Source organism: Lepidochelys kempii, chromosome 1, assembly GCF_965140265.1.
Source record: "Lepidochelys kempii isolate rLepKem1 chromosome 1, rLepKem1.hap2, whole genome shotgun sequence".
NCBI lineage: Eukaryota > Metazoa > Chordata > Testudines > Cheloniidae > Lepidochelys > Lepidochelys kempii.
In genome coordinates this window covers 286070816-286315030 of record NC_133256.1, presented here as the reverse complement: position 1 = coordinate 286315030, position 244215 = coordinate 286070816, and the positions used below count along the sequence as shown (strand labels likewise).

The 244215-nt window shown below is 43.6% G+C and overlaps 4 protein-coding genes and 1 long non-coding RNA gene across 8 annotated transcripts; 4 read left to right on the top strand and 1 right to left on the bottom strand.

The window, feature by feature from the left end:
* The first annotated feature begins 4169 nt into the window (after positions 1-4169).
* SLC35E3 (solute carrier family 35 member E3) lies at positions 4170-12994 on the top strand. 2 transcript variants are annotated; one of them, XM_073327830.1, is made up of 5 exons: positions 4178-4817; positions 5655-5765; positions 7890-8048; positions 9790-9872; positions 10381-12994. In XM_073327830.1, the coding sequence occupies exons 1-5, from the start codon at positions 4428-4430 to the stop codon at positions 10565-10567; spliced, it is 930 nt and encodes a 309-aa protein (XP_073183931.1). In that variant the 5' UTR covers positions 4178-4427; the 3' UTR covers positions 10568-12994. The 2 variants fall into 2 exon arrangements, with proteins under 2 accessions (XP_073183929.1, XP_073183931.1); XM_073327828.1 differs by lacking the exon at positions 7890-8048 and having other exon boundaries at positions 4170-4817.
* A 53784-nt stretch (positions 12995-66778) lies between these two features.
* MDM2 (MDM2 proto-oncogene) lies at positions 66779-94403 on the top strand. Of its 2 annotated transcripts, none has more exons than XM_073327824.1 (11): positions 66779-66907; positions 67468-67552; positions 72933-73007; positions 73454-73587; positions 74760-74809; positions 76209-76276; positions 76434-76527; positions 79161-79318; positions 80082-80237; positions 81653-81730; positions 84804-94403. In XM_073327824.1, exons 2-11 carry the CDS (start codon positions 67472-67474, stop codon positions 85374-85376), a joined length of 1467 nt encoding a protein of 488 aa, XP_073183925.1. In that variant the 5' UTR covers positions 66779-66907; positions 67468-67471; the 3' UTR covers positions 85377-94403. The 2 variants fall into 2 exon arrangements, with proteins under 2 accessions (XP_073183925.1, XP_073183926.1); XM_073327825.1 differs by lacking the exon at positions 66779-66907 and adding an exon at positions 67143-67344.
* A 4084-nt stretch (positions 94404-98487) lies between these two features.
* LOC140905131 (uncharacterized) lies at positions 98488-107515 on the top strand. The gene is made up of 3 exons (XR_012156763.1): positions 98488-99930; positions 101001-101128; positions 107164-107515. It is a non-coding gene; the product is annotated as an uncharacterized lncRNA (long non-coding RNA).
* A 4574-nt stretch (positions 107516-112089) lies between these two features.
* CPM (carboxypeptidase M) lies at positions 112090-179243 on the bottom strand. 2 transcript variants are annotated; one of them, XM_073327826.1, is made up of 9 exons: positions 179142-179243; positions 178775-178934; positions 141246-141343; positions 129421-129593; positions 126967-127151; positions 126535-126705; positions 123264-123416; positions 115445-115593; positions 112090-112467 (listed from the first exon to the last, which is right to left on the bottom strand). In XM_073327826.1, exons 1-9 carry the CDS (start codon positions 179145-179147, stop codon positions 112216-112218), a joined length of 1347 nt encoding a protein of 448 aa, XP_073183927.1. In that variant the 5' UTR covers positions 179148-179243; the 3' UTR covers positions 112090-112215. The 2 variants fall into 2 exon arrangements, with proteins under 2 accessions (XP_073183927.1, XP_073183928.1); XM_073327827.1 differs by lacking the exon at positions 115445-115593 and having other exon boundaries at positions 112320-112467.
* Positions 151857-153259, top strand: LOC140909818 (uncharacterized). The gene is made up of 2 exons (XM_073339990.1): positions 151857-152457; positions 153045-153259. The coding sequence occupies exons 1-2, from the start codon at positions 151875-151877 to the stop codon at positions 153257-153259; spliced, it is 798 nt and encodes a 265-aa protein (XP_073196091.1). The 5' UTR covers positions 151857-151874.
* Positions 179244-244215: the final 64972 nt, after the last annotated feature.

Sequence of the window (244215 nt, the reverse complement as noted above, 5' to 3'; positions counted from 1 at the left end):
ACTAACTTGATATCTTTGAAGAGATTACAAGTTTGGATGATAAAGGTAATACCACTGATGTAATATACTTTGGCCTGGTCTACACTGGGGTGGGGGGATCGATCTAACTTACGCAATGACGTGAATAACGTAGCTGAAGTTGATGGACTTAGACCTACTCACTGTGATGTCTTCACTATGGTGAGTCGACTGCTGCCACTTCCCTGTCAACTCTGCCTGCGCCTCTCGTGGTGCTGGAGTATAAGAGTCGAGGGGAGAGTGCTTGGGAGTTGATTTATTGCATCTAGATTAGACATAATAAATCGACCCCCGCTGGATCGATTGCTGCCCATCGCTCCGGCGGGTAGTATAGACATACCCTTAGACTTCTGTAAGGCATTTGACTTGGTACCACATGAGATTTTCATTTAAAAAAACAGCAACCTAGAACAATATAAAATTTAAATGGATTAAAAACTGATTGTAATGTAATTGTAAATGGGGAATAGTCATCAAGCAGATGTATTTCCAGTTGGATCCCTCCAGGATTTGTCCTCGGCCCTATGCTATTTAATGTTTTCAATGAATGACCTAGAAGAAAACAAAATCATCAATGAAAATTTGCAAGTGACACACGCAGTGGGGGAGTGGTAAATAATGATCACTTAATAAACTGGGCGCAAGCAAACAATATGCAGTTTAATATGGCTAAATGAATACATCTAGGAACAAAGAACTCAGGTCATACTTACAGGATGGGGGACTCTATGCTGGGAAGCAGTGACTGAAAAAATATTTGGGGGTCGAGGTGGATAATCAGCAGAATGTGAGCTATGTGTGATACTGTGACTAAAACAGCTAATGCAATCCTTGGATGCATAAATGGGAATCTTGTGTGAGTAGAGAGATTATTTTACCTCTCTTTGTCAATGGTGCAATCACAGCTGGACTACTGCATCAATTCTGGTGCCCACAGTTCAAGAGGAATGTTGATAAATTGGAGAGGGTTCAGAGAAGAGCTGTGACAATGATTAAAGGATTAGATCATATACCTTATAGGAACAGGCTCAAATTGCTCAATCTATTGAGCATAACAAAGAGAAGGGTAAGGAGTAACTTGATCATAGTCTATAAGTATCTCCATGGGGAGCAAATATTTAATAACGGGCTCTTCAATCTAATAGAACGGTATAACATAACCCAATGGCTGAAAGTTGAAGCTAGACATTCAGATTCGAAATAAGGCACACATTTTTAACACTGAGGGTAATTAACCAATGGAACAATTTAGCAAGGGTGGTGATGGATTCTCCACTGCCAATTTTTACATCAAGACTGGATGTCTTTCTAAAAGATATGCTATGCATATGGAATTATTTTGGGAAAGTCCTATGGCCTGTATTATACAGGATGTCAGATTACATGATCACAGTGGTCTATTCTGGCCTTGGAATCTGAAGGGAATGAGGCTGCAGGGAAATGTGTGTAGGGAAGTGGGGAAAGAAGACAACAGTTGGGAGGAAGGGACGTTAAATTAAGTACACACAAAGATGGAGTTACTAAGCCTTTTAAAAAAAGACTACCTATTGCTTTAAAGGCAGTTAAAATATCTGCATATGTTCTTGATATTACTATTTCATTTCATGTAAGCAATCAGTGTAGTTGCTTCAGGGATGGTGTGATCTCAAATGGGGAAAAGTGGTCCATGTTTTGAAAAAGTTTGAAAATTCTTGTGCCAGAACCATCATTTCCTTTAGAAACCCCATTTTCATGATGTTTATAGCCATCATTTTAATTACACATTTAACTAAAACCTGGAGCTGTATTTTTTTTTTTTTTTCATAGCTGGAGAAGAGTGGCTAGAGCTAGCTATTGCACACGTGTTTTGATTTAGTAACCCAAGCGTTGTCTATCCTGATCTAGCAGCAGCTCAGAGTTTGAAAGGGGAGCCTCTTGTCAGTGTCCATGCCACAGATCCTTTCTGGTTGTACCAAGAAGCTGTTCTAATGGGCTGGGCAAGATAGAACTCTCTTTGAAATTCTTTGCTACTCCTAACAGTGAATCCAGAGCAACAAGATACTCTCTCTTTCCAAGGGCTGGGAATGCTGTAGACAGAGATGGCTGAAACAGAAAGATGGGTGAGAAACTGAACCTAAGCATTGCAGCTCTGAGTACTAATCACGGTACCATCAGGCCAATCCTATACTTCTGCTTTTTTATTAAGATCAACTGATTTCCCTACTTAACCAGGAGTTTCACTGCAACCACAAAAACAGAATTTCTAAAAGATGTACTGCTTCTGGGTGCTTGTGTACGAGTCCATTTCTGCATTGGCTATATTCAGTTCACAAGCAAAAAGATGTCAGACCAGCATAGTCATATGTTGCCATTAGTAATAAAAATTCTGGAGGCTAAATTAGGCCCTTAGTGACACACCTGTACCTTGAATGAGTTTGTACAGGTGTAACTGACGGGAACTTATTAAACATTTTCTTAATGCACTGGTTTTTGAAACACAAATGCCTACCAAAAGATTTAATGGGGAGGGACGGACCTGAAACTACTTAATGTCTCAAGGGAGGAACTGTGTTAAGTATCACCCCTCACAATGTTTGAAGGTTTCAGAGTAGCAGCCGTGTTAGTCTGTATTCGCAAAAAGAAAAGGAGTACTTGTGACACCTTAGAGACTAACAAATTTATTTGAGCATAAGCTTTCGTGAGCTACAGCTCACTTCATCGGATGCACTGATGAAGTGAGCTGTAGCTCACAAAAGCTTATGCTCAAATAAATTTGTTAGTCTCTAAGGTGCCACAAGTACTCTCTTTCTTTTTGCGAATGTTTGAAGCTGTTTCCTATTTTGATTGGCTAGGTATTGGATGGTTCCATTCAAAATGCTGCTCTTTGGCACCTTAAGACACTGTACTTGAATGGCCAAAATAATAATTTAACTGTCTTCTATGGACAAGGAAACCAGTCTTTGTCAGTGAGCTTGTACAATGTTTAGGGCAGGGGCTCTCAAACTTCATAGCACCGCAACCCCCTTCTGACAACAAAAATTACTACACGATCCCACAAGGGGGGACCGAAGCCTGAGCCCATCCAAGCCTCATTGCCCGGTTGGGGGGGGAGAAGGGCCCAAGCCCCACCTCCCCAGAAGGACAGGGGGACAAAGCACAAGGACTTCAGCCCCGGGCAGGCAGCCTGTTACCTGATCCCTACCAGCCAGGGTTGAGGCAATCAGGCTTCAACTTTGCCCCCGGGCAACAAGGCTTGGGCTTCAGCCCCCAGCCCCAGCAAGTCTAATGCCAGGCCTGGCGACCCTATTAAAATGGGGTTGCCACCCACTTTGGGGTCCGGACCCATAGTTTGAGAACTGATGGTTTAGGGCAGTGGTTCTCAAACTTTTGTACTGATGACCCCTTTCAAATAGCAAGCCTATGAGTGTGACGCCCCCTATAAATTAAAAACACTTTTTAATATATTTAACACCATTATAAATGCTGGATGCAAAGCGGGGTTTGGGGTGGAGGCTGACAGCTTGTGACCCCCTACGTAATAACCTCCCAACCCCCTGAGGGGTCCCAACCCCCAGTTTGAGAACACCTGGTTTAGGGTAATGAAACCCAGCCTCAGCTCTCCAACACTGGGCTATTTACAGATCTGCTTCTGCTCAGTCTCCCTCAGGAAGATTTTATTTTCCAGCTGTTTCCCCACCAGGAAAGGATTTTGCTGTAGGGGTTAGTGGCTACTACCTCTTCTCTGCAGGTCAGGTAGTCTGGGGGCATTTTTGCTGTGTTACAATCTCACCCTGGGGACACAGATTCGTGATGTGTGTGTGTGGGGGGGGGGGGGATTTTTGCTGTGGGTTCATTTCTTTGAATGTGGTGACAGGATTAGAAGGGACCTTTCGGGTCATGAAGTCCAGGCCCCGCTCGCAACACTGTGGTGTGGTCCTGTTCATTAACCGAGCAAACTACCGGTAATTATTATGACTAATGGGAGGCAAACGCACGACTGGGAGGCAGCTTGGGGCCCTCGCTCCTCTGACGGCCAGAAACCTCGTTCCCAGCGGGGTCCATTCACCCGCGGCCAGTTCCTAGCGATCCCTGCCTAGGCCGGCCCAGCACCCCCGCTCCTAGGGCTCGTCTCCCGCCAGGGGGCGACGGATTGCGCGCGAGCGAGCGAGCGACCTCCCCGGGCTGGGCGGGTTTGGGCCGGGGCTGTCTCCGCCGGCCCTGCCCGCCCCCTGGCTCCGCAAGCGGAAGCTCCCGCGGCCCGCCCCCGCTGTGGCGTGGTGGTGGGCGGGGGAAGGCGGGGGAAGGCGGCGACCCCTGCCCGCCCGGGTGCGCTGGCTGCGGGCGGGCTGCCTGCTCCGTACTCGTTGGCCGGGCAGCCGGCCCGGCTGCGCGCGGAGGAACCGGGGGCGCCGGCTGGGCTGCCGGGCGCCATGGGCTCGGGGCCGGGGCCGGGCTGGCTGGCGGCCGGGCTGCTGGTGAACCTGGTCGCCTCCATCTGCATCGTGTTCCTGAACAAGTGGCTCTACGTGCGGCTCGGCTTCCCCAACCTGAGCCTCACGCTGGTGCACTTCGCCGCCACCTGGCTCGGCCTCGGCCTGTGCCAGGCGCTGCGCGTCTTCGCCCCCAAGAGCCTGCGGCCCCGCCAGGTGCTGCCCCTGGCGCTCAGCTTCTGCGGCTTCGTGGTGTTCACCAACCTGTCCCTGCAGAGCAACACCATCGGCACCTACCAGCTGGCCAAGGCCATGACCACGCCGGCCATCGTGGCCATCCAGAGCCTCTTCTACGGCAAGAGCTTCCCCCTGCGCATCAAGCTGACCCTGGTGAGCGCCGGGCCCGTCCCCGCTTCCAGCCTCTCTGCCTTGGCCGGATCGGGGAGCCCCCAGGGGGAGACCGGGTGGGGAGCGGATCGGGGAGCCCCCGGCGCGGGGGGAGGCAGCTTCCTCTGTCTTTCCCCTCTTGCCCCTTGCCAAAGGGTTGTTTCCCCCTTTCCAGCCACGTTACCGCCTGTCCCTTTGGCGCTCGCTGACTGAGTAAATCTGTTAGTTGAGTCACCAGGATGTCGCTGGTTCTGTGGCTCCTTGGGCAGAAGCGCTGGGTTAATGGGCATGTACCTTCTCTCTTGTGCTGGTGAGTGGGGTCGAGGTGTTGTTGCTTGTGTGGACTGCGGGGAAACCTCTGAAATAGGTAGTCATGAGCAAAACCGCAGCCCCATCATCAAATGCCGCCAGCCCATCTCTGGCTACTAGGGGCCTCCATGGAATCTCACCTCTTGTGGGTCAGTGTGATGGCCTTCACGCTACTTCGATACTTTTTCATACCATCAAGGGATTGTAGCAGTGTTATATGGGGCTTCTGTCCTGTTTGCCAGCGCCTGAGAGGCAGCATGGGAGACAGTGCAAGTCAATCTTTGTAAAATTCTCTAAAGATGAAATACGCGAAGTGTTATTACTTTAAAATACAATTTGTGTATAGCTCATGCCATGTCTTAATCACGGAATATAGCTTTACAATCTCTAGTTATAAAGCTTGAGTAACTCCAGATAAAAGGGTGACGTGTGTGCAGACCTTTCCAAAATATTGGGGGAGAACAAGTTTTAATCCATTGAGTTCCATCTGCAGCAAATGTAAATAATAGCCAACATTTTCTTTCCTTACAGATTCCCATAACTTTAGGTGTATTCCTAAATTCCTATTATGATGTGAAGTTTAACTTCCTTGGAATGGTGTTTGCTACACTTGGTGTTCTAGTTACATCCCTTTATCAAGTGGTTAGTAACTTGTTCTTTTCTATATGCATGTTTCATAACAAAAATAACGTTTTGACACCTTGTTTCAAATTTCAGAAAGTAATAGAGGCAGGCTAAGTGGTCTGGAAATAGTATGTCTTAAGTTAGTCATGGTCTGTAGTAGTAGGAAAGAGATTTCTGGTACTACACAGCTCTTTAGCAGAAAAGGGCATAACAAGATACGGTGGTTGGAAGCCGAAGCTCAGCTAATTCAGACTAGAATTTTAAGGCACACATTTGTAACAGTGAGTGTAATAACCATTGGCACAACTTACTTAGTAACATGGTAGAGTGTCACTTGAAGTCTTTAAATCAAAACTGGATAGCTTTCTAAAAGATATGCTATCGCTCAAACAGAACTTATGGGCTTGAGACAAGAATCACTAGGTGAGGTTCTATTGACTGTCATGCTAGGTGATGGTGATGCGCTTTTTTGGCATTAAAAATCTATGAAAAGAGGAGAAACAAGCAAAGTTACTGTCATGGTGCAACATTACATGTGAGGCAGAACTGCTAGTTGGCCTATGGGTGAAATTCTGTCCTGTGCTTTCTTAGAAAGCCCTTAAATAGAATTTAGCATAATTATAGTTATATTTTAATTTAGAACAGAGATTATTTCAGTATAGTAAATTCTCTTATATAATGAATGCTGCATTACTGACAGTAAATGCTCTTTATTAAATGTTAGCTTTATTATAGTTAAGCGCAATAAAATATAAAATCAATGCCTTGAAAATAATTTGTCTAAGTGTTTTCATTTATAACATTAATTTTACTAATCATAGATGCAAAGATAACAGAGTTGTATTAAATTATACATGCTGAAAATCTCAGTTGTAATCAGTATCAAAATGAAGTTTAGTATATGTATAATTAAAGGAAGGAAAACCCTGGAATTATAAAAATGTTAGTCATGCTTGTTAGCATATATATCGAAATGTCAACTAAGGTGGGGGCATAGGGAAAGTAACAGCAGTTAGAAGTAGATTTTATTTAAACATACTTTAAAGTATTACTAGAATTTATTTCTTGTGAATGTCTGTCATAAGAATATATTACAGGGCTGTTGCATATTAAGGTACATTATGAACTTTTCAGTGGTTCTCAACCAGGGGTACGCAGAAGTCTTCCGGGGGGTCATCAACTCATTTAGATATCTGTCTAGTTTTACAACAGACTATATAAAAAACACTGACAAAGTCAGTACAAACTAAAATTTCACACAGACAATGACTTTATACTGCTCTATATACTGTACACTGAAATGTAAGTATAATATTTATATTCCAATTGATTTATAATTTTATGGTAAAAATGAGCAAGTAAACATTTTTTCAGTAATAATGTGCTGTGACACTTCGGTATTTTATGCTTGATTTTGTAAGCAAGCACTTTTTAAGTGAGGTGAAACGTGGGGTACTGAAGACAAATCAGACTCCTGGACAGGTTGAGAGCCACTGGTCTAAAGAGTTGCCTAAAATACGCTGTTCAAATGTTGCATGCTTTCACACACATTTGTGGTAACTGCATGCAAGTAGCTTGATGCAGTCAGCTATGACTTTAATAATTGTGCTCAGGCATCCCATAATAGTAGAAAGTTGAAAAGATAGGTAGTTTCTGTAATACTGCTTGCTCTTACTGGAAGAAGATACTGAGCCCTAGCGAGGCTACGTCTAGAATTGGTGTGAGAATGAAAGGAGCCAGCTTTTTCCAAACCCCCCTATTTATCTCTCCTTCCTCAAGTGGCAGATCCTCTCATAGAGTATGTGAGGAGACAAAGAATAGAGAGAAGATGAAGGGAGGAAGATTCAAGCATTAGCCATCAGACATTGTGATGAAAAAGCTCTTTCAGCCAATTCTCTTCCTTCCTCATATGCCTGCATCCAGTGGCTTACCACTGTCTACTCAAAAGGTGGGGGAAGACTAACACACATGCATCTGGTTAAAATATTTGGTGTTCAGTAAATGGAAGTGGAAAACGTAACAATCATGCTATTTATTATGTAGTGCCGGCCATGTGAGAGTCCCCCCTTGTTAGTAATCAAGTTGCTTTTATATGAGGACTTGATTTTCCTCATGTTTAACAACTTTATCTCTTGGTTTTAGTGGGTAGGAGCCAAGCAGCATGAGTTGCAGGTTAACTCTATGCAGTTGCTGTACTATCAGGCACCAATGTCCTCTGCCATGTTGTTGTGTATCGTACCCTTCTTTGAGCCAGTATTTGGAGAAGGGGGGATATTTGGACCCTGGACACTTTCTGCTGTGGTAAGATTTTATATTTTATTTTTTTAATTTAACACCAGTGATCTTATCACTTAATATAACACCTTCACATACAGTCATTGACAGCGAATGTGATGGGGGCTGTGAGGAAAGAGAATCACTCCCTGCTCCCCTTAATTGTTTAATCCCCACTATGTGAGAGAGGAGTATCTCTGTCAACATGTTTGTCTGTGGCCTGGTCTACGCTTAGGTCAAAATAGCTACAGCACTTAGGGGTGTGAAAATCCACACCCCAAGAGCTGTAGCTACACCATCCTAAACCCAGCATAAATGTAGCTAGATTGATGGGTGGCTGTTTCTCTCAACCTAGCTCTCAGGGAGGTGGAGTGACAGAAAAACCCCATTTTTAGGATGTGTCTATGCTACCGGGTTATGTCACTATAGTCCCTGTGGTGTAGAAGTGGCCTAAGAGTGTTCTTGCCTTATTCTTGTTTCTGGTTAGAGGTCATTTTAGTAACGGGGAAAAAAGTAGATATTGGCTCCCTCTAAAGTTCAGGAATAAGTAACTTTTTAAACAGTTTATTTAGGAAGCTTTAGTTGCCATGTGAATATTAGAAACACAACAATCATTACAACAGTGAGCTTTTGTATAGAGACATGATACAGTAATATAGTCATCAGATTTCTCTCTTCTACAGGGTGTTACTTTCATAGTGAGCATCATTACAACATGTCATTTCTAATGATTTTATTAAATTAAGTAAAATCTCTGATTACACATATTTAACAAACCAGACCTCTATCAAATGTTAATATTTAAAAAAATTGACAGTTGCGCCCGTTATTTGCAGGTGAATGTGCTTTTTCTGAGTATTCAGTAAATGGTAACCAAATATCTAAGTGTCTATTTGTCCTCTGTGTGTTTTGCTGGGTACAAAACTGGTGCGTTAATATTTCCATGACAGCCTTCCATATTTTGTGAACCATTCCTCTAGAGTTGGACCATTTTTCTTTTCCCAACGAGAAGCTTGTCCTAGTTTTTTAAAGTACAATTATGTAAATGACACTTGAGCCAGCAGTCACTCTCCACTGTGGGAAAGATGCAAATGCTTTCACTGCTCTTGGACTTCATTTCTGGGGGAGGAGTGCTGGTAGTGGTTACCTTCTGCAGTCAGTAGCTGCTTCGTCCTGGGAGGGCTCTAATCTCCTTCTTCATCCTCATCTTCTTGATGTCCCTCAAGAGGATCAGGGCTCAAATATATATTCATTACATACTATTGTCTAAGGCGGGAGGTATCTTTAATTTAGAAAGTGCCAGTTACCCAGTTAGTGATATGTCACGTAATGGTTGGTGCAAGATCTCCCTCTTAATGGTACTGATTAGTCACAACAAATGGGACAGAGATCTCATAATTATTTCTGTAACCTTAACTAAGTTTTGCATCTAAAAGCTGTGATCTCTTAAATATGGTTATGGAACATCATTTTTGTGAGAGAGCAGTTGAGTATCTGGGGCTATTTCTCAGACATAGCAAGTAAAGAGAAAGAAGATACGCATTTTGACGCACAATTCACCATTTGAGACCATGTTCTGAACTTCTTAAATCATCAGTGTCTACGTTAAATTAGAACTCATGTTTGCCTTTTGTTTGCTCTCTTCTCTTGTGTGATACCTTACTGATTTGCATTTGACAGTAAAGAAACCTCATTAAACAATTTGGGGTATAACTAGAGATGGTCAGAAATATATGTTAGATTACTGACTGTGTCCATTAATCCACAGTTAATGGTGCTGCTGTCTGGTATAATAGCCTTTATGGTAAACTTGTCCATTTACTGGATCATTGGAAACACATCACCTGTCACGTATCCTTTTATTATTGGCCACTCCTATTGTTTTCAGATGAATGGCAGTATCCAGCCAAGTATATTTCACAATGAAAAAAGCCCATTGGACAAATAGGCTGGTAAATTTACCTGCTTTATTGTGAATGTTAAAACTGGAAAAGCACAATTGAGTTTCTCAGTGTTCTTTCTCTCAATATGTACAGACAGTTCTGGTTAATTTGGTAGTAAGAACTTTATGTCCATAAGAACAGTATTAAAACATTTACACATGTTCTGGTGACTATATAGTAAATGCGTAAAGTGATTCCTGTTTGTATATCAAATATCAGTTAATTTGTAAAGCACTTTGTGTGAAAGGTGTTACATAAATGCAAGTTGTTAATTATAATTGCACAGATAAAATTGAAAAGTTGTGTGAATACAAATTGATGTCCATTTTGGGGATAGATAGTGAATCCATTAAGCATTCATATGTTTATTTTTAATATTTTGACTATTTGTTATGATCCTTAACAGAGATGTGTAGATATAATATGTTTGGACACTTCAAGTTCTGCATCACTTTGTTGGGAGGGTACCTGTTGTTTAAAGATCCACTGTCACTTAATCAAGTCCTTGGGATTTTGTGTACTTTGTTAGGCATTTTAGCTTATACCCATTTCAAACTTAGTGAGCAGGAAGGGAGTAAGAGTAAACTGGTTCAGCGTCCATGAATCAAGATATTCTGGAGATAATAAATAAACCTTCAAAGGGAAGGAAAACCGGAATTAGATATGCACTGATTGTAAAACGGGCAAAATAGCTGAAATAAAATTTGTATTAGTATTACCACCAGGATCATCATGCTGGAAAAAAAAATAAAATGAATCATTACATAAAACATATTTGCCATCTTAGTCCAGCCTATATTTAAATAGCAAAAAGAAAAGGAGTACTTGTGGCACCTTAGAGAAGTACTCCTTTTCTTTTTGCGGATACAGATTAACACGGCTGCTACTCTGAAACCTATTTAAATAGTAACATTTTAAAAAATGATCAAGTGGTCCAAATCAAATTAGAATGGAAATTCTATAGAAGTAATTACGACTTTCACACTGAAATAAAATGAGCTCATCTTGGTTAATGTTACAGTAAATGCTGAAGGAATTAATTTTGCCCTTTGTGATATCATGCCAGTGTTACTATTATAAAAAATCTTGTTCGAAACACTTATATGCAAATATTCTGGTACATGACAGCACATGCTTCCTGTTTGTCTGGTAGATTAAAAGGCAACTTGCTTTTTTTGTTTTTTTGTTTTTTTTGGTGTTTTGTTTTTTTAAACTGTCAAACATAATTCTGATTCTGACATCTTGCTTACGTGTTTGGCATAACTACCTGAATAACTTTCAGTGGAAGGGCTCAGATAAAATTATTAGTGGAGTGGAGACTCAGGCAACTGATCTAACTAGTTATCAATTTGAACCAAAACCAAACACCCCAAACTTTGGGAAAGTTGGAAACTGGCTCTGAACTTTGCAGCTCAAGTTCATCTGTAGATCTACCAGGATATTTAGTAAGTCACTAGTGTTTTGGAAAACATTCTGTTTCTGCTTCATGATTTTCTAGTGTCAAAAATGGACTTTCACAAGACTTTTTGAACCTTTGTGGGCTTAGTAAAGCTACATAGCTTGCTTTAATTGCCAAATGAAAATGGTTTTGTAAATAAGAACACAAACACCCACCTGTTTTGGGCAGCAGATAAACTATGCCAAGACTCGGTCCAAAGAAATCTTTAAGTTAAAAAATCTAAGTAGGTAGGATGTGGGAGTTGAACCTCCTGTTGTTCTAATCCTTTCTCTAATGTGCGCCTGTAGTTACCTCAAAAGGGCAAGGTGCATCCTATATTTGCATCCTATATCCTACCATTGTTACTGTTTGTATAGGGAAAAGCCAATGGGTTGCTGAAAAATTTAATTTCTGTCATGCCGCCCATAATATACTGGAAAGAATCTCTTCAGGGGAATCTGCAGCAGGTGATGACCTTGGGATGGGCATAGGTTCCACTGTAAATTGCGGGTGCTTTGAAGATTACCTTGGGCCAGAGCTGTGCATAGTTTTTGGGCTATTTGGAAAGGCAGGTTTATGGGCCATATTGTAGAAAATTGAAAGTTACATCAATTTTCCTGCTTTCAGTAAACATGGTAGAAACATACGTTTGCCAGATTGGCAAGTGATTAGAATTTATTTGCATTACTGCACTGGCATTTTGTTGTTTTATCTTCATTTATTTATAGTTGCTTTAAAGAGGAAAATCATATGAACAGAAACGTGTTTAGGTTTTACAGCCACCAACATAAATGGTTGGGTGGGTAGTTCTTCTAAACTTTTTTTACAGATTAAATTATCAGAAACCTTAATGGTATCATAATGTGCAAGAAGCAATCTCAATCAAGTTATTTTTACAATGAGGCCTGTTTTCAGGCTTGTACATTGTTCAGTTTTTGGAGTTTGGTTTTTAAAAACAATTTCTCTTGTGTAGCTTAAATTTACATCAGATTACTCTGTTGTTTCAGTATTCTAAACAGTTGACATCTTTACCAATGGTATCTGAGGCATTGTACAGGTTCAAGGAAAATTTCTTTTGTATACATTTTTATAAATCTATAATTTGTTAGAATTTAAAGACAAATATGGACTGCTGAGAAATATGTGCAGAACAGTGCAGTCTTTAGGTGCATATTCTTCAGTACATGCACTGAGAAAAGAGTTTGCAATGATTTGTGCTGTGCACAAGCTCTTCTAAAATGTAAATACACCACAAGGACATTCTTAGGGTTAGAAATAAGATGCCTGAAAAGCCTATGTGATGACAAAATCTGAGATGGGATTGATGTATATAACGAGAAAAGAACTGAATGAAAATGTTTGGTGGTGCAAATGATTTTCACCACAGCATCTGATCTTCAAAATGGCAAAAGAAAATTAAGTAAGTAATTCAAAAGCATTGGTGACTGAAAAGGCTACATCATAAATACTGTTGCTGGAAAATGTACAAGTTCTGTAGGTCACTGAAGTGACTGGATTTTTTTCATATAGTTAACAGTTCTACTTTGGGTTTTACCTAGTATGACTGATGAATAAAACAATTCTTGAATTTCTCTCTTGTCTGTCTTTGTCAAATGTTTCAAAATATTAAACAGGGAAGACTTGCGTAATCATGGGCTAAATAGATTCCTTGATACATAGTTAATTTAATTACATGATGTCAAGGTTCCTCCCCCACTCTGAACTCTAGGGTACAGATGTGGGGACCTGCATGAAAAAAACCTCCTAAGCTTATCTTTACCAGCTTAGGTCAAAACTTCCCCAAGGTACAAAATATTCCCCCCCGTTGTCCTTGGACTGGCCGCTACCACCACCAAACTAATACTGGTTACTGGGGAAGAGCTGTTTGGACGCGTCTTTCCCCCCAAAATACTTCCCAAAACCCTGCACCCCACTTCCTGGACAAGGTTAGGTAAAAAGCCTCACCAATTTGCCTAGGTGACTACAGACCCAGACCCTTGGATCTTAAGAACAATGAACAATCCTCCCAACACTTGCACCCCCCCTTTCCTGGGAAATGTTGGATAAAAAGCCTCACCAATTTGCATAGGTGACCACAGACCCAAACCCTTGGATCTGAGAACAATGAAAAAGCATTCAGTTTTTTACAAGAAGACTTTTAATAAAAAATAGAAGTAAATAGAAATAAAGAAATCCCCCCTGTAAAATCAGGATGGTAGATATCTTACAGGGTAATTAGATTCCAAAACATAGAGAACCCCTCTAGGCAAAACCTTAAGTTACAAAAAAGATACACAGACAGAAATAGTTATTCTATTCAGCACAATTCTTTTCTCAGCCATTTAAAGAAATCATAATCTAACACATACCTAGCTAGATTACTTACTAAAAGTTCTAAGACTCCATTCCTGGTCTATCCCCGGCCAAGATGACTACAGACAGACACAGACCCTTTGTTTCTCTCCCTCCTCCCAGCTTTTGAAAGTATCTTGTCTCCTCATTGGTCATTTTGATCAGGTGCTAGCGAGGTTACCTTTAGCTTCTTAACCCTTTACAGGTGAGAGGAACTTTCCCCTGGCCAGGAGGGATTTCAAAGGGGTTTACCCTTCCCTTTATATTTATGACACGCCCCCCAAATCTCAGCTAGGGTGAAACACTGGCTGGGATTTCTTCCTGGAGCTCTAGGAAAAACAGAGTTAATAAGACATATGCATCTCTAAATATACTACCAAGTACATAAAGACTAACAATATTTTCCACATCTCAAGGACGATTTTAAACAGTTGATTCTGGGAAACTTTCACGGGAGAGTGCATCAGCCACTTTGTTAGAAGCTCCTGAGATGTGTTGGATGTCGAAATCAAAATCTTGGAGAGCTAAACTCCACCGAAGAAGTTTTTTGTTAGTTTCCTTGACGGTGTGAAGCCACTTCAGTGCAGCATGGTCGGTTTGCAGGTGGAAACGCCATCCCCAAACATATGGGCGTAGCTTTTCCAGAGCATAGACAATGGCGTAACATTCTTTTTCAGTGACTGACCAGTTGCTTTCCCTCTCAGACAGTTTTTTGCTGAGAAACACTACAGGGTGGAATTCTTGATCAGGGCCTTTCTGCATTAAAACTGCTCCCACACCACGCTCGGACGCATCTGTGGTTACTAGGAACGGTTTGTCAAAGTCTGGGGCCCTTAGTACAGGGTCAGACATGAGTGTCGCTTTAAGCTTGTTAAAGGCCTTCTGACACTTTTCGGTCCACTGAACAGCATTTGGCTGTTTCTTTTTGGTTAGGTCTGTCAGTGGGGCAGCGATTTGGCTGTAGTGCGGTACAAATCGTCTGTAATAACCGGCCAAGCCTAAGAAGGATTGAACCTGTTTCTTTGACTTTGGGACAGGCCACTTTTGGATAGCATCCACTTTGGCCTGTAGGGGGCTGATAGTTCCTTGACCCACCTGGTGTCCAAGGTAAGTCACTCTGTTTAGGCCTATTTGACACTTCTTAGCCTTAACAGTTAGTCCTGCCTCCCTTATGCACTCAAGGACTTTTTGTAGATGTTCCAGGTGGTCTGCCCAGGAATCCGAAAATATGGCCACGTCGTCAAGGTAGGCGACTGCATATTCTCCTAATCCCGCTAGGAGACCATCTACAAGTCTTTGGAAAGTGGCGGGTGCATTTCGCAGCCCGAAAGGGAGTACATTAAATTCATACAGCCCGAGATGTGTGATGAAGGCTGACCTTTCCTTGGCAGATTCATCTAGCGGTACCTGCCAGTACCCCTTGGTTAAGTCCGAGGTAGAGATGAACTGGGCCCGTCCCAGTTTCTCTAATAGTTCATCTGTGCGTGGCATTGGATAGTTGTCTGGGCGAGTTACAGCATTTAGCTTACGGTAGTCCACGCAAAAACGTATTTCCCCATCTGGTTTGGGAACTAGAACCACTGGAGATGCCCATGCACTTTCAGAGGGGCGGATTACACCCATCTGTAACATATCCTGGATCTCCCGTTCTATAGCAGTTTTAGCTTGAGGAGATACCTGGTAAGGTTGAACCCTAATTGGGTGAGCATTACCTGTGTCAATGGAGTGGTATGCCCGTTCAGTCAGTCCTGGGGTGGCTGAGAACGTTGGCGCGTAGCTAGTGCACAGCTCCTGGATCTGCTGTCGCTGCATACGCCCAAGGGTCATGGAGAGGTTCACCTCTTCCACACCACCACCACATTTCCCTTCGTAGTAGACACCTTTGGGCCACTCAGCGTCGTCTCCTCCCTGGGCTGTAAACTGACAAACCTTTAATTCTCTGGAATAAAAGGGCTTTAGAGAATTAATATGGTACACCTTAGGCTTCCGGTTGGAGGTGGGGAATGCTATGAGATAATTAACAGCTCCCAGGCGCTCCTGGACCGTGAATGGCCCTTCCCACGATGCTTCCATTTTATGGGCCTGGAGCGCCCTTAAGACCATGACCTGGTCTCCTACTTTGAAGGAACGCTCTTTGGCATGTTTATCATACCAGGCTTTTTGCTCTTTTTGAGCATCCTGTAAGTTTTCTCTAGCAAGGGCTAAAGAGGTTCGGAGGGTGTTTTGTAGGTTGGTTACAAAGTCCAGAATGTTAGTTCCTGGAGAAGGTGTAAATCCCTCCCATTGCTGCTTCACCAACTGCAATGGCCCCTTAACCTCACGGCCATATACAAGTTCAAATGGGGAAAACCCTAAACTGGGATGTGGTACAGCTCTGTAGGCAAAGAGCAACTGCTGCAACACTAGGTCCCAATCATTGGAGTGCTCATTTACGAATTTACGTATCATGACCCCCAAAGTTCCATTAAACTTCTCCACCATGCCATTTGTTTGATGATGGTAAGGAGTGGCAACCAAGTGATTTACCCCATGAGCTTCCCAAAGGTTTTTCATAGTTCCTGCCAGGAAATTAGTCCCTGCATCTGTGAGGATGTCAGAGGGCCAACCTACCCTGGCAAAAATGTCTGCTAGTGCCTGGCACACACTTTTAGCCCTGGTGTTGCTTAGAGCTACTGCTTCCGGCCATCGGGTGGCAAAATCCATGAAAGTCAGTATGTACTGCTTTCCTCTGGCTGTCTTTTTCGGAAAAGGACCCAGAATATCCACAGCTACTCGCTGAAATGGAACTTCAATGATGGGGAGTGGCTGGAGAGGGGCTTTGACCTGGTCTTGGGGTTTTCCCACTCTTTGGCACACCTCACAAGACTGGACATAGGTAGAAACATCCTTGCCCATTCCCTCCCAGTGGAATGACCCCCCCAAATGGTCTTTGGTCCTGTTCATCCGAGCATGGCCACTAGGGTGATCATGGGCTAAGCTCAAGAGCTTGGCCCGGTATTTAGTTGGAACTACCAACTGTCTCTGAGGATGCCAGTCTTCCCGGTGTCCCCCAGAAAGAGTTTCCTTGTATAAAAGTCCTCTTTCTACAACAAACCTGGATCGATTAGAAGAGCTGAGAGGCGGTGGGTTGCTCCGTGCCGCCGTCCAAGCTCTCTGGAGGCTTTCATCTGCTTCCTGTTCGGTCTGGAACTGTTCCCTTGATGCTGGGGACATCAGTTCCTCATTGGATTGTGGACCTAGGCTTGGTCCCTCTGGAAGCGATATAGGGGATGGAGCTGTTTCTGTTGACTGTGAACCGCTCTCCGCTGGTGCACTATGTTGGGATTCAGGCTCCGGCTGAGCCTCTTGTGTAGGGTTATCGGCTGCTGCCAGTTCAGGTTCAGTGGGGCCCTCTGGTGTTGAGGTTGCAAGTACTGGATTCAGTGCTGGCACGGGGTCTGGTGTTGGTTGTTTGGCTGGTTCCGGTTCTGGGACTGGTTCCGTCTGGGTCTCTGGGACTGGATCCACTACTGCTGTTGCAGACATTGGCCTGGGGTCCAGGTCCATCACCTCTGACTGGGTCCTGATAGAAGTTTCCGGAACAGAGCTAGGCCTCACGGCTTGTTTAGCCTGGCTGCGGGTGACCATTCCCACCCTCTTGGCCTGCTTCACATGATTGGCCAAGTCTTCCCCCAACAGCATGGGGATGGGATAATCATCATAGACTGCAAAGGTCCACATTCCTGACCAGCCCTTGTACTGGACAGGCAACTTGGCTGTAGGCAAATTGAAAGAGTTGGACTTGAAGGGTTGAATCGTCACTTGGATCTCTGGGTTGATTAAATTGGGGTCCACTAAGGAAGCATGGATAGCTGACACCTGTGCTCCGGTGTCCCTCCACGCGGTGACCTTCTTCCCGCCCACACTCACAGTTTCCCTCCGCTCCAAGGGTATCTGGGAGGTATCTGGGCCTGTGGACCTCTGGTGTGATTCCGGTGCAATGAACTGTAATCTGTTGGGGTTCTTGGGCAGTTGGCCTTTACATGCCCCAGCTCGTTACACTTAAAACATGGTCCAGCTGACGGGTCACTGGGGTGAGGAGGGTTGCTGGAGAACGGGGTGGTGGGACGATAAGGGGTCTGGAGGGTTCTTTGGGAGGTAGGTGGGGCTTTGGGCAGCCCCCGGTAATAGGGTGTGGTCTGGGGTGGTCCCTTCTGGTCTCCGCTCCAACTGCGACCAGTTTTCTTCTTCTCTGCCACCTCCACCCATCTGGCTCCAATCTCTCCTGCCTCAATTACAGTTTTGGGTTTCCCATCTAGGATGTATCTTTCTATTTCCTCAGGAACACCCTCTAAGAATTGTTCCATTTGCATTAGGAAGGGCAAATTTACTGGAGATTCAACACTTGCTCCTGATATCCAGGCATCACAATGTTTCACAATGTGGTAGGCATGTCGGGTAAATGACATGTCTGGTTTCCACCTTAGGGCTCTGAACCTCCGACGAGACTGCTCGGGTGTTATCCCCATTCTGACTCTCGCCTTGGATTTAAACAGTTCATACTTGTTCATGTGTTCTTTAGGCATTTCAGCTGCCACCTCAGCTAAGGGTCCACTGAGCTGCGGCCTCAGCTCTACCATGTATGGGTCAGTAGAGATGTTGTACCCAAGGCAGGCCCTTTCGAAGTTTTCTAGGAAGGCCTCAGTATCACCGCCTGCCTTGTAGGTGGGGAACTTTCTGGGATGGGAAGTGGTACTTGGAGAAGGATTACTAGGGTTTGTTGGGATATTCTGCTGAGCCTTTATCTTCTCCATCTCCTCCACATACTTCCTCTCTTTTTCCTTCTCCTCCAGTTCTTTGTCCCTCACTTCCATAGCTCTCCTGTGAGCAGCCGCTTGGTGGTGTTCTGCCTCCCTTTCTTGTTCCTTCTTCAGCCGCATGAGTTCTATCTGTCTTTCATGTTCCCTTTGTCTTTCCTCAGCCTGAAATTTGGCTAATTCGAGCTGTAGTCGAGCCGCGGATTTTGCCATTCTAACCTCTCTGTTTTTAACTAACTTTACACCCGAGGTTTAGAAATAAACAAACAAAACTTGGCTGTAAAATTTTGCTGTGCTGGAATAGAATACCTATTCTCTGATAGTGATTGTCAGCCTACAGAAAAAGACAATTCCCTTGTCTCTGCTCTGGGCCCAAATTAAAGCAAAAACCCTCCAACTACTTGGAAACCTGCTTACCCAGCCCAAAGAAGAAAAAAAAATTCCTTTTCAAACCTGTGCTCCTTGTAAAACAAAAAAATCAAAATCCTAAAAAAAAAAACCCTGCCACTTTTGTCTCCAGGCAAATGGGTAGAGCACACCCACCCTATTTACTTTTAGGAAGAAAAGAAAAAAAAAAAAAAACTCTGGGTTGGAAGACTGTGAATTTCCCTGCAGGAGTTAAGTACCCTGCCTCCAGGCAAAGAAAACCTGCAATTCACAAAGATAATCCCCTTTTGTCTCTGCTTGGCCACAAAGCAGAGAAAAAACAATCTGCTTTCAGTTTCAACTGCTTTCTGGACTTCCTTTCCAAAGGGAAAAAAAAATTTCTTTTTAAAATTTGTATTTCTAGTTCAAAAAATCTCAACTGGATCTCAAAATGATTTCAGGTTAATCCCACCACTGTGCCACCATGTCAAGGTTCCTCCCCCACTCTGAACTCTAGGGTACAGATGTGGGGACCTGCATGAAAAAAACCTCCTAAGCTTATCTTTACCAGCTTAGGTCAAAACTTCCCCAAGGTACAAAATATTCCCCCCCGTTGTCCTTGGACTGGCCGCTACCACCACCAAACTAATACTGGTTACTGGGGAAGAGCTGTTAAAACCCTGCACCCCACTTCCTGGACAAGGTTTGGTAAAAAGCCTCACCAATTTGCCTAGGTGACTACAGACCCAGACCCTTGGATCTTAAGAACAATGAACAATCCTCCCAACACTTGCACCCCCCCTTTCCTGGGAAATGTTGGATAAAAAGCCTCACCAATTTGCATAGGTGACCACAGACCCAAACCCTTGGATCTGAGAACAATGAAAAAGCATTCAGTTTTTTACAAGAAGACTTTTAATAAAAAATAGAAGTAAATAGAAATAAAGAAATCCCCCCTGTAAAATCAGGATGGTAGATATCTTACAGGGTAATTAGATTCCAAAACATAGAGAACCCCTCTAGGCAAAACCTTAAGTTACAAAAAAGATACACAGACAGAAATAGTTATTCTATTCAGCACAATTCTTTTCTCAGCCATTTAAAGAAATCATAATCTAACACATACCTAGCTAGATTACTTACTAAAAGTTCTAAGACTCCATTCCTGGTCTATCCCCGGCCAAGATGACTACAGACAGACACAGACCCTTTGTTTCTCTCCCTCCTCCCAGCTTTTGAAAGTATCTTGTCTCCTCATTGGTCATTTTGATCAGGTGCTAGCGAGGTTACCTTTAGCTTCTTAACCCTTTACAGGTGAGAGGAACTTTCCCCTGGCCAGGAGGGATTTCAAAGGGGTTTACCCTTCCCTTTATATTTATGACACATGACCTGTACTGTACGTACCTCTAGTTATTATTCTGTTTTTGAGAAGAGGTGTAGCTGGATTTTTTCTCATTGAATTGACTGCATTTTTAATGAAATGTCTGGGGCATCTATAATATAAGACAAGTACCACTTGTGGTTTTATAAACATATTATACATGCTCGAGGTCACACACTTCACTGCTTCTGTGGAGCAATCTCACTGCATTCAGAGGCTCCTTGAATCCATTCCCCTACCAAGACTTTGTGTGCCATTTTACCATCCCTCTGTATTTCAGGGACTCACTGCAACCCCACTCTTACATTAAGGGCTATCTGTACTTTCTCCCCCTGTCCCCCTCACCATTAGCCTCTTCTCCCTCCATTCCCCTTTCTCCACATAAATGTCCCTTATTCTCCACTGCATGTCAGGGCTCTGGGCTCCCATGTCCCTCTCCTATCATTTCATTGTCCCACGTTCGTCCCACCCGTGCCGGGTGTGTGTGCCCCTCATCCTCCCTGCCACCCTTCTATTATTTCTTTTCTCTCTTTCTCTCTGGGAGATAAATAATTCTGGGTGTCCACCTTTTGAACTGGAGTGGGAAGGTAGGCAGAGTTGAGATGGTGGACTTAATATACTGGAAGATGTTAATAGCAGCCATCAACAGATTCTTTGCTCTCTTGACAGTTGAAGGCCAACAAGCTGTAAGGAGCTCCATGTGTCCCCCACTTTTCCACCTTCTGGTTTTCACCAAAACCAGAAGAGTTCTGCCCACTGATGCCTAGATACAGCATTCCCTGAAATTTTGGAATTGACCGGCCACAGTGTTTAAAAGTTCTTGTGTTAGATCCAAACAAAGAACAATTGTTATGTCAAATGTGGGGCCTCATTTCATTCAGCCAATTATGGTTCTGACTTTGGATGAGTTACAGGAGGGAAGTGCCTCATTTTCCCCATCTGTAAAATGGAGATAATAAAGACCTGCTTTGTAAAACACTTTAAGATCTACTAATGAAAATTGTTGTGTAAGAGCTGGATATTAAGCACTTCTGTATCCAAATCAGATCAGGAAATATTACACTATTTTAGGATCCAGTCCTATTACCCTCACTCTCACAATCTCCTCTGAAGTCACTGGGCTACTCATAACTAAAACAAACAGGATTAGCTTTTAAATTGTAATTACAGGAGAGGGAAAGGCAGATACCAAAAAAAAAAAAATCCCCAGAAAACACAGGTCTTTGTTCCTTTTTCTAAACTATTTGGATTTGGTGGATCTGGCATGTTTCCTCATTTGTGTGTGTGTGTGTGTGTATATATATATATTTATGAATGTTCTCTGTGCTCACAGAGAGCACACTTACAAATTAATGATCTTTCTGCCAAATACTTGTTCATTAGGAAAGTAACTGGTTCTAATGCATTAAAATGTTGTTTTAATACTTTATTCCGGCTAATTGCCTGTATTTAAGATTCAAAGTCATCTTGCTTTTCATTAACAGTAAACCAGAGAATTAGAATTTTTTTTAAATACACATGGTTCCTGTTGTGTGTGTTAATTTGTCAGCTTCAGTCTTTGGTGTTCCCTTGTGACAAAATTAAGCACCACAGCAAGCCTTGCTGTTGAGCTTGCTTATTGGCCCTCTGCCCATGACCTCAGCCCTCCATCTAGGTTGGTGGTAGTCCTTTTCCCTTTCAGAGTGCTGCAAAGACCAATGTCTCAATTGCTCTATCTTGAGGGCATGAAGACCCTGGCCTCCTTGAGTGTGGCCCATTTGCTCAGTCCCTTAAGAATGCCTGTTGGTAGAGGAACCCAAGCCCACCCACTCTGTGTGTTCCAGGCTAGGGCCTTATATAAAATGGCTGTCATCAATCTCTCTCACCCTTTACTGTTGCCCTGGCTTGCTTCTTACTGTGCTTCACCTTTATACACAGATTATACAGACATTTTTTGTAGCAAATGGGAAACACTGAAATGACGTTGATAAAACCTCTGCGTGTTTGGCAGCATTTGTACTTGCTGATCTTGTAGGATTTGACAAACTATGGCAAGGGTTGGGAGCACTGTGTCGGAGGAGCTTTTCCTGCTGATGATAAACAGTTCCTTGTCAGCCTGCAGGCTTTGCAGATGTACTTTGCTGCTGTTCAGTGTATGAAAAGGGGGTTTGTTTTTGGAAGTCTACCTTCAAGACAGAGCTTCCATTCAGCAGGAATTTATCCTGCCTCTGTCTGCTCACGCTAAATGAATGCACAATGGTAGCACAAGGCCAAAGGAACACTGAGGTCTTATTCAGTCTGCCTGTAGTTTTATTAAATTTCTCTGAAATAGTTGTGGACAGGTAGATCACCCTTGATAAAGGGTTTACTCTATAGGAAGGACAGGAAAAAAACATTTCTGTTTAACTAGGAAATATTTGTAAAACTCTAACGATAAAAATCACTGAGTGCATAGTAACTTACGGACAGCAGGAGCTGCAGAAATATTTAAAGCATACTGAAGTACAACTTAGTTCTAACCAAGAACTTGTTTAGCACATTTGTTCTCATAAAACCTACTGGCAATAAACCCTCTCCACCCAACATCTGTCTTTTAACTGTGCTGTGTCTGTTTATGCGCTTGGGTTGTAAATGATCAGGGATTTTGTTCGTGATGAATATGTTCTAAAGTACTGTGTACAGCTATGGTACTGTCCAATTAGTAGTAGTAATTTTTGACAATGGTATAGACAGGTGCTAGTGAAGTTTGTCAGCATGTTTGGGAGGACAGAAAGGAGGCAAGCTAAGGCTCTCATTTTAAGCACTGAAAGGAGGGGGCCTTTTAATTCTGTGTTGTTCAAGTCAAATTTAGGATTGCATTACTGACGTTAAAACAGAACCTAACTAGGCAGGAGGCTGAAATTCATTTCTGGTTTTGAGGGTCAACTTAATTGTTCTTCAGCAGATTGACTGCCTATGTTGGCAAAAACTAGGGTAATGCAGAGTTAAGGAAGATGAATACGGCTGAATCAATACCTCTGAGACCTGTGAATGTTTGTCTCTGTGTGTTCCTATCCCCCCTTCGCAGTGTGGGAGAGTTTCTAGTATGTCAAAAAGAAAAGGACGACTTATGGCACCTTAGAGACTAACCAAATTATTTGAGCATAAGCTTTCGTGAGGTACAACTCACTTCATCGGATGCATTCAGTGGAAAATACAGTGGGGAGATTTATATACACAGAGAACATGAAACAATGGGTGTTACCATACACACTGTAACGAGAGTGATCAGGTAAGGGTGAGCTATTACCAGCAGGAGGGGGGGGGGACCTTTTGTAGTGATAATCAAGGTGGGCCATTTCCAGCAGTTGACAAGAACATCTGAGGAGCAGTGGGGGGTGGAGGGGGGGGAATAAATATGGGAAAATAGTTCTACCCTGTGCAATGACCCATCCACTCCCAGTCTCCATCCAAGCCTGCTACTCTGAAATCTCATATGTCAGACATGCCTGTTCTCCACTTCTCACCCCAGTATCAGCAGTGTGTGCTCTGCTCCAAGCATGCCTGTTCTAAGATCCCTACTCAGAGGGGCAGGGCTCAGATGCGATAGGCTTAGACCCCCACCCCCCGCCCGCCATAGAGGGACAAGGCACCCCAGATCCATAAGGAGGTAGAGGCTGAGGCTCAGAGCTCATGGTTTGGCAAGCCCCGCCCCCCAAACCTGACTCTCATATGGATGCGGGGAGTGAGGCTAAGACATTCCTGGGGGGCAAGACAAGATCCCAACTTACATACTGGGTAAGAAGAGGGCACCCAGACCCCCCCCCCAAGGCAAGCGCCCCCAAAACCTGGCTCACATGAAGGGCCCATGGAAGTGGGTCAGGCCCCACTGATGGGCAGGGGCCCCCAGATCCTAGAAAAGAGACACAGAGGAATAGGGAGTGGGGTTCAGAGACCCTCCAGAGAGGCAGCTCACATGAGGGTTAGGAAAGGAGCCCAGACTTTCCCAGATCCTGGCACACATGCAGAAAGGGAGAATATGGGGCTGATAGGTGCCCCTGCCCTTGTGCTTCCCTAGTCCCCCAGCCCTTCACCCACATGTCCCATTCCCAGTCCCCATTTAGCCCCCTATCTTGATGCAGCCCCAAATCTCTTTGTCCCCTGCCAGGAAACATTTGCATATCTATCTTTTTAATAAAAATACTTTGATTGCACCCTCCTCCTGCCCCCGTCAAAAAAGCACCACCCTTGACAGAGAGATTTTAGCCATATGCCTTCCAACCTTTTCCAAATTTCTGTGCAACAAGGGCCTTGGACTGAAATTGGATGGATGGGTCAGGTTCAAAGGACCACTGCTTATCCCCTCTGCTTCCTGGGGCTAGGGTCAGGGTCGGGCTCTGTCTGGCAAGGGAAATGGATGGGGCTCTGTGTGGGTTCTTGGTTGCCAAGACCCCGCTCTCTGCCCATCTTGCTCTCCAAGGAATAGAGTCCTGTCTTCTTCCCCTGCCAGACAATGCCCCTCTTGATCCTAGTCTTTCCCCTCTGTCTGACAGGGAGCCAGTACTCATGGGGTGCAGCCTACAGCTCCCCACTTCTTGCGGCATGCCCACTGGCCTCAGTGAGCCTGCATAGAGGAGGATAACTGCCAGGTGGTGGCTGCTGCAGCTGCACAGTCAAAGAGCGAGACAGGCAAAGAACCTAGTCCCAGCAGCCGCACAGAGCCCTGTTGTACCAATAAAATAAAATCAACAGCATCTTATTAAAGGGGAAAAGGCAAAATGCTACATTTATTGTGAATACAGAAAGAATCATAGTAAGCAGTTAGTTATAGCTATAACATTCCATTCAATCTCATATTTATTCACACATTCATTCACACACACACACACACACACACAGAGGTTCTGCAAGGTTATTATCATAGTTACCAGCCTTAGAGTTGCTCGTGCCAAGCCACTGGCCAGGTGGCTTGGACATGAGGAGGGAGCAGGGCCTCGTCAGATGCACATCTGATGCTCCTGGAAGTTGGTTTGCAGAATCAGACCCCAAAGTTCTCACTTTCTGGAGTCCATTTTTATAGGAATTTATTCCTATGCCAGTCTATGGGAATTGCTTCATCATGCTGTTGCTGAATCAATCAGCAGATGGCACATTCCTGACAGCTCCATGCTGCCAGATGTTATCTTGTTCTTTGATTCTCCCATCCTTGAGGCTGTTGGGTGGATTCCGGTCTGCCCTCCGGGGTTCCTCTGGTTATTTCCACTTGATGCCTTCTTCAGCCAATGGACACTGGATTCTTAGGCTAGCACCTCCCTGATCATTCAGTTATTATCCACACCAAGCATCCATCCACATACATCCTCTATCTCTATTTTAATCACAGTTGTTAACAAAGCGAGATGAATACAACAAAAGGGCAGGGAGTCTCTGGATGCTGTTTCTTTTGTTACAGAGTATTGCTTTCAGAGTAGCAGCTGTGTTAGTCTGTATTCGCAAAAAGAAAAGGAGTATTTGTGGCACCTTAGAGACTAACAAATTTATTTGAGCATAAGCTTTCGTGAGCTACAGCTCACTTCATCGGATGCATTCAGTGGAAAATATAGGGGGGAGATTTATATACATAGAGAATATGAAACAATGGGTGTTACCACACACACTGTAATGAGAGTGATCACTTAAGGTGAGCTATTACCAGCTGGAGAGCCGGGGGCAGGGAGGGACGACCTTTTGTAGTGTTAACCAGTTGGAGAACACTTCAATCTCTCTGGTCACTCGATTACAAACCTAAAAGTGGCAATACTTCAACAAAAAAACTTCAAAAACAGACTCCAAGGAGAGACTACTGAATTGGAATTAATTTGCAAATTGGATACAATTAACTTAGGCTTCAATAGGGACTGGGAGTGGATGGGTCATTACACAAAGTAAAACTATTTCTCCATGTTTATCCACCCCTCACTGTTCATCAGAAGTTCTTGTCAACTGCTGGAAATGGCCCACCTTGATTATCACTACAAAAGGTTCCCCCAACCCACTCTCCTGCTGGTAATAGCTCACCTTAAGTGATCACTCTGGTTACAGTGTGTATGGTAACACCCATTGTTTCATGTTCTCTATGCATATAAATCTCCCCACTGTATTTTCCACTGAATGCATCCGATGAAGTGAGCTGTAACTCACGAAAGCTTATGCTCAAATAAATTTGTTAGTCTTTAAGGTGCCACAAATACTCCTTTTCTTTTAGAATATTGCTTTGAGTCTCTCTGTGTGAGTAGTTGTTGTTACAAAGTATTGCTCTTAGAATGTACTAACACAATTAGCAACTTGCAAGTTTCACACAGAGAGGGAGAGAAAGAGTACCAAAAACCAAGAGACCTCTTAATTAGTAATAGCCTGGAATTTAAACTATGGGGAGTCAAACTCATTTGTGATTTTAATACAGAACTTCTTTAATATGATCCAACAGCCCCGTCCGCTTTCCCTGCCAGACAGAACCCCCTCCTGATCCTGTCCCTTCAACCTGGCCCTGGGTCTACTTCCTCTACAAAAATTGCTGGGTCCCAAAAAAGCCAAAATTCAGGTGATAATCAGTGAAACTCAACTACTGGCTTTTTCAAAACCCGGCAATATTTTTGGAGAAAAACAATAAATATGGAAAATGAAGGGCCTTAGTCAGTGATGAGCTGCCAAAATCTTAACAACCGGTTCCCTATAAAAAGTTCTGATTGAAGGGATGTGCCCTAGTATGTATTTTTTGTACCAACAGGGTTACCATACATCCATATTTTCCTCCCGGACGGTGATTTAAGAACCAAAAAGCCTGACCTGTCCGGGAAAATACGGATGTATGTTAACTCTGCCTAAAGTTCTTTTTAAAAAAGATGGGCCTGAACTAGAAATGAGCTCCGTTTCACATGTGTGGGTCCCTGCCACTCCCTGGGGGTGCGCTAGGGTGACCAGATGTCCCGATTTTATAGGGACAGTCCTGATTTTGGGGTCTTTTTCTTATATAGGCTCTTATTACCCCCCCACCCCCTGTCCTGATTTTTCACACTTGCTGTCTGGTCACCCTAGGGTGTGCACATGTGTGGGTCCCAGCTGCTCCATGCCCCCCTCATTGAAGCAGGTGTGCAGGGTTACTGCCCTGGGAACTGCAGGGCACCAGTGGATGTGGGGCCAGTTGCAGACAAGGGCGTGGGGCAGGGCTAGCTGGAGGCAGGGGGTGCAGGGCAGCGGGTGGGGAGCCAGCTGCGGGCAGGGCAGGGGGTGCGGAGCTGGCTGGAGACAGGAGGGTTGGCTGGAGGCAAGGGGGTGTGGGACTGGCTGGAGACTGGGCAGGGGCTGACTGGAGGTAGGGGCTGGCTGGAGACAGGGGCCGGCTGCGGGCAGGGCTGGCTGGAGACGGGCTGGCTGCAGGCAGGGCAGGGGGTGCGGCAGGGGCTGGTGCAGGCAGGGCAGAGGGTGCGGGGGGTGACTGGAGACGGGCTGGCTGTGGGCAGGGTAGGGGGGGTGTGCAGCAGGGGCTGGCTGGGGGCAGGGCAGGGGGTGCGGGGGTGGCTGGAGACAGGGGCTGGCTGCAGGCAGGGGGTGCGGCAGGGGCTTGTGCAGGTAGGGCAGGGGGTGCGGCAGGGGCTGGCTGCAGGCAGGGGGTGCGGCAGGGGCTGGCTGCAGGCAGGGGGTGCGGCAGGGGCTGGCTGCAGGCAGGGGAGGGCGTGGCTGGAGACGGGCTGGCTGCGGGCAGGGCAGGGGGTGCGGCAGGAGCTGGCTGCGGGCAGTGGGTGCGGGGGTGGCTAGAGACGGGCTGGCTGCAGGCAGTGGGTGCGGGGGTGGCTAGAGACGGGCTGGCTGCAGGCAGTGGGTGCGGGGGTGCGGCAGGGGCTGGATATGGGCTGGCTGGGGACAGGGCAGGGGGTGCTGGGGTGGCTGGAGACAGGGGCTGGCTGCAGGCAGGCGGTGCGGCAGGGGTTCGTGTGGGCAGAGCAGGGGGTGTACCAGAGGCTGGCTGCAGGTAGGGGGTGCGGGGGTGGCTGGAGACAGGGGCTGGCTGCAGGCAGGGGGTGTGGCAGGGGCTGGCTGCAGGCAGGGCAGGGGGTGCGGGGGTGGCTGGAGACAGGGGCTGGCTGCAGGCAGGGGCTGGCTGCAGGCAGGGCAGGGGGTGCGGTAGGGCTGGCTGCGGGCAGGAGGTTCAGGGGGTGTGGCAGGGGCTGGCTGCGGGCAGGGCAGGGGGTGCGGGGGGTGGCTGGAGATGGGCTGGCTGCGGGCAGGGGGTTCAGGGGCTGGAGGCAGGGGCTGGCTGCGGGCAGGGCAGGGGGTGCGGGGGTGGCTAGAGACGGGCTGGCTGCAGGCAGGGCAGGGGGTGCAGCAGGGGCTGGCTGTGGGCAAGGCATGGGGTGCGGGGGTGGCTGGAGACAGGGACTGGCTGTGGGCAGGGGGTTCAGGGGGTGCGGCAGGGGCTGGCTGCTGGCAGGGCAGGGGGGGCGGGGGTGGCTAGAGACGGGCTGGCTGCAGGCAAGGCAGGGCAGGGGGTGCAGCAGGGGCTGGCTGCGAGCAGGGGGGTGCGGGGCTGGCTGGAGGCAGGGCAGGGAGTGGCTGGAGATGGGGGCTGGCTGGAGGCAGGGGATGCGTCGGGGGGGGGGGGGCTGGAGGCAGGGGCTGGCTGCGGGCAGAGTGGTGAGTGCTCACGGGGAGAGCAGCAGGACGCAGCCCAGACCCAGCAGAGCAGCCAGGGACCCACCAGGCAGCAGCGGGAGCCCCAGGGGCAGGGGCCAGGGGACCAGCAGCAGCAACAGGGCTCGTGCCCAGGGCCAGGCGGCAGCCCACATGGCTCCCACAGCGCAGCGCCTCCGTTGGCCGGAGGAGGAATTACATCACTTCCCCGCCGGAGCCCAGCAAAGCCTCAGCGCCCCCTGCAGGGAAGCAGGTTAACAACCGGTTCTAAAACTGCTTCAAAATTAAACAACCGGTTCGCGTGAACTGGTGCCAACCGGCTCCAGCTCACCACTGCCTTAGTTATGCATTTGGTCAGACTAAACTATCACAATAGTCCCTTCTCGCATTGGAAATGAGGTTTTGGAAAATAAACTGGTACCTGAATGGATTAATATGGAAATCTGATAGTACTTTAGGAATAAAAGATGGATGCAGTCTCAGTTACTCAATCCATGTGGAAAAACTGTGTGGAGGATTTATCATTAGGGCTTGTAATTAGCTTATTCTACTAGCTGATGTAATTGCCACCAGGAATGCTACCTCCACTGACAGTAGATCAATTGGACAATTTGCTAGAGATTCAACAGGCGGGGTGGGGAGGGAAGTCCATAAGCAAAGAAAGCACTACATTTAAGTCCCATGTTGGAGTGATCTTTCTCACAGGAGGAAAAACATGGACAAGCCCTTTTCATAATTCACTGATTGATGAGAGAAAATTGTACCTCCCTTTACTGGAGGATGGAATGCAGATATCACTACCAAATGGACTTTGAAAAGATACAGTCCTCAGTGCTTTAAAGATCAAAGGTAATCTATTAGTATTAGAATAAAACACTGACATGAAGTGTAGCTTTTAGACTTTGCCCATACAGAAAAACGTTTTCATTAGGCAATATACGTAGCTTAATGGATAACTTTCTACTCTGAAGAAGAATGCTCTGTACCTCTGAAGAACACACTCTGTTGAGGATATCCAGGTATAATCCAGGCTGTAAAATGCAGAGAGGTTGGGAGTGGGTGAAGAATCAGACCATGATTCTGTGATAACATGTCTCCCTGAACTGGGAGTGGGATAAATTGATGAGTTGACAGGAGCATCAGATCTGAGACCCAAAACTGGTGCGGCCAAGCAGCAGCCATCATATAAATCAAATCTTTTCTTATTTTCTGTAACACTTTTGGAATCAGTGGAAATGGAGGGAAAGCATACATCGAATGGTGGGACCATGCATGCATCTGCTAGAAATACTGGATTCCTTCCTGCTTGAGAGCGAAATATCAGACGTTTCCTGTTCTGAACTGATGCAAATAAGTCTATTTGGAAATTCCCCGCTCTTGAAAAAATCGGTTCAGTATTGAATTTTTAAAATTCCTTTTCGTGGGATGAGTACTTCTTCCTGCTTATTGAGTCTGTGAAACCATCTTTCTCACTTGGAAGATGAAGAGTTTTCAGATTGATGTGATTCTGAATGCACCATTTCCAAAGTTTTATGGCTTCTTGGCGAAAAGGCCTGATTGTGCGCCTCGCTGTCCATGTAAGTAATAGCTGTTGTGGAACTGTCCTTGAGAACATTGATTGAAAAATTCTTTCTAGGTAGAAATGCTTTCCAAGCCATAGGCACCAACTCCGTGGGTACTCCAGGGCCGGAGCACCCATGGGGAAAAATTAGTGGGTGCTCTGCACCCACTGGCAGCCAAGCTCCCCTCAGCTCTACCTCCTTCTTCTCCCTTGAGTGTGCTGCATCCCTGCTCCTCTGCCTGTGTCCCAGCACTTCATGCCCGGCCACTGCCAAACAGCTGTTTGGCAGTGTTAGCATGCTCCAGGGTGCGGGGAGGAGTGGGAACACTCAGGGGAGGAGGCGGGGCCACGGTGGGGATTTGGGGAAGGAGTTGGAATAGGGGCACAGAGGGAGCGGAGTTGGGGCGGGGACTTTGGGGAAGGGGTTGGAATGGGGGCGGGGCAGGGGTGGGAAGAGGCAGGGTTGGGCGGGGCCTCATGGAAGGGGTGGAGTGGGGTTGCGGCCAGGGGCAGAGAGGGGAGTCAGGCACCCATGGGGAAGAAGGGAAGTTGGCACCTATGTTCCAAGCTAATCTCACTTCCATTAGTTCTAATACATTTATGTGAATCATGGATTCTGGATGGGATCAGAGGCCATGAGTGTGAATATGATCTCCCTAGCCCATATTAGATGCATCTGTTATCAAAGTTTTGGATGCAGTCGGAATTCCCACACATACGTTTTCCTCCCTCATCCACCATTCCACTGATAATAGAATTTGATCTGGAATCAGCACTTTCATTGATATATTGTGGATTGTTGGTCTCTAAAGAGACTTGATCCATGCTTTAAACAGTCTGAGAGGTAACCTGGCGAATGGCCTATAAATAACCTGAGGTAACCTGAAGCCATATGGCCTATAAATTTGAAGCATATCCATGATGTCATTTGATGGTAAGTACTGATGTGGAGAATCAGATTTTTGTATTTGAAATCTGTCTGGTGGGATGAATGCTCTCACTCCTCGTGAGTCTAGGAGAGCTCTGCTGAATTCTGTGGATTGTGGTGGAACAGATTCAAACTTTATGTTGATCCTCAAAACCAGAGATGAAAACGAATTAATCATTTTCTTTGCTGCCCTATGACCTGCATTAGTGACCTCCCCTGCACAAGTCCTTTCTCTACATAAGGGTAAATATGCAACCCTTGTCTGCATGGATGGGCTGCAATTACTCATAAGCAGTCTGTAAAGACCCTTAGTACTGATGAAATTCTGGAGGTAGTACTGTGAATGAGTAATGACTCCCCAGGGCCATAAAACTTTATGTGCCAGTTGTACTGACATGTGAAAATAAGCATCCTGTAATTGAGGGTAATGAACCAATCTATGGGATCCACTGCAGGGAGAGTTACCACGTGGATGAAGCTTGGCATATCAAATGCATTTGTTGAGGTTCCTGAGATCAGACGCAAACCACCTTTCTTTTTCAGGTTTCAGAGTAGCAGCCGTGTTAGTCTGTATTCACAAAAAGAAAAGGAGTACTTGTGGCACCTTAGAGACTAACAAGATGCACTGAATGCATCCGATGAAGTGAGCTGTAGCTCACGAAAGCTTATCCTCAAATAAATTTGTTAGTCTCTAAGGTGCCACAAGTCCTCCTTTTCTTTCTTTTTCAGTGTTAGTAAATAGGGAGAATAGAAACCTTTTCTGATATACTCCTAAGGTACTAACTATTACTCCAAGCCTGATCTCCTGACGCCAGCAGTATAGTGAGAATAGTCCCTGAAATGGGACCAGGAAGAGGGGCAGGAAGGAGGCAGAGATTGAAATTGAATGGCATAACCATTCCTGATTGCTTGAAGGATCCATTGATATGTGGTGATTGCCATCCCAGACTCCAGGAAATATTATAGGAACAAAAGAATGGAGTTAAAGGATATATACGTCCTTGTGGATTAGTCAAAGATCCTCAATGGTCACATCAAATTTGATGTCTGTGTCTGACCTGACTGAGTAGTTACAGAAGAGGGAAGTGGGGCTGACTACTACTTCTGATAGCTAGATACCTTTCTTGTTTGTTCAGAAGGTGTCTGGTGTTGGGGATATAAAAAATAAGGATACTGAGTATTCCTATGGCTGGAGAATGAAGATTGAGGACAAATGCTCCTTTCTGAAAGGAGTGTATAAACCCAGTGATCTGAATGTGGAACTTGAGTCTTTTAATGAATGCAGAGATTCATCAGTCTTGGCATTGAATAGTTTCTGACTATTGAATGGCAAATCTTCAATAGTCGCTTGCACGTCTTTTGGTAAACCTGATATAGATTACCATAGAATCATAGAACTGGAAGGGATCTCGAGAGGTGATCTAGTCCAGTCCCCTGCACTCATGGCAGGACAAGTATTATGTAGACAACTCCTGAGAGGTGTTTGTCTAACCTGCTCTTAAAAATCTCCAGTGATGGAGATTCCACAACCTCCCTAGGCAATTTATTCCAGTGCTTAACCACCCTGATAGTTAGGAATTTTTTTCTAATGTCCAACCTAAACCTCCCTTGTTGCAATTTAAGTCCATTGCTTCTTGTTCTATTCTCAGAGGCTAAGAACAACAATAATTCTCCTTCCTCCTTGTAACAACCTTTTATGTATATGAAAACTGTTATCATGTCCCCTCAGTCTTCTCTTTTCCAGACTAAACAAACCCAATTTTTTCAATTTTCCCTCATAGGACATGTTTTATAGACCTCTAATCACTTTTGTTACTCTTCTCTGGACTTTCTCCAATTTATCCACATCTTTCCTGAAATGTGGTGCCCAGAACTGGACACAGTACTCCAGTTGAGGCCTAATCAGTGCGGAGTAGAGCGGAAGAATTACTTCTTGTGTCTTGCTTACAACGCTCCTGCTAATACATCCCAGAATGATGTTCACTTTTTTTTGCAACAGTGTTACTGTTGACTCATATTTAGCTTGTGGTCCACTATGACCCCCCTAATCCCTTTCTGCAGTACTCCTTCCTAAGCAGTCATTTCCTATTTTGTGTGTGTGCAACTGATTGTTCCTTCTTTAGTGGAGAACTTTGCATTTGTCCTTATTGAATTTCATCCTGTTTACTTCAGACCATTTCTCCGGTTTGTCCAGATCATTTTTAATTTTAATCCTATCCTCCAAAGCACTTCCAACCCCTCAATGCTGACTGTTACTTATCACCTTATTATCTTCTAGATGTTTGCAAATTGATTGCTTAATTATTTGCTCCATTATCTTTCCAGATACAGAAATTAAGATGACTGGTCTGTAATTCCCCAGTTTGTCCTTATTTCCCTTTTTATAGATAGGCACTATATTTGCCCTTTCCCGGGCTTCTGGAATGTCTCCCATCTTCCATGACTCTTCAAAAATAATTGCTAATGGCTCAGATATCGCCTCAGTCAGCTCCTTGAGTATTCTAGGATGCATTTCATCAGACCCTGGTGACTTGAAGACATCTAATTTGTCTAAGTAATTTTTAATTAGTGTTATTCCTATTTTAGCCTCTGATCCTACCTCATTTTCAATGGCATTCACTATGTTAGATGTCCAATCACCACCAACCTTCTTGGTGAAAACCGAAACAAAGAAGTCATTAAGCACCTCTGCCATTGTCACATTTTCTGTTGTTATTTCCCCCCTCCCCATTGAGTAACGGGGCTACCCTGTCCTTGGTCTTCCTCTTTCTTCTAATGTATTAGTGGAATGTTTTCTTGTTACCCTTTATGTCTCTGACTAGTTTGATCTTGTTTTGTGTGTTGACCTTCCTAATTTTGTCACTAAATACTTATTTTTTTATTTTAATCTTTTGTAATTTGACCTAGTTTCCACTTTTTGTAGGACTCTTTTTTTGATTTGTAGATCATTGAAGATCTCCTGGTTAAGCCAGGATGGTCTCTTGCCATACTTCCTAACTTTCCTATGCAGTGTGATAGTTTGCTTTTGTGCCCTTAATAAAGTCTCTTTCAAAAACTGCCAACTGTCTTCAATTATTTTTCCCCTTGACTTGCTTCCCAGGGGATCTTACATTGAAATCCAGTCTCATTATTTTGCTGTTCTCCCTCCTACCATTCGTTAGAATCATGAACTCTTATCATTTCATGATCACTTTCACCCAAGTTGCCTTCCATTTTCAAATTTTTAACCAGTTCCTCCCTATCTGTCAAAATCAAATCTAGAACAGCCTCTCCCCTAGTAGCTTTCTCCACCTTCTGAAATAAAAAATTGTCTCCAATACATTCCAAGAACTTGTTGGATAATCTGTACCCTGCTGTGTTGTTTTCCCAACAGATGTCTGAGCAGTTGAAGTCCCCCATCACCACCAAGTCCTGTGCGTTGGGTGATTTTGCTGGTTGTTTAAAAAAAGCCTCATCCACCTCTTCTTCCTGGTTAGGTGGTCTGTGGTAGACCCTATACCATGACATCACCCTTGTTTTTTACCCCTTTTGTCCTTACCTAGAGACTTTCAACAAGTCTGTCTCCTATTTCCATCTCAACCTCAGTCCAAGTGTATACACTTTTAATATATAAGACAACACCTCCTCCCTTTTTTCCCTGCCTGCCCTTCCTGAGCAAGCTGTACCCTTCTATACCAATATTCCAGCCATGCGTATTATCCCACCAGGTCTCTATGATGCCAGCTATGTCAGAGTTGTGTTTATTTACTGGCATTTCGAGTTCTTCCTGTTTATTCCCCATACTTCTTGTATTAGTATACAGACATCTAAGAGACTGATTTGATTCCCTCCCCACAGTTCTGTCTTGTCTCTTCTTTATCCCTGTTATAACAGCCCATGCTCCCCCCAGGTCTCCATATTTTTGCCTTACCTACGGGTTTTGGTCACCTGCCTCCTTCGAACCTAGTTTAAAGCCCTCCTCACTAGGTTAGCCAGTCTGTATCCAAATATGCTCTTCCCCTTCCTCGATAGGTGGACCCCATGTCTGTTTAGCAGTCCTTTTTCCTGGAACAGCATCCCGTGGTCCAGGAAGCTGAAGCTCTCCTAGCGACACAATCTTTGCAGCCAGGCATTCACCTCCAGGATGCATCTCTCTCTGCCTGGGTCCCTACCATTGACTGGAAGGATCGAAGAGAACACCACCTGCACTCCCAATTCCTTCACTCTTACTCCCAGAGCCCTGTAGTTACTTCTGATCTGCTGCGGGTCAGACCTCACAGTATCATTAGTGCCCAGATGGATGAGTGGCGTGGGGTAGTAGTCAGAGGGCCGGATGATCCTCGACAGTCACTCCATAACGTCTTGGATATGGGCCCCTGGCAGGCAGCATGCCTCCTGGAATGCCATGTCAGGGCGACAGATGGGTGCCTCCGTCCCCATCAGAAGAGAGTCACCAACTACTACTACCCTACATTTCCTCCTGGGAGTGGTTGCTGCGATCCTCCCAGCCTTAGGGGGGTACATGGCTTCTCCTCCTCCACCTTTTGGGGGTGATTCCTCATCGCTCGTTGCCAGGGCAGCATATTAGTTTTCTATCACTCTGGTGGGTGGGGTGGGAGCAGGGGTAGAGCACTGCCTGCTGCCAGAAGTAACCTGCTGCCAGTGTCCTCCCTGTGACAGGGCCATATCCTCCTCTCCCGGTGGTCTGACAGCAGTCCTCTCTAGCTGGATAGATTCCTCAGCCTTGGATGTCTCCATATGAATACTCTAGAGGAATTCCTCATGGGCATGGATGCTCCTCAGCCTAGCCACCTCTTCCTGTAGCTCTCCCACCTGTTTCCTGAGAGATTCCACCAGCAGGCACCTTTCACACTGGATGGTTCCCTCAGCCGGGCTTTCTGTAAGTGGGAAATGCAGGCCACCATCTCTGCAAATCCACACCAGGATCTGGGTGGAGGCATCCATGGTTAGGTGGTCTGTCTGGGTGCAAATGCAGGTGGAGGAGACAGGAGCAGCATTGGCACTGGCGATGCAGCTCTTCCTAACCATAGCGATTATATTACGACTCCCTCCTACAAAATCCCCTGGGTCTCTCAGCCGCTGGCTTTTAAGGCCTTTTTTCCTAGGTCAACCTACCCCTTGTTAGTCACACAGGGGAGGCTGATCAAAGATGATCAAGGATGATCCAGGGAACAAAGGCTCAAACAGTCCCCAGACGCACAATCCCAACTGACCCAGTAACTGAAATAACTGAAACAACCTGAAAGAGAGAAACACAAACAGCCAAGCAAACTCGTTCACCCCAAGGTTAGTACTCGCACCTTGTTCATTCAGCAAGGGGATCTCCTTCTTCCAACCTCAAACTCCCCTGTTTGTGGTCCCCTGTTCACTAGCTCCCCTAGGTCACTTAGCCTCTGGACATCACATGACGATACCTGTAGTCTTGAACAAGCACTTAGGTAAGTAGAATCTAAGGCAGCTTGAAGAGAAATTTTAGCAATAAGCTGCCCTGCTTCACAAGTGGCTTTAAACTCATTTCTACACTCTGAGGTTAACTTGTCCTTAAACTCTGACAGTCTGTCATATTCCAGATAATCATATTTAGACAGCATGGCCTGATAATTTGCTATCCTGACCTGTAAGAATGCAGAAGAGTAAGTTTTCTTTCTCCTCGCGGGTAGATTTTCCAGACTGTTTTGATCATTCGTTGGCTGTAGCAACAACCAGTAACAATAGAACCAGATGAATACCAAAATACTCAAATCCTTTAGATTGCACCTGGTATCTGTGACCACTATGTTTTGCAGTAGCTCAAATGGATCAGGGGTAGTAGCCCTGAGAGCTTTTGCTAGATCCAGTATTCATTCATTAATAGATAATGCCAACCCGCTTTGGGACACTGGCTGTAGAATATCAAAAGTTCATAGTGTTGTAGCCATGTTGGTCCCAGGATATTAGAGAGACAAGGTGGGTGAGCTAATACTTTCCTGCAGGTCTGGGATATCTAATAAAAGATATTCTCTCACCACAGCTTGTCTCTCTCAGAAGTTTAAATGTTTTTTCCGGAATTGCCTCCAAAGGAATTTCAAGTATTTTGTCATACACTTAAATAATTCCTGAAAGGTTTTTAAATCATCAGCTGAAAGAGGCATAGCCTGTGAAACAGTTTTATCAGGTAAGGAAGATGGTCCAGGTATAGGATTGGAAGGATCGTCCTGAAGAGTTGGCATTTAACCATCATTTAACATTTGTTGTTCTTCTGCATCTTGAACTTGATGAGGAGTGATCAGAATTATCAGAGCTTGCAGCAGCAGGTGACTCATGAGTGGATGCTGTAGAATGTGGGATAATTTGTCCCTGAAATTGCAGATATTGAGGCCATGAGGGCCAATATGGCCATGGTTTTGGGGCCACATGGCAGAGAGAGATTTAGCCAGTTCAGAGGGAAACAAGGAGCACATAAGAATTAGCAATCTCAGGTCTATTAGGTGGCTCTTTTCCATATGCTTCCATGGACTTATTTTCTTTCCATCCATATGATTTCCTCTGTGGTGGAAGACGCCCATCAGAATCTGCAGAGGAGTCAGAGTTTTGGGATGTTAGAAACCTAATGAAGAAACTGGGACAGGAAATTGAAGGATTTTTTGTGGGATTCAAATCCTTAAATATGTTGACATGTGGGTTCAAGTAAACTTTCATTCGAGGTACCCTTGCTTCTTTTTGAGGGGGGGTGGGGATCTGTACGGTATTGAGATCAGGACATCTTCCCGGATTGCTGACTCGGGTTTAGTAGTGACCCTCAGGTCAGGTGAAAACACAAAAGAAGCTTTTGGAACCACAGATTTAGTTGTAAAAATGTCTGTGCAGTGAGGATGCTACAGAAACCTCTCTGTGCTTTGCGGCTTCCTCCACAGCTGAAACCACTGGTGCAGATCAGGCTTTGATCAAAGCTGTTGGCAAAGACTGCTGGCTTTGATCAAAGCTGTCGGCAAGGGAAGCACTGCAGACGACTGTCCTGAACACTAATGCTGAGAGGGGCAGTGCCCCTGAAGCCTGTGCCAAATAGAAGGAAGGCAGATGACTCTTTGAATTCTTTGCTTGACATCCCTTAGCTGAAGAAGAGGAGGAAGGGCTTCTATAACAATTCTGTGCTGTAGCATGGCAGGTTCCAGTCCCATGCGCTGCCCCTCTCCCCCCAAGCAGTAACTGCTCCCTTGAAGAGCAACTCTGCACTCTCTGCATCGGCAGTTACAGCTCCTCTGCTGTAACTTAACTGCACTTAAGGCAGTGGAGACAGGACCCGGTGCCAATAAACTGATGTGGCCTGATTTACACAATGAAATTAGGTCATCATAAGTCACCATGCATCAACCTATCTATGCACGTCTCTGCACTCAAAAAGGGCTGCATTATGGTGATGGAGTAAAATCACCTCCCTGAATAGTGTAGAACCATAGTCAACCTGCTGAGGTTGATGCAGTGCAAGTGTAGGTACTTCATGACCTATGCCAACTCTAACTGTCCTCAAGCAGTTGTCACTGCAACAGTGACCACACTGGTCACAATTGTGAACTCCATTGCCCAGGGGCCTGGAGACCAGAAGTCGCCCCCACTTTACAAACACTCCACATATTTTTGAAATGTCTCTTTCCTGATTGCCCACCTTGTGTACAGCTGCCAACAGACCATGCAAGCTCCACGTGTTAGAAGTCCAGAGTAAACAGGAAGTATATGCATGTTTTGAGCCTGTGGGGAGAAGAGATTATGCAAGCACAGCTATGGACCAGCCATAGAAACATTGCAATCTTTTTGTAGATGTCTCAGGGGATGCAGGCACAAGGATCTGACAGGCTTCAGCAGCAATGCTGCGTGAAAGTGAGGGAACTATGGCAGGCATACCACAAGTTCAGGGAGGCCAACAATCGATCTGGTGCTGAGCCACAGACCTGCAGCTTTTACATGCTGCTTGACATAGCTGGCGAAGACCCTGTGGACCACTGTGGGCTGAGGAGTCCATGACAAAGAGAACCTGGCCGTGAACAGTGTGTGAGGAGGAGACAGTTGAGGGATCCAGCTATGCTGCGAGCCAGGACCTGTTTGAGACTCCACCAGTCTAGCCAGTTCCACCAGCCAAGCATGTATGAGCCCGATTTAAGAGGAAAGAAATGTGTGTATGCATTTTCCCATATAATGTTTAAAGATGGTGCCTGGCCCATCCCCAAGTTAGCAAAACATATATATCGACATTGCATTGTTTTACTCGTCTGAGAAGAGAGAGCCTTACAACAAACAGAGGCAGAGTTGGTATTTGCTTTTCATTACCCACTTGGGGCAGGGGGTGGGGGAATATGCAGTGCAGTTTGTATATGTACATAGTGAGGTCCCTTGTATCCACCTGAGAGGTCTTGATGTAACTTTCATGGAGGTCACTGCAATCCTCTCCTGAAGGTTTCTAGGGAAGGCAGTCTTATTTCTTCCTCTGCGGTAGGACGCTGTCCCGTGCCACTCCACAGTGAGTCAGGCTTGCCTCACTCTATTAAACAGGCTAGTGGCATACAGGCCTGGGCAGCTTCAGGACACCAGCAGTAGCTGTGCTCTGCGCCTTTGTAACCTGCAGGAATGAGAGATCGGCTAAAATCACCACCACCTGTGGGGAAAAGTGCCAATTATCAGTGCCATTTTCCTCTACTCGTGCCCATAGTTTCACATACACTGATCTTTGAGAACCACAGCTGGAGTACGTGTAGCCAAATGCACTATATTTGTGCACTGAAATGGACAGAAACTTTCCAATTTTAAAGTTTTGTTCTGTTAAGTTAGAAGTTTATATTGTATTGCCTTGCACATTTCTGCACGTTTTTTGCCACTCAAATGTCTATTTTTTGAAAATAAAATCTTTATTAGTTCACAACACGTATTGCAGAATGCATGGGTGGTACTTAAACCAGCCAGAACTGATAAGTGTACAGCACCACTGAACTCATAGGTTCAAGAAAACACCCAGTCATTTGGATAAATGTACAGCAAGCACCACGTAATTCATAGGTTCAGGAAAACACACAATGTAATATCTATAAATATACAGCAAGCACTACACAATTCCTATCAACACCCAAAGCTTCAGGGCCAGAGAACAGTCCAGCACAGGTCACTATTGTGGCTGACCATTAAAGTGCTCTTTCAAAACCTCTCTCATATGCATAGCTCTGTGCTGAGCTCTTGTAATGGGCCTTGTGTCTAGCTGTTTCAAAAAGTCAGCAGACAGCTGCTCCACCTCCACCCTGGTGGCAGCTTTCCCCGCTTTGTTTCACAGATGTTATGCAGGACACAGTAGGCATCTATAACCATTGAGATATCTTTCTCACTGAGATCCAATCTTGTGAGTAAAATCCACCAGCGTCCTTCAGTCTAGGAGAAGCACATTCCATTGTCATTCTGCACCTGCTGAGCTGGGAGTTGAATCTTTCCTTGGTGCTGTCCAGTTGGCCAGTGTATGGCTTCATGAGCCAGAGGAGCAAAGGATATGCTGGGTCTCCGAGAATCCTCTGTTTGGGAAAGCATGTCCCTGCTTGCAGCCTTATGAACAGTCCTATGTTCATAAAGATGCAAGGGTCATGCATCTTCTTCAACCATCCGACACTGATATTGGTGAAGTCTCTCTGGTGATCCATCAATGCTTGCATAACCATAGAAAAGTAGCCCTTTCTATTCATGTACTTTGTGAGAAGATGGGCTGGTGCCAAAATAGGAATGTGTGTGCTGTGCATCACTCCACTGCAGTTTGGGAATCCCATGTAACATTCTATACCTTGGGGGAACGCCCTGTAACCCCCATATTCCTCATTTATATATCACTGTAATAGTGCATATTAAAGCAGGCTGTGTGAGGTATCAGGAGAAAGGTTATAATATGCTGAAAGTCATTTTTCTACCTAAATATGCATATCATTAATGCAAATGAAGTTATGAGAATGTGTTGTATGGTTGTCTCTAAAATATGCTGTGAGTTGGGGAATCGCCCAGATATTAGCTCCCCAGAGACAACAGCAAAGAAAGTAACCAACGCCCGGGCGGGTTTCAAACAACTATCAACAGTCATTGTCCTGCAAGGGAGTTTCAATTCAATGACTCACTTGCACAAGGCCACACCAGGGGAATTGCTCAGCCTTGCCTGGTAACTCATTAGTGTCCTCCAGACATGCCTGGACTTGTGTTTTCCAGCCACATGGACTCAGGGTATAAAACAGAACAGAGTGGCCCCATGCTTGGCTTTCTCTCCTTCCCCGCCCACCTATGCTGTGAGCAACAAGGACACTCAGAAGACTGAAAACTGCAACAGAGGAGACTGGCCCAGATTTCAAGGGTGAAACCTGTGTACTGGGAACTGCAATATCCAGTGGGGTTAGAAAAACTCCTTAACCTAGATGTTGCCCAGTCTAATAGGGTTGAGAGTTTACACTGTGTGCTTACATTTTATTTTATTTTAGTAACCACTCTGACTTTTTGTCTATCACTTAAAATCTATCTTTTGTAGTCAATCAACTTGTTTCACTGCTTATCTTTACCAGTGAGTTTGCCTGCAGTGTTTTGTAAATCTGCTCAGCTTTACAAAGGCTGGTGTATATCCACTTTCCATTGATGAAGTGGTGAACCAATTAATAAACTTGCACTGCTCGTCTTGAGCAGTGCAAGATGGTATATTCCTAAGGTACAAGACTGGGTGCTGAGGCGATTCGACTGGTGCCTTTCTCTGTGTGATTCATGAGTGGCTCTGGGAGCATTCATGCAATCTAGCTGGGTGTGGGGCTCCAAATGCGGTTATGCTGAGTGATAACAGCGCCCGAAGGGGTTTGCTGCTTGTCACTAGCAAAGTGTTGTGAGAGACAGCTCAGGCTGGAGAGTTAGGGGGGCACAGAAGTCCCACACTCCCAGGCTGCACTCCGGGGATCCTGTCACACCCCATTCCTGCAAGTCCATCCACTGTTTCCTGCACATTGCCGAGGGTCATGGTTCTGAATAGCAGAAGACGATTAATGGCCCTGTACGCTTGCATGACAGTAGCCCCCCCCCCCCCCCCCCCCCGGATTTTCCAACTCCATAATGATTTCCCACTGACCGGTAGGAATCCACCATTGCAAACTTCCACAGTATGACCATCTCTCACTTCTCAACTGTCAGTGCAGATCTCATTCTGGTGTACATACACTGGTGTGTTGCGGCAAGCTTGGCACACAGATCCGGGAACGTGGCCTTTCACAGTCAAAAGTTCTGCAGCCACAGCTCATCCTCCCAAACCTGCATTATGATGCAATGCCACAAGTCAGTGCTCATTTCTCAAGCCCAGAAGGACTGCTCCACTGTCTGCAACTGCTCTTTGAATGCAACCAACAACCATGAATTCATTTAAGCTACATCCCTCAGCAATCCAAAGAAATCGTCATGCCCCATGCTGTTTCGGTTCTTCCTGCAGCTCTGCAAATACCAGATGATAGTTCGTCCTATGTTTGTAACATGGATTAACTACAGCAACAGAAAAACCCCTTCTATCATTGTACAAGGGTCTACACTATGGTGCTACAGTGGTGACAAGCCCTCAGTAACAAGATTACTACAACAGGACATTATGTTGTTCCAACTCACTGCCTCAGATGGTTAGAAAGAACTGAGTCGCAGTTAGGGTTACGGTGCCCTTTATGCCCTTGGAGGAGAGGGGGCAGAGTGTGAGAGCATGAAGGGCTCATGCATGACCCCTATTGGACACGGCTAGTGAAAATGTTCCAAGCTCCTGTGCTGGGGCAGATGGGCATGGACACCGTAAGTGGGCTCCACATTTGCAGTAGCCTGATGAAGAACTTTGGTTCTAACAGCTTTCAAATGTTTGGAAATGTAAATCCTGAATGAAAAGTAAATACTTGACTGCAGATGACATAAAATCTCTATCAGCCCGAGTTTCCTGGAGATCTGTGTCAAAGCTTCTAAATTTCTTGTGAAGAGAAGAAGGGAGCAATTGTTCTACTTCCAGCACACACCACAGAAAATCCTACCATTTTCTTTGGTCTAGCTTATTTGAAAAAAGCTCATATGCCACAATAACCACCAGCCTAAAGTCTTGGTTGGGTCCCAGGCAGCATGCCTGATTTGGCAGTAGGGTATGGGAGCAACAGAATACATTTACTAAAGTGATGTGTGTTAATGTCCCATCTACACCGGGATCTCCACTAAGAGGGAGTGCAGTTCCCTCTCTTCTGCTTTTAACAGTAGAGCAGCTCCCATTCCTTAACCTCTATAGCTGGTGTTACCAAGAAAACTTTGGCCAAAGAAGCTGCCATAGGAGAGAACAGGTTACACTTGAAATACCAGGTAAAGGAACTAAGGGACGGAACAGAGGCTGTCCTAAAGGAGGTGACTATAGGTATCTTGGCCTGACTGATGTAGAGAAAATAACTTTTAACCACCTTGCAATGCAAGAAAAGCTGGATAGGGAAAACTGAAGCAAATGGCAGTAGTAATATGTACTCTTTAATTCTTCTAGACAGCTTTTGATTAACTATCACCTGAGGAAAACTTTTGAGAGCTAGATCCAACTAGCTATAACACCTAAGTCTCTAGTGATACTGTATCGAAGCATATAAAACACAACACAAAACAGGCAGGCTGAGCAAAACCATAATGATAGGAGATGAGTCTGCTGCCTGAAAATCTGCTTCCTGAAAATCTGGGATTTTAATGCTTACAGAAACTTAATCCTCCTGGAGTCAAGCTAGGTTAAAAAATCTTCATTCATATTTCTGTGAATGCTAATCTACACCATTAAAACAGACAGCACTGTCCCATATCCACTCAATTAAAACAAAATGAGAGAACCTTTTTTCTGAGATACACATCCTGTGGATCTCTGGGTCCATTTGGGTTTGACTTGCTTTGTTTGTACCGGGAGCTGATTGTCTGTCTGAGTCCAAGAACATGCTGCCAGTGCTTAATAAACTATCATAACCCTCAGACTATACTATAAGTCCATAGTGCTGGTTTTGACACTGTCTCCACTTCAGCTCATGCTACCCTTGTGTTTCTCTCAGAAGCCTGTACCACAGTTGCCTCCCACTGTAGGCTTTGGCTTAGCACGCCTCTATCCATAATGAGGAGAGTCGTCATTCCAGGTTGACCCAGCATGCTCCTTGATTTTCCACTCACCCCAGGTATCAACACCTTCAGACAGACCAGCACCTCCTTGTGGAGGGTCTCATTTATTTACAAAAGGCATTGCAGAACATAAACAAAACTTTCACCCCAACATCTCAGATTGGTGACTGGGTTATTTAGTCCATCTGTCCCGCGCCTGAGTCCAGCGTTCACCTCTACCCAGGTTCTTCCCCAGGAGTTTTCTTGGTTCCAGTCTCTGCCCCCTGGTAGTAGGCATCCTGCCCCTACTAGAATAAGATCCTTCTCTGGATTCAGGTGTTCGGGAAGGTCTGTCCACTGTGACTCTTCTCCAGAGACAATGGGTGATCCTTGCCAGACCAGGCCTTTTCGGGTGCCTGCTGACTGTGGCTCTCTGTCTAGGAGGCTCTCCTCCCTTGGAGCACCTCTTACAGGCGCCCCATTATGGTGGGTTTCCCAGAGAGCTCACCCTATAGAACGTTCTGACTCACTCAGGCTTCTCCTGGGAGCTCCTCTTCCACATGAGCGTCCTGACTCCTGTTGGAGTTTTCCTCTAACTGATCTTGGATAACCTTTGTTAGGCCCAGTTCTTTACTACTTAGCCATCTGAGGCAGTCAACTAGAACACGTCGGGCCTTCATAAAGCAGACTGGACCCTAACCCCTGTAAAGGGCAGCTGCTCCATGACAAGGATAAAACCATGTTAGCTGGTCTGTGTTTAAAGATAGTTCAGGTGAGGCAGAAGCCTAGCTCAGATGATTGTACAAGAAGGGTATAAAGATGCAGAAAAGGCAGAAAAAACTGCCCAGAAATACCCACTGAACGAAAGCCAACAGACAAGAAAGAGGGCTTCCAGATGTAGCTATTGTGCATGTTGTGTCCTAAGTTCCTCTTCTCAGAGAGACCAGCTGCAATGGTAGCATGATCACACCTAGCATCTGTACATGTATTTTGTCTGATACAGAGATCAGGTTCCTTGGAAACTTGAAGACTGGATAATTCAGAGAGGCCATTTGGAATCTTTCTAGTCTGAGCCCTCAACATTCTCCAGGCAATGATGGTTTGAAGTTTTCCTCTTACCACCCTACTTTTTGGATAAGTCCAAATGCATAGGGTCCATGTTAGTGTCATTTTTCAGATGCAACTTGGGGTTGGGAATTTAGGCAGTGGATGGCATTTTGCCACCTCTGTGGACCTAGTGGCTTGGAACATGCTGCTTCTTTGATGAGGAAGCCTGGTGGCCAGTTTTATGGACACTTCCACTCACAACCTATAGTCAGTATTCCTACTGGTTTATTTGTTTCCTCCTGAAATTGTTCCAAAGAGTATGGGGGTCTTGGGGTTGGAAGTGGGACTCATCAGTTTAGAGCAGTGGTGCCCAAACTTTTCCCATCATGCCTCCTGTGACACTGTATGGAATATAGGTGACCATTTATAATATTATTGATACCAATATTACAAAATTGCAATGAAACTTACAAGATATGCCATATAAGGTATCAGTGGAAAAGTCATGATTTGCTTCATTTGGGTTTCAATGAAGTCACACAAATGAAAGTCATTCTTGTCAGTTGCCAGCTTGTGCAGATCAAGGAGTGACTGGTTCACATTCTTTTCCAGGTGCAAGGCACACTCCATTGCTGTCAACCCATTCTCCCAATCATCATGATCTGGTTTCTTGATGTCCCGCAAAAAGATGCGACCGCCCCTCTGGTTCTGCAGCTTCATGAGTTTTTCAGCATGCTCACGCTCCTCGTGGGACTGGTACAGGAAATACTTGGCAAAGTTCTTTATATGTATGTATCATCTTTATATTGTGGGTTATACATGTGTGTGATATATATGTATCTCAAACTTGTGCTGTTTCTGGGTGACACCACCTAGACAGATTAGCATCAGCACTATCTAGCTTGTTTGATGGCCCATCAAGGTCAATCAGCTGTACAATTAACCTACTGAGAGAAGCCAGGTTTCAGAGTAGCAGCTGTGTTAGTCTGTATTCGCAAAAAGAAAAGGAGTACTAGTGGCATTTTAGAGACTAACCAATTTATTTGAGCATAAGCTTTCGTGAGCTACAGCTCACTTCATCGAAAGCTTATGCTCAAATAAATTGGTTAGTCTCTAAGGTGCCACTAGTACTCCTTTTCTTTTTGAGAGAAGCCAGGGGCTACGCCTATGAGTCAGCAGGACATGCCTGGGGACAGGGGACTCCAAGAGCTTTTCCATGCCCATGCACTGTGAGACGTACAAACCACATGGCAAGGATATAAAAAGGCAGGTGCATCTTGTCCATTTTGTCTTCAATCCTGCTTCTCACCTCTGGAGTAACTTCTCTACAAACTGAAGCTTTGAACAAAGGACTGATAGAACCATGCAAGCTTTGCATGTGTTCCAGGGGGACTTTACAAGTCAGCAAACTCACCAATTCTGCTAAGAACCTGATATATGGACTCTGAAGTTATATATACGTATCTGAGTGCTTTTCCATTTAACAACTCTCTTGTTCTTTTCTAATAAACCTTTAGTTTTAGATACTAAAGGATTGAAGGCAGCATGGGTTTTTGGGTAAGATCCAAACTAGTATTGATCTGGTAATGTGGCTGGCCCTTTGGGGATCAGAAGAACATTTTCTATAGTGACTAAAGTTTTAAGTAGGTCCAGTAAAGTGAGAAGTTATTTGCTGATTGGGAGCCAGAGACTGGACTACAATAAAGGGGGCTGTGTGATTTCTTTTTCTTGGCTTCTTGATAACCAGTGTGGGGGATCAGGAGCACAGTTTGTGACTGGTCGGTGAATCTAACTACAGAGTTAACCACCAGTTTTGGGAGAATCTGCTCTCTTTTTTGCAGCCTGCCTTGACCGTGGCATTTTCTGTGTGGGCTACCCTAGGCACCTCAGGTCACATCTCCACTTACCAGTAATGGAATCTATCTGCTCTCCCCCTCCATGACTGCACAATTGGCTCAGCAGAGAAACTTGAGCTGGGGACGAGGGCGGAGAGGAGATGAGGGCAGAGCTGGGGCCAGGAGTGGGAGGGGAGCTGGGAGCAGCGCCACAGCCAGGAGCGAAGTCGCAGCTGGGAGCAAGGGGCGGGAGCCAGGCTGCAACCGTGAGCAGAGCCGGGAGTGGAGCCAGGGGGCATTCCCTCTCCATCCCCATAGGGGCTGGCCTGGGCCCCACCATGCGCCCCCCCTGCCCCCGAAACTTTCCTCTGGGCACGCCTGCAGTTTGGGGACCATTGGTTAAGAGAGATCTTCCTAGGTACTAACTATAGCAGCATTTTCCAAGGTTGCAATATTCTGGGACTCCTGGGTATGTGTGTGTTGCAATGGTGCCGCACCGGTTTGACAATAAAGCAGTGGCTTAACAACAAAACTCTCAATCTATATGGCCCCTCTCCCTCTATAACCTGAGAATAACTCAAGAAATATTGCAAGACAATGTTCACAAAGCTCTCGGAGTCCCTGATGGAAGGGATGGTAGAAATAAAGTGTTGTGTTTACCTGGCTAAACAGTTCTGGCCCCCGGCAATACAAGTGCCAGTTCCTCCTCCCATATAATGTCAGTTTTATAAGCTGCCACACCTTCCCACCTTTAGAAGGGGTATGCAAATGCGTCTTAGGCCTCTCATATCTTATTTTGTACAGGCCACAAAATCGAGAGCCGTCCCTACCTGCAGCATTTGCTTTATCCAGTTTTTCCTGCATCTGCGTGGTTGAGATTAGCCTTAGAGAAGATACTTATCTTCAGGGTTAGCTCTGGTTCCTTCATCCCAGGTTTTAAGCTTGACCCTGTTCTGTTCAATGGAGGTTACTTTGGCTGAAAAATTTCAGTTCCGACACTGTTCCAGTACGTCCATCTAGGGTTGAGGAGGAGAAAAGAAGCATAATGTACTGCATGTGGAGTTCCTTACGGGCAATCCTGTATGTGGAATTTCTCCTCTTCCCTTCTTACTTTCCTGGCTTTCAGTGGAGTTCTGCTGCTTGGGAAATGTTGTGGCAGATGGAAAGGGCCATATATGACTTGGGTGCTTTCAATTTGCTTCCGCCGCCTTGCTTCCAGGTTGGTGGAGTCATCATGATTAGGGCAGTAGTGAGGTCTTTCAATGGGACCTAGTCCTCTTGAGGCAGGAAAAGGGATTGCCAGCACAGCCCAGCAAAGGAAGAACTTTTTTTCCTTCACTGAAGTTGTTAACAGAGGAGAAGTGGGGCCAATGCAGGAGGGCAACCTAGTCCATGATTGCTCTCCCTCATTCAAAGACCTTTCACAGTGCATCAGGTTGCAGCCTCTCCTCTGGCTATGCCAGAACCTCTTACTGAGGTTGTGGCTACATTTCTCCCGATACGTCCTGATTTATGCACACCCCATCTGTTGCCCCTTATCAAATTCCTCCTGGTACTAGCCAAGACGGTCATTCATCACACCAGGAGGAGGATGCTGGATGGGGGGTGCTCTGCAACTGTGGGGCCTACTTCTGATTCCTTGTTAAGTCACATGTCTGAGCTGAGTTCCTCTGGGCAGAGGCAGGGGAGCCTTCCCAAAAGTGGGGGGGTAAGGTCCCCTGCCCCGAGGCCCCTTCTCGTCCCCCAAGATCCCACCCCCACCCCTGGCCAAGCCAGAGTGGGGCCAGGGAGTCCAGGCCCCCCCCCTCCCAGGATGGGGCAGAAAGCTGCCCCCTGGGCTGCCCCCCGGCAGGGCAGGTGGAGGGACCCGGGCTCCCTACAGCTGCCTGTGTGGCTCTTACCCCGACCCGGCTCTGGCTAAGGGACGTGGCCTGGAGCCACAGCGCGGCCATGGTAAGAGCCATATGGGCAGCGGTGAGGAGCCAGCATGAACCCTCCACCAGCCCTGGGGATGGGGACACAGGCCTGGGGCTGCTCTTGGGGCCCCCCCGCACTGTGGTCAGGTGGAGGGTCTGCCACGGCTCCCCACAACTGCCCACATGGCTCTGACCATGGTCAGGCTGCGGCTCCAAGGCCTTAGACCCCTTGGCAGAGCCGGATCAGGGTAAGAGCCATGCAGGCAGCTGTGGGGAGCTGGCATGGACCACAACTACCTGGGCTCGCAGGCCAGGCTCAACCAGCTGCTGCCCTTTCCGAGGGTGGGGCCTCAGGGGAAGGAGGAAGGGACGGGGGCGGGGTCCCTTGGCAAAAAGTGGACGGGCCATGGCCCCTGGCCCCCTCTGTTCCAGTGCCCCTGCCTCTGGGTGGTGTCCACTGACTCCTTAGTTCTCTTTCAGGAGCAGTGGGTGCAATTAGGGGGTTTTCCACTCAATGTCCCCTTTTGGTTATTTGAATTTCACACTATGACCTTATCCCTGGTTTTTCATTTGTCCCCCTCCGCCCGTACACAGTCCCGACCTACCCCCTGCCAGCACACAGCCCCTAGCTACCCCCTCCCTGCATCCTGAGCTACTCCCCTCACTTCACACAGCTCCTAGCTACCCTCTCCTTGCACCCTGAGTGGTTTTCAAACTTTTTGAACGGAGTCTCCCCCCACCTTTGAGTTATATTTTTTGGTTGAATCCCCCGCACAGCCCAGAGAGGCTGGGTGGCCTCCTGAGTAAATCAGGGGGCAGAGGTGGCACTCCCTCCATGGACCCTGCTGTGGGGAGCTGGCTTGAGCCCCGCCAGCCCTTGCCCCCCCAAAATAGAGGTAAAACTATGCCTATGCCCAAGGGTTCCCCCCAGCCCGCCAGGCTGTGGCGTTTTTATAGCATACTGAGGGGGGCCTCAGCAAGAAAAAGGTTGAGAACCTCTGGACTAGATGATCCAAAAGACATGATATTTTTAACTTCTACGCTCCTATTTTGCATGGCTTTTAAAGCTTATTTTTTTGCCATGAGATGGCACTGTTGCCGGCAAACAAATTTCTCTGCTGATAGTCTGCTATAGAGCATGGATCTTAACTCTGATTCTACAACAAAGACCTCTTGAATGTTTTTTAAAATGTATTTTACCCTAAAGGAGTCACTTGGCAACAGCCACACAATGCTCTTTTCTAGTAACTATGAAGTCTCACAATTTGCAACCTCTTTCTCCCCTTCTCCTCACCTCTTTCCTTTAATGCTGTTCTTTTCCCCAGATGTCTTATTTCTTGCCTTTTCTTCAGTTGCTTCCCAGCCACCTCTATTTCGTAAGTCTCACACCAGTACTTCCAATCTGATGAAACCTGCTTAGAGCAAGATTTGGGCCTCACAGGCTACATGTGGGGGAATCCCCCTGTGATTTCTCTTTTCAGAGTAAGTGGAAAGAATTTATTCTTAGAACAAAAACAAGTCACCTGCAAAAACTACTCGGCTTGATCAAGTTTCTGTTCAGTAAAAAGAAAAGGAGTACTTGTGGCACCTTAGAGACTAACCAATTTATTTGAGCATAAGCTTTCGTGAGCTACAGCTCACTTCATCGGATGCACTTCATCGGATGTTCAGTGTGGCCCAGCAAACCACTCCACTGACTACAACAGGACCATGTGTTGCACTGAGCTGAACTTACAGAAAGTTAGCAGTTTCTCATTCTTGTGGGAGCCTGATATTTATTTTGGGCAGCCATGCTCCAAACCCCCAGGAGCATATTTGCTTCTCTCACTGAAGTAGTCTGGTGATATTCAGCACTATCTTGGGGAAGAAGGATGTGCAGTGTTGAGTCTAGAATCTTGCAGGTCTGCTTCACCTTCTATTAGTTGACTTTCAGGGGGAAGCTGGAGGGAAGGCGACCATGCTTTAGTTACAATTATGTTGGGTCACAACAGGAAAGGGAAGGAAGCAAAGGAATGAAATAGAAACAGATTAAATGTATCAAACACAAGTAAATATGTACTTGTTAAAATAAATCCCCTTCCTGTTATCTCCCTCCCGCCTCTGCTTTGCCTGTCAATGGTATGTTGTTTACTTAGACCCCAACCCTGCAAACAGTTTTGCACATTCTTGCATAAAAGCTAAGCACATGTGTTTGCAGGACTGGGGTCTTAGACTGCAAGCTCCTTGTATGGGACCTATTTTCCTACATGTCTTTAGCTTGTTTTTGGGTGCTTTTGCTATCCTGAAAGACAGCAACAATAAGGGAGTGAAGGGGGGAGGAGGTGCTGGAAGAAGGAGAGGCAATGGAGGAAGGGAAGAAGAGAGAAAGAGACAGACGGACAATGGAGGAAAAACAGAGGAAATCCAAAGATGAGCACGAGACAGAGCTCATTCCACCAGACAGCGTCCTAGTTCCAACCTGCACTGTCTACAATAACAATTAATACATGTGTGTAACAATCAGAAGGGATAGGGAAGGCAGACAAAGGTCGCAATAGGACCACAGGGTTACACAGACTAAGGCCATGGCTGCCAGTAGCTGGGTCTGAGTCAGGTTTTTTATGGTTTCAGAGGAACAGCCGTGTTAGTCTGTATTCGCAAAAAGAAAAGGAGTACTTGTGGCACCTTAGAGACTAACCAATTTATTTGAGCATGAGCTTTCGTGAGCTACAGCTCACTTCATCAGATGTTATGTTTTTATGGGCTATCAACAAGCACTACATGATGACATCAGTACTCTCTCTAAGCTGCCTGCCTAGCAGGGCCGGTGCAACCACTAGGCGAACTAGGCGGTCGTCTAGGGCGCCAAGTGGTTGGTGACGCCAAAAAGCGGTGCCCTGGCTCGACAGGGAGGAGCCGCCTTCTGGAGGCGCCGGAGAGCCGGAGCGTTGGCTTGCAGGGGCGGCGAGCCCCAGCCATGGAGGAGCCGGCGCGGCGCAGGGGGGCAGCAGCCCTGCAAAGGCGGCAGCATCCCTAGCAGGGCGCAGCCACGCCCCTTGCCCCTCCTGCCCCGGAGGCGGCCCGGTGCCCCCCTCCCGGGGGCTCCTGTAGGCCGCAGCAGGTGCATGCGGGTGGCGGCCCCCGTGTGCCCCCCAGCTCCCTCCTCGCCGCGCTCAGGCTCTGCGGCTCCCAGGCATGTGAGCCACCGCTGGGGCGCGGGGCCCTGAGCCTGCTCCTGGAGGGGCAGCGGCAGCGGCGGCTCACACGGGAGCCGCAGAGCCCGAGCGCGGCGAGGGGAGAGCTGGGGGGCGTGTGAGCCGCCGCTGCCTCAGCACTCTGCGGGGGAGGGGCTGTGCGCCCGGCAGCCTGTTTTGCCTCCACGTGGAGCCAGCGTCTGACCGGCACGGGCGTGGTAAGGGGCGTCCTGGCCGGGGGGCAGCCAGGGAGCAGGGGGAGGGTTGGATGGGTCGGGAGTTCTGGGGGTCCTGTCAGGGGGCGGGGAGTGGTTGGATGGGGCGTGGGAGGCCCGGTGGTCTGTCTGGGGTCGGGGGTGTGGATACGGGTTGGGGCAGTCAGGGGTGGAGTCCTAGGGGGGCATTTAGGGTGGGGGGGGGTCTCAGGAGGGGGCAGTCAGGGGACAAGGAACAGGGGGCGGGGTTGAGGGTTCTGAGGGGGGCAGTCAGGAGGTGCGAAGTGGGAGGGAGTGGATGGGGGGTGGGGCCCCTCCCTGGGGCCCCTCCCCCCCATCCTCTTTTTTGATTGTTGAAATATGGTAACCCTAGGCGAGGGGGGAGCCGGGGGCACATGGGGGCTGGCACCGCATGCATCCGCTGCAGCCTGCAGGAGCCCCTGGGGGGGTGCCAGGCCGCAGGAGGGGCGGGGGGTGCTGCTGCTCCCCTCTAGCGGCGCCGCTGCCTTTGCAGGGCTGCTGCCCCCCTGCGCCGCGCTGGCTCCTCCATGGCTGGGGCTCTCCGCCGCCGCAAGCGGGACATTCTGGCTCTCCGGTGCCTCTGGAAGACGGCTCCTCCCTGCCGAGCTGCTGCAGCGGCCCAAGCCCAGCAAAGCCAGTGAGCGGACTCTGGGCAGGGGCCACTGGGGTGGGGAGGGCTCGCGGGGGAGCTGTGCACCCTCCAGGGGAGTTCAGGGGGCAGGGAGGGGGGAACCTGGTCTGGGGAGCAGCCCCTGGGCACAGCTGGCCCTTGGGCAGGCTGGCCCCTGGGGTCTATAAAGGCTCGTTGGGATTTGCCCCTCAATGAACCAATGTGCGGGGGGGCCAAGGTGGAAGTTTCGCCTAGGGAGTAGAATATCCTTGCACTGGCCCTGCTGCCTAGTCATTATCAGTTGGCACTATTGTGGACTTGATGGGAGCCTGGAAGGGAGGATAAGGTAGTGGCTTTATGAACTAGTTGGATGCATAAGGGGAAGTATGGAGGGAAGCATAAAAACACTTCTAGGAGAGTTGGACAAATAGGCGAGCATCACAGGGGCAACAAGGACAGATAAGTAGGATGGCACTACACTGAGAAGGACCTTGTTGGATAGAAAACCCTGCTGGGTTTTGTTGCTGAAACCAAATGGAAATGTAGGCAGATTCCAGACGTTCAATTAAAGGCTACCTCTTATCTGTCTCCCCCTCCCCCGCCTCCACTCCAAATTTCAGACTGAACATTAAAGGGAGATTAGAGAGGCTATCAAAATAAAGAACTCAATAATAGTGGGGGATTTCAATTATCCCCATATTGACTGGGTACATGTCACCTCAGGATGAAATGCAGAGACAAAATTTCTCGATACTTTAAATGTCTGTTTCTTGGAGCAGCTGGTACAGGAACCCACAAGGGGAGAGGCAACTCTTGATCTAGACCTGAGTGGAGCGCAGGATCTGGTCCAAGAGGTAACTATAACAGGACCGCTTGGAAATAGAGACCATAATACGATAACGTTCCTGTGGTGGGAAGAACACCTCAACAGTCCAACACTGTGGCATTTAATTTCAGAAAGGGGAACTATGCAAAAATGAGGAGGTTAGTTAAACAGAAATTAAAAGGTACAGTGACTAGAGTGAAATCCCTGCAAGCTGCATGGACGCTTTTCAAAGACACCATAATAGAGGCTCAACTTAAATGTACACCCCAGATTAAAAAACACAGTAAAAGAACTAAAAAAGAACCACCATGGCTTAACAACCATGTAAAAAAGCAGGGAGAGATAAAAAGGCATCTTTTAAAAAGTGGAAGTCAAATCCTAGTGAGATAAATAGAAAGGAGCATAAACACTGCCAAATTAAATGTAAAAATGTAATAAGAAAAGCCAAAAAGGAGTTTGAAGAACAGCAAGCCAAAAACTCAAAAGGTAATAACAAAGTGTTTTTTAAGTACACCAGAAGCAGAAAGCCGGCTAAACAACCAGTGGGGCCGCTGGACGATCAAGATACAAAAGGAACACTTAAAGACGATAAAGTCATCACAGAGAAACTAAATGAATTCTTTGCTTCAGTCTTCACGGGTGAGGATGTTAGGGAGATTCCCAAACCTGAGCCTCTTTTGTAGGTGACAAAGCTGAGGAATTGAAGTCACACAGACTGAAGTGTCACTAGAGGAGGTTTTGGAATTAATTGAGAAACTTAACAGTAACAAGTCACCGGGACCAGATGGCATTCACCCAAGAGTTCTGAAAGAACTCAAATGTGAAATTGCGGAACTATTAACTATGGTTTGTAACCTGTCCTTTAAATCAGCTACTGTACCCAATGACTGAAAGATAGCTAATGTAACTCTAATATTTAAGAAGGGCTCTAGAGGTGATCCTTGCAATTACAGACCGGTAAGTCTAACGTCAGTACTGGGCAAATTAGTTGAAACAATAGTAAAGAATAAAATTGTCAGATACATAGAAGAACATAAATTGTTGCGCAAAAGTCAACATGGTTTCTGTAAAGGGAGATCATGTCTTACTAATCTATTAGAGTTCTTTGAGGCGGTCAACAAACATGTGGACAAGGGGGATCCAGTGGACGTAGTGTACTTAGATTTCCAGAAAACCTTTGACAAGGTCCCTCACCAAAGGCTCTGATGTAAATTAAGTTGTCATGGGATAAGAGGGAAGATCCTTTCATGGATTGAGAACTGGTTAAAAGACAGGGAACAAAGGGTAGGAATAAATGGTAAATATTCAGAATGGAGAGGGGTAATAGTGGTGTTCCCCAAGGGTCAGTCCTAGGACCAATCCTATTCAACTTATTCATAAATGATTTGGAGAAAGGGGTAAACAGTGAGGTAGCAAAGTTTGCAGATGATACTAAACTGCTCAAGATAGTTAAGACCAAAGAGACTGTGAAGAACTTCAAAAAAATCTCACAAAACTAAGTGATTGGCAACAAAATGGCAAATGCAGATAAATGTAAAGTAATGCACATTGGAAAACATAACCCCAACTATACATACAATATGATGGGGGCTAATTTAGCTACAACTAATCAGGAGAAAGATCTTGGAGTCATTGTGGATAGTTCTCTGAAGATGTCCACGCAGTGTGCAGCGGCAGTCAAAAAAGCAAACGGGATGTTAGGAATCATTAAAAAAGGGATAGAGAATAAGACGGAGAATATTGCCCTTATATAAATCCATGGTACACCCACATCTTGAATACTGCGTACAGAGGTGGTCCCCTCATCTCAAAAAAGATATACTGGCATTAGAAAAGGTTCAGAAAAGGCCAACTAAAACAATTAGGGGTTTGGAACGGGTCCCATATGAGGAGAGATTAAAGAGGCTAAGCTTTTCATCTTGGAAAAGAGGAGACAAAGGGGGATATGATAGAGGTATATAAAATCATGAGTGGTGTGGAGAAAGTGAATAAGGAAAAGTTATTTACTTGTTCCCATAATATAAGAACTAGGGGCCACCAAATGAAATTAATGGGCAGCAGGTTTAAAACAAATCAAAGGAAGTTCTTCTTCAATCAGTACACAGTCAACCTGTGGAACTCCTTGCCTGAGGAGGTTGTGAAGGCTAGGAGTATAACAGGGTTTAAAAGAGAACTGGATAAATTCAGGGAGGTTAAGTCCATTAATGGCTATTAAGGAGTGGTGTTCCTAGCCTCTGTTTGTCAGAGGGTGGAGAAGGATGGCAGGAGAGAGATCACTTGATTACCTGTTAGGTTCACTCCCTCTGGGACACCTGGCATTGGTCACTGTCGGTAGACAGGATACTAGGCTGGATGGACCTTTGGTCTGATCGAGTATGGCTGTTCTTATACCAATGAACCAATGCCTAACCCCACCATCAATAGGATCTCCATATAGGGAATCCACTTTTTATGGGTGGCTGTTCACAGTCATTCTAAGGGATATATTGCATTTCCCACTGGTTTTTAAATAGCTGTCTCATGGAAGGCTGGATTTTTATTTATTTATTTATTTATTTATTGAGTTAGGCTCTTTTTTTAGATTGCTCATTGTCCCAAATCTCCTACAATGTGTTGTTGCCACTTACATTAATCCTATTAGCTTGTTGATACTATTCCCTGCCATAGAAAGATAGCTTTGTGCTAGTTTAAGTGGTGCATTAGAGTGAAAACAACAAAGCACTGAATAAAACAGTCCTGGTAGCAAATAGTATCATCCTACTTTGTTTAAATCAGACAAACCACCCATCATAAATTTGAGACGGCGTAATGAGCAGTCAACTCTCCATGGCAGGCGAGATCACTGGAAAAAAATATTTTCACAGTTGCTGATTAGTAGAACTTGCTGCTACAGTTGCAGACTTTACCACTCTCTGTTAGCAACAAAAAAATTGGGGGGAGAGTTGGAGAGGAAGAAATATGTTCTATTTCCCCACTCCCTGATGTCTTAGCCAAAGCTATAATGAATTTCATCAGAAAAATCTTTTCCTGGGATTTTCTGCTGCAGCAGCATAAAAACAGTCGTTGGCCCTGTCTTGAGACAGCCATTTTAATAAATATATGCCCTGGTCACTCCACATCAGATGGAATAATTGTGTTTCCAAAAGGCATTTATATTTAACTTCTCGGTTTAAAAATAAGTTCCTAACATGGGGGAATCTGGTATAGATGGGGTTTAAATTGTATCACCTCAGCTGCATGCTAGATGCTGGTGACCTCAACACAAATTCGAGGGATTAGTTTTATTTATTTAATCTTTCTTTGCCAGTTGGAGTCTTAATGGCAGATTCACAATTAGTTTGTTAACTCTGGGCTTGTGGTTGATTCAGCTGTTTCCAAGAGCCAGAATGAATCAGAATTGGGCAGGCAGGGACCGAATTAAAAACTGCTCCCAAATGTATGATGGGAAATCAATTAAAAAACAAGCACAGGAAGTTTGTGTACTGACCTAGAATAGTTCCAACTTCAAGAGTGTTTTTGAGACAGCTTGTGCTTAATTATATAATAATGCTCTAACCAGTAAGGCCCCAGTTGAACTGAGTGCCTTTTAAGAGTCAAGAACACATGACTAGTGTTTGTTAGAAAAACATTTTTTTAGGACTATGCAAGCCTTGTGTTTACAAAGCCATGGTACCTCAGGTTGTGGTTTTGTCAGATCTTACAAATTAAACAGGGTTGGATCTGGTCATGACTTGTACAGACGAGGAAAACATAAGAAGCTGTGTGTGCTGAAGATTCAGTAAGCAACACTCTTCCCTCTGAGGCCCTATCCCCTAAAAAATATTCAAGTTACCTGAACCTAGACTGCACTAATTGAAAATCGCAGCATGCATTTCTGCAAGAGGGCTGAATTCCTGTGCAAACAACTGCCCTATTGTGCTTCCCACAATGCCTTATGGAAGGCCATCATGTAATTGTGCTGCCAGCTAGCCTGAGCCAGATCCAAAGACCCTCATTCTTATTGGGATCCAGGTAGAACTAATTAATTCCTTATCAGCCTCTGGCTCATTCTGGCATTGAATAGAATGCCAGACAGTGCTGTGACAAAATTAAGGGCCTGAAGAAGCAGCATGAGGTTGCAGAGAGTGAGGGTATGTCTATACAACAAGCCCTACTGCAGCCATAGGTGCCAACTCTGTGGGTGCTCCAGGGCTGGAGCACCCATGGGGGAAAATGGTGGGTGCTAAGCACCCATTGGCAGCCCCCCATGAGTTCCCCTCTACCCCACCAGCACCTCCTTCTCAGTGGCGGGCCCTGCCAATCAGCGCCTCCCACTCCCTCCCTGCCCATTGCAATCAGCTGTTTTGCGGTGTGCAGGAGGCTGTAGGGGAGGTGGGAACGAGGATGTGGTGTGCTCAGGGGAGGGGGTGGAACAGGATGGGAAGAGCGGGGGTGGGAGGTGTGGCATTGAGGGAAGGGGTGGAGTTGGGTTGCGGCGTCGGGCAGAGTAGGGGCTCAAGCACCCCACACACAATGAAAAGTCGGCACCTATGACTGCAGCTATGCCACTGTAGCGTAGAATGCTTGCTACAGCGATGGAAGGGGTTTTTCTGTCGCTGTAGTTACTCCACCTCTTCAGAGGCAGCCGCTAGGTCAATGGAAGAATTATTCCATTGGCCTAGCAGTTTCTATACCAAGGCTTAGGTCAGCTTAACTATGTCTCTCAGTGAGCTCAAGTGACTTGCTAGGGCCATGTCCGTCTGAATTACAAATTTTGGTTGATGCAAACGTTTATATCACTTGGGTGCATGCATACTTGGCTGCTTGTGTTGGTGGTATGCATATTCATGTCAATGCCAAGTGTGGAGAGCTGCTAGGTGTGCTCATCAAGGTGGGAAACCAAGAAAAGGCATTTCAGAAGTGCACAGGAGGTATTAAAGGGGGAGGTGGCTTCTGGTCTCCAGGATCCCTTGGGCAGTGGAATTTACAATTGTGATCAGAACAGTCATGTCACAGGGAACAGGGCATTGTGGAACACCTACTGGAGGAATGTTAGGGTCAACACACGTCCTATAGCATCTATACTTGTGCTGCACTGACCTCAATAGCTCGACTGTAGCTCTACACCATTTGGGGAGGTGATTTTACTGAGTTGCTGTAACAGGATGCTTACATAAACAAGTTTAAGTGTAGACATACGCACAAATAGGTGATGCACGGCAACGTACATCATCCTAACTTTGTAGCATAGACCAGACTTAGGTCAACTTTTATTTTAGGTGTAGACAAGGCCTAACTGGACCTCTGCAGTTCAGAGGCATTTCTGCCCCTTCTGAAATGAGCTCGATGGGATTCTTAGGCCCAAAGTATCCACCAAGCCTCCTGTGGACTTGCACAGCAGCCAAGTACAAGTTTGGGAGCCAGAATTGTAAGTTTGTCATCCCAGACCTGCTGTCAGAGCCCCAGCTAATGGTAACAAAACTGAGAACATGGCAGGCAAGATATAGTCCAGTATTCCAGTTCTTTTGTAACTGTTACCATTTGTGCTTTCTGGACTAGGAAGAGGAGAGATCTTGGTTCAGATCATTGCCATGACTTTTATGAGAGCTAATAAGAACGGCCATACTGGGTCAGACTAAGGTCCATCTAGCCCAGTATCCTGTCTTCCAACAGCGGCCAATGCCCGGTGCCCCAGAGGGAATGAACAGAACAGGTAATCACCAAGTGATCCATTCCCTGTTGCCCATTCCCAGCCCCTGGCAAACAGAGGCTATGGATACCCTCCGTGTCCATCCTGGCTAATAGCCATTGATGGACCTATCCTCCTTGAATGTATCTAGTTCTTTTTTGAACCCTGTTATAGTCTTGGCCTTCACAACATCCTCTGGCAAAGAGTTCCACAGGTTGACTGTGCATTGTGTGAAGAAATATTTCCTTTTGTTTGCTTAAAACCTGCTGCCTATTAATTTCATTTGGTGACTCCTAGTTTGTGTGTTATGAGAAGGAGTAAATAACACTTCCCTATTTACTTTCTCCTCACCAGTCATGATTTTATAGACCATTATTATATCCCCCCTTAGTCGTCCCTTTTCCAAGCTGAAAAGTCCCAGTCTTATTAATCTCTGCTCACTGGCAGCCGTTCTGCAGTATTAAGGATCTACAACCTATCCTGAAGGATGACCCAACACTCTCACAAATCTTGGGAGACTGGCCAGTCCTTGCCTACAGACAGCCCCCCAACCTGAAGCAAATACTCACCAGCAACCACATACCAAACAACAGAACCACTAACCCAGGAACCTATCCTTGCAACAAAGGTTGTTGCCAACTGTGCCCACATCTATTCAGGGGACACCATCACAGGGCCTAATAACATCAGCCACACTATTAGAGGCTCGTTCACCTGCACATCCACCAATGTGATATATGCCATCATGTGCCAGCAATACCCCTGTGCCATGTACATTGGTCAAACTGGACAGTCTCTACATAAAAGAATAAATGGACACAAATCAGATGTCAAGAATTATAACATTCATAAACCAGTCAGAGAACACTTCAATCTCTCTGGTCACGCGATTACAGACATGAAAGTTGCTATATTACAACAAAAAAACTTCAAATCCAGACTCCAGCGAGAAACTGTTGAATTGGAATTCATTTGCAAATTGGATACAATTAACTTAGGCTTGAATAGAGACTGGGAGTGGCTAAGCCATTATGCAAGGTAACCTATTTCCCCTTGTTTATTCCAAACCCCCCCCAACCCCCACGTTCTTGCTAAACCCTGGATTTGTGCTGGAAATGGCCCATCTTGATTATCATACACATTGTAAGGAGAGTGGTCACTTTAGATAAGCTATTACCAGCAGGAGAGTGGGGTGGGAGGAGGTATTTTTTCATGCTTTGTGTGTATATAAAAAGATCTTCTACACTTTCCACAGTATGCATCCGATGAAGTGAGCTGTAGCTCACGAAAGCTTATGCTCAAATAAATTGGTTAGTCTCTAAGGTGCCACAAGTACTCCCTTTCTTTTTGCTAATCATTTTTGTTGCCCTTTTCTGAACCTTTTCCAATTACATCTTTTTTGAGATGGGGCAACCACGTCTGCATGCAGTATTCAAGTTGTGGGCATACCATGAATTTATATGGAGGCAATATGACAGGAATCAGCAACCTTTGAGAAGTGGCGTGCCAAGTCTTCATTAATTTAAGATTTCGCGTGCCAGTAATAAATTTTACATTTACAGTGCCCCCCCCCGCCCCCCCCCCCCAGACAAAACCCCAGACTGGCAGCGGCCTCAGCAGTGTCGGCGGCCAGGACCCCGGCTGGCAGGGGCCGGTGGACGGAACCCCAGACCGGCAGCGGGCTGAACGGCTCAGCGCGCTGCTGGTGTGGGGTTCCATCTGCCACCCGTGCTGCCAGTCGGGGTCCCGGCCGCTGGCCCCGCTCAGCCTGCTGCCGGCCTGGATGGATGGAACCCCGGGCCAGCAGCGGGCTGAGGGGGGCCGGTGGCTGGGACCCCAGCTGGCAGGGGCTGGTGGACAGAACCCCAGACCAGCAGTGCAGGCGGCAGACGGAACCCCAGATCGGCAGCGGACTGAGCCGCTCAACCCCCTGCCAGTCTGGGGTTCTATCTGCTGGCCCCTGCCAGCAGCTGGCCCCCGCTGGTGGGCAGGCAGTTGGTGAGAAGGGATCCAGCCAGCAACAGGACCCACCAGAACTGATGGGGAGAGAAGGCAGAAAATATGGGACAACTTGCCCATTTTAAAGAAGAAGTCAGGACACCTACAGGAGGGCTTAAATATGGGACTGTCCTGTTAAAAGCAGGAAGTCTGGTCACCCCCATACCCTTAACTGATACAACTACATCGGCAAAACTTTTAAGTGAAGGCCAGGCCTTAGTGGTACTAAAATGGTGCCTAAACTTTCTGGAATGTTTTATGCAGCAGGAGCTGACTCTAACTACAACAGCGGGAAAAGTTTCTACACTCCTTGAAAGTGGCATCCTTTGTCAGAAATAATTCCTTTGAGTCCTTTTTCTAGTGTAGCTGCAGCTTTAGAGCTCATTCATATGGTATAGCAACCTGGCTTTCCCACAGGGGAAGTGTCTGTTGTAATACAGACCCATATTCCATAGAAGTATGGGGAAAACCTATTTCTAGCAAATGAAGCAATTATGAATCATGTCATTAGGCAGAGTGTAAATTTGTATTAGAATGGTTTCAATTATCCTGGTCCTTAATGAGCAACCATAGACATGTTAGCTATGGCTCTAATTGTGTCACTGGGCAGGGCTTCAAAGTGGTGGTGGCCTCCTTTTGTTTCTGGGCCATTGGAACAGTGAGAATATTTGCTGTTTTAAGGGCACAAGCTGCCATTCAACCTAAAAATATCACACTGTGGTTTTGTCTATGCTAGAAAAAATAGTCTTACAATAAAAACAGCCTTGTATTACAGCAACTGCCAACAATGGTGCAACTGCACCAGTGGTAGCAAGCAACAGTGTAAACATTGAAAGGAGGGGGAGAGAGAGAAGCAGGCTCATTTGCTTTACCATCATGTCATAAAGAACTATTTATACCTGAGACTTAGTATTGATACAGCTGCACCACTGCAGATTTGAAAACAACAGCAGATTTTTAAACTAGACCAATCTCCCACTGACTCACTATAAATTCTGCCTGAGAAAAGAAGATTTGTGCCCAAAAGCTAATCAAAATCATGGTCAGAAACTTTTCCCCTGTTGATAGGTCTTCTGGGAATGGCAGTTGTCAGCTGAAGAACACTCTCACACATGTTGTTCACAGCAAGACACTCGCTGGCTGAGGAGTGGAAAAAGATAGACATAACTGCTTTTTTTTTTTTGAAGCGCGTGGGCTATATTAATCACAGTAAAACTTACTGGTGATTTAAACAGGCATGTCGCTTATATACAGCCTGAGCAAAACCGTACCACAAGCACAGCTACAAAGCCTGATTCTTTAACATACATTTGTAAAGACTTAGCAAATGATATCTTTCTGTTTTGAATGTAATAGCTGTTGTGTTGTTGATGTAAAAGGTGTTCTCTGTCTGTGCTTTTGTTTTGCCTCAGTTCACTAGTTGCATTCTGTACAGGAATAAAACAGTGTTATTTAAATAATTTCCTAGTGCAGAGTAAAAACTTTCACTGCTGTTTTATGTTAAGTCCAACTGTAAAACTTCTAGCAATTCAGCTCTGCACACTTTAGTACTTTTTGTATACAATATGAGTATTGTTCTTGTAATGATCAGATTAGGTTCTGGCTACATTTGGTTAGGGAGGGATGGTCTGAGAGGATTCCTGCTCTGTCAGCTGTAGGCTAGGACATTCCGTCCTCATGAAAACAATCTTTCTGCCCTTTGAAATTCTGGAGATAATGGAATGTAAACACATCTCAAAAATTCTGACAATTGTTTAAATGCCACTCATTGTGTAACTTCTTGGACCTTGAGCTTTGTGTTTTAGAAGGATAACAGGACTGTCTTGAAAATCTAAGTACTTACACAAATAGTATTTTTTACAATTCACTGGAATTTTTTTACAAGGTCCTGTTGAAAAACTGTATTTGTCCAGTGGACAAGCCCAGCCATTTGTAGGGCCCTGCATGGATACAAATGTATATCCATGGATGCGGATATCCGTGGATATAAATCGGTATCCGTGGAACCGCAGGGATCTCCCGGGAACCGCAGTGGCAAAAGGAACAGAACGTGGGGCGGGGCCGCCACTCCCAAAAGCCAGCGTTCCGCACCAGCAGCTCCTCCAGCACGGCTGTACCGCCCCCCAGCCCCACCCACTGGGGCGGGCACCAGGCTCACCAGCAGCTGTCCCTGGTTGCGCTCTTGTGGTAAAGCGGCATGCATGCTCCCAGACAGGAGACACAGACAGCTATGTGGAAGGGACGGGGCAGGGCTGGGGGTGGGGCTGCGGTGGTACAGCCGTGCCAGAGGAGCTGCCAGAGTGGGGCACTGGCTCCTGGGAGCGGCAGCCCCATGTTCTGCTCCTTTCACCGCTGTGGTTCTGTGGATACTGATTGGCATCCGTGGATATAAGTTTGCATCTGTGCAGGCCTCTAGACATTTGTCTATCTCTTCTGCAGACAAGGGCATAGCTACATTGTAATGGCTAGAGCTGTGCCACTGTAGTGTCATAGCATTGATGCTTCGTACATCGACGGAAAAGGTTTTTCTGTCTCTGTAATTAATTCACCTCTCTGAGAGGTAGCTGATAGTTAGGTTGATGGAAGAATTCTTCCGTTGACTTAGCTGTGTCTACAGTGGGCATTAGGTCAACCTAATTATATCAAACAGGGAGCAAAATTTTTCATAGTCCTGAGCAATATACCTAGCTCAATCTAATTTTTAGGTATAGACCAGGCCTACGTTAGTTCTTACCTTTATTCTCTTTCCACTCTCAAATAATTCAGGTCTGTTCTTTCCATTCCTAGATTTCAATTTAAAAAATCTGCAGGTTTCAGCAGAAAAATGGAAAATGTTAAAAACCAAATGCTTTGGTTTTAAAAAAAGATCTAATTTTGTGTTTTAAAAAAAAAGATTTTGAATGAAAAATTTTGACCAGCTCTACTGACTTATACAATTAACAGTATAATTAGTAAATACTATTGCTAGAAACAAATAATTCTATTACTAAAATTAATTTACATTTTATCTTTTTAATGTGAAGACCCTATACTTACTTATTAGAATATTTGAATCAGGGACTAAAGGAGGGGAAAAAATGCACAGGGTAGCTTCCCCACCTCTCCTTGGACTGAGTAAACAGCTCTTTTCCGCACATTCCCCTCCTGTTTCAATCTACTTTAACCACTGATTTGCATACATTAGTAAAAATTAGTAATAAGTATGGCTATTATGGGGAAGTTTGGAAACCAAACTAGCAAGGAAGGGTATCTTCATCTAGTACCAAACTGAATAAAATGTACTTTAATCTGGCATTGAATTAGTTATGTGGATGATATGAAAGGCTCTCTGCTTTTATTCATCTGGATGAAATGCCAAAGGTCACAGTCAACTGTTCTACAAATAATATGTTAAAAGAAAAGGAGTACTTGTGGCACCTTAGAGACTAACCAATTTATTTGAGCATAAGCTTTCGTGAGCTACAGCTCACTTCATCGGATGCATACTGTGGAAAGTGTAGAAGATCTTTTTATACACACAAAGCATGAAAAACCACTCTCCTGCTGTTACTCTGAAATGAATAATATGTTGTAGCTGGATTTATTAGAAAACTTTAACATCAATAGTAGTAATTTCTACTAAAATAAATGTAATTGAATCCTATACTTCAGAGTTTAAGATAATTGACACAGAAGTCAGAAAGATTCCTTTTCTCCCAGCCCACCTCTGTGGCATTACACAACTGGCAGGGCGCATGGAGGAAGCAAGCAGCTATACAGGAAACACTGGATGGCCTAATATAATAGACAGGTTTCAGAGTAGCAGCCGTGTTAGTTTGTACTCGCAAAAAGAAAAGGAGTACTAGTGGCACTTTAGAGACTAACCAATTTATTTGAGCATAAGCATACGCTCAAATAAATTGGTTAGTCTCTAAGGTGCCACTAGTACTCCTTTTATTTTTTTTAAATAATAGAGAATTTTATGTTCTTAAAAAAATAAGGTAAAATAAAGATTTGCAGGGAAAAACCAGGCTTACACAGTAGACTTGCTATTATTGATGAGCCCTAATTTTCTCCTCTGACTGCCCAGGACTCTTCACCTCTACCCCCAGTAGGTTTTTAATGAAATACTAGTCGTTTTTACAGAGTTTTACTGAAAAAGTGGACTTTGTGAGACAAGAGGGAGAACATGAGCTGGAAAGGAAATGACTAGAAATACCTATCACTACATGCAACTTTTCCCTTTCCTGTGCCACTGTTTTTCACTTTACAGTGGAAACTGCTAAAATTGGTGCAAACAGTTGTTCAAGTCAGTGTTCTTCCTGACCTCAGGCCAGGCCGGGATTTTTGTCAGATGACCAGGGCCTCGATCCTGCGATATGTTCTTTATGGGCGTAGTCCTGCTGTCCGCAGAAACCCAGGCCTGTGTTACAGATGCATGGTTAAAACCTGATCTATAGAATAACTGGATGATGGCTGGGCCATGCCCCACTTACAAACCAGTTCAACAAGCGGGGTCACTGTGGCTCATGCGCCGTTCAGCGCTCCAGGCTGGGCCCCACGGGAGTGGAGCCAACAGCCGCGCCGTTTGGCACCCTGCTCCTGGTTTGCTGGCCGGTGTGGACGCCTGGCTTGGGCGTGGCGGCCGGGGAGACAACTGCCCCGCTGCGCGGCCAGGGAACGGGGCAGGGGGGCCGGGGCCGTGTGGACGGTGGAGAAATGCAGCTCCCGGGGTGCGTGAAAAGGGTCGGGTCAGGCCGGGGCTCAGGCCGGCAGCTCGGGGGAGGAGGTGGAGGTGGCGGCGGCGGCGGGTCCCCTCGGCCGGTCTGTCAGTCTGGGCGGGCGGAGGCCGCGCCTTGCCGGGGGTTGGGGATAGGCCCGGGCTAAGCAGCGGCCCCTCCCCCCCGGGCAGCTTTGCGTGCGAGGCGCCGCGAGGCCCAGGCCCGAGACCCGGATGCAGCTCGGCCGGGCAGGCTCTGTCGGCCGCGAGGGGGCGCCGGCCCGGGGGCGCCGTGTCGCGGAGCGTCGGGGAAATGGCGGAGCTCGCAGCGGGCCTGGCCGCGGCCGCTCGTGGGGGGTAGCGGCACCTCCCCCTCCCCAGCGGCTGGCGGTGCGTGGGAACGGGGTGCTGGGCCTGGCTGGCGGAGGGAGGGGCTCGGGCGGGGTAGGCCGGGCGCCTCGCTTCGCCTCCTCCTGGTGGGCAGGCTCCGCAAGGCGGCCGCGCGGGGCCTGCCCGGGAACGAAGAACGGGCGGCCGCGGGGCTGGGGCGAGAGGCGGGGGCTGGGGCGAGAGGCGGGGGCGGGGGCTGGACCAAGGCGGCTGCCCCAGCCGTTGGGTGAGTCAGCAGCGGCGCGCGGCCGGCCCCCCGTGACTCAGCAGCGTCAGCCCCGGGTTATGCTCAGACATGCCGGGCCGCGGCCAGCGGAGGAGCTAAGCCCCGACTTGCCTTCGTCTGGCGACGCTATTTAAAGGCGGCCCGGCCCCGCCGCTTCATGCCAGTGCAGCGCTTCAGCTCAGCGGCGTGTGCGGCCGCCAGGAGCGCCCAGGTGAGGCCGGCTCGTGTCGCCGCTTGGCGTTATCCTTGCGGGGCATGGCTGCGCTCCTCCGTGCGGACTCCCCGCTTCGCCCGCTGCCGGGCAAGCTGCTAACACCGGCTGTCTTCATTTCAGGCAAATGTGCAACACCAAGATGTCAGCGGGGTCGGACGACCGCCTCGGCGCCTCTTCCATTCCCCACGCCGAGCAAGAGGCGCTGGTGAGTAGCCCTGGCCCCTGGCTCTCAGACACGGAGGTTTTCCTGCTGGCTGCGGGGCTTGGTGCCAATGGACCTGTTGGTAGACAGGTGTCGAGGGTGTGGATGCTGACTGCTCCTACATCAATGCTAGGAAATAGATGTTAATATTGGATTAAAGCCAGGGAAGTGAAGGTGGATTCTCTTTAGTCGCCCAGTTGTGGAGTAAATCAGCTTTCAGGGTTGGAGTGAAGGATGATACAGCTACCTAAACTTCATGTTTCAGGGATTTTGTTGTATTTAAATGTGTTCTAAAAGAAATGTTTTTAACAGGTGTTTGATTTTAATGCCAAGTTTGAGCCCCAAACAGATTACTAGGTCCGTTCAGAATATAAAATCCATAAAAATAGCATTTACAATGGAAATCTTGACAGAATCCAATTAGAGCGTTGGGAAAGGGGTATCTTCTAGCACTACATGGTGTTTGTATTGTTTCTGAGAGTCTGAATTTTACTGATTCCATTTAACTGTATGGAGACAGGTTTCAGATATTGTTTACCCATTGTTTCATGTTCTCTATGTATATAAATCTCCCCACTGTATTTTCCACTGAATGCATCCAATGAAGTGAGCTGTAGCTCACGACAGGTTATGCTTAAATAAATTTGTTAGTCTGTAAGGTGCCACAAGTACTACTTTTCTTTTTGTGAATACAGACTAAGACTGCTACTCTGAAAGCTGTGTTAATGTGTATCGGCAAAAACAACGAGGAGTCCTTGTCACACCTTAGAGACTAACAAATTTATTTGGCCAAATACAAATAAACTTGAAGTGCCACAAGGACTCCTCTTTGTTTTCATTTAACTGTGGGTTTTCAATATGTCACAATACCATCTTGTGCTGCATCAGAACTTAAAAGCAAAACAGGGTAAGAGACATAGACCTTATAATGAAAAGCCATGGGGTATGGTGATTCATTAAGTGTGTCACGCTTCTGTCTGAGTACTGTACCAGAGCTGCAGCAATGGTGTTAGTCACTATCCTATGGTTTCTTTCACATCAGGTGTGACTTAAGTTATTTAAAAAGTTATGGCATGCTATTCCAAGTGAATTTACTTTGTTAGAAAAGTTAAGTAGTTACTAATAGTTTAAAAGGCTAGAAAGGTAGGAAAACATGAAAAAAGCCAGATGTTCATGAAAGAATACCATGCAGCTTAGGATGGAAAAATACACTGATTTATTTAAAATCAAAATACCTTAAAAGTTGGAGGGTTTTGTCATGGAAATCAAGGGAGTGATTGTAAGGCCTTGATCTGCAATCCATCTACAATGCCTGGGTGGGCCCTTGTGTTTGTATAGAGTCAGCAGTGCTCCTTGTGGGCACAAGCTTCCTCCCACACCTATCCAGTTGCAGGATCAGATCTTAAATAATTAAGAGCTTAAGTAATACACTGGCAATTTACAACGCTGCAACTTTCTTTTTCTGGAGTGTGAAAAAACACCCTCCTGAGCGTAGCAAGTTTCAGCATTGAGAAGCTCCAGTATAGACAGTGCACCAGTGCTGGGAGCTACACCCCTCATGAGGTGGGGTGTGGTTTTTTGTTTTTTTTTAAGAGCGTTGTGAGAGCTCTTTCCCAGCCCTCTGCTGCAAGTACATAAGTCATGTTAAAGCACTGCCAGTGTAGACTAGCTCTAAGTTCTGTCTGTTTATGGTACATTCTCTCTATTTCAGTGAGATGTTCATTCCCTTTATGAATCTGTCGTAAAATCATACGAATAGCTATAATGGGTCAGACCAATGGTCCACCTAGCCCAGAATCCTGTCTTCTGACAATAGCTGATGCCGGATGCTTCAGAGGGAATGAATGATACAGGGCAATTAGAGTGATCCATCCGTCCCCTGTTGTCCAGTCCCAGCTTCTGGCAGTCAAAGTTTAGGGACACCTGCAGCATGGGGTTGCATCCCTGACCATCTTGGCTAATAGCCATTAATGAACTTATCTAATACTTTTTTGAACCCACTTATACATTGGGCTTTCTTAACATCTTCTGGCACTGAGTTCCACAGGTTGACTGTGCATTGTGTGAAGAAGTACATCCTTGTGTTTTGTTTTAAACCTGCTGCCTACTAATTTCATTGGGTGATCCCTAGTTTTGTTATGTGAAGGGGTAAATAATACTTCCTTATTCACTTTCTCCACACCATTCTGATTTTATAGTCCTCTGTCATATTCTCTTGAAGTCATCTCTTTTCTAAGATGAACAGTCTGTCTATTTAATCTCTCCTCATATGGAAGCTGTTTTATGCCGTCTTATTATTTACCCCTTTCCTAATGGTTCCCAACATACTGCTAGCTTTTTTGACTGCTGCTGCACTTTGAATGGATATTTTCAGAGAACTATCTGCAATGACTCCAAGATCTTTCTTGAGTGGTAACAACTAATTTAGACTCCATCATTTTGTATGTATGGTTGGAATTATTTTTTCTAGTGTGCATTACTTTGCATTTATCAATGTTACATTTATCACAAGCTAAATATGAGTCAATAGTGTAACACTATGGCAAAAAAAGGCAAACATTCTGGGATGTATTAGCCAGAAGTGTTGTAGGGAAGACACGAGAAGTAATTCTTCTGCTCTCCTCTGTGGCCTCAGCTGGAGTGTTATGTCTAGTTCTGGATGCCGCATTTCAGAAAAGATGTAGACAAATTGGAGAAAGTCTAGCGAAGAGCAGCAAAAATGATTAAAGGTCTAAAAAACATGACCTCTGAGTGTTTAGTCTGGAGCAGAGAAGACTGAGGAGGGGACATAAGTTTTCAAGTACATAAACGGTTGTTACAAGAGGGAAGGAGAAAAATTATTCTCTTTACTCTCTGAGGATAGAACAAGAAGCAGTGGGCTTAAATTGCAGCAAGGGTGGGTTAGGTTGGACATTAGGAAAAACTTTGTCAGGATAGTTAAGCATTGGAATAAAATTAGTAGGGAGGTTGTGCAATCTCCATCACTGGAGATTTTTAAGAGCAGGTTAGACAAACAACTATCAGGAATGGTCTAGATAATAATTATTCCTACCAGAAGTGCAGGGGACTAGACTAGAAGGCCTCTTGAGGTCCCTTCCAGTCCTACAATTCTGTGATTGGATTTCATCTGCCATTTTGTTGCCCAGTCACCCAGTTTTGAGATCCATTTCTAACTCTTCACAGTCAGCTTTGGACTTAACAATCTTGAGTATTTTTATATTGTCTACAGACTTTGCCACTCACTGTTTATGCCTTTTTCTAGATCATTTATGAATATATTGAACAGCAGCTGCTCCCAGTACAGATCCTTGAGGGACCCTGCTATTTACCTCTTTCTATTTTGAAAACTGACCACTTATTTCTACCCTTTGTTTCCTATATTTTAATACTGATCTATGAGAGGACCTTCCCTCTTATCCCATGACTGCTTAGTTTGCTTAAGAGCCTTTTGGTGAGAGACCTTGTTAAAGCCTTCTGAAAGTCCAGGCATATCTGCTGGATAACCCTTGTCCACATATTTGTTGACACCTTCAAATAATTTTACTAGATTGGATTCTGCATGATTTCCCTTTACAAAAGTCATGTTGACTATTTCCCAACGCATCGTGTTCATAGATAGCAGGGGTAGTCAATAGGCGGACCATGGGCCAAATCCGGACTGCCAGACGCTTTTGAATGGACCCCAAAATCTTATTTACTTAGAATTATTGTTACTGTACTGTATTTTATTATTTTCTCTGGAGTCTGGACTTTGCCTATACCTGACCAAGATATTTGGACCTTGACAAAAAATAGACTACCCTTGATCTATAGTAAAGAACACAATTATCAGGCACACAGTTTTAGCCAGTTTTCCTGGTACTGATGTTAGGCTTACCAGCCTGTAATTTTCAGCAATGCCTCAAGGCTTTTTTTTTTTTTTTTTTAAAGGTGGTTCCAAAACCATCTTTACTGACACGTCAATCTGGGATGGTTCCTCAGATTTGTTACCTAAAAAGAATGGCTAAGGGATGAGAATCTCCCCCATATCCTCTGCAGTGAAGACGAATGCAGTGGCCTTGTTTTCATTGAGTGCTCCTTTAGCACATCAATCTCTAGTGGCCCCACTGATTCTTTGGCAGACTTCCTGCTTCTGATGTGCTTTAAAAAATTTGCTGTTAGTTTTTGTCTTTTACTAGTTGCTCTTCAAATTCTTCTTTGGCCTCCCTCATTATACTCGATTTGATGGAGTTTGTTCCTTTTTTGTTATATATCCATCTGTTGCATTTCAGTGATATGTTTGTATTGTTGGGTTGAGCCAGTAATTAGGTTGCCTAACCCTTTCCATATAAAAAATTCTTGTGGCCCTTTTGTTTTTAGAAAGCTCTAACTGCTTCATAGTTTGCATCAAACCTTTGAAATATGGCAGAAGGAAAGTCCTTTGGCCGAAGAGCTGTCTGTTTTGTCCCATGGCATTCCGGTCAGGTTTTGCTGAGAGATACGTTTTTGAAAAAAGCCATTTCCCTTATCTCACTTGTTCTTCAGAAATATTTTGTCTCGATGCTGAAATAACTAAACATGAACATGTTAGGACCAGGTTCATGCTGCTGCTGAACCAGCAACAGCAGCATTGCACTCTATCTTTGGAACATTTAAGAACTGTTAGAGCTGCTGTAGCACAAGATGATGTGGGGAGAGAGACACAGGGGCTTACGCCCAAACCCAGCAAATAGCTCTAATGAGCCATATAATTAACTTTGAGAGCACCATATGGGGTAGGAGCTGCCACACCTCCTAGTGGTGCGAGAGAGCTAGGTTGGGTTCCCCCTTCAGATACCAACCTGCTACTTACCAGCTAATGTAGTAAGTCTTGTAGTTCAAGAGAGAGCAGTCTGTGCTACACTGCTGAAAGTTCAGGGTTCACACCCAAGTGGTGGTGTATGATTTGGGGGAGGGAGGGTTATTATAGTTGCGTGTAATAGGGTTTGTTTTCTTTTTCTGAAAAAGAAAAACCTAGGCAATTACGTAAGTATGTAAATGAATCTTATTTAGGTTGCAAAGACTGTTGTTGCCTGTGCAATCTTACTTTAGCCTCCATGTACATATGTATTTTGGCACAGTCTTTAATTATGTGATGACACACAGATTTTCACAGAACCCCTGTTTCATTTGATGTGAACAGTAAATGCACTGGGGGGAAATGACAAAATTAAGGTTGCACAGGGAACCAAAAATCTGCCATGTCCTAACTTTGAGGTGCTTGACTTTTCAATGTAAATAACACTCTTTTAACATAGTTTTTGTGGGAGTAATACAAAAGTAATCTATGGAGCTTTGGACTCTTTGGGGAGGACATGCACTATAAAAATTAAATATGTTGTTTGCTTTTTTTTTTCCCTTTCAGGTTAAACCGAAGCCACTATTGTTGAAGTTGTTAAACTGTGCTGGTGCCCAAAAAGACACTTTTACAATGAAGGAGGTAAATTATCAGAACTTCTCATTAACAATGATGGATAGCAATAAATAGAAGTGTCACACTAACAATTTTACCATACTTATTAGTGATCCCATAATGAAAGAATAATAATGTGGTTTACTGGATAGGGCATCAATTTGGAAGCTGGAAGATGGTTCTGTTCCTGGCTCTGCCACAGTCCTGCTTTATGACCTCGATCGAGTCACTTAACATCTATACCACAGTTTCTCTTGTCTGTAAAATGGAGTATATAGCTTTGAGAACTGCAGATGAAAACTGCTATGTAAAGTAGTATTTATTTATAACTGTTAATATTAATATGGAGTTGCAGGTGGTAATTGAAAGGAGAATAGACTCTTTAGGGGGTTTGAAATAGGTTATTTTATATTGGTTTTATACTTCAAAGTTATAAATATATTTAGTATAGCTATATTTGTCTTGCATTGTAGGTAATATTCTATCTTGGCCAATATATTATGTCTAAACAATTATATGATGAAAAACAGCAACATATTGTCCACTGTGCAGATGATCTTCTTGGAGATCTATTTGGGGTACCAAGCTTTTCTGTAAAAGAACACAGGTAACATTTCATATTCTTTGAGAGAGAGATCAGTATGAAATGTATGTAACACACCTAAAGTGTGTGTTGGTTTGCAATTTGTTGCATATTTTATTTGCATAAGTCTTGACAGATGGAATTGTCATAATTGTATTCCCACTGGCCAAGTATCTAGTTTTTTAGAGGGAGGCCCGATTCAGCCTGCATTTATATCTATAACTGCCAGACCTCAGAAGCAACACAAACTTCTGAGGTTCAGTGACCTTATGGGCTTTTGTCTGCTTTAAAGAGAGATTCTTCTCTTTACCCCTTGAGGTAACAGCAACATAATTTAGACATTACACAAGCACTTAAGTCTGTCCCCTTCCCATTATGAACTCCTTGTGCATGGGAGACCAAGCCCAGTAAAGGGGGTTGCAGAGAAGAGGCATACTCTTTTGTTTTTCTCTAGGCAGCTACGCCACTCATCAGTGCAGAGTGACAGTGGTTGAAGATTTCCCTTTGCAGCAGGCTAGACTTTCTTCTGAAATAGGTTATATTGCTGCAAAGCCAGGATGTATGACCTGGGTCTTCAAACTGCCCTAAAAGTTTAAGATATTTTTCTCTGGATTAAACCCTGAAATAATACTGTACAAGTTCCATTAAAAATGCTTTGAATCATGACTAGAGATGGTCCAACTGCTCATTAAGTGAGAAATGGCTTTTTGACAAAATTGAAACTTTAAGAGGAAAATTCCTGATCTTGTTGAAATTTTTCATTTTTTGAGAAAATTTCAAAATGGAATTTTTTCCAACTTTTTAGAAAAAAGCATTTAAAGTTTGTTTTGGTGGGGGAAAACACTTTCACTTTTTATACTATTCCCTTTTTACAATGGGGTGGTGAAAGAGGAGTGGAAAGCTTAAAAAAGCAAAATCAAAGTGGTGGTGGTGGTTTCCCCACCAAAATAAAATGAAAACATCCAAAAATGCTGTGAAAAGTTTTGAACAAAACAGAAGCATTTTCATTTTTTGAATTTTTCATAAAATGCGCTTACCTCTTTTTTCAACCATCTCTAATCATGACACTACAAAATAATCAGTGTTTTCAGCTTGGTCTTTCTCTCTTCTATTTTGGCTAAATTTACCACAGTAAATAGGAACTTCCAATTTATAATTTTTAAATGTATGAAATGTCTGTTTTGTCTCCCTTCAAGGAAAGTATACTCAATGATTTCCAGAAACTTGATAGCAGTTAGTCAACAAGGTAAGTTAGTGTTGAAAGGCCTTTTTTGTGGGGGAGAAAATGATCTTTATTAATGCAAAAGTCCTGAACCTGTATTAACTTACTTTGTTGGTGATATTCAGTTAACTGCAGTCATTGATAGATGACGTAATTATTATCACTTTTTTGTAGCACTGTTGGAGGTGAATTGCATCTTTTACAAATAAATTGTTTAAGGTTATGGGTCTCGCACAGAAAATGGGATTGAACTTGCTCATAGTGAAGTCAGTGGCAAAACTTTCATTGGCTTCAATGGAAACGGGATAAGGCATTATGTGCAGACTTTGATTCTGCTTTCTTTACATACTCAACTCACACTAAGAAATGTATTTTTAAAACAAAATATTTGAATATTGGTTCATCCTTAACTACCCTGTCTAATTTGAGTTAACATTTCTCTTGTAATAGTTTACATGATAAACAATAAAAGTAGCAGGAAAAAAATCTATATACTTTGTTCTTATGAGTTTAATAAATCCATATATAATTTCATAAAATAGACTATGGTCTAATTAAATTTATTCACATCTGCAAGAGAAGGAAGGATAATGCAGCTGTGATGTAACTTAAATTTAAGAAATGAGTGAAATGAAAGTTAAATATGGGGTGATTTTTTTTAAAGGCGCTTAAATCTACATTTATACATGTGTAATCTGCTTGATTTTCCAAAGTATGGAGCACCTGACATCTCCCATTGGCTTCAGTGGGTAGAGTTGGGTACTCAACACTTGAAAATCAGGCACCTGCCTAAATCTGGACTTTGGGGCTTAACGTTAGGCTCCTATTTTTGAAAATCTTGGCCAGAACAGCAGAGTGGAAGGATAGAAGTAGAGAAGATCTCAAAGATAAAATCTGGTCAAATAAAGAGGGTACGTGCCTACTATACTTAACTTCGTTCTAAATGGATACCTTTTGTCTTGAAAATAACTAGTTGCATTGTGTAGTTCAGGGTCCATTCTGACAATGTAGTTAGAACAATTATTTCTATGTCTTAGTAGTATATTAGTGACTGTAAACATCTCTTGCAGAGCTTGATATCTTCTTTTGTAAACCAGTGGATCTTGTATGTGTCCCCTTGTAAATAGTGTAGAATCATTCTGTTGATATCTAGCTAAAAAGTGTATTTTTTTCTTCTGTGAGAAATCCCAAAACAGTTACATTTCTTTTTTCTTATAATTGTGTATGTAATGTTACAAAGAAAACCTTGAACCTTTCTTAACATTTACAGAATCACTTCATACTTGTAAGTATACTCTGAATTAAGATTTAAAATAACATGTACAAAGTATTTGCAGTATATTTTTACAACTTTCACAGTAGTTCCTTGAGCCTGCAGATATTTCCTTTCTGATGCATTGCATTATGTATTTTTCTTTTTCAGAATCTATGGAAGCAGACGTATCTGAGAATGAGACCAGGTGCCAACTTGAAAAAGGCAATGTTCTAAAGGTGATCTAACTACTTGATACGTTCTAACATATACACTCTTTCAAGTTTCACAACTTCAGTTGCTTTACCACTGAGATTTGGATGCAGTTGAAAGATTAAAATTAATTTCATCCTATCCACATTACTACTATGCTTACTTAGTATTTTTGTTAAACAGGAATCCATGCAAGAGTTAGTTGACGAAAAACAGACATCCCCAAATTTGACTGCTAGACCAACTACCTCTTCTAGGAGGATGCTTAGTGAATCTGGTATGTGCACATTTATAATGCAGGATTTTCAATATTTTATACCTTTCAAGAGTATGTACACCTAGAGCAAACTTGTATGTCACTGGCTCATGTTATCTTTTGTGGGGGAGTCCACATTTTCATGTTTTTAGCCATTGTGAAAGGTACCAGATTGACAGCCCTGGAGAATGAGCTTCTCTGCTTATCCATAGAATAGATACAATGTGGGTAATGGCAATATAGGCTTCCCCACATGTTTGTACGTCTCCTGGCACAGTGGTTTCAATCTTTTTTTTTTTTTTTTTTTTTTCATTTATGGACCCCTAAAAAATTTCAACTGCAGTTACGGATCCCTTTGGGAATCTTTGACATAGTGAAAACCACTGTCCTAGCACAATGGGGCTCTGGTCCATGACTAGGTGCTATGATAATACATACAATAACCGCACCAGCATGGTGCAGTCCTGATCTGCAAGGACTACCGGTAGGGTGATAGGGTAACTCAGTCTTCATGACTTTTCAGTCCTCTGCCTTTATACTGATGTCACCAACAAGGTATCAGTGGTGTTTTCTTTGTGATGTGGACATCTTTTCACACACTGCACTGAGACTATCAAACTGATGTCAGGTAACTCTTCAGACAGCCACCAGATTGTAACTTTTGGTTGCTGTTTGTAACCTACTTGTATTGGATTTAAGCCAGTGACATGGGGTGAAAGGCTCTATTTTATCCAGTTATCTTGGTCCAGATTTTCAAAAGTATTTAGTCACCTAAATACCTCTGATTGGCCCTCTGATTCTCTTCTCTACCTCTCCCCTCTACATGGCAACTTAATATTTATTGGTTAATGCATTCTTTAACATCTGAGGTATTGATTCTGATATTTAGTAGCTGTAATTAGTGGGTGTTTTTGAGTGGGTGGGTTTTTTGAGTTATGTTTAAACTTTCAACCTCTTGGTAGTGACACTTCATAACTTTCAATTATATGTAATACACACTGGTAATTTCCACACCAACCTGCATTTTATCACTTATCTGGTGATTCTTGATAGTTGTGATAAATTGAGTAACAATAACCTTTCACATAAAATCATAGCATGCAATATTTATTTTGTTTTCCTATGTTCAGTAATATTTTGTTCAGTTGTTTGATCTATGTAAAGTATTTCTGATATGCTTGACTTTCTAGTATTTAGGCAGCAGTCATCCTAGCCTATCATAAAACTGTACTGCATTTATAAGCCATTCACGCTACATTAAAAGAACTCTTTAATGTTGTAACTCAAACTGGTGAAAGGATGAAAATTCACAGTTAAGGATTATAACTTGTAATACTTACACACAACCCAGAGTAATCAGGTGTTCTGTTGTGCCTGCTTATTGCAAGCTTAATCATTAACTCTGTTTTTGCATCCATTTGTCAGTTTATTACAGCCTTAAAATTCTTTTAATATAGTGTTTTTATGTACACTGTTTTTTTAATTTGTAGGAAATCTTCCCCTTAAACCACTATGCTCGTACATTGGGATGATAGCGGCTCCTTTGGAGCCGCTACTATTTCACTGTAAATGTTTAGAAACCGTGTGTTGGCATGTTATCAGTGCCTCATGGAGAGATGACAACTTAATGAGGACAACGATGGACAGGAGCAACGGTTGGGCCTGGGGGCATCTAAGTTTGAAGGTTGGGGCTCTCAGGGCGAAAAAAGAAAAGAGAGGGACTGAGCCAAGAAGCATCAAGGGAAAGTAAGAGGAGTCACAAAGTATGTACAAGTGTTTTGTTCTTGTTGTTTTTTTAAAACTAAAGATGCCAGGCTTAGAGGCCCTGGGGTGGATTTTTCAAACTTTTTTTACAGTGCAAAGAAAGTATTGGGCAGTAGAGTGAAAGGCACCTGTAGGTGGCAGCAGGCTCTGTTGAATGGTCATTGAACCAATTTGCCAATCCTGGTAGGGAATTTCACTCCACTGCATTTATTACATACTGACTTGGCAGCTGCTTATTAAGTCTTCGTCAAGTTCGTTTATAATGCCTTTTCTTAATATCAGTGGAGTTGAATTTTGATACATTCATCCCCAAAATGCTGTCTCCCTACTCCCTCCCTCCCTCATGCTACCAGAGTCCAAAACGTCAGTGTTTTTTAGTTCTTCGGCTTAAAACAGTGTTTCCACAGTTGATACCTTGAACATCATGTTTTAGCCTTGAAGGAATTTTTAGTGTGGACTTTTATACCCCTGCAAATTGGGTTTATAATAGAAATTCTGATACCAATAAATATATTATTGCATGCTATGCTAAAATAAAATCCCCAATTTCCGGAGGTGGCCGGGAGTTCGTTCTTATGATTCCTTAATCATAGTATCTACTGCCTGGAGAAATGACCATTTATAGGGGCAGTCAGCGAAAAACAGCCTCTGAAATGTCAATCTTTTGCCCATTTTACACCATTTTCTTTTAGGAATATGGCAAGAATGTGTTTCATTGTCTTTTTAAAATAGGTCAGGTGCCTTTATTTAATTTTCCATTGAAAAACACTGAATAATTTTAATATTAAAGTTATGAATAAGTAAAATCCAGTTTAAACATCTACTAAAATGCATGTAACGTGGACTTCGTAGATGCTTTTGGATTAATAAGCTTTTTCTCTCTGACACAGAAGAAAATTCTTCAGATGAACAACCTAGTGAAAGAAGAAAACGGCATAAGTCAGACAGCATTTCGCTCACATTTGATGAAAGCCTTTCTTGGTGTGTTGTAAGTGGGCTGTGCTGCGAAGGAAGCAACAGCAGTGACTCAATAGACTCTGCAAGTCCTGTAAGCAAGATGTATTTTTATTTATGTTGAGTTCTCAAATTTCCCAGACATGCATCTTGATTATCACCTTAATATTTGAAACAAATAATGCTTCTAGTTATGTCAGAGAATCTGAGTGTTGTATTTTATGTGGCTTGGATCACAAAACTTAAGAATAGAATTTTCTTAAATCTTCATTATGAAAAGTGGTGCCTCTGAATTGTGTATGAATATCTGTATTCCCAGTGAGAGTGTGTTTCGTGATTAGAGTAAGTTATTTACACTTCTCAGTTTCCCATCTGTAAAATGTGGGTTAATATTTACACACCTTTGTTAAAGCATTTTGAGATTTGATAAAAGATGCTGTAAGTATTATAAAATTTCAGTACACAGAAGTGAAATATTTGTTAAATTCACACACGCTATCACCTGCTTTTCTGTATATCTTAAATGTTAGCAAATGTAAGTTCAAACTTCGCTTGTGTTATATTTCAACATACTAGTTTTGGAGCCAGTTCCAATATTCTTTTCATTCATTTAAAAATAATTCTTAAAGATTTTATTAGTCCAATAATATATTTCTAAGTGGTGCAACTGCAGGATAAATCCCAACATCTTGAGTGGTATGAGGTATTTGGCTAAGACATGACTATTTTATCTCTGGCCCACAGCCATTTAAACAGTGTTTCTCTTTACTGTTATGTTTAAATACACATGTAGCAGTATGAGTCATAAGAATGGAATAATGAAGTTAAATATATTCACCCCTCCCCTTTTTATTCAGGATCTTCATGCCAGTTCATTAAGCGAAAACTCTGATTGGTTTGACCAGAGTTCTGTTTCAGACCAGTTCAGTGTTGAGTTTGAAGTTGAGTCCATTTATTCAGAAGATTATAGCCATAATGAAGAAGGACAAGAGCTCACAGATGAAGATGATGAGGTATGTATATTCCTCATCCCCCCACCTCCTCCACCCCTCCCCCCCCAGCTAAATCTGAAATGTTATAGCAGAAGCATTTTGTTGGAATCCAATATGAAACATTTCCATAGTCTTCTTTCATGACTGTATGTGCTGTATGGCAAATATGTACTGCCATTCTTTATACTGAGTTTTCTTTGTACAAATTTAATCATGATTCTGCAAGAAGCTCCATGTAGGCAGAGCTCCATTGGGGTCATTTATAGGGCCTGAAGGGACCATTACAATGATTTAATCTGACTTCCTCCATAACATAGGCCATAGAATTTAATCCAGTAAAATTCACTGGCTGGCTGTTGGAGTCACTGAGGTTCAGTGCAGGGTCAGGAGTCCACTTATGCATGGTTTCTTGCAGGATAAAGGTCTTAGCTTGGAATATGTATATAGAACTTTATTGGAAGAAAACCTCATAATTTTTGAAAGGCAAAACATATTAAATAGGATATTTATCTGCATAAAGTTAAAAGTGAATAGAAGTATTTTTAGAATACATTTTTAGAAACTATTTAAGATCTTATATCAGGGGTTGCCAAACTTACTGACCCTCAGAGCTGCATACGACAATCTTCAGAACCAAGACACACCTGCTGGGGCTTGGAGCTTCAGTCCTGCGGGAGGTGCCTGCTGGGGTTTGGGGTTTCAATCCTGCTCCCGCTGAAGCCCCGAGCCCTGGCAAGCATGCCCTGTGGGGCTGAAACTCAGAGCCCCCACACCCCACTGCTAGGCAGAAGCCCCTACCCCACCACCCTGCTACAAGTCAGAGGTCCCAGGCTCCCCTCCCCAAGTGTGATAGGTGGAGAATGGTGGGAGTGTGGGGGGCTCCATGAGCCACACTTCAACATTAAAAGAACCACATGCGGCTCATGAGCCACAGTTTGGCCACTCCTATCTTATATTATTAAGAGGCCACATAGGTAGCCTTAAAAATTACAAACAGTGAGCTCTATGGTGCAGTGTATTAGAATTAGTGTCTTGCATTTATTGTGTTGACTAGTGAAATACTTGTTGCTAAAGCTTTTGTTCACAATTGACATTATCCATTTGAGGGAGGCCCACTGTTGTCTGTCTATATTGTAAATCTTCCAAGAGGTTGTTCCCAAATGAGAACAAAAGTTTTTAGAGCTGGTAATTGATTACAGTGTCTGTACCCGTAAGTAGTAGTGCTCCTCTCTTAATTCAGTACACCAAGAAAATGCATGTAGTATGTAGCCACATCATCTAGAACTTTAGCAAGTACTATTTTCTATCTGATAAAAAGTTTAAACAAAAATATTCTGTCAAGTGTGCTTTACTACTTGTTCAGGGTTGTTTTTTAATAAAACATTTAAAATTGAAAAACAAGTAAAAGGAAGTTAAAATATATTTCCTTCCATCAGGTATATCAGGTGACGATATATCAGACTGAAGAGAGTGATGCTGATTCATTCGATGAAGATCCTGAAATTTCACTCGCTGTGAGTAAATCCTTAGTTCATGCAAAATCACAAGTCTTGTGAAATGAAAGACCAGGACTGGGAACATATATGAATTCTGTGGATATTGCAGTGATTTTAAAAATAAAACCTGGCTTTTTCTTGCATTAAAAGGAAAATGATAGTTTGAGGTCTTTCAGTTACCGACCTATAAATCAGTCTTTCTCTCTGCCATTTTAAAGTTGTGGATACAGGAATTTCAAATTTTACTGGCTCACTCAGAGTAAGGGGCACACAATTTAGAGCCTAGATCTAACTTTTTGTTTAAAACACAAAGGAAGGATTTTTTTTAAAAAAAAGCTTTTTAATTTTTTTGGAAACCAAAAGCTAGCATTGTTTTTGTCTACAAGAAAACAAAATAAAACTGGCCACTTTTAATTTCAGTGTCCAATCTGAGTGAAATAAAGAAAATAGCAAAAAATTGTATATTGAAAATTCACTAAGGATAAAGGAACTGTTTTAAAATTGTCTAGAAGATTGAAAAGATCAGTTTCTGTATTTTTTTTTGTGTATAGTAAAGTTTTTTAAATTTCAGCACATTGGCTTGTCAGAATATCTGAATTCAGAATTTGACATGTCTTTAAAGCTAAATACTAAAGCGTGGAACATTTCTTTAAATTGCTATTATGAACTCAGAGTTGCATAGGAGAATTAGTGATCCAGATCATGTCATTGGCTGAGCTGCCTTAATCATGCTCGTACTGTGGAGCCAGCTGTAATGATACCTCTGGGAATATAAGGAGGTTTTTTTTTTTAAATGTCAAACAGAATATTTTTAAAGTTACTTTGTCTAGATTTAAATAGGTGATATACCTTTATTTCTTATTGCTCTTCATTCACAGTTCATGTCTGAGTAGAAAAAGGCATCTAAAACAAGCATTTTAATTATGGTATTGCCAGTTGCAGCTCCATAGTTAACCTTAAGTTTGCCACTCCCCAAAATTACAACACTCTGAGAATGGAATTTATATAAATTTGTTAAATACCTTTAGGAGTGAAAATGAATTTTAAAATGTCTTTTAAGGAGTTGAGCATCCAGTGTTAGTCAAATTGAGGTTTTTGGGGGAAGGCTCTTGAATAATGCACACATTTCATATAGTTTAAACTCACTGAAATCTTGAGTAGACTAGAAAAAATTTTTTAGGATTACTGATCGTTTTTTCACAGTATTCATAATTGGAAGTTTTTCCTTCAGCAGAGACTGGAGAATAGTGTTCTTCAGAGAATTTCAGAAAAAAGTGCTCTTTCAAAATAGCTGCCACCTTCAGTTGTTTTCAGTTGTACTGAAGCCACAGGTTTCCCCCAGTTGGTAATTTTTGAGAAGAGCTAATTGTTCTCAGTACAACCAAATATTACTCTCCACCTTGTGATCTCATAGGGTCTACCTGCTAAAGGCAGGTTGTCATCTCCTTGGGAACAATGGGAGGCTATAGCCATTTGTAACGATGATATTGACCTGTGATCTCATTTACATTAAGAACAATGGGTAATGGCAGCCATTTTGAAACAGGGCAATTCTTTGAGTTTCTCCAAAGAAGATTGTTTGCACCAGACTCTCTTACTTACAGGTGTAAACTTTCAGTTAAGAAAAATAATGGCAGAAAATGATCATTAATCCTAAATGTTTCCTAATACCATTGGGAGTGGGTAGGAAAATCAGGTTAATCTGACCTGGGACAACAAACACAAAAATGGCTTAATCACAAACAGGTTAGATTGGGGGTGGGGGGAACAGCAGTGATACTTCTCAAGTTCTGTACACAGAATAAATTCTGTCACATGATATGGCGCTCTCAGTAGATTGTGCAGATACTCAAAATAGGTTCACACATCCTCCTGGATCTCAGGCTCCATTCAGTGAGGCTCATGTGCTCCACTGGCTTTTTGGAGGAACCCAGATGCTCCTCTGCGGTCTGCTAGGTTTTTCCTTGACTGGAGACAGAAAACAATGGGATACTTGTCCCAAGGCCACTGACTGGTGGTACCAGAATAAGCTGTCACTCACAGTACATTACAGATCTTCACAGTATGATTTTCCTTCTCCTTTTGTATATGCTTTGAATAATGAGTTACGTGTTGATGTTTGAAGTATTATTATTGGGTGATAGTTAGCACCCTCTAAGATAAATGAATCAGGTCACATACCCTTTGGAATTGTTTCAGGTTCTGCAAATGGAGACAGACGACATTGCATCAGTTACACTCTGTTCAAATTTTCAAGGCTCAGTAACCTAACGGCTAGAGACTTTTATTTAAAGAACCATAATGTTCTGGGATCATGAAGGCAGCGTAAGAGAGGTTCCAGTATGATGTACTGCTACGTACAACATAAAGTGGAATCTTGTTCTGTAAATGAGTTTAGTATATGGTGTTATTACAAGGCAGACCTAAAGGTATTTGAGTGCCCTAAATGTGCATTTCTATACCTTAACATGTTTGGATTTCTTTTATGTTTAACCTTAACTCAGAATATCCTGGGTTTATAATGCTTGGTTTTAGGATAATTACAGCATCCCTGTAATGTGTTTTTCCTAAATTACTGATAAGTAGTTGCAACCATAATATCACTTTAACATAGTTTTATTTTTCTGGAAATATATATGCAGATAGTCTGTGTAATGTGCAAACTTACATTAGAGAGGTAGAAGATCAGTTGCTAAAACATATCATGGAATAGATTTGAGTCTAGCTCTAATGATAGTACTAACTGTATACAGTTTTGGTACACTGCCTGTGTAACGTATTTTCCTTGGCATAGTTGTTTACTTGTTCAGTTTTGAGAGAGTTTTACACCCAAATTTTTAATTGCAAGGAGGGGAAAAAAAATCATATGTGCTATCATTACAAGATCGAGAAATTGTGGTGTAATTGATCTTAACTTTCCTCTTCCTAAAGCTCTTTCTGCCTTAAAATGAGGTGATTGACCAATTTTGTTTACAGATATTGAGTAAATACTTTAGCAGTAACATAAAGAAACTATAATCTCCTTTAGTTTTTTTTCTATAATAGTAGGAATGCCAAATCGCTTAACTGTTTAACTTTTAATTCACTAAAGGATTATTGGAAGTGCACTAAATGCAATGAAATGAACCCTCCCCTTCCGCGGCATTGCCCCAGATGCTGGGCTCTTCGTGAGGACTGGCTTCCTGATGAAAAGAATGACGACAAATCTGAAAAGCGAAAATTGGAAAGTTCCACACAGCTAGAACGTGAAGAGGGTTTTGATGTTCCCGACTGTAAGAAAGTGAAAATGAATGAAGATAAAGAACTAAGTGTTGAAGAAAGTGAGGATACAACAGCACAAACTTCTGAATCCCAGGAAAGTGAGGAATACTCTCAGCCATCTACATCTAGCAATATGTTTTGTAGCAGCCAAGAGGATTGCAAAGAACCTGAGAAAAAAGAGTCAGAAGACAAAGAGGAAAGTATGGAATGCAGTCTACCCCTTTCTAGCATAGAGCCCTGTGTCATATGTCAGAGCAGACCTAAAAATGGCTGTATAGTTCATGGCAAGACAGGACATCTTATGTCATGTTTTACTTGTGCAAGGAAACTGAAAAAGCGGAATAAACCCTGTCCAGTCTGTAGACAGCCAATTCAGATGATTGTGCTAACTTATTTTAGTTAGAAGGAACTTCAGCATAACTGTGCAACAAAGTTTCAACAGACCTTCCATACAAATTTCCATAGACTCTTACAATTAAGAGAGTAAGAAACTATTTTTGTATGTTTAACTAAAAACATATTTTGGTTGATTTTTCTTTCTTTTGATTTTAATGAAAAGTTGATGTCTTCATTAGGCATTTGAAGAGATTTTAAAATACCCAAATTCCTGAAACTTATTTCCATGTTAGGGGATCTGTCACGACAAGAATTACACATCACAAGCAGATCAGTAATGACTCTTGTACAACTGTATAGAATATCCATTTTAAAATAATGAATTTAATGCTTTTGAGAAATGAGAGAGTTCTCAAGTTTCATTTCAATTTTCTTTTCCTCAGTAAGAATTAATAGATTTCATAATTTCAACCTTCCCATCTTTCTACAAATTCCAGTATTTGTTCCTTAGCCAAGTCATTGGGGAAAATCAGAACTTCTTAAGAAATCCCTAGGAAAATTCCTATTTTGAAAAATAAAATTTTGACTTGGTCATTGCTGAGAATTCAGTTTATTTATCGAAGTAGGTAAATTGGGGGAAATATTTCTGAGACCACTTCAGATCACCAGAAGGTGTGAAAGTTAGTAAAGAATTAGAATAATTAATTTAGACCAAAAATTGGAATGAGGGAAGAATGAAATTTGGGTAGAGACTAGCCTTTTATTTCAGTAAAATGCAAGTGTACGTTTCAGGTGCTATACAAATGATTACTATTGATAAGTAATTGATTTGAATTCAGCTTTGATTGGTAGTAACCGAAGATGTTTGTCACATCACTCCTGTGAAATGATTTTGAGACCTGTTTCATATGATTTGGTAGTCTGTCCTGTTGCTAATAGATAAGTAACCACATCTGAGTTTGGCACATTTGACTGGCCCAGCAGAGGGGGCCAAGGACTCAATGGACATGGTGACTTTAAAAAAAACAAAAGAAAAAAACACGTTCGCTATGAAAACACATTAGTGGAGCAGTGTTGGGGAATTTTATACTTCTATTGTACCTGTGTCCAGTGTTGTCAGTGTACCACATTTCATGAGCATTACGTTCATTTAAATAAGACCAAATATACCAAACCCTTTCAGAGAGAGCAAAAACAGCACGGTGATATTTTGCATAAGGGTGGTTTTTTAGTTCAGTAGGTTTTTTTAATTGAATCTGTGATTCTCTGTTTTTGTAAGGGTTTTTCTGAATATTGAAGAGTTGTGAGGTGGTAGATTGGCCGGTTATATACTGAAATCAGACTTTAATATAAAATGTTGATCAAAATTTTGATACTACCTTTTTGGACAAAAAATGAAAAATCTGTAAAATTAAATATCCTTAAAACTAGTGTGTCCAGTTCCTTGGTAACTCTCTTCAGTAATGAATTTTAAAAAATCTCACCATACTTGCCCTCTCCTCCACCCCCCCCCCTCCCAAATTCTCTGTCTTGTGAAATTTCTCTGTACTTTTTATGTTGCTGAATATTTTGTGTTTGTGGTGAATTCCAAGAAGGCAGTGAAAGTGTGTATTTACATAGAATTTTTTTTAAAATGCTGTTAAGTTACTCAGTTGAACTGGTATTTTGAGGGTAAAAATATAAGGTTTTGGATCATTTTGACGAGACTATTGTGCAAAAATGTGGCTTTCTTCTCTTGCTTAATGAGGTCCTCTTGCAGAGTGTAATATTGAGAAGAGACATGCAGATTTTGGGGCTTTCTGATTTCAAGGGCAGCATTCCAAAGTAGTTTAACCAATAAAGAATGGTGAAAATGGGAGCACCGTTCATTTAGTGACTTCAGATACTGAGGCCCGGTGTAAACAAAAGTTATACGATTTTCAATATATCAGTCGTCATTTTAACATATGTGGCAAGTGACCAGGATTCATCACCAAATTTGGTCTGCTGGTTGGATCATTAGCTTTCCCAGTTTGGGCTGGGTATTGACGGGGAATGCAACATGAATGCTAATCGTTGGTTAAGGGGTACATCTCCTCTAAGTTGGACACAGCTATACCAGTATGATTATACTTATAGCATTATAAATTATTTGTTATAAATTATTTCCTCATGGGAATGGGTATAACTGTGTCTGCAGTAGGGGCTGTACTGCTGTAGCTGTTCTGGTAAAAGATCACATCCCTAACTGTAATAGTTATACTGGTATGTGTAGACCACGCCTGAGAGACACTAGAGACAAGGATATAGAAAAGCAGATTACAGAGCAATTAACAGAACCAGAAATTATACAATTAAATCTTACTAAACCGCACAATAAGTATTCTTCTATCCTCACTTCTGAAAAAAGATTGAATTGCCAAGGACTGCAGTGAGGTTTCATTTTACTAAGACTTACTTATTTTTACATTTTTCTAGTACTTTTTGAATTATGGACATAAATGACTCATATTGTACTATTGCAAATAAGTGAACAAAACAATTTTTTGTGGTGTTTTCCTTTTTAAATTTTGATCACTTACAGATTCTTAAATTTCAGCAGTTTGCTAGCTGGAAGGATAAAGTTAGTCTCCAATAAAACTGTCTAGGCATATAGTCTCTTCAGCTTTGTCCCTTCTCTTAGGCCTGGCCTACACGTGGGGGAGGGTGTGGGAGGGGGGAATTGATCTAAGTTACGCAACTTCAGCTACGTGAATAACGTTGCTGAAGTCAACGTACTTAGATCTCACTGCGGTGTCTTCGCTGCGGTGAGTCGATAGCTGATGCTCTCCCGTCAACTCCACCTCCGCCTCTCGCTCCAGTGGATACCAGAGTCAACGGGAGAGCGCTCGCCGGTTGATTTATTGTATCTAGAGTAGACATGATAAATCGACCCCTGCTGGATTGATCGCTGCCTGTCGATCCTGCTCCTGTGGGTAATGTAGACAAGCCCTTAGTCACTTGGGGAGCAACACCATGAATGCTCTTACAAGAGAGCAGCCTGCCTCCCTTCCTCCAAAAGGATTTGGTTGCCTCTCTCTCATGTACAGCCTTTTCTAATCAATGTGTATTGGAAAGAAGGGCCCAGACATTTCAATAGGGATGGAGTAACCTATAGAATTTTGGAATAGGCTATAGCGATGGTGGCAGGATTTCTGTGGTGCTGCTTCTGTCACAATACAGAAATACCATTCCGTCTTCAGGCAGATGCTTCTTTGTAGTTGAGGGTTATTCTTAAACCTACAAAACTTCTTTTTGTAAAGCATCTCCTTGCACAGCGGCCGCTTATTATTACGGTAAAAAGAAAGGAGTACTTGTGGCACCTTAGATCCGAAGAAGTGAGCTGTAGCTCACAAAAACTTATGCTCAAATAAATTTGTTAGTCTCTAATGTGCCACAAGTACTCCTTGTCGTGAATACAGACTAACACGGCTGCGACTCTGAAACCTGTTGTTATTATGGTGTGTTACTTCATAAATATAACTATGATAAAACTTGCAGACAACTTCTGTGTTGGATGCAGGAGATCAGAACCAAACAGGAAAGTGATCTGGGGGCTGTTAAGAGGAGTGGGGGCTATAGAGAATAAGGAAATATCAGTGTAAAGTCATATGTTCAGAAGGAGGCAGTAAATACTGTTGCTACTAAGAGTTTTAACTCTCTCTCATACAGTTTGCATCATAACAAAATACTGCCGCCTCTTCCTAGAGAATTGCCCCTCTAGTTACCACAGTGGGTATTTATTTTTCATCATTCCCTGCTTTGGAGAAGTCGATTATATAATTTCCTTTTATAAAGAATATTTTTTCCCCCCTTAGAGTAGGGTACCCTTTGCTTAGTTGTCAAGTTTAGCAAAGGAATAAAACAAATAAGCAGTCCACAAAGTTGGATTCCTAGTATAGGCTATTCTGTGTAACCCTTGGAATGCTAGGAACCTGCCCATAGCCAAATTGATTTTGTAATAGTTTGACTAGGAAATCTTCTGACAGTTAAAGGATAAAGAATTTTTTTTGTACAAATTGTGGAAATGGGCCAATAAAATCTTTTCCCCTCCTCACAGCACTGTGGAACTGGTTATGTCAGGGCTTCCATGTCCTTGGGCAGACTTCTGTGTCATGGAAAATCAATATATTTCTGTCTGAATTAGGTCTTCCAGGAGTACTATGTGCATTCTTGAGTGCTGCATATGAAGTACTTTATCACCAAAAAAAAATTTATAAATTTTCCTCATATTGTAAAAAACCAAGCTTTACCCCAAAATATATGCTATTTACGTAAAAGCAAAGACACTCCTACGACGTGGCAGCTGTCCTAAGAAACCAAGTTATCAGGGTTTCCTATCATATCCTTTCAACATTCTAATCTTGTGAGGCTTTCTTTCAAGATTCAGAGATTGAAAAGAAAGTAGAGAAGATACCATGTACCTGAATGAAAATTTTCAAGTACTTTGCTAATAAGTCTGAGAATGGCATTCATAAACATGTCTTAAAAATAAATTGGAGCACCTCAGTAATCCTATTAAATGCCAATTTTCTATATTGAAGTCCCAAGTTGAAGTCTGCACCCGACTCAGTTTTTCACATGTATCTGACCCATATGTTGCGGACCTAGAGTTCATCATGAATTATACTCCAGTTTTTCTAAAACTAGGCAAATTAAACCCAAAGCAGGGTTAATGGTGAGCAACCTTCAGTACATCTCCCTGTCTTATTTACCTTTATTACTTTATTTTGTGCAGTAATCAATGCAAAAGAAAGTTCACAGGCATATTACTTGTATGGTGAGCTCTCTGAAATTCTACTTATTTAATATCAGGTTACCTTTAACTCTTAATTTATCACTTGTAAATATTCTTGTATTTTCGGAGACTTAGCAATGTTTGCCAGTTTTAATTTATTGAGTGGGAGGGGGGTGGAGGTGGGGGGTGGACAGGAGGAGAGACAAGGTGGGTGAGGTAATATCTTTTATTGGACAAAACTTCTGTTGGGGTGAGACGAGCTTTCGAGTTTTTCTTCAGGTCAGAGACAGGTACTCGTAGCATCACAGCTAAATGCAAGGTGGAACAGATTGTTTAGTGTAAGTAGTTAGCACATATTCTAATCTAAGGGACCATTCAAGGTAGAGTGGTCTGTTTAACACCTCTGCAGTCATAAGTCAAAAAGAGGGAGTTAGTGGATTGCAGATGATTGTCATGAACCATAAATCCAGTGTCTGTTCAGGCCAGGAATTTTAGTGTCTACCAGAGTTGTGAATTTAAGCTTCCAAGCTCATCTCTTGAAAATGTTGTTCAGGTTTCCTTTGAGGAGGATGAGGAGTGATACGTCAGATATAATGTGATCACTTTGTGAAAAGTGTTCAGGCACAGGTGATTGGGTGTTTGGTTTTTTTATCATTTTTGTGTGTGAATTCATTTGAGAACCTAGTGGTTGTCTGGTTTCACCCACACAGTTGTTGGGGCATTTAGACACCTGTAAGGTAAGTTTTAACATTTAGATAAAAAGAGAATATTTTTAAGTGTAGTTGCATTTTAAAAGAGCAGAGATCTTGTGATGATGGAGTGGGGCAGAAGCACAGGAAGGTTTATAGGAAAGTCATAAGATTGGAGTTTTCTCTTTCCCCTCTCTTAATGAAATTTGCAAGCTAAAACTACCAAAAGGTAGTAAACAAAAAAGTAGAGATAAGATAGCTGAGAGTTATCTGAAAATTCTAAAGGTGCCTGTGGTGGGGTGGTTACCATGCTGTGCCTTGAAGGGCTTAAAACAGCCCTAAGAGAGGGCTATAGCTGGAGGAAAGTCAGGCTGGTTGGGGGAAGTAGCCACAGGTGGGGCCATACCCCAATTAGGCCACAGCTGGCCCTATAAGAGGGCTGTTAGCCAGGAGCTGAGACAGACACTCTCTCTAGCTACATGGAGAGAGGAGGCTGGCTGCCTAGGAAGCTGAGGAGGGTACCTAGGGCAGAGCAGTGCTGGGGAAGGGCAGAGGGAGCTGGGGAGCTCCAGCCTAGCAGAGTCCCACGCTGCAGGCCGAGGTGAAGGCCCACGAAAGGGTACTAAGGCTGCAGAGGAGCAGCCCAGACCTAGACAGAGGCAGCTGGTCCGACCCCCCTTGCCGATGAGTGGTACAGACTACAGTCTGCCCCGGGAGCAGGGGCTAGATGATGACTGACAGTAGCCAGGGGGCAGAACCCTAATCTAGAAGGGCACCGGGGTCCGGGAGGGGCACAGGTCCAGCAGCAGGCGAGACACTGACTGGCAGAGGGCACTCCTGGCTGAAAAGAGCTAATTCCCTGGACAAGCAGCAGGAGGCACTGCAGCGGTGAGTCGTTGCCCCCTGACAGTGCTGTAGTAGAAAAAGTCCTTCAGCAGCAACACTTTTCCCAGCTAGAGTGCTATTGAATCTCTGGCTGCAGCCAAGGGGTTCAGGATTAGTTCTTTGTGCTGGTCATATTGGAGTTTATTCAGTAGAGGAACTAGCTGCATGACCAGAGGCCCTAAGAGAAATCTATATTTGGTTATGAATACAGTTTGGCTGTGAGTAAGGAACCCACAAAGGTGAATGACTGGATGGGTGACCTTGATCAGTGGTTCTCAATCAGGGGTCTTCAAGCAGGTTTCAGGGAGTCTGCCAAGCAGGGCAGGCATTAGACACACTGGGGCCCAAGGCAGAAAGCTGAAGGCCTGAGCAATTTACTATACGGGGCCCTCTGTGGCTTCGGGCCTGGGCAGTTGCCATGCTTGCTACCTTCTAATGCCAGCTCTGGCTTTTATATGCAGAAAAACAGTTGTGGAACAGGTGGGTCATGGAGTTCTTATAGCACGTTGCAGGGAGCTTCAGAAAGGAAAAGGCTGAGAACCCCTGACCTAGACATGAATTAAATCTTTAAGACTGCAGAGTTTTCAATAATGGTCTTATATTCCTTCATAGACTTGACTTCTGTGCATTCAAAGCATATAGGAATCAAGTACCATTGGTACAGTGATTTGAAATTATTCTTACAGTACAACAAACAAAAGAGGTCCTTGTGCCTCTTCCATACCAATTTCCATGTTTTATTTTGTGTTCTTGGGGTTTTAGGGCCTATGGTATCTGTGATAACGAGAACACTGATGGAATCGCAGAATTAAAACAATAACACAGAATCTAGGATCGCAGAAGCAGGTGGGCAGGGTGGGCTGCATGGCTGAGCTATGTGCAGCTGCTGGAGGTAAGAGCAGTGAGGAGGAGGGCATGGGGGGCAAGGGATTTAATGGGGAGGAGGTGCAGGGGGCTAGGGACACAAGGGAGTGCAAGAGTTAGGGGAGAAGAGCCAGCATCTGGGATTTAAGGGCAACTTCTGGGAATTCAGTTCCTTGCTGTGTCAGTTTCATGTTGGGAGTTGCAGACTCCAGCCATGCAACAAAACATTGATCAGTATAGCGAGCTACCACCTCTCACCTCCGTTAACCAGAAGTGCATGAACAATAGTTGTTGTTTCTGCACAGTACTCAGAATGACCCTATCTTAGGTCCACTGGATCTTAGCACTTATTGGAAGATTATGACTGTGCCTAAAGTAGCAGAGGTTGCCCTACCTTACATCTTCCCTGTAAGCTCTGTAAAGACAGAGAGAAGCTTTAGGGAAATATAAAAATCTATTTACAGCCAAGAGGGGAATCACTTTCTGACAAAAAATACTAAAAGGCTAGCCATATTGTACCACAATGCAGATATCTGCCAGAGATGGCAAAAATAATATTTAAACGTCATTATTTTGTAATGCTACTCAGCAATAAACAGTTGATTTGATATTTTGAAATGATTTAATCAAATTTGAAATGAAGCATTCCTTCAGACTGTAGGAAGCTTTAAAGTACTTACGTTAATTTAAAATGGCAACAATGACTGCTGCAAGGATAAATTGTTTTGAGTGCATTTTTTTAATTATTCAAATCTGAATTCAGGTAAATTGACATGGTAAGAGGCTCTTTCTTCTGGTGACTTGTGTTATTGTTCAGCAAAGTAATTTTGGTCATATTACTGAGTGCTACTTTAAGAAGTGTTTTAAAATGTGTTACTTTTACTATGTACTGTGTATCTGCAGGATGTTTTGTTTAATTATAGGATTTTTTGGTAAAATCAGTTTTTTCCCATTGCAATCCAATTCTGAACATTTTAATGAATTTATAGAAAGGCTATTTAATTGTCAATGTCCATCAAACAATTTTGATTAAAGACATAGATGGAATTATTTTTTTTAATGAAATAAATAAATCCAAAGATCCACAATAATAAAACTGATTTCAGAGGGCCCTAGATGTTTTAGGTATTTCATTAGCGTGGTTCCTATGTCAGTTCTAAATTCATCTCTTTAGAACAGTGTGCCTGGTTCAAAATTAATACTATCCAAGACATCAACAAAAATTGCTTTTATGTTTCAGATTTCAAGTCTTCATAACATACTTTAAGATAAGTATAGATACTACGATTTCCAAAATTTAAGTAAGTCTTAAGTTATTTGTGAATGGGTTAGAGAGAAGGGGAAATTTTCTTGTTTGTGAATATTTACTGGTGTTATCCTATAAAAGTCTCAGAGTCAAAACAAAGTTTAGCAATAGCCAACTTACTGGTTAGATATTTAAGCACTATTGATACTGCAGGCTTATTTCAATTAAGTGCTATCAACTAATGCATATTAGCACTTTTAAATAAAGATTTGAATTAAAGTTGGAAAAACCATCATATGTATTCAAGAGGATCTGGATATCAGGTTTGATTATCTAGCTGATTTAGAAAGGGTAACAGCTACATAAAACTAAATCTATTTATCGAAGGTATTAAAATTGAATAGCAATGTTGTCTATAGATCATTGTATTATCATTATTTCATTTGCTAGAAAGTGGTGGTTAAATGTGATGATGTCTCCAAAGCGCTCTGTGAGCACAAAGTTTAATGCAAAATTTAGTCATGACTCCTTTATATAAAAAAAAAAAATCCTAAACAAAAACTATTAATTTCCCCACGCTTTTGCAAGTGTTCCCCTGTACTTTTGAACATCCGTGGAAACAGTTTTTAAACCAATAAAAACCCTTGCATTGTTTTCAACTGCTATAAACCAGCATGGTATGATTGTATCAGAACCGGAAAGTGAAATGATTAGAAGAAGTGGTGACTTGTCCAAGATGAGAGATGAACAAATGAAAAGTAAATTCGTTGTTTCCATTTTAGTAATCTAAGAGGCTGTTGGGTAAGAAAGGTACTCGTGGACGGTGGGTATAATAGTCCAAGGGAGGCTTAAGTTTCCTCAAACAGGCTGCGCCGCTGCTGAAAGGGTACCTGGGCCATGCCCCGGCCCGCACTTCACCCTGAGGCCCTGCTCCTATGTCTCGCTCTTTCCCTGTGGTCCTGCCCATGCTGCCTCTTCACCTGAGGCCCCCGGCCTCTCATGCCTCTTAACCTTGTCCCCCATGGTTCCCACCGCTCGCGTCTCTTCGCTCCAAGAGGCATGAGCTGCGCAGGAAGGGGAGCCCTTGGGAGAACGGGGCAGAGAAGCACAGGCAGTGGGCGGGGGACCGAGTGGGGGGCAGGCTTTGGGATGGAGCAGGGGGCAGGGCTATGGTCCTGGCACCGGTGGCCCTCCCACCCTTCTAGGGAGCTTCCCGTGCTCGGGCCAAGCCTATGAGGTTATTCTAGAGTCGCGTCGCCCATGAGGTTTCTTTAAAGTAATTTTTTTATGTGACAGTGGCTTTTAAACCAGTTTAAAAAACAGTTTAACAACTAATTATCTTGAACCATGTGTGTATTGCTGAACAGCTGTGTCCCCTCAATTCCCCAGTCTGGAATGCCTTTTACACTGCTTTGCTGTGAGAACAACTACTCCTGCCCAGTTCACTCTCAGCCACTAGCATGCAAAATCCTGTTATCTCAAGTGGAGGTTCTCAAACACTTGAATCCAAACACACACGGGTTTAGATAAAACAAGTTTATTAACTACAGAAAGATAGATTTTAAGTGATTGCAAGTAATGAGGCATAAAAGTCAGAATTGGTTACAAAGAGAATAAAAGGCAAACTAATACCTAATTTAACAAGCTAAGTATACTTAAAAGCAAAATAGTCTCAGCATAAGCTTACAGCAGTCTGGCTGGATTACTTCAGCCAGAACCCCCTCCAGTTCAATGATGCTTCTTTTCTATTTCAAATGTTCTTGATGTGAGTAGAGAGAGGTGGTCTAGCAGCCTCTGTTTCTCATTCTTATACCCTCCTTCCTATTCCAGAACACTCAGGAACTTTCTAGAACTAATTAAGGCAGACAGGCTAATTAAGACACCTGTAGCCAATGGGAAGCTGCTAGAATTAAGGCTAATTAGGACACCTGGTTTAAAAAGGCTGTCACTCCAGTTAGTGAGGTGTGCGCGTAAGGAGCTGGGAGTGAGAGGACGTGCTGCTGGAGGACTGAGGAGTACAAGCGTTAACAGACATCAGGAAGAAGATCCTGTGGTGAGGACAAAGAAGATGTTGGGAGGAGGCCAAGGAGAAGTAGCCCAGGGAATTGTAGCTGTCGTGCAGCTGTTCCAGGAGGCACTCTAGACAGCTGCAGTCCACGGGGCCCTGGGCTGGAACCCGGGGTAGAGGGCGGGCCCGGGTTTCCCCCAAACCTCCCAACTCCTAATCCAACACAGGAGCTTCCACCAGAGGTGAAGGTCTCTGAGCTGGTCCCCGACCCACAGGGTGGATCAGCAGAAACTGCGGGGATTGTTCTTAACCTCATCACTGGCCAGCATGGGGAAAAAGAGTATCTGAGTGAATGGCAGATTTGAGCCACGAAAGTGGCCAAACTGAGGGCTCCTGTGAATCTCTGCGGCGAGCAAAATCCGCCAATAAGCACAGGACCCACCAAGGTAGAGGAGGAACTTTGTCACAATATGTATGTTTGAAAAAATACTGTTCTGAGTACACAGTCAAAGGTTTAGAACTGCATATGTGATATTTATTACACATTTTTGGGATCCTTCACCTCATCTGGTGCAGAATGATACAAGGTGTGTATATTTGGATGACCACATGGTGAATTTTAAGAACTGCAGGGATATTTGTGTATTTATATAAATAGAAACTACTGCATGTCTTTATGCAATAATTCCAAACCTTGTTCACTCCCTGGTTTGGAGAGAGACACTTTTCTCTTTGGTAGCCTTCTATTTGTGCTTAGAAGGATTGACTTAACACAGCTCCCCAGAAATAAAGCCCCCAGTCCACACCACACCTGAAGCTAAACTCTTGGGTGTTAAGAGTTCTGACATAGTTTAAAAATTGTGATGTAGACGGGATATTAAATTTAAAAAAAAAAAAATGAAAGTCCCAGAGATGTTGCTGACCTCTTCACAGTTGAGTAACAAACATAGAGTTATGTAGAAAAATGGGGGGCAGGGGGAGAGAGGCAACCTATCTACTTAGTTACTACTTCTAAGTGACCTATATTGTTTTACTCAATAGCACTAACACTATAAAAATTCCAAGTGATTGAATCTCTGTAGTATATTGTAAATGTTAATATTTATTAGCAATACTTTAGAAATCTGGTATATTTCCCCTTGGTCTTTGTAAATATTGCCCTTAAGTTAAAAAGCGATGGTTGTTTTTTTTTAAAAGGACAAACTGTTTGCAAACTGAATTATATAATGGACAGCATGGTGGATTAAATAAATCCTGAAAGTATTTGCTCCGTCCTGCAGTTTTTCTGCATGCAGAATTCCTTTGGTCTTTGAGAATGTATATGGATTACAGGATTGTGCCCTTGCTCATTTAAAATAAGACCACCCTGCTTTGTAGTGATTTCAAACAGCTGTGCAATATAGACACCGCTCATAGGTGCATCAATATTTTAATGGCTTAAAATTTTAATCAAAATATTTTGAGAGGATTTGTAATAGCAAATATCAGTACTGTCTGTCAGTGTCCATTAAAATTAAATAGCATTCAAAAAGCGCACGTACTACAGTTTTCTTTAAAAGAAACAAATTTTTCATTGCTGGAAAAAATATGCAGGATATATTAAAATGGTTTTAGTGTCTTTTGTTGTACGAAATCACAACTCTTAAGGAACTCAAGGTTTTATTTTCTGTTTATAAAATAGAGCGCATGTAATAAAGAATCTTTTGAAATCCCTCCTGGCATTTGTTGTCTTTTAATTTTTTCATCTTGAATATGTTATATAATTATCAAAATGATTTGAAGGATTCAAGGTCAGTATTTTCTCTGTTAGAGAATGAGATCTGTTTTTCCTCATTGGCAGCATATATTTTCACTGTTTTTTAAATTAACTTTTTGTCAATCCATGTATGTGCAGCCTTAATCCAAAGTCATTTGAAGTCAGTGGGAAGCTCTTAAGGCTTCTCGTTGATTTTAGTGGGCTTTGGACATGTACTACTTATGCCAACTAAGGTGAAAACCATCAGAACTTAATGTCAATGAATACTGCTAACTAGAAGGTTCTGAGCTCCTGCTGTATTGCAGGTTTGTGGATTCATACGGTCAATGATCTTGTTCTGTGTTTACTGGTATGTAACTCATCTTTGTGTTCTTGCACAACCTCAGTCCCTACTATAATGTAGAAAAAAATTAATAGCTTCTCTATAGAAGGTACTTAACAAATATAGGAAAATTCTTATGGTTAATTTACAGAGAAGCAAAACTCAGTGAATTGTAATTTGCATGTGCAGAGATATTGTTAATCTACATTGTTCTTGACCTTCAATTTTATTCATTTATTTATTTATTTATTTAAATTTACCTTGTAAACTCGATGTGTTTCTAAGTCACTGGAGAATGAGGGAGGTTTCTTGTAGCTCATTTAATATCTGTAGTTTCCTATGGATTGAAAGAAGTTGGGTAGCATAATGGATAAAGTGTTTGATAATGCAATGATAGTTTACACTATGGCTGTACTTTTATTAATATTGCCATTGATTTTTTCCATTAATGGAATTATATAATTTGTTATAAAAAATAATGCATACCTGTACCTACAATAAACCCAATATAAAACATATCACATTAAACAAAAGGAATAAACTGAACTATAATATGTGCATTTTTTTATATATATAATATATCCATATAAGAAAAAAATGTTGTTGTGATTTGATCATTCAAAAGGCCTGGTACTGCGGGTGGGGTGGGGTGGGAAGACACCACTGTAGGATTTGAGGAAGATGTGACTTGAAATCCGTAAGAGAGAAATCGTTATTACTCAAAAACGATCTGATTTTGCTGTAGAAAGGGGGTGTCTAACAACTGGAAGAAAGGAGGGAAGTCATAGCTATTTAAGAAAACAATTATTTTTAGAGAGTTTTACTGACATGGGACTATTTCTTCCATCCACATGACAACTGTACAATTAAAACTTTAACCATACAGTATTGAAATTTCTGCATTCTGATTTCTTTGCCTTCAGTTCACCTCCAGTGTAAATAACATAGTTGTCCAGCTTCACATTTTCCCCGGCTAAAAACGTTTGAAAATTTTAATAGCTAACAAGTGCTTCCCACAACTTGTGTTTTTTTAAAAAAAAAAGTGTAATATTGTGTGCTAATTAACCCCCTTCAGCCCAAAATACGGTTATGTGAAACAAAATGTCCTAAAAGTGGACCTGTAAATAACCTGATGATTGATTGACATTTTGTGTGCTGAGCACAGATATCCATTATGTATGCCATCCCAAATACAATAACATTGCTAAGGAATAGTGTAGTTGATAGTGTTTCTGAATCTTGTAGAAGGACTTGTACTCTATTATGCCACACCCAAGTATATAACCAATAGAGTTTCTGTGCAGTAAGATACGTTGTGAAATAAACAGCTGCATTATAAGATTGATTATGAATAGTAAGGACATAAAATATGCTCAAAATCAAAGGATCTATTGAAAAGGTAACTAAAATCGTTACTCACCTTGGAAAAGTTTGATACACAATAGTAATACTATATACAAAATTTGCAAAACATTAAATATTCAGTGGACTAAATCAGCTTTACAATGCTGCAAAATTATTCCATTTCTACAGAAGAGAAGAATAAGAAATCAATTCTTAGAGGAATCACAATTTCAGAAAATCAGATTTTTGCCTTCTGTCTTCTCAGTGAGCGTAGATTATTTCAGCAGCTTTCTGAAAATGGGAGTTAAGAATTTGTCACTGCCTCCCAGTTTCTCTGCATACATTCTTGTTACCGCTTGCCATTCTACTACTGGTTCTTCACATGCTGTCCCCTGTGTGTGTTCCATTGTGGATATGCATGGGCTCCATGCTCCTGAGACCAGGAGAGTCTTGCTGGGATTGTCTGTTGGTCTGTGCCTGTGCTCTTCCCCTCCTCGTGCTCTGAACCAAAAGTGTAAGGGGTGGTGTGTACCAATTGCCTCTACTGTTCCTTCTTATCACCACATGGTCTGAGATGAACAATCCACTGCTCCTTGCCCAGCCAGACCCAACAGGCATGGGAGTTGAGGATCATAAAACATCTTATGGAGCAGATGAGACCTCTGTCTGATCTGGGCTGGGCGACTCACTTGTACATCGGTCAGAGGTGTTGAAAAGCATGCTTCATAGCACCGTGGCTTTCTTAACCGGGGTGAGTAGAAGTAGCGTTGAAGACTCCTGAACACAGGGGAAGCACACTAAAATCTAGAGAGGTCTCCCTTCGAATCCTCTCCTAAGAGGAAGACTGTCTCCCCAACTCCCTCTGAGTTGGCTGAATTGTTGTACTCTGGTCACAGATTCCAAAAGAGCCCTGGGGCCAAGTTTCAGGCATGAAAGGCTAAGGTTACTTTGGTACCAGTACCAGCTGCTACTGCTTCACCATCGGTACAGAGCAAGGAGAAACACTGTGGCTTCCACTACCCTCCATACCAAAGAAGACGATGTTACAAAGAGCCATTTGCACCGGTGGTACTGACATGCTCACATATGGAAGCTACGACTTCCATGACCCTTCCTATGCCAGCTACATCAGTACAGGAGACAAAAATCTTCATCCCCTGTTCAGGGAGAGGTATACTACCAGTGAGGATATCCTTCTCCTCCCTGATCCGTGCACTTCTCATTCTTTTGGAACCTATCTTCTGTTGGGAGTTTTTGATACCATTTGGTACAGGAATACTACTAAGAGAGAGACTGTTCTCCACTGCCATCCAGCAGTAGGGGTGCTACAACATCAGTGGCACCAAGGGTGTCGCCATTAGAACTGGGCTCTGTTTTCGTCTGAAGTGTCTGACATTGAGAAAGGACCGTCATTGGTCCTCACCCAGGGAAGTTAGCCTGGCTGCAGGATCCTGAAACTCCTGGCCCCTCCACAACCCTATAAGGTGGCATACCATTGGTACCCTATGCTCTGGGGACCACCTCAAACCACGATGGTGTTAAACCCCCAATAGATTGGAAGACAAGCCAGGAAGTAATTTTCCCCTCCCTCCTTCCTACAGGTACCGTTGATCAGTTTCTGGTCACCAATAGCAATCCCCTTCCCTCACCTCCCAGACCTTCCCACCAAAGGAAGGAAAAAGCACTAAGCAATTAATGGGTACTAACAACAATAAAATTTATTAAAATAACTCGATAGTTAACACGCAAATTGGCATAAAGCCAGAACACCAAAAACTATAAGTGGGTCAACAAGATAAACTGTACATCACCATTTCACAGGCATACTAGGAGGGGAAGAGAGCTGCCACAACAGGATCGGGACTATGGCTGGAACAAGAACGGACAAAGACACTGACCAGGAACACCATGGACTGGACAACAAGGATCAGGAGCACACTTGGGAACAGGTGAGTTGATCTTCCTTGATGTTATTCTGCAGACATGGGGCTGCCTCTGGGACAGACAGCATGCTTCACAGGGTGTGCCGGGCTTTTGTGCTCTTCTGTTACTAGGCAGGCTATTCCCAAGTCACATGACACAGTTTCCCCACTCTTACTGAAAAAGGGCAGCAACTGATGAACAAGAAGGGGGTCAAACATGTAGGGCAAACAACCACTTAAACAAAATGGCAAAACCCCCAAACAAGCCTTACAATGCACCCTTCTCACTGGCCATATTGAGAACCATGGGACCTTTATACACATTAGCCAGAATTGGTACATTCCTGTAGATAATTACACTAATATCCCTCTTCTTCAAGAGAGCAAGCTGAGCTCTCCCAGAGCCCAAGGAAGAGGAGAAATGAGGATTGGATCTATCATCATCTTCTCCTGAGAAGGTGGTTGCCCCAGCATTACTATCTTGTGCCTGATGACCACAAACCATTCCAGTAGCTATTAAGGCACATTGCTAAGGTGCTTCAGATCCCTGTGGACAAGGTCCGGTAATCACCGCACAGCTCCTGGACGGTCTAGAGAGTGCAGGGCTAGTAGGGTGGTGCTCCTAGTGTAGTGAATGAGGCTCTGCTAGTACCGGCTAAGATGGTGTGGCACACTCCAGCACCATGTGCACCTACTTCTAAAAGCAGAGAAATATATATTTTCTTAGCTAAGGGAGTAGAGTTTTCTGTTCACTCATCCTGTCCTGAACTCCTTCGTGGTGCAAACTGGTGGTGAAAAGTGGAGACAACTGCAGAGCCGATTTACCCCTTTGGATAAAGAAGCTAACCATCTAGATCTTCTGGGAAGAAAGGTATTCACATCAACAAGCTTGCAATTCCAAATAGTCAATTATCAAGCATTACTGGCAAAGTAGAATTTTGTCAACTATTCCAAGTTTTCAGATTTTTGAGACTGTCTTCCCAGGGAAGCGTCCCTTCCAGGCCCTTACCGAAGAAGGTAGGCTGGTGGCCAGATCATCTCCAGGCTGCAGTAGACCTGGACAATGCAGCCTCTAGACTGATAGCAACATGAATCCTGGTTTCACTTTTCAGGGGTTCCTGGGGAGGGACAGGTCACTGTTGAAGATTTACCCTTTAAAGGGGCAACTTGTTCAGCCAAAAGACCAAATTATTGTATATGTCAAGACTCAAGGTCAACCTTCTGTACTCAGGGAATATCTCTGAAGTGTTGCTGACCTCATCACAATTGACTAACAGATATGTTTATATGTAGAAAAAAGGCTTTATTTTCTTCAAATATAGTTGTTGTTTCTAAGTAAAGCTATGGTTTAGTCATGGGTATTTTTAGTAAAAGTCATGGACAGGTCACGGGCAGTAAACTAAAATTCATGGCCCATGTCCTGTACTATATACCCTGACTAAAACTTGGGTGCTCTGGGGTGGGAGGTGGCCCAGGGGTGCCGCAGGTGCTCTGTGTGGGTGGGGTGGCCTGGGACTCCCATTGGTGCTTGGGGAGGAGGGGGCGGCAGCAGCGGTGCAGGGGTGGTGACAACAGGAGATAGCATGTGGAGCCACCTGGCTGTGCCTCTGCCTAGGAGCTGGACAAGCCAGCCACTTCTGGGGAGCCCCCCAAGGTAAATGCTGCCCTGAGCCCCCTTGTGTACCCAAACTCCTGCTGCTGCCAGTGGGGAGGGGCGTGGTGACCTAAGACTGTCCCAGCAGTGGCTGGTGTGGCTGGCCTGGGGACCACTCGACCTGCTCAGGCAGGCAGCCTCTGGGCCAGCTGTACCTTCCACTGCAAAAGTCACGGAGGTCTCAGAAAGTCACAGAATCTGTGATTTCCATGACCTCTGTGGCAAACTCGCAGCCTTACCTCTAAGTGATGTATGCTATTTTGCTTGAATATCACTGTCACTATGAAAATTCCAAGTGAATTATTTAGAAATCTAGTGTATGTTCCCTTTGTTTTTTGTAAATGTTGCCTTTAAATTAAAGTGATTTTTTTAAAAGACAAGCTTGTTTGTTTTCAAATTAAATTATATAATGGATAGCATGATGGATTAAATAGATCCTAAAAGTATCCACTCAATCCTGCAGTTTTTCTGCATGTGGAACTACACCCTAAATTTGTCACCAATGTAGTCCCTGATTTCCATAAGAATCAATTCACACACTTACCAGTTTTGTTTTTGTGTTTTCTCTCCACCTCATCTCTTATGAGGAACAGAAACTTCATCTTGGATGTACCTCAAGTATTGGGTTTCTGTCTTCAGTGAACAGAGCTATTTAGGAGGTCACCCAGTGTCTTTGTTACCCTTATGGAATGCATGAGAGGGCATGCAATCTTGTTGCAAAAACTAAGTGGATTTCTGGTTGTATCTTGCTCTGCTACCAGTTGTCAGACTCCTCCACTGCAACTAGTGAGAACCTTCTTCACCAGAGCAAAGGACCCGAGGGATTACAGTGAACCAGAAGCTGGATATGAGTCAACAGTTCGTCCTTGTTGCCAAGAAGGCTAACAGCATTTTGGGCTATATGAATAGGGACATTGCCAGCAGATCGAGGGATGTGATCATTCCCCTCTATTCAACATTGGTGAGGCCTCATCTAGAGTACTGTGTCCAGTTTTGGGCCCCGCACTACAAGAAGGATGTGGAAAAATTGGAGAGAGTCCAGGGGAGGGCAACAAAAATGATTAGTGGATGGCGCACATGACTTATGAGGAGAGGCTGAGGGAACTGGGTTTGTTTAGTCTGCAGAAGAGAAGAATGAGGCAGGATTTGATAGCTATTTTCAACTCCTGAAGGGGGGGTTCCAAAGAGGATGGATCTAGACTGTTCTCAGTGGTACCAGATGACAAAACAAGGAGTAATGGTCTCAAGTTGCACTGGGGGGAGGTTTAGGTTGGATGTTAGGAAAAACTTTTTCACTAGGAGGGTGGTGAAGCACTGGAATGGGTCACCTAGGGAGGTGGTGGATTCTCCTTCCTTAGAGGTTTTCAAGGTCAGGCTGGGATGATTTAGTTGGAGATTGGTCCTGCTTTGAGCAGGGGGTTGGACTAGCTGACCTCCTAAGGTCCCTTCCAACCCTGATATTCTATAAAAGGCTACTTTGGAAGCTTCTCTTTGGGGAGTACCTCTTGTTGACATATGTAAAACAGCCACGTGGAGTTGTATTCAGACCTTCACAAGACACTACATCCTGGTGCATACCTCCTCAGCTGATGTATAGATTCATAGAAATGTAGGGCTGGAAGGGACCTCGAGAAGTCGTCAAGTCCAGTCCCCTTCACTGTGGCAGGACCAAGTTAACAGACCATCCCTGACAGATGTTTGACTAACCTGTTCTTAAAAGCGTCCAATAATGGGGATTCTAGGACCTCCCTTGGTAACCTATTTCAGAGTTAACTACCATTATAGTTAGAAAGTTTTTCCTAATGTCTGACCTAAATATACGTGGCTGCGGATTAAGCCCATTACATCTTGTCCTACTCTCAGTGGACATGAAGAACAATTGATCACCATCCTCTTTACAACATCCCTTAACTTATTTGAAAAGTGTTATCAGATTTCCCCCTCAATCATCTTTTCTCAAGACTGATATACCCAGGTTTTTAACCTTTCCTCAGAGGTCAGGTCTTCTAAACATTTTGTCATTTTTGTTGCTCTCCTCTGGACTCTCTCCAATTTGTCCATATCTTTCCGAAAGTATAGCGCCCAGGATCGGACACAGTAGTCCAGGTAAGGCATCGCTAGTGCCAAGTAGAGCGGGACAGTTATCTCACATACAACACTCCTCTTAATGCATCCTGGAATGTTGTTAACCTTTTTTGTTGCTGCATCACATTGCTGACTCATTCAATTTCTGGTCCACTATAAACCTCAGATCCTTTTCAGCTGTACTACCATCTAGCCAGTTATTCCCCATTTTGTAGTTGTGCATTTGATTTTTCCTTCCTAAGTATAGTACTTTGTACTTTATTATATTTCATCTTGTTGATTTCATTCCAGTTCTCCAGTTTGTCAAGGTCATTTTGAATTCTAAACTGTCCTCCAAAGTGCTTGCAACCCCCCCAGTTTGGTGTTCTCTGTGTATTTTGAAAGCATATTCTCCATTTCATTATCAAAGTCATTAATGAAAATATTGACTAGTAAGGGACCCACTAGATATGTCCTCTTGGTTTGACAGCAAACCACTGATAACTACTTTTTGAGTAGGGTCTTCCAGCCAGTTTTGCTCCCACCTTACAATAAGTTCATCAAGACTATATTTCCCTAGTTTGCTTATGACAATGTCATGTGCGACTGTATCAAACACCTTACTAAAATCTGCCCTATCCACTAGGCCAGTAACCTTGTCAAGGAAGGAAATTAGGTTGTTTTGGCATGAATTGTTCTTGACAAATCTGTGCTGGCTGTCCTTATAACCCTTTTATTCTCCAGTTGTTCACAAATTTATTGTTTAATAATTTATTCCAGTAACTTTCCAGGTATCGAAGTTAGGCTGACTGGTCTATATTTCCTGGGTCCTTTTCGTTCCCCTTTTTAAAGATGGGTACTATGTTTGCCCTTCTGCAGTCTTCGGGGACCTCACAAATTCATAGTTTCCAAGGACAGAGGGACCATTGTGATCAACTAGTCTGATCTCCTGCATAACTCAGGCCACAGAACTTCCCCAAAGTAATTCCTAGAGCAGACATTTTAGAAAAATATCCAATCTTGATTTTAAAACTGTTGGTGATGGACCATCCACCACAACCCTTGGTGAATTGTTCCAATGGTTAATTACTGTCACTTTTGAAACTTTATGCCTTATGTCCAGTCAGAATTTGTCTAGCTTCAACTTCCAGCCATTGGATCATTATACCTTTGTCTACTAGATTGAAGAGCCCGTTACTAAATATTTGTTCCCCATATAGATACCTATAGGCTATAATCAAGTTTCCCCTTAACCTTCTGTTTGTTATGCTAATAGATTGAGCTCCTTGAGTCCATCATTAGAAGGTGTGTGTTTTAATTCTTTAATCACTCTCATGGTTCTTCTCTGAACCCTCTCCAATTTATTAGCATCCTTCTTGAATTGTGGGCACCAGAACTGGACATACTATTACAGCAGCAGTCACATAATGCCAAGTACTGAGGTAAAATAACCCCTCTACTCCTATTTGAGATGCCCCCTGTTTATGCATCCCAGGATTGCATTAGCGATTTTGGCCGCAGCATCATACTGCAAGCTCAAGTTCAGCTGAACCTTTTTCAGAGTCACTGCTTCCGAGAATGTAGTCCACCATCCTGTAAGCATGGCCTACATTCTTTGATCCTAGATGTATACGTTTACATTTAGCCATATTAAAAACTGTATTGTTTGCTTGTACCCATTTTACCATGTGATCCAGATTGCTCTGAATCAGTGACCTGTCCTCTTCATGGTTTACCACTCCACCTATTTTTGTGTCATCACTGATAAAGTTTAGAGATGATTTTGTGTTTTCTTCCAGGTTATTGATAAAAATGTTAGATCGCATAGGGTTTAGAACTGATCCCTGTGGGACTCCACTGGAAACACTCCCATTCTATGAGTCTGATTCCCTGTTTACAATTACATTTTGAGATCTATCAGTTGGCTAGTTTTTGTGCCATGATGATTTTATATCATTCTAGTGTTTTAATCAACATTTTGTGCAATACCAAGTCAAATGCTTTACAGAGGTCTAAGTATATTACATCAAGACTGTTATCTTAATCAATCTTGTAATATTAAAAAAAATAAGGTTTAGTTTGACAGGTTCTTCTTCCATAAACCCATTAATTTTGTTATCCTTTTTTAATCCTTTGGGTTGGTGGTCTTTTAATCCTCAATGCCACAGGGATCCTCATACCCACTTCCATCATGAGGACTGCTTGTCAGTCATCTACAGTAGAATACACAGAGGGTCCGACCCTTGAAGAAATAAAGGTTACCTACTTTCCATAACCGGAGTTCTTCAAGATGTGTGGTCCTTATCTGTATTCCACTACCTGCCCTCCTTCCTCTCTTCTTCAGATCATAGGTTCAATTCACGGTAGAGAAGGAACTGGAGACCATTCTACCTTTGCTTCAGAACACTAGGAAGGGAACAGCACAGGCACAGACCAACAGATGCTACTAGCAAGAATCTTCTGGTCTTAAGTGCATGGAGCACATTTGTATCCACAATGGAATATAGGTAGGGACCACACATGTCGAAGAACTCCAGTTACAGAGGGAAGGTTTCCTTTCTTTTTTGTATTATACGTCAGCCCAACCCAACTATTTTTTAAATGTAGTCTTTGTTTTCTATGTTAACTGTGTTAAAATAAACAATAAAGAACAAAGAGAAGAAGGGTAACTAATCTGGAATAGAACCAACATCTGATTTTACAGCAAAGTAAGTAAGATCAAATTTCATTATTAAGGGCAAAGAATAATATAACAAAGACAGCTTTTGTCTGGCTAAAGAGATTTGCCTGCACAGTAATGTACTAATGGTCATTTTATTATTCAGTCTTAGTTTGGGGTTCTTTGTAAAGTAAGATGAAAACTAATCTCCAGAGCTATTTCCTTTCAGAAAAAGAGAGAAGCAGAAGTGAAAAGGGAGTGTTGAGAGGAAAAGGAGGGCCAAGGTAAAGCCTGAGAGGGAAATAAAAGAGGAGAGGAGAAGAACGATAGGACAGAGAGGAGAGGGGGAAGAGGAAGGCGATGGATTGAGGAGACAGGAGGGGGTCTAAGGTCTGAGTAGTGGGTGCAAAAAAGTTTACCCAATGGGGACTTTATAACTGATTATTCCAATGCTTCTAAAAATGGGACCCGTATATTTATGAACTTGGTTGTTTCTGCTGTAAAACATTATTTGTTCCATTGCCACCAGGTTCCCCATGTGAAAACACCATTCTTCGATAGTTGGGTGTACTTAGGACTGCCACCATTGTAGAACTAGATGTTTGGCTGTGATCAAGTTCTACCTAGCCATACTGTTTCAAAGGCCTTCAGTTTCCAAGATGGATTGGTTAGGATGGTGTGGCCAGCCTGCAGTTCCACATTAGTGGACAGAAAGAAATTGGTCCATATATTTATCTCTGTCCAGAAAAGACAGCTCGCAGGACAATCCCAAAGCATATGGTGTAAGTTTAGCACCTGCTGCATTGCAGCATCAGCATTTGTTAAACCTGGGTATTCTGGACTTGAAAATATGGAATCCAGTGGATTCTCCAAAGTGGATATATGGAATCCAGTGCATTCTCCAAAGAATTTCCTACTGGCCCTATCTTAACACAGCTTGCTAGATTTGGGGTTGTATAGTGGAACAAATCTGATTCCACTGAATGTTGGTAAGGGAAACTGATCACTCATTTTCCCATTTCTTTCTAACATTGTCCCTACTGATTGCCAATTTGCCTGATAGTTTGGAATACAGACTAGACAATGACTTAAGTCGACAGTGTAACTTTTTCAGGAAGCTCCAAAGTGAGGGATTCTGGGGCTGCAAAGGCATCTGAACCAAACTGGTGTCGCAGAGCATGAAATTATTGCCATTCCTGCTTCCTAAGACAAGGAAAGAGCATGAAGGACTCATTTTCAATTATGTGATTAATGCTCAAAATGTGTTTTTGTGTTTTTTTGTTTTTGTTTTTAAATTTAAATTTATAGAGTGGGTCTATAACATTTTGGAATGACCCCAAACTGAAGTCTTTGAATGTAATAAGGGATGATATTTAAACAGACACAACCAGATACCAAGCTTTCCAAGATGTCAGAATTGTGACAGATTTCTTCTTAGGAAAATGGTAGGAGACTCATTTTTAGAATTGATTCTAGTGGTGGTGGGGCTACAGTTCCTTCCTTCCATGTACAGCCAGGCTGGAGATCCTGAGCATTGAAGGGCCAACCATTATGCCACTTGTCTCAAGACTGAGGATAACATAGTAAAGCCTATAGTTTGGTAGACCCAAAGCCTCCTAATTTGATAGGCAGTCATGGTTTTTCTCAAAGGATATTCTGGGCTTGTTGCCCATACCTCACAAGAAGATCTTACAAATGTTAATTCTGAAAAAAAAAATACCAGAAAGGTAATTATAAACTGGCAAGGAGCTAAGCATAAATAGAAGCATTAGAAGGACATTCATCTTTCATATATTAAACTCTACCCCAAAGCAATAGAGGGAGGGCCTGCCATCTATGTAAATCCAAAGATATCAGTGCGATAAGAGGATTAACATTAATTTTGACTTTCTTTTATATTCCTAGAAAAGCGGACTGCCAAGCCCGTGACTGATTTCCTCCTGTTGCCAGCGAAAAGTTTTGTCTAAGAGGGTGACATTATGCACTTTCTGAGAGATACTGACAGCCTCCAACTTATGCCAATTAATTTTGTGCCCTGGGATTTTCCCAAACAATTCAAAGGTTTTGTAATATGTTGGGGGTAGCCTGAGGGGGGTTGGTGATAAATAAAAGTGTATCAGCACAGAAGCATATTTTTGTCTGTTAGGACCCTATGTGTAATACCTTGGATCCCCTAGCGTGCTCTAAGTTGTATTCCAAGGCCAAATCAAATAGGAAGGAAGGCAGGGACAGCTCTGTCTGTTACTGTGGGACTAAAGACTGAAAAGAGGGGAGATGTAGTTATTGGTTGTAACTTGGAATTGGAGCACACAAGTCTAACCTAGGAAATGAAAGAGGGACAAAGTCCATATTTTTATAGGATGAGGAAAAAATACATCCAATTTGCTCTGTTGAAGGCTTTTCCCACAAACACCAACAGAATAGCCATCAGTTTCAAGTGGTTTTGATAGTAGGACAGCACATTAAGATGAGTGTTTTCTGACCCTTGTCTCTGTCGTATAAAACCCACCTGGTCCAGGTGTATTATGCTCCTCATTGCTTTTTCTCATCATCCAGCTAGGATTCTAGACAATATTTTAATATCAGAGTTGATTATGGATATTAGTAAATAGCTAGCATGTTCCTAGGCATCTTTGTCAGGCTTAAAACCTCCCGAGATTAGGGCTTCATTCATTGAAGAGGGCAGTTTATACTTTGGCCAGTCTGGGAGCCAGACTGTCTGTCTTTGAATTGGGCATAAAATTCAGCAGGAAAGCCTTTGAGGCCAGGGCCTTACCCAATTTCTTGTTCCATACTCTCACAAGTTTGTAAAGGGTAATCAAGCCAAATTTTTTGTTCTTCTGTTAGCTGGGGGAATTGCAGGTTTTTTTGGTGTATTCCTCAAGTAATTAATCATCAGGGGAGTATTCCTTTAAATATGGGCATTGGTAGAATGTAGAGAATTGTTCATTAATATGTTTTTGAGTGGCGAGTATCTGCCTCTGACGAGTGAATTGAGGGGATGTTAGCTTTCAGTGAATTAATTTCCCAGTTTTGTTGCTGAATTCCTAGTATGTCTGTTTTACTCTAAACAAAGCAAATTCAGCCTGAGCCGAGGTTAATGTATTAATTTCATATCTTGGAGTTTATCAGAAGAGGGAGAATCAGCATAGCTGAGAGCTGCCTCCTTGAGCCTTTACATTAAATTCACCAGCTCACCCTGCCTAGCTCTCTTTTTATGAAAGAAGTAGGATGATATTCTTCCCCTTAAGAATGCCTTGAAAGTGTCCAGTGAGATTGCTTGGGAGTTCATAGCGTTGTCACTGGTCTCAAAGAAAAATTGTGTTTCTTCCTCCACAAGGTTTTTTAAAATTGTGTGTCTACTAGTAAAGAGGAGTTTAATCTCCATCTTCTGGTAGCCCCTACATTTCAGGAGATGAGTAGCGTGATCAAAGATCATAATAGGTGGTATTTCAATAATAAAGAAATATCAAGCCACCTGATACCAAAAAAACATTCCCACTGTAATTATAGGGAATGCAGGGATGAGAAAAAGGGGAATTGTTTCTACCTCAAGGGTGCTGCCGCCTCCACGTGTCCTTTCAGCCCCGTTCTTCCGTCTGGGCAGTAATGGTCTGCCTCACCGAGGACCAGGAATGGTGGAGTCTGCTCGATCTGTCCAAAAGCAGATCTAACATTTCACTGAAGTCCCTTGATATAATCTGGTTTCCTAGGGACAAGTCAATCTCAAAATAATTGATTGAAAAAGGAGGAATAATCTTTGTTGGGGGCATAGAGTTAACAAAAGTGTGCGTAACGTGGGAGATGCTAGCATTAACAATTAAGAGCTTTCCTTCCATGTCTTTATCAGTTGATAAGATTTATGGGTTCAATTTTTTATTGAACTGGATTGACGCCTCCCTAGACATGGCTGGGTAATTACTAAAAAAAAGCCTCAGGTTCAATGAGGTGGAGTTTCTGGAGGACTGTTAGATCAGCTTTCAACTTTCTTAAGTGAGACTTTTTTTTCTTCTCTGTTTGATAGGATTACAGTGACCCAAGGGCAGAGGAGCACATATGGGTTCAGGGATCCCTGGGGTTTACCAAAAAGGGATCATGAAAGGTCTCTACTGAAAGCCTGTTTCACACTGGTCATTGTGATTGTGAGATGTACGTACAGAGAATATCTGAGGGGTTATGTATCTATGCTGAAAATTATGCTCACGTGGCCTTGTAGTCAAAGGCAGGTCACTCAAAGGTAGCATGCCTTGAGACATACTTCTCCAGACAGGGAGGTGGGAGACACTTATATCCCTGGTGGACCATTCTGTGTCTTACAACAGAAGTCTATAAGCATACTGAGTCAAGTGTCAATGAAGAGCTTACAGGGACTTCAGAAGGAAATTAACAGGAGGAGTTACACAGTGTGGGAGATGACACTGTTTTCAGGTGAAGATTGATAGGTCTGGGTCTGGTATATCTGTGGTGCAGACAGACACCTGAGCTACCTTCAGCTTGTGAAGACAAACCTGCTGCAAGCTTGATCTTACAAAAGGGGAATGGATATCAGCATTATTCTGGTACATTTAAACAGGCAAAACATTTATTGATTGTCCGGCCAACATTTTAAAAATATAGTAAACTTGATTAAAAAAAACCCTCGGTATTCAATTATACAATAATATACACTCTTTTGCAAATACAACTTTTAGCTCTTAAAAAACACATTTGTGCATTGATGTGCTAGAGATAATGTTTTCAAGTTTCACCTAATTCTTCCTTGAAAACTGTATACAAAACAGTCATTAAAGCCAAGAAATGCAAAGTAGGTTTTACTGCTGCTGAAATGGTTTCAAAATCTGGATAAAGAGGTTTGGTAGGGCACGAAGCATCTCTTGCTATGGTGGAGACCTCTGAGAAAACAAAGTCATATTTCAAAGCACTGAAGTTTTCAGGACCGTTTGGTACTAGCAGTGTTTTTAGTATTGATCCAGATCCGGGTGCTGTAGCCTAAGGACAAACAAGAAAATGTTCTTACTAGCTTGTTTAACATGCTAGCTCTAGTCATTTTAGTTACATAATTTACTTTACAAATATTGTAGAGTGCTTCTTTGCATCTAATGCAGAGATTAGATGTAGCGCTCCTCCTGCATAAATTAGTTAAGTAGATTGTGAAAGTAAAGATAAAAGTAAAGTATAGAGTGAACATTAAATGAGAAGGGAGAGAAATATTTTACATATGTTCAAGTCTAATTGCAATAACATAGATAACAGAGGAGAAAACATACTAGGTATTCTTGGCAACTTTTTCACAGAGAACAAAAGGGATTTAGTTACTTTTGCTTTAGCTGGTTTATTGGCTAATGATGAATGAACAATGAACTATTGGATGACTCAAATTATCAGAGCAAAAGAAATGATGTCCGCATTGAGTGAGCCGAAATAAGAATACTTTGTTTAAGAGGCTAGGAACAAGAGTAAAGTGCTGGGTAGAACTCAGAATGTGTTTGTCCATACTGGATGGAAATATCCACAGGGAATAATAACTATATTATCATGACCTCTGACATCAATTAGGATTTCTCCTTGCTGCTTGTTGCATGTATTAACATTTAGATGGGAGTCTCTGCCTTGCATAGGCCAAACAACTAGAGTCAACAACTGTCATTCACTTTGCTGGCTGTAGGTTGGGAAGTGTATTTATTTTTTTTAAATGAGATTCTATTCTTCTGAAAAGTGACTGTATAAAAATGGCAGCTTCTTACTCAGTCAATCCCCTCACAAGGTGCAGAGTCATATCTGTTAACTTAAGTGATGTGTTTACTCTTGTAGCTCTGCGGAGTCAACACAGCTAAGATTGAGTGAGCAGTGGATTTTATTCTATCTTGTAAATTAACAGAAATGTGTATTAAGTTACAATTAGTTAAATCTATGAAACCCTTTTGAAGAGCTGAGTGATGCTGTCAAAGGCCTAAGTTGGCCTGCAAAATCTGTCAGTTGTGGTGATGCATTAGAAGGAAAAACCTAGCTTCACTTTTATCCCCAATATAAGTTTATAGGGCATAGGTAGGAAAAAAATCTCATCACTTGTAAACAGACATCTGATGCGAAAATCCACTGAAGCAATAAGTAAGGCTACGATTTTGTCACAGAAGTTATGGAATCTGTGGCTACTAGTGACCTCTGTGACTTCAGCCTGCGGTGGTTGGAAGCTGCAGGGTCCCCCGCCTCCTCCGGGGGCAGGGAGCTGCAGGGGTACCTCCGGCGGCCCCCAGAGCTTCAGTCATCACAGGTGGCGGGGGAACCCCCACAGCTCGTGGCTGCCACTGCCGGGGGTACCTCGCAGTTCTGGCCCCCATGGGCAGCGGAGGACCCCCAGAGCTGTGGGTAGCAGGGATACCCCACAGCCCCCAGCTGCTGCGGGCAGCTCCTAGCCCCTGCGCAGCTGCTCCGCTTGAGGCCGTGTGGGGACCTGCAGATCCCCATTTTGTCAGGTATATTTTTTAGTAAGTCACAGATAGGTCACGGGCTTCTATGAATTTTTCTCTTTTGCCTGTGACCTGTCTGTGACTTTTACTAAAAATATCCATGACACAATCTTAGCCTTAGCAATAAGCATAGAACCCCAAAATAGCATTTTTACAGTCACTTTTCAGAGTAAGGCTGGCCTTTAAGAATTTCAAATTTATGAAACTGATGCAAAGACCAAGTATTAGAAAGAGAACTCTAAGATGCAACTCTTCCATCTTAAATCAAGCAAGTTACTTTCTATACAGTGTGCAACATCCCTGGAGGTGGAAGCAGAAGTCCTGCAAAGGAACTTCCACAGGTTGTGAGAGAGGTAGTATAGAAGGGAGCCACCACTTTTCCCCTTCCACAGCCCTCTGCCAGTACATGTAAAGTTGCCATCCAGTCTCTAGTTATTTAGGCTAGTCCCAGAGCAGCAATTTCCAAGTTCTGTTCCCTTATCAACCACAATGACTTCTTTGGTTATGGCCACAGAAATCCTGAGATCCCTGCAAAAAATTGTTACCATTTAGAATGCAGTATCTTAAGTTATCAGCACTACTGGGATTTGACTGATTAAGACAAACTTGCCACTAGTTGAAGGCCTGTCACGTTACCACCTAGATATTAGGCTTTAGAAAATGCTGATAGTTTGTCCAACTTTGCACTCTTTTTAGAAAACAGGATTTTCTGTACTCATTTTTCTCATTCAAGTGGGCAAATATGGCTCTGCATACACAATGAGCGGCCATTTTTTTATATAGTCACTTTTCAGAGCAGCACTATGCCTCAACTGGAAACATTCAAAATAGGCAGGCTTGACTGCATTTTTTATATTTTGATATTTTCGATGGATACTATGGATGTTTGTTTTTTAAGCATTTTTTTAGATTTGACAAATTGTCAACATGTCAAAACACAGAAAGTAAATATCCTTAATCAAGCTCTAATAATTTCTTAAGCAACATTTTTCTTACTTTGCCTCTCAATTTTGATTATCCTGAATGGAAATAGTTTTGGATGGGGTGGTATGTGTATGATGAAATCAACATTTATGGACACCTTATCCAATAAAAATCTAATCCTGCTCACCCTAAAAATATGCAACTACTATTTTAAAGGCCTCTGAATGAAAGAGATTTTGTTCTGTCATGCCAGTCCTTGCCATTCCCCCTCCCCATGTACTGTGTCCACATGAGGCCTTTTGTACTTCTCACCTGCTCACTTTTCAATAAGTAATGGGTATTGCTAAATGCTAAATAGATGAATATTGATTGATGATGTTACCAAGAGGTGAAGGGCTGTTCTCAGCAGTTAGGGGAACCCACTGCCCTGTGTCGACACTGTACATTTATTTTATTAAAACAAAACAAAAATCCAAACCCCAACACCTTAATTTTATAGGCTCCTGTCTCTGGCAATTTCAAGAACTCTCTGAACATAATTTAGAAATGAAGGTTTAGCAGAGTAGTCATCTTACATTAAGCACATAGCTTCCAGGCAGGAGGAGAAGGTAATATTCTCCATGTTGATTGGTTCTATAGGGACAGATATGTTCCCTTCCTTTGGCTTCCACTATTACATTTGGTATAGGCTGTCCATGCCTGTCAAGAACTTGACCTTTGATACCTATGAGGCAGGGAGAGAGTATGTAAATGTGACTGTTGGTTTCATTTTCTGGTCTGGAAAAGCCAGTTTTTTCATCATTCATTGCAGCAGAGGCTTGTTTCAGTCATTTCCTCCCCAAACTAGACAATAGAGCCAGTCTCCTACATATTGCTAACGAAAATAAGTAGCAGCAGCACAAAATTCTTAGTTCTTAATCATTTACCTTCCCATCAAGTTAAAATGCAGCCATGTCGGCTTTTCCATCTCATTCTCTAAAGGTACAATTTCGTAATTTACATTGATGTTCCTGCACGTGTTCTCTACAAAAGAACTTACTTAAATCTCTTTTATGCGGTTGAATTTATTTACCTAGCTTAAAACAAAAACTCATTTACCCTGTTGGTGTGGTCAAACGTTGCTTCTCGCCTAGTGTTTCAAAAAGACAGAGTAGTTGTATATTTACTTATATTTTAGCCTTCCCAAATCTTCTAACACACCAGATTTCCAAGAATGAGCAGTTTTGTTAACTGACTTGTCTGCAACAGCTATTTGAGACAATATTGATGAAGTGTGTTAGCTCAGTTTCTGCTATTTTATTCAGTATATTTAATTAAATGTATAATTTTGGCTCAGTAGCAACCTTGCCACTATGTAAAGGTTGTGGGTTCAGATCCACTTACCCCGGCCCATATTATTGTTGGTTTTTTTTTTTTACTTGTTCGATGAAACCCACAGGTTGATAAACCTTACTCTAATGTTTAAAAAGTGCTGTATTAAATCCAGATTTCATTGTATATGTGTGTCCTCTAAAAGAATATCTATCTGTTAAAATTAATTAGTAAAGTCAACCACATTTGAATAATCAAGGATCATGGGCAAAAGGCTAATGTGTATCTCTTGCTCCAAATTACTGCAACAATAAATAACCCTACCACCACCTGTTATAGGCCTGGTCTACACTACGAATTTATGTCGGATTTAGCAGCGTTAAATTGGATTAACCCTGCACCCTTCCACACAACGAAGCCATTTTTCTGACATTAAGGGGTCTTAAAACTGATTTCTGTACTCCTGCTTCCCGGGCAAAAGATGTCTCCTGTGTCTCGGGTTACATATGTGCAGACAGCTGGGCAGCCTCACCTGCCCCAAGGGCCTCAGCAAAAATCACACCCCCAATTCCCACCATCGAAATATTGGTGCAGTACACAGGGAAACAGAGGTACCCACAATATTAGTATAGGACAGTAAGACTCACATGCAACATAAGATGAATAAAACCCCACTTCGTCACACCTTGTAACCTTGTTATCCTCTCGGTGCTTATAAACTGGTTTAATAATTTGTTCCAATATCTTCCCAGGTATGAAGATTAGGCAGACTGGCCTATAATTTCTCAGGTCCTCATTGTTGCCCTTTCTAAAGATAGGTACTATGTTTAGTCTCCCTTCTCCAGTCCTTCAGGAGTTCTTAATGATAATTGCTAGTGGTCTGAGCTTGCTTCAGCTCATTCCTTAATTACCCTAGGATGAATTTCATCTGGCTCTGCCAATTTGAATACATCTAATTTATCTAAATATTCTTTAACCTGTTGTTTCCCTATTTTGGCTTGCGTTTCCTTCTCCCCCACCAATGTTGTTAATAGTAATTGTGTTCAATATCTAGTCACCATTAACCTTCCTAGTGAAGACTGAATGAAACGTAATAGTCATTAAACAGTCTTCTTGATGTCATCTGTTATTAGCGGTCCTTCCTCGCTAAGTAGAGGAGCTACACTTTCCTTTGTTTTTCTCTTGCTCCTACTGTATTTAAAGAACCTCTTCTTATTATTGCCTTTTATGTCGCTTGCTAGGTGTAATTCGTTTTGTGCCGTAGCCTTTCTGATTTTTCTCCCTATATACCTATGCTATTCTTTTGTATTCCCCTTTAGCAATTTGTCCACCTCTCCACTTTTGCAAGATTCCTTTTTGATATTCAGGTCATTAAAGAGCTTCTGATGAATCCATATTGACCTCTTACTATTCTTATCTGTCCTTCACATAGGGACAGTTTGCAGTGGGGCATTTAATATTGTGTTCTTGGGAAACTGCCAGCTGTCCTGAACTCTCCTTTATCCCTTAGATTTTCTTCCTATGGGACTTAACCTACCAGTTTTTGAAGTCTGCTTTTTTTGAAAGTCCATTCTCCTTATTCTGCTGCTCTCACTCCTTCCTTTCCTTAAAATTGTGAAATCTGTCTTTTCATGATCACTTTCACCCAAATGGCCTTCCCTCTTCAGATTTACAACCAATTCTTCCCTCTTGGTCAGTCTAAAATGGCTATCCCCCAGTTACTTCCTCCGCTTTCTGAAACAAAAAATTGTCCCCAATATATTCCAAGAACTTATTGGAAATTTTGTGTTTTGCTATATTAATTTTCCAATAGATATCTGGGAAGTTAGTCTCCCATTACTACCCCATCTTGTGTTTTGGGTATTTCTGTTGTTTGCCCAAGAAATACCTCCTCCACTTCTTCCTGATTTGGTGCTCTAGAGTCGACCCCTACCATGATATCATGCTGATTTTTTCCCTTTTTTTTTTTACCCAAAGACTTTCAACTGATCTGACTCTTACCTCCTTCTGGTCCCCAGAACAGTTATACCAGTTCAAATTATGTATGTACAGTCCCATTTCAGACAGAGGTGCAGTATAAAGTAGGACCATCCAAACTTACTCAGCTGAGGGACCAAAATAAGAATGGCTGCAGCTTTCAGTTAGGCAAATTTCAGGCCCTTTCATCTTTAATATGAGAAGCATGGCCAGTGGATAGAAGATAAGAACGACCATACTGGGTCAGACCAAAGGTCCATCTAGCCCAGTATCCTGTCTTCTGATAGGGGCCAATGCCAGGTGCCCCAGAGGGAGTGAACAGAACAGGTAATCGTCAAGTGATCCATCCCGTCGCTCATTCCCAGCTTCTGGCAAACAGAGGCTAGGGATACCATCCCTGCCCATCCTGAATAATAGCCATTGATGGACCTCTCCTCCATGAATTTAACTACCAGTAGTTCTTTTTTTTCCAACCCTGTTATAGTCTGGTATCCTCTGGCAAAGAGTTCCACAGGTTAACTGTGCATTGTGTGAAGAAATACTTCCTTTTGTTTGTTTTAAACCTGCTGTCTATTAATTTCATTTGGTGCCCCCTAGTTCTTGTGTTATGAGAAGGAGTAAATAACACTTCCTTATTTACTTTCTCCACATCAGTCATGATTTTATAGACCTCTATCATATTCCCCCTTAGTCGTCTCTTTTCCATGCTGAAAAGTCCCCATCCTATTAATCTCTCCTCATATGGAAACTGTTCCATATCCCTAATCATTTTGGTTGCCCTTTCCTGAACCTTTTCCGGTTCCAATTGATACCACAAGTCCTGGCCTGCAATTCTTTATTAACATCTAAAGCACATCTCTACACAGAGGTTTTTTGGGAATATGTTTTTGTATATAAACTTTGGCAGAATAACAAACCCAAAATAAGGACCTATGCTGAGACTGCTAGTTGCTGCAAGGTATTCTTGCATATGAAATATTACTACACTGTAGAACCCTGTGGGCTTCCCCTCATGTTCCACTGATAAATTATGTAAGGGAAGAAAACCCATTTTGGCCATCTACCACACTGCTTATGTTTTTCCTTGAAAGCAAAATATCTGTAGGCACCTAACTTTTTTTTTTTTTAAACTATTCAGAAAGCGAAGATTACTTAGGCCTGTATTTCTCAACCTTTTTGATACTAGGGAGCAACTTACTGCCTTCCTAAACTTTGTTAGGGTGATCTTAGGGACCGATGCCGGTCAACAGACCAGTCATTGAGAAACAATGACTTAGACTATGTCTATATTACCAGCTAGGGGCGTGATTCCCAGTGGGCCTGTGTACACATACTCATGCTAACTTTCATCAGTGTAGGTGTACGTGAGCAGGGAATGGCACCCCTAGCTCATAGTGTAGATATAGTCTTAGACTGCAAGCTCTTTGGGGCGGGAACAGTGTTTTGTGTTTATACAATGCCTAGCGCAATGTGGTCTTGGTCTATGACTGGGGCTTCAAGGATCTATGACAAGTTTAAAGAGCAGGGTGTATTTCTGCCTGTGAATCCTGACAATTCCCTGCCCTCAGGTTTTTTTTATAACAAATTTTACAAACACACTAATTCTATAGTACGCTATAAAATACATAAGTATGCTAACTAGAAATGTGCACGTACGTTTTCCTTCCAGGATATGGAATCAGGGCCCATATGAGCAGGCTCCTATTCAAGCACTGTATGCCCATAAGACCTATAGGGGCGTTAATACCCATATGAAAGCTGTTGCACAGGGAAATGTGGAAATGTCTCTTGTTAATGGGAGTGCACTGTGGGTTGGTCTCTGTTAAATCACTGCTCGCTTCCATTTAAAAGCTGCTGCCCTCTAGCACTGCCAGCCTTTGCCCACATGGGGGCAGGGTTGCGACACTTCACTTAAAAACAGGTTTCAGAGTAACAGCCGTGTTAGTCTGTATTCGCAAAAAGAAAAGGAGTACTTGTGGCACCTTAGAGACTAACCAGTTTATTTGAGCATCCGATGAAGTGAGCTGTAGCTCACGAAAGCTTATGCTCAAATAAATTGGTTAGTCTCTAAGGTGCCACAAGTACTCCTTTTCTTTTCACTTAAAAAAAAATCTAATTCCTTCTCCCCATGCTGGTTTTCTCTGAAGTGAAACCCTACAACTGTCTTTAATTAGTGAACATCCCAATACAAACTGCCATCTCTAATCCCGCCCAGCCCACTGTAAATTGCTCAGGATCCCCGCCCCCTTTGAAGTGAAGGCATCACTTTTAGGTGCACCACACTGTGCAGAAAACTCATTCTAAACCACAGTTTGCAGGCTCAGAAAAAAAAGTGTAATGAGGGTGAGTTCTGTGACTTCTGTCCCGTTCCTGGCAGAGGGAGGGGCTGGGAGGGTTCCATCGGCGTGACATAAGGCAGTACTCCTTGAGTGACGAAGGCTTCAGCTCAGTCCTTGCTGGGCAAGCAGGGCAAAATTTCCTCTCTCTCCTCCTTCGTACTAGGGAGCATATGAGGAGCATAGGTGGACGGTTTCCTCAAGGGCTAATATCGTAAGACTGAAGTCTGTTGCAATTCTGTCAAATCTTGCAATACTTGATGACTGTCTTAGAGACACAGCCTCCAAATTCATGTTTTGTTTTGTTTTAAAATGAAAAGTAAGATTGCAGCCCACATGGTTGTGAAGAAAAGTTTAAAACGTGACCTCAGTACATCCTAGTTGCTTAGAAACCAGAAGGCAAATAAAGAGGAGCCAAATTATTATTTTTTAAATCTTATTGTGTTTAAGCTAATATCCTGGGATTTTGGGGGGCGGAGATGGGGCATGACTAATGAAAAAGGATAAGATTATGGTATGGAGGTCACAGAAGTCATGGATTCCATGACTTTCAGAGATCTCTGACATTTTCCGCTTCAGCCGTGGGGTGCAGGGGCTGAAGCTGTCAGCCAGTGGGGACCCAGAGCCCTGAGCTGGCTTGGCCAGTCGGGGGGACCCAGAGCTCCCAGCCTCTGTGAATGGCAGGGAACCCGGAGCTGCCATGGTGGCAGTGGCTGCTAAACCCCCTTTGCCCCTCACAGCAGGGCTCGGGCTTCATCATCCCCCATCAGCCTCTCCCCTGCCAATTATTTTTAGTTAAACTCACAGACTGGTCATGGGCTTCTATGAATTTTTGTTTATTGCTTGTGACCTGTCCGCAGCTTTTACTAAAAACCGTGACAAGATCTTAACCTTACTAATGAGTTTTGAACACCTGAGGCTGGCAATACCAGTTGCCAGCTGCTTCCAACTGGCTCCTAGCTCTGACACCTCAGTAAAGCCACAGAGGAGCGGGAGAAGCCTTTAATTTCCTAAGTAGTTGAGCCATGCTCCTTCACCTGTGTTCTCCCCTTGCACCTAACTACTATAGATTCTAATCTCCTGTGCCCAATATTGGCTGTATGCCCCTCTCCCCCTCAGCACGTGTCTGCACCAGGGATGGACCCCCTGTAGATTTTAGATCCCAGCATCTTTCTCACTCCTTTTCCCTCCTGAACCCATAGGATGGAGGCAGAGGCTGTGATATTTGTCTGACTCCTCAGAGGACCCTGTATTGAACACTGCCCACTGGAGTCCACTTCCCAAAGACTGGGTGGACACAAGTCTCTATTTTAGGTGACTTCAGTTCTGTAGCTGCTCTGCATATAGAAGCACCAGAGAGGTCAGTGGGAAGATCTGTGCAGAGAACAGCTGCAAAAATGGGCCCTTTGTGTGGTCAGTGGCTTACGAGGTTTTAATCAATACTTTGAAACCTGGATGGCTGTCAGAAATAAGGAAGGCAGATTAATTCTGCTCTTAATAGCTCCCAGATCCTAAATGAGCAAACCCACAAAAAGTAAGCCCTACCCTTTTCCCATTTGACACAAATGATATGTTTTGTCAGTCTTCATTTAAAAAAGCTTTTTCATAAATGTCTCTTAGAATGGCTGTGTCTTTCTACAGCTTTCTATTTTAATCAGTGCTGGTCACTGCTCACTGCCCCTAATAGGTGTGAAAGCTGGATTATGGCTCTGACTGGTATGTGTCACTACTATGGCCATATCTATCCAATTTTAATAAAGCTAGATACAGTAAAAGCTTTGTTGTCCGACATGTTGGAGGGATACAGGGTGCTGGTTAGTCAAAAATTCCAGTTAACTGAGTTATACTTACCAATGGAGGGAGGGAGTTTGGGTGTGGGAGGGGGCTTGGGGTAGGGGCTTGGGGCATGGGAGGGGCTTCGGGGTGTCGGATCCTGGCAGCGCTCACCTCGGCAGCTCCTTGCAAGTGGCTTCATGTCCCTGCTGCTCCTAGGTGGAGGCACGACCAGGCGGCTCTACATGCTGCCTCCACCCGCAGGTGCCGCCTCTGCAACTCCCATTGGCCACAGTTCCCAGCCAATGGGAGCTGTGGAGCCAGTGCTCGGGGTGAGGCAGGAGTACCGCACAGAGCCCCCATGGCTGTTCTTCCGCCTAGAAGCAGCAGGGACATGGGAGCCACATGGAGCCAGGTAGGGAGCCTGGCAACCCTTCTGAAGATTTGAACTTGGAGATATCAGAAATGCCAGTTTCTAGAGCTTTCTGGTTGGTAAGGTGCCAGATAACACAGCTTTTACAGTAAATGGATATGTTCACATACACTTAATTTGGAGATTTCCTTTCTTTTCTCAAACCCCAATCTCAGGTTAAATGGGGTTCACCTACATTGTTCAGTTTAAAAAAAAAGTCTGCATTTTTCTTCAGAATGGCCTATGAACAAATGCATTCACAATGCTAATATTCCAGATGTTCCAGTCACTTCTGGGCAGCATTCTCTGTCTCACTATCCTCTCTTAGCCACCATCATGCTCACAATATTGTTTCTAAAATGAGGATGGCACACACAGCTCTCTGCTACATCCGTCTCTTAATTCAGCAAGAATCAAGAAAAACCAGATTTCATACTGAAAGGCAAAGTCCCTTACAGAAGTAGTTCTCTTGGTTCTAGCCTGTTGCCGGAGAGCCTGTTACATGGCCATGTTGTTACAGGAACTTCCCCACAAGCTGTATTGGAAGTTGAGCAGATGAAATTCAAAATACAAAAGTTTACCCACCGAGATGAACTTGTTTAATGTATTCAATCAAAGCAGCTTTGTTGTCATTCCAGAATGCCTGAAGTTGACTTGCTGGTGGATATTTACAGCATGACAACTCCAACGTAATTTCAAAACATTGTCCCCAGATGTAGTTGTAATCCTGCATCCCACCTAAAAAAATAAAAAAAATATTTGATTATTACAGTGAGAGCCACTAAGTAAGAGCTAAAAATGGACTAGGAGACTTGCAACTTTTCCTAAACTCTAGCCTTCTTGAAGCATTTCCTTAGATCATGATGCAAGGGCAATTTTAGATAAATTATGACAAGTTGGGAAGTGCAATTGTTTTTTAATCCCACAGTCAGTTAGATTTATGATCCCCTGTGGAAAACCTCCTTAATTACTTAAAAAAACAACAACTCCAAAGTGCGGTGGAATTACTAGAATAAGGCTATAATAATGGTTGAGAAAGGGGACCCTTTGATTCAAAACCTCTCCAAGTACTCGTATCTATAAGAGGGACAAAAAATTACACTTTGGCACTAAATTTGTCATGCTTAGTTGTGCCGCAAAATCCTTTTAGTCATTTGAATTATGAATGTGGGGAAAAGGTGGGCTTTTTTTTGTTTTTTTACAATAAAAAAATTGTTCGGGTGTGGGTTTTTTGGCATGCTGAGGACCAAAGTGAATTGATTTAAACAGGGATGATACACTATATCTTACACATATTTATCTAAGCAATTATTTAGCTTAAAATACATTTATTCAGTATTTTAGTTTTTACACATTTTAATATGTTAGAAAATGGCAAATTATATTTCTTATTTACTAGATTTTTTTATTTTTGTGTGTCAAATTATTTGGACGGAAATTGGAATTAAATTAGAAATTCACAAAAACAGCATTTAAAGGTTTTTATTAGTTAAATCAAACTTACTTTAAATGTGCTGGACACAAAAGGAAAAAAATTATTTTTGTCAAAGCATGTTCTGCATTTAAAACTGATTTATTAAATAAAGGAAGTATCTGCAGTTAGTGAATTGAACTGATTGTTTCTAGTCACTATGTCCTTCAAGATTTTAGAACTAGTAGATCTCACTCTCACACTGAATTTTTATTCATAGATTGGAAGAGGAAAACAAGCTTCCATGTTTTTTCAACTCCTAATTGGTTTCTTAACTTTGAATTAACTAGCTAATGAACTGAACTACGTGAATGAAATGAAGAAAATATTCTCTACAACTTCAGAAGAGGTTACTGCTGTCAAAATCTGGGCTAGCTCTACAACAATCCCTGGTTCCAGAGGCTAAGCCAATGACTTCCACCAGTTCAGTGGTTTGACTTTATTTAAAACTTTGCAGCAAACATGTACTCTTTGAATATATTTTTTATTTAAATGCTTTAAATAGGTTATGGTACGTTTGGACTAAACATAGGTTGTCATAATTTCAAATTTTCTGTTTATTTTTAAAAATAAAAGGTATTTAATTTACATAAAATTCCATTATATATATTTTAATATAATGATTTTTATCCACCCTGCTGTAGTACTTTGGTTGTAAAAACCTGGATTTGGCATTTGCAGTATGGAGAACTCTGGGAGGAATGTAGGCTTTGCCAAGCTTGGGAGAAGACTGGTTGAGTAGTTGAAAATAGTTTACAAAATACGTGTAGTGTCACTTTTCATAGTGATTATTGTACATAGAATGTGGTTATTCAGGTGTGTATATCTGGTTATTTACACATGGATATAAATAGGGGTGTATTTGTTTCAGTGATTAGACATGAAGATAGATGTTAAGTGAAATTGATTCTCTCCTTTTTAAACAAAAGGAGAGATTTTTTGATCTCAGCTGCACAGATAACTCTACTGATAAATGGACACTTGATTTACACAACCATAGCAGAGATAAGAATTTGGCACAGAGTTTATTGTATATGTATGTGCATCTATATTAATGCATAAACATTAACCCCTTCCCTCTCAATTTGTGTATTGTAGGGGCAGGGCTGACGGAGCAAGTGCAAATGAAGGAGATGGGATTGTGGTGTTATCTGAGTGGGGAAAAACTGGTCTGCCAGAAGGGGAGGGGAAGCCTTAGTGGCAGCTTGCCAACAGATAGCCTTGCCAGCTGGCTAAGGAGGAGCTCTGAGGAGATGTGACAGATTAACAATGTCCTGCAATGTTCTGGACAAACTTTATGAAATTAAGAAACTTTACTGCATTAAGTATAATACCTTTGGGGCCATTGTATTAAAAATGCACATTTATGTACTATTGTGAAATTGTATGGAACTTTGTTAGCCAGAAGACAGTATGAATGTAATCTGCATTTAATTGCAATTAATGCAATATGAGGAACTTCAAAGGACCTTTTGGAACAATGCATGTAAAGTGGATTTCCTAGGAAATACCTGCGAGTAAGGGGAATGCAAATGACCCATTGGAATCCATCCCTTTGAATTTATGCCTTGGGAAGAGAAACCAAGTGTCTGCTAATTACCTTCTCCTAGAAACTCCAGATCAAATGTATAAGGGGTGTATAAGGAGTGGACTAAGCTTGTCATTAGTGTACTTGTTCTGAGCTGAAGCTGTGATGAACTTGAAACCCCCTGGGCCTGGTCTACAGTGGGGGGGAAGAAAGGGGGGAGAGACTGATCTAAGTTACGCAACTTCAGCTACGTGAATAACGTACTTAGATCTACTCACCACGGTGTCTTCACCTCTGAAGAGAGGACAAGAGAAGCTTGCTCCGAGAGCCTGTCTTTTACTGATAATAACACAGTGAAGGCAGAGAACTGTTCAGCCTGGAGATACCCTGGTCAGAAGTGAGAGAGATGCACCCAAGAGAAGTGACAGCCAGGGGAGCCAGAAGCCTGAAAGCGGGTGCCCTTGCTGGACCACAGAGGGGGAGTACAGGTGCAATTGCCCTGAACTGTGACAGGTGGCATGCTGGCTGATGGAGCAGTAAAAGAGCTGGGCTTGAGGGCAGGGAGGAGCTGAAGACCCAGGCAGTGGAAACTGGCCCATTAACTTGTGTTGGCTAACATGTTTGTACATGCTCATCTGGATGCTCCACAAAAGCTTGTGTCCTGAAGTGCCCAGACTGCAAACACATTGGATAGCTCAAATTAATTAGTAATCAGCTCACTTGAGTTAAACACTAGTGTGGACAAGTCACAGAGCTTTCGCTGTCAAGGAATGCAGAGGTGTGTTAGCAAGTACATGTTGGAGAATCAAATAAAAGCAGTGGAGATCAGAGAAAATTGGAAAACACTGAAATTTTACCTTGCAGTTGGTACCAGGCATACCCATTTGTAATGCCATATGGAAAGACTGGTTTATTCCCACATTCATTCCCTTTGTACATGCTGGCATGGTTGGAAGAGTAGGTTTTTGCAAGGTGTATGAAAACATCATCATCTTGGGATCTGCTATAGCCTTGTAAAGAGCCAGTAGCTGTATAATAAAGATGGCCATGGTACAAGCCAAGTTAATGTTAACACACACACAATATTGTCTTAGATAAAAAATATTAAGCCCCCAAACCTACACATCAGTTTATGTGATCCAGTGAAACTGTACTACCAGTGTATCCCAACACATCTGAGCTCATGTAAGTCTGGTGCTTCTCTTCACCACATCAGGCATTTTGTTTTGCTCATGCTGAAGCTGGCAGAAAAAACTGGACCCAAATAGGAAACAAGGATATTATCTTACCTGGGTTACCGTTATCAAATGTGTAACTGGCAACCAGTGCTCCACCGTGCAAGTTAGCTGAAAGAACAAACGTCTCATTTTTTATCCAGTTTATCACTGCTTGAGTCTCTGGCTGGATTGTAACATTGTTATTGTTGAAGACATCAGGGAAATTCCTATTCAGATCTTTCCCATTCTTATTGAACCTTTTGAGAAAGAAAATACAGTTCTATATTTGTTAATCTGTTGCATCTGAGTAGATTCACAATGCTTTGGGTCTGTGTTAGTGACTGTTGGGCATAGAATTACTGGAACAGTACATAGAAACAATGAGCATCACAAACTGGGTTTTCACAAATCATGAAATAGTGACTTTATTCCGCATTGTGGATGCTACTAGCCTCTGACCACAATGGACTGATTACTGTAGAGTAATTAAAATATTTCCAAGTGGAGACATTAGGAGTGATGCTTGAAACCTCACCCAAAGCATAGTAAAATGTAACATTGTTGCATAAGCCAAATAAGAGAGTGTATGGAATAAAAGGGTTTGTTTTCCACTTTTTTAGAAAGAAAACATGACCCACACATGACTGCCAGTCGTAATGCAGTCATCCCAAGCATGTGGCTATAAAAACTTTATAGATATCCAAAGCATTTTTTTCTTCTGACGGTGTATGAAATTCCAATCTGTGTTCAAATGCTCATTTCTTCCTTTCTTTCCTCCCCTAGGAGGACAATCTACCCATCTGATTAATATTTAGCTTTGGGTGTTAATTTTTAAGAGTCTCATCAGCTTAGCATCAATCCTGTGGATGCTTCACCCCATGGGAAAAAAAAATCCCACCCTCCATTTAAAGATCTTAGCCACTTGTTTCAGGAATAAAAATCTACCTTATCCAAAAGCAGGGCTTACTCTAGTTCAATAAGGCACCAAATCCCCTAAGTTGCCAAAATAGCTGTGACAGCCAAGGCAAAAGACCCAAGAGAACCCTAGTCTTAGTTACACAAGTAGTCCTGGTACAATCAGCACGACTACTTGCATGAATATGAATGGCAGGATGGGGCACTTTGTTCTTCTCTACCTTCCCAACTTTGTTAATTTGTTCTCTGCCACTTGGCATTTCTCTCCCTTATACTTTTCCATCCTGTCTTTTTTTTCCTCTGGCTTTTTAAAATTTTCTGCCATTTTTGGTCTCTGCAGGGTCACCAGCAATCACACTAGAGCATACAAAGGTTTGCAGACGTGGCACAACATTTACATTTTCTTTGGTATCAAATACTTTACACACACACAGAGCCAGCCACCATTAGTGCAATCTCCCTTGAAGCCAGCTCCGTTTGCACAACCTCATCCACATGATTGAGACTGCTTTTTAATACTACTTTGTAATTCTGCCTTTCATTAGCATAGACGGGGCCTAGGGCTTTGTCTTCATTGAGAACGTGGCAATTCTCCTGCCAATGATCTAGTACCACTGCAGCTAGTGTGAACGTGGCTGCTAATATTTTTATCCTGTCTTAACTGGATAAAAGCAATACGGATACAGAAGTGTAAAAATGCTGCGGCAGTCTATGCTAGCAACACTGGTGCTAGACCAACCATCAGAGAATTGCCTAAAATTCTCAGTGGAGATGTGCTGTAAGAATACAGTCAGCCCTGCTTTAGAGGAAACACTACATAGCACCTCCCGACACGTGTATAGCTGTCTGTTCCATCTTTGCCGAAAACTGGCCCAGAGTAGAAATCAACTGAAACAAGGTAAGTGTTCTGCTCTAGGGGTGGGGTGGAATAACTGTGCTTTTGTAGTGCATAAAATGTCTGGTTTTAATGTGAATTCTTAAATGTTCTTTCTTGGTGGGGCAGGTGAGAAGTGGAGGCTTTGCCCAGTTTGGCATTTGTCTTGTTAAACATTGTATTCATTTATGCTTCCCTCCCCACAGCAAACAGATTCATTTTAAGTTTTCAATCTTCCACCTCATCTCAAAGAAGGGTTGGGAGCAGAGGGCATTCAAAATTTGAGATTCTCAGCTCAAGTTACGTCCTTGTGACTGTCTTTATTTTTTGGCATTTTGGGGATCCCGAGAAGATGTACTTTGAGTCAGAATCCAGAATAACGTAAGGTTAAACCACTTAAAAACTATGATCATTCCTCTCTAGTTCAGAGCGGGCGTTCTCTCTCTCCTCCCCCAGCCCGCCCCTTGATCTCCAAGGGCACATGCATGCGCATGCTCGCTCTCTCGCACACGCAGTGTCTGACAGTTTTCTTCAAAGCAAAGCCTGTGCCCCATTTAGTATGCCTTCTAAAGACTGTGGCGCAAAACATATCCCGAGTGTAGCTCCTAGGCTAGTCTATCCACCAAGTATGACCCAGCCACTTGGCGATCTCTAAATGTTAACGAAACAAACAACAACCTCCCTACTTACTGTCTCCTCTGCCCCCTTCCCCACCCTGAAAAAACACACATCCTTACCTTCCTTCTGAGTAATAACAATCATGCACTGTTGTAGCTTCAAATCCATCCGGGTTCATTGATGGCATGATATGAATCCGCGTGCTATCGATTAGCTTTGTAACAACTGGATCGCTCTGATCGTTGGTCACCAGGAAGTCTATCAAATGGAGCAGCAGCTCCCTTCCAACGGTCTGTATTAAGAAGCACAGGTTTTTATTTTTCAAGTCCACTATGAAGACAGGAAGACGCTCAGCACAGTGCGTATTTGATTGGACAAAAATAATACTGTGCGATATAAACATGACACAAAACTATAATCATAACACACATCTGCTGTGGTCAACATTATTTTGTTACAGTTCTTGGCCTCTAGAAAATTAAATGTAATTTAATAGAAGAGAAAGAAATGAATGTGGAGGGGCCACTTCTAACAAGTGATTTTAAATTCAGATTGACTAGGGTTTCTTCTGTAGTGGGAACTGAACTGTGCCAGCTACAATGATGTTTAAGTCATATGCAGATAGGGATTGTTTGTTTGAGACCCATCTTAGAACTATGCGTTGTTAGCACATTAAAACCATCCTATCAGTGGTGTAGGGTTGTCTGTGCTAGGGAATTGCACTGTTGCATGGGGCGATATCTTCTTACTAGCCATCTTGTTTGGGTGCACACAGTGCACCATATCTACACACAACACTCTGTTCAACCACTGGTGGGCCTGTGGATTTCTGCACTGATCCCACAATGCCTTGGACCTTCCTGGGGCAGGTGCATAATGCCCTTGCCCAGGGGCCCAGCAATTCTGTCAGCAGCACTGCCTACGGATCTTTTCACTGGGCCCTGTTTATTCTACCACAGACCATTGCTCACCCATATGGATATATAGCTTCTACGGATCACTTGTCGGCTTTCAGAACTGCCACTCGCATCATTATGGGCACAATAAAATCAATACCACAACTGTGGCTTCCAGTAGTGGTGTACAGACTTATATCACACATCAGCATTTGTAAAACTGTCAACATAACAATTTACAATCAAGTGTTTAAGTAAGAATGGTAGCAGTTACTTAGTCACAAACTTCTACGGAATAAAGGGTTCTGGTTTGGGCTGGTTCCTAACCAGCATTTTACGTGGGGTTTAGAGCTATTCATTACAGGATTCTTGAAATATGATGTGATCTTTGCAGCAGTTCAAGTATTGCTAGGCATCAAAACACATAACTTAACTAGTCCCACGAGAGAGGATTTCTTCTAAAAGATAACGTGAATTTTAAATGTTTTTTTTTAATTCATTTATTTTAAACTTAATCTCTTTAAAAATACAGAGGCCCACAATACTAGTCACTGATGAGTTTGCTGATTTGTCTTAAGTTGTTGGTAAGTATCTTCCTTGTCTGGTATATGAACAAAAAACTCTGTTGTTTTATGAAGCCAGAAATTAGTAATAACTAAGGCCCTGACCCTGCAACAAACTCCTTAGGGGGAATGCCCAAAATAAAAGTCAATAGCGCTTTGTTTTGGTGCAGACCTCCATTCTCACAGACAAGGGTGAAAGTAACTTAATGGACTTCCCGGTACGCAGGGCAACTGGGGTCCTGGGCAAGGTGGCAGGGTGGCTGTGGGACCCCGGAAGGGGTGGGGCTTCAGGTGGAAGGGGCAGGGCTGGGGCCAGACTCCCCCAGCCAGCCCTTCAGCGCTATCTGGCTTGGAGCTCAGGTGACGATTTAAAGGGCCCAGGGCTCCAACCGCTGGCGTGGTAGTGGCGCCCGGGAGCCCCGGGCCCTTTGAATCACCGCCAGAGCCCTGGGGTAGCAGCAGCAGCCCCAGGGCTCCGGCAGCAATTTAAAGGGCCAGGGGCTCCAGCTGCTGCCGGGAGCCCCAGGCCTTTTTAAATCGCCAGGTCCCGGGACAACTGCCCGTTCCCCCCACCCCCACCCCCGCCGCCATCAGTGGCCCTGTCGGTACAATCGGCTGTGTACCGGTGCCCACTTTCTTACTGGTACGCTGGACCGGACCGGCTTACTTTCACCTCTGCTCACAGAGCTCATTGCAGGATCAAAGCCAAAAAAGAGAAGAAGGTAAATGCACTTTGTCACATTCCCCTAACCCCCATTCTACAAAATCAACAATACTTAATAGCCTTCAGTTTTTGCGCAAATTATTTTATTTGCACTGCAGTGGAGAGGTAGAATTTAAAAATCAGTTTATCAAAGAAGAGAAAAGTAGACGCTGAATGCCAAGTATTTAACAAAGAGTGGACTTCAAAATACTTTTTTACTGATGTGACAGGGAAAGCTGTATGCTTACATTGCAAAGTGTGGCACTTTTCAAAGACTACAACTTAAACCAGCATTTCGAGAGCAAACATGCATCCACATATAAGAACATGTCTGCTGAAGAGAAAGTTAGAAAAGCGCATTAGATGGTTGCTCGAATGCAAAAGAGCAAAATTTTTTCACAAAACTATCCGCAACACAAGACAGAATTATAAGAACGAGCTACATGATTGTACACAAAATCGCCAAAAACAGCAAACCATTCTCCGAGGGAGAATTTATCAAGGAATGTTTGGTTGACTCTGCTGCGATATTGTGCCCAGACAAGAAAAAGCAGTTCAAAAATGTTTCATTGTCTCGGAGAACCTGGACCAACAGTTGAAAAGCAAGGTAAATGATTTTTCATACTTTGCAATGGCATTCAACAAAAGTTGTGACATTAAAGATCCAGCCCAGTTGTTGATTTTCATTTGAGGTATTACCACAAATTTTGAACTCTCAGAAGAACTGGTATCAATGAAAAATATGACTACTGGAAAAGATCTATTGGAGGCAGTAAATAAGTGTCTCAAAATTGGGATTGGAGTGGAAGAAATTGGTGAGTGTGACCACTGATGGAAGTCCTAATCTGACAGGCAAAAACGTTGGATTGTTGAAAAGAATACAAGACCAAGTGACAGAAACAAACCCAGAGCAGAAAATCATTTTTCTACATTGTATTATTCACCAAGAGGTCCTCTGCAAAAGTGTTCTGAAATTAAGCAATGTTGTGGATACAATTACAAAACTGGTCAACTTTATTGGAGCACGAGCATTAAAACCTCAGGCAGTTTGTCTTTCTGCTGGAGGAGTCTGAGTCAGAGCTCAGGGATGTTCAGTACCATACAAATGTTAGATGGCTTAGGTTGGGGAAAGTTCTGAAAAGAATGTGGGATCTGAGAGCAGAGATTGATTTGTTTTTGAAAATGAAAGGAAGAGATGTGGTTTTCCTTCAATTGAACGATGTGAACTGGCTCTCTGATTTCGCATTTTGCCATTGATGTTATGGGTTACATGAACGAACTGAATTCGAAACTGAAAGGTAGGGGGCTTTTTGTTCATGACATGGATTCCCTTGTCAAATCTTTCATGACAAAGTTGCTCCTTTCCCCATTAGATTGGAAACAAGCAGTTCACGCACTTCCTCACTTTGCAACAGATTACAATATCTGACCAGAACCTGGAAAGATACATGTCATTACTGCTCACTATGCATGCTGAATTTTCTTGCCGCTTCGAGGATTTTAGAATGATAGAAAATGACATGGGTTTGATCTCCTCCCCTTTCACATGTGATGTGGCCTGTGGACAACACTCCAAGTGACCTCCAACTTGAGCTTATTGACTTGGAGTGTGATGCATTGCTTGAGGAGCAATTCAAATCAGCGTCACTTCCGAGGTTTTACGTATCTCTCAATGAACAGAACTTTCCGAAGATCAAGGCTCTGTGCCCAAAAGATGCTTGTACCGTTCGGATCAACTTGCATCTACAAGCAGATATTTTCTGTGATGAAATTCCATAAATCAAAGAACAGCTCTTGGATCAATGATGACCACTTTGCAGCAGTGCTCCGCATTGCAACAACAGAAATGACACCTGACTTCACCTCCCTTGTTAATGCCCATCAGAGACTTTCTTCTTCACACTGAGTGAGTTTCATTTCTTCTTTTACACTTAATTTTAATAATGAACATAAGTTGTAAGTAAAAGCTAGCGTTAGTGTTGTTGTTACAATTTTTACAAGTGTTCACAAAATGGTTTGCAATATAAATTGCCTTCTAAGATAAGTTTTGGATAATCATGTATTCAGTTAATTGTTATTAAGTGTGATTACTTTGTGTAAAGAACATAATGGGGGTCTTTTTACAATAGATGGTGAGGTAATTTCATTAATAAGAAATGTGTGGCCCGTGAGGACTTACCAAAATTCGTGGAGTGGGCCCCCTGTGAAAATTATTGCCCACCCCTGAGCTAGAGACTAAGACCAGAGGAATGATCCCCACCTCTGTAGATGTGCAGGTCTGACGCACAGAGGCATGTCTGGAAACCCAGGATAAGATGGTGAGCACAGAAAGAGAGTACCAGGAGGCTCGTGTGGATAACAGTGCATTGGCTGATGAGCTAGACATCCAGAAAGACCTCCCAAAAGGAGCAGGTAGCAGTCTAATAAAGAAGCGGAGGTCCTGCGGCACGAACACTAAGATCCCATGCACAATAGAGGCCGCAATAATGGCAGTAGCTCCCTCATCTACAGAGCAAACCTCTACAATAAGTTACTGTGATGAGCTAGAAGAGAAGGCTGCTACTGCTGATCAGAACCAGGCTGAAATCCTGGAACTACGGACACAGGTCACGCAATACCAGCAGGAGCTGGAAGATATCTGCTCTTCATGAGACAGGATCGTAGGGCAAGCAGTAAAACAGGAGTAAGAGCTGACCTGCCTCACATTGTAGGAGACAGGGGAACAGCAGTGCTTTCTGCTGCAAAAGGAGCTTACTAAGCTTCAGAACCTGCTCAAGGTCCAGCCAGGATCAAAGTCCAACTCGGCAAAGGAGAAAGAGCTGGAGTTGTGTGGACCAAGGCCACTACAGAAGGAAGATGACTTGGACAAGGATATATATCTGCCTGATGAAGCAGAGAGCTGCCTGACTATGGCTCTAAAACCCTAGCATCTTGATGTGGCAGCAGAGCAAGGTCACAACCAGACCTATACTAAAAAGAAGAGCTCTTCTCAGAGGAAAAAGGAAGCTAAAAACAGTCTTAACATGCTGAATGTTGTCCACACAATAGTGTGGGTATGGAAAGAACAAAAGTGGGTGTTGCTAAGCCAGGTATTGAAAGCAGTGAGCAAAACAGTACAGTCCCTGGTCTTTGGAAAACCTGGAAGGGATCTGAACCTGGAGAGAGATATCCTTAACTCTGAAGGGTGTACATGCAGATGCATCCAGAAGGACTCCTCTCCAGATCCGGAGGCCACAGTAAAAGAGTTTATTTCTTGGGAAATCCCAGCTTTGTTATCCAGCCTAGAGGTGGTAAAAGACTTTCACAATCTGAACGCCCTGCATGTGGTAAATTCTGACAGGGGCAGTGAGTCGTATGAGCCCGTGGTGTCCGTGCTCCACCAATCTGAGAGCATGGCAGCCTGGTTCCACCAAAGTTCAGGGCTGCATCTCTCCCTCGGCCCTGCATCCCCCCCCATTACACCTCCCCCAGAGCTTCCCTCCTGGCGCAGCCTGCTGCCCCTGGGCAATTTAAAAGGGCCCAGGGCCCCTGCCATCACTACCGGCAGCACAGCAGGGCTAAGGTAGCTTCCTGCCCGCCTGCTCTGCTTCCGGGAGCAGCCGGCATGTCCCTGCAGCCCCTCACGGGGGTGTGTCTCTGCACATTGCCTTTGCCCCAAGAGCCGATTCTGCCAACTGCGGCCAATGGGAGCTGCAGTGGCCTGGGCAGCGTTGCGCAGAGACCCCTCTGGGCCCACCGCCTAGGAGCTGCTGCCAGAGTGGGGTGCAGGTCGCTTTCGGGAGCTGCCCGAGATAAGCACTGCACCCAAACTTTCTCCTAGAGCCCGCCCCGCACACCTCCTCTTGCACCCCAACCCGCTACCACAGCCCAGAGCCTGCACCCAAACTCCCTCCCAGAGCCCGAACCCTCCCTCTCCCACACCCAAACTCCCTCCCAGAGGCTTAGGCAGGTGTGGGGGCGGGGGGCAGGACTTGGACCCATTCTGGGCACCACCATTATACAAACCTGCCACTCCTGAATATGGAGGGTTATATGCAACGTATGGGCTCCCTACAGAAAGAAGGACTCCAGGCTGTGGTAACTTCATATTTCTCTGAGGAAGATAAGGGTATTGCCCAGGACCTGGTGGACTTCCTAATGTTAGCCAAACAAGAAGTTCCCCCTTGGCTGAAGAACATGGCTAAAGGGTAACTAATTCAAACTGGTTTCTCCAGAGACCAACAGACAAAGAAACACTCAACAAGACTGATGGGTGATTTCTGGTAAGCTTTTAGCCTGCATCTAGAAATGTTTATTATTTTGTTTTCTCTGTAGTGCTTTCACCTTAAGAATCAATGTGCTTGCTTACAAAGAGCTGTATGGTACTCATAACTGCTGGCAATCACGCTGTCCATAGCCTTTGAGGAGAAAGTAAAGTGCAGACTCTAGCCTGTTTAGGCAGTCTGGCTTGCTGGGAATATCAGTGTACACAGGGACCTGCACTGTCTGAGGGGGAAAAAACCCCAGTCCGGAAGGAGAGAGACTTTTGTCTTCACCCAATAGAGGTGATGTCTGAAGAACCAGGAACCTAGAGTGGGTGTGCTTGGTGTACCACCGGGGGAATACATGTGCAGTTGCCCTGAATTACAATACCAAGCACTAAATGGCCCAGGTATACCTCACTTTGTTTGCTGGGTTTATTCTTGAATGAGCCATAGCCTGTTTAAAACTTGTATTTGTACAAATACATTTCGTTATTGGATGGTATCCAGCTGTATCTGTGCCAACCTGTTGATATTTGGCACTTGTAACAAAACAGGAGTGCTGAATATCATGAGCATGCTGTGTCTTCCTCCTTTTTGCCACTGAATGAAATGTCAAAGCCTGTTGCAGAGCTAGTAATTGCACTAGGTGTTACCAAGTTGACCTGTTCTATCCCACACAGTCTCTAGTTAACTTAGGAGGTGATGGTTTAGAACAGTGGTTCTCAACTCTGGTCCACCACTTGTTCAGGGAAAGCCCCTGGCGTGCTGGGCTGGTTTGTTTATCTGCCACATCAGCAGGTTTGGCCAATCGCGGCTCCCACTGGCCGCGGTTCGCCGCTCCAGGCCAATGGGGGCTGCAGGAAGGACGGCCAGCACTTCCCTCGGCCCGTGCCACTTTCTGCAGTCCCCATTGGCCTGGATTGGCGAACCGCAGCCAGTGGGAGCCGCAATCAGCCGAACCTGCGGACGCGGCAGGTAAGCAAACAGGCCCAGCGCACCCGGGGCTTTCCCTGAACGAGCGGTGGACCAGAGTTGAGAACCACTGGTTTAGAAGAAGAAGAAGAATAGAGGCAGTGGGTGTGAGATGAGGAAAGGAGGGGGGAAGTAACTTGAGACTGGTTTAAAGCACAGTGTATATTGTGGAAGAATGTTAATCTTCTGCCTTTTTAAAAATGTTATGTTCTGGTGAATGGACTTCAGAGATTTCCAAAGCCAAAAACAATCATAGTGCTACTGGCCTTGTTTTTTAGTTACAGTATAAACACTTGTGTGTTATGCTGCTTATTGGCAAAATATATCACATCCAAGTTATTTAACTTAGGCTAGAGTTGAAAGGTGGGAATCTAGCAGAAAAGAAAACAGCCCACTCTATAATCAAACACATTATTTCAAAGCTCTTTTCTCAGCATCTTCAATTTTTTTTTCTTTTTTTCATGCCATAGTGCACAGTAGAGACAATCTGCTAGTCAGTTTTCATATGGTTCCTTGAAGCACTTTCTTGGTGTTTTGTTTTTTCATGGTGCTCAGCAGGTCAGCTTTAGCCAGACTCTTCCTAGGAATTTTGATGATCTAGATGTGGCTTTCACTCATTTCTATTGTCAAGAGTTAGGAGGCCTATGCTTCTGAAAAGCCCTGGGAAACATCCAAATATATAAAGAAGACACTTGTTGAAAAGAAAACCTTGGGACACAAAACACAGGAACTGCAGAGGTAGCTAGATGGAAAGGTTTGCTTCGGCAGGTCTTTTACCTGAATAATACTTGATATTTTATCACAAACAATCAAAATGCAACCCACTTATCCACCAGATTATCTACCTCCTATCTAGAAGCCTTTCTTTAGTAATAATTCTTTTCATCACATGGAGGTTAAAGTTTTGTGATGTCACAAGAAGCCAACATGATAGATACGTTCTTTCACTTAGGCTAGTTCAACACTGATCATGGGCCCAGTTTCTTGCAACAGAAAAAAGTTAAGATAGTTGTAATTAAAGGAAAACTATTGTGAGTTGTAATAAGATAATGGGGCAGGGGAAGCTTTCACCTGAGGCCCAGGCAACGTGATAGCTATAACAAAGTTAGGAGAGCCAGCTGTTCAGATTAACTGGTGAGTGGGATAGCAATATCCAAGTAGGTAATGCTCAGAAGTTTTAATGAAACTATGGGGGAAGTTGCATTCAGTGGTGTAACTGGGATCTCTAGTTTAGTTGTGCAAATGGGGCTTAAGTCATTAGAGCTGGCTGGAGAACAGCAATTCCACTGCACAGCAGTGGTTGAGATTTCAAAATTTGTTTTCATTCTGCATTGCAACAAAAACAAATATTTTCAAATGTTTTTGTGAAAACTGAATTATTGAAATGGCTAGCTTTGGATCAAAACCTGAGCTTTTTAATTCAGAAGGGCGTGTATTTGGGGGGGGGTGACACATGATGGTTAGAACAGTGGCCCAGGTTGGGAGAGACTTGTGTTCCAGTCCCTGCTTTTCAATGCAGTTTTTCATTCCAGATCACTCTGGATCAGGCAAAGCAGGGCCTTGAACCTGGGTCTCCCACAGCCCAGGCCAATACCCTATCACCAACCAGAGAATGAGTCTCTTACTTAACCTTCCTGTTGAAAACTTCATAGAAACAGATCAGTCCCCACACAACCTTTTGGCTTTGAAACAGCATATTTTGTCAAAACTTCATTTAATCAAAAATGTTCTGATCAGTTCTAATCTGACCTGAGCTGATAGTAATAAAAAACGCTAACTTTAACATTGTTGATTTGAGCTCCATTCAGGCCCAGGGACATGTGGCTATGCCAAATAGATTGAAAATTTGTTCTGGTCTCTAAACACACCACAGTGGAGAGTATAAAACAAACTATTAACATGACTCGGTTATGTCTCTATTAAAAGAATTTAACCTATTCTAAAAATAACTTTAATGTCCTGATTCTGAAAAACAAACAAATCTATCTGCTCTCCAAAACGAGGGCTACAATATTAAGATGTCAACTCCTCTGCTGGGCAACCCTCCAAAACCACAGCATGTTGTGGTTTTCTTCCAGTTGCAGATATGCATGGACTGCATGCAACTCAAACACGTCACAGATCATCTCCATTCTTATGAGCAGGGTCTGCACTGTAGTAAACAACATTCCAAACAAAATAAGTAGGTCCAATTTTAGCTTTACCTGTCTGAACACTGTCCTTCTAAAACTTTGTTGTTGACAACTGGCTCCTCAGGGGGATATATAATATCCAGGTATGCAATACAGCAGGCAAATGCTGAATATACAGCTTCATTGTCATAGTTGCTAGCCTATATCAATCAAGTCAATGCATGCTATACACTTAACACAACACTTATTGGCTTAATATGTTAAAGGGGAAGTTGAATATATTAAGAGGGAGGTTGAATACCGCACCAGGAGACTAGCTCAGCAAAATTTTAGATTATGTGACTGAACATTCAAACTCCCTAATGTTCTCCTGTATAGGACTTAGTTTCCTATACTTTAAAATCTTTTTATGGCCAGAAAGTAAAACCAAATCTCAACTTTACACATGTTAATTCCATACACAGAACATGGACCTAAAGGTGACCATGTGTCCCTGGAAAGCAGGAACAGCCCTGTTTCCAGGCTCTCTCCCAGCTTCCCAATTGTTTTTTGCACATGCACCGGAGTGCTGTTCCAGCATCTTGAGGATTTGATTGAAACTGGTTGTTAGAAGGAGCTGATGGGCAACTGAGCTAATGCACTGTGCAGGTCAAGGACCACTCTCCCACAACCAAGCCTGTCCCCCTTTAGCTCTGTCCACACAATCAAATGCACATAGTGAGATTCTGAGCAATGCATAGAGCTTAGCTACCCCAGTGCCCAAAGAACAAAGTCTGTGCATTCTAACAAACAATGCAAGAAACTAGCTTAATTAGGGGAAATTTGTCATATAGGTCAGTGTCATAATTACCTTTGTAAGCTTTTGGGGGCATGAACTGTTTTTGTTCTATGTTTGTATGGCACCTAGCACAATGGGGGCCAGGTCCATGATGAGGTCACCTGGTGCTACAATAAATACGTTCACAGTATTGTTATAGCATAGTTTGTGCTATTCTTCAGGAGTAGGAAGCTTGTGCTGTATAATCTAGATTTCTTTCTAGATTTCAAGAATGTATAGTGTGGAATTTTGCTGCTATTCTGCTGAATTATCACCAAGAACGCCCTCTCATATTGGGAGTCTACATCAGTCAGATGAAGTAAAATGTAAGGCATCTTGAACATGCCTATTAAAAGTAGTTATAGCTTTTGTTTTTAAAAGGGCCTCGAGTAAGAAATAGGTGAAATATCTGAAGAAAGGAGAAATCAGAAAAGTGAAAAAATGAAATCTGTGCTCACAGGTACAGTGGATATTGCACAATGGAATTACAGTGGTAGCCAATGTATCTTCCATAAAGTAAAGACATTCTTTCCACAATGTGCTGATGTCTGCAAGTTTCTGTTTTGTGTTCATAAACTTATCTCGGCCACAATAGGTATTGCATTTTAGTGATGGGTACCAATGCAGAGTCTGTTTTCAAAAAGTAAGCCAGCTGGCCCTAGACAGGGCAATTATCACTCATTTTTGGACTCACTGGGTTGTATCTAACGTTACTGATAAGACCGTAGTACTTTCCCAAAAAAGTGGTTACATTTATGACTCATTCCAAGTTATGCTAGGGTCTCAGGGCATTATCCAGAAAGGGGACATGTAAAGTTTACTCCATGTCTGCCATCTCAAACAGGTATCAACTGATACAAGAGGAAGTCTAATGTGCTCTGTGTAAAGTGCTGAACTCTGCAACCTTACATTTAGCTTCCGTGGACATTATGTAGGAGGTCCATATACCATACATTGAATGTTTAATGTGCTTTTTCTCTCTAGTGGACCGGACAGATGATCTGTAATGGAGAAAAGAGAATGCTTGTTCTCTTTTTTGATATATGAAGGAAGCCTAAAAATTTGTTTTTCCTCAAAAAATAAATGCTTATTTACATTAGAAATGTAGGTCTTTTCTGGGGTGGAAAAAGACTGGTGAACTAATGAAAATGGCAGTATCCCAGACTCAAGGGAGGGAAAGCTGTGCTATTAAAAGGGAAAGATTTTTAGTCTGACTGTTTAAAATCTTTTTTGGATGTTTTGTTGACAAATTTTGGAGAAAGGAAGTAGTCTTGTTAAAAATTAATACACATTACTTCAATTAACTTAAGAGCTCACACAAACACCTGAGACCTTCCAGAGATCCTCCACCAAACCCAGGAAAGATCAGACTTGAGAATACTTAGATTGAAGAAAAACAAACAGAAATTTAAGCATTTCAGGCCTTTTCAAACAGGCACAAAGGGCATAAGCCCATTTCAAGTCCTTTGTAGGTCACCTTTTCGAATTTCGGAGAAACTGGAGGGGTATATTAAACCCCAATAATTAGTAATATGAGCATAAGCAAAATTCCTTTTAAGATCCCTGGTAAATGTTTTGCTGTAAACGACACTGCAAAAATTGAAATTGTAGACATACCTCATCCCCATGCATATTAGCAATATACTTGAATTCTGGTATGCCAATGGTATGTTGGGTTGGAAACCTTCCCAGAACAAGAACCCACAGGTCTCTACCTTTAAGAGGGGAACAGGAAAAAAAATGTTAAGTGTCAAATGATACAAACTTTTAGACCAGCCTATCCTCTGTATAGCATAATATAGTAGATTTTTTTAAATAAACTTCAGAACTATATTTTGTCTTTGAAGCCCAAGTTAAAAATGTACTGAGGTATTTTTGTATAATGCTCCAGTCTTCAAGCTAGACAGTTTTCTAATAATATTCTAAGATACTCTTTTAACTTTACGTTTATTGAATGTGAGAAGAGAGCATCTGGGGGGAAAACACACACACACATCTGCTACTAAGCAACAGGAAAACAAAAGAAAACAGTTTCCTCATGAACAGGCAAAATATTTCAACACCAAATAAAATAGGAGCATCAACTTGCAAAATAAAATACAGTAATGAATTGTTGGTGAGACATCTGGAGACACTGGAATAATTATAACAAAATTTCTCTGAGGTAAACAGGGATAAGAAATGAGTCATAAAAATAAAGTTAACTATTATGTATTATCTATATATTGTTGTTGTTGGGGACCTGCCTTGCCACCTTTCCTCAGGAGAGTAGTCCCATTGCAGGATTAGGCCCTAGATTATCAAATTTAAATTGGCTGCCAAAATGTGATCAGATTTAGGAAGTGAAGTAGGATACTCTGCCACTATTCAAAGCTACCATCTTATCTTTCATTGAAAGGGGAGAGTTAAAGGGAAAAATAGATTTGCTGAAATTAATCTTCCTAGCAGACCCTGGAACTACCCACAACCAAAGCACCCATTACTCTGTGTAAAATAAGCTAATGGATGGAGACAAGACTTGTCTTGTACATGTAAATAAATGGACCTAGGAGGTGTCTGTTCTAATTAGCAGCATGTCAAAATTATCAACATTAAAGAAAAACAAGAAGACTACCTACTTTTTAAAAGGATAGTATATTGAAACATTACTAATCTTTAGCTATTCTATACAAAAGGATTGCACTATAGCAAAAATAAAGGTACATACTAACAGAAAACACTGCCTTGCCTAGTGGATCTGTGGGCTTGCTTTTTCCAATCTTGTATATATCTTTGTTTAAACTTAATTTTTTTAAACCAAAAGCAGACCACATGTAATGGACCACTTTGATGTACATACACATTTAGCCCTAAATCTGACTTCTTCAAAGCTGATTGCATTCAAATAGCAAATATTTTTGTGACTAGTAGAGCTTCTGTTTTACCATATTAGAGCCATTTTACATTTGTGAATCTTCAAAACTGGTCTGCATGATTCATTTGAAGAAATCAAATAAGTTTATTCCATACTTTAAATACTTTGCTGATCAGTCCGTGAAGTCTAATACCAAATACTCTGAGCCAACAATGGGTGATATTCACTCAATACCAAACTGCTTTGCAAACAGCAAGGCTTCTTTGGGAATATTTCAGTACACAATCTCCCCCACTCTCCTCTCCTCCCCCTCTATCCCCCAAAAAACCCTCCCCAACCCAATAAAAAACTAGAATTTGCCAAAATTTTCTACAATGCATGTCTCAAAGTTCTAAATAGTTTTATAGATTGTACCCTCTGTTTAATTATGAGGTGCCCAGGCCCAGAGTAATCCTGATTCTTTAGAGTAAGGAATAGGACTGTATTCCCTCGAATATCCACATCGGTCACTTGAATGTTGGCACAAATGCCAGTTACTATACCTGTACCAAGTAAGTCCTTCAATGCATAACAGGCATAAAAATTGCTTGCATGTAGTACAATCTCTGCAATATGATTTTTTTTATTCAGGTTTGTTTTAAAACACAACTATCATGTAATATTCAATGCTATCACTAAGCACTGGTTGTTGATGGTAACAGAACACCATAGTTACATAGGGTATGTCTATACTACGAAATTAGGCTGACTTTATAGAAGGTGATTTTTAGAAATCGATTTTATACAGTCGATTGTGTATGTCCCCACTAAGCGCATTAAGTCGGCGGAGTGCGTCCGCACTACCGTGGCTAACTTCGACTCATGGAGTGGTGCACTGTGGGAAGCTAGCCCACAGTTCCCGCAATCTCCGGTGCCCATTGGAATTCTGGGTTAAGCTCCCAATGCCTGATGGGACAAAACATTGTTGCGGGTGGTTTTGGGTACATCTTGTCAGTCTCCCCTCCATCCCTCCCACCCTCCCTCCCGTGAAAGCAACTGCAGACAATCATTTTGTGCCTTATTTCCTGGGTTACCCGTGCAGATGCCATAGCACTGCAAGCATGGCGCCTGCTCAGCTCACTGCTGCTATTGCGAGCATTGTAAACACCTTGCACATTATACTGCAGTATGTGCAGAACCTGGCTAATAGACGGAAGCACGAGGACGATTGTGAGGAGGACATGGACACAGACATTCCTGAAAGCACGGGATGTGGCAATTGGGACATCATGGCGGCAGTGGGGCTGGTTGATATAATGGAACGCCAGTTGTGGGCCCAGAAAACAAGCACAGACTGGTAGGACTGCATAGTCTTGCGGGTATGGAATGATTACCAGTGGCTGCGAAACTTTTGCATGCGTAAGGTCACTTTCCTGGAACTCTGAGTTGCTTTCCCCTACCCTGAAGGGCAGGAATAGCAAGATGAGAGCTGCCCTGATATCTGAGAAGGAAGTGGCGATAGCGCTGTGGAAGCTTGTTACGCCTGACTGCTACCGGTCAGTCAGGAATCAATTTGGAGTGGGCAAATCTACTGTGGGGACTGCTGTGATTCAAGTAGCCAATGCAATCACTGACATGTTGCTATCAAGGGTAGTGACTCTGGGAAATGTGCAGATCATAGTGGATGGCTTTGCTGCAATGGGTTTCCCTAGCTGTGGTGGGGCGATAGACGGAACGTATATTCCTATTTTGGCACCGGATCACCTTGCAAACCAGTACATAAACTGTAAGGGGTACTTCTCAATGGTGTTGCAAGTACTGGTGGATCACAAGGGACATTTCATCAACATCAACGTGTGATGGCTGGGAAAGGTGCATGACATCTTTAGAAACTCTGGGCTGTTTGAGCAGCTTCAAGAAGGGACTTACTTCCCAGACCAGAAAATTACTGTTGGGATGTTGAAATGCCAATAGTTATCCTTGGAGACCTGGCCTACCCCTTGCTCTCATGGCTTATGAAGCCATACACCGGCAGCCTGGACAGTAGTAAGGAGCAGTTCAACTATAGGCTGAGCAAGTGCAGAATGATGGTAAAATGTGCCTTTGGACGTTTAAAAGCTCGCTAGTGCTGTTTGCTGACTAGGTTAGACCTCAGTGCAACCAATATTCCCATTGTTATTACTGCTTGCTGTGTGCTCCATAATATCTGTGAGAGTAAGGGGGGAAGACGTTTATGGCAGGGTGGGAGGCAAATCGCCTGGCTGCCAATTTTGAACAGCCAGACACCAGGGCGATTAGAAGAGCACAGGTAGGCGTGCTGCGCATTAGAGAGGCTTTGAAAACCAGTTTCATGACTGTCCAGGCTACGGTGTGAAAGTTGCATGTGTTTCTCCTTGATGCAAACCCGCCCCCTTTGTTGATTTTAATTCCCTGTAAGTCAACAACCCTCCCACCTTTGATCACAGCTGGCAAAGGAAATAAAGTCACTATTGTTTTGAAACCATGCATTCTTTCTTTATTAATTAAAAAAAAGAGGGCAAATAACTGATAAGGTAGCCCAGGTGGGGTAGGGTCAGGTGGGGGGAAGGACAAGGGCACATTGCTTCTTGTAGCCACACTACAAATCAAAACTGTTTGAATGACAGCCTTCTGTTGCTTGGGACATCCTCTGGAGTGGAGTGGCTGGGTGCCCAGAGCGTTGCCCCCCCCCCCCCAGCATTCTTGGACGTCTGGCTGAGGAGGATATGGAACTTGGGGAGGAGGGCAGGCTGTTGTACAGTGGATGCAGAGGTGGTCTGTGCTCTTGTTGGTTTTCCTGCAGCTCCACCAGACGCCTGAGCACGTCCGTTTGCTCCCCCATTAGCTCAGCATCACCTCCTGCCTCTGCTCTTCACACTCACTTAATGATTTCCTGGACTCTGCTACTGAATGCCTCCATGCATTCAGCTGTGCCCTATCAGTGCGGGAGGACTGCATGAGCTCGGAAAACATGTCATCGCGAGTGCGTTTTTTTCGCCTTCTAATCTGGGATAACCTCAGGGATGGAGATGATAGGGGGAGAATAGAAACATTTGCACCTGCAGGGGGATAAAAAGGGAGAGTAAAATTTAAGATGATACATTTCTGAGAACAAAAGGGAGACTCTTTCACAGTGAATTAAGCAATTCACAGAAGACAGCACATGTGCTTTAGGTACAAACGGCATTTTGCCTTTTATATTGAGCGCCTGCCAGTATGGTGACACATCACACACAGCTGGGCAACAGAATTCAGTTTCCAGGCAGCCATGGTAAGCCAAAGGGTACATGGGTTTGGCTTCTAACGCCTTCATAACATGTGGGAATGTTTTCAAACTGCAATGTCCTCCTTTCCCGGCAAGCAATGCCGGTTGGGTTTGCCATTTAAAAGGAGGGGCTGCGGTTTTCGGGTGGATGTGCAGCACACATCTCCCCCCACCCCTCTGCATGGCTATTTGGGATGATCCCTTCACCCCTCCCCCTGCCGCGCGGCTATGGGATGATCCCTTTTAGCCAAGCGCAAACAGTCCAGCATGAACGGGGTCCTTTTATTGTTCCCTTACAAAAATTTCCCTATTTCAACCAGGTGACCATGAATGATAACACTCTCCTGAGGCTAACACAGAAAGATAAAGACCAAATGTTGCTTGAATGCGACCAAAACCCAGGACCAGTTGCTGCCATGCTTTGTGCGGCAATGATTCCAGACTACTTGCTACTGGCTTGGCGTGGTAAAGTGTCCTACCGTGGAGGACGAAATAAGGCAGCCCTCCCCAGAAACCTTCTGCAAAGGCTTTCAGAGTACCTCCAGGAGAGCTTCATGGAGATGTCCCTGGAGGATTTCTGCTCCATCCCCAAACATGTTAACAGACTTTTCCAGTAGCCGTACTGGCCGTGAATGCATCCCAAGTCTTCAGGGCAAATCAAACATTAAACACTATTGCTTTTAAATCCTGTACTGTAGTTACAAATGTGCACTCACCAGAGGCCTTCTCCACCTTCAGGGTCGGGGATCTCGTCTTGGGAGGGTATTGGCTCCAGGGTGATGAAAAGGTCCTGGCTGCTGGGGAGAATGGATTCACCGCTTGACGGCTGCGCATTCTCCTCCTCCTCCTCTTCCTGATCCACAAAATCCTCCTCCGTGTTGCGTGAGACTCCCCCGTTGCAGGTGTCCTCCTGACAGTGGTGGGGTAGTGGTAGGGTCCCCCCCTAGAATGCCATGCAGCTGACCATAGAAGCGGCATGTATAGGGCTCTGACCCAGAGCGACCGTTTGCCTCCTTTGTCTTTTGGTAGGCTTGCCTGAGCTCCTTGACCTTCACGTGGCACTGCTGTGTGTCCCTGTTGTAGCCTCTGTCCATCATGCCCTGTGCAATTTTGGCATATATTTTTTTATATATAAGCATTTCTTCTTTTTGATCGGAGTTCAGCCTACACAGATTCTTCTCCCCATACAGCAATCAGATCCAGTGTCTCCCGCTTGCTCCATGCTGGAGCTCGTTTGCGATTGTGGGGGGACTGCATGGTCACCTGTGCTGCTGAGCTCGCCAAGCTGACCAAACAGAAAATGAAATTCAAAAGTTCCCGGGGCTTTTCCTGTGTACCTGGCTAGTGCATCGGAGTTGAAAGTGCTGTCCAGAGCGGTCACATTGGAGCACTCTGGGATAGTTCCCGGAAGCCAATAATGTCGATTTGCATCTGCACTACCCCAAATTCAACCCAGCAAGGTCGATTTTAGTGCTACTCCCCTCACCAGGGAGGAGTACAGAAGTCAATTTAAGAGCCCTTTAGGTTGACGGAATGGGGTTGCTTGTGTAGATGCATTCATTATAAAATTGACCTAACGCGGCTAAATTCAACTTAACACTGTAGTGTAGACCAGGGCATAGAAAAGGCGAGTTAAGGCTGAACAGGATCTCCTTGTTATGTACAACAAAAAGCCTTGTATCTCTACTTTAATCAGTCTGTTTACTTAGTTCTGTATCTGGGATTGCAAGTTGCTAAGAAAAAACGACAACATACTTTTACAAGTGAACAGCTTTTAAATGTACATGTGATGTGTCTAACAATACATAGTAGGAGTTGTAATCTATTGTCCTTTTTTGTGAGAAGTGTGAAATTGCTGTGTGATTAGTACAGAGAAATTGCTAAGGGCAAGAGTTACCACCATATTAATTTTTTTTATTTACTCAGGTTTGAAATTTAGTGATCAAATGCTGCCAAGCGAAGACTGCTTACATTAAGAACAAATGAGTTTTTGGTGCGATCTACACTGGCCAGGGAACAGGATTAGAGTGAGCTTGAGCAGAGCACTTCATAATGAGAATTAACAAATAGATTAACATAAAGTTTAATGTTACTTCATGGGTAACATAGGCATGCATCTGCACTGCACTGTGTGTCCTGGATTCCTTGGAGTTAAATGAACTAAAACTACAGATGCCTCAAACATCACAGATCCATGCCAGACAATTTCAGTGCCCTAATGAATAGTTAACAAAGCTCTCTGGGAAAGACACTCTTTATTCCCTGTACACAACCACGCTGTTGGCACTCAACAATATAGAGAACAACCTGTTTTGTTAAAACAGGAAACACTACATTCAAGATATCATCGCAAGTATGTTGGAGTTATGAATTCAGTCACTGTTTAGCTTATTTAGCAGAATTTTGTGAAAATGACATGAGAAATGTTTTTAAATTGGAATTTAAAAAGTCTGATCCATACGAACATTGTCCTAAATAACTAAATGAATCAGAAATAACAACATTTTAATTTGAACAGCTGCTCTCAGATTCGGTCATTGAAATGGGAAACAAGATCTCACATCCTTCATGGAGTATTCATGACAATCTTTTAGCAAAGACAACTTGTCTTTAACAACTTCTACAGTAACTAAAATCTAAGCACTATGGCTGCCTATAACAAATGATATAACACAGCTCTTTGTCACGCTCAGAGACACATTCTAGTGTCCTTTGTTTCCCTTTGGTTTTGAGATATCAGTCTGAAGTTAGTGTGTATGAAAGTGAGCTTTGTACTTTAACCTAGTTTTGGGCTGCCAAGATTGGAAAGCACAACTGGCAAATTACTACCACATCCAGTCGATTCTTTATAAATATACAAGCCATTGTGGTCTGAGGTTGTACCAGGAGTATCCCTGTGACTAGATGAGAGCACATGTGAAAGAATCCATTAGCCATGTTTAAAGTTCCTAGGTATGTTACCCTCGGATTACCTTTATTTAAGTAGATCCATCTCTCTAGACACCTATAAACAAACTAACAGTCATAATGAGTACACAAGTCCTTCAAGGCCCAGTGAGCTGGTGTGGAGGGTTGATGAGAGGATTAGCGAATGACACTGTAGCCCAGATTTCTAGAGCAGTCGTTCTCAACCGGGGCATGCGTACCCCTGGGGATACACAATGGTCTTGCATGGGGTGCATCAACTCATCTAGATATTTGCCTAGTTTTACAACAGGCTACATAAAAAGCACTAGCGAAATCAGTACAAACTAAAATTTCATACAGACAACGACTTGTTTATATGGCTCTATATACTATACACTGAAATGTAAGTACAATATTTATATTCCAATTGATTTATAATGATATGGTAAAAATGAGAAAGTGAGCAATTTTTTTGGTAGTAGTGTGCTGTGATACTTTTGTTTTTTTGTCTGATTTTGTAAGCAAGTTGTTCTTAAGTGAGGTGAAACTTGGGGTATGCAAGACAAATCAGACTCCTGAAAGGGGTACAATAGGCTGGAAAGGTTGAGGGCCACTGTTCTAGGGACTGCAACCTGATCTCCCTTTTCAGGAAAGCAATTTTCTCTTAAAAATAACTTCTGGTGCAAAGGTTAGTGTCCATCACAGACCTGGTTGAGCTCTCCCTGATGGATATTTACGAGGCTGCTCTGGCTGTATCCAAACACTGAATCTATGTGCTTCCACGATCCCCCTAGAGCTCAGAAGGCTTCAGCCACAGCCTGTGGCCTCTCAGGCACATGCCTATCTGATACCACTTCCAAGGAATGGCACCCCACAGTCCAACTGCCCTAAGCCTCCGAAGACACCCCACTCACTCAAGAACACCCTCTCCAGAGCTTGACCTGGGTATTCTGGTTTAGTTTTAACACTTCTTCAGGGATGCGTAGTTAAAGCAAGAACACAGAGATTCTGCAAAAAGAATTCTAAACCAATCACACTTTACTCATAGAAAAGCCACGGAACTATACATGGAAAGACAACAAAACCTGCACGCAAATCCCTGCCTCAGTTTCCTCACCATTCCAACAGTCCTTTGGGATTTGGTCAGTGTCTGTTCAGAGACTGCAAGATTCTGCCCTGCCACACCCATTCCTCCTGTTTAATCCCGTCTTCTTGTTCTGGTCATTGAGACCTTGTCCTTTTATAGTTTCTAATCCCCTCTGGCAAGTGATATGCCTGGTCAGCCTCAGTTCCCCCATCAGGTGATCTGTTGCTTTGTTACCAGCCCACTTGGAAGACCTGGTTTCTGTTACCCGAAATTGGGCCAGTGCCCAAATTCGGGTAACAGTTTCCTTTGGCAATGGCCAGCTCTTCTGCCCAGATCCAGGGGTGCCATTTAGGGAGGTCTGGGGGGTGGCGTGGAAGGAGGGGAACTGCCTCCCCCCCAAATTTTCCGTATATGGGTGAAGTTTGCAGCAGGAGGGAAGATGCAGCCATGCTCTACTGCCATCTGCATCCGCTGTGCTGCCCCACCCCTGCCATGGAGCGCTGCTTGGGACTGAGAGCCTGATCTGCTGGGCAAGGGCTGATGTCAGGGTGTCCCCCTCCCACCGCCCTTTGTGTCTCTGGGTGGGCAGAGCATGCCTCTTGCCCCAGCCCCTGGAGTAGGGTTGCTACGCATCTGGTTTTCAGCTGGAACACCTTGTCAAAAAGGGACCTTGGCGGCTCCAGTCAGCAGTGCAGACTTTTAGTGACCCGGTCAGGTCAGCGGTGCAGCAGGGCTAAGCAGGCTCCCTGCCTGTCCTGGCTCCGCGCAGCTCCCTGGAAGCAGCCGGCATGTCTAGCTCTTAGGTTCAGGGGCGGCCTGAAAGCCGGCTCTGCAGATCCCATTGGCTGGGCCAATGGGAGCTCTGGGGGTGACGCCTGCAGGCATGAGCAATGCACAGATCCCCCTGGCCCGTCAGCCTAGGAGCTGTACATGACAGCCACTTCCGGGAGCCCATAAGCTCTGACCGGCCAGAGCCTGCACCCCCTCCTGCCCCCCAACCCACTGTCCCAGCACTGAGCCCCCTCACGCACCCTGAACCCCTCATTTCTGACCCCACCCACAGAGCCCGCACCCTGAGCCGGAGCCCTCACTCCCCCACACACTCCCAGCCCCAGCCCTGAACCCCCTCCTACATCCCAAACCCCTCATCCTCAGCCCCACCCCAGAGCCTGCACCCCCAGCCAGAGCCCTCACCCCCTCCCACACCCCAACTCCCTGCTCTAGCCCGGTGAAGATGAGCAAGTGAGTGAGGGTTGGGGAGAGTGAGCGACAGAGGGAGGGGGGATGGAGGGACCGGGGGTGAGGCAAGGGTGTTTGGTTTTCTGCAATCAGAAAGTTGGCATCCCTACCTCAGAGCTGTCCCCACAGAGAGACTGAGTGCATGGCTGGTCCCTCAGTAGGAGCACCCCCTCGGACACAGCCCCTCCCTGCATCCTGAGCTACGCCCCTCCCAAGTCCCGGCCCACAGCACCTAGCTACCCCCTGCCTGGACACTGAGCTACAACCCTCCCCGCACACAGCCCCTCCCTGCAGCCTGAGCTACGTGCCCTGCCTGCACCCTGAGTGGTTTCAAACTTTTTGAGCTGAACACCCCCTTTGCATTATAATTTTTGTTTGTGCCCCTCCCCCACATCTGCAAAAAAACTAGTTTTCAGGTGCCTAAGTAGCCCCTGGAATCACGGTTAAAGATGCCTCCCCCAAATTTGAAATGGCACCCCTGCCCATATCCACAGAGGAACTTAGGTGTTGCAACACTGAGCATCACAACACCTAACTTTAAGCCCTGGTCTACACTAGGACTTTAGGTCGAATTTAGCAGCGTTAAATAGATGTAAATCTGCACCCGTCCACACAATGAAGCCCTTTATTTCGACTTAAAGGGCTCTTAAAAACGATTTCCTTACTCCACCCTTGACAAGTGGATTAGCTCTTAAATCGACGTTGCCGGCTCGAATTTGGGGTACTGTGGACACAATTCGATGGTATTGGCCTCCGGGAGCTATCCCAGAGTGCTCCATTATGACTGCTCTGGACAGCACTCTCAACTCAGATGCACTGGCCAGGTAGACAGGAAAAGAACCGTGAACTTTTGAATCTCATTTCCTGTTTGGCCAGCGTGGCAAGCTGCAGGTGACCATGCAGAGCTCATCAGCACAGGTGACCATGATGGAGTCCCAGAATCGCAAAAGAGCTCCAGCATGGACCGAACGGGAGGTACGGGATCTGATCGCTGTTTGGGGAGAGGAATCCGTGCTATCAGAACTCCGTTCCAGTTTTCGAAATGCCAAAACCTTTGTCAAAATCTCCCAGGGCATGAAGGACAGAGGCCATAACAGGGACCCGAAGCAGTGCCGCGTGAAACTGAAGGAGCTGAGGCAAGCCTACCAGAAAACCAGAGAGGCGAACAGCCGCTCTGGGTCAGAGCCCCAAACATGCCGCTTCTATGATGAGCTGCATGCCATTTTAGGGGGTTCAGCCACCACTACCCCAGCCGTGTTGTTTGACTCCTTCAATGGAGATGGAGGCAATACGGAAGCAGGTTTTGGGGACGAAGAAGATGATGATGATGATGAGGTTGTAGATAGCTCACAGCAAGCAAGCGGAGAAACCGGTTTTCCCGACAGCCAGGAACTGTTTCTCACCCTAGACCTGGAGCCAGTACCCCCCGAACCCACCCAAGGCTGCCTCCTGGACCCAGCAGGCGGAGAAGGGACCTCTGGTGAGTGTACCTTTTAAAATACTATACATGGTTTAAAAGCAAGCATGTGAAAGGATTACTTTGCCCTGGCATTTGCGGTTCTCCTAGATGTAGTCCTAAAGCCTTTGCAAAAGGTTTCTGGGGAGGGCAGCCTTATTGCATCCTTCATGGTAGGACACTTTACCACTCCAGGCCAGTAACACGTACTCGGGAATCATTGTAGAACAAAGCATTGCAGTGTATGTTTGCTGACATTCAAACAACATCCATTCTTTATCTCTCTGTGTTATCCTCAGGAGAGTGAGATATAATTCATGGTCACCTGGTTGAAATAGAGTGCTTTTCTTCAGGGGACACTCAGAGGAGCCCATTCCTGCTGGGCTTTTTGCCTGTGGCTAAACAGAAATGTTCCCCGCTGTTAGCCACAGGGAGGGGGGAAGGTTGAGGGGGTAGTCACGCGGTGGGAGGAGGCAAAATGCGACCTTGTAACGAAAGCACATGTGCTATGTATGTAATGTTAACAGCAAGGTTTACCCTGAAAGAGTGTAGCCACTGTTTTATAAAATGTGTCTTTTTAAATACCGCTGTCCCTTTTTTTTCTCCACCAGCTGCATGTGTTTCAATGATCACAGGATCTTCTCCTTCCCAGAGGCTAGTGAAGCTTAGAAAGAAAAAAAAACGCACTCACGATGAAATGTTCTCCAAGCTCATGCTGTCCTCCCACACTGACAGAGCACAGACGAATGCGTGGAGGCAAATAATGTCAGAGTGCAGGAAAGCACAAAATGACCGGGAGGAGAGGTGGCAGGCTGAAGAGAGTTAGTGGCGGGCTGAAGAGAGTTAGTGGCGGGCTGAAGAGAGGGCTGAAGCTCAAATGTGGCGGCAGCGTGATGAGAGGAGGCAGGATTCAATGCTGAGGCTGCTGGAGGACCAAACCAGTATGCTCCAGTGTATGGTTGAGCTGCAGCAAAGGCAGCTGGAGCACAGACTGCCACTGCAGCCCCTCTGTAACCAGCCGCCCTCCTCCCCAAGTTCCATAGCCTCCACACCCAGACGCCCAAGAACGCGGTGGGGTGGCCTCCGGCCAACCAGGCACTCCACCACAGAGGATTGCCCAAAAAAAAGAAGGCTGTCATTCAATAAATTTTAAAGTTGTAAACTTTTAAAGTGCTGTGCTTAAAGTGCTGTGTGGCATTTTCCTTCCCTCCTCCACCACCCCTCCTGGGCTACCTTGGTAGTCATCCCCCTATTTGTGTGATGAATTAATAAAGAATGCATGAATGTGAAGCAACAATGACTTTATTGCCTCTGCAAGCGAAGATTGAAGGGAGGCGGGGCGGGTGGTTAGCTTACAGGGAAGTAGAGTGAACCAAGGGTCGGGGGGTTTCATCAAGGAGAAACAAACAGAACTTTCACACCGTAGCCTGGCCAGTCATGAAACTGGTTTTCAAAGCTTCTCTGATGCGTACCGCGCCCTCCTGTGCTCTTCTAACCGCCCTGGTGTCTGGCTGCGTGTAACCAGCAGCCAGGCGATTTGCCTCAACCTCCCACCCCACCATAAACGTCTCCCCCTTACTCTCACAGATATTGTGGAGCACACAGCAAGCAGTAATAACAGTGGGAATATTGGTTTCACTGAGGTCTAAGCGAGTCAGTAAACTGCGCCAGCGCGCCTTTAAACGTCCAAATGCACATTCTACCACCATTCTGCACTTGCTCAACCTGTAGTTGAACAGCTCCTGACTACTGTCCAGGCTGCCTGTGTACGGCTTCATGAGCCATGGCATTAAGGGGTAGGCTGGGTGCCCAAGGATACATATAGGCATTTCAACATCCCCAACGGTTATTTTCTGGTCTGGGAATAAAGTCCCTTCCTGCAGCTTTTGAAACAGACTAGAGTTCCTGAAGATGCGAGCATCATGCACCTTTCCCGGCCATCCCACGTTGATGTTGGTGAAACGTCCTTTGTGATCCACCAGAGCTTGCAGCACTATCGAAAAGTACCCCTTGCAGTTTATGCACTCGGCGGCTTGGTGCTCCGGTGCCAAGATAGGGATATGGGTTCGGTCTATAGCCCCACCACAGTTAGGGAATCCCATTGCAGCAAAGCCATCCACTATGACCTGCACATTTCCCAGGGTCACTACCCTTGATATCAGCAGATCTTTGATTGCGTGGGCTACTTGCATCACAGCAGCCCCCACAATAGATTTGCCCACTCCAAATTGATTCCCAACTGACCGGTAGCTGTCTGGCGTTGCAAGCTTCCACAGAGCTATCACCACTCGCTTCTCAACTGTGAGGGCTGCTCTCATCGTGGTATTCATGCGCCTCAGGGCAGGGGAAAGCAAGTCACAAAGTTCCATGAAAGTGCCCTTATGCATGCGAAAGTTTCGCAGCCACTGGGAATCGTCCCAGACCTGCAACACTATGTGGTCCCACCAGTCTGTGCTTGTTTCCCGAGCCCAGAATCGGCGTTCCACAGCATGAACCTGCCCCATTAGCACCATGATGCATGCATTGGCAGGGCCCATGCTTTCAGAGAAATCTGTGTCCATGTCCTGATCACTCACGTGACCGCGCTGACGTCGCCTTCTCGCCCGGTATCGCTTTGTCAGGTTCTGGTGCTGCATATACTGCTGGATAACGCGTGTGGTGTTTAATGTGCTCCTAATTGCCAAAATGAGCTGAGCAGCCTCCATGCTTGCCTTGGTATGGCGTCCGCACAGAAAAAAGGCGCGGAACGATTGTCTGCCGTTGCTCTGATGGAGGGAGGGGCGACTGAGGACACGGCTTACAGGGTTGGCTTCAGGGAGCTAAAATCAACAAAGGGGGTGCCTGTACATCAAGGAGTATTTCAGGCAGGACTTCACGGAGGGTTCCAATAAGAAATGGTGCACCTAAGTTATCGTTCTTATTGGAACAAGGAGGTTAGCCTGGCCTCTGATTGATACATGGCTAGATTTACCTCGCTGCACCTTCTCTGTGAGTGACTGCAGTGTGACCTAGAGGAATGAGTCCCCTAGACAGGGGAGGAGGCAAATGAGTACAAAACAAATCTGGTCTATTTCTTGTTTTGACCCACTCCATCTATCTTTTACATCTTTGGCTGGCAGCAGACGGTGCAGAAGGACTGCATGCCATCCACATCTCATGGCTGCTCGGCAGAAGATGGTACAATACGACTACTAGCAATCCTCATCTCTTGCCTGCCTGGCAGAAGATGGTACAGTACGACTGCTAGCAGTCCGTATCACCTGCCCGCTCACCATAAGACGGTTCAATAGGACTGACTGCAGGACTAAAGAGAATGACCTGGTCAACTCACTCCAAATTTAGTCCCTGCGCCCATGTCTGCCCAGGCGCTCCCAGCCGACGTGGCCAGGAGCACCTCGGACACGACGAGGACGACTACCAGTCGAATTGCACCGTCTGCTGCCAGAAGGCAATGGGTTGCTGCTACTGTGCAGCAAAGCCGTACCGCGTCTGCCAGCACCCAGGAGACATAGGGTGACGGTTACCTGAGCGGGCTCCATGCTTGCCGTGGTATGGCGTCTGCACAGGTAACTCAGGAAAAAAGGCGCGAAATGATTGTCTGCCCTTGCTTTCACGGAGGGAGGGAGGGAACGGGGGCCTGACGATACGTACCCAGAACCACCCGCGACAATGTTTTAGCCCCATCAGAGTGCTCCATTGTGACTGCTCTGGACAGCACTCTCAGATGCCCGATTGTTTGCCGTTGCTCTGACGCCGGGAGGGGCGACTGAGGACACGGCTTACAGGGTTGGCTTCAGGGAGCTAAAATCAACAAAGGGGGTGGCTTTAGATCAAGGAGTATTTCGGGCAGGACTTCACGGAGGGTTCCAATAAGAAATGGTGCACCTAAGTTATTGTCCTTATTGGAACAAGAAGGTTAGCCTGGCCTCTGATTGATACATGGCTAGATTTACCTCGCTGCACCTTCTCTGTGAGTGACTGCAGTGTGATCTAGAAGAATGAGTCCCCTAGACAGGGGAGGGGGGGAAGCAAATGAGTACAAAACAAATCTGGTCTATTTCTTGTTTTGATTCACTCCATCTATCTTTTACATCTTTGGCTGGCAGCAGACGGTGCAGAAGGACTGCATGCCATCCACATCTCATGGCTGCCTGGCAGAAGATGGTACAGTACGACTGCTAGCAGTCCGTATCGCCTGCCCGCTCACCATAAGACGGTTCAATAGGACTGACTGCAGGACTAAAGAGAATGACCTGGTCAAGTCACTCCAAATTTAGTCCCTGCGCCCTTGTCTGCCCAGGCGCTCCCAGCCGACGTGGCCAGGAGCACCTCGGACATGACGAGGACGACTACCAGTCGTATTGCACCGTCTGCTGCCAGAAGGCAATGGGTTGCTGCTACTGTGCAGCAAAGCCGTACCGCATCTGCCAGCACCCAGGAGACATAGGGTGACGGTTACCTGAGCGGGCTCCATGATTGCAGTGGTATGGCGTCTGCACAGGTAACTCAGGAAAAAAGGCGCGAAATGATTGTCTGCCCTTGCTTTCACGGAGGGAGGGAGGGAACGGGGGCCTGACGATATGTACCCAGAACCACCCGCGACAATGTTTTAGCCCCATCAGGCATTGGGATCTCACACCAGAATTCCAATGGGCAGCGGAGACTGCGGGAACTGTAGGATAGCTACCCACAATGCAACACTCCGGAAGTCGATGCCTGCCTCGGTACTGTGGAAGCGCTCCACCGAGTTAATGCACTTAATGCACTTAGAGCATTTTCTGTGGGGACACACACACTCAAATATATAAAACCGATTTCTAAAAATCCGACTTCTATAAATTCGACCTTATTCCGTAGTGTAGACATACCCTTAGGCACTTAGCCTTGGTCTACACTAGGAGTTGAGGTTGAATTTAGCAGCGTTAAATTGATTTAACCCTGCACCCGTTCACACGACGAAGCCCTTTTTTTGACTTAAAGGGCTCTTAAAATCGATTTCCTTCCTCCACCCCCGACAAGGGGATTAGCACTGAAATCAGCCTTGCTGAGTCAAATTTGGGGTACTGTGGACACAATTAGACAGTACTGACCTCCAGGAGCTATCCCAGAGTGTTCCATTGTGACCGCTCTGGACAGCAATCTCAACTCAGATGCACTGGCCAGGTAGACAGGAAAAGGCCCGCGAACTTTTGAATTTCAATTTCCTGTTTGGCCAGCGTGGCAAGCTGCAGGTGACCATGCAGAGCTCATCAGCAGAGGTGATCATGGAGTCCCAGAATCGCAAAAGAGCTCCAGCATGGACAGAACGGGAGGTACGGAATCTGATCACTGTATGGGGAGAGGAATCCGTGCTATCAGAACTATGTTCCAGTTTTCGAAATGCCAAAAACTTTGTCAAAATCTCCCAGGGCATGAAGGACAGAGGCCATAACAGGGACTCAAAGCAGTGCCACATGAAACTTAAGGAGCTAAGGCAAGCCTACCAGAAAACCAGAGAGGCGAATAGCCGCTCCTGGTCAGAGCCCAAAACATGCTGCTTCTATGATGAGCTGCATGCCATTTTAGGGGGTTCAGCCACCACTACCCCAGCCGTGTTGTTTGACTCCTTCAATGGAGATGGAGGCAACACGGAAGCAAGTTTTGGGGATGAGGAAGATGATGATGATGAGGTTGTAGATAGCTCACATTAAGCAAGCGGAGAAACCGGTTTTCCAAACAGCTAGAGCCAGTACCCCCCGAACCCACCCAAGGCTGCCTCCTGGACCCACTTGGAGGAGAAGGGACCTCTGGTGAGTGTACCTTTTAAAATACTATAAATGGTTTAAAAGCAAGCATGTTTAACGATTAATTTGCCCTGGCATTTGCAGCTCTCCTGGATGTACTCCCAAAGCCCTTGTAAAAGGTTTGTGGGGAGGGCAGCCTTATTCCGTCCACCATGGTAGGACACTTTACCACTCCAGGCCAGTAGCACATACTCAGGATACATTGTAGAACAAAGCATTGCAGTGTATGTTTGCTGGCATTCAAACAACATCCGTTCTTTATCTCTCTGTATTATCCTCAGGAGAGTGATATCATTCATGGTCACCTGGTTGAAATAGGGTGCTTTTCTTCAGGGGACATTCAGAGGTGTCCGTTCCTGCTGGGCTGTTTGCCTGTGGCTGAACAGAAATGTTCCCCGCTGTTAGCCATCAGGAGGAGGGAGGGATGAGGGGCTAGCCACGTGGTGGGGGGAGGCAAAATGCAATCTTGGAACAAAAACACATGTGCTATGTATGTAATGTTAACAGCAAGGTTTACTGTGAAAGAGTGTACCCATTGTTCTATAAAATGTGTCTTTTTAAATACCAGTGTCCCTTTTTTTTTTCCACCAGCTGCATGTGTTTCAAGGATCACAGGATCTTCTCCTTCCCAGAGGCTAGCGAAGATTAGAAGGTGAAAATAATGCATTCGCGATGAAATGTTCTCTGAGCTCATGCTGTCCTCCCACACTGACAGAGCACAGACGAATGCGTGGAGGCAGACAATGTCAGAGTGCAGGAAAGCACAAAATGACCGGGAGGAGAGGTGGCGGGCTGAAGAGAGTAAGTGGCGGGCTGAAGAGAGTAAGTGGCGGGCTGAAGAGAGGGCTGAAGCTGAAAGGTGGCGGCAGCGTGATGAGAGGAGGCAGGATTCAATGCTGAGGCTGCTGGAGGATCAAACTAATATGCTCCAGCATATGGTTGAGCTGCAGGAGAGGCAGCAGGAGCACAGACGGCCACTACAGTCTCTGTGTAACCAACCACCCTCCTTCCCAAGTTCCATAGCCTCCTCATCCAGGCCCAAGAATGCGGTGGGGGGGCCTCCGGCCACCCAGCCACTCCACCCCAGAGGATTGCCCAAGCAACAGAAGGCTGGCATTCAATAAGTTTTAAAGTTGTAAACTTTTAAAGTACTGTGTGGCCTTGTCCTTCCGTTCTCCACCACCCCTCCTGGTGCTTCTCTCTTCCACCACACCTCCTGGGCTACCTTGGTAGTTATCCCCCTATTTGTGTGATGAATTAATAAAGAATACATGAATGTGAAGCAACAATGACTTTATTGCCTCTGCAAGCGGTGATCGAAGGGAGGAGGGGCGGGTGGTTAGCTTACAGGGAAGTAGAGTGAACCAAGGGGCGGGGGGTTTCATCAAGGAGAAACAAAGAGAACTTTCACACTGTAGCCTGGCCAGTCATGAAACTGGTTTTCAAAGCTTCTCTGATGCGTACCGCGCCCTCCTGTGCTCTTCTAACGAGCCTGGTGTCTGGCTGCGCGTAACCAGCAGCCACGCGATTTGCCTCAACATCCCACCCTGCCATAACCGTCTCCCCCTTACTCTCACAGATATTGTGGAGTGCACAGCAAGCAGTAATAACAGTGGGAATATTGGTTTCGCTGAGGTCTAACCGACTCAATAAACTGCACCAGCGCGCTTCTAAACATCCAAAGGCACATTCTACCACCGTTCTGCACTTGCTCAGCCTGAAGTTGAACAGCTCCTGACTACTGTCCAGGCTGCCTGTGTACGGCTTCATGAACCATGGCATTAATGGGTAGGCTGGGTCCCCATGGACAACTATAGGCATTTCAACATCCCCAACAGTTATTTTCTAGTCTGGGAATAAAGTCCCTTCCTGCAGCTTTTGAAACAAACAGACTAGAGTTCCTGAAGATGCGAGCATCATGTATCTTTCCCAGCCATCCCAGGTTGATGTTGGTGAAACGTCCTTTGTGATCCACCAGTGCTTGCAGCACTATTGAAAAATACCCCTTGCGGTTTATGTACTCGTCGTCTTGGTACTCCGGTGCCAGGATAGGGATATGGGTTCCGTCTATGGCCCCACCACAGTTAGGGAATCCCATTGCAGCAAAGCCATCCACTATGACCTGCACATTTCCCAGGGTCACTACCCTTGATATCAGCAGATCTTTGATTGCGTTGGCTACCTGCATCACAGCAGGCCCCACAGTAGATTTGCCCACTCCAAATTGATTCCCGATTGACCGGTAACTGTCTGGTGTTGCAAGCTTCCACAGGGCTATCGCCACTCGCTTCTCAACTGTGAGGGCTGCTCTCTTCTTGGTATTCTGGCACCTCAGGGCAGGGGAAAGCAAGTCACAAAGTTTCATGAAAGTGCCCTTACGCATGTGAAAGTTTCGCAGCCACTGGGAATTGTCCCAGACCTGCAACACTATGCGGTCCCACCAGTCTGTGCTTGTTTCCTGAGCCCAGAATCGGCATTGCACCACATGAGCCTGCCCCATTAGCACCATGATGCCCACATTGCCAGGGACCGTGCTTTGAGAGAAGTCTGTGTCCATGTCCTCATCACTCTCATCACCGCGCTGATGTCGCCTACTCGCCCGGTTTCGCTTTGCCAGGTTCTGATGCTGCGTATACTGCTGGATAATGTGTGTGGTGTTTAATGTGCTCCTAATTGCCAAAGTGATCTGAGCGGGCTCCATGCTTGCCGTAGTATGATGTCTGAACAGAAAAAAGGCGTGAAACGATTGTCTGCCGTTGCTCTGACGGAGGGAGGGGCGACTGACGACATGGCTTACAGGGTTGGCTTACAGGGAATTAAAATAAAAAAAGGGGGTGGCTTTGTGAGAAACAAAATGGCCCCCTCAATGATAGAACTCAAAACCGGGTTTAGCAGGCCGTTGATTTCACAGAGGGAGGGAGGAGAAAATGAATACAAAACAAATCTGGTCTATTTCTTGTTTTGATCTACTTCATCTATCTTTATACATCTTGCTGGCAGCAGACTGTGCAGTACGACCGCTAGCCATCATCATCTCCTGGGTGCTCGGCAGAAGACGGTGCAGTATGACGGCTGGCCATCATCTTCTGCTGGCTGCACATTAAAAGACAGTGCACTGCTGATAGGACTGAATTGCCATGACAGGAAACTTAAAAGGGAAAATGAATTGGCTGAATCACTCCCATGTTTGCCCAGGCGCCCCTGACCTCATCGAGGTCGGTTAAAAGAGCACCCTGGACTACGTCGACGATGGCTACCAGTCATACTGCACTGTCTGCTGCCAAAAGGCAATAAACTGCGCATAAGCAGCAATGCAGAACCACGTCTGCTAGCACCCAGGAGACATACGGTGACGGTTAGCTGAGCGGGCTTCATGCTTGCCGTGGTATGGCGTCTGCACAGGTAACTCAAGAAAAAGGCGCAAAATGATTGTCTGCCCTTGCTTTCACGGAGGGAGGGAGGGAAGGGGGGCCTGACGATATGTACCCAGAACCACCCACGACAATGTTTTATCCCCATCAGGCACTGAGATTTCTACCCAGAATTCAAATGGGCGGCGGAGACTGTTGGAACTATGGGATAGCTACCCATAGTGCAACGCTCCGGAAGTTGATGGTTGCCTCGGTACTGTGGACACACTCTGCCGACTACATGCACTTAGAGCTTTTGTGTGGGGACACACACAATCGACTGTATAAAAACGCTTTCTACAAAACCGACTTCTATAAATTTGACCTAATTTCGTAGTGTAGACAGAGAGTAGTAGAGAGTAACAGGAACATCACTATGATCCACAATACCTGAGGTTAGGTGCCTAGGCTCCTTACACAATGAATGGGGAGAAATAGGCACTCTCACAAAGAGAGGTGCCTAAGGGTATGTCTCCTCTGCAAACGAAGACCTGCCGCAGAGAGTCTCAGAGCCCAGGTCAACTGACTCAGGCTTGCGCTACGGGGCTAAAAATAGCAGTGCAGATATTTGGGCTCAGACTCCCCGGATTTCAGAGCCCAGTCCCACTTGTCTACTCTGCTATTTTTAACCCCAGAGTGAAAGCCTGAGTCAGTTGACTCACCTAAGCAGTGTCTTGCCGGAATGAGTTAGGCCCCTGCCTCATTCAACACAAAACTGCTGGGGGAAAAGGAAGTGGTACCCACCTTATAATTTAATTATTATTAATTATTATTATTTAATTTATTATTATTAATAATTAATTATAATCCTAGAGCACTCAACTAGGAGGTGAAAGACCCGGGTTCAATTTCCCCCCTGCCTGAAGAGAAGAAAAGAGGTGAGAGATCCATGTTCAAATCCCTTCTCCCGCTCTGGCAGGAGGGAAATTGAACCTGGTCTCCCACATCCCAGGTGAGTGCTCCAGCCACTGGGCTAAAATGTTACAAGGTTGGCAGCATAGCCACCTCCTCTTCCTCGGCCAGATTTTGAATGGTCTATAATCCACAAGGCAGCCTCCAAGCACACCTAATGATTAGGCGTCACAGGTGAGATAGACGGTGTTCATCTGTCTATCTCCCCTTAATTGGTAGCTCACTCTGGGGCTTAGGTAGGAGACAGACCTAGAGATAGCAACAGTGTGCAAGCCCAGAATCAGAAACTTAGGCGCGGAGAGAAATTTTACCCTGAAAACTTAGGCAACAAGTGAGTTAGGCCCCTCCAGGGGTTGGCGGGAGTTTTGAGCATCGCAGTGAAGCCTAAAATTGGCATTTAGGCCCCTAAGTACTTTTGTGGATCATGGCTTTTGTCCAAGGGTCATCAAGGATTAACCACCCTCCACTGTTAGCCCTCTGCTAGGTCCAATATTTCTCCTGACACCACCTGTGTGTTTCAGGTGACTACAAAACCCAGTGAAGGCACAGAACAGGTTCACAATCAAATTATCCTTCACAAAACAACATGGAGTTTGAAGATAGATATAGGTACATGCAGACATACTAATCCATCACAATCAGCATTTGTACAGCTCTATTTCCACCCACAAAAAGGAACTAGCCTTTTGAAAAAATCTAGGCCTCTACTCTCCAGTGACTTGTCAACTTCTGACTTGTCGTGTTACCAAGAATAGCCATCTCAGGACCATTTGTATTGAGACAGGCAAGATGTGAGCTCCCAGAAGAACAGTACAAATTGTAACTATATGTAATGTAATATAATAAAATAGGTTCAATTCATTCTCACTGAAACAGAGACACATATGAATATAGACCTCAGTGGCCTAAACACAGATCTGGGGATTAACAAGGGAATCCACCTGGAGCAGCAGCTTCACTTTTAGCATTCCACAGAGGGACAACCCTTGTGGCTTTGTGAGCGGTCCAGAGATGGACAGAGGCTTCTGGCAGTGGTCTAGAAAATGCAGCTGTTTTCCTCCCCCAATTGCTTGACCGGATGAGGGAAAGCAGCTGTTCTAGCCATTTGGAGCAGGCACCTCATCGCCCTGATCAGTGACTATAAAAACACTGCTCTCCTCTTAAAGGCAAGAAAAATGAAGACAAACAGGAAGATCTCAGACAAAACAATGTGTACATGCAGGTTCTAATTTAGTTTCTGCCCACATACTCTGTGTCTAAATGGGTGCATGCATATGCTTTATAAAACTATAATACCTAAATAAGATCACTGTCATACAAAAAGCTTTTTAAAAAGTCACCACATATTACTTTCATCCCATCTCCTCCCATGTATGAAAAAAACCACCACAAAAAACAGATGGACCTTGTAGTGTGACCTGACGGTCAACAAATCTAGGCTCTGGCAGTGTGATGGCTGAAGCTAATTTCACAGTGGAGGACCCTTCACTGAAAACTCCTTCATGATTAAACCAGAGTGTATGTATGTGTTTGTTTTATCTTTGGTGTCTCAGCTGATCTCACATGCCGTGGTGTTGCACAGGGAGAGAGCCAGTCTGAGATAACCAGAACATAACTTTTGCAGGGCTTTATAAGAAAAATCAACACCATAAATTTCCCATGGAAATGAGTTTAAAGGCAGAGCAGATCATGGAGCACAGACCTAATGTGCCCCCAGTGAGGAGTGACCCACAAATGGACTATCTCATTCTACCCCCACTGAATCATCAGTGGAGTTGCTAGCTATAAGAATAGAAATATTGTTCCATGACAGACTTTTTATTTGAGTCAGTAGGAACTCCACTATAGCACTCTAGGAACTGGCACTTTATAAGAGAAAAAAAATTGCCGTGACCCGTTTGTTCCATGTTGCTAAACCCCAGTTCTTTTACAGTCATTACATATTCACTTTCTAGCACCAGTTAAGGATATCGGCACAAATAAAAATGGATGCTAAAATAAAATTTACTGTTTCTGAGTTTCACAAGACTTTTGGGGTTGTTAATCTCACCAGCTGTGTTTTGGTTCACAGGTGAGAATTGTACTATCCATTTGCTTTGCCTGCTCATTCTGTTCTTATCAGCAACAGGACATAAAAAGCTGTAAGGATCTTGCTTATGGGGGAAAAAAAGCTTTTGTAAATTTAAAATCCCTGGCTGCTCCCAAGCACAGCAGACAGGAGGGGCAGCCTGACATGACTGTACATGGATGGAGTTAGAAACAAGCCTGGAGTGGATCTCCTATCTCAAAAAGGGAAAATGGGATTTTTCCATATGCTAGTTTTGAATGACTCCGTTTTCATGATCTGGATTATTTTTTTTTTTAAAGAGCTTGAACTGGTTCAGTCTTGGTCATTTAAAAACTGATAACCTAAATATTTCTATAATAGATGTTGGTCCTACACAAATAGAAGGGCATGGTTTGTTTTTGCTGGGTTAGGTTTTTTCTCTCCATTACGCTTGAGTGAACAGTATTGCTTTTCTATGTCACTATAACAGATGGACAAAGTGCAGTCTGTGGGACAAAGTGCAGATTAGGGAGTACTATATGGCCTGTAGTCACCCTCATCTTCAATACAAAAGAGTGGCCCATAGAGGCTGATTTTGTTTGGATAAAGATACGCAAGCTGCACCTCCATATTTAGAACGGAACAATTACAGTCTCCTCTTGTACGTACCATTTTAAGTGGAAATGCTTCCCATTGTAACATTCTAGATAAAGTCATTATCCAGTTTAGATTCACAACTAGAACTGCATGAAAATCTTCCATCAAAATTTTAAATTGAAAATGGATTTTTTTGGGAAAAAAAACAAATTTTGTCAAAACCCCCCAAATCAAATTTTTTTAAAGCTTTCTACCCCCCCCCCCCGCAACTACAAAATGTAAATAAAACTGTTTTACTTGGGGGGGAGAGGGAGAGGATGGAGGAATTTCCTATCCAGCTTTACTCACCATGATCACAGGGAACACAAACAACAAAACATAACCTTTATAAATCATGCACATAAAAATTACAGTCATACTGATAGGCTACAAAGGCCTATAAAAAGGCCTATAAAACATCATGAAACAATTACAGCCGGGTAACACCCTGTATTTCTCACAATCTGAAAAGGAGTACTTGTGGCACCTTAGACACTAACCAATTTATTTGAGCATAAGCTTTCGTGAGCTACAGCTCACTTCATTGGATGCATAAAGTGGAAAGTAAATAAGAAGATTTTATACATACACACAGACCATGAAAAAATATACATTGTAAGGAGAGTGATCACTTAAGATGAGCTATTACGAGCAGGAGAGTGGGGTGGGGGGATTCGCAAAAAGAAAAGGAGTACTTGTGGCACCTTAGAGACTAACCAATTTATTTGAGCATAAGCTTTTGTGAGCTACAGCTCACTTCATCGGCAAAACAAGCATTTTTACACAGGACCACATACAGCACAGCAAACATAACATGATTAATACAGGAAAGAAAAGCTTAAATAATAGGCTAAACAACTTACTAAGCCACGGGGAAAGGCCCCAACCAGAAAATAGAGAGCCTAGCCAATCCTCCCCAATTTGCTGATGAATGCCCTTTGCCAGCTGCTGTAGGCGTTGTAAATCAGTTTTTATGGATGGCCCTGCATCTGTTACGTTAAAGCAACACATGCCTGCAAACTCTTGCCATAGGTGACCATGGCGTAGAAGCAACTAATTTATAGCCAGCCTGTTTTGTAGCATACCCTGACATACTTTCCTTAACTTATGGGAAAGTTGGGCCAGGACGGTTGAGATTAAATTAATGGCCTTTGCCACACTGCAGGCAAGGTGCTTTATTGCGTGATAATTATGCACCGTAAGCCCAGGGATACCAACTAAGGAAGAGGCCAGAGCTGCTGCCTCAGTCTCCGAGAATAAGGTCACCTTTGACTTACAGGTGGAATCAAGGGGAATGGCATTCCTTTTATGATGGGCATGTGACTGCAGGGAGTATGGAAAAATCAGTGGGGCCCCCACTCTCCTGCTGGTAATAGCTCATCTTAAGTGATCACTCTCCTTACAATGTATATTTTTTCATGGTCTGTGTGTATGTATAAAATCTTCTCACTGTACTTTCCACTTTATGCATCCGATGAAGTGAGCTGTAGCTCACGAAAGCTTATGCTCAAATAAATTGGTTAGTCTCTAAGGTGCCACAAGTACTCCTTTTCTTTTTGTGAATACAGACTAACACAGCTGCTACTCTGAAACTTCTCACAATCTGTTATCCTTAGCAGTCCTCAAGTGTCTGAGTCAAGTTATCACAACCACTTAAATCATAGAATCATAGAATATCAGGGTTGGAAGGGACCCCTGAAGGTCATCTAGTCCAACCCCCTGCTCAAAGCAGGACCAATTCCCAGTTAAATCATCCCAGCCAGGGCTTTGTCAAGCCTGACCTTAAAAACCTCTAAGGAAGGAGATTCTACCACCTCCCTAGGTAACGCATTCCAGTGTTTCACCACCCTCTTAGTGAAAAAGTTTTTCCTAATATCCAATCTAAACCTCCCCCACTGCAACTTGAGACCATTACTCCTCGTTCTGTCATCTGCTACCATTGAGAACAGAAATGAATACCTGAGGTAAATTGCTATATTTTTTCTTCCTACAAATAGATATAGGCAATATGTATAGGCCCTAGACAACTACAGGTTTCACTTGTAAGAATCTGTCTAATTAAATCCGTCAGTACATTTCAATATTGGTCTAAAAGGTGTATTTTAAAATGTATTTGCTAAAATGTTTTAACTAACGTGTCTTAAAAGTCTGGTGTAGACAGGATACATTGTATTTTAACATGGCTTGTAGAGGTGAATTCCAGCCTGCGGCCAATGCTTTTAAAGAGCTAATAAATATATTTTAAAAAACACACCAACTTTTAGTCTAGTCTAGACAAGCCTTAAAGGTCTTTCCCCTCTGTTTTTAACTCCTTTCCCCTCCCGCCACACACTGAATATATCATGACTAGATTTCATAAGGCTGTTAATATGCCAAACTCACCTACCCATTTGGTTTTAAAATTAACATTTATGCATTATCTGGAATCTTGTTAACATGCACTTGTATGCCATGGGCACTGACAAAGACCAGAACAATGCTAGCTGGGAGGGGAGATAAAGCTAGAGGGAAAGAGGCAGGAAAAAGGGGAAGTACCAGGAGAGCCACTATCCTTGGGGACAGTGGGCAAAAGTTCAACTAAAACATCATAACAATTTTTAGAATCCTCCACTTTTATGAGGGCCTGATTCAGAGCCCATTGATGAGTAAAATGTTCCATTTTGAACGAACGCTGAAAACCTGAATAACTATGTAATCCATGCATCTTGTGTCATGTCTAACTAGTTCTGTGAAATACCAGCTCAAGATACATTTTGGGGAAAATGTGCTATCAAGGACCAGTGACAGGAGAGAAAAGCCGTATGTGTGTTAAGCAGTCAAATTAAACAACAGAAGGTAAGATTCTAATATACAGGAATGTGACTCACACCACATATCCATGGAAAAAGATTTGCATCATTTTCTCAGTAAGCATTGTTCCCTGTGGATTTTTTCTTTAAAAAACAACAACAAACCTTTAACAGTCAGCCATAAATTCACTAACAAACTGATCAGTCTTAAAGTTAAAGAACTGCTTTTATGAGGCATACACATACAGGTAGTAGCTGAGATGGCTGTGTGATGAGGAGCTTTCACCAGACACAGCACTTAGCTACTTTTAAAAATGGGTGCTATAGAGAAACATTTTTGTTTGGTTCTGTGTTTGCACAGTGCCTTGCACAGCAAGGTCTCATTCTATGGGTACAGCAGCTGCGAGGTGTAATTCCCATCTTGGGTAGACATACACATGCTAGCCTGTGGCTAAAAACAGCAGTGTTGCCACTGTGGCATGGGCAGTGGGTTGGGCTAGCCACCCAAATATATAATCAGGAGGTTGGGCGGGATGGTGCTCAAACCACTAGCCTGAGCCACCGCGGCCATGCAGCTATTTTTATGTGCTAGCTTGAGCAGAAGTAGCGCCTGTTCATCCATTCAAGATGAGAATTACATCTCCCAGCTGCTGTGCAGATGTACTTTCAGATTAGGACTCCTCGGTGGTACTGTAATACAAATATCTAGACTCTGTGTCCTGCTTTTTTCCCTGTTTGATCACTTATTCATTAGATTCAAATGAATTCTAAGTTTGAACTCATTTGCGAACTAGCTTGTTCCACCTAGATGTGGAGTCCAAAATGCCTAAAACAAAGCCATTTCGCACCAGTGGCTAAAGCAGAGGAATTGGAAGGAGTCAGGAGACCTAGAGCTAAATTCATTCTTGGCGTATTCTGGCACAACTCCCATTGACTTCAGCAGGGTTTGCACTTGCTCACCCCACAGCTGAACTTGGTCCCTGGGTTCCATTACAGGCTCTGCCACAGATTTTTCTGTGTGAACTGGAACAAGGCAATTAATTACTGTACTATTTGTTGGCTTCCTCACCGGTATCACAGGGATAATAAAACCGGTCTCTCAGTGGTGTTATAAGGGCTTAATTAATGTTTGTAAAGCATTTGAAATTCAGGGATGGATGGTGCTATAGAAAGGCAAAGCGCTATTAAAAGATAATTGCACTTTCTTAGTGCAACTGAGGGGGAATAGTGGCGTATTCTGATAGCACCACCTTTTTCTCTACTGAAGAAAACGTTCAGAGGCTCACAATAGGTTTCTGCACTGGATTCAGTTAACAAGATGTTCAGAAGTAAATTCTGAACATCTTGTTAATTGAATAAATTGTCTCAAAATATTCAGCTGCATGAAGGTTTGGAGAACATCCGTGGATGTAAAGTACGATTAATGGGTATGGTTTGATCACCAAAGTAAAAGAAAAGATAAACGCTATTAAAACTAAGGGGGGTATGGCTACACTACAACCGCTGCAGCAGTACAGATGTAACGCTGTAGCTAGGCCACTGCACTGTAGTGTAGACACTTGCTACAGAGACCAAAGGAATTTTTCCTGTTGTGATAGATACCCGCCACCCCTCACCCCGAAAAGCAGTAGCTAAGTTGATGGAAGAATTCTTCCACCGACCTATTAGTGACTATACTGGGGCTTCGGTTGACTTAACTACTTCTCTCAGGGGTACTGCAATTTTGCTCATCTTAACTATATTCATATAAAGATTATTTACCTATTATCAAGACCTTGTAAGATCCACAAGTCTGCAACATTTTTAGAGTGATGGAAAAGTAACAATACTAAGGAAAGATATAGGGTTATGCCATTATGGTATGTTACCAGGAAAGAAATAAGTTTATGTTACTTATTAGAAACTACTGAACAAACTGGAATATTTTTCCCCCAACACTGGGCCTCAGTTACACTCTGAAAGTCTTCCAAATCTTGTTCCTCTGGCATAAATTCAGAGTACCTTTTATTAAAGTCAAAATGTTACACAGCTGAAACAGATTGACATGGCCTTTGCTCTACTAAGTGGTGGTTATACAAGTCTATAAACTAAGGGCCGTATCTGGGCCACTCTATTTTTGAAGTGTGGGTGATTTCTCTCTTTACAAACTCTCCACTCAATGAGGCAATTCAAACTGCCTGGCACTGGAGAGCTATAGGCACACTCCGCTTTGCAGAAAGTAGAAAGTAACATGGGATCCAACTACAGATTTGGTTTTAATTAAGAAATTATCTTTTTTTGTTATATTTATTTATGGAAGTGAATAAAGCGACAATTACTCTTATTCGCCACTATCCGATAATACTGCTATGTATACTGCAGTAGTGCCTAGGAACCCCAGTCATGGAATAGGAGCCCATTGTGCCAGACAGTGGAAAAATGCATAACAAAAAGACTGTAAACTCTTTGGGTGAGGGACTTAGGTTATGTCTACACTATGCAGCTTTTAGCGACACAGCCGTGCCACCAAAAGGCACACAGTGAAGCCGTTGTTTGTTGGCAGGAGAAAGCTCTGAAGCCAACAAATAACTTCCAGCCCCAAACGAGCGGCATTAGTTCACATTGGCGCTTGTCGTCAGCAAAACTTGTGTCTTTCGGGAGCGTGTGTACTTTTTAACACCTCTGAAAAACAAAAGTTTTATCTTTCACTTGCCACTGTAGACAAATCCTAAGTGTAAATCAAGAAACATAGGTGGATACAATATACATTAGGAGCACAATGAAACAGGGTTTTGTTTCTGACCAGTTTATATTGCAACCTACAATGTGCTTAAGTGTTGTTCAAACAAATAGGAAAACACACTCCCTGCCAAACTACACATGCCAAACAATCAATACCAAATGTTTACTGGTTATCAGGTGTTTCTCAATATTCCTGTCTTATATGAAATTCAGGAGGAAATAAGCTTCCCATCATGCAATGTCTGTTAACTTGTGCCCCCTTCATGGCTGGCTTAAAAATTGAGCAGAGAAACAGTAGGTCTATTATTGGTGGAGAGTAAACACTCTCTCAGGGAAGGAATGGTACCAGTATCTTTTAAACAAGCAATTGCATAATAAGTGAAATCTTGACATGGGTCATCTCTCTAGTCACCACCCTATTCTAACCTGGCTTTTTCTGAAAGGTCATTGATAAGGCTGAGGTAAATCATTTCCACTAACACCTGCATTCCTGAGATCTTCTACAACCCTTTAAATCTAGAATTAGATCTGGCTATGACATAAAGACAAACCTAAGTCTCATTGGTTGATTTTCTCCTTTTGGGGACAGATAGGCATCAAGCACCCATGCCAATTCCTTTGAATCTATTGGCTGCCTTTGATACCATTGATCAAGAGGTTGACATGTTTTGTTGACATGTTTGCTGATACTGACAAGGTTAGATGGAGTGGTACCTTTCTATTTGACAACACAGAGACTAGTGTTGGGCCACCACTCTTCTGGCTGCACAGCCTGCATGTGGGATGATAAGCTCTGTCCTGTCAAATCTCTACTGGATGTATGTAAAGCCATTGGGGGACAAAATGGGACTCCTTGGGCTCTCAGACCATCAATATGCAAAAGCACTCAGCTTTGTTTCCTTTACATTAGATCCAGATGGTGAAGTCTTTTAGGTTTCTAAGTGCTTAACTGGGGATTGGGGCTATATGGCCAACTCTGGGAAAACATGCATTTTGTCACCTGCTCTGGGTATCTGCTTATTCAACAGAGGGAGTTTGTCTGCATTGTTAGGAAGGTGAGCTATCTAGGGCTCCTATAGATCTTTGGTAACTTTGTTGGCTCATAAGAAGAAACTGTGGCCAGCCATAAACATACATGCTCTTGATTAAGAGATTGTGACCTTTCTTCTCTGATGTGGGTCTTGCCACAGTTATCCATGCCTTTGTCACTTTCACACTGGATTAATGCAATGCACTCTGCTTGGAGAGCTACACCTGAGGACCACACTGAAGTCGCAGCCTGTACAAAATATGACTGTCCTTTCCTTTATAAGTGTTTCTTGGCATGACACTTGGGTACTATAGTCTCTGTTGGCTTCCAGTTCATGTCCAGATGCAATTAATGTTGTTGTTTCCAATATGTACATCTTCTTTAGATCCCACCTCTCCTTATTTCATGCTGACAGCATATCAGCTGAGATGCCCAACCCTCAGATTTAAATGTCTAGAAATCGGGAACAGGGCATTCTCAGCCCAGAATTCATTCTTCTCACTGGTCTGTCAGAGCTGCTGTTAGAGACAAGGTAAACAAGGAAGTAACTTTTATTGGACCAACTTCTGTTGGTGGGAGGTACAAGGTCAAGAAGTGTTCTGTGTAGCTCAAAAGCTTTTACCTTCAGCTCAGTGGTTTGAGCATTGGCCTGCTAAACCCAGGATTGTGAATTCAATTCTTGATAAGGCCATTTAAGGATCTGGGGCAAAAATAAGGAATGGTACTTAGTCCTGTGGTGAAGGCAGGGGACTGGACTCAACTTGATGACCTTTCAAGGTCCCTTCCAGCTCTCTGAGATAGGTATATATCCATATTAAAATATAAATCCATGGTTTGCCCACATCTTCAATACAGCAGATGTGGTCACCCCATCTCAAAAAAAATATATTGGACTTGGAAAAGGTTCAGAAAAGGACAACCAAAACGATTAGGGGTATGGAACAGCTTCCATATGAGGAGAGATTAATAACACTGGAACTTTTCAGATTGGAAAAGAGTCAACTAAGGGGGGATATGATTGAGGTCTATAAAATCATGACTGTTGTGGAGAAAGTAAATAAGGAAGTGTTATTTACTCCTTCTCATAACACAAGAACTAGGGGCCACCAAATGAAATTAATAGGAAGCAAGTTTAAAACGAACAAAAGGAAGTATTTTTTCAAACAATGCACAGTCAATCAGAGGATGTTGTGAAGGCCAAGACTATAATAGGGTTCAAAAAAGAATGAGATAAATTAATGGAGGATGGGTCCATCAATGGCTATTAGCCGGGATGGGCAGGGATGGTGTCCCTACCTTCTGTTTTCCAGAAGCTGGGAATGGGTGACAGGGGATGGATCACTTCATGATTACTTGTTCTGTTCATTCCCTCTGGGGCACCTGGCATTGGCCACTGTCAGAAGACAGGAAACTGGGCTAGATGGACCTTTGGTCTGACCCAATATAACCATTCTTATGTTCTACGTTCTTATTGAAGGATCATATAAGAACACTAATTCAGTGCAATAGTAGGATGGCATAAGTACTGGGTTTCTAGAAATAAATTGTGCAACTACTCAATAAATAAATTGCAGTTAGCAGAAAATATTATCCTAAAAATGAAATGGTGAGATTATGTATTTATTATTGATGACTGCCATATAATTTGTCAGATGGAATTTTTCCAACTGCAAGCACTGCAAAATCAGCCTGGGATTTAGAATAAGCTCTGTTCTTTCTCATCACCAGTAAAAAATTCTGCAAATAGAATTTAGCTGATAATTTTGTTGATCCAGGAGGCAGAATAGAACCAAGCAAGACATAGCTTTGGGAAAGTGAGCCAAGTGTGGCAGAAGAATTTGTTTTATTCAAAGTAAACAGACACCAAAGATAATGGGTTGAATTCTCCCTTCAGTTACAATGCCATTAATAATGGGAACTGGTGTAAGTGCAGAAAGAATTTGGCCTACAGAGCAATTAAAATTAGGAAGCTGTCACTTTACAGTCAGAAAGATGTCTGTGTAAATCTTAAGGCCTGAATTTCAGAAGCTCAGCATTCTGAAAATCAGGTCCTCACTCTGTCCCTATGCACTAAAATAGGGTAATAATAATAATGTTACATGTTCAAACATCATGTCTAAAATAATGCAAAATGCCACATGTGGATCTAAAAATCATAGCATAAAGACCTAATTGTCCCCTAACTTAAATCTCATGCAAACCTACTGACTTAAACTGCACTGAAGAAAGTGTAAACCAGAGTAGATTTTGCACGGAAGAGTGTAGAATTAACAGTGACTGATGCTCTCTGTGCACCTTCAAAAGATGTTAAATTTATCTAGCCTAGGATCTGAAAGACAGCATGAAAATTATTTCCTTTTCCTCCTCCTCCCATTACCTCAACTTGTTTTCCTAGATTTTTACTAGCTTTAAGGTCTTATTATACACCATTGTACAGAGCTACAAGTTTAGATGGAACTATTAGCAGAGACCTGCAAATCCGTGGATATCCGCTTCATATCCACAGACCATTTTTGCAGATAGTGTATCGGATGCGGATACAACTGCATAGGGCTCTGCTCACCAGCAGCACCTGGCCCACAGTGTCCGGTTTGGGCAGCCTGAGGGGCGCAGCGCGCTCAAGGCTGGCAGCAAGTGGCCGGGCGGCAAGCCGGAATCGGGGCTGTCCAGCACCCACTCACTGCACCACTTCCTGTCCAGCAGCTCAGGCCCCTCGGGCTATGCCAGCATCCCCACCATGGCCTGGTCGGGCACCACTGGCTTCACTCCCAGCCCACTGACTCCTGGGCAGCGGGGCCTACCCCCAGCCACAGGGATTGAAGTGGGCAGAGCCCCAGCACCCCACCCCTCTGTCCTGCTGTGATGCAACACACACTGCTGCTGCTGTCACTTGTGAGCCCCCAGGAGCAGCAACCAATGATACACCCCTTTTCCCCCCAGCCCCTTTCTCCTTGAGGCCCCACCCCTGTGCCACCCATTATCCCCAGTCCTTGCCCTTATGCTGCCTCTTCCCTGCAAGACCCACCCCCTGCTCACTCATCTCTGCTCCCACACCACTTTGCTAGCCCTTGTGAGATGGCTTGCTGCTGCGGGATACATATAAAAGACACCTAGTGGATCATGGGTCGGATGCATGTTAATTTTGGCGGATGCGGATCCACATTTTTGAATGCGTGCAGGGCTCTACTAGTCATAAGAACAGCCATACTGGGTTAGACCAATGGTCCATCTAGCCCAGTATTCTGTCTTCCGACAGGTGCTTCAGAGGGAACAAACAGAACAGGCAATCAAGTGATCCATCCCCTGTCGTCCACTCCCAGTTTCTAGCAAACAGGGACTGTATTGAGCATCTGCGTGAAATCTCACTAGCTCAAGTGATGAGTAGAAGTAAAGATACAGATAAGATAATTGATAAGAGATGGCATGTATGTAACATTGTTCCTTTAAGTTTAGTGTAGCTACTGATTGGGGTAGTGTCTTCATAATACCAATTCTTCTATTAGTCTTCCATGGACCTTAATGGTGCCATAATTATCTCTTGACAGTTTTCCTTACTTGGGGAAGAGGACTGATGTTTAGTTTTTAGTTTCCCTCAGGATCCTGGCAGGAATATAAATGGTGATATAATTTAAACTTTAAAATTATATATTTAGATTCTATCTCCCTTGAGAAAAACTTGAGAAAACTGTATACCAGAATCTAATAAAAAGAAAAGGAGTACTTGTGGCACCTTAGAGACTAACAAATTTATTTGAGCATAAGCTTTCGTGAGCTACAGCTCACTTCACTGGATGCATTCAGTGGAAAATACAGTGGGGAAATTTATATACATAGAGAACATGAAACAATGGGTGTTACCATACACACTGTGTGTTACCTAATGTTGATCCCAGTGACGTAGGGAAGGGGTAAAGTGAACACTAGCTTAATCATTCTGGAAGCCGGTTATCTCTGCTAGTGGTCATGTGGGAAGGTCTCTAACTATTATTACTGGGCGTGGGATGAAATCCTCTGCTGGCTGCTGAGAATGAAAGAACCTTCTTGCTCTCTCTCCACCCAAATCCCAGATACCACTTCCCCCACTCCTCCAAATACTTGTGGTGGATGAAAAATGCAATACTGCTGTCTTCTCCTGCGGGATTCCCTATCACCTTCATTTGTCTGCCCAACCCTGCTTTATGTGGTATTGATACATTGTTCAGTGCCTATCTACTCTGTTCACTGCTCTGCTTAAAGTGCTTAGGAAGGGCAGGGAGAAAAGCACTTCTCTTTTCACTTTGCATGATGCAAGTTTAGCAGGCAGAGCAGGGGGGCGCTCCTGAGACAAAACTTTCAGCTCCCACCTCTCCCATGTGCTTAAGCAGAGCAGTGAAAGGGGATACCAAAATCCTTGGTAATCTGTGCTCACTGACAAAGGATAAGTGCATTTCCAGTTTTGGGTTTTAAGTCAATGGGAGTTGTGGGTGCTCAGTTCTTCTAAATGAAGGGGTCTGATTTTTCAGGTGCCTAAATATTTATTTAGGGGCCATATTTTAAGCACATAAGTTAGAAAAGTTTAATCTTGTGAGAGGGTCCAAATTCAGCTTTAGTTTCGCCACACAGAAGCCTGTGCGGTCCCAGGATGGCAAGGAAGGCAGAATTTGGCCCGATATTTAATAGTTAAGGTCCCTCAAGATAAAAATATTAAAAGTGTCAATATTAATTAGCATTAACATTTGAGAACAAGCCTCCATTGGGGTGGATAGTTTAGATGACCTACTAGAATTAGTCCATCTCTGAATTCTTTGATTCTCTTTTTAGTTTGGTCCTTACTCATTATTTGCTGATCAGTTATTTCCTTAAATCAAGAGCGAGTGAGTGGTCTGGCAGCTGCTTTCACACTTAATACCAGTGATGATTGATATCTAGCCAAAACAGAAGAGACTGGACTTTAAAAATCAAATTCTCTTTCAGACAAGTACTGTTGTATTCAGAAAATGTGAAGTCACACATTTACCTTTATTTTTAACCCTACATGAAAGAGCAACTCTACCTACTATAGTTCTTCATGCTAATTCGCCTATAATGATGCAGCTTTATCTAGAACACAATCATAGATTTGATCATTGCTACAATTGCTCTTGCTTAAGCAAAAACAGATTAATCAGGATTATGTGAACATGTTTCTCAAGAATGTAGTTCCTCATCTCTAACTTTATACCGTATTTCTTAGAATAATTTCTTGTTCCATGATCAAATGAAAAGTACTGTACGTACATAAATTTCTTTTCAGAACACTTGACAAGACATGCATAAATGTAGGTGTACGCTAATGTCCTTATTAAATTGGATTTTTAAATTTCTTTAAATAAAAAATTGATTCCCAACTGACCAAAATTGATTCCCAACTGACCGGTAGCTGTCTGGCATTGCAAGCTTCCGCAGGGCTATTGCTGCTCGCTTCTCAACTGTGAGGGCTGCTCTCTTCTTGGTATTCTGGCACCTCAGGGCAGGGGAAAGCAAGTCACAAAGTTCCATGAAAGTGCCCTTACGCATGCGAAAGTTTCGCAGCCACTGGGAATCGTCCCAGACCTGCAACACTATGCGGTCCCACCAGTCTGTGCTTGTTTCCTGAGCCCAGAATCGGCGTTCCACAGCATGAACCTGCCCCATTAGCACCATGATGCATGCATTGGCAGGGCCCATGCTTTGAGAGAAACCTACGTCCATGTCCTGATCACTCACGTGACTGCGCTGATGTCGCCTCCTCGCCCGGTATCGCTCTGCCAGGTTCTGGTGCTGCATATACTGCTGGATAATGCGTGTGGTGTTTAATGTGCTCCTAATTGCCAAAGTGAGCTGAGCAGCCTCCATGCTTGCCTTGGTATGGCGTCTGCACAGCTAACTCAAGGAAAAAGGCGCAAAATGATTGTCTGCCCTTGCTTTCACGGAGGGAGGGAGGGAACGGGGGCCTGACGATATGTACCCAGAACGACCCGCGACAATGTTTTAGCCCCATCAGGCATTGGGATCTCACACCAGAATTCCAATGGGCAGCGGAGACTGCGGGAACTGTAGGATAGCTACCCACAATGCAACACTCCGGAAGTCGATGCCTGCCTCGGTACTGTGGAAGCGCTCCGCCGAGTTAATGCACTTAATGCACTTAGAGCATTTTCTGTGGGGACACACACACTCAAATATATAAAACCGATTTCTAAAAAACCGACTTCTATAAATTCGACCTAATTTCGTAGTGTAGACATACCCTATATTTTCCCAAAGAGCTTGAGAGTTGGTGTTAAATGAGGGACACAATAGTCTTGATTTCAGCACCAAAGTACTTTTTACTTGTACTTGTTGGAATAGTGGGTGAATCCAGGAAGACTATATATCTTTTAAAGTTATCCATAAATTAGAAAATACACATTACAATATCATTGTGACTGGCTTGGACTTTTAGTAAGTTGGACATCTTACACCCATTTAAAAAATATTGAAATCAGCTACATTTTTGAAGTTGTAGCCCTGGAACTGTCTAACTTCAGAGCCCTATTTCAAAGGATAAGTTACATTGTGGTTTAATATAACTAAATGTTGCATTCAGTAGGTTTGTTACTACAGTTTGAGAGACAGCAACACACAAATCCCTGAAGGGGCAAATGTAAGTAGACCGATGCTAGGAACTACAGAAATAGAGCAGTCGCCAAGCCCTCTACTTGTATCGCAATCAACTACCTGAGTATGTCAAATATCAAAGCATCTGCTCCCAGGCACAAAATACTGAGTTGAGAATTATACCGTTTTTGGCTAGAAGTCATAAATCAAGGCGCAGTTAGATCAGACGTGGGTTTCCCCACTAGCCATTCGTCATAGGTTAATGAATTCACATGCGGATAAACATCTTTACACCGTCTGACTTTTTATTGTAGCTGCTCTTCAAATACTTTATAACAAACAGACACCTTCCCCCCCCCACCCCCCCGCCACCCCCGGTCTCCAGCGGCTCCGGAGCTTGCCCCGCAGCAGCCTACCTGCCACGGACCGCCCGACGCTGTGCAGGGCGGTGATGGAGGGGTGCCGCCGGTGCACCTCCTCCAGGAACGTCCCCAGCTGCTCGCTGCGGTGATAGCTGAACTCCAAGCCGAGCAGCGCCGGGAGCAGGAGCGCCAGGCACAGGCTGCCGCCCGCCTCCTGGAAGCAAACAGAGACGCCGTGTGACACCGGGGGGCCCCGCTCGCCACGGGCCCGCCGGCTCCCGGGGCTCAGCGCCTCCTCGTCCCACCGCCCCTTCCCCCGAGACGCCGGGCTGAAGCCGGCCTGTCGTCCCGCCCGGGCTGAGACAGGCGCCCGCCCCACACGCCTTGTTGCCGGCAGCAGCAGCCCGGGGCGCGCTCCTACCCGCATGGCTCTGGCTCGGAGCAGCAGCGGCGGCGGCGCCCGCAACCTCCCGGCACAAGCTCGGCAGCCCGGGCAGGAGGCGGTGTGACACCCTCAGGGGACGTGCCCTGCCCGCTGACTGACGCAGGAGCCATCCAGTCTGGTCCCCGGGGCCCGCCCATGGAGGGGGGCGGTGAGAAGGGGTCGGGTCTGTTTCCCCCTCTCCCGCCCTCACCAGCCCCGGCGGAGCTCGAGGCTCTGCGGGAGGCAGCCGGGCGGCGTGGAGCGTGGACGGTCTCACCTACTCCAGGAAAGGTTGGTGGGGGGCAGCTGAGCCCTCAGCAGGAAGGGTCCCTGCCGTGGCCACCGGCCTGAAATGCTGAGCGGGGTAATGCGAGGCTCAGGGGCTGGAAACGTCCCGCTGATTGCAACGTTGCGACAAGCCCATGGCTGAGCCTTTTCACGCCAGGGATCCCCACTAAATCCCACTTCTCAAAAGGAAAAACCAGTCCCCAGTCACATGGGGTGGGGCGGGAAGAAGGGTGGTGAGGGGCAGACTAGGTAGAGGGGTAATCAGGGGTGGCTGCTGCTGCCTCAGTTTCTCCAGCTGCAGAAGGTGGATAATACACCTGCCTCTGTGACACAGGTGTTTTAATATACTTAAAAATAGGCAACGATTTAGTTAAGCAAAGAAGATTAAAGAGGATTTTTCATGGAAAAATGTAAATGTTGAGGGGGTGAATATAAACCATGAAACTTTAAAATAGAAAGTATGTGTGTGTACACAAAGTTTTATTACAAGCTACATCTATGAGGAGAACATAAAAGAGAACACCTGCTAGCTGGCGTAGACAGACACCTCTTACATATCACTGCATGCATTTTAAAATGTCCTTGAGTCACATTTGTGTGATGTCAGGTTCTCCTCTTCCACTTTTGCTTCCCTCTCCCATAAGAAGCCCTTTTTAAAAGTTACTTGTTTAAGTTTTAACAGTTTACAGATGATCACTGTACAGGTATCTGAAATACAATATATGGCTCCAGGCCTGCAAAGACTTAAGCACACCTTTAACTTTATACACTGTGAGTAGTCCCATTAAACATATGTGTATTTGCCTGCTAAAGATAAAATGGCAGAATATTTTTCATTTAAACCCCTGTTCTTACATGCTCATAACATTCACCTTTTGGGGCTGAACTTGTCCATGTCCATCCTTGAGGTCTGCCTAAATGTGCTTTGTTGGTTTAAATTTGAACAAATTCTTTTCAGCAATTTGAGTTATGTAAGTATGAAAAGTAAACACCATTCTCATTAAAAAAACCAAAAACCCATACATCCAAAAACAGGGCTACAGTAAAAATAATTGATGTTTAAAGCCTCCAACTTGGTATGGACAAATCCTTCACTGAAAACTAATGTTGGTAGTAAGCATTTATACAGTTCTGTAAATGTCAGGGCTTTGTACAGCTTTAGGTCAGGGTCCTGAAGTATTTATAATGTAAAGACAAGTAAAAGAGCGAGGAGAGAATAGAGTATTTGCTGTATACCAACCCCAACTCTGCAATGACATGGAACAGCCATTCCCATAGGAAGACTTTAAAATACTCTTGTTCGCTGGGAGAAGCACTCATGTTCCCATAGCCTGTCAGAACCTTCCCCCCCAAAACAGCGAATTGTGCTCATCATCACTAATCCCAATCATAAAAGGAGCACATACACAATATCTGGGTGCAGACAAAGGATTGACCAGTCTGTATGCACACAAAATTCAATTATCAGCTACTGTACATGCTTGCACGAGGGCATGATGCTGTGCTATAAAAGTCAAAGTCAGTGTGCTGCAAGCTGGTGTTTGGAAAAATCTTCCTAACAAGTAGCAATAAAAAGTTTATAGTGTACCTAACACCCATACTGTGTTTCTGAAACACCTTAAAAAAGCTGCTTCAGAATTAAACTAAAAATTCTAATGAATTATCTTCCCCCTCTCTTGCCTTCCCTCCTCCCTCCCCCCTTCAATGTTGCAATCAGATATATGAAGGCACAGGGGCCAGCCAAACAGAATTGAGTATAGAAGCAGGGCTGCCTCGCCCTGTAAAAGTCAAGCTGTCTTTGTTACGGCTGTCCAGCTCAAGTTGGGATTTACCACTGTTGCTTCCCAGAGGATCTGGTTTATCTGAGACTACTGGAATGGCAAAGGTAGTCAGGGGTATCCTTGGGGTTCAGTTTATTATCTATTTATTATTGTTAATAGTGAACAAAGCCCAGGGACTAGAATACATATTCCTTATGTATATCCCTATGTTTGTAATTTTTGGCTAAAAATTTAGCCTTTTTAAAAATTAATTCATACATCATGTCAGCATGGTCCAGGGATAGGGCACTGGACTAAGTCAGGAATCCTGGGTTCTGTCCAGGGCCCGTGCAAGGATATTTTGCACCCTAGGTGAAACTTCCACCTTGCGCCCCCCCTCCCCTGCACATTGGTTCATTGAGGGGCAAATCCCAACGAGCCTTTATAGACCTCCGGGGCCAGCCTGCCCAGGGGCCAGCTGTGCCCAGGGGCTGCTCCCCAGGCCAGGTTCCCCCCTCCCCACCCCCTGAACTCTCCTGGAGGGTGCACAGCCCCCCCTCGAGCCCTCCCCATCCCACCCTGGTGGCCCCCGTGCTCCCTGTCTCCTGCCTACCCCAACCCCTCTCCACACCCCCGCCCTCTGACAGTCCCCCCGAGAACTCCCAACCCATCCACCCCCCCCTGCTCCCTGCCTGCCCCGACCCCGCTCCTGCCTGCAGGAGCCCCCCCCCACCCCGGGTTGGTGCTGGGCCACAGCCTAGGCAGGAGGGGCTGGGGGTGCGGATGTGCCCCGCTAGCTGCGCTACCGCCTTTGCAGGGCTGCTGCCCCCTGAGTCACGCCAGCTCACCCATGGCTGGGGCTCACCGCCCCCGCAAGCCAATGCTCTGGCTCTCCGGTGCCTCCAGAAGACAGCTCCTCCCTGCCGAGCCAGGGTACCGCTTTTTGGCGCCCCCAACCACTTGGTGCCCTAGGCAACCAGCTAGCTCACCTAGTGGTTTCACTGGCCCTGGTTCTGTCCCTGACTCTGCCACTGACCTTGGGCATGTCTTTTTATCTCTCAGTTCTCCTGTTTCTCCATCTATAAAATGGGGATAACATTTGCCTAATTCCCACTTGATTTCAGTGGGAATTAGATGCCTAAGTACCTTAGAGGATCTGGGCCTCTGAGCACTACCAGTGAAAAGTGCTATATAAGAATAAGTATTATATTCTGAAATCTCCTAAGTTTTAATTGCAGCAACTTTTTACTGACAATTTTTAATTGGTAGAATGAACCAAACATGGTCATGCAAATAATTGGGTTATTATTACAAGAAGAATACCTGATGTTTATGACTTCATCTTTAAAATGCTTTACAAATATTGTACAATTAAGGGCCCAATCCTTCATTCCTTCCACTGAAGTCAGTGTGAGTTTCAGTATGCCACTTTTAGATGCACAACAAATGCAGGCTCTAACTGCTTTATTAGACAAATGTAAGTCACATTTTAAAGTATGTCCCATTGTATTTTAAAAGTGATCAATATAGCTGTGTAAAATATACATATTTTTCTGTAGGAGTAACAGCATTTCCAACCAAGTGTTCAAAAATCATAAGTCAGACCCCCCCCCAAATCACAATATTAGCTTTAAAATCATAAGATTCATTTAATGTTTTTATTTCTCCTATCGTTTGAGCGTTTAGGGCACACTTGAATCATATTTTCATTTCAGGCTTTTTGCCACAACTATGAGGACTAAAAATGTACTATTTTTTTAAATAAAAAAAATGAAAACTGAGATTCTCACCCAATCCCATCTCTCCAGGAGCTGGGGCTTTAAGAAAAATAGCAAATATTGAAAGATTTACAATAAAATTGCAAGAATTGGCAACAATGAAAATCCAACCCTCCATCTCTCCACGCTGGTGTCAGCAGAGGGAGTATGGACAGCACAGGAAAGACAGTCTCCCTGCTCTCACTTCCTGTGCCTGAGGCCACTGTAGCCCTCAGAAACTGGAAGAAAAGCAATTACAGGGAAAGTTCTGCTCAGTCTCTGCATTCCTCGGATGGAGCATGTTCAGTGCAGACAGAAAAATCCTCAAAGAATTTTGCTGCCCAACTCCACAAATCTCTACTGAACATTTGTGAACTGAGACTTTTCAAAAACTCATAATTTACCCAAATTTGAGTGAATTTTCCCAAGGCACCAGTGTGATTTCTTTTCCCTCTCCACCACCCCTATATCCAGCCACATTTCAAATCCCTGCTCCAAAAGCATTGAGGTGCTAGAGCTTCTCAACATGGCAGTTGTAATAATTTTTGTTAACATGGGCAAAACAATGTATTTTCCCCCATTTTCATTCTTGGAAACAGCTGACCCATATTAGCTGAAAATGCCAAACAAACAAAACAAAGCTAAACGAAACAAAAAACAGCCTATGGCAGACACCCAGCATGGAAACTTTCAGCCCAAGCACTTAAAGTTTGGCAAAGCTATGAGCAAGTGAAAACGGGATCTTATAGTTGAAAGTATCAGGCAACTTCAACTATATGCAGTGCTACCAACTTTGGCTATAAAATTGGAAAGGATTGGATTATTTCTACAAAAATTAAATACTTTTCTTGTTTTGGACCAAGTGTCATTCCCTTGATTTAGAGAGATGTCAGCCTTAAGATCTATTTCCCAAATATTTTCAACACCTTTTATAATGATTGTTAAAGTCTGAGGTTGAAAGAGCCTGACATAGGAAAGTCAAAGAACCTGCAAAGAAAAAATTAGGATAGCATCAAGATTTATTTTAAAACATGCTTCAGAGGCATGCTTCAGAAATTGGTATATGACAATTTTTTTAAAGTCCTCTATCTTGTGACACCTTGCAATGAAAGTAAAATGGCAGTAGTGTAAACCTATCTTTTGTAATTGTCCAGTGCAAGGTCTTTTGCACCTTCTTCTGAAGTATCTTGTACTGGTCACTGTAAGAGACAGGATACTAGATTAAATGGACCATTGTTCTGATCTAGAATGGCAATTCCTACATTTCTATTAGAAGAAAACTCTCTGCTTTGATTACATAAAAAGTTGTCAAATGTTATAAAATTGTGTTAAACTATTTTAAGTAAGTATTTGTATTGTGCAATTTAGTTTATCAAACATTTACATTTTAAAAATGAAGATATAAGACAGCTAAGTTTCTAGTTGCAGGGCTGCTTGAAAGATTATCCTAATGGCACCATTCAAGTGAGTGGGGGAGGAAGGCAAATTTCTTCAGCCTGTATTGAGTCTAGGATGGGTCATAGTTCTATTGACAGACATAAAAAAAAATCAATGTACATGACTCTGAGGTAGAAAAGGAGGATGCAAATAGCATGGTGAAAAAACATGGATGTAATTACTTAACTTGACTGGAACAATTAAAATCACATCTGATGTCATGCAATTGTAACCTTTGGGTGGGCTAGAGTTCACTTCGTTTCCTGTCTCTAGTGCCTTAAAAAAACAAACCCCAACTCCCATAGAAAGTAGCTGGATACCCAGAGTTCAGTCTCTAAGGATTTTCAGCAAGGATTGCACAGGGTCAACCTCTCCACATTCAAGTCTCAAAAGGAACTAAAGAAATGAATTTAATTAGATAATTTTATAAAATCTTATGATAAAGAAATAAGAATAATTTTTACAGCAGGACCTGGCTATTTTATAATCCACAGACATTACCTTCACAGTTATACATAAAGAGAACAAATTAAAATCTGAACAGTCCAGTCCCCACAGAAATACAATGAGAAGAAACTGAAAGTTCCCAAAAGCTTAGGTTTAGTTCACCTAAGTCTCAGTTAGAGTCTTTGATCACCAAATCTATACAGTCTGCTGAGTCTCAAACAACATCTTCCTTCCACTTGCTTGTAGGAATCTTCAGCTGGAATCTATGCAGACTCTTCCTCTGCTGAAATCACTGCTAGCCGGTCAGCTAACTGATTAATCAATCACTCAGTTAAAGTGTATAGATTTAAAGAAAACCCTGTTACAAGAAAATACAAAACTGAGAATAGCAAAATAGAAACGACTCTTTCCCCATTACTACATTTAAAGAAAAGTTGGTGAATCCGACTAGTTGAGACAATTTAACTAGAACAGTTTGGCTAAAATCAAAACATTCAACGCATACAATTAAAACATAAGTTATTTTTCGCCTCCCGATTTCCCCTTGCTATAATTAGCATTGCCCATGCTTCCCTGTTACAGGGTTAACAATATCACTAGCCTGCTGCAAAATGCTTCAAAGTTAGGGATAACAGCCTGCGTTCTGCTCCTGGGTTCAGCTTCTCCCAACTCACACAGGGCACATGGCTGTGGAAGTAGATAAAGGGAATTTGGATGCAGGCCTCTGAAATGAGCAGGAGTCAGGCTAACTCTTGCTTTAATAACGCGAGATTTGTAGAAGCGGGGATAGTGCGAAGCGAGTGGAAAAGAACTGTGAAAGAGGCTGTTGTGACCTTGTATTAGATAAGAATAGAATGCTGACTATAAGAGAAACGGTGAGAAAAATAAGAGATCATGAGGGAATATGTATTAAACAATCTGCAGTTGTTGCTTATTATTGTCTGTAATAAAGGTATAAATACTTGCTCTAATTGTTTATCTGGGAGAGACCTGCCTAGGTGGGGGAAACCCTGTGTCCTAGTGCAGTCTCTCCCTCTGTGCAATTGCTTGAGATAATCAAGTGTATCTGATTTGCTGCACCCAACCTGAGAGTGAGAACTGTGTTTTTCTCCGACAATCTGGGGGCTGGTCCGGGATGGCAATGCCTGCAGAGACAACGGCAGCTGCTGCAAACCTTCTCCTTCGAACCCCATGGTGTCACATTAGGAGGAAGAGACCTTTTGAAATCTCTATTGGGGTATCGGAGGAGGACTGCCCGTGAGGCCGCCTGTCCCTTTTGGGCTTACGCCATCTGAACTTATTGATTGTGCAGCAAGATCAGATACAGAGCAGTGCTGGGGAACTATTTTGCCCCCCCCAATAAGGTTAGTTTGATGTGGTGCTGGGGACTTAGTTTTGCCATCCCCAATAAGATTAATGTACTGGTACTGAGGGGTTGTTACCCCCTCACATAAGGGAAAGGTTGTATTAAGTCCGGACATAAGGTAAAGATGCATCGTGGTACGCAGGAATAGAGGCGTGTGTGTGAATGAGGGCCGCCGGAAGACGCCCAGAGCACCCTGCGAAGCCAAAGGCTCGTGACTGGGGCTGTCTCTAACGCAAGCCCGGTGGACTGCACCTCAGTGGATCAGTAAAAGATCCTGACTAGGGGGGGCTGTCTCTGCATGGCATTGCCCAGAGAGCAGCCTGCCTGGGTCTAGGGTTGTGTGCCTCTATCCATTTTGTCCCTTTCTCCCACGCTTATGAGCCACTGATTGATCTGACCATCTCACTGGAAGCAATCAGAGTAAGCGGCGCTGTCTCTCTGAGACTAGCCGACGCTCTTTGCTGAAGGGAGGTGTAGGAAGGTCGTGGACATCTTGATAAATCTTTCCTGTGTGAGTGATTTGAGCAGAAGAGATATTCTTAGCTTATCAGCTCCCTGCTGTGTGTCTAGAAAATGGGTGAGGGACAGTCTAAATATTCCCCCATATCCCCTAAGGGTACCCTGGCATATCACATGTACGTACATTATGGTCCTAGGACCTGCAGGTATTTGGAAAATTGGAATCTTTACACATGTGATAATCCATCTAAACAATTCCCACTAGAAGGTACCTTCGATTTAAATAAAATCATACACCTCAGAGGAAGCCACAAAGAGACTCCACGAGTCTTGGGTGTGGAGTGTAAAGGACTCCCAGGAAAAATTAAAAACTGAAGTACAGGCTTTGAAACGAAATGTAAAGCATCCGGATGCCTCCCAAATTATTTTTTGTTAACCCCTTGGCTTCTTTATATTCCCAATTAATTAAGGCTGAAGTCAAGGAGGGAAAGGAACAGGTTAATCTGAAAAGTTAGCTTGGCCTAGAGATAAGAAGAGAGCTGCTTTGCGTTCAAGGTCAAGAATCGACACAGACCATGCCAAGCACAAAAAAAATCTGCTTTCAGCCCCAGCTGGCTGTGAAGAAAATATAAACAAAGGTAAAACAAAGGCAAATAAGTTGCAGGACTGAGATTACATTTCGAAGGTTAGCCACCTGGTGAGACCCAACAGTCTGCCTTTGCAACCCTGGAGCCGATGTGGTTTGGGGACGCTAAAGAAGCCACAGGTAGCCGGCCTGGACTGGAATACCTCCCAAAAGTGGAAGCAAGTTGGAAATTTTTACAGTATATCTCTGGACAATCTGTGCACAGGATAACCTCCCATCCATCTCTCTCTCTCTCTCCTACCCGCTGGGCCTGGCCAGCTCAGGAAGCGTGTTTGTGAGTATAAAAGAGGATCAGGGTTTGAGCATTAACGTTTTTCTTCCCTTGAGTACTGTTATTTTATTAATTAATGCTTTAAATTCAGTCACATGATGTGTTCTCTTCATCTCTACCCTATGATTCTGTGGTCTTAGGCTGATCAACTAAGGCACAGGCAAACTGGTAATGAAAAATCTGTCACAGTTTTAATGGAAAATTGAGGAGGGGGAGAACCCTGCACACCATCTCTCTTTTGCCCTTGATATTTTACTTTTGCTTTGTTTGGCACAGTTGGTTTTATATGTTAAGAATTGCATGATTAAAGGTGAGTCCCACTCTCAGCCGCAGTAGGTCTGAGAAGTGGAGAGGGGTTTAGCATTCCTCTCTCCACTCCAGTCAGTGATAGAGTGCAAGTGGATGTAATCCTGGTTGTAGAAGGCCAGGTTGGTGGAGGGGTGGACTCGGGGAGTCTCGCTCCACGCATATAATCCTTGGCGCATATGACCTTAACCGTAGCATGCCTGGGGTACAAAGAGGAGTTGGGGATAAGGAAAGAGATGTGTACCTGACAGCTAGAATTGAGCAATTAAAAGTATAGATTATGAACCGGGCAGAAACTCAAACCTATGCCCAGAACAAGTTGTAAGCCTTAAGAAGGACTTCCAGGCAGAAAAGAAAGCACTGATTAAGCAAGTACCAGTCCTTCAGAGACTTGTCAAAATGTAACCATTTGTGGTCAGCATGTGCCATAACAGCAGTGTGTCTGCCGTAAGAGGAAATTAAATAGTTAAAACGCCAATTGGCCGTGCATTCTGTCCAGGTGACAAGCCTCAAGGCAGAGGACTCGGGTAGCCCTTGTGTCATAAATATAAAGGGAAGGGTAAACCCCTTTGAAATCCTTCCTGGCCAGGGGAAAGCTCCTCTCACCTGTAAAGGGTTAAGAAGCTAAAGGTAACCTCGCTGGCACCTGACCAAAATGACCAATGAGGAGACAAGATACTTTCAAAAGCTGGGAGGAGGGAGAGAAACAAAGGGTCTGTGTGTCTGTCTATATGCTGGTCTTTACCGGGGATAGACCAGGAATGGAGTCTTAGAACTTTTAGTAAGTAATCTAGCTAGGTATGTGTTAGGTTATGATTTCTTTAAATGGCTGAGAAAAGAATTGTGCTGAATAGAATAACTATTTCTGTCTGTGTATCTTTTTTGTAACTTAAGGTTTTGCCTAGAGGGGTTCTCTATGTTTTTGAATCTAATTACCCTGCAAGATATCTACCATCCTGATTTTACAGGGGGGATTTCTTTATTTCTATTTACTTCTATTTTTATTAAGTCTTCTTGTAAGAAAACTGAATGCTTTTTCATTGTTCTCAGATCCAAGGATTGGGTCTGTGGTCACCTATGCAAATTGGTGAGGCTTTTTATCCAACATTCCCCAGGAAAGGGGGGGTGCAAGTGTTGGGAGGATTGTTCATTGTTCTTAAGATCCAAGGGTCTGGGTCTGTAGTCACCTAGGCAAATTGGTGAGGCTTTTTACCAAACCTTGTCCAGGAAGTGGGGTGCAAGGTTTTGGGAAGTATTTTGGGGGGAAGGACGCGTCCAAACAGCTCTTCCCCAGTAACCAGTATTAGTTTGGTGGTGGTAGCAGCCAGTCCAAGGACAACGGGTGGAATATTTTGTACCTTGGGGAAGTTTTGACCTAAGCTGGTAAAGATAAGCTTAGGAGGTTTTTCATGCAGGTCCCCACATCTGTACCCTAGAGTTCAGAGTGGGGGAGGAACCTTGACACCTTGTGAGTGAGAATATTTAAAAGAAGAGACCAGGAGGGGTGGGGGCTAGTCAAGAAGCCCACCCTCCTTGTTAAATTGGTAGTGGGACAAAGCTGGTGTCCATGGAAGGGACAGTTCACAGTGAAAAACAGGATTGGGCCTAAGCGGGCAGGCAACAGATAGAGAGATTGGAAAACAGGTTTGGAAACTTGGAGGGCATAGTGAAAGAAAAGGAGTAAATAATTACAGGAATGGGAAACTTAAATCCCGGAAAAAGAAAAGGAGTACTTGTGGCACCTTAGAGACTAACAAATTTATTTAAGCATAAGCTTTCGTGAGCTACAGCTCACTTCATCAGATGCATGCAGTGGAAAATACAGTGGGGAGATTTTATATACACAGAGAACATGAAACAATGGGTGTTATCATACACACTGTAACGAAAGTGATCAGGTAAGGTGAGCTATTACCAGCAGGAGAGAAAAAACAAAACAAAAACCTTTTGAAGAGACAATCAAGTTGGACCATTTCCAGCAGCTGACAAGAACGTGTGAGGAACAGTAGCGGGGGAAAATAAACATGGGGAAATAGTTTTACTTTGTGTAATGACACATCCACTCCCAGTCTTTATTCAAGCCTAAGTTAATGGTGTCCAGTTTGCAAATTAATTCCAATTCAGCAGTCTCTCGTTGGAGTCTATTTTCGAAGTTTTTTTGTTGAAGAATTGCCACTTTTAGGTCCGTAATCGAGTGACCAGAGATCCCGGAATAATACTTGGAATGGTAAAATCTGAGTTGATTGGGTGTCGTTTTAGGAGATAAGCAAGTGATTTAAGAAAGGAAAGTGAGAAGTTAACACTGTAGTTGCTGGAGGGAATTAAGCAGTTGAACTTTGTGAAATACTAGAAAGAAAAAAGAAAAGGAGTACTTGTGGCACCTTAGAGACTAACCAATTTATTAGAGCATAAGCTTTCGTGAGCTACAGCTCACTTCCTCAGATGCATATCGTGGAAACTGCAGCAGGCTTTATATATACACAGAGAATATGAAACAATACCTACTCCCACCCCACTGTCCTGCTGGTAATAGCTTATCTTACCAGCAGGACAGTGGGGTGGGAGTAGGTATTGTTTCATATTCTCTGTGTATATATAAAGCCTGCTGCAGTTTCCACGATATGCATCTGAGGAAGTGAGCTGTAGCTCACGAAAGCTCATGCTCAAATAAATTGGTTAGTCTCTAAGGTTCCACAAGTACTCCTTTTCTTTTTGTGAATACAGACTAACACGGCTGTTACTTAGAAAGAAAAAGAATTCTTGGTTTCTTTGCAGCCATTTTGAAGAAAAATGGGCCCTTTTCCAAAGGAATGCAATTATACAGTGCTACTTAATATCTTATTAGGCTCCAAGGGGCTTGTCAAGGTTCCTCCCCCACTCTGAACGCTAGGGTACAGATGTGGGGACCTGCATGAAAACCTCCTAAGCTTATCTTTACCAGCTTAGGTCAAAAACTTCCCCAAGGTACAAAATATTACACCCTTTGTCCTTGGATTGGCCGCTACCACCACCAAACTAATACTGGTTACTGGGGAAGAGCTGTTTGGAAGCGTCTTTCCCCCCAAAATACTTCCCAAAACCTTGCACCCCACTTCCTGGACAAGGTTTGGTAAAAAGCCTCACCAATTTGCCTAGGTGACTACAGACCCAGACCCTTGGATCCTAAGAACAATGAACAATCCTCCCAACACTTGCAACCCCCTTTCCTGGGAAATGTTGGATAAAAAGCCTCACCAATTTGCATAGGTGACCACAGACCCAAACCCTTGGATCTGAGAACAATGAGAAAGCATTCAGTTTTCTTACAAGAAGACTTTTAATAGAAATAGGAGTAAATAGAAGTAAAGAAATTCCCTCTGTAAAATCAGAATGGTAGATACCTTACAGGGTAATTAGATTCAAAACATAGAGAATCCCTCTAGGCAAAACCTTAAGTTACAAAAAAGATACACAGACAGAAATAGTTATTCTATTCAGCACAATTCTTTTCTCAGCCATTTAAAGAAATCATAATCTAACACATACCTAGCTAGATTACTTACTAAAAGTTCTAAGACTCCATTCCTGGTCTATCCCCGGTAAAGACCAGCATATAGACAGACCCAGACCCTTTGTTTCTCTCCCTCCTCCCAGCTTTTGAAAGTATCTTGTCTCCTCATTGGTCATTTTGGTCAGGTGCCAGCGAGGTTACCTTTAGCTTTTTAACCCTTTACAGGTGAGAGGAGTTTTCCTCTGGCCAAGAGGGATTTCAAAGGGGTTTACCCTTCCCTTTATATTTATGACAGGGCTACAATAGGTGGTGTCTTCAGATCGCTGTGTGTTTGACATCAGGAGTTAAAAGTAAAAGGCAATCAAAAGTCTGGTAAAGTTAATTGTGTCCTTTTTTAAGTAATAATCTTTAAGCTGTGGATAGCTTTGGATCCAAAAGCAAGCTGGAAAGCATCTGTTTTAATGTAAATTACCTAACTGATAAGGTAGAAGCCACTGAAACCTGGGCTACCTATGAAACAAATACAAGAAAATATGGGTAATTCCTATATTTTGTCTGCAATTAATAAGGGTATTTGTATAAAAAGGAAATATTTTAAGCAATGACTGACTGCCCAGAAGGGGCAGATCTATGTTCTTTTTGTCTTTCAGAAAATCAGAGAAAACTGATGCCAGCTGAAAAGCAATTCAACATACCATGAATTTACTGGCACATTAGGAACTATGTTCTGTCTTGTGGCCAGAATTGCTGTGTTTAATTTTTCATAGGACAGTTTAGTTTAAAACTAAATAGAAGGGTTAAATCAAAATGCAGACACTTGTTTTATTCAACTTGGAATACAAAGTGTTTGGATAATATCAGGAAAATGTGATATACTAAAGTTTAATACATTTGCTTAAGTAAGAAAAAGAAATTTAATTGGCCAGATCTTTTAATTGAAAACATTGTTAAAATTTGCACACCAACAGTCTTTGGAAGCAAGGGCATGAAAGGTTAACCCACTCCCCATATTACACATGGGATCCTTCTGGCTACCTCAGATTTCTAGCCAGAGGGCTGGGGAGGGAGGAAAGCTATTGGACACCAGAGGTTGTACCAAGTGGACTCCTCAAAAGTGGGTGTGCTTGTCCTGGCTTGTTGCTCCAAAGCTCCCTGATAAAGTCATTTTACTAGAAGGGTGTATGTGGCATACATTGAACAATAAGACTAAAGTGCTGTATAATGGGCAATGTATAAGTGTTCATTTTTGAACAAAGGTGTGTGAGTAGAAAGTGAAAGTTTCCTTTGCAGGTTAATAGAAGCCAAGAAGGGGAGAAGAAAAAGAACGTAGGACGAGTTAATTCAACACTGTAGCTGGCAGGCTCGGTCCAAAGATAAGACGCTGGCCTGCCCAAAGACACTAGGATTTGGCTGACAGCCAAGAAAGAGGGGGGCTTGAATGTACCCAAGCAGCTGTGAGATCTGCAAAACACTGCCAGACATTAATGAAATGTGTTAGGTCTCTGTATTTAAAGGTGAAAGAAGTACTGCTCCAAGGATCCTGAGCAAACCTGCTATTTGTTAAAACCAGGTGACTGGGTCTCCATAAAGGTCCATCAATTAAAGACTACTCTGGCCCCATGCTAGAAAGGCCCTTATTAAGTCCTGCTAACTACCAACACCGCTGTGAAGTGCCAAGGACTGACTGCCTGGACCCATGTTTCTTACTGCAAAAAGACCCCTCCACCTCAAGATGACTTCACTTCGACTACTGATCAGCCTGTCCCTCCTTCTGGGTTTTTTCTTTCCTCCTTTTGGACAGCAGGGGAAAGGACAAGGTGAAGTGCTAGTAACCTCTCCTTTGTCCACTGACAGAGCTAACCTGCATTCAGCCAAAGAAACCAAAGCACTACAGGATGACGTGCTAGTAACCTCTCCCCTGTATAATGCAAAACCACAACTGTTTCAAGAGAGAAGAAGAAACGCCCATTCTGCTGAAACCACCAAGATTCAAGGATTCCTGACTACAAAAGACATTGAGAATTGGCCTTGCTGGTGAAGACGGAGCATTGTACTTTGGCAGGGTGGGAGTTGCGGGATGTATTCTTGGGAATGTGGAGTAAAGTAGTGGGGTGGGTTTATTTCAGGGGCTGGAATCTGTGCTTATGGGCAAGTACCATCAGAATGCACGGCCCTCCCTAATTGTCTTCCGGATGATGAACACCAAAAACGCCTTACAGCCACGAACATTACTCCCACCATCCCTTCCACCCTTGCAACCACTCCTGTAAGTTACCCAAATACAAATGATACTGTATATTCTAATGAAACCTATTGGCCAAGACCTTCACATCTACGTAATTTATTGAAATGTTGTTCAGAAAATGTATTTTTTAAAGGTTCAGAATAGCTCATATGAGAGAACAATTGAATGGAAAACATTGATACACAGTTGAAATAGAAATATATGATATCACTACAGATGAACCCCGAGAATCAGAAATTGAGATTAATGGGTTCTATAGCGAAGTAGATATGATGGTCGTTCCTGGAGTCTGTAAAATGTTATATGAAAGAGGCCCTCATTGTTATTTGGTCACCCAATTAGTGAATAACCAAACATATACCCAAAGAGTTTGTTCTGTCGCTGGAAATTTTACCTGTACTGAAATTATTCCAGTAACTAATAATTTAACCTGTGCCATATTGCAATATACCCCCTCTTATGCCATTGATGCTAATGCCTCTCGGAAGTATATGAAAGTGTTTAGCCAACAGATGTGGTATAGTACTGTACCAGAAAGAGATGTAGTAGGATATTGATGGACTGTGATTAATGCTACATTAGGGACTATAAAATTCACACTGCCCGTGTCCAGTTTCAGATTACCTCTACATATCCAAATTGCTCAAGAGGGGCTGCCATTAGGTTAACATAACAAAGGGCCTGGGTTTCCTTTAGAAAGAAGAGGGACTTAGCTGGATCCCGATAGGATGGGGCCAATAGTGCAACAGCAATTTGGAATATTTATAGAAACCTAGAACATGAAGAGAAATTAGGACAATTGGAAAAAACCACTGGCCTTATAACTGGAGCACAATTAACCCAGGTTCAGGCTGGAGTGGGTGAATTACATGTTATCTCCGCCCTTAGTTCGATGACCCAGAAGCTGTTAACAGAGATGGTACTGAATATCACTGAGGCTGGGAAGGCATTGCAGTGGGGTCTGGCTTGCTCAGAAATCCAGGATTTCCTGAATGAGCAGCTAATGGCCATTCGGAGTGATCTAGAGCATCAGGCCTGGCCTACTGCCCTTACAGACACTTCAGGAGTATCATCTGATCTGTGGCCAGGGAGACACACTTCGAGATTTTCTGGGTGGAGGTGCAAACGTTCGCCGTGTTCCTTCCAAGCATAGGGACTGGTTGGAGGGATGTGGGCTCCCACATACCATATCCTGCAGGGTCCGTGAGGAGGATGCATGTGGGACTGGGTAATTCACCGAGACATTTGGGAACTTAGACTACCTGGTATGCCTAATCGATTTTTAGTTAGTGCTCCTGGAATAACACCTGACATTTGGATAGGGAGAGGGAGTCAATGGACATTCTGGCCGTTTGAACCCTCACAACTTCAGTGTGTATGCAAACTGAAGCCAGGGGAAGTTGTCACTGTTCATGACAATGTTTGTTGGGAGGATATGGGACAAGGAACTACCCTGATAGGACACCTACTCTTCCAAGCTAATGATAGCTGTGTGCATGTTGAGGCCACCATATTACAAGATATTCATTTTAATCTCACCACTGCTGCAGGCCTGCGGATAGAATTTTTCAATCAGCCCTTAGGTTTCAGATACCTTTTAACTGGACCACCCTAATACCTGATCGATTCCAAAATTTACTTTCACTCCTACCAGAGATTCAGAACTTCTGAGTTACAAGGGTAACTTCATATGCTTCAAAATATGTATCAAGTTGAAAAGTATGCCTTTCGTACCGCTTACGGAGTGTCTACCTTCTGTACTAAGTATGATGTTTTGTGACTAAAACTGTGCAACAACCCCATTATAGTATTATTGTGGGCATGTTATTGCTTGTATTGCTGTTATTTGGTTTAGGGTTATGTTGTTGTTGTTGTAAAAGACGTAATAATAATAATACTTTCCATGTCCATACTAACCATGCGTTGTCATTGTATCCAATTAAAACCCCTCAGGTTGACGTATTTGATGCAGAGTTTGAAATACAAAATGAAATGAAAATGGAAGTTTAAAATTGACAGTTGTGCTGGAAGCACAAAAGGGGGGAGTGTGGAAGTAGATAAAGGGAATTTGGATGCAGGCCTCTGAAATGAGCAGGAGTCAGGCTAACTCTAGCTTTAATAACGCGAGATTTGTAGAAGCGGGGATAGTGCGAAGCGAGTGGAAAAGAACTGTGAAAGAGGCTGTTGTGACCTTGTATTAGATAAGAATAGAATGCTGACTATAAGAGAAACTGTGAGAAAAATAAGAGATCATGAGGGAATATGTATTAAACAATCTGCAGTTGTTGCTTATTATTGTCTGTAATAAAGGTATAAATACTTGCTCTAATTGTTTATCTGGGAGAGACCTGCCTAGGTGGGGGAAACCCTGTGTCCTAGTGCAGTCTCTCCCTCTGTGCAATTGCTTGAGATAATCAAGTGTATCTGATTTGCTGCACCCAACCTGAGAGTGAGAACTGTGTTTTTCTCCAACATGGCCTTCTGCAAAGCAGCTGCCCTGACTGCTTGCCCTCCTGGAGTCTGACTCCAGCAACAGGGAACCTATTGGAGCAGACCCCAAACTACCACACCCAATTCCAAAAGCTTCTGTATGTGGAATGCTTAATCTGCCTCGCATGAAGATCCGTAAATTTGCAATGAAAGAGATGGATACTCCTGATGTACGCATTGACACCAGATTGAACAAAGCAGTCTGGGCCAAAGGGATGAGGAATGTTCCCTACCGCATCCGTGTACGTTTATCCAGAAAACGTAATGAGGATGAAGATTCACCGAACAAACTATACATGCTGGTTACCTATGTACCAGTCACCACTTTCAAAAGTCTACAGACAGTCAATGTAGATGAAAACTAAACTGATTTTCAACACAATAAAGTTATAAAAGTGAAAAAACCCCAAAAAACCAATGACACAGACACAACTCACTCTTCCCTCCCTCCCAATGGGTCTCTTAAAGAGATATCTCCCTATTAGGCACGTGGGTTGCACAATCATAGCTTTATCACCTTTTGAGATTATGCAATCCCTTATTGTAGCCAATATACCTATGGAGAAGTTTACACCATGTTCATACTTACATATGTATTTTAAAAATCTTCAGAGTGATGGATTTTTGCCAGGACTGGTGCTTACAAGTTAAAACAAGTTAACCTGCTTGGAATTATTTGGTTTGTTAAGTTCTGTTGTAGACAATTCATTCTCAATCTGCATTCTAACAGATGAAAGTACAAAACACAAATGCACCTGTTCTTGAGTTTGGTTCCAGCTGGTCAACTTAGTGCACCTTGGGCAAACAATAGCTTTCTAGAACCTTTTTCATTCACACCTGTGGTACAAGTCATTATTAAGGGCCAGATATTATCTCCATTGTAGTCAATAGATTTTATTGGGAACTGATTTCAGCATTATCGCCAGCATTGTAACAGACAATGCATCCTTTATGAAAAAGGCATAAACAGACATGCAGGTGGATACCATGAAGCATTAACAATCATTTGGTGTGTTAAGGGTCCACAAAAGGACAAATCTGAAGCCTCAGTGAAGACAGCATTTTAGTGTGGGTCTTGCAGGAAGGAAATATTTATGGACTGTGGAACCCCAAAGAGAGAGCAAAACATGTTGTGATATAATAGAGCAGGGGTGGGCAAACTTTTTGGCCTGAGGATCACATCTGGGTATAGAAGTTGTATGGGGGGCCATGAATGCTCACAAAATTGGGGGTTGGGGTGTGGGGGGGTGAGGGCTCTGGCTGGGGGTGAATGCTCTGGGATGGGGATGGGGATGAGGGGTTTGGGGTGTAAGATGGTGCTCTGGGCTGGGACCAAGGGGTTTGGAGGGTGGGACGGGGATCAGGGCAGGGGCAGGGGATTTGGAGTGCAGGTCGTGGGGGCGGCCTCAGGGGTGCAGGCTCCGGGTGGCGCTTACCTCAAACAGCTCCTGGAAGCAGTGGCATGTCCCGCCTCTGGCTCCTAAGCAGAGGCATGGCCAGGTGGTTCTGCGCATTGCCCTGTCCACAGGCACTGCCCCCGCAGCTACCGGAAGCAGCAGCATGCTCCCCTCCAGCTTCTATGTGGAGACATGGTGCCGGCCAGGCGGCTCTGCGCACGGCTCTGTCTGCAGGCACTGCCCCTGCAGCTGCCATTAGCCATGGTTCCTGGCCAATGGGAACTGCAGGGGCAGCGCTTGGGGTGGGGGCAGCGTGCAGAGCCCCCTGGCTGCCCCTCCGCATAGGAGCCAGAGTGGGGACATGCCGCTGTTTCCAGGAGCTCTGCAGAAAGCCCCCGACCCAGCTCCCTGGTTGCAGTGCTGGAGTGGGGCAAACCCCCGACCCCACTTCTGGGGGAAGTTCGAGGGCCTGAGTAAAAGTTCTGATAGACTGGACACAGCCCACAGGCCGTAGTTTGCCCACCCCTGTAATAGAGCATGCGTGTGAGTGTCCTTTAGTGACTTATTGTAGCTTACAGAGATAATGAAAATCCTACTGCGATTGATAAGTATTGGAAATTTTCCTTCGCTAATAATTACTTATATTTCGCCATAGGTGCACTTAGCACTTTGCAGACATATAGAAAAGATAGGTCCCTGCACATGAGGCCAAGTCTACAGTAAAAAATTAGAATGGACCAGCTACATTGTTCAGGGGTTTGAAAAACAGCTGAACAGGTAGTTAAGTTGACCAGTGTTGACAGTGCTAAGTCAATGGAAGCATTTTTCCGTCAACCTTTCTACCTTTCAGGGAGGTGGATTAACTACAGCCATGGGAGAACCCCTCTCGTCACTGTAGTGAGTGTCTAGACTGAAGAGCTACAGCAGTGCAGGGACAGGCTGTGGGAGAAGAAGCTGGGGTCCAATTTTTGAAGGATGTCTTTGTACCACCTTTAGCACTAAAACTTTCAAATGGATTCATGTCATTGATGCTATTACAATTGGAAATAAAGCTGTATGCTCACAAGCTGCAACTTCCGATTTCTGTGCATCTGCATGTAACATCAAAGACTTACAATTGGAGTTTTGGTGTGATGAAGAGTTGTGACACAACTTTCCGAAATTTATAGCTCTTTCAAATTATTGTATGTCTGTGGGTATATCTTCACTGCAAATTAACTTAGGCTCTGATTCGGGCATTGCCCCAGCTCCTTTCTTGTAAGTGCATAAATTCCTCTCATCTGAGCTTAGTGGTGTTTTCAACCCCAGGCTAATTGGCTTGTCTGGGGCAGTAGGCTACAACTTGAGTGAGGCTTTCACTCAGGGAAGTAACCTGCCATTTTGCAGTGAGGACATAGGCTTAATCACTCAAGTGCTAATAGTCCTCCAGTGCCTTCCCACAGTTCCCCCTGGATGCCCAGAAGAACTGACAAGTTCACCAACAATCCACCGCGAAAGAATTTTAGAAGCTCAGCTTACTGCAGCACAAAGTATCATGGGATATGCCCCTAGAAGTCCTAGTGATGTATGTGAGTACGTACAGCACCAGTGAGGACATAGTAACTCTAGTGTGGCTTTGTGGTCTGTCTGCTCACACGGGGCTGGGCTAACCCAGGTGCTCAGACCTGGGTGTTGATCAATGCAGAGTTAACACAGATGAAGTCATAACCAACTGAAGAAGAAGGCCATGCTGGTTAAAAAACTGACCTGGTTTAGAGGGAAGTGAAGGCAGCTATAAAAATTAAATATATATAATGTGTGTGCATAAACAAATGGAAGAAAGGGAAAGAAATTAGAAGTTATGAACTATAGAAAATTTATAAGTGAATCAAAGGGAAACAAGGAGGAATCTATGGCCAGCAGAGTTAAGGACAAAAAGAAGGATTTTTAAAAATAGATTAGGAACAAAAAGAATGCTGACAATGGTATTGGTCAATTATTAGATGGAAATGGCAGAGTTATCAGTAATGATGCAGAAAAGGCAGAACTGTTCAATATAAATTTCTGTTCTGTACTTGGGAAAAAACAGATGATATAGTCAAATCAAATGGTGATAACACTCTTTCCATTCCACTCATATCTCTGGAGGATGTTAAGCAGAAGCTATTAAAATGAGACCTTTTAAAACCTGCAGGTTCAGATAACTTTCAGCCAAGAGTTTTAAAAGAGCTGGCCGAGGAGCTCACAGGACCATTAATATTGATTTTTCAATAAGTCTTGAATCACTTAAGTAGTCTCAGAAGACTGGAAGAAAGCTAATGTAGTGACATTTTTTAGAAAGGGTAAACAGGATAACCCAGGTAACTATAACCCTGTCAGCCTGACATCAATTCTGGGCAATAATGGAGCGGCTGATACAGGACTTGATTAATAAAGTATTAAAGAAGGGTAATATAATTAATGCAAATCAACATTGGTTTATGGACAATAGATCCTGTCAAACTAGCTTAATATCTTTTTTTTTTTTTTGGTGAGATTAAAAGTTTGGTAATAGTGTTGACACAATAGACTTCTGTAACGTGTTTGACTTGGTACCACATGACATCTCAGTTAAAGAACTAGAACAATATAAAATTAGCATGGCACATATTAAATGAATTAAAAACTGGCTAACTGATAGGTCTCAAAATGTAATTGTGAATGGGCAATCGTCATTGAGTGGGTCTGTTTCCAGTTGCGTCCCGCAGGGATTGGTTCTTGGCCCTGTGCTATTTAGCATTTTTATTAATGACCTGGAAGAAAACATAAAATCATCACTGGTACAGTTTGCAGCTGACACATTAATAGGGGGACTGGTAAATAATACTCTGGGAAGTTCTATGACAGGTGTTATACAGGAGGTCAGACTAGATGATCCTAATGGTCTCTTGTAGCCTTGGGATCTAAGAATAGTAATGACGTAGCTAGAGCTGTTTTCTCGGTATGGCCAAGTGTTCATAAAGCAGCACAAAAGAATAAAAGAAGGGATAACAGGCTAGATTCGCGGATGCATTCAGGGAGCATAAGGATGCCTGCAACTAGCCATAATTCACCAGCTGAGATTTCCCTGGCATGAGGGAGTTCTCAACTGGTGTAGGATCAGTATAGCTGACTTTTATGACACTGTCTCCCCACATCCCAGCACAGGGAACATGCTGGGGCAGAAGGGGATGTGGTCAGATCACTGTTATTCTCTAGTAATCCCCAGCTAGTGGATGGCCCCAAGATCCTTTACCAACTGGCACAGTTTAGAGCAGTGGTTTTCACACTGCAGGTCATGACCCAGTACTGGGTCATGGAATGTAAGGCACTGGGTCGTGGCGGCTCTGGTCAGAACCGCCGACCAGTCCATTAAAAATCTTGTCAGCATTGCTGCCCAGCTAAGCCAGGCTAGTCCTTACCTGTGCTGACACCGTGTTGTGCCCCAGAAGTGGCCAGCAGCAGATCTGGCTCCTAGGTGGGGGGGCCACGGGGCTCCACACGCTACTCCCACCCCAAGCACCGGCTCTGCACTCCCATTGCTAAGGAACCGGCCAATGGGAGTTGGGGGGGGGGGGTGCCTGCGGGCAAGAGCCATGCAGAGCCGTTTGTGCGCCTCCACCTAGGAGCCGGACCTGCTGCTGGCTGCTTCCAGGGCACAGTGCTGTCCATGTGCCTGGACAGGCGGGAAGCCTGCCTTAGTACCCCCACTGCACTGCTGACTGGGAGTCACCTGAGGTAACCCTGTGCCCCAACCCTGCGCCCCAATCCCCCACCCCAGCCCAGAGCCCCCCCCAAACCTGGAGCCCCCTCCTGCACCCCAAACCTCTCATTCCCGGCCCCACCTCAGAGCCTGCGCCCCAGCCCAGAGCCCTGAGCCCCTCCCACACCCCAATCCCCTGCCCCAGCCCAGAGCTCCCTCCCACACCCTGAACCCCTCATTCCTGGCCCCACCCCGCAGCCCTCACCCCAACCCTCTGCCACAGCCCTGAGCTCCTCCCACACCCCAAACCCCTCATCCCCAGCTCCACTGGGTCACGGGCATCAGCAATTTTCTTCAACTGGGTTGCCAGAAAAAAGTTTGGAAACCTGGTTTAGAGCAGTCAGGGCCAGTGTTGAGTTGGCCTGATTCTGACATACCTGCCATCCAGCCAACCCTGCATGCAGCAAAAAAGGGCATACAATAGAGAATTTGGGCTTATAAATGGCAATGCTTCCCTTAAATTTTATTCTGGAATTGGTTTATTCTGTTCTCTGCAGTGAATTGGTGTAGTAATATGTATTTAGATACTGGAATTCACAGAAATGTGTTCTAGTTGTTCTCCAAATGTCTTTACAGTATGTTGGCTGCAGTAATGGAACTGCACAGTATTTTATATCTGAATTTTGTTAATCCAGTTGGTACACTTGGTGAAGCACTCATAAATATAGTCTCTCTTGTTTGTGCTGGTCTCCAGCTGTGATGACTGTTTAAACGCTTGCGGTATTTTTAAAAAAAAACCCTACCCTTGAGATCCTCCTCTCTTAGTTTGATTGCGCCTCCTCTTTGTTAGCTAGCAGCACTATTGAATGCTAACAGTGGTTCCTGCATTTCAAAGTAGAATTGTTGAGAAAAATCACTTTTCAATATTGTTGGTTTAAATTTTACAATACAGTGTTTTTTCTAGTATGCATAGAAATGGTCAGTAATATTATTTTGCGACTTTCTTGTATTGCACATAAAAGTCCGAGCACGTCACTCTTATGAATATACTCTTGGTCCTTTGAATAATTTTGGGAGTTTTGCCATGCTTTAAGTAGTTGCCCACCTATAATCAGCTTTTATTCCTTTTTAAGCTACATGGGCCAGAAGAAATGTCTTTGTGGGTTGGAATTAGAGGGTTGAGTCACATATGGAATTTTTTGCGGTGTAATAGCTTGATTTATGATTAACAGAATTGCTGGAAAAGATTACTAAGTTGTTTTAATAGCTGGATTTGTTGATGTATTCACCAAATGCATGAAAGAGAGGTTAACATAAATAGAAAGTGTTAAATAAAATAACGAGCTTCTGGATCAACCACTGGAGTTTGATAGGTTTCAGAGTAACAGCCGTGTTAGTCTGTATTCGCAAAAAGAAAAGGAGTACTTGTGGCACCTTAGAGACTAACCAATTTATTTGAGCATGAGCTTTCATGAGCTACAGCTCACTTCATCGGATGCAGTGAGCTGTAGCTCACGAAAGCTCATGCTCAAATAAATTGGTTAGTCTCTAAGGTGCCACAAGTACTCCTTTTCTTTTTGGAGTTTGATAGTTATCTTTTCTGTTGATTAAATTCATATCTTACCTTAGTGCAAATGAAGGTAGCATCTAATAACACTAGATATGTCTTTAAGGGAAGATGTTTCAGACCATTGGAAAAAGTTGAGAGAAGAGGGGAATCTCAGTGCATAGTCAGTCCACTGCTCCTGAACAAATTTTCTCTGACCAAGTGCACTTTCTTGCCTTTTTTTTCAAGGAAGTTTGCCACTTTTTAATTTTCCATGGCTTTCTATTCCCAGCTGCACATCATTATAATTTATTTTTCCTCTTTGGGTTTTCTTTAGGGTATTGTGGCCCCTAAGAGAAAGAGGGAAAGATGATTGAGAACACAAAGACTTACTCACAAGACATCAGGCAAGTACCTTTGGTCAGGACCTTGTGATATGGAGGAAGGAAATCTCAGCTGGGCCTCTCCTGAGGCTGCCTTTACTCTTTCACAGATGGCAAATAAAATAAGGGAGACTCAGGCCTGGTCTACACTGTGGTGGGGGAAGGAGGGGGAGGATGGATCTAAGTTATGCAACTTAGGGTATGTCTACACTACGGAATAAGGTCGAATTTATAGAAGTTGGTTTTTTAAAAATCGGTTTTATATATTCGAGTGTGTGTGTCCCCACAGAAAATGCTCTAAGTGCATTAAGTGCATTAACTCGGCGGAGCGCTTCCACAGTACCGAGGCTAGAGTCGACTTCCGGAGCGTTGCACTGTGGGTAGCTATCCCACAGTTCTCGCAGTCTCCGCTGCCCATTGGAATTCTGGGTTGAGATCCCAATGCCTGATGGGGCTAAAACATTGTCGCGGGTGGTTCTGGGTACATATCGTCAGGCCCCCGTTCTCTCCCTCCCTCCGTGAAAGCAAGGGCAGACAATCATTTCGCGCCTTTTTTCCTGAGTTACCTGTGCAGACGCAATACCACTGCAAGCATGGAGCCCGCTCAGGTAACCGTCACCCTATGTCTCCTGGGTGCTGGCAGACGCGGTACGGCTTTGCTGCACAGTAGCAGCAACCCCTTGCCTTGTGGCAGCAGACGGTACAGTACGACTGATAGCCGTCATCGTCATGTCCGAGGTGCTCCTGGCCACGTCGGCTGGGAGCGCCTGGGCAGACATGGGCGCAGGGACTAAATTTGGAGTGACTTGACCAGGTCATTCTCTTTAGTCCTGCAGTCAGTCCTATTGAACCGTCTTATGGTGAGCGGGCAGGCGATACGGACTGCTAGCAGTCGTACTGTACCATCTTCTGCCGAGCAGCCATGAGATGTGGATGGCATGCAGTCCTTCTGCACCGTCTGCTGCCAGCCAAAGATGTAAAAGATAGATGGAGTGGATCAAAACAAGAAATAGACCAGATTTGTTCTGTATTCATTTGCTTCCCCCCCTCCCCTGTCTAGGGGACTCATTCCTCTAGGTCACACTGTAGTCACTCACAGAGAAGGTGCAGCGAGGTAAATCTAGCCATGTATCAATCAGAGGCCAGGCTAACCTTCTTGTTCCAATAAGAACGATAACTTAGGTGCACCATTTCTTATTGGAACCCACCGTGAAGTCCTGCGTGAAATACTCCTTGATGTAAAGACACCCCCTTTGTTGATTTTAGCTCCCTGAAGCCAACCCTGTAAGCCGTGTCCTCAGTCGCCCCTCCCTCCATCAGAGCAACGGCAGACAATCGTTCCGCGCCTTTTTTCTGTGCGGACGCCATACCAAGGCAAGCATGGAGGCCGCTCAGCTCACTTTGGCAATTAGGAGCACATTAAACACCACACGCGTTATCCAGCAGTATATGCAGCACCAGAACCTGGCAAAGCAATACTGGGCGAGGAGGCGACGTCAGCGCGGTCACGTGGGTGATCAGGACATGGACACAGATTTCTCTGAAAGCATGGGCCCTGCCAATGCATGCATCATGGTGCTAATGGGGCAGGTTCATGCTGTGGAACGCCGATTCTGGGCTCGGGAAACAAGCACAGACTGGTGGGACTGCATAGTGTTGCAGGTCTGGGACGATTCCCAGTGGCTGCGAAACATTCGCATGCGTAAGGGCACTTTCATGGAACTTTGTGACTTGCTTTCCCCTGCCCTGAGGCGCATGAATACCAAGATGAGAGCAGCCCTCACAGTTGAGAAGCGAGTGGCGATAGCCCTGTGGAAGCTTGCAACGCCAGACAGCTACCGGTCAGTTGGGAATCAATTTGGAGTGGGCAAATCTACTGTGGGGGCTGCTGTGATGCAAGTAGCCCACGCAATCAAAGATCTGCTGATATCAAGGGTAGTGACCCTGGGAAATGTGCAGGTCATAGTGGATGGCTTTGCTGCAATGGGATTCCCTAACTGTGGTGGGGCCATAGACGGAACCCATATCCCTATCTTGGCACCGGAGCACCAAGCCGCCGAGTACATAAACAGCAAGGGGTACTTTTCGATAGTGCTGCAAGCTCTGGTGAATCACAAGGGACGTTTCACCAACATCAACGTGGGATGGCCGGGAAAGGTGCATGATGCTCGCATCTTCAGGAACTCTGGTCTGTTTCAAAAGCTGCAGGAAGGGACTTTATTCCCAGACCAGAAAATAACTGTTGGGGATGTTGAAATGCCTATATGTATCCTTGGGCACCCAGCCTACCCCTTAATGCCATGGCTCATGAAGCCGTACACAGGCAGCCTGGACAGTAGTCAGGAGCTGTTCAACTACAGGCTGAGCAAGTGCAGAATGGTGGTAGAATGTGCATTTGGACGTTTAAAGGCGCGCTGGCGCAGTTTACTGACTCGCTTAGACCTCAGCGAAACCAATATTCCCACTGTTATTACTGCTTGCTGTGTGCTCCACAATATCTGTGAGAGTAAGGGGGAGACGTTTATGGCGGGGTGGGAGGTTGAGGCAAATCGCCTGGCTGCTGATTACGCGCAGCCAGACACCAGGGCGGTTAGAAGAGCACAGGAGGGCGCGGTACGCATCAGAGAAGCTTTGAAAACCAGTTTCATGACTGGCCAGGCTACGGTGTGAAAGTTCTGTTTGTTTCTCCTTGATGAAACCCCCCGCCCCTTGGTTCACTCTACTTCCCTATAAGCTAACCACCCGCCCCTCCTCCCTTCAATCACCGCTTGCAGAGGCAATAAAGTCATTGTTGCTTCACATTCATGCATTCTTTATTCATTCATCACACAAATAGGGGGATGACTACCAAGGTAGCCCAGGAGGGGTGGTGGAGGAGGGAAGGAAAATGCCACACAGCACTTTAAGCACAGCACTTTAAAAGTTTACAACTTTAAAATTTATTGAATGACAGCCTTCTTTTTTTGGGGCAATCCTCTGTGGTGGAGTGGCTGGTTGGCCGGAGGCCCCCCCACCGCGTTCTTGGGCGTCTGGGTGTGGAGGCTATGGAACTTGGGGAGGAGGGCGGTTGGTTACACAGGGGCTGTAGTGGCAGTCTGTGCTCCAGCTGCCTTTGCTGCAGCTCAACCATACACTGGAGCATACTGGTTTGGTCCTGCAGCAGCCTCAGAATTGAATCCTGCCTCCTCTCATCACGCTGCCACCACATTTGAGCTTCAGCCCTGTCTTCAGTCTGCCACTTACTCTCTTCAGCCCGCCACCTCTCCTCCCGGTCATTTTGTGCTTTCCTGCACTCTGACATTATTTGCCTCCACGCATTCGTCTGTGCTCTGTCAGTGTGGGAGGACAGCATGAGCTCGGAGAACATTTCATCGCGAGTGCGTTTTTTTTTCTTTCTAAGCTTCACTAGCCTCTGGGAAGGAGAAGATCCTGTGATCATTGAAACACATGCAGCTGGTGGAGAAAAAAAAAGGGACAGCGGTATTTAAAAAGACACATTTTATAAAACAGTGGCTACACTCTTTCAGGGTAAACCTTGCTGTTAACATTACATACATAGCACATGTGCTTTCGTTACAAGGTCGCATTTTGCCTCCTCCCACCGCGTGACTACCCCCTCAACCTTCCCCCGTCTCTGTGGCTAACAGCGGGGAACATTTCTGTTTAGCCACAGGCAAAAAGCCCAGCAGGAATGGGCTCCTCTGAGTGTCCCCTGAAGAAAAGCACTCTATTTCAACCAGGTAACCATGAATTATATCTCACTCTCCTGAGGATAACACAGAGAGATAAAGAACGGATGTTGTTTGAATGTCAGCAAACATACACTGCAATGCTTTGTTCTACAATGATTCCCGAGTACGTGTTACTGGCCTGGAGTGGTAAAGTGTCCTACCATGAAGGACGCAATAAGGCTGCCCTCCCCAGAAACCTTTTGCAAAGGCTTTAGGACTACATCTAGGAGAACCGCAAATGCCAGGGCAAAGTAATCCTTTCACATGCTTGCTTTTAAACCATGTATAGTATTTTAAAAGGTACACTCACCAGAGGTCCCTTCTCCGCCTGCTGGGTCCAGGAGGCAGCCTTGGGTGGGTTCGGGGGGTACTGGCTCCAGGTCTAGGGTGAGAAACAGTTCCTGGCTGTCGGGAAAACCGGTTTCTCCGCTTGCTTGCTGTGAGCTATCTACAACCTCATCATCATCATCTTCTTCGTCCCCAAAACCTGCTTCCGTATTGCCTCCATCTCCATTGAAGGAGTCAAACAACACGGCTGGGGTAGTGGTGGCTGAACCCCCTAAAATGGCATGCAGCTCATCATAGAAGCGGCATGTTTGGGGCTCTGACCCGGAGCGGCTGTTCGCCTCTCTGGTTTTCTGGTAGGCTTGCCTCAGCTCCTTCAGTTTCACGCGGCACTGCTTCGGGTCCCTGTTATGGCCTCTGTCCTTCATGCCCTGGGAGATTTTGACAAAGTTTTTGGCATTTCGAAAACTGGAACGGAGTTCTGATAGCACGGATTCCTCTCCCCAAACAGCGATCAGATCCCGTACCTCCCGTTCGGTCCATGCTGGAGCTCTTTTGCGATTCTGGGACTCCATCATGGTCACCTGTGCTGATGAGCTCTGCATAGTCACCTGCAGCTTGCCACGCTGGCCAAACAGGAAATGAGATTCAAAAGTTCGCGGTTCTTTTCCTGTCTACTTGGCCAGTGCATCTGAGTTGAGAGTGCTGTCCAGAGCGGTCATAATGGAGCACTCTGGGATAGCTCCTGGAGGCCAATACCATCGAATTGTTTCCACAGTACCCCAAATTCGAGCCGGCAACGTCGATTTAAGCGCTAATCCACTTGTCAGGGGTGGAGTAAGGAAATCGATTTTAAGAGCCCTTTAAGTCAAAATAAAGGGCTTCATTGTGTGGACGGGTGCAGGTTTACATCGATTTAACGCTGCTAAATTCGACCTAAAGTCCTAGTGTAGACCAGGGCTTAGATTGTGAGTAACGTAGCTGAAGTCACCATACTTAGATCTACTTACTGTGGTGTCTTCACTGTGGTAAGTCGATGGTTCTCCCGTGGACTCTGCTTCCGCCTCTCGCTCCACTGGATTGATCGCTGCCCATTGATCCAGCAATAATGTACAAAAGCCCTCCGAGTACTAGTGAAACTAGTTTGACTGGACTGGAGATAACTTTGCAGGCTGTGGTTTCCTCAGCAAAAGCCCAGACCCTCTATATTGCAGCTTTTGGAAAATGTTATAATTACACACCCTAAGAGTATGAACTTACTAAAATAGACCTGAAAGTATTTGGTCTTCATCACTGGCATTTTTGGAAATGTAAACCTATGTAAAAAAGTGGAAGCTTGACAAAACAAACTCTCATGCTGCATTTAGTTTATGGTATTCCACACAGGATTATAAAACGCTGCCCTCCTAGAGCATTAGCACAGTGAGGCTAGGTGACTCACTTTCTGAAGGTTCCGCATTTGCTTTTTGTTCCGTTGTCTCTAATGTCTCGTGCAGTGCTGTCACCAGCTCTTCAAGGATCCTGTTCAGTCCCTGTTGGATGGGTTTGGATTCTTTAATGCTGACATTGTACCATCGATGTTCTTTTTAGGCATTCAGTAAACAAAACTAATCATTTGTGATCTCTTTCTGGAACTCTGACAGATTTTTGTGCTTTGGCTCTAAGTACTCAGTGTCATAATTGTTTCTGTCTTCTTCCACTTCACAGACCATCAAGCTTAAGTTCTGTCACAGCTGTTTCTTTTGTTTCAGTTAACAAAACTAATAATTTGTGATCTCTTTCTGGAACTCTGACAGAACCATCTAGTCACTCGTGCATTCCTCTCCTTGTTTGTGTGCATCCATTGGAGTGGGGCGTGGTCCGTCGCAAGGGTGAACCACCCCTCAAGTAGGTAGTACTGTAGAAAATGGAGAAATAGAAGCAACTTGTAGCAGACTGCCCAGTGACATTCAGGCGGGGTTGTTGGTTTTTTGGTTATTTTTTTGTTTAGTTTTTCCCAGCAATGGTTTCAGTGTCATATTAAATCATTCCACCAGGTCATCTGCCTGCACCTGGCAAGTTCTTGATGACATAATTACTGATGATTAGCATGTATTTATAATTGGAACAACCAGTATGAAGGGGGGCACTCACCTGCAAGGTGGCAGATTCCTGTTCAAATCCTTTCTAATTGGGCAGATGGATTACTGGAGGTGGGGGTCTCCCGCATCCCAGTTGAGTACCCTAACTATTAGACTAATGGTTATAAAGGAGTTCTTCTGCCTTTGGCAGTTTTGTGTGGAATCATGTGGAGTTTATCCACAAAAAGAGTATATCACAAGCAGTAAGAGTGAGAGCAACCTCTACCAATGAAAAGGTATTTCAACCTCCAAAGACAATTCAGATCATCAAGAAGGGGTGCCAAATGTAGTTGCATTTTTTGTAATGTGGACACTTGACCACTGGGAACTGAAGTGAGACCATCAGAAATATGACCTTGTATACTCATATATGCATTTGAGAATTCTAAAAATATAATTTAATAAAGTGGTTGAGAATCTGGTTAACTTCTTCACTAAATTTGACAAACGCAAAATGTGACTGTAGCATACTGGTGCTTTTTCTAATTTTCATATTAAATACATTAACCTCAGTTATTTCAGCTAATGTAAAAGTGTTTATAGTTGTTGTCTGGCTGACATTACGGGATTGCTTTAAGAAATGTAACATTGCTCCATGCTCAAGGATGGGATTTTATCTTTATGATACTTGGTAAATATCATTATTGTTAGTAAGAGTGTTTATAATTCTGTTATTGACAATAGCATTTATTTTTAATTTAGATATTCTGACTTTAAGATAATTGGCAAGAAGGAGTCCAGATCTGGTGGTTTTAGAGTAATATCTTGCCCTGTACATGTAGATGCTACTCTGTTTCAACAGAACTCCTCCATCTCACTTAATCATCATATTTGTTTCAAGTAAACAATGATGCTTTTCCTGAATGAACAAACAAATGAAAACATTTTTGGAAAAATTAGTTGTGTAATCCAAAGGAAAACTTGCTGTAAAGTTCCACCAAATTATGCATAATAGGCCTTTTTGCAGACAACTGAGTAAACAGTGTGCTTAGGAAAGTCCTGTCAGTGAGCAATGTTCATCACTCTAGGATGATCCTATAAAATAAACTCTCTCATTCTGGGAGAGAAATAGAGGAAGAGCATTTGAAACATAGAAATCTATTCATTTGCCAGTCAGTAGTCTGGAAGCAAATATTTAGCACTGAAGTAAAGTAGTATGTGACTTATTTCACTGCATAATGCAGTGATTTGATAGTTTGCACTGTATAATTTATAGCCTCTCTTTATCTAAATCATGTGGCCTAAATGTAATCTGTGATATCTTAAAGAGAACTGCTGGTCAGAGCTAATAGGAGGATATGGTAGAGCAATAGGTAGCTTCTTTAGGAGAAGCTCAGTGTAATGCTCTGTGCTCAGAATCCAAGAACTCCTTTGTTGTCATTTCAGTTCTAATATGGATTCATTCTGCATATTTGGGTAAGTCATTTGACTCCTCTAACTTTGTTTACCCATTAATAACATGGGGATAATAATACCTAACCATCTCACAGGGATGTTTTGAGGACTAATGTCAGTAAAGCTGTTTTATAACGGTAACATGCTATATATACACATCTATTATTAATAATAATAAAAAGGATGATGCTATTGTGTAAATCAAGACCTCTGCCAGACCTCATTCCCCCGCATCCATGTGTTGTTCTTGATGCCTAATGTTGGTTGGGGCAGGGTTTAACGAGGAGGTGGAACTTCTATAACTAAGCCAAGCAAATGAGGCTTCTAAAGCCACTTGTTACAGGCGAGCATATTAAAGTTACCTTGATGCAACTAGCATTTACAAATTCAATAACCTGTGCAAATGAAAACACTAGCAATAATTTTGTGTAATTTTTTAATGTCTGTAAGTCCTGAGGGAAAACTGCTTCTGAACTTATGAATGGGGCAGAAAGGCAGTAATTAGCATCCCCTATAATTTATGCTCCTATCATAGGCGCCGACTTCCTGCTTTCCCCTGGGTGCTCGACCCCACCCAGTCTGCCCTTGGCCCCGCCCCCACTCCACCCCTTCCATGTGGCCCTGCCTCTGCCCCCTGCCCCTTCCCACCCCTGCCCCGCACCCATTCCAACCCCTTCCCCAAAGTCCCCGCCCCAACTCCTCCCCTTCCCTGCCCCTATTCCAACCCCTTCCCCAAATCCCTGCCCCAACTCTTCCCCCTCCCTGCCCCTATTCCAACCCCTTCCCCAAAACCCCACCCCAACTCCTCCCCTTCCCTGCCCCTATTCCAACCCCTTCCCCAAATCTCTGCCCCAGCCCTGCCTCTTTCCCGTCTCCTCCCCTGAGCGCACCACATCCCCGCTCCTCCCTCTCCCTCCCAGCAGGCCAAGGGGAAGCGCTGGGAGGTAGGCGGAGGAGCGGGGACATGGTGCACTCACGTGGGGGAGGGGAAGAGGCAGGGTTGGGGATTTGGGGAAGGGGTTGGAATAGGGGGAGGAGGGAGGAGGTAGAATAGGCTCAGGGGGAGGAGAAGGAGTGGGGCGGGGGTGGGAGGAGAGCTTGGCTGCCAGTGGGTGCAGAGCAAGTTTCCTTGTGGATGCTCCAGCCCCAGAGCACCCACAGAGTCGGCGCCTACGGCTCCTATGATATCAAGTGGACTAAGAAGTGAGTAGACTTCAATGAGACATAACCTTCAAAGAGAAATCTTCAAACAGACTGTGGTCTGGTGCTGTGTCAGTGGCGGTCCTGGAGCGTCCTACCAGGAAGTGTCAGGAGTCACGATGAAAAAGCTGATTGCTGATGTCCCAACACCCAGGGTCCAGTTCCAATTTCACTCAGTGGAGCAATTCAAAGATGGCAGCAGTTCATGAGTGCTTTGAGCTGTAGAGAGAAGGCCCAAGTTAGCCTTAATTTTGTCTTGTTTTCATTTGACTATTTGTGTGGTTAACCCTTTTCTAATGCTTCTGGCTTTCTAAAGATCGCAGCTTGATGTGGCTGAACTCTTCTTTTTTTAGAACTTGTCTTTTTCACATGCAACATGTTTTGAAGTGGATCAGTATGCGTCTAGGTAGGGGCATTGTCTGAGATTGGTGCTGTAAGTTGCATAGAGACTGACTTCGTTTTGGGCCACGTAGGGCCGAGCACGTTGTCGGCACTTAACACATGATAATGTTTTGGACTGATTTCTCTGCTACCTTAGGGAAGTTTTGTGCCACTTTGCTGGTGCAAAGCTGCCTTAAAGCCAACCCCTGGAGGATTAATCCTGCACAGGGTAATTCTTAGTCAGTGAAGAACTGCCACAGTGCTGGTTGTGACACTTCTCTCCCACTTGCTAGCATGAAGTGAGCTGTAGCCCACGAAAGCTCATGCTCAAATAAATTGGTTAGTCTCTAAGGTGCCACAAGTCCTCCTTTTCCTTTTGCGGATACAGACTAACATGGCTGCTACTCTGAAACCTGGCATAGAGGGTGTGGCTGTGGCTCCTGTATACCTGGCTCATCCCTGGAATGTTTTTTTTCAACCAGCATAAATTAGAGAAGCCTTAAGGTTTACATCAGGAACCAGAATGGGCTCAGGATTGGGGGAGCACAACGGTGGATGCCTCCTGTCCTGAGCTGTATGGTGTGCTTCTCAGCATCAGTCCGGGAACTGGACACATTTGTCTTGGGGGTCAGGCTACTTCTGTCACCATTCATTATATCCTATTATTATATAACAATCTACATCAGAATAATGAACACAGCTCTATGGAAACAAGATCTTAAAGTGTTTAAAAATAATAATCTGGTTGACATTAGTTATGTTCTTTGACTGCCTCGCACACAGGAAGCCTAAAAATACACATGAGGGGAAATAATCAACTCCCCAGACAGCCTCTGCAAGAAGATCAGAATGAGCTCACCTTTTAGCAAACGTGCCAATAATTTACAAGCAGTCCTTGTTTTAAGGATTTACGTTTGTCCTTTAAATATCATCTGTTCAGTTAATCACTTAAAACTATAACACCACGTGTTGCATGCAGTGCAAAATTAGGTTACAAGCTATCTCTAGTAAAAGAGTGTCTGTAGTCTTTTAGATACCTCTGTGTATATAAAATCTCCCCACTATATTTTCCACAGTATGCATCCGATGAAGTGAGCTGTAGCTCACGAAAGCTTATGCTCAAATAAATTGGTTAGTCTCTAAGGTGCCACAAGTCCTCCTGTTCTTTTTGCGGATACAGACTAACACGGCTGCCACTCTGAAACCTGTCAATATAGTCCAGAGGTGGCCAAACTTACTGACTCTCTAAGCCACATATGACAATTTTCAGAAGTTTGAGAGCCAGACGCACCTGCTGGGGCTTGGGGCTTCAGCCCTGCGGGAGGTGCCTGTTGGGGTTCGGGACTGAAGCCCCGTGCCCCCCCCCATTTCTGCTGGGGAGAAACTCCTACCCCACCACCCCACTGCAAGACAGAGGTCCCAAGAGCACCCCCTGAGTCTGGTAGATGAAGAATGGGCATGGGAATGCAGGGCTCTGCGAGCTGCACTTTTAACTGTAAAAGAGTTCGCGAGCCACGATTTGGTTACCCCGGCTATAGTCTATATTCTTCAAAAAGTTTTTAATGACTTTTATAAAAGATAACACAGAGAATTCACCAAATTAGAGTAGATAAATATCAACACTCATGTCTGATAATGGTAACTACTAAAGTTTTCCAACCATTTTGGACATCAGAACATGCTTTTCCATAACTCCACCAACAGCTAAATTCCTCTCCCCACCCTCTATCATGGGTGTATGTGCAGACCTGGAGCATTTTACTGTCTAGCTATGAACATATTGGTTCATACAAAACAAACATCAAGGATATGACAGAGCTCCGGTACCTTTTACATTGGATCTGCTTTAACACTTATGAACAACCCCTCTTTCCTGCACGTAGCCTGAGTGAACTGGCTGTGCACAGGAGAGGTCAGCAGAATTTAGGGATAATGAGGATAATGAAACATTGTTTCATGTTCTCTGTGTATATAAATCTCCCCACTGTATTTTCCACTGCGTGCATCCGATGAAGTGAGCTGTAGCTCACGAAAGCTTATGCTCAAATAAATTGGTTAGTCTCTAAGCTGCCACAAGTACTCCTTTTCTTTTTGCGGATAGAGACTAACACGGCTGCTACTCTGAAACCTGAGGAGGGAAGGAATCTCACCCCCATGGGACATGATGAGAAATGGAACGGCTCCATGGCAGCCTCTGGCCTGCCATCAGAACTATGGCTGTTGCACTCTTCAGTCTATTCATGTGAATAAGGGGTTGGCTAGTGCCGTAGTTCTCAACCAGGGGCCCACGAGGGGCCTCAAACAGGTTTCAGGGCCTCCAAGCAGGGCCAGCATTAGACTCGCTGGGGCTCAGGGTAGAAAGCCGAAGCCCCACCGCATGGGGCTGAAGTCCAGGTCCCTGAGCCCCGCCACCCGGGGCTGAAGCTGAAACCTGAGCAGTGTAGCTTTGTGGGGGCCCCAGTGGCATAGGGCCCCAGGCAATTGCCCTGCTTTCTACCCCACTAACCCCGGCCCTGGCTTTTATATGCAGAAAACCAGTTGTTGTGGCACAGGTGGGCCGTGGAGTTTTTATAGCATGTTGGGGGGGCTTCAGAAAGAAAAAGGTTGAGAACCTCTGGGCTTATGGATAGTTACTGATCCCCAACCTGCCCTCAAAACCCTTGCACAGTGGTGTACAGGGAGCCCATTCCAGGCACTCCTCTTCAAAGGCTTCCTACCTTCCCCTGCACCATTTCTGCTGCATTTAGGGCCTTCTTTAGGCCAGAGGATTATTTGGCCCTTAAAGTATTTTCATACTTGATATGACCTAACGCAGAGCATTACATTACATCATTAAATATAGTCATTCAAAATGTTGCCACAGGGTGTTTTTTGTTGTATTGTTGCAGAGCAGGATTTTCTCCAAATGGTGATAGCTCTTTTGTTGGATTAGAGATGCATACTAACTATGCAAAATTAGCACTTTCTTTATCCACCATGTCCCAATATGGATTGTTCCATCTTGTCCCAGTATTCATTGCTCCATCTTGCCCTGGTATACAACAATCCTGGCATTAGTTCCAGCTGGTGAATTACAATTGTGTTTTATTACAACATAACTCTAGCAGTTTATCCTCAAGGCAGTTGATAGAAATTGTGCAGGAATGGGCCCCTCGGCAGTTCCCAAATGAATGGAAGAAAGCTATAATATCCATTTTGCCTTTAACCATTTCAAATAATGGGCCAAAAATGAAGCTGTAAATACATCTTCATTTGGCCCCAATATGTAAACTACACTAATGGAGCATCTGAGTCTACAATTTAGATTGGCTCTCTTAGCCATGAGTCCCTTAGACATCACCTTTGAATTTGACCCTTTGAGTTTAAGGGTGTCTCGGTGTAATTTATCTACTGAGGATGAATTATGTGTGTCACTACATTGTGTCATATTGAAAGTCTTCTCCCTTTGCCTTGACACATTTAAACTTATCTACTGTTTGGCTAATGGAGGGTCATAGTGCTCTGTAAATGTGTAATTTCACCAGTGTCACAACAGATTTACACCAGCATATGTAAAATCAGAGTTTGGTTCCTGAGTATATGCAGGTGTGATTTCTAGCATCTCTTTCTTTTCCTCTAGGTATGGCATTTTGTTCAGAATTCATTTTTCCTATCATATTCTGCGGCGAAATCCCAGTGATTTGCTGGGTCTATCTACATATTGAAAATATCTGTTTTATAAACATTATCTCCTTTACCATCTGCATATTTAATCTGGTTAAACTCTTTTGTTGCTGCTTATAATTATTTTAAGGTCTTTTTGTTTCTCCATGTTGTGTTCATAGCTGCATTATGTGGAATTCTTTCTTTTTCTTAATCCAGTGTCTCCTAACAATTATAAGATAAATATAATTTGTTTCTCCTTCATCTCTGTACAATATATTAGAAACAAAAAAGAATTATGGCAAAAAGTTGCATTTTCATATAAAAAAGATAGGTCCATCCTATGGGAAAAAATGAGTATGTGATCCTTTAATTAAAGACTGTATATGCTCAATTGGTCCAAATTAAGGTTGCACAGGCATCTGTAATTCTAGCTTTTGAATGCTGACTTTGCAACCTTAATGTTTTTTAATGTAGTTCTTCTGTGTAGAATTTCCTAGGTTTTTAAAAAATCAAATACAACAACAAAAAAAGAAAGAAATTCCATTGTGGTATCATATTGATGTCCACATGGGTCATCAGCAGGGTTGGAACCTTTAGATTCACTGCACAGACTTCCACCACTTGAGCTAACAGAGTAACTGATGACAATAGTTGATTGTCATCCTCTGTATTGTTGTCCCTTTTCGACCTGAGCAGCTAGTCAAAGTTCAGTGTCCTGGGGATGTTCCAGTTGGAAGTAGAAATTGGTGATGGAGTCTGATATTTTCTTTGAGGCAGTCTTGTTTACTTACAAAGTACTGCTTCTCTGAACACAGGAAGAACAAAAAACAGGGGATAGCTTCTTTGCTTACAGCCTCTTTAGCCAGCACCAGACCCAAAGCTCTCTCTAGTTTCTCCCAAGGTCAAATACTGTGCTTATGAGTTCCTTCTTGGCTTTCTTGCTCTCCTTTGATGCCTGGTCTACACTACAAAGTCAAGTCAATATAAGTCACCTTGCGTTGATCTAGTTGTCTATGAGTTTAGTCTCAAATTTGTCTCTCACCGATGTAAGTGACCTGTTATGGCACCAGATCTCCTCGCCCTCCCTCCCCACAACGTTCCACATAGCATCAGGGGCTACATCCCTATCCCTATCATTCCATGCTGGGGGCATTAAGGAAAATCACAACTTCACATACACTGACCTGGGAGAGCCGAGGGTGGATGTGTAGCCAAAAGGGAGTGAAATGGACATGAATGTTCTTTCCCTTTGTAAAGTTCTGTTCCTTTAATTTATTTTATACATTTTTATTGTATGTCTTTTTAAAATTGCATATTGTTTGTTTGCACTGGTTTTGGTATGCAATAAAATCAATTTGTTGGTAAATAATTCATCTTTATTACTTCACAACATATGCTGCAGAATCTATAGCGTTACTGAAAGCACTCATTAATTGTTACTGTGGAGGGCAACAGAACTCGGGTTCAGTGACAAACACAGTGTAATAATTATAAATGCACAGCAAGCACCATGAAATTAATAGGTTCATTAACAGACAGTGTTATATTTATAAATGTATACAAATGTATACCAAAACTTCAGGGTCATGTAGAGTACTGTCCACCACACCACATTACTGTGGCTGCCTGTTAAAGTGCTCTTTCTAATAGCCCTTGTGTTCAGCAGTCCAAAATAGGCAGACAGTCACTCCATCTCCGCCAGTACTGGGTTTACAATGGTGCCATGGCACCGGGCCTACATTCAGAAGGGGCCCTGGCACCCAGACCATGGCCCCGCCCCTTCGCTCCATCCTGAGTCCCTGCTGCGCTTGGCTGCTTGCTCGTCTCTGCCTCTCCGCTCTTGCCCCCTGCTTGCTCTTCTCCGCTGCCTCTCTCCCCATGTGAGCGGTGGTTGTGGTTTCAGGAGGATGAGGCCAAGCAGGGGCCCACAAAAGATTAATCCAGCCCTGACCTCCACCCCAGTGGAAACATTTGCCTCACAGATATTATTCAGGATAAAACAGGCTGCTATAACCATTGGGATAGTTTTTTCACTGAGATCCAGTCTTGTCAGTAAACAATGCCATTATCTGTTCAGTTTACCAAAAGCACATTCTTCTGCCATTCTACACTGGTAGCTGAATATTTCCTTGGTACTGTCAAAGTGACTGGTGTCCGGTTTCACGAGCCCAGGGAGCTGGGTCCCCCAGACCACTATTTGCATTTCAACATTGTCGTTGGTAATCTGCTGGTTAGGAAATAATGTCTCTGCTTGTAGTTTTCTGAACAGTCCTGTGTTCTTAAATATGTGAGCATCATGCACCTTCTCTGACCAGCCAACACTGATGTCAGTGAAGCAACACTGATGTCAGTGATCCACCAATGCTTGCAATACCTAGAAAAGTAGCCAGAGATGTACTTTGTGGCAAGGTGGGCTGGTGTCAAAATACGGATATGTGTGCGGTCTTTTGCCCCACCGCACTTTGAGAACCCCATTGCTGCAAATCTATCAGCTATGTTCTGCACATTACTAAGCTTTACAGTCACGCATAGCAGGAGATGATTAATGGCCTTACACAGCTGCATGACCATGGTCCCCTCTGTAGATTTTTCCAACTCCAAAATGACTCCACTGACCGGTAGCAATCAGGCATTGTGCGATAGCGCAATTGTCACATGCTTCTCAGGTGTCAGTGTAGCTCTCATTCTGGTGTACTTGCGCTGGAGTATTGGGTGAGTTCAGCACACAGATCCAGGACTGTGGCTTTTCACATCCGAAAGTTCTGCAGCCACTGCTCATCATTCCAAATCTGCATTTTGATGAGATCCTACCAGTCAGTGCTTGTTTCCCAGGCCAAGAAGTGGCACTCCACCACCTGCAGCTGCTCTATTAATGGCACTGACAACTTTGAATTGGTTTTGCTATGTCTCACAGTAATTTGTCTTCCATGAAATCATCATGTCTCCTGCTGCTCTGGTTCATCCTATGGCTCTGCAAATACCAAAGGATCATTCATCCTGTGTTTGCAATGCTCAGGACAAGAGTCCAGAGCTGTGTGGGCATCATGATTCTCTCAGCTGTGGTGGATAGCAAGAAGTGCCATGTGGTTTTGTGGGATTTTTAAAAAAGGTGCAGAAATTATGGGCTATGGATAACATTATAGAATGGAGAAAGTTGCCTCATGGGAACTTGATCCCTTGCTCTCAGTCACACCTGTGTGACTCATTTCTGCCCCACCATGCATTGCCAAAGTCTCCTAAGACAGTGAACTAGACAATGGCAAATTGCACACTGGTTTCACAACCTCAGGGGTTCCCCTGGGAAAGGCAGATTAGCACTGCATGTTCCTAACGCTGTTGCAAGCATTGCAAAGCATTTGGGGGAGGGTCAAAGGTGTGAGTGGAGAGTGGAAGATTCTTTTGCAGGATACAAGAGGCCAAAAGGGGAAAGAGAAAGAGAGCAGAGAATGGGTTAACTCAGCACTGCAGCTAGCAAGCACAGTCCAACGATAAGATGCTGGCCTCAGTCCAAGGTCATGGCACTAGATGAGAAGTTTATCTGTCACCCAGCCACAGCCAGCCATGAGAAAACCTGGGCTGCAGAGATGGAAAACACAGGTGAGATGACGAGGGGGGAGCAGAGCTTTGCGTCCCTGGAGCCGTTGTGTTTTGGGAAGGCGAAGAAGACCACAGAAAGCCGGTTTGGACTGGCACAAAGAGCACCAGGAACAGAGGTCATGGAATGGAACACCCTCAAAGGAACCCAGGACTTAAAACCCTCCTGAGAGCTGGAATAATTTGGAGATCACAGCGGACCCTGGACGACCTGTGCACACAGGACAGAACTCCCGTCCACCCTTCTCCCTCTTCTTCTTACGTTACACCCAGGCCTGGCCAGCCTCGGGTAGTGCATGTGTGAGTATGAAAGTGGGTTAGGGATTGGGGCACTAACGCTTTCTTCCTTCCTCTGAGTGACATGGGGAACACCTCCCCCCCCAAGCACTCTCCACTGTTATTTTATTATTTTATCAATAAAGCTTTAAAACCCAGTTGCTTGATGTGCTCCATCATCTTCCCCCCCAAAAATGATCCTGTGGCCTCAGCCTGATCACCTGATGCCTCAGGCAGATTGGTAACAGAAATCTGTTACACTGGGATATTTACCTATGGTGCACTGCACTGTGCATTGACACAAGCACTCCTGGTGAATATGTGCAGTGGCAACCCAAGGAGCAAATCATGCATGTGCATGAGCGATATACTAACTGCAGTGGATTTATGCTGACTTAACTTGAATTGACCAAAATTTGTAGTGTATACATGATCTTAGTTTCTCCCAGTTTGTCTAATCCACACTTCCCAACTAGACTTTTTCCAGACACACTTCCTCCCCACTCCTGGTCAGAACAATTTCTATTGGACTCCTCCACCCTCTGCATCATTATTGGTAGTAGGCTGAGTGTTTTGAAACACTGGGATAGGCATTGTAATAGTGTGTAACACAGTGCTATGTATATCAGAAGTAAACCAGAAATTTGTAGTAGTGACATTACAAATGAGGCCTTCATATATAAATTTTATTGTGTTTAGTTAGAACTGTAAGATCACGATTCCTACAGAGGACAGCTCACTTATTTACCAGATCAGTAGTCAGGTGGCACCAGTGTTGTTAGATGTTTAGCTGCATGTGTGTTCTCCCTGTGTGCTGCCCCAGCTCTGCGCAGACAGCCAGCACAGCAGACTTTGCGCAAACCACCCAATGACCACAAGATTCATTAAGGTACGAAGGCACCAGGCCAGGTTTATTGTTGACAAAGCACAGTAATAACACCTGGCAGACTCTATCAGGCTACTAAGACATGTATGCCCGTGACAATGGACGCAGCTCAGTGAATGGCAGGACTTTCCATTCCCCCCTCGGCTGGACCAAGACACTTTCTCAGAGATACCTCTTTATACCCTGATACAAACAAGTTATGTACTGCCCCGCTAACATAGTTAGTTACTGCCCCTTGATGTGGCTAGTTATCACCCATCTCCTTGTACATGTTGGTTCAATCAAAATATCCTTATTCATCACACTGTTATTCTGACCTTATCTTTTAGAAGGGGGTCAGTGTGTTCCTGTTATCCTTGGGGAATGTTTCTGGTACCATCCTTGATATTGGGATGTTCTGGTACCACTCTCTGGAATGCATTGGCGTGAGCACTCTGTGCCTAGCACGTCTTCGGAATGTGTGTTTCTGCAATACCTGCCTTGTGCTTGCCAGATTCTGTGACCTTGCAAGCCGACAGAGCCTGACCTTTGCTCAGAGCCTGGCTTTTGCTACCCTTGCTTTGTATCAGCAAAGCACTTGCCCACTATTTTCGTTCAGGCCTTAGGCCTCACACTAGGCCTCTAATACCAGGCCTTATGTTTCAGGCTCTCTTTCTGCTACACTTCTCTGGACTGGCTCCTAGCCTAAGCTTGTCTCCTCAGGTTCCTCATCTAATCTAATATCTACCCTGCCTCCTCCAGCTCCTTGTCCCACTCTCTTTGCCAAGTCCCATTTCTCCCCTCCCGCACCTGTACCTCAACAACTTGTGAGATCTGAGTCTGCTCTTCCTTTCACCCTCTTACTCCCAGTCTCCTTGTCCAGTCAGTCTCAGTGGCCATCTCCCCCTGCTTCTCACCCAATCTGAATTTTTCCCTTCCAACCATCTGACTCCCTGTTCCTCCCCATTTCCTTCAATGGTTCCCAGTTCCAGTCTCCCCTCCATTCAATTTAGATATCCATTTACACAAGTGGTTTGAAACTTCCATATTTGTTGCTGCTATAACATGATTAAGTGATACAAGTCATGGGAACATTTCTTTTAGAGCTTAACTTCTGAGGCTGTTTATTCACAAGCAATTTAGATATAGACCACACTGATTGTTTCTTTAACATCTTAAATCAGCAGTCATCTGTGGCCTCAAGGTAAGAAAAAGAAATATTTGCCAAAATTAGGCTTAAAATAATTCTTTATGTGAAGATCTCATAAGGATCTTACGGTTGATCCTCTGAGGTTTTTCTTTCTTTGTCTTCACTTTTAAAAAATGTACAAGAATAAAATTCCTCAGTGGAACTACTGGTAGCTTCTCTTTTCCACTCCTTTCCTGCTGGAGAAAAATATCACCCTGGCTGAGTCATTAGTCAACACAGAGCACCAAAAGTAAAGCAGCACAACAAAACACTAAATTCTACCCATCTGGAACATATCAGAGATTCAGTCAGAGGGAGGAGCATGGGTTAGAAAGTGTTTGACCTAAGTCAGGCTTCACCACCCAAAATTTAGAGGGCAAATCAGGCCTTCCATGACAGGAGTGTTTGAGGGACATTCTTATGATTAGGAGGCATGATCTACAAATTTGTGCAAATATTACTTTAACCCAGCAATGGCATAGCCAAAATCCTCAGTGGAAATGATTCCTCTTTGGGTAAGAAATTATCCACACCTGGAAATAGGAAGTGGTTTGTACATGGGACATCTGCTAGCCAGAATATACAGTAGGAGCATATGCTGGTTTTGCATTGTTAATAATGCATCCTTTTTTTTTTTCTGGTCAGATAACATGGTTCCAGTTTGCTCTGTATTGTGCATTTATTGAGCACTCCTGTGATTACTGTGCAAAAGATCTCAGCTATCTAAGTCTAGATAGAGCCTACTCTTAAAATGTCTTCATTTAAAAATAACTGATACTCTTTCTACTTGTGCTGACAACAAAACTTAAAGAATGAGCAATTTGTTACTCAATATGTAAATATTTTGTGGTACTAATAAAAATATTAAGAAATGCTCAATTGTTTTTCATTTATGCAATTGTTTTTCATTTACGCAATTTTCATTTATGCAATTGTTTTTCATTAATGCAATTTTCATTTATGCAATTTTCATTTATGCAATTGTTTTTCATTTATGCAATTTTCATTTATGCAATTGTTTTTCATTTATGCAAACAGGCTCTCAAGTTTAAAATTTTAAAAATAAAGAATTGCAATTATGTTGACTACTGTGTAATGTTGAACAATGAAGGGTTTTTTTCTTAATTTTTCTTCAAACTTAAATTTACAAAAAATAACTTGGATATCTTATTATTTTGCCAGTTAGAAAAATCATCTCATCATAAAATTTTCCACCATAATTCAACCCTCCAGCTCTGCCTTATGTGTGAGGGTGATGTCAATACACAAGTGGTACGTGCAGGGTGAGCTGTACCTCTGCCCTCTCTGTGTTCATCTGTGGGAATCCATTCCAAGTGACAGATGCAGTACCTGCACTTCTGTCAAGGTGGAGTCCTGTGACTCACCCCATTTTTAGACTGGGCTCCAGATTGCAGCCCCCCGTTTACCCACCATGTTTCCCTAGCAGGCTCAACTGGGTTTGGTGCTTACCAGAGATTTTCCTTTGAGAGCTGTGAGTGGTATGAAATACAGGACAACTTCTTCAAAACAGGTATGTTTTATTTATCCACAGGAATGTAGCGATCAGAGAGAAAGGGGTCGAAACAATTTAAGGCCTACGCCTGTATTGTCTTAACTGAAGCTTAGTACTTCCCTCAAGATAGAAGCCCATCTTATCTCAGGTACCCCGGCTTCTCAGAAGTGGGTTACAGTCTCCTCCTTTGCAAACCCTGCCTCCTCAGTTCCTTTCAGCTTCAGGATAGAGGCCTTTTAATCCATCCCAAACGCTGTTTCATTTTTCCCACTTAGTAGCCCCAGTGGGGCTGGAAATCCATCCAGTTTGTCAATCTGAGCAAGATGGGGCAATGGGGGGGAAGAACTCTATTGTTTAAATACCAGTGATTGGTTATCTGGAACCACTGACTTTGGGCTTGTATACATGGTGGGGAAATGCACCCTAAGGGGGATGTGATTTCTAAAGCACACAAATGTGTTGTGCACTAACTGGCCTTTGTAGACCCTGCTGGTGTGAACTAAAAGTTCTACTATAGTGTGCATTAATGCAGCACTGTTTTAAAGCACGACATTAAAGCACAGTAAGGAATTTTTAATGCACACCAGCAGGGTCTACATGGACCAGCTAGTGCACACCATGTTAGTGTTCTTTAGAAATCACACCCGCATAAGGTGCATTACCCCAATGTAGACAAGCCCTTTAATGCCTTCAGACATGCAATCCCACCTAAGACTGAACTTTTCCTTATATTTTAACAAGAAATACCACGTCCAGCAAACAGATGGAGGGACACATAAGAGCCACAAAAAATATTACAGATATTTCCCAAGTTCTTAACAATCAGCATGTTACTTAGTAATTGAGAAGTCTACCATGTATATTACTTACACCACATAACAGTAACTATGAGATCTTTACTCAGTAAGTTACATGTGTGTCAGTTTTAGTTGGAACAAGTAAAATACTATCTAAATAATAAAAAATCTAATATTAAAAGTCACAATACTGGCTTGAGAAAGGAAAAGAGCATTATTATTAATGCTGTTCAGGGCTGAACTTAATGGGAAATCCAACACTGAAACTTTGTTCTTTTGAATCTGTGTTCTGGTGGTAGCCTGTGTACGCGTGGGTCTGTTCAGGTCAATGGGAGTACTGCTTACGCGTCCAAAGCCAAAATAGGATGGTGTATGTCTTTGCATAGATATAATCACTCTAGTACCGTACACATAATATGACAACCCAAAATTAAAAAGCATCCACCAAATGCTAGAATAATGCAACAGTTCAATTAGTTATGAAAAGAGAAAGTGTTTAAGCACATACTGAAAATTCCATAGAGATTAGTTCCATAGGATTTTAAAATAAAAGATGGCTTAACCCCATACCATACCAGAAACCAGCAACAACTCTGATACCATATGGAGCCACAGAGTGTTCTTATTCCATTAATAAATTTTGGGTTATTTTAATCTCCAGGCTTCCATTGTCTAAGCATATTTCTGTCATGCCCTGGCTGGCTCACTAGCATTTGAAGAACTTACTGTAGCTAGATCAGTGGATCTCAAACTTTTGTACTGGTGACCCCTTTCACATAGCAAGCCTCTGAGTGCGACCCCCCCCCTTATAAATTAAAAACACTTTTTTATACATTTAACACCACTATAAATGCTGGAGGCAAAGCGGGGTTTGGGATGGACGCTGACGGCTCGCGACCCCCCCCCCAGGGTAATGACCTCATGACCCCCTGAGAGGTCCCGACCCTCAGTTCTAGAACCCCTGAGCTAGATGGTTTTCTATCAGTGATGTGAAAATTTTTATCTGCACTTTAATAGTAAACAGATTCTTGAGGCAGATTATCTTTGTCTATGTCTCTCCATCCTGATAGTCTAAACACTATAATTTCTGTTGGGTTCTCCTACTCTCGCTCATTATGGACATGATGAAAAGCCCATTGAAGTCAATGGGAAAACTTTCATCAGGTCTTAATATTTATCCTGGAAGATGATCACTTGGAAAAACATCTGATATTAACCCCCAACTAAAATTAGCAAGATTCAGGCTTGTCCTGGTCTCTGCAGTATTAGTAAATATTGCAGCTCTTGGTGACAAATACAGTATTCAGATCCATTCAATAATTTCTGGATGTAGCCCAAATTCCTTAACCACCATAAGCAAGTACCTCCAATCAGTTCTGTCAAATGCTTTCTATATATCCAAGGAGACCACTAGCTCCATGCTGGCAATGGAGGGTGCAGTGAACCACAGTAATTCAGAATTTTCTTAAGCTTCATAATCAACATGCTATATGAGAGTGGTAGCACTTCGTTTCTAAATGAGGCTTTGAGCACCTTGAATAATAGCAATGCAAGTTGGGAGGCCAGCAATGTGTGTAAAACTCTGACCAGAAACCATTTGCTTCTCTTTTATTTAGTTATGGCATATATCTGTTCTACTCAAATGAAACATTTCAATCCATGAAATGAAAATCTTGAGGTTTTGTAATTATTTATATAAATATTCACAAGGGCTGAACTACACATAAATTTCTTTGATTTGGTTTTATGAGTGGGTCAGAAAAATATTAATGAGCAGTGCTGACAACCTGATACAGAATTTCTCGTCACAGGGTAGTTTTTGTTGTAGAAGACTTTTTATAGGTTGTTAGGTTGGCTTCACTTTTATATGTTTTGTGACTACAGGAATCCATGTTGGTTTCAAAGTGGAGATTTTATGCCCACATAAGCTGTAAATTAATTTTCCCCACTCTTTTATTTCTTTTGGCGTTGTAAACAACTTCCAGTTAGAACTGGTTTTCCTAAGGGGTTTTTTAGAAGGGGCTTCCTGCCTTTTTTAAGGGGTTTCCTGGGCAAGTGTATAAAAGACTGCCCCGAACACGGCCTCGGGGCTGTCCACCTGGGTGGCAGCCAGGGACGGTCATGGGTCATGGGTCCTACCTGCAGGCATCTATCCACCATAGTGATAGGAGGGCTAGGAATTTTCCTTCAACAGCTTCCTCACCTGCAAGAAAGGGAAAAAGAGAAGATACGTCATCTGCCATTGTTCTCCTGGATACATCATCTTCTGTACCCAGTGGTCCCGAAGGAGCATCAAGCGACTCCTTGGAGATCCTCTCCAAAGGCTTACCATTAGCCAGAGGATTGAGGTCCCAAGAAACCGCCGTCGCTTCAATCCATGGAGAAGGGTTTTTTTTTAATATCTATCTGTTTATAGGGTTGAGTTTGGGGGTAATCACTGTATTGTGTCATTTTGCTGTTTATTCCCCTTCTTATCTGTCCCACACTTTGTTATAAACCCTTCAATACACTTTATTTGATTTTATCTTTATTGCTTGACTCCTCATTATTTAGGGTGGGAGGGTCCTCTCTGCAGGAGAAAGGGGTCCTACCGGATGATAGCTGCTGAGCAAGGAGGCCAAACCTAGGGAGACAGGAAGCATAAGGGTCTCTTGTTTTAACACACACACACACACACACACACTCCTCCTTTGCCTTTCAGTCCTTTCCCCCTCTAACAGGCTGGACCCAATTATACTGGTAGCTGTAATTAGATATTTCTATTTTAGGCTGAGTTTTAAGAATTGAGAAATGTTAGGCAACCAGTTTTTATGCAGAGTGTTCCGGCATTACTGTGAGAGGAGTGTTTGCAAAGTAGGTTATTAAGAAAATACAACCATAAATAGGAAGTAGTTAACATCACAGGGCTGGTCTACACACACTCTGAGCAACTATTTTAACAAAATTGGTTACCTTTAAAAAGTAAATGTGACTGGAACGTGAGATAGGCATACTCAAAGTGTGTGTAGACCAGCCCACAATAGGGATCTCAGCACTTGAATGACCACAGTTATCACCACTCCTCCACGAAAGATCTGCTCCCCACAGGAACTTCTTAATCTCCTTCATGCTCATGTATCTTCCTCCAGGCATCTGAACTGGCTTACTATTAATTCCATAGAATCTTCAGGACCCAACGTTCCATCTGACAGCTTCCCTTTCCAGCTCTCTTTAAAAACCTTCAGATGCTGTTTAACCAGCAGGGAAAGGCAGAAAATATTATTCACATTCCCCCTCTTTTCTTCCCTTTCTATCTGTTCCTTCTTTTATTTAGTTATTTTATTTCTATCCTTGTTTTTCACTCTGGCTGCTAATGTAAGGGATACGAGAGTGGGGAAGATTTTCCTTAACTTTCAACAGGAGCCCATTGTAGGCACTTCCTCAGGGCAGGGACTACAGTAAAACAACCAAGTTTCATATTAAATTATGGTATGTCAGCACTTTTCATTTAATGTTTTAAATATTAATAATGACTAATTATGAAGTTTTTTCCAATACAGATTTAGTAGTGGCAAATATGTATGTGGCAATACGATTTATGATGCTGAACTGGCTAGACAGGAGTGCAAACGTTTTAAAAACTGATAACATTCAGAATTAAATTGTCCTGTCATCTATAATTTTGCTGCCACAGTTTTCCATCATTTTGATACAACAAAGTGTGATCTAACGTCAGGGGTGAAAGTAAGTCTAGGGACTTACTGGCACGGGGCTGGGCTAGAGCCGGCTCTGCCAGGGCGGAGCCTCAGGCGGAAGGGGCGGGGCTGGGGAGGGTCAGAGCTCTGGCAGCGGTTTAAAGGGCCCAGGGCGGTAGCGGAGGCAGGAACCCTGGGCCCTTTAAATCGTCCCCAGAGCCCCACTGCCGCTTCTCCAGGGCTCCAGCAGCAGGGCTCTGGGGACGGGGCTCTGGCTGCCACTACTGCCTCGGGCCCTTTAAATCGTCCCCGGAGCCTACCGGAGCCCTGGGGAAACGGTGGTGGGGCTCTGTGGACGATTTAAAGGGCCCGGGGCTCGGCTGCCACTACCGCCCTGGGCCCTTTAAATTGCCGCCCCCAGCCCCGCCGCCGCTCCCCAGGTCTCTGGCAGCAATTTAAAGGGCCGGGGACTCCAGCCGCTGCTGGGAGCCATAGGCCCCTTAAATTGCGCCTGGGGAAGCTGATCCACTCCGGTACAGTGCACCGGCTCTTGCCAGTACGCCATACTGGGGCATACTGGCTTACTTTCACCTCTGTCTAACGTCCTTCACAAACATAGCTTTGCAGCAGAAATCTAGATCTTTGGTTTAAATGTTAGAAGAGAAAGAAGGAACTCATGATTACGTTCCATCAGCCACATTTCAGCCTCTTCCTGTTCTGGGCTCAACCTATGACCTTTGCATTTGGGGTCAGTCATTTGGCTAAGAAATAGAAAAGATCCATTGCTCTCTTGAATGTTTTTTTATTTTGTCTTTGGTGGCATTAGTTTTTTGTTAAGAAGTTCAGAACAGCGTTCCACTGAGACTGTGACAGTAACGCACTTTGGTCAGTCTGGTACCTATCAGATTTCTCTTTCAATTTATTATATTAGTTTAGTGCATTATTGTAAAGCCCCCTTGTTGTGTAAAATACAATCTATGTTTTGCCCAAATTCCTCCTCATGCTCACTGCAAATTTCAATATATAATTACTGCAGATGTAGAGGACCACTATTCTGTATAAACACAAGCTAATTATCTTTACTTTTAAGACCGTTCACTGCCTAGCTTTGCCTTGCCTATCCTCTCTTATATACTATTACTGACCCGGGCCTTGCCAATAATGCCAGCTCATTGCCCACTAGTCTAGTTTTCCCTTAGGAATCTTTATGCTGTTTCTCATGCTGTCCCTATGCGTGTGAGTTTTTCCTTTAACTTTTTTTTCTTTCTTCACGTGTAGTATCTAGTGTGAACCTGAGAAATTAAATCTTTCTGGAGCAGAATAGCCAGGACAGAGTGTTTCATCCATTTCTTTAAACTGCTCATTTTGTGCTACATTGAGGGGGGATGATATTAGTATAAAAGAATGTTTCAACTTTCTTATCAAGTTCAAATCTTTCCTTCACTGTTTAATGATATAATTAATTACTAATCTTTTCTATTTTTCTTATATAGAGGACAAACAGTTCCTGAATGAAGCTGAAATTGAAAAACTGCTGAAAGGCCTAGAAAAGGGACTTGAATTATCATTGTGGCTATTTTTTTATGATGATCAGAACATCAATAATGTCTCATTTGCAGGGTCAACAGACTTAGTGTTCTGCTTTTCCGTTTCAGTACACAATTTCATTCAGTTGAGTTGCACTTTGAAGAATTCAAAGACAATGATTTTCTGCACAGTTGAGATGAGCACAAGTCCTCCCTATCTTGCTACTTAACAAATGTTTACATTTTATTTAGAAAAAATGGTTTTATTACATCAGTCAATTCACTTACTCATTCCCTACCACTTCCTTCCACCCTACCCACGTTGAATCAGATAAATTATTACATTGATATTTGGTAATCACTGATCACCCATTTGCAACATTGACCAGTAGCTTTCACATTTACTACAGGTATGATGAAAAACAACCCTAGTGAATTCAACATTGTGAAGACGGAAAAAGAAGACAAGCTAGGCAGCTTTACATAGAACCACACTGGGCTTGTCTTCACTAGACTTTACCAATTAACTTGAGGTACCTTTCACATTTATAAAAGCTAATATGGACATCCCCCATGCATTTCATGCAGGCCAGAAACATTTGTTTCTTACCCTAGACTGACTCTAGGGAAAATCTGATGCACTGCCCACCTTCCAGAAGTATCTAGATTCTAGCAAGTCAAGCCACTCTAGCACATCACAACTCAATGCATTCCCTTCTCTTTGGTATCCATTGCCAGCTGATTTTTATCTACTAGCCACACCTCTCTCCAATAACTAACAGTAGACTTTGTCATGCTTCTGTAATCTGTTTATTGTCACCTAATTTGTCTAAGAGGCATTATAAGAGCTTTGTTCACTTCCCTTTTAACTTTTTAGGATAATTAGTTTTAATTCACAGACTGAAAATGGAGTCTAATGCTTCAGTATAAAAAACTTTCAAATGCAGAAAGTATTTCAGAGTGACACAGATTTTTTTAAAAAATAGATAAAAGCTGGAAAAACTAGAAAAAACCTGGGTGGGGAATCCCCCATTGGGCTGGGCTTTCAAGAGGAATAAAACATTCACAATGGGCTTTTCACATTCCTAGTTGACTGTTTTAATAGACCACATTGGATTTTCCATTTTTTTTTAATAATGGGTGTTAAACCAAAATTTAAAACCTAATTTTAAAAAAGTTATATAATTTTATAGCCTACAGTGTATGCAAATAAGTTTTGTGTCTTTATTCTCATCTCCAAGGCATACTTTTTCCCAATCCTTTGGGTGCAATTCATTTTTTATTTCACACACAAAAGCAATTTTGTTAATAAAACACAAAGGCGAACACATAATAGTACAGTTATGTAAATAAAAGGACACATGGGCAATTAGGGTATGTGAAGCGTTTTTGAAATAGTTGTAAAGATATTTGTAAAACAGTTCAATCTTTTTACTCAGTAACAGTCACAGTATCTGCTTAGTATGTTAATGCTTGATCACACCTTAAAACTTTAAATGTTTGGCAGTGGATTGAAATAGAACCTTTATTGCTTGAGGCTGCTGATACAAAATAAATATTTTTGCAATGTTAATCAACTGGAATGTTCACAGCATACACTATCAATGGGCAATTTTTGGCCAAAAATAATAAGGCTTTATTTATTTATTTGCAGTGTTCCAGTGGAAAAAAACTTCACCTAAAAATATTTGATTGAAAATGTTTCTTTTAAAGAATACTTTTTTAAAAAGTGTCATGTAGCATTATTGTGATTAAAATAAAAAGTGTTGCTGATGAACTCTTATATTGGTGATTTTTTAAAATTAAAATAAAGGATTACATGTAAACCATTCATACTTTAGTATCTTTGTTTCCATAACTTGGAAGAAAGGGTGAAGAAGCACAGAATTTTGATTTGGCTCGGTTGCTCTTTGACTTGAGGCCAGTTCTGATTACCATAGTGATGGAGAGCAGCAGTGGGAAGAAAGGAATCGGGATCTATTATTAAAAGTGGGGAATGACAAATCATGGGAAAGTACACAAAGAACGAAAGCTTTAAGAGAGGACAAAACTTACTTGGGAAAATAATGAAATGAAAAGCAGAAGAAGAGGAGGAAGAGAGGATCAACTAAGAAGATAAATGTCTGAAATAATTAGATAAGAAGAAAACTTACCCTGAAGATGTCCACTGATGATACTTAACTCAAATTTTCTGATTGTGGTTGGTGCATATCCTCCATCAGCACATCACAAATTAAATGTTTCCATGAATTTGCCCTTTTTTAAAATGCTTGCATCAAGTCCTGGGATTATATGTACAAAACTGGTTAATAAAGATAATATGAAACTGGAGACAGTACAATAGAAATTAACTAGTAATTCAAGGGTCCTTGGGTCTGATTCAACAAGTTATTTAGGTATTTAGCAAGGTGATGAGCATCTTCAAGTCTTATTCAAGAAAATAGGAGCTAAGGATGCTCAAGAATGCACAGGATCAGGCCCTACAATTCGTGGATAAAACACATGAATAGTCCCATTGACTTAGATGAGAGTACACACGAGCTTAAAGTTACACAAGAAACTTGTTGAATTGGGGCCTTAGTAATTCAGTAGGGAAACTATGGGCCCAGGGCCAGCTCCAGGCACCAGCTTTCCAAGCAGGTGCTTGGGGCGGCATTTAGAATGGGGCGGCCGTCCATGTCCCGCAGTGGCAATTCGGCGGCAGCTCCACCACTCTTGCGGTGGCAGCAATTCGGCGGTGACTGCTTGGGGCGGCAAAATTGGTAGAGCCACCCCTGTATGGGCCAAAGTCAGTCCTGGCATAACTAGGCACAAATGCCTTTTACTTACATAGGAGTTACCCACCCATGTATATGAAGCCCGATTTAATGCTAAATATATGTTCTTTGAAGATTGGATGTGGGATTCACTAAAACAGCATTACAAAGAGTGTAGAAAAGAAATATACTGTTCCATAGTAAATACAAGAATAGAAGGGATCATGAACTTAAGAAATCAAAGTAGATTTTTATTTACATAGAGGAAATATTAATATTAGAGATGGGCCTGCATCAAAATCCAAGACCAGGACACACCAAATGTTATGGAGAAGGAGTTCTCAGAATCCAAGATCAGATCTGAATCTGAATTTCCTGTCTCATTCCCATCACTATGAAAGGACAAACGTAAACACCTGAATTTTCGTGGGGCTCAAAATATGAATCTTGTTCTCACCTTGAGGTAACTCAGTGCACAGACTAAACTATTGAGGGCAGCATTAGATGCACCCACATACATTGATTTTAAAAATAGGAAGAATATGCTGATCTCATCTGGAATACTGTGTGAAATTCAAAAGGAGAGGCATGGCATAAAGAACTTTTTAACTAACATTTTCCAGCACAAAACATTCCCTCCACTACAGAATAGATATTGCCAGTTGTTTCTTGTCAGGACAGGCTTTGAACTGAACCAACAAGGAAACTGAATTACTTCACTGTTTTAAGTGTGAGATTGCTTTGGGGCAAAGAGTGGAATTTACATCAGTTCTATCACATCTTTTCTCTTTTGCTTGCATATGTAACCAAACACTGAAACCCAATTTTTTGCATAGTTTGTTTTAAGGAATGTTTTATCAGCATTTCACATTTGTTCTGCTTAATGTTTGTGAAGAAATTAGATGCCAAATTAAAAAACAAAGTATCATATTGATCTGTTGTAGTAGCCTGTAGGCAAATGCTAAGTGCCCAAATGCATCTGAGGCCACGTCGACACTACAAACTTTGGCTGACAAAAGTTACATCAGCTTAAAGCTGCTGCAGTTAATATATCACTCATACGCATGCATCCTTGGCTTTTTGTGTCAGTGATGCGCATACTCACCAGAACTGCTTGAGTCAATGCACAGTGTGGTGCACCATAGGTAGGTATCCCCATGTGCAAATCGAAACCATCCAGAGTTCTATCTTTTGGGATGTTTTGGCAATGTGTGGGGGCAGAAATGAGTCACACGGGGTGACTGGGAGCAAGGGGTCAAGTTTCTAAAACAAATTTTGAAAGAGAAATGTGTTAAAGAGACATAGAGGTAAATGGTAACTAGGAAAAAATACAACATGGTTTTACGAAAGGTAGATTGTGCCAGACCAACCTGATCTCTTTCTTTGAGAAGGTAACTGATTTTTTAGACAAAGCAAATTCACGAGATCTAATCTAAGGATTTCAGTGAGGCATTTGATACAGTTCCACATGGGAAATTATTAGTCAAATTGGGGAAGATGGGGATTAATCTGAGACTTGAAAGGTAGATAAGGAACTGGTTAAAGGGGAGACTACAATGAGTCATACCGAAATGTGAACTGTCAAGCTGGAGGGAGGTTACTAGAGGAGTTCCTCAGGGCTCAATCTTGGGACCAACCTTATTTAACATGTCAATTAGTGACCTTGTCAGAAAAAGTGGGAGTATGCTAATAAAATTTGGAGATGACACAAAGTTGGGAGGTATTGCCAATACGGAGGAAGACCGGAAAATCATACAAGAAGATCTGGACGACATTGAAAACTGGAGTAATAGAAATGGCATGAAATTTAATAGTGCAAAGTCATGCACTTAGGGACTAACGACAAGAACTTTTGTTATAAACTGGGGACTTAATCAGAGGAGAAGCAACTGAGCAGAAAAAAGACCTGGGTCAACTGGTTGATCAGAGGATGACTATGAGCCACCAATGTGATACAGTTGTGAAAAGGCTAATGCAGTCCTATGATGCATCAGGAGAAGTATTTCCAGTAGAGACAGGGAAGTTTTAGTACCTTTACACAAGATATTAGAGAGATCTCATCTGGAATACTGTGTGAAATTCTGATCTCCCATGTTTAAGCAAGATGAATTCAAATTGGAACAGAGAAGGGCTACTAGCATGATCAAATAATGGGAAACCTACCTTATGAGAGGAGACTCAAAGAGCTTGGCTTGTTAAGTCTAACCAAAGGACGGCTGAGGGGAGATATGGTTGCTCTCTATAAATACATCCTAGAGATAAATACAATGGAGGATGAAGAGTTATTTAAGTTAAGCACCAATGTTGCCACTAGAACAAACGGCTATAAACCGGCCATCAACAAGTTTCGGCTTGAAATTAGACAAAGGTTTCTGACTATCAGAGGCGTGAAAGTCTGGAACAGCCTTCCAGTGGGACAAAAACCCTAACTGGTTTCAAGATTGAGCTTGATAAGTTTATGGAGGGGACGGTATGATGAGACCTGCCTACAATCGTATATAGCTGATCTGCGACTAATAGTAGCAAATATCCCCCATGGGTGGTCATGGACACTAGATGGGGAGGGCTCTAAGTTACAACTGAGAATTCTTTCCCATGTGCCTGGCTGCTGGGTCTTGCCAAAATGCTCAGAGTCCAACTGACCTCCATATTTGGGGTTGGGAAGGAATTTTCCCAGGTCAAACTGGCCTGGGTTGTTTGTTTTTTTTCCCCCTTTTTCTGCTGCATGGGGCAGGGTCACGTACAGGTTTAAACTAGTGTAGATGGTGCATTCTCTGTAACTCAAAGTCTTTAAATCATGATTTGAGGACTTCAGTATCTCAGTCAGAGGTTATGGGTCTATTACAGGAGTAGGTGGATGATGTTCTGTGGCTTGCAATGTGCAGGAGGTCAATCTAGGTAAATGGCCTGTGTTACACTGAGGTGGGACATTTGACCAGCTGACTAAGGAAGAACAGGGACTCTGCCCTATTTAGATCTAAAGAATGCCTTTGTTCTCTGGTGAGTCCTTTGCATCCCTCCAGGGGGAATTCCTAGCCATACACTCATCAGCAACAACATAACTCTTCATAAATTATATATAAATGCTTCCTTAATTTACAGGATTAATAAATATTTTAATAGTGGTTAATCAATACTTATACTGTTAGAATCCAGCCAATCAATTGGTTGTTTGTATTCTACTGATGTGCTTACGACCATCTGTACCACAGTACTCATGTCTATAACATGCTTATTATCATCTAATAATATATTAACTCTTGTGATACAGGCGGGCCAGGGAGCTGTGGGACAGTGCTAGAGGGGAAATATATAAGCTCAAGGCTAATTAAGGTGTGGTTCCCTGTAGACTAGGGAAGGTGGCTGCAGGTTAATTGGAACACCTGCAGTCAATTAAGGCCCTGTTAGGAACCTAATAAAACCCCATGCTTCAGGCAGACAAAGGAGAAGGAGGAGGAAGGAGAGAGGACTGGAGTTTGGAGGTGTGCTGTGAGACTTGGAAAATCAAAGCACTGAAGTAAGGGGGACCCTGCCCCAGTAGGGGAGGGAGACTCCCCTCTCCAGCATTTAAGGACTGCAGGTACCCCACCCAAGGAGGAAGAGGGTAAGAACCTGAAGGGGTTGAGAGGGGCTGGGGCTCAGAGTGAGGAGCAAACCCAGGCCCCTCCCCTGCTTCCCTCCTTTACCACCTTCCTGGGCCACTAGCGGGGCCATAGATGCCCCAAGAACAGGGGCAATGGGTGGCATCTTAGCTCCTTGCCAAGAAAAGTGCAGGACTCACCAGACTAACATCAGCCATCTTGTCACATGCTGTATAAACTATGTGACCTTTAATATAAGTACTACTGAAATAAAAGAATTATAATAAGAAAAGGAGTACTTGTGGCACCTTAGAGACTAACAAATTTATTAGAGGATAAGCTTTCGTGAGCTACAGCTCACTTCATCACGAAAGCTTATGCTCTAATAAATTTGTTAGTCTCTAAGGTGCCACAAGTACTCCTTTTCTTTTTACTGATACAGACTAACACGGCTGCTACTCTGAAACCTAGAATTATAATAGTAACGTTAATATCTAAAATTTCCTGTGAACTCTAATATTGCGTGGCTCGTTCACATAGTCGTATTCAGAAAACTACAAGCATGCAACATTCTTCCCCACACCACACACAGTGAATACATTTTTTTATCTATAAAGCTCATTTCCAGCTCTTCCAGGAATGCAGCTCCCTTTAAATTAGGACTTTCCTTTCAGCAATATGGAAGTGAAAGCTATTAAAAAAGACAAATGGTTAAAGCCATCAGAAAACTAGATGTGTAATGAACATAGCCTTGGGCAGTCTTATTAAGTTCCAGCAACATTTAGGACTGCCCAAGTTTATTTGATCTACTTCTTAACCCAAAATGGGTATTTTTGTACTCTTGCTTGATATTACACAGCCATTACTATATATATGTGAGTTCTTTCAACAAAAAGTTATGTAAGAGCTAAGTAGTATTGTTTATGTTTCTTGTTAGAAAATTCCATCCCTTTTCTTCACCATGACTTTCTTTTAATTTCCAAAAGCAGAACAAGATAAAAATGTTCTCCCCACCTTTTGCTTGTGATCTCTCCCTTTGTGTCTGATCATCCTGGAACTGACTAGTCATAGCTCTGAAGAGTACATGGTATCCTTTATGATGATAGATTTTTAGTAGAAAAAAAATCTGAAAGTGGGGATGAGGCTGAACAATTTTGAGTATTTTCTTCCTTTTGGAAATCTGAGAGTAGGATGCATAAAGTAGTAGAGACTTCCAGACCTCTTGGACTCTGAGGTGGATGTCAACATGGATAGATAATGAGACCCCGGCAGGGTGCTTAATTTTATTTATTTATTTTGGAAGTTGAAAAAGGTGGGGTTTGTTCTGGTTTAGATTATAACGTGACCTAGGTTGGATTACAAAGGATTATATCAATGTCACTTGTTGAGGTGACAACTATATGTTCCATTGATTTGAACGATATCCACTAGTGGCTACTGGTTTTTCCTTTTTAATGAAATACAGATAAAATATAACATCAAACAAGATAACACTACCAATCGGACATGTCTCAGATGGAGGTCAGGATAAACTACCCGAACTCTTCTGCCAGATGAGGACATTATTTTGCCAATTTTGGGACATCCGTCAATAGTCACTCTCTGAACCTTGGTTTTCTGTTCATACATATCCACTTCTTTTTTTTCAGAGCAGTTCCTTCTGCAGTTGCCTGCTCAATCACTGAGGTGAGTTTGACACCCAGAGGGTTTGATTTCTAGTCCTAATGCTTTTCTCTCTCAGAGGGCATATGTTGGTTCTGTTTACCCAGGAGCACTGTCAGTGGCATTCTGGAGGTCCTCAAGAAACAAAGTCAGTGTCCTCCTTGGTTTTGGTTTCTGTTCCTCTTTTAGGTCTGCCTTTAATGGTGGTTATGATGTATGATGATAGCCAACCTCTTTGTTTGGAATTAAAGCAGATGGAGTTACGTCAGGAATGACCGTGACCCTGTATAATCACTAGCCCAACATATGTGGTTAGATATGGAAATGAAGCAGTGTGGTAATAAGCAGCTTGATGAAGAAGAAAAAATAAGTATACTAAATCTATAAGAAGTGATGCACTCAGATATTAAAAATGGTATTCCCTGAGGCCCCCAGGAGCACTGTGTGGTATGGAGGAACAGATCCCTTGAGCTCCAGAGCCATTTGCTGATAGCCACTTCCATCCTAAGCTGCCTCTTGATTCCTGCACCCTCCCCAAACAAAGAATCAGGTACCACAAAACCTTTTACATGCCAGTAAGTAGCTATTTGACCACTGCAGGCTCTCCAAGCGGCTGAAAGATGAGAACAGGCACCTCCCAAGCTCCTGAATGATACGGCTGACATCGAGGGAACTGAGTCTATGATGGCCCTGCTGAAAAGAGTTGCTGCAAACACTTTAGAAATCAAGACCATAATGGCCACTGTGCAATCCACTCTTATGTCAATTGATTCCTCTCTGCAATCACCAACAGGATGGCTGAAGCAAGATATAAGTAATGGAGGATCAGGTACAAGGCTCTCTGCCTAGGTGCAGAGAAGCCTTAAAGACATCTTCTGTAAAATCTAAATGGGCAGACCTCAAGGGGAGGTCTTGTCATCATAATCTGAGAATTGAAGGGGTACCTGAAGGAGCAGAGCAAGGCAAAATCCTATAATTTGTCCCCCAGCTCCTGAGAAGGGCTTAGACTACCAGATGGTTTTGAGAACGAGGAGTACTTGTGGCACCTTAGAGACTAACAAATTTATTTGAGCATAAGCTTTCGTGGGCTAAAACCCACTTCATTGGATGCATGCAGTGGAATATACAGTAGGAAGATAGATAGATAGATACAGAGAACATGAAAAAATGGGTGTTGCCATACACACTATAATGAGAGTGATCAATTAAGGAGAGTTTTGAGTTTCTGCTAGAAAAAGCACGTAAGTCCATGGCTCAAGCCCCAAATGCCAAACCTCATGCATTGATTGTCAAGTTTCTGAGTCATTCTTAAGAGCAGAAATAATGCAGCTAGCTCACGATTTAAAATGCTGTTGGGGGAACGCTATGTAATGAGAATTTTTCGGTGTTTAGCAAAAGATGTGGTAGAAGAGAGAGCCTTTAGCAGGGATAGAGAACTTGCCAAGCAACCAGGGCTCAAATATTTCATTATGTTTCCAGCTTGGTTCCATGTCCAGATCGGTGAGGATGTGCATCCATTCCAAAAGCCGCAAGAAGCAGAAAGTCTTTTTAACTAGCCTGCAGAAAACTTTATTATTAATGATGTTTATTACAGACAGTAGAGTCTAAAGGGCCAGCCAAGAACGGGGCCCCAGTGTGCTAGACACTTTACAAACAGAGTAGTAGACTATCCCTGCCCTGAAGAGTTTATAATCTAAATAGACAAGACATCACAGGAGTAGAAATACAAGCAGAGTGAACAATATGATGAAATCATGCCATTAGTGCCAGGATTTTATTTATCTATTGGGGTGGGTTTAGGTAGGAGGGGATAACCTACATGGAAAGAAAAGGGAAGGGGGGTGAAGGGGAGGGCAGAAGAGGGGCAAGTGTGGAGTGAAGCTGAAGTCAAGAGACTGGGAAGGAGGGAGAAGAGTTGGCTGTTTGCTACAATCAGCACAGGACCGAGAAAGTACAGTAAAAACTACAGAGAGTTCTCTGAATGTTTGAGTATTTGTTCTGCATTGTCAAATTCACTTCCCTTGAGATCAGTTGTTATGTCTGCCCTACTTGCAGATATGAACCTATCCAGTGACTGTGATAACTTTCTTTTCTGGGTTCTCTTCTGCTCCTAGTATAGCCTTTATTAGCTTTTGTGACATGTAATTCAGTTCTCTTCAGTGGCTGATTGTGAGGTGCCCCACTAGAGCAGTTAAGGGAAGGGTGAACACAAAATGAATATTCTGCCTAAGCTTCTCTATGTTCTAAGGCTAGGTAGCTGACCTCTATATATTCCTCCATACTGGAGCCTTCCCAGGTAGTCCTGGTCAACAGCCACAACTATTATTTGAAAGCAAACAAAACAAAACACACACCTCCCGATGGGCCAGGGAAGGATTTAGGTTCCCAGACCTACAAAATTACTGTTGTGCTTTTATCACAGCACAGTTGTCAAACTGTTTCCAGCATGCTACTACCTCCCCACCTGGGTGAAAGTTGAATGTGTACTAAACACCCGATTCCCCCTGTGGGTTTTGTCTGTGTTTGGACAGTGCCTACCACAGTGGGCTCTGCTTGGCTCTTCTTGTTCTTCAGTTGAGAACAAGAAGGTGCTTACAGTGGTGGCCGCACAAAGGGTGTGGACAGTCCTAGCTAAGAGGTACCAGCTTCATCCTCTCCTTCCTGCAGAGGTGCCTACGTGGGGCAACCCGGACTTCCACATTGGGAACAAACCTATAATTTTGAAGAATTTGCTGAGCAAGGGCAGCATATGGGTCTCCTAATTAGTCAGTGGTGAGAGCTTTGTCCCTTTTATGCTACAGCAGTGCTCCAACCTGCCCCCCTCAGCAGCATGGCATTACCTACAACTAAGACATTTACTAACATATCAGTTTGTCCCAGACTTACTAGGACAGTCAGAGGCCTCAAACTACTGGGAACTTTATAAATGCTTCATAAACTCCCCTGTCCACTATGTATGCTTATTAATAAAGAAAAACTCTGTTAGACTAGAGTACTTTGTGAAAGCCTGGGAAGGGGATTTATCACAGCCCTTAAAAGTATTCCCATGGCAGAGCATATTACACAATGTTACAAACGCTTCTGTTGCTCTCTGGCTATGCTACATACAACAAGAGATTTTATTCAAAATATACTGGATGCCATAAAGGTTGCACAAGATGAAGGCCTTTTCCTCGGTTTGCCGGTATTGTACTACAGACAGTGGGACACCTGCATATGCTATGGAACTGTCTAATGATCAGGCAGCTGTGAAAAAGAGAGAGATGACAGTTAAAATTGCACTTGATGTCAGCAGCCAAACCTCTGCTGAAAATTATATCCTAGGATACTTACCTGGTAAACTGGGTTTAACTCCTCCACAAAGACTTTGGTTCTTGAGGGCTGCAACGATCACCAAGTCCGTTTTACAAAGATGAAGGAGTAGGCTTATGCCCAGAGTAGCGCAGTGGCATTCAGACCTGTCTGAACCAGCAGCCAATGAAAGAATAGCTTCTCACTCTAGAGATCAGTTATCTGACGTTTGGATACTGTTTCCAGGTACTGTATGTTTGGAGAGGAAAAAAAACACAACACCTTGAGACTGTTAGAAGAATGCCAGACCTCCATTTCACTTAACCCCCTCCCTGTCTAGTCCCTTCCTTATGTATTCCCTTCCTCCTCTTTTATTATTGTAACCCCTGTCAAAGGGCATGCCTGTCCTGTAGCACCATCTGCTGGCCAAGGATCGCTCTGTTGAGGCCTACCTCTGTTTCCCCTTCACCCAGGGCCCCTCCAGAAGTTCACCCAGGCCAGATATTCAAAATATTGCCCCTTCTGGGGTCCAGTTTATTTAGCCCTGCACAAAGTCTTGAAAAAAAACCAACTCAAATTTCCAAAGTCTTCATCCCAGTTTCAGATGGGCCCAGCTTCTCACCTGACGGTCAGAGTTCTAACACTAGGTTTCAGAGTAGCAGCCGTGTTAGTCTGTATCCGCAAAAAGAAAAGAAGGACTTGTGGCACCTTAGAGACTAACAAATTTATTTGAGCATAAGCTTTCGTGAGCTACAGCACACTTCATCAGATGCATCCGATGAAGTGAGCTGTAGCTCACGAAAGCTTATGCTCAAATAAATTTGTTAGTTCTAACACTAGTGACTCTTCTGCTCCAGTTCCAATCTGGACCCAGCCCTTCCTCACTGAGGGTCTGTCTTCCTGCTCTCCCAACACTTCTTGCCTGGAATTTGGCCTTCTCCACAGGCCTTCTCTGCTGGTGCCTTCCCCCTGCTGACTCAGTGCCCCATAGAAGCCTTCCTAGACCCTGCAGTGTTTGTAGGCATCTGCCAACCAGCTGCACCTGTCTCCCCCTTCATAAGGCCCAGGTACCTTCCCTTAAGCCCTAGTGGGCAGCGGGTGATCAGTCAGGTGCACTGAACCTCACTCCCTCTTAAAGGGGCCAGTCACCCTGTTGACACTCGCACACTGATGTGCTATGTTTATGTAGTATCATATTGTCTTGTATTTATGCAGCTTTGATGAGTTGTAAAATTGCATAATTCTGCTGGAGATCCCATGAAGTGTACAATAATCAGGCATATATACAAGCTGTAAGTCATCTTCTTTTGTACTTCTTATGGACTATTTCTTTATAAAAATCAGTACAAAATTAATTACACAGAAAATGCCTATACCTAGCTGCACTCATGGTTTTAATATGCTAATAAGAAGTTTGGGGCTAGGAATTAAGTAATAAATTAAAATCCAATTTGTGTTCCAAATCACTTAGAAACAAACCTGTACCGCACCTGTGTTTCACCTATATAGCTCTCCTCCACAGGGATGGGATTTAATATTGGGATAGGGTTGATGCATCCTGTGACTCTTCTGTAGTCATCTCAGTCACTATATGGTCATAATGTGATTAGCAATGAAAGTCCCCAAAATTGTTTTAGCAGCTGCCTTTCAAAAAAAAACTTGTAGTGGAAAAAGAAATAATCAGGGATACACGATTTTGACCATCTCATCCGCATGTACTCTACTGCACTTAACTCAATTTCTGCCTGGAGGCACACACAATATCCTCAGGGTCTTTCCATAGACTGTCAATTACGTTGCTTTCATTACGTTTTCTACAGGGCTGCCAGCAAAAATTACCCTGAAAGTCACCTGACTCTCAGTCTTGCTCTAATCTATGCCTCCTCTTGGTATGTGCTCTTTGGTTGCTGAATCACAGAGTGGGATATTGTAAATCCTGATATCACTGAAGAGAAGGCCAACCCTTTCCACCAGAATGCAGCCAACTGAGTTGAGAGTTGAGGGTACACAGCACCTTGCAAGATCAAGCTCTTGGAGCAGAAGGACCAGAGTTCTGTTTTGTTATATAACAATGAAGTCCTTTGTGGCCACAGATGTGTTACAGAAGCACATGTGCCATTGTAGATAGATGATGTCATTCTGTGTTTGAAGAGTTCGGAAGGCATGTATTTTGGTTTTGCCTTTCATTTATTTAGTTTATTTGCTGATTATAAAATAAACTATACAATATTTGTACTCAAATTCGGTTTGAAATTTCTGAGTTCTTGAGTTACTACCTGGATGTCTCTAGAACATGGGAACTCTTATTACTCAGTTTCTGTTGGATGTATAGCTAACCATATCCTTTTTTTAGATTAAAATATTTTGTCTGGTTTCAGTATCAGAGCAGATAAGAAGAGGAAAACAATACAATTATATATCGTATAATCAGAAAATAAACAAAACTATTAGGTGAACTACACAAATAATAGACAGGTTTCAGAGTAGCAGCCGTGTTAGTCTCTATTTGCCAAAAGAAAAGGAGTACTTGTGGCACCTTAGAGACTAACAAATTTATTTGAGCATAACCTTTCATGAGCATCCGACGAAGTGAGCTGTAGCTCACGAAAGCTTATGCTCAAATAAATTTGTTAGTCTCTAAGGTGCCACAAGTCCTCCTTTTCTTTTTACAAATAATAGAAGTACTGGTTTCTTTTGTTTGTTATTTTGTGAATTATAGCACTTAAAATTGGACTATAGACAAAACTGGAACAATTAGCCACATTCCCACTAAGCAGAAAAAATATAAGTGAAAGTGTCCTCAGATTTTATCTTTTCCAGATTCTGCTCTGAAGGGAAACTTAAAAATATTAAGGCTGTATCTAATTCTTTCATAGAAAGAGGTTGATATATTATTTTTGGTACATTACTAAAGTGAATTGTTAGCAACTCCATGGGTCAACAAAGAATTCAAGACTTTTTTCTTTGTATTGTATTGGCCATCTGAATTTGTGATATCATTCTATGATTCTGTTATATGATTAAATGTTACCATGGTTGCGGGATGGGAGGGTGAGAATGATAAAAATAATATCACATAAATGATTAAGTTTGGAGTTTACACTGTGAGGAAAGGAAGTTTTATACTTGTCTTCTTAAGGGCCTTATACTGATTTAATTGCACACCCCAAGCTTGAAATGAAATTAATGAAAGTTGCAATGTGCAAAGAATGGAGGATGACTGTCCTAAAAATAAGCTTTATATTGCAATCAAGGGTTTGTCTACACAGCTATAGGCTAAGATGTGAATTTAAACTGAGATAGGTTTCAGAGTAGCAGCCGTGTTAGTCTGTATCAACAAAAGGAAAAGGAGTACTTGTGGCACCTTAGAGACTAACAAATTTATTTGAGTATAAGCTTCATCATCCGATGAAGTGAGCTGTAGCTCACGAAAGCTTATGCTCAAATAAATTTGTTAGTCTCTAAGGTGCCACAAGTCCTCCTTTTCTTTAAACTGAGATAGTTATACCATTATAACTCCATGTTGACACTCTTAGTACATGATCGTTGGTTTATCTTATGTTACTTCGGAGCTGTTTAAACTACCCCTCCCTCAGTCACTC

What these genes read in the sequence shown, in the direction of transcription:
- SLC35E3 (XM_073327830.1), top strand. Translation starts at nt 4,428, where the DNA reads ATGGGCTCGGGGCCGGGGCCGGGCTGGCTGGCGGCCGGGCTGCTGGTG. An exon ending in TTACATCCCTTTATCAAGTG is followed by an intron (nt 5,766 to 7,889) that starts GTTAGTAACTTG and finishes TCTTGGTTTTAG; the next exon opens with TGGGTAGGAGCCAAGCAGCA. An exon ending in CCTGGACACTTTCTGCTGTG is followed by an intron (nt 8,049 to 9,789) that starts GTAAGATTTTAT and finishes ATTAATCCACAG; the next exon opens with TTAATGGTGCTGCTGTCTGG.
- MDM2 (XM_073327824.1), top strand. Translation starts at nt 67,472, where the DNA reads ATGTGCAACACCAAGATGTCAGCGGGGTCGGACGACCGCCTCGGCGCC. An exon ending in GATAGCAGTTAGTCAACAAG is followed by an intron (nt 74,810 to 76,208) that starts GTAAGTTAGTGT and finishes TTTCTTTTTCAG; the next exon opens with AATCTATGGAAGCAGACGTA. An exon ending in AAAAAGGCAATGTTCTAAAG is followed by an intron (nt 76,277 to 76,433) that starts GTGATCTAACTA and finishes TTTGTTAAACAG; the next exon opens with GAATCCATGCAAGAGTTAGT.
- LOC140909818 (XM_073339990.1), top strand. Translation starts at nt 151,875, where the DNA reads ATGCAGAGCTCATCAGCACAGGTGACCATGATGGAGTCCCAGAATCGC. An exon ending in AGGCGGAGAAGGGACCTCTG is followed by an intron (nt 152,458 to 153,044) that starts GTGAGTGTACCT and finishes TTTCTCCACCAG; the next exon opens with CTGCATGTGTTTCAATGATC.
- CPM (XM_073327826.1), bottom strand. An exon ending in CTAATATGCATGGGGATGAG is followed by an intron (nt 129,594 to 141,245) that starts GTATGTCTACAA and finishes TTCTTAATACAG; the next exon opens with ACCGTTGGAAGGGAGCTGCT. An exon ending in CATTAAACAAGTTCATCTCG is followed by an intron (nt 115,594 to 123,263) that starts GTGGGTAAACTT and finishes CCTGCCTCATAG; the next exon opens with GTATCAAAGGTCAAGTTCTT.